General features: G+C 39.2%; 13 protein-coding genes across 26 annotated transcripts in view; 3 read left to right on the forward strand and 10 right to left on the reverse strand.

Annotated features, from left to right (window-relative positions):
* LOC113662799 (C-type lectin domain family 6 member A-like) overlaps positions 1–134 on the reverse strand; it is a 3,758-nt gene extending 3,624 nt beyond the window's left edge. For both annotated transcript variants that reach the window (XM_047816610.1, XM_027177927.2), the window contains exon 1: positions 1–134. This exon is cut by the window's left edge and continues 9 nt beyond it. In XM_047816610.1, coding sequence (XP_047672566.1) covers positions 1–67 — 67 coding nt within the window. In that variant the 5' untranslated portion in view covers positions 68–134.
* A 2,064-nt stretch (positions 135–2,198) lies between these two features.
* On the reverse strand, positions 2,199–12,191 carry LOC113662797 (C-type lectin domain family 6 member A-like). 6 transcript variants are annotated; one of them, XM_047816604.1, is made up of 10 exons: positions 12,050–12,154; positions 6,187–6,246; positions 5,215–5,331; positions 4,925–5,014; positions 4,678–4,749; positions 4,468–4,539; positions 4,261–4,332; positions 2,804–2,958; positions 2,569–2,681; positions 2,199–2,418 (listed from the first exon to the last, which is right to left on the reverse strand). In XM_047816604.1, exons 1-10 carry the CDS (start codon positions 12,123–12,125, stop codon positions 2,256–2,258), a joined length of 990 nt encoding a protein of 329 aa, XP_047672560.1. In that variant the 5' UTR covers positions 12,126–12,154; the 3' UTR covers positions 2,199–2,255. The 6 variants fall into 6 exon arrangements, with proteins under 6 accessions (XP_047672560.1, XP_027033719.2, XP_047672562.1 ...); XM_027177918.2 differs by lacking the exon at positions 12,050–12,154 and adding an exon at positions 6,622–6,783; XM_047816605.1 differs by lacking the exons at positions 2,199–2,418; positions 2,569–2,681; positions 2,804–2,958; ... (4 more) ...; positions 5,215–5,331; positions 6,187–6,246 and adding exons at positions 7,756–8,011; positions 8,181–8,293; positions 8,366–8,520; ... (4 more) ...; positions 10,161–10,229; positions 11,885–11,944 and having other exon boundaries at positions 12,050–12,191.
* Positions 12,192–25,305: 13,114 nt separating this feature from the next.
* LOC113662802 (C-type lectin domain family 4 member F-like) lies at positions 25,306–28,757 on the reverse strand. Its single transcript, XM_047816099.1, has 5 exons — positions 28,733–28,757; positions 28,447–28,539; positions 27,777–27,854; positions 25,615–25,769; positions 25,306–25,542 (listed from the first exon to the last, which is right to left on the reverse strand). Exons 1-5 carry the CDS (start codon positions 28,755–28,757, stop codon positions 25,426–25,428), a joined length of 468 nt encoding a protein of 155 aa, XP_047672055.1. The 3' UTR covers positions 25,306–25,425.
* A 2,491-nt stretch (positions 28,758–31,248) lies between these two features.
* Positions 31,249–46,392, reverse strand: LOC113662800 (CD209 antigen-like protein E). Of its 2 annotated transcripts, none has more exons than XM_047816613.1 (9): positions 46,194–46,392; positions 46,026–46,079; positions 39,191–39,307; positions 34,712–34,801; positions 34,443–34,514; positions 32,562–32,633; positions 31,872–32,029; positions 31,687–31,799; positions 31,249–31,517 (listed from the first exon to the last, which is right to left on the reverse strand). In XM_047816613.1, the coding sequence occupies exons 1-9, from the start codon at positions 46,225–46,227 to the stop codon at positions 31,361–31,363; spliced, it is 867 nt and encodes a 288-aa protein (XP_047672569.1). In that variant the 5' UTR covers positions 46,228–46,392; the 3' UTR covers positions 31,249–31,360. The 2 variants fall into 2 exon arrangements, with proteins under 2 accessions (XP_047672569.1, XP_027033730.2); XM_027177929.2 differs by lacking the exons at positions 39,191–39,307; positions 46,026–46,079; positions 46,194–46,392 and adding exons at positions 34,995–35,111; positions 35,314–35,367; positions 35,482–35,703.
* Positions 38,137–77,861, reverse strand: LOC113662804 (C-type lectin domain family 6 member A-like). The gene is made up of 8 exons (XM_047816614.1): positions 77,615–77,861; positions 77,438–77,497; positions 76,960–77,076; positions 76,678–76,767; positions 76,399–76,470; positions 76,030–76,184; positions 75,795–75,910; positions 38,137–38,342 (listed from the first exon to the last, which is right to left on the reverse strand). Exons 1-8 carry the CDS (start codon positions 77,688–77,690, stop codon positions 38,180–38,182), a joined length of 849 nt encoding a protein of 282 aa, XP_047672570.1. The 5' UTR covers positions 77,691–77,861; the 3' UTR covers positions 38,137–38,179.
* LOC113659018 (CD209 antigen-like protein E) lies at positions 41,199–87,423 on the reverse strand. The gene is made up of 9 exons (XM_047816611.1): positions 87,274–87,423; positions 87,099–87,158; positions 61,727–61,795; positions 61,561–61,647; positions 61,250–61,339; positions 56,212–56,283; positions 42,054–42,208; positions 41,869–41,981; positions 41,199–41,701 (listed from the first exon to the last, which is right to left on the reverse strand). Exons 1-9 carry the CDS (start codon positions 87,347–87,349, stop codon positions 41,548–41,550), a joined length of 876 nt encoding a protein of 291 aa, XP_047672567.1. The 5' UTR covers positions 87,350–87,423; the 3' UTR covers positions 41,199–41,547.
* Positions 87,424–90,075: 2,652 nt separating this feature from the next.
* Positions 90,076–113,467, reverse strand: ptp4a3a (protein tyrosine phosphatase 4A3a). 4 transcript variants are annotated; one of them, XM_027171548.2, is made up of 6 exons: positions 113,308–113,465; positions 99,832–100,293; positions 96,757–96,849; positions 94,758–94,888; positions 92,209–92,283; positions 90,076–91,095 (listed from the first exon to the last, which is right to left on the reverse strand). In XM_027171548.2, exons 2-6 carry the CDS (start codon positions 99,934–99,936, stop codon positions 90,978–90,980), a joined length of 522 nt encoding a protein of 173 aa, XP_027027349.2. In that variant the 5' UTR covers positions 99,937–100,293; positions 113,308–113,465; the 3' UTR covers positions 90,076–90,977. The 4 variants fall into 4 exon arrangements, with proteins under 4 accessions (XP_027027349.2, XP_027027350.2, XP_047671957.1 ...); XM_027171549.2 differs by lacking the exon at positions 113,308–113,465 and adding an exon at positions 107,296–107,405; XM_047816001.1 differs by lacking the exon at positions 113,308–113,465 and adding an exon at positions 107,305–107,329.
* Positions 113,468–120,561: 7,094 nt separating this feature from the next.
* rims3 (regulating synaptic membrane exocytosis 3) lies at positions 120,562–173,927 on the reverse strand. Its single transcript, XM_027171530.2, has 7 exons — positions 173,708–173,927; positions 162,563–162,838; positions 126,335–126,476; positions 126,122–126,234; positions 124,809–124,910; positions 124,478–124,617; positions 120,562–123,519 (listed from the first exon to the last, which is right to left on the reverse strand). Exons 2-7 carry the CDS (start codon positions 162,801–162,803, stop codon positions 123,307–123,309), a joined length of 951 nt encoding a protein of 316 aa, XP_027027331.1. The 5' UTR covers positions 162,804–162,838; positions 173,708–173,927; the 3' UTR covers positions 120,562–123,306.
* A 7,198-nt stretch (positions 173,928–181,125) lies between these two features.
* glcci1a (glucocorticoid induced 1a) lies at positions 181,126–218,706 on the reverse strand. 2 transcript variants are annotated; one of them, XM_027171517.2, is made up of 8 exons: positions 217,763–218,704; positions 203,502–203,641; positions 194,874–194,969; positions 188,300–188,443; positions 187,959–188,108; positions 186,709–186,904; positions 186,502–186,622; positions 181,126–186,270 (listed from the first exon to the last, which is right to left on the reverse strand). In XM_027171517.2, exons 1-8 carry the CDS (start codon positions 218,208–218,210, stop codon positions 185,961–185,963), a joined length of 1,605 nt encoding a protein of 534 aa, XP_027027318.2. In that variant the 5' UTR covers positions 218,211–218,704; the 3' UTR covers positions 181,126–185,960. The 2 variants fall into 2 exon arrangements, with proteins under 2 accessions (XP_027027318.2, XP_047672820.1); XM_047816864.1 differs by lacking the exon at positions 194,874–194,969 and having other exon boundaries at positions 217,763–218,706.
* An 843-nt stretch (positions 218,707–219,549) lies between these two features.
* Positions 219,550–242,897, reverse strand: umad1 (UBAP1-MVB12-associated (UMA) domain containing 1). 3 transcript variants are annotated; one of them, XM_027171519.2, is made up of 4 exons: positions 242,801–242,897; positions 234,340–234,425; positions 228,856–228,941; positions 219,550–221,680 (listed from the first exon to the last, which is right to left on the reverse strand). In XM_027171519.2, the coding sequence occupies exons 1-4, from the start codon at positions 242,818–242,820 to the stop codon at positions 221,345–221,347; spliced, it is 528 nt and encodes a 175-aa protein (XP_027027320.1). In that variant the 5' UTR covers positions 242,821–242,897; the 3' UTR covers positions 219,550–221,344. The 3 variants fall into 3 exon arrangements, with proteins under 3 accessions (XP_027027320.1, XP_027027321.1, XP_027027323.2); XM_027171520.2 differs by lacking the exon at positions 242,801–242,897 and adding an exon at positions 234,569–234,782; XM_027171522.2 differs by lacking the exons at positions 234,340–234,425; positions 242,801–242,897 and adding an exon at positions 231,819–232,021.
* On the forward strand, positions 237,324–240,018 carry rpa3 (replication protein A3). Its single transcript, XM_027171523.2, has 4 exons — positions 237,324–237,543; positions 239,263–239,337; positions 239,468–239,579; positions 239,771–240,018. Exons 1-4 carry the CDS (start codon positions 237,445–237,447, stop codon positions 239,851–239,853), a joined length of 369 nt encoding a protein of 122 aa, XP_027027324.1. The 5' UTR covers positions 237,324–237,444; the 3' UTR covers positions 239,854–240,018.
* Positions 242,898–249,835: 6,938 nt separating the features above from the next.
* col28a1a (collagen, type XXVIII, alpha 1a) lies at positions 249,836–265,350 on the forward strand. The gene is made up of 33 exons (XM_047816100.1): positions 249,836–249,950; positions 250,585–250,641; positions 251,167–251,723; positions 252,849–252,869; positions 252,959–253,018; positions 253,841–253,894; positions 253,991–254,035; positions 254,119–254,145; positions 255,277–255,321; positions 255,401–255,445; positions 256,236–256,289; positions 256,374–256,442; positions 256,541–256,609; positions 256,837–256,905; positions 257,176–257,244; positions 257,450–257,518; positions 257,592–257,660; positions 258,720–258,788; positions 258,986–259,057; positions 259,829–259,897; positions 260,062–260,133; positions 260,537–260,605; positions 260,836–260,904; positions 261,019–261,087; positions 261,250–261,318; positions 261,401–261,469; positions 261,561–261,698; positions 261,926–262,006; positions 262,586–262,621; positions 262,744–262,780; positions 262,860–262,915; positions 263,034–263,250; positions 264,128–265,350. Exons 1-33 carry the CDS (start codon positions 249,836–249,838, stop codon positions 264,298–264,300), a joined length of 2,859 nt encoding a protein of 952 aa, XP_047672056.1. The 3' UTR covers positions 264,301–265,350.
* Positions 265,351–267,040: 1,690 nt separating this feature from the next.
* Positions 267,041–273,244, forward strand: sdhaf3 (succinate dehydrogenase complex assembly factor 3). The gene is made up of 2 exons (XM_027171515.2): positions 267,041–267,406; positions 272,966–273,244. Exons 1-2 carry the CDS (start codon positions 267,230–267,232, stop codon positions 273,158–273,160), a joined length of 372 nt encoding a protein of 123 aa, XP_027027316.1. The 5' UTR covers positions 267,041–267,229; the 3' UTR covers positions 273,161–273,244.
* The last annotated feature ends 12,170 nt before the right edge of the window (positions 273,245–285,414 follow it).

Raw genomic sequence — 285,414 nt, forward strand, 5'->3', positions numbered from 1 at the left:
AGTGATAGTTTTCAATACTGTCCATTTTGCAGATATTTAAACTCATATCTTCATAGACAGCTTGCATTTTTGAACCTTGTTATTTCTTCACAACACATGAAATGAGTGACTTCTGCTTGCTAGTGTGAACTCAGGTTAAGCATCTCGGGCTCTTCTTTTTTTCTTCTTCTTGAATCTGCTGATGCTTCACCTTCAGTTCTTCATACATTTTTTCTATCTCCATGGCAAATACGAATAATGTCTGATACAAAATGGTTAATAGATTTTGATGATAATAAACCAGAAAATATAAGAGGAATATTAAAAAATAAGAAACACAAAACTCAACAACTGAGTTTTTTTTCTCACATATACAGTAACTGCTAACTAATAAAGTAAACAGGAAGCTCTTCAAACCACACATAACCCTTGGCTTTGTGTTCTGGGGTCATCAACATTGCAGTAACATTAGCATACTGCTCACCTAGAACACCGTATTGTATTTTTCTGACATTACAATAGAAAAATACATCAACAAGGGAATAATTAAAATTTTTGTTGTAGAAATACTTTGTAGAAGTTAAAATAAATAAACACTGCTTTACAGACCATGTACATTTTAGTCAACATATACTTTCTGTGAAAATATGAAAATGTGAAATATGAAAATGTGAAAATATTAAATATGAATATGTGTACAGACGTTACTGTGCATTTGTTGTACTTTTTTCACTGCAATGACTTTTCAACAGCTTTAACTAAATGACCAAGAACGGGGAAAAGAAAGAAATATTTATATGTAGACTAAAAGGCATCCATCCACTCTCCTTCTCTCTCTCTCTCTCTCTCTCTCTCTCTCTCTCTCTCTCTCTCTCTCTCTCTGACTCACACACACACACACACACACACACACACACACACACACACACACACACACACACACACACACACACACACACACACACACACACACACACACGTACCTCAGGCTTGTTTAGCTGAACTTGGTGATGAGAGTGGTTGTGTTAACCTTTGCTTTTACTTTTTTAGCCCTGCATGTATCAATGGCTTTTGCAAGCATCAACTCAATTATATTATACTAACATTTATCTCCTGGTGTTTATCGACAATTAAAAGAAACCAACTGAACGTGGAATAAGTTTTTAAAGTTTGTAGACATTAAAATAAAGAGACTACTTTACAGACCCTGTAATTTGTACATAAATTTAAGAAGTAAATTTAAAAATTTATGAATAAAATATAATTGAATAAGTGACATGTATGTTGATTGTGAATAAAAGTCCAGAGAAATGTGGTCAGAACATGTGCAGCTCTGAGAGGAATTTTACTGCAACAGCAGAGTGACTGATCTCCAGGTAATACCTGCATTAATACCTACAGTAACACCTGTACATGTTAGAAAACAAATTTATCACTATATCACATTAATTAATGTATGTCATAAGATTCAAAAGGTATAGAAATTCGACAAAATAATATTTAATGTTTTGTAGATTTGACAAAATCGATCATTACTGCCATCTAGTGGCCAATAGATGAACAGAAATTGAACAGCTGAAGTGAATTTCAGGTTAAAGAGTCATGTCTTAGTGCTGTTTTAACCTGACCAACATGTTATTGCCTTATTGAAGCTCAATCAAACCCAATAAGTTTATGGCTGTTCTTATGAATGTATGAATAAAACCATATGTTTTGTTATCCATCCTTTGTTACCCTCCTAAACACCATATGACTAACCTGGAACTGGAATGCTGACATAGTGCAAGTCATCATCTTTTAAAACAAAAACGAAACCATACAACATATTTTTAAGATCTACATTTTTATTCATTCTTACTGCTTTCTAAATGTTATTCAAAGCAACTTAACATTACAAAGTACATAGTAAATGTTCATAGATATGAAAATGTATACATTGTTATATTATGTTGAGATGCTAGTAAAGGAGTGAACTGTTTATCTAGACAGCAATAACACCTTAATTAGTAAACTGGAATTCATTACGTCTCACTAGCCTGAGTTGGAATTTTTTTTTCAACATGAAATATGAAGACATACAGTAGGTGTAAAGTTTGCTATACAATATCTATGACAACTATTAGGTCAAATAAACCTTTGATACAAACTGTAGGTAAACTTAATGTTAGCTGTTTTACAATATCAAATATTTATATTCAACAACCAAGAATTGTTCTCTGTTGAAAAAAAAACAACGAGTATTTGCAGGCATAAATGTAAGTAAAAAGAAAAGTCTTTTACTTTTCACAGATGCACTTTTTGATTGCACCACAGTGAGCATCAAACCATTTATCTGTGTCACCATTAACATGACCCAGAGCAGCACAGTTCTCTCCAGAAGGGTCCTCCTCTTTCCAGTTATCAGGCTCATCAGGTCTCCCGGGAGCGCTATACCAGAATCTTTATAGAATAAAATCAGTTTAATGTAATTAGTTTCTTTAACAATTATTTCATTTCATGTAAAAAAAAGAAAGTAGATGTATTACTGGAGCACAGTAAACAGAACAGTAAAATGAGTTTATAGACTGTGTGAGTGAACACTGTCCTTACGTTACACCGGTCTCCTTTAAAGGCTTGTTGTTCACCCACATCCACTGTCCTTCAGTCTCCAAGTCATGTAAACCAATCCAGTGTGTTTCTCCAATTTGTGAAACCACAAAATTCTAATATAGAAAATAACATCACATAAAGCTTATAACTACAGTATAATAAGTTCAATGAAATAGATATGAAAAATTTTATTTTACATTTTATCTGAAATACTGGAAAGAAAAAAAGCTCAAACCTGTTCAGTTTGGCTGGTTATAATAACCAGGTGACCTCCTTTCTCCACACAGTAATCTCTACTCTGTTCCCAGTTCAGTTTAAAACTGGAGAAGTAATAACACTTTAAACCAAGAGACTTCCATCCTTCCTCACATTGTCCAATGTTTTTATTTGCTGTTTGTCAAAACAAGATGAAAATCAGACTGGATAATATATTTGTGTACTCTATATTGCATGACTTTGCTTGTTTGTATAAACATATAACATTATCATGAGTAATATACAGTATTATTACTAATAACGATGCATTTATATGATGTATTGCTATAATAAAATACTGATGCCACAAATTAATATGCTACAAATAATTGAAATGTGCCATTTAAGACGAAAGTAAAGACCAATTAAAAAAATGTGTCCCAAAATATGAAACATGCTTTCTCAATTTACCATGAAAATACAGTATAGTCAAATATCTATCTATCTATCTATCTATCTATCTATCTATCTATCTATCTATCTATCTATCTATCTATCTATCTATCTATCTATCTATCTATCTATCTATCTATCTATCTAACTTCTGCCTTAACACGCACATGAACTTTAATGACATCCCCTTAATCTGGTGTGATTAATTTAGAGCTATCCCACCCTTTGAAGCTCTAGCAGCATCAACTCTTATTGGAAGGCTATCCACAAGAGTTTTGACCATTCCTCTAGACGTGTATTTGTGAGGTCAGACACTGATGTTGGACGAGAAATCCTGGCTCGCAGTCTCCACACTAATTCATCTTAAAGGTGTTCTGTTGGGTTGAGACCTGGACTCTGTTCAGGCCAGTCAAGTTCCTCTACACCAAACTCACTCATCCATGTCATGTTGGAACAGAAAGGGGCCATCCCCAAACTCTTCCCACAAAGTTGGAAACAGGAAATTATCCAGAATGTCTTGGTATGTTGAAGCATTAATAGTTCCTTTCACTGGAACTAAGGGAACAAGCACAACCCCTATAAAACAACCCCACACCATAATCCTCTCTACCAAACTTTACACTTGGCACAATGCAGTCAGTTAAGTACGATTCTCCTGGCAATAGTTAAGCCAAGACTCATCCATTGGATTTCCAGGCAGAGAAGTGTGATTTGTCACTCCAGAGAACATGTCTCCACTGCATCCTATGCTTTGCATTGCACTTGGTGATGTAAAGCATGGTTGCAGCTGCTAAGACATGAAAACCCATTCCATGAAGCACTCTACGCACTGTTGTTGAGCTAATCTGAAGGCCACACAAAGACTGGGGGTCCATAGCTATGGACTCTGCAAAAAGTTGGTGAGTTCTGCATACAGTACTGTGCACCTCGGCATGTGCTGAACCTGACCTGTGTTTTACACGGTCTACCACTTTGTGGCTTAGTAGCTGTTATTCCCAGCTATCTACAGTACAGTATCTACCCACAGTGATGAGAGAATCTTACCACTGCATGCAGCGAGATCTTCCTGAACTTGCAGATGCTTCACCTTCAGTGCTTCATACAGTTTTTCTATCTCTAATGAGAATAAACCAGAAAAGATAAATAAATACTAATAACAAAAGGGGCAATTACTAGAATTACCATTAGAAGGCAAGAAGCACAAAACTGTTGGGTCCCATCTATCTACCCATTGTGAGGAGAGAATCTTACCACTGCATGCAGTGAGATTTTCCTGAACTTCCAGATGCTTCACCTTCAGTGCTTCATACAGTTTTTCTGTCTCTAATGAGAATAAACAAAATAAATAAAAAAAATAAATATTAATAACAAAGGGGCAATTACTAGAATTACCATTAGAAGGCAAGAAGCACAAAACTGTTGGGTCCCATCTATCTACCCATTGTGATGGGACAATCTTACCACTGCATGCAGTGAGATTTTCCTGAACTTCCAGATGCTTCACCTTCAGTGCTTCATACAGTTTTTCTGTCTCTAATTAGAATAAACAAAATAAATAAATAAATAAATATTAATAACAAAGGGGCAATTACTAGAATTACTATTAGAAGGCAAGAAGCACAAAACTGTTCTTTTTAATACACATACTGTATTCACTGCAGCTACAGCAAACTATTAAAGGAAACAGGAAGCTTTTATAAACACTTACCCTTGGCTTCATGTTCCTGCGTCATCAATGTTTCAGTAACATTAGAATACTGCTCACTTAATATCTCATATGAAACCACTTTATTGTGATCTGTTGAAGAAAAATACTCAGGGTTAAATTAATTCACAGAGCAATAAAAACTAAATGTATAATTAATTAATTAAGCAAAGAAATGTAAGTTTTTCATGCTAGGATGAATTCATATCACTTGATGGATCGAAGGAGACACTTTATTATGATTTGTTGATTGAGAACAAAGATAAAGTTGATAAGCACAACTTAACACTTACAAAGGATCCCTACAACACAGAGTGTTAATAAAACACCAAGTATTAGGAGACCAAAAGCAGATCTGAAGATCTTTCCTGGTTTCTTCTTGTCTTTCAGCTCAGTGCGGTCAGAGATATCTGAGAGAAAAGGGTTAGTTATTTCATACATCTTTGCATTATAGATAAAGTCATTTCCAGACCTAATGCCATGCACAGTTACAGTTAGCTGATATTTCAAACTAATTTGTGGTGTAATAGTTACTACAGTTAAACTGTTCAGGACAGGAATGTGCACTCGTAGGTTCTCATGACAAGCTGCACAGTTGTCGTATTTACTTCATAATACAGGAAAAAGAGACTATTTATTGCTAGTATAATATAAATAATAGGATTTTTTTCTGGTTTTGACTTGTTTTTCCATGAACTGAAAGGTGTTTGTGTAAAATATTTTCTGTATATATGAATCACTGAGCATAGTTTATCATTCAGTGACCCAGCAGTGTAACTGTTCATCTGCATGAATTCATCGTGGGCCAAACCTACAATAAAACATTTTAAAAAGTTCTACTATTTTTGGAACTTGTTCCCTAAAAAGAAAAATAGCAACACAAATAGTTTTACTTCTCTAACTCCATAACACAGGAAAACAGAGAAAAGGAACCTGCCCCCAAAAGTGAAGTCAAGTTTACATATACAGTACATTTTCCTGTTTTACAATATACCAATAGTTTTTTCTGTCCTTTTGTGTGTGTCACTCCTTGTTCCTTTATAAAAAAAAAGAAACCTAACCCTAGGCTCCTAACCCTAAATAGCTCTGGTTACAGGAGAACTGAATACTGTCCTTCTGGCAGGATCTCTTACATTTACACAGGACATGTGGAGATAATCAGTATAATGATTTTATGTTATGAGGTGTAAATGTATTTTTTTGTTGTCATTTCATAACCTCATTAGTTCTCAGTATCAGTATTTAATCATCAAACAAACACATACCTGAGTTTTTCAGCTCTGAGCGACAGTCTTCTGTATTCACATAAATATCATCCTCTGTGTCTGATAATGAACAGTGAAAAGCTTTAAAGCATTTGTTCAGGTAAATGAACAATGCACTTTTTATCCAAATCACTTTTACTCCTGTTTTATTCTTTTTAACATATTTTAAACTGTTTCTATTAAAATTACATTTATTTTCTTTAATTTTTATTTGTTTTTGTTATGATTTTATCGAGTTTCTTATTTTTCATATATATTTCTTTTTCTCTTTTATAAACTGTTTTCTAATTTCTATGTAAAGCACTTTGAATGACCTCTGTGTATGAAATGTGCTATACAAATAAACTTGCCTTGCCTTGCCTTGCCTAAATGATATCAAGCATAATCATCAAAAATGTATTTAATTATTCATGTATAAACATTTCAGATATCTACCTTTTGGAGAATGATAGTTTTCACTATCGTCCATTTTGTAGAATTCAAAACTCATATCTTCATAGACAGATGGCACTTCTGAATCTCACTATTGTTTCACTACAAATGAAACGAGTGACTTCTGCTTTCTAGAGTAATTTCAGGGGAACCCGATAGATTTCACCCTCACACTAGACAGCAATAGGCATGTGATATAATGTGATGTTCTTCTCCCTGAACTTGCTGACACTTCACCTTCACTTCTTCATACAGGTTTTATATCTCTGTGTGTAGTAAATGTGTGTGTGTGTGTGTGTGTGTGTGTGTGTGTGTGTGTGTGTGTGTGTGTGTGTGTGTGTGTGTGTGTGTGTGTGTGTGTGATATGGAAATAAAGCTATATTTTTGCTGCTTTTCTTTAAAAGATGGAAGCTCCTAAAATATAGTTTTATTTCCCAAACTCCCTGAAATCATTCCTTAATCCAGGAGTTGATTACTCTGTGTGGCCGAAACCTAGACTGGGTTGTAACTCTGAACATTCTGAGGTGCAGCTTCAGATCATCCTCAAATCGACTCTAGGTGACTACCCCCCAGAGTACACACACACACACACACACACACACACACACACACACACACACACACACACACACACACACACACACACACACCTCCGTTCTTTTAATTTAGTTACCACCTTTTTTTCACCCTTTTCACTTTTTTGGAGAAGATGAACAGATGGAAATTTTGAAAGTAAAATGAAATAAAAATAAAGATATAACAAACCTGTTTTTTTCCCAGCCATGAACACTTTTATTAATTCATAAATTTCTTTATTCAAAGCAACTTTACATTACATCTAGTTTCAGCAAACATAATCTGGACACACTTCATTCACAAAATAGACACATGTTCATCCTTACAGTACAATAATTTAGAAGATTTCACACACATGATCGTCTGATGTTCTAGTGGTTAAGGGTTAAGACAAGCTAAAAAATACAACATTTTACAATGTGGCAGAAAAGTGAAACTTTATGTAGTCTGAAAAAGATTTTTTATATAAATTGTGAGATATATATATATATATATATATATATATATATATATATATATATATATATATATATATATATATATATATATATATATGCAGTAAGTAGGTAAACTTCATGTTAGCTGTTTTTCAATATCAAATATTTATATAGTCAACAACCAAGAATTTTTCTCCATTCATAAATACAAATATTTGCAGACTCAAATGTAAGAGAAATGTATTTTACTTTTCACAGATGTACTTTTTGATTGTACTACAAGAATCATCAAACCTACATTCCCCAGAGCAGCACAATTCTCTCCCGAAGGGTCCTCCACTTTCCAGTTATCAGGCTGTTTTGGAGCACTATACCAAAACCTACATACATAAGACATAAAACTGTTTAAAGTTTCTTAAATTTTGAATTTACTTTTTGCATAAATGAATATATACATTGCTGGAGCTTTGTAATAGTAAAATAATTTTAGTGTTTAAGACAAGAAAAGCTTAATGTGAAATAGTGTGTGTGAGTGAACACTGTCCTTACGTTACACCCGTCTCCTTTAAGGGCTGGTTGTTCACCCACATCCACTGACCCTCAGTCTCCAAGTCATTCAAGCCAATCCAGTGTGTTACTCCAATTTGTGAGAATAAAAAGTCCTAATGTAGAAAACACTTATATTAAATAAATAAATGATTAGATTAAATTATAAAGAGAAGCTCTACACTCACCTGTTCAGTTTGGCTGGTTATAATCACCAGATGGCCTCCTTTCTCCACACAGTAATCTCGACTCTGTGTCCAGTTCAGTTTATGATTGGAGAAGTAGTAACACTTTAAACCAAGAGACTTCCATCCTTCCTCACAAACTGTACAGTTTTGTTTTGCTTTGTCGAACAGTTTAAAAAAAATCAGTTATGAAATAAGATTATATAATAACTACATAACAAATTTTACAGTTATGTGAAGCATCTGGTTTCGATTTAAAATATACTATCAGGAGCTACTGGGACACTTCCCTGACAGACCACCAGAGGGGGTGCTGGTGGCTGTTTAACCATAGGTGTTCCCCAGGTGTGTTGTACTGCTGTGTCACTTCTTCTCCATTTACCCTGATGTTTTATACAACATACAGTACACACTACACAATTTGATACGTGATTTATATAATAATAATAATAATAATAATAATAATAATAATAATAATAATAATAATAATAATAATAATAATAATAATAATAATAATGTGTTCCATTAACAAATAATCTTCCTAACATTCAGGATCACATGCATTAAAGGCTTTAAATAACTGCCCCTTGCAGTAGGTACCACCAGGATAAAGCCTTACCGTTGCATGCAGAGAGACGTTCATGAGATTGCTGGTATTTTGCCTTCAGCATCCCAATCAGTTTCTCTGTCTCTATTAAAAAAAAAATGGATTTAAAGGTTTTTTGATGATGGGAATAAACAGAAGGGGAAAACAGACTGAACTTACCACTGCATGCAGAGACAAACTCATGATGCTTTGCCTTCAGTTCTTTATACAATCTTTCTGTGTCTAAAAAAAAGAGAAGTGCTTCTGATGAAGAATTACTTTTTGAAGGATTTGAGTAAACCAGAGGAAAGGACTTGTTTTATCATTGCAGGCAGAAATGCCCTCCTGATTCATCACACTTTCGTATTCAATATCATTTAATAAATCATATGTGATGTGTTTGATCTTAAAGCAGCTGATGAGCATGAGTAAATCATACATGAAACACAATATAACCATTAGGTGGCGCATGTATTTATTTATATATATATTTATGGTTTGTATATTGCTTAGTTTGTATACAGATGATTCTATTTCTATTTGTAACTATTTTTATTATATATATTTTATATTAGACAGTTAAAAAAAATTTCACTACACTTTGTACTGTGTTTGTTTGTATATGTGACAAATGAAATGTGACATAGCTAAAAAGTGTTTGTATGGAGACTTTTAGGACATGAGGAAGACCAACAGCTGGCTGCTGAAGCAAACAGGAAAACCTCAGAAACCTCTTACCAGTGGCTTTGTGTTTTAGCACCATCAGTTCGGCTGTAGTGTTCTCGTGTCCTTCACTTAATATCTCAGTAGAAACAACTTTATTGTGATCTGTTGAACAAGAACATCAGGGCTAAACTCAGACATACAGGTAGATGAATGAAAACTTTTCATGCACCAAAGGTACATAAATATTGTATTGTAATGTGTTGTATGTTTCTAGTATAAATAGCCTGTAAAAGGAATCCTTCTAACTTAACCATCAAACTATTTTATTTATTGTAATTTGTTGAATGAGAACAACAGATTAAAGTGCTATTTAATACTCACACAAGATCCCTACAGCACAGAGTGATGATAAAGCTCCAAGCAGCAGAAGACCAAGAGCAGATATGATGATGTTGTATCTAGATGAAGCTAAATATTAAACATGTTTTAGTTAATAAATTATACAAGTAGAAGTGAGATAATAGTATAATGAGTACAAACACATACCTGTGCGTTGTTTAGTCTTCGGATGCTGCTGCTGTGTGTTCACATTGTCATCATCCACTGCTTGTGATCCTAACAATTTAAAACTCTTTGTAATTTGTGATGTCTGATCACATATATTTACAACATCTAAAATATTAATAGCAGTTTCAGATGTTTACCTGTTGGATAATTAACTTTTCCTCCCGTTTCCCAACCCGTGTGTCACATTACAGTCTTAAACTGAACTTCATTTTTCCAGGAACTGTTGTAGGTGAATTTTTTAAAAAATGTGCTATTTCAGCCTTGGACCATCCTGAAGTCACACCTTTGTACAGTTGTGTGAACAAATTTTTTGCCGTTCATCTAGAGGAGAACTTCACCTGGTCACTCAACACCAGCTCCATCACCAAGAAAGCCCAGCAACATCTCTACTTCTTACGAAGACTGAGAAATGCACATCTCCCTAACCCCATCCTGACTACAGTACTTTTTACAGAGGGACCATTGAGAGCATTCTGAGCAGCTGCATCACTGTCTGGTTTGGGAACTGCATCATCTCGGATCACAAGACCCTGCAGCGGATAGTGAGGACAGCTGAGAAGATCATTGGAGTCTCTCTTCCCTCTATCATGGACACTTACACCACATGCTGCATCCGCAAAGCCAACAGCATTGTGGATGACCTCATACACCCCTCACACACACACTCTTCACCCCACACACCCCTCACACACACTCTTCACCCTACTGCCATCTGGAAAAACGTACCGAAGCATTCAGGCCCTCACGACCAGACTGTGTAACAATCCACAAGCCATCAGACTCCTTAATAACTGAACTGTACTGAGCACAACACTCACTTGCACATTAACTTTATGGACTGCACAGACATACATTAAACACACACTTCCAATATACAGTACATCCATCGATTCTGTTTATATGCTGTTCTTGCACACTTTGTTTGCTATTTGCACATTCTGTCTGACATTTCAGTTGATTGATTGCTGTTTTGCAAAATACTTTACAATATCTCAGGTAACTGCTGCTATAACACTGTGTTCATTCCAGTATTTCTGCACACGCAATATTGTTGAACATACAGTATTTACACTGGTGCCGTTTCTGTCTATTGTCTCTTGTGTATTGTCTTTTTTGTATTGTCTTGCAATTTTTTGATTGCACTGTCTTTTGTCCTGCACTGTCCTGTCTCTCTTGTTTGTCTTGTCTTGCACTGTTTCAACAGATGCACATTGTGTGGCTAGGACTACTAAGTCCTTAGCTCTGTCTTTTTTTGTATATGTGGCACCATGGTCCTGGAGAAACATTGTCTCATTTCACTGTGTACTGCAACAGCTATATATGGTTGAAATGACAATAAAAGCTTCTTGAATTGACTTCCATGATCCCATTATGAAGATATCATAAGGAAGAAAGGAAATTAAAAAGCTCTTGTTGGAGAACTGATGACTGTCCTTCTGGCAGGTTCTCCCACATTAACACAAGACATCCGGAGATAATTAGAATATTGATAAAAGAAAGAAGTAGTTGTGCGTTTTCTGTCCTGTGTATTTACATAAACATCGTCCTCTCTGTGTGTGATTATGAGCATTTAAATGGTGCTCATCATTTACAGCACTTGTTCAGATTTCTGCCTCTTAGACTGTCTATTTTGCCATCTTTTTTAGATTCAATTTAATTTTTTTGTTTTTTTTATTTAATCATCAAACAAACACATACAGTACCTGAATTTTTCAGCTCTGCGTGACAGTCTTCTGTATTCACATAAACATCATCCTCTGTGTCTGATAATGAGAAGTGAAAATCAACATTCATGTAAACGATATCAAACATAACCATCAAACATGTATTTAAATATTTTTACATGTATAAACATTTCAGATGTCTACCTGTTGGAGAGTTATAGTTTTCACTATTGTCCATTTTGCAGAGATCAAAACTTATATCTTCATAGACAGCTTGCATTTCTGAACCTTGCTATTGCTTCACAACACATGGAATGAGTGACTTAAGCATCTTGGTCTCACTCTCAGTTCACACTAGCAAGCAGTCGTCATTATTGTGGTTTTCTTCTTCCTGAAATTGTGATGCTGATGCTTCAGTCAGTTCTTCACACATTTTTCTTTCTCAATGGAAAAAGAGAATAATTTGGTTTGTAGATAATGATGAGAACAAACCAGAAAATAAAGAAGGGTATTTTATAAAATATAAGAAGCACAAAACTCAACAACTGAGTTTTTAACCCACATGTAAAGTACAATACAGTACAGTACAGTACAATGCTAACTATTAAAGGAAACAGAAAGCAATTGAAACCACTTAGTATAATATTTTTACTCTAATTATTCTTTTATTCTTTTTACTATCGAAGGGATCAAATGATACAGATATTTCACAAAAAAATATTCAATATCTATTGCAGGATGGCCAAAATTAGAAGCCGGCATCATTACTGCCATCTAACTCTAAATCTGATCTCTAACTGTAGGATAATTACCATTTTCGTCCCATTGTTTAACCAGTGCTTCACTTTAGAATCTTAAATTGAACTGTGAAATTGAAAAATTGGTAGTAACTCTATAAAATTATTTAGAATCAGAAAGGAAGTGAGATACAGATAGTATCTCAAGTGCAATAGCAGTGGGAGAGATGTACCTTCCGGAGTGGATGGTGGAAAGTAACACCTCCCCCTCCCAAGAGGCCCCTACTTAAATAAACAGAACTAACTATAACAACCCTCCAGTACTTATATTATTGTTACAACCTGTGATATTGTTTGTGTTCTACTATGTGTGTTTTTGTGCTATGTCTTCTTTGCAAGTCAGGCTCCCAGAGTTTCTGGCCTGCCCTTACTTGTCTTGATAAAAATGTGTCTTCTGTTTCATTACTCCGGTGTCCGAACTTTCTGAGGTGAAGTTTCAGATCATTCTCAAATCGACTATAGGTGACTACTCCCCAGAGTACACACACACACACACACACACACACACACACACACACACACACACACACACACACACACACACACTTCCGTACTTTTTATTTAGTTTAGAGAAGATGAACAGATGGAAATTTTAAGTAATCCACACACATAATCTACTGATGTTCTAGTGGTGAAGACAAGCTAAAAAATACAACTTTTTACAATGTGGCAGAAAAGTGAAACTTTATGGTGTCTGAAAAAGATTTTTTATATAAATTGTGTACATGGTTGTTTACATGTTAAAAATAAACAAATTATATATAAATTATCTCCTCCTTGAACTGCCACCTTATTGTGGTGGAGGGGTTTGCGTGCCTGAATGACCCTAGGAGCTATGTTGTCTGGGGCTTTCTGCCCTTGGTAGGGTCTCCCAAGGCAAACAGGTCCTAGGTGACAGGCCAGACAAAGAGCGGTTCAAAAACCTCTTATGAAGAAAATTAAAGCAAGGTCCGTGACGTCGTCGGTATGGCGTAACCGGGGCCCCACCCTGGAGCCAGGCCTGGGGTTGGGGCTCTCATGCGAGCGCCTGGTGGCCGGGTCTTACCCCACGGGGCCTGGCCGGGCTCAGCCCGAAGGAGTGACGTGGGGCCAATCTCCTGTGGGCCCACCACCTGGAGGAGAAACTGTAAGGGGCTGGTGCAATGTGGATTGGGTGGCAGTAGAAGGCGGGAGCCTCGGCGACCCAATCTCCGGACACGGAATCTGACTCTAGGGACATGAAATGTCACCTCTCTGGGGGGGAAGGAGCCTGAGCTGGTGCGGGAGGTTGAGAGATACCGACTACAGATAGTTGGGCTCACCTCCACGCACGGATTGGGCTCTGGAACCCAACTCCTCGAGAGAGGCTGGACTCTCTACTACTCTTGAGTTGCCCGTGGTGAGAGGCGGCGGGCTGGTGTGGGCTTGCTCATAGCCCCCCAGCTCAGCAGCCATGTGTTGGAGTTTACCCCGGTGAACGAGAGGGTTGTTTCCCTGCGCCTTCGGGTCGGGGAGAGGTCTCTCACTGTTATTTGCGCTTATGGGCCAAATGGCAGTGTAGAGTACCCGACCTTCTTGGCATATCTGGGAGGAGTGCTAGAAAGTGCTATGACCGGGGACTCTGTTGTTCTACTGGGGGACTTCAACGCTCATGTGGGCAGCGACAGTGACACCTGGAGGGGCGTGATTGGAGGAACGGCCCCCCCGACCTGAACCCGAGTGGTGTTCTGTTATTGGACTTCTGTGCTAGTCACAGTTTGTCCATAACGAACACCATGTTCAAGCATAAGGTTGTCAATCAGTACCAGGACACCCTAGGTCGGAAGTCAATGATCGAATTTGTGTTTGTTTCATCTGAATTCCGGCCGTATGTCTTGGACACTCGGGTAAAGAGAGGGGTGGAGCTGTCAACTGATCACCACCTGGTGGTGAGTTGGTTCCGATGGCAGGGGAGGAAGTTGGACAGACTTGGCAGAAGACCCAAACATACTGTGAGGGTCCGCTGGGAACATTTGGCAGAGTTTCCTGTCAGAGAGCTCTTCAACTCTCACCTCCGGCAGAGCTTCAACCAAATCCCGAGGGAGGTCTGAGACATTGAGTCCAAGTGGACCATGTTCTCCACCTCCATTGACGCAGCCGCACGGAGCTGTGGCTGTAAGGTCTCCGGTGCCTGTCGTGGCAGCAATCCCCGAACCTGGTGGTGGACCCCGGAAGTAAGGGATGCCGTCAAGCTTAAGAAGGAGTCCTATCGAGCCTGGTTGGCTCGGGGGACTCCGGAAGGCAGCTGATAGGTACCGGAGGGCCAAGCGAGCTTCAGCCTGGGTGGTTGCAGAGGCAAAAACTCTGGTCTGGGAGGAGTTCGGTGAGGCCATGGAGAAGGACTATCGGTTGGCCTCGAAGAAATTCTGACAAACCGTCCGGCGCCTCACGAGGGGGAAGCAGTGCCCTGCGCACACTGTTTACAGTGGGAGTGGGAATCTGCTGACTTCGACTGGTAACATCCTTGAACGGTGGAAGGAATACTTTGAGGATCTCTTCAACCCCACCAACATGTCTTCCACTGAGGAAGCAGAGGCAGAGGGCTCGGTTGTGGACTCGTCGAACTCCCAAGCTGAGGTCACTGAGGTAGTTGAGAAGCCCCTCGGTGGCAAGCCAACAGGGGTGGATGAGATCCGCCCTAAGCACCTTAAGTCTCTGGATGTTGTGGGGCTGTCTTGGTTGACACGCCTCTGCAACATCGCATGGCGGTTGGGGACAGTGCCTCTGGACTGGCAAACTGGGGTGGTGGTCCCTCTGTTTAAGAAGGGGGACCGGAGGGTGTGTACCAACTACAGGGGATCACAGTCCTCAGCCTCCCTGGAAAAGTCTATGCCAGGATACTGGAGAGGAGAATTCGGCAGATAGTCGAACCTTGGATTCAGGAGGAACAATGCGGGTTTCGTCCTAGTCGTGGAACACTGGACCATCTCTATACCCTCATCAGGTTGCTGGAGGGTTCATGGGAGTTTGCCCAACCAGTCCACATGTGTTTTGTGGATCCGGAGAAGGCATTCGTCTGTGTCTCTTGTGGTGACCTGTGGGGGGTGCTCTGGGAGTATGGGGTCCGGGGCCCTCTGCTAAGTGCTGTCCGGTCCCTATATGACCAGAGCAGGAGTTTGGTTCGCATTGCCGGCAGTAAGTCAGACTTGTTCCCGGTGCATGTTGGACTCTGGCAGGGCTGCCCTTTGTCACCGGTCCTGTTCATTATTTATATGGACAGGATTTCTAGGCACAGTCGAGGGCCAGAGGGAGTCCGGTTTGGGGACCTCAGGATTTCGTCTCTGCTTTTTGCAGATGATGTTGTCCTGTTGGCTTCTTCAAATCAGGACCTTCAGTGTGCACTAGGACGGTTTGCAGCCGAGTGTGAAGTGGCGAGGATGAGAATCAGCACCTCCAAGTCCGAGGCCATGGTTCTCAGCCAGAAAAGGGTGGCTTTCCCCCTTCAGGTTGGTGGAGAGCTCCTGCTTCAAGTGGAGGAGTTTAAGTATCTTGGGGTCCTGTTCACGAGTGAGGGAAGGATGGAGTGGGAGATCGACAGGCGGATCAGTGTATCTTCTGCAGTGATGCGGTTGATATACCGATCTGTTGTGGTGAAGAAAGAGCTGAGCCGTAAGGCGAAGCTCTCTATTTACCAGTCGATTTACGTTCCTACCCTCACCTATGGTCATGAGCTTTGGGTCATGACTGAAAGGACAAGGTCCTGGATACAGGTGGCCGAAATGAGTTTCCTCTGCAGGGTGGCTGGGCGCTCCCTTAGAGATAGGGTGAGGAGCTCAGTCACTTCGGAGGAGCTCAGAGTAGAGCCGCTGCTCCTCCACATCGAGAGTAGTCAGCTGAGGTGGCTCGCGCATCTGTTTAAGGGGCATGTCCAACTGGGAGGAGGCCCCGGGGAAGACCTAGGACATGCTGGAGGGACTATGTTTCTCGACTGGCCTGGGAACGCCTCGGTATTCCCCCGGAAGAGCTGGAGGAAGAGTCTGGGGAGAGGGAAGTCTGGGTGTCCCTGCTTAGACTGCTGCCCCTACGACCCGGCCCCGAATAAGCGGTAGAAAATGGATGGATGGATATATATATATATATATAAATATATATATATATATATATATATATATATATATATATATATATATATATGTTTCAAGATGGCGCCCGGTGAGGTCGTGGTTTTGTAAGCTGAGGAAGAAATGGGTATTTCTCATAAATGAAGGTATAATATTTATATAGTTGCTAACTAACATATCTAAGATAGTTACTGGTTGTCGAAATTATAAACAATTGGACAGTTTTTGGACAGTGCAAACGTTTTCTACAAAGTTTTCCAATGTGGTGTTGTGCACGTTTAAAAATTGCGGAGGATGCTCATGTTGGTGCAGAGATGGAAGTTGAGGCTGTAAATGAAAAAAGAAACTTTAACGAAATTCACTGGTATGCCTGTAATGTGAAAACAGGAGGAGATTGTGATTCCTGTCCGAACACACCAAGCAAAAATCAGGCCCCTAAACGGCAAAAAAATGTCACCTCGGCTAAAGAAAAGGAACTTTCTTTGAGCGACGTGCAAGAAAACATCATCCGAATTCTTTCTGAAAAGATTAACGAGAGATCCGATCAGATTGAAAAAATGGTAAAAGCAGAATTCATCCAACATAGAAGAGTTAGGCAAATCTCTTACTTCAGTGCACAATGATGTAATGGGACTGCAGAGGGAAAATGAGAACTTCACGTCTGGAGAAAAGGGTCAGTGAAATGAACGCAAGAATTCAGGACCAGGAACGCTACAGCCACAGATGGTGCCTTCGTTTATACGGGCTGTCCGAACAACCTACTGAGAATGTGAAAATGAGAGTCATGGAGATATGCAAGGCGCTGGTTTCAGGTACAGACAAACATGTGATAACGGACTCTCTGGATGTGGCACATCGTCTTGGTAGTTTAAAAACTTTGGATAAAGGTAGAACAGCTAATCCAAGACCGGTTATTATGGGATTCATATCTCGTACCGCCAGAGATTTAATCTGGAAGAATTCCAAAAACAATGAGTACCTAACTACTAAAGGTCTACGCGTTAAAGAGCACTTGACTGCATCGGACAGAGAAACACGGAATCGTCTTTGGCCAGCTGTTGAGAAAGCAAGGAAGGAGGGCAAGAATGCATACTTCAGCAGAGCACGGGCGTTTGTGGATGGGAAAGAGATTTGTTTTGAAGAAGAAAACAGATAAACTAGCAATGATGTAACTAATGTATGAGGTGGACAGTAAAGGCTTAACTTTACTGTTCGGAGGTTAGTGTTGTTATTGATATGTTGGTTATAATAATATGAAACATGTTATGTTCTATTAAGATGTTTGTAACTATTATAGTTTATTAATATAGAATATTTGTGGGAATAGTGTGGGAAAGTTTAAAGTCTAAGTTCTTTATTTACTCTTGTGGTTGATCTTAGTAATTATTTGTTCTTTCTATGTCACTTTCTGTTTTTTCTATCAATGCCAGAGGTATTCATGATCAGTTAAAAAGAAAAGCTTTGTTTTTATATTGCAAAGGAAAAAAATGTAGATTTTTGTTTTATCCAGGAGACACATGCATGTTCTTCAGATGCCGAATTTTGGAAAAGTCAATGGGGAAAAGAAATTTGGTTATCATTCGGTAATAATCGGCAGCGGTCGCTATTTTACAAGATAGATTTACCGGGCAGATATTGGAGTTTGAAAAGGATGATTGTGGAAACTACTAGTTATAGTAAAGGACAATGAGTTTTTTATTTTGGTTAACTGTTATGCCACCAACAACAAAGCCCACAATAATATACTTTTTTCACATATTGAGTCTAGAATTCAGTATTTTATTGTCATATATCCTTTTTCCAAAATTGTATGGGGAGGGGATTTTAATACCATGTTAGATGAAACACTTGATAGATGGCCTCGTAAAAGATATCCTGTCCCTGGTAGTGAACTGGTCAATGTGTGTTCTAGATTGGGTATTATAGATGTATGGCGATATAAAAATCCAAACAGGGAGGAGTATACATGGAGTAATAAGGATGCCTCACTGTGCTCACGTATTGATTATTGGTTAGTGACTAACAATATAATTAATAATGTGACCTCAGACCTGATTGAACCATGTATAATGACAGATCATAAAGGAATATTTATTGAAATGGATTTGGTGCAGGGTAAATCAGGTAAAAGAAATGGTAATTTTTGGAAATTAAATAGAAAATTGCTAGAAAATGAAGGCTTCAAGATTCAAATTAAACAAATTATTGAGAAATATTGGGCAGGTGCATGTACAGAAAACCTGTATGGAAAATACTGGGAACTAATGAAGTTTGACATTAGAACAGCAGCTATTAACCAGGGTAAACTTGTAGCAAAATGTAAAAGAGTGAAAGAGAAATCCGTTATTGAGGAAATTTTGAAGTTGAGTAAAACAAAAAAGGGAACCAAAAGGGAAGAGATTGAGAAATTAAATGTATTACAAACTGAATTAGATAACATGTATGAGGAAAAAGCAAGAGGAGCATTTGTGCAATCTAGACTTAAATGGTTAGAAAAAGGGGAGAAAAATACTAAATATTTTTTTGGCCTTGAAAAGAGAAACATTGAATTTGCCTTAGTCTTAAAATTAATGATCAACAACGTAATTGTAGATAATCATTTAGATATTTCAAAGTATGTAGCCCATTTTATAGTAATTTGTATTCCTGCACCTTGACCACTTCCAGTATTGATAGTTTTTTAATAAAATTTATGAGTGACATCAAAAAAATAGATCAGGATTTTCTGTACTTGTGTGATGAATAAATTAATATTGAGGAGTTAAGAGAGTGTATTAACCTGCTAAAAAGCAATACATCACCAGGCAACGACAGGCTAACAGGGGAGTTCTACAGGAGTTCTAAGGAACTTTCACCATTTTTACTATCAGTTTTTGTAGAAGCAATAAATAAAGGTGAATTGCCAGCTTCATTAAAACAAGGCATCATAACATTGATTCCCAAACCCAACAAAGATAAGTTACTTATCGATAATTGGAGACCAATTAGTTTGCTCAATAATGACAGTAAATTGTTTGCGATGATTTTTGCAAGAAGATTGAAACAAGGTTTAAACAAATTCATATATGAAGAACAGTCTGGTTTTATGCAAGGCCATCATATTATGAATATTATTAGGCTGGTCTTGGATATGATTGATTATAATCACCTTGACAGACTAAATGATGACAGTTTTATTTTTTATTTATTGACTTCTATAAAGCTTTTGATACTGTAAATCATGATTTTATTTTCAAAGTTATTAAGTTGTTGGGTTTTGGTGATTTGTTTTTAAAAGCAGTTAAAACATTATATAACGGATGTAATTGCTCGGTTAAACTTGCTGGTGGAACTTCACAAAGGTTTGATATCAATTGTGGAATTAGAAAAGGATGCCCTCTTTCTCCCTTTTTATTTTTGTTAGTCACTCAAATTTTGGCAGTGCATATTAAGAAAAGTCAGTGCTTTAGGTACAGAATTTAAACTTAGTCAGTTTGCTGATGATACGGCTATTTTTTAAAAAAACGAAATTGAGGTTCCAGTTATGATTAGAGTTCCCTTTCGGAACTCGAGCTGCGTCAAAACGCTATGGGAACGCCCTCTGCGTGACCGCGCTCTGAACCACGTGTTTAATCTGACCAATAGGCGTTGGGACGTGACGTCATTGGCGGGTGACGTCACGTAAACAGGAAGCTACAAATGGCTGTGAGATGGACAAGACTCTAGCTTCTGCTCGTTCAGGTAAGTGCTGTTTTCTGATACTGTTTTTCTGATCGAGTGATGTATAGCAGACAGATATTCCGAAAGTGTGTTTTTCCGTGTCCCCGTTTTATTCCTGGGAAGGATTTGCACAATCGATGCGTTGGATGCACAATCGGCTCTCGAGGGAGTCGATTGCTCGCATTGCAGCCGCATGGCTATGCGCACGCTTCGCTCCCGGAGAGCGCTCTTCGAGAAGAGCGCTCTCCCTCGCGGCTCCGGTCCTGCTCTTGCCGAGGCAAAGCAGCGCCGACGCTCGTGGGGCTCGCAGGTCGATTTAGCAGCGGGATTGGAGGCGGATGAGTCCTCTTCAGCCTCGTCTGCTGAATCGAGCTCCGGCTCTCGCGGAGAAGCAGGTCTGATGGCTGCTTCTTCTCCCGGTGCGAGCATTACATGTCTCTCCCTGCAAGGAAGGAGAGCTGATGGATGCTAGCGAGCCCGTGGGCTCCTCACAGCCTGTGCTGTATGAGGAGCTCCTCGAGGTCGTGACACGAGCCATAGCCAAACTGGATTTAGATTGGCCGGTGGAGCAGCAGAAGCAGCGCACACCCAGTAAGCTGGATGAGCGTTTCCTGCGCCCTGTGTCACTTTCTCGGCGCCAGAGCCTGCCATTTTTTCCCGATCTGCACGCCGAGGTGTCCAGATCCTGGAAAACCCCGTACTCTACGCGCACTTCTGCTAGTCACTCCTCGTTTTATGCGAATGTGGTTGGGGCTAAGGCGTGCGGCTACGGGGCAATGCCACGTGTGGAAGAGACGCTGGCTAGCTATCTCTCCCCTAACGTAGCATCATCGCTAAAGGCTCCGGTTTTCCCCACTAAGCCGCTACGTGTTACGTCAGCCTTAGTAAGGAAGGTCAGGCCGTGGGCTGCCTCCACACCATGGGTGTGTTGCAGGCATACCAGGCTGACCTGCTACGTGATTTGGATGAGGGACTTAGCTCCGGGACGGCTGATATTGAGGAGTTGCGTCGCACTGCCGACTTGGCTCTTCAGGCGCCGAAGCACACGGTGCGGGCCGTTGGGCGGTCCATGGCGGCCCAGTGGCCACAGAAAGGCATCTGTGGCTCACCTTGTCCGACCTCCCGGACAAGGATCGATCTGTGCTACTGGACGCACCGATGGCTCCTCCTGGACTGTTTGGCGACGCTGTAACGGCGGTCGTACACAAGTTCCAAGCAGTCGGCTGCGTTTCAGCAGTACCTCCCTCGGCGATCTCGTGGGGCTGTTCGGCGGAAGCCCCAGCCTGTCCTTCTGGCCACCGCGAAGCCCAGAGACAGAGCGTGGGCTCAAGGTGACGCTCTAGGCTCAGGAGGGAGCAGGGTGACCTGAGGGCTGGATGGGGGAGGCCCGCCGCCTCTCAGGAGGTCTCAATGGCCGCAGTACGTGGCTCTGGCCGTTCGGGTCATGGAGGCCGGTCTGTCTGCCGTGCCACAAGATGTGCTTCAGGGCACGGCTTCCCTCCAGCGGTTCACTCCCCACCTTTCCACCCGAGGGTTCGTTTTGGAGGGGGAGGGTCCGCCGCCTCTCGCGCGGCGCCATCAGCTGCAGGCCCACGTCTCTCGTGGCACATAAATTGCCTGGAGATGATGGCGGTGTTTTTGGGGTTAAAACACTTCCTCCCGGACCTGAGAGATCGCCATGTATTGGACCGCATGGCGTCTCCACCCCGAGGTGGTGGAGTTTATATGGCGGAGGTTCTACAGAGCCCAGGTGGATCTGTTTGCGACCCGGGAAACCTCGCACTGTCCCCTCTGGTTCTTTCTCTCTCACCCAGCCCCGTTAGGTCTGGATGCCATGGTACAGTCGTGGCCGAGGCTACGCCTGTACACCTTTCTTCCGATTGCACTGCTCCCTGGAGTTCTGGAGAGAGTTCGCTGGGATGGAGTCCGTCTCCTCCTGGTAGCACCTCGATGGCCGGGCAAGCCATGGTGTGCGGATCTGGTGTCCCGACTCGAGGGCCCTCCGTGGGAAATTCCTCCCAGGAGGAATCTCCTCTCACAGGCGGGCAGAACCCTGGTGCACCCCCGCCCAGAGCTGTGGAGGCTGTGGCTGTGGCCCCTGAGGGGGCACAGTTCATAGCGGCTGGTCTCTCTACCGAGGTAGGAGAGACCCTTCTCCGCTCCAGAGCTTCCTCCATTTACAGCCCCCGAACAGAAGCGACAGAACCGACTGTGTCCAGTGCAAGCACTGGTCACTTACCTCCGCAGGACGAGTCCGTGGAGAGAATCGGTGCAGCTGCTCGTCTGCTTTGGGCCCTAACAGGAAGGGTTTCCTGGCCGCCACGCAGACGTTGAGCAGATGGGTAGTGGATGCGATTGTCGGCTCACAAGCCCTCTGGCTTCCCCGCACCATTCGGGGTCTGAGCTCACTCCACCCGGAGTGTGGCGGCCTCTACGGCCTGGTCCGCTGGAGTGGCACTCCAAGACATCTGTGACGCTGCGGGTTGGTCCACCCCGCTGACCTTTTGTCAGGTTCTATGACCTTGACCGCAGAGCCACCCCGGGCTCCTCTGTCCTACGTGCAGGTGCCGAGGCCCTCACTCTCTAAGCAGGGTCTGGTCAGTATGGCGTGATTGGACACTTGTTCCCATAGCGTTTCGACGCAGCTCGAGTTCCGAAAGGGAACATCTCTAGGTTACGACCGTAACCCTATTTCCCTGAGGAACGAGATGCTGCGTCTCCATGCCACACTCCCTGCATCCCTGCGGCGCTTACCTTCTCTCACAGGAGCTAGCGTCTTGTCCATCTCGCAGCCATTTGTAGCTTCCTGTTTACGCGACGTCACCCGCCGATGACGTCACGTCCCAACGCCTATTGGTCAGATTACACACGTGGTTCAGAGCGCGATCACGCAGAGGGCGTTCCCATAGCGTTTCGACGCAACGTCTCGTTCCTCAGGGAACTAGGGTAACGGTCATAACCTAAATACGTTATTGAGTAATTCTCTGATGCGTCGGGTCTTAAAATGAATCTAGATAAATCTGCATTGTTTCCCCTAAAAGCTTGCTCACTTACACAAATAGAAGGTATTCCAGTTAAACAACAGCTAACTTATCTGGGTATAGTCATTTGCAAAAATGATAAACAAAGAAGCCAGTTAAATTTTGAACCAATTATTGAAAAAACGAAAAAGAAATTTAACTTGTGGTTAATGAGAGATTTATCCATTTTTGGGAGGGTGTTATTGTCCAAGGCAGAAGGTATTTCCAGATCTGTATATACTTCTTTATCATTAGAGGTGCCCTCCACTGTAATGAAAGTTTTGGATAAGATATTGTATGACTTTATCTGGAGGAAAAAAAAACATTATTTAAGAGAAAGAGGTCATATGCAATACTAAAGAACAAGGGGGGCTAGAGGTTCTGGATTATAGTACACTCAATAATACTTTCAAGATTAGATGGTTAATAGAATTTATGAAAAATAAAGATAGTTTGTGGAATGTATTTCCTAATTATATATTTAACTCTATTGTTGGAATAACATTTTTGTTGAAATGCAATTTTTCTGTTGATAAAATTCCGGTTAAACTGGCGGGCTTCCATAGGCAGGCCCTGTTAGCATGGAATTTGATCTATAAACACAATTTTTCACCACACAGTTATTGCATTTGGAATAATAAAGACATCTTATTTTAAAACAAATCACTTTTTTTAATCAAAATTGGATTAATGAAGGGATTATTTTGGTAAGGCAGCTGTTGAATTCTGATGGGTATTTGTTGTCTTACACAGAGTTTCTTGAAAAATTCCAACTACCGGTTAAACCAAGAGATTTTGCTATTGTTTTTGATGCAATTCCAAAGAGTGTTGTATTTCTTTTAAAGAATTCGAGTTCTTTGCAAATTAATATAGATGACTTCTGTGGTAGTTTATACATCGGCAATGTTAATATCTTGAAACAAAAGTGTAGCAATTATATTATAAGAAATGCCCTCTGTTGTGTTTCTTTCCCTGCAGCAAGTTTTTTTTGGTCTTCCTTATTTGGTCATATATACTGGGACAAAGCATGGAAAATACTGAACAGGTTTTGTGTCAACAATAAAAGTAAGGAGGTGTCTTACAAAATTCTACATAGGATTTATCCTGTTAAACATGTTTTGGAAAGATTTAAGCTTAATATCTCTTATGCTTGCATTTTTTTGGTGTCCACTTTTGCCATTTTAAATTATACCTTAACTTTTTTGATTACTATGTAGTCATATAATATATAATATAAAACTCTTCTTGTTTTATATTCTCACTGAGGGCTAAACCCACCTAAAGATGAAATCCTTGAATCGCCCCTGCCACTAACTGTTAAAAGTACTGTTTTCTACTGCATTAGAACTTTTATTAAGGTTTCTTGTGTTTTCATTTTTCATCAAGTAAAGGGCATTTTTGTATTGCTTTGCCAGACACAAATATATCTTAATAACTAAACGAGTTGTATACATTCGGTATCGGTCGGCCGATATACTGGCAAACTCTGGTATCAGAATCGGATCGGAAGAGAAAAAGTGGTATCCCTAATACTGTATGCAGTAAACTTCATGTTATCTGTTTTTTTTACTATCAAATAGTTATAGTCAACAACCAAGAACTGTCCTCAATTCATAAAAACAAATATTTTCAGACTCAAATGTAAGTGAAAAGTCTTCTACTTTTCACAGATGTACTTTTTGATTGTACTACAAGAATCATCAAACCAGTTATGTGTGTTAACATTTGCATTCCCCAGAGTAGCACAATTCTCTCCCGAAGGGTCCTTCTCTTTCCAGTTATCAGGCTCATTTGGTCCCTTTGGAGCACTAAACCAGAACCTACATACATAAGACATAAAAACTGTAATAAGTTTCCTAAATATTGAATTTATTTTCTGCATAAATGAGTATATATATTATTGGAGCTTTGTAATAGTAAAATGAGTTTAGTGTGAAGAAAAGAAGAGGTTAATGAGAAATAGAGTGTGTGAGTGAACACTGTCCTTACGTTACACCCGTCTCATTTAAGGGCTTGTTGTTCACCCACATCCACTGACCCTCAGTCTCCAAGTCATTCAATCCAATCCAGTGTGTTTCTCCAATTTGTGAAATTAAAAAGCCCTAATGTAGAAAACAATTATATTAAATAAGTAAATGATTAGATTAAATTATAAAGAGAAGCTCTACACTCACCTGTTCAGTTTGGCTGGTTATAATCACCAGGTGACCTCCTTTCTCCACACAGTAATCTCGACTCTGTGTCCAGTTCAGTTTATCAGTGGAGAAGTAATAACACTTTAAACCAAGAGACTTCCATCCTTCCTCACAAAGTGTGCAGGTTTGTTTTGCTTTTTTGAACAGTTAAAAAAAACATTTATGAAATTAGATTATATAATAACTACATAACAAATTTTACAGTTATGTGAAACATTTTATTTCTATTTAAAACATACTATCAGGAGCTACTGGGACACTTCCCTGACAGACCACCAGAGGGGGTGCTGGTGGCTGTTTAACCATAGGTGTTCCCCAGGTGTGTTGTACTGCTGTGTCACTTCTTCTCCATTTAGCCTGATGTTTTGTCATATATATTTGACTGCATTGTGATCTCAGGTATCCATGTGTATCCATTCATTTGTTCTGGATCATGGTCAAGTCGTGATGTGCTAGTTTTATTTTAAATTAATAAATCTGTGTCAGGGATTTACACTAGATTTACTGACTTTTTTATTTTCTGGTGCGGGTCCCAAGGTGTGATTCCCCTCTGTTGAGATTTTCACAGTTCTTCAGCCCTGCTTTTGTTTTGCAAACACCCCCATCACCTGTGAGGCCTGGCTCATTTGCATTTGTTTACTCAGAGTAGCTCAGATCCAAGGCAGGCCAAACCTCTGTGTGACATGGAATCCTTCACGGCCTATCTATACAAAGTAGTCTGTTTTATTTATAAAAAATTGTGTGCTAAGGTTTGTCATTGGCATAGTACATATCATATTTATATAACCCTTGTGCAGACCTGGGGTCTATTTGACTCATCTGGAAAGTTTAATGTGTCATAACTTGGGTTTCCTTCCACATATTTCCCTGAAATTTACCAGGATTGTTCCAAATTATGAACTTTGCAAGTAAAATTAATTTAGTCTATTTTCGTTGAAATATGTGTTCGTAAAATAAATACATTCCTCCTCAAGTCCTCCCGAGTCAATTTGACCCGGCCACATTTAGTGGGGCAATAGGTCACACTTTTGCCCTTTTCAGCGCAATGAACATACATACAGACACAAAAATGCACACATAAAATGTCCACTAACACACACACACACACACGCATGCACACACATGCACACACATGCACACACACGAATTGGGCATTGCATTTCATTAGGCCTCCAGAAAAAAAAGAAGTGTGTATGAGACATGAGGAGTGTGTATGAGATATGAGGAGTGCGTATGAGACATGAGGAGTGCGTATGGAACAGTAAGAGTGTGTATGAGACATGAGGAGTGTGCATGGAATAGTAAGAGTGTGTATGAGACATGAGGAGTGTGTATGAGACATGAGGAGTGTGTATGAGACATGAAGAGGAGTGTGTATGAGATATCCCTTACTTGGGAAAGAATGAAAAGTTGCTAATACATGAATAAAATGAAAACTTGCAAACACTTCAGTCTCCAATGTATGTTTGTAGACAAATGTCATAAGCTGAGTGAAGTTATGGTCTATGGCTTTTGACATGTTCGTACACATACAGAATAAAATGATGTCATTTCATTTTCATTGGCCATCAATGAATTATAACACCAAAAGTGAATTTTGAGACAGAACAAGAACCCAACATGCCTCCACAGAAGATGCACAGTGGTACTGGGAAGCCCTGCCTGAGCCAGACGGCACTGTGTGGGTAGAGGAGGACATTGGAATGCCCGGTGCAGTAGCAAATCGCTCGTGCTTCACTGCGCAAGCTGGACCCTGGGCGACTGGGGCACTTTCCCAAGTAAGGAGATGCATTGCAGACATATTTGGTCTCCAAATCCATGGCCATCCAGAACTATGGAGCTGTAGGGGTGCTAGTAGGTGTGAGGTCGAAAGATTTAAGCAAATTTGCGCAGATTTATTCAAGTCTAGTGTTTATCCTGTGTGTGGGTTTGATTTTCTGAAAATTCAGCTTATAACCTGGAGATCCGTGTTTGATCCCTGCTTCAGGTGGCATCTTCCCTTCTGCTGCACATATACTACACTCTACACAATTTGGTACATGATTTATTATATAAGAAAAATAAAAATAATGCAAGATCACATGCATTAAGGCTTAAAATAACTGCCCCTTGGAGTAAGTACTGCCAGGATAAAGCCTTACCATTGCATACAGAGAGACGTTCATGAGCTTGCTGGTATTTTGCCTTCAGCATCCCAATCAGTTTCTCTGTCTCTAAAACTAAACAAAAAATATTTTGATGCAAATGTTTTTTGATGATGGGAGTAAACAGACGGAGAAAACAGACTAAACTTCCCACTGCATGCAGAAACAAACTTATGATGCTTTTGTATTAATTTCTTAATTTCTATACAATCTTTATGTCTCTAAAACAAAAGAGAAGTGCTTCTGATGAAGGATTCGAGTAAACCAGAGGAAAGGACAAGTCTTATCATTGCAGGCAAGGATGCGCTCCTGATGTTTCACACATTTGTATTCATTATCATTTAATAAATTATAAAGTTGAACATAATTAAATCACACATGAACCACAATATAACCACTAGTTGGCATATATATATATATATATATATATATATATATATATATATATATATATATATATATATATATATATATATAATTATTATATAGAGTTATTATTATTCCCTTAATAATAAAAACTGCATGTTGTGTTTATTTGTGTTATCTTTGACTAATATTTAAATTTGTTTGATGATCTGAAACATTAAAGTGTAAAAAGATCAGGAAGGGGCCAACACTTTTTCACACCACTGTATTTATCTACCTATAATGATGGTGCAAATCTTACCACTGCGTGCTGCGAGATCCTCCTGAACTTGCTGATGCTCCACCTTCAGTGCTTCATACAGTTTTTCTATCTCTAAGGCAAAGATAATAATTTCTGATGCAAAAGGGTTTTTAGATAATGAGAATAAACCAGAGAGAAAAATTATAAGAGGGGCAATTACTAGAATTACTATTACAAAATAAGAAGCACAAAACTGTTGAGTTTTTAATCCACATATACACTGCAGCTGCTGCAAACTTCTAAAGGAGGTCATTTTTAGGGTTCTAAAGCTCTAATAACCACTTACCCTTGGCTTCATGTTCCTGTGTCATCAATGTTTCAGTTACATTAGAATATTGCTCACTTAATATCTCATATGAAACAGTTTTTCATGCTAGGATAAATTCATCTCACTTGATGGATCAAAGGAGACACTTTATTATGATTTGATGATTGAGAAAAAAGATAAAGTTAATAAGATAAAGATAAAGATAAATAGACAAAGTCATTTCCAGACCTAATGCCATGCACAGTTACAGTTAGCTGATTTCAAACTAATTTGTGGTGTAATAGTTACTACAGTTAAACTGTTCAGGTTCTCATGACAAGCTGCACAGTTGTCCTTATTTACTTCATAATAGAAGTAAAAAAAAAGAGACTATTTATTGCTAGTATAATATAAAAAAGAGACTATTTATTGCTAGTATAATATAAATAATAGGATTTTTTTTTCTGGATTTGACTTGTTTTTCCATGAACTGAAAGGTGTTTGTGTAAAATATTTTCTGTATATATGAATCACTGAGCATAGTTTATCATTCAGTGACCCAGCAGTGTAACTGTTCATCTGCATGAATTCATCGTGGGCCAAAGCTACAATAAAACATTTTAAAAAGTTCTAATATTTTTGGAACTTGTTCCCTAAAAAGAAAAATAGCAACACAAATAATTTTACTTCTCTAACTCCATAACACAGGAAAACAGAGAAAAGGAACCTGCCCCCAAAAGTGAAGTCAAGTTTACATACAGTACATTTACCTGTTTTACAATATACCAATAGTTTTTTCTATCCTTTTGTGTGTGTGTCACTCCCTGTTCCTTTATATATATAAAAAAAAGAAACCTAACCCTAGGCTCCTAACCCTAAATAGCTCTGGTTACAGGAGAACTGAATACTGTCCTTCTGGCAGGATCTCTTACATTTACACAGGACATGTGGAGATAATCAGTATAATGATTTTATGTTATGAGGTGTAAATGTATTTTTTTGTTGTCATTTCATAACCTCATTAGTTCTTCTCAGTATCAGTATTTAATCATCAAACAAACACATACCTGAGTTTTTCAGCTCTGAGCGAAAAAAAAAAGTCTTCTGTATTCACATTAATATCATCCTCTGTGTCTGATAATGAACAGTGAAAAGCTTTAAAGCATTTGTTCAGGTAAATGATATCAAGCATAATCATCAAAAATGTATTTAATTAATTTAACATGTATAAACATTTCAGATATCTACCTTTTGGAGAATGATAGTTTTCACTATCGTCCATTTTGTAGAATTCAAAACTCATACCTTCATAGACAGATGGCACTTCTGAACCTCACTATTGTTTCACTACAAATGAAAGGGGTGGCTTCTGCTTTCTAGAGTAATTTCAGGGGAACCCGATAGATTTCACCCTCACACTAGAAAGCATAAGGCATGTGATATAATGTGATGTTCTTCTTCCTGAACTTGCTGACACTTCACCTTCACTTCTTCACACAGTTTTTATATCTCTGTGTGTAGTAAATGTGTGTGTGTGTGTGTGTGTGTGTGTGTGAGCGTGTGTGTGTGTGGGGGAGTGCGTGTGTGTGCGTGTGTGTGTGTGTGTGTGTGTGTGTGTGTGTGTGTGTGTGTGTGTGTGTGTGTGTGTGTGTGAGCAAGTGTGTGTGAGCGTGTGTGTGAGCGTGTGTGTGTGTGTGTGTGTGTGTGTGTGTGTGTGTGTGTGTGTGTGTGAGAGAGAGAGATATGGAAATAAAGCTATATTTTTGCTGCATTTCTTTAAAAGATGGAAGCTCCTAAAATATAGTTTTATTTCCCAAACTCCCTGAAATCATTCCTTAATCCAGGAGTTGATTACTCTGTGTGGCCGAAACCTAGACTGGGTTATAACTCAGAACATTCTGAGGTGCAGCTTCAGATCATCCTCAGATTGACTCTAGGTGACTACCCCCCAGAGCATACACACACACACACACACGCACACACACACACACACACACACACACACACACACACACACACACACACACACACACACACACACACACACACACACACACACACACACACACACACACACACACACTTCCGTTCTTTTAATTTAGTTACCACCTTTTTTTCAACCTTTTAAATTTTTTGGAGAAGATGAACAGATGGAAATTTTGAAGGTAAAATGAAATAAAAATAAAGATATAACAAACCTGTTTTTTTCAAAGCCATGGACACTTTTATTAATTCATAAATTTCTTTATTCAAAGCATTACATTACATCTAGCTTCAGCAAACATAATCTGGACACACTTCATTCATAAAATAGACACATGTTCATCCTTACAGTACAATAATTTAAAAGATTTCACACACATGATCGTCTGATGTTCTAGTGGTTAAGACAAGCTAAAAAATACATTTTACAATGTGGCAGAAAAGTGAAACTTTATGGAGTTTGAAAAAGATTTTTTTATATAAATTGTGTTTTATATATATATATATATATATATATATATATATATATATATATATATATATATATATATATATATATATATATATGCAGTAAACTTAATGTTAGCTGTTTTTCAATATCAAATATTTATAGTCAACAACCATGAATTGTTCTCCATTCATAAAAACAAATATTTGCAGACTCAAATGTAAGTGAAATGTATTTTACTTTTCACAGATGTACTTTTTGAATTTACTACACGAATCATCAAACCATTTATGTGTGTTACCACCTACATTCCCCAGAGCAGCACAATTCTCTCCAGAAGGGTCCTCCACTTTCCAGTTATCAGGCTGTTTTATTGGAGCACTATACCAAAACCTACATACATAAGACATAAAACTGTTTAAAGTTTCTTAAATATTGAATTTATTTTATGAATAAATGAATATATATATTGCTAGAGCTTTGTAATAGTAAAATAATGTTAGTGTTTAAGACAAGAAGAAGTTAATGAGAAATAGTGTGTGTGAGTGAACACTGTCCTTACGTTACACCAGTCTCCTTTAAGGGCTTGTTGTTCACCCACATCCACTGACCCTCAGTCTCCAAGTCATTCAAGCCAATCCAGTGTGTTTCTCCAATTTGTGAGACTAAAAAGCCCTAATGTAGAAAACAGTTATATTAAATAAATAAATTATTAGATTAAATTATAAAGAGAAGCTCTACACTCACCTGTTCAGTTTGGCTGGTTATAATCACCAGGTGACCTCCTTTCTCCACACAGTAATCTCGACTCTGTGTCCAGTTCAGTTTATGATTGGAGAAGTAGTAACACTTTAAACCAAGAGACTTCCATCCTTCCTCACAAAGTGTGCAGGGTTGTTTTCCTTCTTTGAACAGTTTAAAAAAATCAGTTATGAAATAAGATTAAATAATAACTACATAACAAATTTTACAGTTATGTGGAACATCTTGATTCTATTTAAAACATAATATCAGGAGCTACTGGGACACAGGAGCTCCTGGGACACTTCCCTGACAGACCACCAGAGGGGGTGCTGGTGGCTGTTTAACCATAGGTGTTCCCCGGGTATGATGTACTGCTGTGTTACCTCTTCTCCATTTAGCCTGATGTTTTATACAACATACACTACACACTACACAATTTGATACGTGATTTAAATAATAATAATAATAATAATAATAATAATAATAATAATAATAATAATAATAATAATAATAATGCAGGACTCATGCTCATGAATAATAAAAACTGCATGTTGTGTTTATTTGTGTTATCTTTGACTAATATTTAAATTTGTTTGATGATCTGAAACATTAAAGTGTAAAAAAATCAGGAAGGGGCCAACACTTTTTCACACCACTGTATTTATCTACCTATAATGATGGTGAGAATCTTACCACTGCGTGCTGCGAGATCCTCCTGAACTTGCTGATGCTCCACCTTCAGTGCTTCATACAGTTTTTCTGTCTCTAAAACAAAAGAGAAGTGCTTCTGATGAAGGATTTGAGTAAACCAGAGGAAAGGACAAGTCTTAACATTGCAGGCTGGGATGCGCTCCTGATGTTTCACGCATTTGTGTTCAATATCATTTAATAAATTATAAAGTTGACATAATTAAATCACACATGAACCACAATATAACCACTAGTTGGCATATATATATATATATATATATATATATATATATATATATATATATATATATATATAGTTGTTATTATTATTCCCTTAATAATAAAAACTGCATGTTGTGTTTATTTGTGTTATCTTTGACTAATATTTAAAATTTGTTTGATTATCTGAAACATTAAAGCGTAAAAAAATCAGGACGGGGCCAACACTTTTTCACACCACTGTATCTATCTACCTATAATTCTTCTTCTTTCGGCTTTTCCCTTCAGGGGTCGCCACAGCGACAGTCTCTTCAGTCCTGTCCATATCCCACTTCTTCTTGGCTAATCTCTTCCTCTGGATACTATCCTGAACTTCCTCATTCCACCACGAAGTCTCCTTATCTCCTTTCCTCCTTCCAGATGACACACCCAGCACCTTTCTCCTTGTCTCCCTGATCACTTCTGCTGTAGTTTCCCAGACATCTGGCTGCACTACCTGACCACCCAGAGCCTGCCTCAACTTCTGTCTAAATTCCTCATAACATTCCTCCTTTTTCAGCTTCCACCACTTAGTTTTCTTCTCTATCTTTGCCCTCTTCCTCTTACAGACCATCAGAGTCATCCTACACACCACCATCCTATGCTGTCTGGCTACACTCTCTCCCAATACCACTTTACCGTCACTAATCTATTTCAGATTGCCTCTTCTACATAGGATATAGTCTACCTGTGTTCTCCTTCCTCCCCTCTTGTAAGTGACTCTATGTTCCTCCCTCTTCTGAAAATAAGTGTTAACCACAGCCATGTCCATCCTCTTAGCAAAGTCCACTACCATCTGTCCTTTTAGGTTTCTTTCCTTAACTCCAAACTTGCCCATCACCTCCTCATCACCTGTGTTCCCCTCACCAACATGTCCATTAAAATCCGCTCCTATCACCACTCTCTTACCCGTGGGAATACTCTCCATCACCTCATCTAATTCACACCAGAATCTCTCTTTCTCCTCTAACTCCCAGTCTACCTGCGGTGCATAACCACTAACAACATTCAACATCACCCCTTCAATCTTTAACTTCAGACTCATCACCCTGTCTGACGCTCTCTTCACCTCCAGAACATTCCTCACAAACTCCTCCTTCAGGACCACACCTACCCCATTTCTCTTACTATCCATATCATAATAAAACAGCTTGAATCCTACTCCTATTCTACGAGCCTTGTTACCCTTCCACTTGGTCTCCTGTACACACAGTATATCCACCTTCCTTCTCTCCATCATATCAGCCAGCTCTCTACCTTTCCCTGTCATAGTACCAAGATTCAGAGTTCCTATTCTCAGTCCTACACTCTTACCTTTCATCTTCTCTCTCTGTCTGTGCACTCTCCTCCCTCCTCTACTTCTTTGACCAACAGTAGCCCAATTTCCACCGGCGCCCTGTAGGTCAACGGCGCTGATGGCGGTCGTTGTTAACCCAGGCCTCGACCAATCTGGTATGAAATTCGTACTGACGATTTGCATGGTTAGATTTGGCAATGTTTTACACCGGATGCCCTTCCTGACGCAACCCTCTTTATTTATCCGGGCTTGGGACCGGCACAGAAGTCACTGGACTGTGACCGCCATGGCTAGATTCTATCTACCTATAATGATGGTGAGAATCTTACCACTGCATGCTGTGAGATTCTCCTGAAATTGCTGATGCTCCACCTTCAGTGCTTCATACAGCTTTTCTATGTCTAAGGCAAAGATAATAATTTCTGTTGCAAATAAGATTTTAGATAATGTGAATAAACCAGAAAAAAAATTATAAGAGGGGCAATTACTAGAATTACTATTACAAAATAAGAAGCACAAAACTGTTGGGTTTTTAATCATATACACTGCAGCCACGGCAAACTATTAAAGAAAACAGGAAGGTCTTATAACCACTTACCTTTGACTTTATGTTCCTGTGTCATCAACGTTTCAGTAACATTAGAATACTGCTCACTTAATATCTCATATGAAACCACTTTATTGTGATCTGTTGAAGAAAAATACTCAGGGTTAAATTAATTCACAGAGCAATGAAAACTAAATGTATAATTAATTAAGTAAAGAAATGTAAGTTTTTCATGCTAGGATGAATTCATCTCAGTTGATGGATCAAAGGAGACAATTTATGATTTGATGATTGAGAACAAAGATAAAGTTGATAAGCACAACTTAACACTTACAACGTATCCCTACAACACAGAGTGTTAATAAAACACCAAGTATTAGGAGACCAAAAGCATATCTGAAGATCTTTCCTGGTTTCTTCTTGTCTTTCAGCTCAGTGCGGTCAGAGATATCTGAGAGAAAAGTGTTAGTTATTTCATACATCTTTGTACTGTAGATAAAGTCATTTCCAGACCTAATGCCATGCACAGTTACCATAAACTAATTTGTGGTGTAATAGTTACTACAATTAAACATTAATGTAAAATTAATGGACATAAATCAGAAGGTTTTCAGTTTTGGGCATCTTTTAATAATCATCAAACAAACACATACCTGAGTTTTTCAGCTCTGGGTCGTCCTCATTCACATAAACATTATCCTCTGTGTCTGATAATGAAGAGTGAAAAGCTTTAAAGCATTTGTTCAGGTAAACGATATCAAACATAACCATCAAACATGTATTTAAATATTTTAACATGTATAAACATTTCAGTTATCTACCTTTTGGAGAATGATAGTTTTCACTACCGTCCATTTTGCAGAATTCAAAACTTATATCTTCATAGACAGATGGCACTTCTGAACCTCACTATTGCTTCACTACAAATGAAATAAGTGACTTCTGCGTTCTAGTGAAAAACTCAGGATAGCCTGATAGATTTCACCCTCACACTAGAAAGCATAAGGCATTTATGTGATTTTCTTCTGCCTGAATTTGCTGACGCTCCACCTTCACTTCTTCATACAGTTTTTATGTGGAGGTTTTTTTCTGTGGAAAAAGGGAATAATTTCTGATACAAACATAGATGCACTTACAGAAAATAAGAAGCACAAAACTCAAAACTTGTGTCCCTGGTGTTACTGTACAACAGAAAGACATCAAGTGAACAGGGTTTTCAGGATTTTATTTTCATTCTGCACCTTTTTTATATGTACAGACAAAACTGAGTTCATGTAAAAAGGTTATACAGTATTAAGCTTTAAAAAATGTATTAACTCATTGACCACAATGGAAAAAAAAATTCACACATTTACAAAATAAGGAAATAAGCAAACACAATATTATATTAAATCAATAGTTAAATACATTGTATATATTGTAGATGTGTGTGACATTAAAGTTGACTTGAATTTAGATTTTTAACCTATATAAACACTAGGTGACAAGAGACACTCGGTAAAGTTCACATGGGATCAGAGACTGGCGTTTATTCAATTCACTTAGAAAAGCCCTGCTTAGAAAGACTCCCAGTGAGCTGCCTGTCTCTCAAGTGAGCGAAGAAAAAACAGTGATTCAGTGTTTCCCCCCCTTTTAGTCAGGTATTGTTGCTATAGTAGTTAGGGGTGTGTAGGTGTGTAGTTTTCTCCACCTGTGATGCGTCGTTGTACACAGAGAAGGCCCATCCTTACCCTCCATAATAGGTGTAGGTGAGTTCCAGAGCCCGCTGTCGTGGTGGAGGATCTGCTTGTGGTTGTAGGAGAGGACGTGGGGTTTGAGAATGTACTGTCCACCTTACGAATGAACAAAGACATATTGAGAGTGTGTGTGTGAGTAAGTGTGTGTGTGTGTGTGTGTGTGTGTGTGTGTGTGTGTGTGTGTGTGTGTGTGTGTGTGTGTGTGTGTGTGTGTGTGTGTGTGTGTGTGTGTGTGTGAGATGAGTTTATGTGTACGATGAGTGAGTGTGTGTATGCATACAGTATGATAAGTGAGTGAGTGTGTGTTTGTGTGTGTGTGTGTGTGTGTGTGTGTGTGTGTGTGTGTGTGTGTGTGTGTGTGTGTGTGTGTGTGTTGTAAATGTGAGTTTGTGTATAGTGTGAGTGTTTGTGTTTGTGTGTGGGCTCTTGGTTTTATATTACAGAACTACTTATAACTTTTCTTGAACTGTTGTTTTTTATTTAAACTATTTTTTAACCAGTAAAAAAATGCTGCATTCTGAACTCTGACTGTTAGGTTCTGTAACAACAGCTGAGAGTTGTGCTGAATGTGAATCAGATATTTATATTAATGTGAGTTTTAATCATTCTAATAGCATGATTAATGTTTCTACAGCAAGTCATACACAAATATTAGTATGGAGATCACTATACATAATCTGAAGCTAATATTAAATGTGATTATAAAGTGTTGTAACGCTTCGACACAGATAATTCGCTATTCCCAGGAAATGAAAGAGCTCGAAGGTGAAGAGTCTGCAATCCACACGTTTAATGGCAGGTGTACAGGGAGTTTACTCTGTGTGGCCGAACCCTAGACTGGGTTGTAACTCCATGATCACTTGAAACACATGTAGAAGTAATTTATTTTATAACATCTATTACTATTGCCTTGAAACACAGTGATTAATTACTGCTGTTTGTCTGGGAGAGAATGGCTTAATGATGAAGAGAAATTCTACACAACAGACTGCTTTGCATCGCTGGTCAGGAACGACAGAAACAATAAAAAACATGTATACAGAAGGAAGTGGGATAATATGATTTAATCTAGCCAGATAATTATTTGTGACATAGCCATAAACGTTACAGTAGTTACCTAAAGTCAGCCTTTGTTGTGTTACCTCAGTTTTATTTTAATGTCTCCTTTTACTATTAACATCAAGGTTGTTCACACAGTGTGTCTTCTATTTTATTACTCTGGTGTCCGAACATTCTGAGGTGAAGCTCTCTGTGAATACCACCAGCATACACACACACACACACACACACACACACACACACACACACACACACACACACACACACACACACACACACACACACACACACACACACACACACACACACACACACACACCTATTCCTTTTATTTTGTTTCCACATATGAACAGATGGAAATTTAAATTAATGAAATTAACAATATAACAAATCATTTTTTCCCCCCAGACTTGTTCAATTTTATTAAATTTCTTTATTCAAAGCAACTTAAGGTTACATCTAGCTTCAGCTAACATAATCTGGACACACTTCATTCATAAAATAGACACATGTTCATCCCTATAGTACAATTTAAAAGATTCCACAAGCAGAAGGAGAAAATCCACACACATGATCCAAGTATGAAAAATGAAAAAATAAACTATAGATAAACTTAACGTTAGCTGTTTTACAATATCAAATATTTATAGTCAACAACCAAGAATAAATATCCCCCATTAATAAAAACAAGTATTTACAGACTCAAATGTAAGTGAAAAGTCTTTTACTTTTCACAGATGCACTTTTTGATTGTACTACAAGAAGAATCAAACCATGTATGTATGTTACCATTTGCATCCCCCAGAGCAGCACAATTCTCTCCAGAAGGATCCTCCCCTTTCCAGTTATCAGGCTCATTTGGTCCCTCTGGAGCACTAAACCAGAACCTACATAGAATTAAATCTGTAACTATTTTCTTAAACAATTATTTCATTTCATGCAAAAGATATATATTGTATATGTAATACTGGAGCTTTGTAGATCTATAAACAGAACAGTAAAATGAGTTTATAGACTATGTGAGTGAACACTGTCCTTACGTTACACCTGTCTCCTTTAATGGCTTGTTGTTCACCCACATCCACTGTCCTTCAGTCTCCAAGTCATGTAAACCAATCCAGTGTGTTTCTCCAATTTGTGAAACAACAAAATCTATAAATAATGATGATGAGAATCTTACCACTAAAGCAAAAGAGAATATTTTGCAAAGAGGTTTTTAGATAATGTGAATAAACCAGAAAAAAAATAATAGAACAAAAGTTGCAATTACTATAATTACAAAATAAGAAGTGGACAGATGTGACAAATGTCATGCTTCCCCCTTTCATTTAAGTCATATGTTTTTTCTCTGCCCAAAATTACATGCATTCTGGACAGGTTTTTTCAGCATTATGACTGTATGCATAACCGTTCTTCCGTTTCTTCAGTTGTTTTAACAGGGGGATGTGGGGTGTTTGTGCGTGTGCGTGTGTGTGTGTGTGTCTTTGTCTGGGGGTTTGTTTTTGTTTTGGGTGGCGGGGTGGGGGTGCTTGCTCTTTGTTGTTTGAAAAAGGAAAATGGAGAATTTCTGTATACATAATTCACAGAACAATAAAAACTAAATGTATAATTAATTAAGTAAAGAAATGTAAGTTTTTCATGCTAGGATGAATTCATCTCACTTGATGGATCAAAGGAGACACTGTATTATGATTGAGAACAAAGATAAAGAAGATAAGCACAACTTAACACTTACAAAGGATCCCTACAACACAGAGTGTTAATAAAACACCAAGTATTAGGAGACCAAAAGCAGATCTGAAGATCTTTCCTGGTTTCTTCTTGTCTTTCAGCTCAGTGCGGTCAGAGATATCTGAGAGAAAAGCATTAGTTATTTCATACATCTTTGCAGTATAGATAAAGTCATTTCTAGACCTAATGCCATGCACAGTTACAGTTAGCTGATATTTCAAACTAATTTGTGGTGTAATAGTTTCTACAGTTAAACATTAATGTAAAATTAATGGACATAAATCAGAAGGTTTTTAGTTTTGGGAAACTGTTCAGGACAGGAATGTGCACGCGTAGGTTCTCATGACAAGCTGCACAGTTGTCTTATTTATTTAATACAGAAAAAAGAGACTATTTACTGCTAGTATAATATAAATAATAGGATTTTTTTTTCTGGTTTTGACTTGTTTTTCCATGAACTGAAAGGTTTGTGTAAAATATTTTCTGTATATATGAACACATTAATTTTTTGTTGTTATTTCATAACCTCATTAGTTCTTCTCAGTAGCAGTATCTAATCATCGAACAAACACATACCTGAGTTTTCACTATCGTCCATTTTGCAGAATTCAAAACTCATATCTTCATAGACAGATGCACTTCTGAACCTCACTATTGCTTCACTACAAATAAAAATAAGTGACTTCTGCTTTCTAGTGAAAACTCAGGATAGCCCGATAGATTTCATAAGAAAAAAGCATGAGGCATTTATTTGATTTTTTTCTTCCTGAACTTGCTGACACACCACCTTCACTTCTTCAAACAGTTTTTATGTGGAAGTTTTTTCTCTGTGGAAAAAGGGAATAATTTCTGATACAAACTTAGATGCACTCACAGAAAATAAGAAGCACAAAACTCAAAACTTGTGTCCCTGGTGTTACTGTACAACAGAAAGACATCAAGTGAACAGGGTTTTCAGGATTTTATTTTCATTCTGCACCTTTTTAATATGTAAATACATTGTATATGATGTGTGTGACATTGAAGAAGTTGACTTGAATTTAGATTTTTAACCTATATAAACACTAGGTTACAAGAGACACTCAGTAAAATTCACATGGGATCAGAGACTGGCGTTTATTCAATTCACTTAGAAAAGCCCTGCTTAGAAAGCCTCCCAGTGAGATGCCTGTCTCTCGAGTGAGCGGAGAAAATACAGTGATTCAGTGTTTTTCCCTCCCTTTCAGCCAGGTATTGTTGCTATAGTAGTTAAGGGTGTGTAGGTGTGTAGTTTTCTCCACCTGTGATGCGGTGTTGTACACAGAGAAGGCCCATCCTTACCCTCCGTAATAGGTGCAGGTGTACGATGAGTGAGTGTGTGTATGCATATGATGAGTGAGTGAGTGTGTGTGTGTGTGTGTGTGTGTGTGTGTGTGTGTGTGTGTGTGTGTGATGAGTGTGTGTAGTAAATGTGTGTGTGTGTGTGTGTGTGTGTGTGTGTGTGTGTGTGTGTGTGTGTGTGTGTGTGTGTGTGTGTGTGTGTGTGTGTGTGTGATATGGAAATAAAGCTATATTTTTGCTGCTTTTCTTTAAAAGATGGAAGCTCCTAAAATATAGTTTTATTTCCCAAACTTCCTGAAATCATTCCTTAATCCAGGAGTTGATTACTCTGTGTGGCCGAAACCTAGACTGGGTTATAACTCAGAACATTCTGAGGTGCAGCTTCAGATCATCCTCAAATCGACTCTAAGTGACTACCCCCCAGAGTACATACACACACACACACACACACACACACACACACACACACACACACACACACACACACACACACACACACACACACACACACTTCCTTTCTTTTAATTTAGTTACCACCTTTTTTCACCCTTTTCACTTTTTTGGAGAAGATGAACAGATGGAAATTTTGAAAGTAAAATGAAATAAAAAATAAAGATATAACAAACCTGTTTTTTTTTCAAAGCCATGGACACTTTTATTAATTCATAAATTTCTTTATTCAAAGCATTACATTACATCTAGTTTCAGCAAACATAATCTGGACACACTTCATTCATAAAATAGACACATGTTCATCCTTACAGTACAATAATTTAAAAGATTTCACACATATGATCGTCTGATGTTCTAGTGGTTAAGACAAGCTAAAAAATACAACATTTTACAATGTGGCAGAAAAGTGAAACTTTATGGAGTCTGAAAAATATTTTTTATATAAATTGTGAGATATGTATATGCAGTAAGTAGGTAAACTTCATGTTAGCTGTTTTTCAATATCAAATATTTATAGTCAACAACCAAGAATTGTTCTCCATTCATAAAAACAAATATTTGCAGACTCAAATTTAAGAGAAATGTATTTTACTTTTCACAGATGTACTTTTTGATTGTACTACAAGAAGCATCAAACCATTTATGTATGTTACCATATTCATCCCCTAGAGCAGCACAATTCTCTCCAGAAGGGTCCTTGGCTTTCCAGTTATCAGGCTGTTTTGGAGCACTTAACCAGAACCTACATACATAAGACATCAAAACTGTTTAAAGTTTCTTAAATATTGAATTTATTTTATACATAAATGAGTATATACATTGCTGGAGCTTTGTAATAGTAAAATGAGTTTAGTGTGAAGACAAGAAGAGGTTAATGAGAAATAGTGTGTGAGTGAACACTGTCCTTACGTTACACCAGTCTCCTTTAAGGGCTGGTTGTTCACCCACATCCACTGACCCTCAGTCTCCAAGTCATTCAAGCCAATCCAGTGTGTTTCTCCAATTTTTGAGAATAAAAAGTCCTAATGTAGAAAACAATGATATTAAATAAATAAATTATTAGATTAAATTATAAAGAGAAGCTCTACACTCACCTGTTCAGTTTGGCTGGTTATAATCACCAGGTGACCTCCTTTCTCCACACAGTAATCTCGACTCTGTGTCCAGTTCAGTTTATGAGTGGAGAAGTAGTAACACTTTAAACCAAGAGACTTCCATCCTTCCTCACAAAGTGTACAGGTTTGTTTTGCTTTTTTGAACAGTTTAAAAAATCAGTTATGAAATAAGATTATATAATAACTACATAACAAATTTTACAGTTATGTGAAACATCTTGATTCTATTTAAAACATAATATCAGGAGCTACTGGGACACTTCCCTGACAGACCACAAGAGGGGGTGCTGGTGGCTGTTTAACCATAGGTGTTCCCCAGGTGTGTTGTACTGCTGTGTTACCTCTTCTCCATTTAGCCTGATGTTTTGTCATATATATTTGACTGCATTGTGATCTCAGGTATCCATGTAGTAGTCATGTAATTGTTAACTTATGTTTCCTTTTTTTTTAATCATGGTCAAGTCGTGATGTTGTGCTAGTTTTATTTTAAATGAATAAAGCTGTGTCAGCGTTTTGTCCTGTGTGTGGGTTTGATTTTCTTAAAATGCAGCCTATAATCTGGAGATCCGGATTCGATCCCTGCTTCAGGTGGCATCTTCCCTTCTGCTGCACATGTACTACACTCTACACAATTTGGTACATGATTAATAATAATAATAATAATAATAATAATAATAATAATAATAATAATAATAATAATAATAATAATAATAATAATAATAATGCAGGAATCATGATGCTTTGTATTCATTTCTTCATTTCTATACAATCTTTCTGTCTCTAAAACAAAGGAGAAGTGCTTCTGATGAAGGATTTAAGTAAACCAGAGGAAAGGACTAGTCTTATCATTGCAGGCAAGGATGCGGCTCTGATGTTTCACGCATTTGTATTCAATATCATTTAATAAATTCTAAAGTTGAGCATAATTAAATCACACATGAACCACAATATAAACACTAGTTGGCATATATATATATATATATATATATATATATATACATATATATATATATATATATATATATATATATATATATTACTATTATTATTATTATTATTATTATTATTAATATTATTATATAGTTATTATTATTCCCTTAATAATAAAAACTGCATGTTGTGTTTATTTGTGTTATCTTTGACTAATATTTAAATTTGTTTGATTATCTGAAATACTAAAGTGTAAAAAAATCAGGAAGGGGCCAACACTTTTTCACACCACTGTATTTATCTACCTATAATGATGGTGAGAATCTTACCACTGCGTGCTGCGAGATCCTCCTGAACTTGCTGATGCTCCACCTTCAGTGCTTCAAACTGTTTTTCTGTCTCTAAAACAAAAGAGAAGTGCTTCTGATGAAGGATTTGAGTAAACCAGAGGAAAGGACTAGTCTTATCATTGCAGGCAGGGATGCACTCCTGATGTTTCACGCATTTGTATTCAATATCATTTAATAAATTATAAATCACACATGAACCACAATATATTATTAAAGATTATTCTTAAAGATCGGCACTAACACACTCCCTCCCTATTCCTCAGGCATCTTCTCACTCTCTAAAACCCTGTTGAACAAAATAGCTAAAAATTCCACTGCTGCTTCTCCTTGACACTTCCAGACCTCTACCTGGATGTCGTCAGGACCAACTGCCTTTCCACTTTTCATCCTCTTCAAAGCCTTTCTGACTTCATCCTTTCTAATCTTATCTACTTCCTGTTCCACAGAATTCATCCCTTCTACTCTTTTTTCCCTCTCATTTTCCTCATTCTTCAGCTCCTCAAAGTATTCCTTCCATCTCCTCTGTATACTCTCCTCACTTGTGAGCACCCTTCCATCTCTATCCTTAATAATTCTAACTTGCTGCACATCCTTCCCATCTCGATCCCTCTGCCTAGCTAACCTGTACAAGTCCTTCTCTCCTTCTCTAGTGTCTAACCTAGTGTACAACTCGTCATATGCTTTCTGAAAGCAAAGCAAAGTCCACTACCATCTGTCCTTCAAGGTTTCTTTCCTTAACTCCAAACTTGCCCATCACCTCCTCATCACCTGTGTTCCCCTCACCAGCATGTCCATTAAAATCCGCTCCTATCACCACTCTCTTACCCGTGGGAATACTCTCCATCACCTCATCTAATTCACACCAGAATCTCTCTTTCTCCTCTAACTCCCAGTCTACCTGCGGTGCATAACCACTAACAACATTCAACATCACCCCTTCAATCTTTAACTTCAGACTCATCACCCTGTCTGACGCTCTCTTCACCTCCAGAACATTCCTCACAAACTCCTCCTTCAGGACCACACCTACCCCATTTCTCTTACTATCCATATCATAATAAAACAGCTTGAATCCTGCTCCTATTCTACGAGCCTTGTTACCCTTCCACTTGGTCTCCTGTACACACAGTATATCCACCTTCCTTCTCTCCATCATATCAGCCAGCTCTCTACCTTTCCCTGTCATAGTACCAACATTCAGAGTTCCTATTCTCAGTCCTACACTCTTACCTTTCCTCTTCTCTCTCTGTCTGTGCACTCTCCTCCCTCCTCTACTTCTTTGACCAACAGTAGCCCAATTTCCACCGGCGCCCTGTAGGTCAATGGCGCTGATGGCGGTCGTTGTTAACCCAGGCCTCGACCGATCTGGTATGAAATTCATACTGACGATTTGCATGGTTAGATTTGGCAATGTTTTACACCGGATGCCCTTCCTGACGCAACCCTCTTTATTTATCCGGGCTTGGGACCGGCACAGAAGTCACTGGACTGTGACCCCCATGGCTAGATTCTATCTACCTATAATGATGGTGAGAATCTTACCACTGCATGCTGTGAGATTCTCCTGAACTTGCTGATGCTCCACCTTCAGTGCTTCATACAGTTTTTCTATGTCTAAGGCAAAGATAATAATTTCTGTTGCAAATAAGATTTTAGATAATGTGAATAAACCAGAAAAAAAATTATAGAATTACTATTACAAAATAAGAAGCACAAAACTGTTGGGTTTTTAATCATATACACTGCAGCCACTGCAAACTATTAAAGAAAACAGGAAGGTCTTATAAACACTTACCCTTGGCTTCATGTTCCTGCGTCATCAATGTTTCAGTAACATTAGAATACTGCTCACTTAATATCTCATATGAAACCACTTTATTGTAATCTGTTGAAGAAAAATACTCTGGGTTAAATTAATTCACAGAGCAATGAAAACTAAATGTATAATGAATTATTTAATTAATTAATTAATTAATTAATTAATTAATTAAAGAAATGTAAGTTTTTCATGCTAGGATGAATTCATCTCACTTGATGGATCAAAGGAGACAATTTATTACGATTTAATGATTGAGAACAAAGATAAAGATGATAAGCACAACTTAACACTTACAAAGGATCCCTACAACACAGAGTGTTAATAAAAGTATTAGGAGACCAAAAGCATATCTGAAGATCTTTCCTGCTTTCTTCTTGTCTTTCAGCTCAGTGCGGTCAGAGATATCTGAGAGAAAAGCGTTAGTTATTTCATACATCTTTGTACTGTAGATAAAGTCATTTCCAGACCTAATGCCATGCACAGTTACCATAAACTAATTTGTGGTGTAATAGTTACTACAATTAAACATTAATGTAAATTTAATGGACATAAATCAGAAGGTTTTCAGTTTTGGGCATCTGTTCAGGACAGGAATGTGCACTCGTAGGTTCTCATGACCAGCTGCACAGTTGTCGTATTTACTTCATACTACAGAATAAAGAGACTATTTATTGCTAGTATAATATAAATAATAGGATTTTTTTCCCGGTTTTGACTTGTTTTTCCATGAACTGAAAGGTGTTTGTGTAAAATAATTTCTGTATATATGAACACATGAAATTTTTTGTTGTTATTTCATAACCTCATTAGTTCTTCTCAGTAGCAGCATTTAATCATCGAACAAACACATACCTGAGTTTTTCAGCTCTGGGTCATCCTCATTCACATAAACATTATCCTCTGTGTCTGATAATGAAGAGTGAAAAGCTTTAAAGCACTTGTTCAGGTAAACGATATCAAACATAACCATCAAACATGTATTTAAATATTTTAACATGTATAAACATTTCAGTTATCTACCTTTTGGAGAATGATAGTTTTCACTACCGTCCATTTTGCAGAATTCAAAACTTATATCTTCATAGACAGATGGCACTTCTGAACCTCACTATTGCTTCACTACAAATGAAATAAGTGACTTCTGCGTTCTAGTGAAAAACTCAGGATAGCCTGATAGATTTCACCCTCACACTAGAAAGCATAAGGCATTTATGTGATTTTCTTCTGCCTGAACTTGCTGACGCTCCACCTTCACTTCTTCAAACAGTTTTTATGTGGAAGTTTTTTTTCTGTGGAAAAAGGGAATAATTTCTGATACAAACTTAGATGCACTTACAGAAAATAAGAAGCACAAAACTCAAAACTTGTGTCCCTGGTGTTACTGTACAACAGAAAGACATCAAGTGAACAGGGTTTTCAGGATTTTATTTTCATTCTGCACCTTTTTTATATGTAAATACATTGTATATGATGTGTGTGACATTAAAGAAGTTGACTTGAATTTAGATTTTTAACCTATATAAACACTAGGTTACAAGAGACACTCAGTAAAATTCACATGGGATCAGAGACTGGCGTTTATTCAATTCACTTAGAAAAGCCCTGCTTAGAAAGACTCCCAGTGAGCTGCCTGTCTCTCAAGTGAGCGGAGAAAATACAGAGTTTCAGTGTCTGAGGATCTGCTTGTGGTTGTAGGAGAGGACGTGGGGTTTGAGAATGTACTGTCCACATTACGAATGAACAAAGACATATTAAGAGTACTGTATGTGTGTGTGAGTGTGTGTGTGTGTGTGTGTGTGTGTGTGTGTGTGTGTGTGTGTGTGTGTGTGTGTGTGTGTGTGTGATGAGCTTGTGTACGATGAGTGAGTCTGTGTATGCATATGATAAGTGAGTGAGTGAGTGTGTGTGTGTGTGTGTGTGTGTGTGTGTGTGTGTGTGTGTGTGTAGGCTCTTGATCTTATATTACATGACTACTTATAACTTTTCTTGAACTGTTGTTTTTTTATAACTATTTTTTAACCAGTAATAAAATGTTGGTCAGAAAAATGTTCTGTAACAACAGCTGAGAGTTGTGCTGAGTGTGAATCAGATATTTATATTAATGTGAGTTTTAATCATTTTAATAGCATGATTAATGTTTCTACAGCAAGTCATACACAAATATTAGTATGGAGATCACTATACATAATCTGAAGCTAATATTAAATGTGATTATAAAGTGTTGTAACGCTTCGACACAGATAATTCGCTATTCCCAGGAAATGAAAGAGCTCGAAGGTGAAGAGTCTGCAATCCACACGTTTAATGGCAGTGTACAGGCATCAAGCTTCTCTCATATAGGAGTGTTTTAGCTCTTAATAACCATCACAAATATAGAAATAAATAACAAAACTATAACAAGAAGGCAGATCAAACATATCATCTACGCTCTCGTTACACCACCGATAAGTTTTACTTCCCAAACTCCCGGACATCATTCCTTAATCCGGGAGTTGATTACTCTTTGTGGCCGAAACCTAGACTGGGTTGTAAGTCCATGATCACTTGAAACACATGTAGAAGTAATTTATTTTGTAACATCTATTACTATTGCCTCAAAACACAGTGATTAATTACTGCTGTTGGTCTGGGAGAGAATGGAGAGCCTTAGTTATGAAGAGAAGTTCTACACAACAGACTGCTTTGCATCGCTGGTCAGGAACGACAGAAACAATAAAAAACATGTATACAGAAGGAATTGGGATAATATGATTTGATCTAGCTAGCTAATTATTTGTGACATACAGTAGCCATAAATGTTAGTTACCTAAAGCCAGCATTTGTTGTGTTACCTCAGTTTTATTTTAATGTCTCCTGTTACTATTAACATCAAGGTTGTTCACAGTGTGTCTTCTGTTTTATTACTCTGGTGTCCGAACATTCTGAGGTGAAGCTTGAGATACTCAAATTGACTCTCGGTGAATTTCCCTAGAATATACACATACATACACACACACACACACACACACACCTATTTGTTTTATTTTGTTTCCACCCTTTTCACTTTTTTAGAGAAGATGAACAGATGGAAATTTAAATTAATGAAATGAACAATATAACAAATCAGTTTTTTCCCAGACTTGTACAATTTTATTAAATTTCTTTATTCAAAGCAACTTAAGGTTACATCTAGCTTCGGTTAAAATAATCTGGATATTCATAAAATAGACACATGTTCATCCCTACAGTACAATTTAAAAGATTTCCACAGGCGGAAGGAGAAAATCAACACACATTATCCAAGTATGAAAAATGAAAAAAGAAACTATAGATAAACTTAATGTTAGCTGTTTACAATATCAAATATTTATAGTCAACAACCAAGAATCATCCTCCATTGATAAAAACAAGTGTTTGCAGACTCAAATGTAAGTGAAAAGTCTTTTACTTTTCACAGACGCACTTTTTGATTGTACTACAAGAAGCATCAAACCATGTATGTATGTATGTATGTAACCATTTGCATCCCCCAGAGCAGCACAATTCTCTCCAGAAGGATCCTCCCCTTTCCAGTTATCAGGCTCATTTGGTCCCAATGAAGCACTAAACCAGAATCTACATAGAATTAAATCCAACTATTTTCTTAAACAATTATTTCATTTCATGCAAATGTTACGTCCTGCGCGTAGCTCGTGTGTCTAGGGGTTTTGGGACCTAACATGTAAGAGAGAAGAGCATAACCCGGACCCTGCCACAGCACCACATCAACACGTTCTGAATTCGAAAGTTTTATTTAAACATCTGTAGATAACAGGAAGAAAACAAGAACTAATCAGTTCAACTTCAACGGAGGAAGGGAACAAAATCTCAGAAGGGGGCAACGCCAAAATAACAAACAAAAGTTCACTGTCTGGGGAGTTGAAATCTTGATAATCTAGAACACAAAAGTAAAATAAATAACAGATACCTGAACTCACTCCCTAACTAACACAAAACAGGAGAAAACAAGGATTCACAAAATAAAGTGGCACCCACCTTCCTACCGTTCCCAAAATTACACACAATAACAAAAGAACCATCAGAACCAAAGTCACTGATCACAATATCACTGGATAATAAGCACAACATAGAATTCAATACGCCGGGCTGGACAGAACACGCTCGGACAGATCATGCTCTTGGAGAAAAGGAACGGGGTCTCCAATTGAGCCTTCTGCTCTGCTTTTAAACTCCTTCCCTTCCGGTTGGTAAACAGGTGCAGCTGGGAGGAAGCAATTAGGTGACCTGAGAGAAGACAGTAGGAGGAGCCACAGGAGAGCAGGAGACAACACAACAGCAACCACAAGACAAGACAAAATACACGTCTTTGGACGTAACACAAAATATATATATATTGTATATGTATTACTGGAGCTTTGTAGATCTATAAGCAGAACAGTAAAATGAGTTTATAGACTATGTACCAGACACTGTACCAGCTCCCAACGTCCTCTGTGGGACGAAGCCTTTGGACGTCCACTGAGCCGAGGCCGACTCTAAGAATCCTGAGACATCTCCAGTTAGACTCTGTGGTACTCAGGATCAGAAGAGATCAGAAGTCCTTGAACCTCACACCAATACAACATTTAACTGACTGTATATTACAATCACACCCCCAGTGTCACCCATATGAGGATGGGTTCCCCCTTGAGTCCGGTTCCTCTCAAGGTTTCTTCCTTTACCAATTCAAGGGACTTTTTCCTTGCCACTGCTGCCTGAGTCACCTCAGACTTGCTCATAGGGGAATAAATACATACACACTGTGAACTATATACATCTAATAATAATCTAGAATTTTTATTCTGTTAATTCTTATTTCTTTTATTATTCGTTAATTCCTTTTATCATTAATTATGTTTACCTTCTGCTCTGTGTTTATGTTCTGTAAAGCTGCTTTGAGACAATGTCTATTGTAAAAAGCGCTATACAAATAAACTTGAATTGAATTGAATTGAAAATTGAACTATGTGGGTGAACACTGTCCTTACGTTACACTGGTCTCCTTTAATGGCTTGTTGTTCACCCACATGCACTGTCCTTCAGTCTCCAAGTCATGTAAACCAATCCAGTGTGTTTCTCCAATTTGTGAAACAACAAAATCCTATTTTATAAAATAACATCACATAAAGCTGTAATCAATTCAAGTGAAATAGAGACCAAAAAATTACATTTTATCTGAAAAACTGGAAAGAAAAGAAGCTCTACACTTCAAACCTGTTCAGTTTGGCTGGTTATAATCACCAGGTGGCCTCCTTTCTCCACACAGTAATCTCTACTCTGTTCCCAGTTCAGTTTAAAACTGGAGAAGTAATAACTCTTTAAACCAAGAGACTTCCATCCTTCCTCACATTGTCCATTGTTTGTATTTGCTGTTTTTCAAGACGAGATAAAAAAAATAATCAGTTATGAAATCTATCTATCTATCTATCTATCTATCTATCTATCTATCTATCTATCTATCTATCTATCTATCTATCTATCTATCTATCTATCTATCTATCTATCTATCTATCTATCTATCTATCTATCTATCTATCTATCTATCTATCTATCTATCTATCTATAATGATGGTGAGAATCTTACCACTAAAGCAAAAGAGAATATTTTCTGATGTAAAGAAGCTTTTAGATAATGTGAATAAACCAGAAAAAAAATAATAGAACAAAAGTTGCAATTACTATAATTACTATTACAAAATAAGAAGTGGACAGATGTGACAGATGTCATGCTTCCCCCTTTCATTTAAGTCATATGTTTTTTCTCTGCCCAAAATTACATGCATTCTGGACAGGTTTTTTCAGCATTATGTCCTCCATATTTGAAGTGCAATTGACGCCATGTATACTTCTACACTGGAATGCAATAAGAAGTCCCTCCATCTCTCAGTGGTTTAAGGATTTGATGTTTTTTCTTAAGTTAGAGAAAATAAAATGTACACTGAGGGGTTCTACTGACACCTTTTTTTGCAAGTGGCAACCTGTTATTTCTTATTTTAGGAGACTACGGGTGTTACCTGATTAAAGTTCTAATTCGGTCAAAAATTGGACTGTATGCATAACCTTTCTTCCATTTCTTCAGTTGTTTTAACAGGGGGATGTGGGGTGTTTGTGTGTGTGTGTGTGTGTGTGTGTGTGTGTGTGTGTGTGTGTGTGTGTGTGTGTGTGTGTGTCTTTGTCTAGGGGTTTGTTTTTGTTTTGGGTGGGGGTGCTTGCTCTTTGTTGTTTGAAAAAGGAAAATGGAGAATTTCTGTATACATAATTCACACAACAATAAAAACTAAATGTATAATAAATCCTGATGGTGAACACCCAAAATTGTATACAAAACAAAAAGTGATACATCTCCCACATACTTTGAAACACCTGATCTCATTGGAAAGAAGAGATTCTCTAGTTTCACAAACTAGTTTCAGGTTGATACTGGCACAAAGTTACAGAGGCTAGAATGGAATGTTTTGATTTTCGCCTGAGATTTTTAATTAATCTTATTTCTCTGGAACATGATAGGTAACATTTAACAACTGAGGGTCATAGCCACATGTCTTGGCTTTCACCAAAAAAAATCAAATCAAAAGACCCAAAAATGGCTTCAATAAAACTATTTTTCTACGGACATGTCCATCCGGTCATGTGTTTCTTGTTTACTGTATAACTTTGAATTAAAAGACTGCATGCTCAGTTTAAATGGCCTAAAACCAGCACAGCCTCTCTCTCTCTACTATTCTGTTGTGTAAAGAGGCCTGTAACCTGACACCCTGAGCTGTGAGTGTGAAAAGGTCGAGGATTGCGCAATAAACCCATCGCGCACGATTTCCGCGCAGAAGCAAGCAGCAGAGAGGGGGGTCGTGGCATACCGTTGGAATCGTATCCTTATTGGCTAAAGAGCCGTATAGGTCCCGGCCAATTTCATTGCTATTGGAAGGAGTAATTGTCAGTCAAGGGAGGGTTCCCAAAAAATGACGTCTGACCTCATTGGCTTCTCAGCCGTCTATCTCTGCAATACAAGCACCGATTGGCTCAAGCGAGGGCTTGTTTGATTCGTTGCGCCCTGGGCTATAAATATGACAAATTTAGAATTTTTGAAACCCCCAATGAGAAGTTAGAGCCGAAACAAAGATGGTGGCGCACCACTGTTTCCAATTTTTCGGAATATTTGCGGCGCGACCAAAGCGTTTTGGATTAAAAGGCGTACAGATACCAGTTTCTTGGACCTGTGTGGATTTTTGTGGAATATTTGTTTTGGAATATATTACCCCAGTGAAGAAAGGGATGCGTCTAAAGGTAAGGGGAAACTGGTCTAGCGCCACCTAGGTCAGTTTTCTCCAAAAAAATTTTCTAATAGTATGACGGCTATGAATCATATTATGCTTTGTGCGTGGGCTTAAAAAAATATTGAGAGTATAAACTTTACTAGAAACATAAGTTTTTTCGTGTTTTTAGAGGATTTAATGCTTAAAAGTTACAATGAAATTATGCAGCTTCAGCCCCTAGCGGTACTGTTCCACATGTGGAACGGTGTTCACCATCAAAGAAATGTAAGTTTTTCATGCTAGGATGAATTCATCTCACTTGATGGATCAAAGGAGACACTTTATTATGATTTGTTGATTGAGAACAAAGATAAAGTTGATAAGCACAACTTAACACTTACAAAGGATCCCTACAACACAGAGTGTTAATAAAACACCAAGTATTAGGAGGAGACCAAAAGCAGATCTGAATATCTTTCCTGGTTTCTTCTTGTCTTTCAGCTCAGTGCGGTCAGAGATATCTGAGAGAAAAGCTTTAGTTATTTCATACATCTTTGCAGTATAGATAAAATCATTTCCAGACCTAATGCCATGCACAGTTACAGTTAGCTGATATTTCAAACTAATTTGTGGTGTAATAGTTACTACAGTTAAACATTAATGTAAAATTAATGGACATAAATCAGAAGGTTTTTAGTTTTGGGAAACTGTTCAGGACAGGACTATTTATTGCTAGTATAATATAAATAATAGGATTTTTTTCCGGTTTTGACTTGTTTTTTTTCCATGAACTGAAGGGTGTTTGTGTAAAATATTTTCTGTATATATGAACACATTAATTTTTTGTTGTTATTTCATAACCTCATTAGTTCTTCTCAGTAGCAGTATTTAATCATCAAACAAACACATACCTGAGTTTTCACTATCGTCCATTTTGCAGAATTCAAAACTTATATCTTCATAGACAGATGGCACTTCTGAACCTCACTATTGCTTCACTACAAATAAAAATAAGTGACTTCTGCTTTCTAGTGAAAAACTCAGGATAGCCCGATAGATTTCACCCTCACACTAGAAAGCATAAGGCATTTATTTGATTTTCTTCTTCCTGAACTTGCTGACGCTCCACCTTCACTTCTTCATACAGTTTTTATGTGGAAGTTTTTTTCTGTGGAAAAAGGGAATAATTTCTGATACAAACTTAGATGCACTCACAGAAAATAAGAAGCACAAAACTCAAAACTTGTGTCCCTGGTGTTACTGTACAACAGAAAGACATCAAGTGAACAGGGTTTTCAGGATTTTATTTTCATTCTGCACCTTTTTAATATGTAAATACATTGTATATGATGTGTGTGACATTGAAGAAGTTGACTTGAATTTAGATTTTTAACCTATATAAACACTAAGTTACAAGAGACACTCAGTAAAATTCACATGGGATCAGAGACTGGCGTTTATTCAATTCACTTAGAAAAGCCCTGCTTAGAAAGCCTCCCAGTGAGCTGCCTGTCTCTCAAGTGAGTGGAGAAAATAGTTTCAGTGTTTTTCCCTCCCTTTTAGTCAGGTATTGTTGCTAAAGTAGTTAGGGGTGTGTAGGTGTGTAGTTTTCTCCACGGATGATGTGGTGTTGTACACAGAGAAGGCCCATCCTTACCCTCCGTAATAGGTGCAGGTGTACGATGAGTGAGTGTGTATATGCATAATGCATATGATGAGTGTGTGTGTGGTATGTGTGTAGTAAATGTGTGTGTGTAGTAAATGTGTGTGTGTAGTAAATGTGTGTGTGTGTGTGTGTGTGTGTTGGCTCTTGGTTTTTTTATTACATAACTACTTATAACTTTTCTTGAACTGTTGTTTTTTTAAAACTATTTTTTAACCAGTAAAAAAATGCTTCATTCTGAATTCTCGTTGTTATACAGCCTTGTCTTGTGTTACTTCGGTTTTATTGTAATGTCTCCTATTACTATTATCATCAAGGTTGTTCACACAGTGTGTCTTCTGTTTTATTACTCTGGTGTCCGAACATTCTTAGGTGATGCTTCAGATCATCCTCAAATCGACTCTAGGTGACTACCCCAGAGTCCTTTTTATAGAGAAGATGAACAGATGGAAATTTAAAGTAATGAAATTAACAATGTATCAAATCAGTTTTTCCCCAGACTTGTACACTTTTATTACAGTAAATGTCTTTATTCAAAGCAACTTAAGGTTACATCTAGCGTCAGCTAACATAATCAGGACACACTTCATTCATAAAATAGATACATGTTCATCCCTACAGTACAATTTAAAAGATTCCACAAGCAGAAGGAGAAAATCCACACACATGATCCAAGTATGAAAAATGAAAAAAGAAACTATAGATAAACTTAATGTTAGCTGTTTTACAATATCAAATAGTTATAGTCAACAACCAAGAACTGTCCTCCATTAATAAAAACAAGTATTTGCAGACTCAAACGTAAGAGAAAATCCTTTTACTTTTCACAGATGTACTTTTTGATTGTACTACAAGAAGCATCAAACCAGTTATGTGTGTTAACATTTGCATTCCCCAGAGTAGCACAGTTCTCTCCAGAAGGGTCCTCCCCTTTCCAGTTATCAGGCTCAATTGGTCCCTCTGGAGCACTAAACCAGAACCTACATACATAAGACATAACAACTGTAAAAAGTTTCTTAAATATTGAATTTATTTTATGCATAAATGAGTATATACATTGCTGGAGCTTTGTAATAGTAAAATGAGTTTAGTGTGAAGACAAGAGGTTAATGAGAAATAGTGTGTGAGTGAACACTGTCCTTACGTTACACCAGTCTCCTTTAAGGGCTGGTTGTTCACCCACATCCACTGACCCTCAGTCTCCAAGTCATTCAAGCCAATCCAGTGTGTTTCTCCAATTTGTGGGAATAAAAAGCCCTAATGTAGAAAACAGTTATATTAAATAAATAAATTATTAGATTAAATTATAAAGAGAAGCTCTACACTCACCTGTTCAGTTTGGCTGGTTATAATCACCAGGTGACCTCCTTTCTCCACACAGTAATCTCGACTCTGTGTCCAGTTCAGTTTATGAGTGGAGAAGTAATAACACTTTAAACCAAGAGACTTCCATCCTTCCTCACAAAATGTGCAGGGTTTTTGCTTTTTTGAACAGTTTTAAAAAAGAGCAGTTATAAAATAAAATTATATAATAACTACATAACAAATTTTACAGTTATGTGAAACATCTTGATTCTATTTAAAACATACTACCAGGAGCTACTGGGACACTTCCCTGACAGACCACCAGAGAGGGGGCTGGTGGTTGTTTAACCATAGGTGTTCCCCAGGTGTGATGTACTGCTGTGTCACTTCTCCATTTACCCTGATGTTTTGTCATATATATTTGACTGCATTGTGATCTCAGGTATCCATGTAGTAGTCATGTAATTGTTAACTTATGTTTCATTTGTTTTGAATCATGGTCAAGTCGTGATGTGCTAGTTTTATTTTAAATGTATAAAGCTGTGTCAGGGTTTTATCCTGTGTGGGTCTGATTTTTTGAAAATTCATCCTATGACCTAGAGATCCAGGTTCGATCCCTGCTTCAGGTGGCATCTTCCCTTCTGCAGCACATACACTACACTATAATAATAATAATAATAATAATAATAATAATAATAATAATAATAATAATAATAATAAATAAATAATAATGCCGGATCACATGCATTAAGGCTTAAAATAACTGCCCCTTGGAGTAGGTACCACCAGGATAAAGCCTTACCATTGCATGCAGACAGACGTTCATGAGCTTGCTGGTATTTTGCCTTCAGCATCCCAATCAGTTTCTCTGTCTCTAAAACAAACAAAAAAAATTGATTTAAAGGTTTTTTGATAATGGGGGTAAACAGAGGGGGAAAATAGACTGAACTTCCCACTGCATGCAGAGACAAACCCATGATGCCTTGCCTTCAGATCTTTATACAATCTTTGTCTCTAAAACACAAGAGAAGTGATTTTGATGCAAAATGACTTTTTAGGATTTGAGTAAACCAGAGCACTAGTCTTATCATTGCAGGGATGCGCTCCTGATGCTTCACACACGTATTCAATATCACTTAATAAATCATATGTGATGTATTTGATCTTAAAGAAGTTGAGCATAATTAAATCACACTTGAACCACAATATAACCACTCGTTTACTATTACTACTTTATCAAAGCATTATTCAGTCAATTTTACTGTATTGTTCAACTTGTTTTTTCGGCATGCTTTCTGTTAAAAATATGGTCAAACTCACAAAGGTGTCCAATATTGCTGCAAATGTTATAGGTCTTCCTACACCTAACCTTATACAACTCAATAACATTTACATTTACAGCATTTGGCAGATGCCCTTATCCAGAGCGACGTACATAAGTGCTTAAATCTCTAACATTGAATACATTAATGCTGGTTCACTAGGTTACATACTTAAGATACCATGAGTTTAAAACATTTGTTCAAAGTTACAATGAAAAAGTGTCAGTTTTTTTTTTTTTCTTTTTTTTTTTCTTTCCCAAAGATAAGGAAAGAAGTGCTAGTTGAAGTGTTTCCTGAATAAGTAGGTCTTCAACCGCCGCTTGAAAATAGCCAGTGACTCAGCTGTCCGGACCTCTAGGGGAAGTTCATTCCACCACCTTGGTGCCAGAACAGAGAAGAGTCTTGTAGTATACTTGCCTCTTACCCTGAGAGATGGTGGAACCAGTCGAGCAGTGCTGGTAGATCGGAGGTTGTGGGGTGCAGTGTGAGGAATGGTGAGGGCTTTGAGGTAAGAGGGAGTTGGTCCATTTTTGGCTTTGTAGGCCAGCATCAGTGTTTTGAATCAGATGCGTGCAGCTACCGGAAGCCAGTGGAGGGATCGCAGCAGCAGGGTGGTATGCGAGAACTTTGGCAGGTTGAAAACAAGCCGGGCAGCTGCATTTTGGATCATTAGCAGAGGACGGATTGTGTTCATAGGTATACCTGCCAGCAGTGCATTGCAGTAATCCAGTCTAGAAATGACAAGAGACTGAACAAGTACCTGAGCAGTCTGTGTGGACAAAAATGGCCGAATCCTTCAAATGTTGTAGAGAAGAAACCGACATGAGCGAGTCAGATTAGCAACATGAGAGGAAAAGGACAGTTGATTGTCCATGGTTACCCCAAGGTTGCGAGCTGTGGCTGAAGGGGAGATCAGATCGTTGTGCAAGGATATAGCAAGATCATGACCTGGGGATGAATCACCTGGGATGAACAGCAGTTCAGTTTTGCTAGGATTGAGCTTTAACTGATGAGCAGTCATCCATGATGAAATTTCTGCCAGACATGCTGAGATCCGGTCAGAAGCTGTGGCATCTGAGGGTGGGAAAAAGAAGATAAGTTGTGTATCATCAGCATAGCAGTGGTAAGAGAACCCATGTGATGAAATAACTTCCCCAAGAGAGTGGGTATACAGGGAGAAAAAAAGAGGACCAAGTACTGAGCCCTGTGGGACGCCAGTGGAGAGTCTGCGTGGAGCAGATGTCACTCCCCTCCTTGTTACCTGATATGAGCGTCCTTCCAGGTAGGAGGCAAACCATTCCCAAGCTGATCCACAAATCCCAAGACTCCTGAGGGTGGATAAGAGAGTCTTGTGGTTGACCATATCAAACGCTGCTGAAAGGTCAAGGAGGATAAGGACGGATGACAGTTTGGCTGATCTAGCAGTATGTAGGTTCTCAGAGACATCCAAAAGGGCTGTCTCTGTAGAATGAGCTGCTTTAAAGCCAGACTGGTTGGGATCTTGGAGGTTGTTCTGTGAGAGATAGACAGACAGTTGATTTATAGACAATGCATTCAAGAATTTTTGAAAGAAATGAGAGAAGTGATACCGGTCTGTAGTTACTGATCTTACTGATGTCACATCTGAGGAGAACTTGACAAGAAGTGTTCTGTAAAAATCAAGATCTGCATCAAGTTGTGATTTCTTCCACTTTCTCTCTGATGATCTTAGCTCTCTTCGATTGTCGCGCAGCACATCTGAAAGCCAAGGAGCAGAACAAGAAGTTTTCTTGGGTTTAGTGAACGTAGGGCAGAGGAAGTCCATAGTTGAGGAAAGAGATGAGAGGAAAGTATCTGTGGCTGAGTACAAGGGTAGTGAGGAAAAAAACTCAGTATCAGGAAGGGAAGAAAGAGTGCCAGAAGCTACAGATGAAGGGGAGACAGAGTGAAGGTTGCGGTGAGTAAGAGCAAGGGGGTGAGAGGTAGTTTTAGGTAGGACAGGTAGAGTGATGGTGAAGGATACCAGGTGATGATCAGAGACGTGTAGTGGGGTAGCAGTCACGTCTGCAGCTGGAGAAGGACGGGTGAAAACCAGCTCCAGGACATTGCCTCCTTTGTGTGTGGGGATGTAGCTGTTGAGTGTGAGGAAGAAAGAGTCGAGAAGAGACAGGAGAGAAGAAGAATGTAGCTTGTCAGAGGGGAGGTTGAAGTCACCAAGCACTGTCAGGGGGGAGCTATCGGAAGGGAAAGCACTAAGCAGTGAGTCCATTTCTTCCAAGAAGTCTCCTAGGGGACCAGGAGGGCGGTAGACAACAATGATAACAAGGTTGATAGGAGGGGTAACTGAAATGGCATGGAATTCAAAAGAAGAGATGGTTAAATGAGAGAAGAGTAGAGGTGTAAAGCACCATTTCTTTGACAACAATAAACCTGTACCACCAACCCTGCCTGTTTCTCGTGGTGAGTGAGAGAAAGAATAGGCAGAGGATAAAGCAGCTGGTGTAGCAGTGTTCTGTGGGGATATCCAGGTCTCTGTTAGAGCAAGAAAATCAAAGGAGTAATGGGAAGTTAAAGCAAAGATAAAATCTTTCTTTACAGCAGACTGACAATTCCAGAGCCCACCTACCACCACTGTTTGAGACTTACACAACAGAGGAGGGTAGGTGAGGTTACTGGGATTGTGACCTCTGCTCTGTGGATGAGAGCGTCTGCGAGAGTAGGCCTTGAGTACAGAGATGGGTTTGATGCACATATTTGTAGTCAAACAAGGGTGAGAATTAAGGTATGGTAGAATATATCAAACAGTACTAGACATTAATGTTAGAGAGAGATTCTGACAAACCGCTACAGAAGCAATTGAACCCTCAATTTAAATAGGTAAGCCCTGCCCCCAATTCACAGCTTAAGGGAGACTGAAACTACTCCTGATTAATCAGCTGAGAGAACAACAAAGACCAATACTATAAAAATCAATAATGGTATAGAATATAACATAATTCAAATCACACTACTCTAGAACAAAGTGAGTTAAGCAGATAGTATACAAAAGACAGGAACCTACTTTACCAGAAGACAATATAATCAAATGTAGAGAGTTAAAGCACACTGAAGAGTAGGCTGGTTCACTTTCAATTTAAATAGGTAAGCCCTGCCCCCAATTCACACCTTAAGGGAGACTGAAACTACTCCTGTTAATCAGTTTACCAGAAGACAATGTAATCAAATGTAGAGTGTTAAAGCACACTTTTTGTTAGAGTTAATAAAACAGCTATCGGACGCTTTGCCATTTCAGTAGAACGGGATTCCACACATCCACTAAATGAGTATCTAGCCCCACTGCCCTCAGGGCACAGGTACAGGGCTCTGAGGTGCAGAAGGGTCCGCTTTGGAAGAAGCCTGATCCCTCAGTCATTAAGTATCTTAACAATAGACATCACTGAGTGTTATTCTGAATGTTTTTGACATGTGTGTATTATGACTGTTTATGTTTATGTTGTGTGTGTTGAACAAGTGCAAAAGAATTTCCCCTTTGGGGACAATAAAGAAAGTAAGTATATATTATTATGTATGGCATGCCGTTTAGGAAATTATTCAGGAGAGAATTGAATAAAAAGTCTGAATATATTGAATGGATTTTGAATATATTGAATGAAAAGTCTGAATATATTGAATGGATTCTGACGTCATCGAGACGCACCCGATATCACTTACAGTAAGTAAAGTTGGCCGCATATTCACAGATTCGAGTTTCCCGAGTCAATAACTCCCGAGCAAAACGCTCTTATTACACAAATAACACCTTTTTTTTTATCATAGTAATGTAGAGAGCCAGCTGGAATCAATCTCTTATGTGTTATTTTGTCCAACGCGGATGAAAGCTGATTTTGAGGAAAATTGAATTGTCTTTCTACATTATTACAATAAAAAAGAGGTGTTATTTGTGAACACCCTTTAGTTCAGGATTTATTGACTCATGAATATGCGGCCAGCTTTTCTTAAATCCCGATATCTTGTACTTTAGGCAGAATGACTGAGTCAGCGATAAACTTATTTGCTATAATTTTAAGAAGTGAAGAGATGGTTAACACGTTTAACAGTGCGTGTACGGAAATGTATTCGGTATTTTACAGAGGAAGGTATAGGAAGGTTTCCCCTATTTACATATCTAACAGGCACAGATCAAGATCACTAATTTGGATCTCTTTTTTCTTTTTGGATCTCTCCACTTCACTATTGTCTGCCTATTATCTGATGCTAGGTAGCTGGGTGCCATATTATTTATATATATATATATATATATATATATATAAAATATGTATATTCAGATGATTATATTTCTATTTTTAACTATTCTTATTATATATATTTTATATTAGCCAGTTAAAAAACATTTCACTACACATTGTACTGTGTTTGTTTCTGTATGTGACAAATGAAATGTGAATTAGCTAAAAAGTGTTTGTATGGAGACTTTTGGGACATGATGAAGACAAACAGCTGGCTGCTGAAGCAAACAGAAAAACCTCGGAAATCTCTTACCAGTAGCTTTGTATTGTAGCACCATCAGTTTCGCTGTAGTGTTCTCGTGTCTTTCACTTAACATCTCAGTGGAAACAACTTTATTGTGATCTGTTGAACAAGAACATCAGGGCTAAACTCAGACATAGATGAATGAAAATGTTTCTAGGGGCCAAGCACCAAAGGTACATAAATATTCTATTGTAATGTGATGTATGTTTCTAGTATAAATGGCACTGTAAAAAGAATCGTTCTAACTTAACCATCAATTATTTTATTTATTGTCATTTGTTGAATGAGAACAACAGATTAAAGTGCTATTTAATACTCACACAAGATCCCTACAGCACAGAGTGATGCTAAAGCTCCAAGCAGCAGAAGACCAAGAGCAGATATGATGATGTTGTAACTAGATGAAGCTAAATATTAAACATCTTTTAGTTAATAAATTATACAAGTAAAAGTGAGATAATCAGTATAATGAGTACAAAGACATACCTGTGCTTTGTTTAGTCTTCGGATGCAGCTGCTGTGTGTTCACATAGTCATCATCCACTGCTTGTGATCCTAACAATTAAAAACTCCTTGTAATTTATGATGTCTGATCACATATATTTACAACATCTAAAATATTAATAGCAGTTTCAGATGTTTACCTGTTGGATAATTAACTTTTCCTCCCGTTTCATAACCCATGTGTCACATTACAGTCTTATCCTGAACTTCATGGTTCCAGGAAATGTTGTAGGTGAAACATTTACCTGTTTTACAATATAACAAGAATTTTTTGTGTGGAAACCTTTTGTGTGTCTGTCCAGTTGCCACCCTTACTGGACTCCCTACAGTTCGCTCATCGTCCCAACCGCTCGACGAACGATGCCATTGCCACGGCCCTTCATTTAGCCCTCACCCACCGGGACAATAAAGACACGTACGTACGAAGGTGTACGCCAAGATGGCGGCGCGGCAGTAGCACGCAGCGGCCTCTCCGGATTCAATACGGTGCTAATTACGTTTTTAAGTTTTTATTTACGGTTTTGAGCCCGACCATTGCTTCTACATGGATGCCAGAGACAGCGGTGTTCATGTATACAAACATGTATACAAACACCAGGACCTAATAAAGTACAGAAATCGTGTAACAACCAACCTGCACGATGATGTACTGGTTAGGCTTCGTGACCTCGGCTTGCTGCGGAGACCAGGCCTCCAGTCCCCGGTGTCGCCTGATACCAGAGACCAGGGGAGGGGACGCCGAAAGCGGTTCGCGAGGAAGCGGAAGCGCGGTAAGCGAGCGGGCGTCCGTGCTAGGCTAAAAACAAACCCTAGCCGGCCGGCTCTCCCGTCCATTCTACTATCCAACGTTTGCTCCCTGGACAATAAACTGGACTACATCCGACTCAAACGCTCTACACGGAGAGAGGTTAGAAACTGCTGTGTGTTTGTTTTCACGGAGACGTGGCTCAGCGACAGAGTTCCGGACGCCGCCATTCAGCTGGACGGGCTAACTTCATTTAGAGCTGACAAAAATGCAGCTCTTTGCGGTAAGACTCGCGGTGGTGGTGTGTGTGTTTATATCAACACGGAATGGTGCAAGAACTCTGTGCTTGTTTCTACTTACTGCTCATCGTCAGTAGAGTTTGTGACTGTTAGATGCAGACCATTTTATTTACCACGGGAATTTACTACTGTTTACATTGTCGGAGTTTACATTCCTCCTAGCGCTAATGTTAAAGGGGCGCTAAGTGAGCTATACAGAGCTATTAGCGACCTACAGAATGTTCACCCCGACGGACTTTTTATCATCGCCGGAGATTTCAACCATGCAAATCTTAAGTCAGTGCTCCCTAAATCCCATCAGCATGTGGACTTTGCTACGAGAGGTGAAAACACGCTGGATCTTGTTTACACAAACATTCCCGGCGCGTACCGTGCGGAGCCCCGCCCCCACCTCGGCTACTCAGACCACATCACTGTTATGCTAATTCCTGCATACAGACCACTCGTCAGACGCTCAAAACCGGTTCTGAAGCAGGTGAAAACCTGGCCAGCAGGAGCCACTTCTGCTCTTCAGGACTGCTTTGAGTGCACTGACTGGAATATCTTCAGGGAGGCTGCAACCAACGGCGATTCCGTCAACTTGGAGGAGTACACGTCAGCAGTGACCAGTTACATCGGCAAGTGCATTGATGACGTGACCGTCTCCAAGACCATCACTACACGCCCCAACCAGAAGCCGTGGATGACTGCTAATGTGCGTGCTCTGCTGAGGTCTAGGGACCTAGCCTTCAGAACAGGGGACAGGGTGGCCCTAAGAACAGCAAGGGCCAAACTGTCCCGAGCCATCAGAGAAGCAAAGCGTGCACATGCCCAGACAATCCACAGCCACTTCCAGATCAGCGGAGACACCCGGCGCATGTGGCAGGGCATACAGGCGATCACAAACTACAAGACAGCTTCACCTGCTTGTGATAGCGACGCCTCCCTCCCAGACGCGTTGAACGAGTTCTACGCTCGGTTCGAGGTACAGGACATCGTTACGCCAAGGAAGACCATCCCTCGTCCCGACGACCAGGTACTCTGTCTATCCACGGCCGACGTGAGGAGATCTCTATGCAGAGTTAACCCACGGAAGGCTGCTGGACCAGACAACATTCCTGGCAGGGTGCTCAGAGAATGTGCGGAACAGCTAGCGGATGTCTTTACGGACATCTTCAACATTTCCCTGAGAAGCGCCGTTGTTCCTACGTGCCTCAAAACTACCACCATCGTTCCTGTCCCAAAGAAGTCTACAGTGTCTTGCCTCAATGACTATCGTCCCGTTGCACTCACACCCATAGTTATGAAGTGCTTCGAGAAGCTCGTCATGAGGCACATCAAGACCCAGCTACCACCCTCACTTGACCCCCTACAGTTTGCGTATCGTCCAAACCGCTCCACAGACAATGCCATTACCACAGCCCTCCACTTAGCCCTCACCCATCTGGACAATAAGGACACTTATGTACGAATGCTGTTCATAGACTTTAGTTCAGCATTCAATACAATCATCCCTCAGCACCTGATTGGTAAGCTGAGCCTGCTGGGACTAAACACCTCCCTCTGCAACTGGATCCTGGACTTCCTGACTGGGAGACCTCCGTCAGTCCGGATCGGGAACAGCATCTCCAGCACCACCACACTGAACACTGGAGCTCCTCAAGGCTGCGTTCTCAGTCCACTGCTGTTCACTCTGCTGACTCACGACTGTGCAGCAATGCACAGATCGAATCATATTATTAAGTTCGCCGATGACACGACCGTGGTGGGTCTCATCAACAAGAACGACGAGTCAGCATACAGGGAGGAGGTGCAACAACTAACTGCCTGGTGTAGAGCCAACAACCTTTCTCTAAATGTGGACAAAACTAAAGAGATGGTTGTGGACTTCAGGAGAGCACAGAGTGACCACTCTCCGCTGAACATCGACGGATCATCTGTAGAGATCGTCAAGAGCACCAAATTTCTGGGTGTTCATCTAGCGGAGAACCTCACCTGGTCACTCAATACCAGCGCCATCACCAAGAAAGCCCAGCAGCGTCTCTACTTCCTCCGAAGGCTGAGAAAGGCACATCTCCCTCCCCCAACCCTGACCATGTTCTACAGAGGGACCATTGAGAGCATCCTGAGCAGCTGCATCACTGTCTGGTTTGGGAACTGTACGATCTCGGATCGCAAAACCCTGCAGCGGATAGTGAGGACAGCGGAGAAGATCATTGGGGGTCTCTCTTCCCTCTATCATGGACACTTACACCACACGCTGCGTCCGCAAAGGCAACAGCATTGTCGATGACCCCACACACACTCTTCATCCTCCTGCCGTCTGGAAAAAGGTACCGAAGCATTCGGGCCCTCACGACCAGACTGCGTAACAGTTTCTTCCCACAAGCCATCAGACTTCTCAATAACTGAACTGTACTATACTGAGCACAACATACACACACATCATCTGTATGGACTGCATAGACCCTCACAAAACACACACACTGTTTTGCACACTTTTCTGCTGTTTTTGCACATATTGGACAATATCTCGGTCATCTGCTGTTTTTTTGCACAACTCTATATATAATCCAAAGGACCTGCTGCTAAGAACCTACTGCTGTTCATTCTTTTACTGCACAAAATATTGTTTGAACATTCAGTATTTACACTGGTCGGTCGGCGCTGTTTCTGTTACTGTTTATTGTCTTTTGTGTATTGCATTTTTTGTACTTTTTGTATTGTCTTGTAACTTAATGTCTGCACTGTTTTTTGTCCTGCACTGTCTTTTGTCCTGCACTGTCTTGCTTGTCTTGTCCTGCACTGTTTGCACCAGATTGCACAGTTGCACTTTATGTGGCTAAGACTACTTACATGTCCTTAGCCCTGTCTTTGTTTTATGTAGCACCTTGATCCTGGAGAAACGTTGTCTCATTTCACTGTGTACTGCAACAGCTATGTATGGCTGAAATGACAATAAAAAGCTTCTTGACTTCTTGACTTGAATGCTGTTCATAGACTTTAGTTCAGCATTCAAAACAATCATCCCTCAGCACCTGATTGAGAAGCTGAACCTGCTGGGACTGAACACCTCCCTCTTCAACTGGATCCTGGAACTCCTGACTTGGAGACCTCAGTCAGTCCGGATCAGGAACAGCATCTCCAGCACCACCACACTGATCACTGGAGCCCCACAGGGCTGCCTGCTCAGTCCACTGCTGTTCTATCTGCTGACTCACGACGGTGCAGCAATGCACAAATTGAACCATATTATCAAGTTCGCTGATGACACAACCGGGGTGGGTCTCATCAGCAAGAACGATGAGTCAGCATAAAGGGAGGAGGTGCAACAGCTAACTGCCTGGTGTAGAGCCAACAACCTGTCTCTCAATGTTGATGAAACCAAAGAGTCTGTTGTTGACTTCTGGAGAGCACAGAGTGACCACTCTCCGCTGAACATCGACGGATCTTCTGTAGAGATCGTCAGGAGCACCAAATTTCTTGGTGTTCATCTAGAGTAGAACTTCACCTGGTCACTCAACACCAGCTCCATCACCAAGAAATAATAATAATAATAATAATACATTTTATTTAAAGGCGCCTTTCTAACACTCAAGGTCACCGTACAAAAGAAGAAGAAAAACAACAAAAAATATAGTTATACAATACTTACATAGAAAAAAAAAATTGGACCAACATTACAAATCATGATGTAGAATAAGCTAAACTAAACAGATGAGTTTTAAGCTGAGATTTAAATGATGAAAGAGAATCAATATTACGGAGCTCAGATGGAAGTGAGTTCCAGAGCTGAGGTGCAGAGTAACTGAAAGCTCTGTTCCCCATCGTTACAAGACGGACAGAGGGAACAATGAAATGAGTGGACTAAGAAGACCTAAGAGTGCGAGTTGGTTTTTGGAGTATGAAGATGATCAAGAAGATATGAAAGTGCAAGATTGTGGATAGCTTTAAATGTTAGAAGAATTTTATACTTGATACGAAAATGAATGGGAAGCCAGTGTAGCTGTTCCAGAACAGGTGTAATATGATGGATAGAGGGAGTACGAGTGATAATACGGGCAGAAGAGTTTTGAACGAGTTGCAGCTTATGAAGGGTTTTGTGAGGAAGCCCAATAAGAAGAGAATTACAGTAGTCAAGCCGGGAGGTTACTAGACTGTGAATAAGAGTGGTGGTAGATTGAGTGGTGAGAAAGGAACGAAGCCTATTGATATTTCGAAGGTGAAAGTATGCAGCCCGAGTATCATTATTTACATGTGAGGTAAAAGAAAGGGTACTATCAAAGATGACACCAAAACTCTTAACCTGAGATGAGGGAGCTATGAGAGATTCATTAATGGAAATAAGAAAATTCGAAAATTTGTTAAGCACAGTTTTTGTGCCTATAAGGAGAAATTCTGTTTTATTGCTATTTAGTTTAAGAAAATTTGCTGAAAACCATGATTTTATGTCAATGAGACAATCAGAAAGAGCAGATGGAGGGAGTTTGGAATGTGGTTTTGTGGAAAGGTAGAGCTGGTTGTCATCCGCATAGCAATGAAACTTAACCTGATGTTTATGAAAAATATGACCAAGGGGTAAAAGGTAAGTAATAAATAACAAAGGGCCAAGAACAGAGCCCTGGGGAACACCAGAGGTAACGGAAACTACAGAAGAGGTGAATGATTTTAGTTGAACAAACTGTGTGCGATCAGAGAGATATGAATGAAACCATTTCAGAGGCGTGTTGGTGATGCCAATAGTGGAAAGCCTGTCTAAAAGAATATCGTGGGAAATTGTATCAAAAGCTGCACTCAGATCAAGTAGAAGGAGGATGGATAGTAAACCAGAATCAGCTGCTATAAGCAAATCGTTTGTGACTTTTAATAGAGCTGTTTCAGTGCTATGAAATGGGCGAAAACCAGATTGGAATTGTTCATATAGATTATTGCCAGACAAGTGGATATGAAGTTGAGCAGCAACAACTTTTTCCAAAATTTTAGAAATGAAAGGAAGATTAGAAATAGGACGAAAATGATTAAGGTTGTTGGTGTCCAAACCTGGTTTCTTTAGAATTGGAGTTACAGCAGCTGTTTTGAAAAGAGAAGGAACAATCCCAGTGGTAAGGGAAGAATAAATAATATCCATAATAAAATGGGACAGAGAGGAAGCAGTAGCCTTAACAAGGACAGTTGGTAAAGGATCAAGAACACAGGTTGAAGATTTAGATTGATGAATAAGTTTTAAGATATCATCAATTGTGGGCAGAATAAACTCAGAGAACAGTTGTGTAGGAACAGGTAGAACTGAGACACATGGAGTAGAAACAGGAGGGGCCATAAGTTGACGATGAATGCCTTCAATTTTTGAGGTAAATAATGATGCTAAAGTATTGCAGAAATCAGATGAGTACAAATGAGAGGGAAGTGAGTCGGTGGGTGTTGTAAAATTTTTCAATAAGGAAAAAAGAAGCTTTGAATTCCCTTCATTAGAACCGATTAAGCCAGAATAGTATGTAGATTTAGCTTTAGCAATAGTGTCTTTATAGTGAGACATATGTTCTGAGTACATTTCCTTGTGGACAGTAAGGCCAGTTCTTCTGAAAAGTCTCTCAAGCTGTCGTCCTTTTGCTTTTAATTGCCTGAGAAAAGGAGTGAACCAGGGTGCAGTAACAGTAAATGAAACAGTCCTAGTCTTAACTGGAGCAAAAGTATTCAACAAATTATGGAGACTATTATTGTACTGAGAGACCAAATTATCTGGAGTGGAACAGCTGTCAGCCCTAGGAAGACTTGCAATGCTTAAAGACAAGTTGTCCAAATTAATGTCCTTGATTTTCCGGAATGATATAATACGTGAAGATTTTGATTTGAAGAGAGGAAGATCAACATTAAAGGACAGTAACAGATGATCAGTACATGGAAAAAAGTCTGCATTGAGTTTGCCTGGAGAGACACCTGAACAACAGATTAAATCCAAAGTATGTCCTTTAATATGCGTGGGAAAATTCACATGTTGCTGCAGTCCGAAGCTATCCAGACAAGATGTAAATTCTTTAGCAATGTTGTTGTGAACATCATCCATGTGAATATTGAAATCCCCCACAAGAATTATATTTGGTGAAAGAGTAGTTATTTCATTCAAAAAAGCAGCAAAGTCAGGGATAAAATCCTTGTTAAATTTTGGTGGTCGATATACAGTGCTGATAATAGTTGGAGTAGATCCAGAGAGCCGACAAACTGCAGCCTCAAATGAGTGGGAGACAGAAACATTCACTGACCTCAGTCTCCACTTCTCACGGTAGATTATCGCCAGACCTCCTCCTCGACCAGAATCACGTGGTTAAGAGATGTAAACAAACCCTGGCGGAATGGCGTCGTTGAGTGCAATAAAGTCATTTTGTTGCTGCCATGTTTCGGTCAAACAGAGAAAATCAATCTTGCGATTTGCAAGAAGATCCTGCACAAGATGCCCTTTACTCGTAAGAGAGCGGATGTTAAGAAGACCGAAACTGACAGTGCTGTTGTTGCTTGGTCTGGTAGCCGAGTTAGCCAGGTTCGCCAGCACACGCTGACCGGCGCGGCGACTGGCGTTCCTTGGTGGGCGTCGAACAGCTGACCATAATGACTTTATATCACTTGATTTATTAAACCAGAAGTTCCGCCGAGAGCCACAATGAATATATTTCCGCCTAGGCAGATATAAGATGTCCGGATGAGCAAGCAGTACAGGAGGTATTGAGTCATATAAACACGGACGGAAACTCAAAAGTTCAGCAGCAGAGTATTGAAACAGTACTGCGGACTGTACAAGATGCAGTACAGTCCAGGCAAGTACAAGCCATAAGCAATAGATCCTCATTGTAGTCTATGCAGTGTATATGATGTTAATTATTGTTATCGGGGAGAGCAGCGGCAGCCAAGACGCGCCAGCGTTCACTCAGACCCGTGACCAGTCAAAAACCCGAAAGGTTGGCCCTCACGACCAGACTGTGTAACAGTTTCTTTCCACAAGCCATCAGACTCCTTAATAACTGAACTGTACTGAGCACAACACACACATGCACACATTAACTCTATGGACTGCACAGACATACATTAAATACACACTTCCAATATATATCCATCAATTCTGTTTACAGCTGTTTTTACACACTTTGTTTGCTATTTGCACATTGTCTGACATTTCAGTTGATTGAATGCTGTTTTGCAAAATACGTTACAATATCTCAGGTAACTGCTGCTATAACAATGTGTTCATTCCAGTATTTCTGCACACGCAATATTGTTGAACATACAGTATTTACACTGGTCAGTGCTGTTTCTGTTTATTGTCTTTTTTGTATTGTCTTGTAATTTTTTGCTAGCACTCTCTTTTGTCCTGCACTGTCCTGTCCGTCTTGTTTGTCTTGTCTTGCACTGTTTGCACAGATGCACTTTGTGTGGCTAGGACTACTTTTTAGGACTACCCTGGTCCCGGAGAAATGTCTCATTTTACTGTGTACTGTAACAGCTATATATGGTTGAAATGACAGTACTTTTCTTGACTTGACTTCCATGGTCCCATTATGAAGATATCATAAGGAAGGAAGGAAATTAAAAAGCTCTTGTTGTTGGAGAACTGATGACTGTCCTTCTGGCAGGTTCTCCCACATTAACACAAGACATCTGGAGATAATTAGTATAATGATAAAAGAAAGAAGTAGTTGTGCGTTTCCTGTCCTGTGTGTTTACATAAACATCTTCTGTGTATGATTATGAGCATTTATATGGCGCTCATCATTTACAGCACTTGTTCATATTTCTGCCTGTTTGAGACAGCAGAGACACTCGGAGCCTGTGGCAGGGGATACAAACCATTACAGACTACAAGCCTCCACCACGGACCTGTGATAGTAACATCTCTCTGCTGAACGAGCTGAACACCTTCTTTGCTCGCTTTGAGAAGCAAAACAGCACCACTGCACAGAAAACTCCACCTCCTCAGGTAATGATGCTGACCCCGGATAGCGTGAGGAGATCCTTCAGCAGGATCAATGTACGCAAAGCTCCGGGTCCTGACAACATCCCTGGACGTGTACTGAGAGACTGTGCAGTGGAACTCACTGATGTCTTCACAGACATTTTTAACATCTCACTCAGTCAAGCTGTTGTCCCCACATGCTTCAAAGCTGCCACCATCATTCCAGTCCTGAAAAAGCCGTCTCCATCATGCTTCAATGATTACCGTCCTGTTGCACTTACTTCTATCATCATGAAGTGCTTCGAACGGCTAGTCATGCACCATATCAAGTCTGCCCTACCCCCCTCTCTGGACCCCTTCCAGTTTGCATATCGGCCAAACCGCTCGACTGATGATGCCATCTCAACTGCCGTGCATTCAGCACTCACTCATGTGGACAAAAAGGACTCATACGTTAGAATGCTGTTCATAGACTTTAGTTCAGTATTCAACACTATCATCCCCCAACAGCTCAGTAATAAACTGCTTCAGCTTGGGCTCAGCACTTCACTGTGCAACTGGCTATTGGACTTTCTGACTGGAAGACCTCAGGCAGTACGGGTCGGCAGCAACACATCCAGCACCATCACACTGAACACTGGGGCCCCCCAAGGATGTGTGCTGAGCCCCCTTCTCTTCACCCTGCTGACCCATGACTGCACACCATCACACAACTCCAACCTCTTTATCAAGTTTGCGGATGACACAACTGTAGTGGGTCTCATTAGCAACAAAGATGAGACAAACTACAGGAACGAGGTGAGACGCCTGGCTGGGTGGTGTACTGACAACAATCTCTCTCTGAACGTGGAGAAGATGAAGGAGATTGTTGTTGACTTCAGGAGAACGCACACTCAGCATGCTCCTCTGTCCATCATAGGTGCCACTGTGGAGAGAGTGAATAGCACCAAGTTCTTGGGTGTGGTCATCACAGAGGACCTCTCCTGGACTGGAAACGCAGCAGCACTGGCCAAGAAATCACAGCTGCGTCTCTACTTCCTCCGCAAACTGAGAAGAGCCAGCGCCACGCCACCCATCATGCACACCTTCTACAGAGGCACCATTGAGAGCATACTATCGAGCTGCATCACTGTGCGGTACGGTGCCTGCAACGCATCCTGCCGGAAGACACTACAGCGCATAGTGAGAGCAGCTGAGAGGATTATTGGTGTCTCTCTCCCCTCCCTCCAGGACATTTACGCGACCCGTCTCACCCGAAAAGCCCTCTGCATTGCAGGTGATCCCACCCACCCATTACACAGCTTCTTCAGTCTGCTGCCATCAGGGAGGAGACTGCGGAGTCTCCGGGCCAGGACCAACAGATTGAAGGACAGCTTCATTCATCAGGCTATCAGGAACCTGAACTCACTCTCAAACTTGCCTCCACTTCTCTTTTCTGCCACAGGCTCCACAGATCTATGAAGCCAACACTCCCCTTCAGATCCCACATCCCCAAGGACCTTCCACTCCCCCTCCCACTAACATAAGGAAACATGCACCAGTCACTTTGTGCAGCATTGGTCTGCCTATTCTCCACTGCATCTACATATGCTTTGCACTTTATTTAAATCTCATTGCTAATATTTTGCACCTTGGGACTGAGAGAAATACATTTTCGATTCTTTTTTGTGTATATACTGTGCATGTGAAAGAGTTGACAATAAAGAAAACTTGAACTTGAGAAAGACATTTTTAACTACTATCTATTTTGCCATCTTTGTAGATTAAATATATTTTTTTGTTGTCATTCACTAACCTCACTAATTCTTAATCCCCAAACGAAGACCTGAATTTTTCAGATCTGCGCGACAGTCTTCTGTATTCACATAAATATCATCCTCTGTGTCTGATAATGAGCAGTGGAAAATCTTGTCATTTACAACACTTCATGTAAACGATATCAAACATAACCATCAAACATATATTTAAATATTTTTACATGTATAAACATTTCAGATATCTACCTGTTGGAGAGTGATAGTTTTCACTATTGTCCATTTTGCAGAGATCAAATCTTCTATCTTCATAGACAGCTTGCATTTCTGAACCTTGCTATTGCTTCACAACACAAGAAATGAGTGACTTCTGCTTGATAGTGTGATCTCAGGTAAAGCCTCTTGGACACTTCAGTTCAGAATAGAAGCAGTCGTCATTAATGTGGTTTTCTTCTTCCTGAACTTGCTGATGATCCACCTTCTGTTATTCATACAGTTTTTCATTCTCTATGGCAAAAGATAATCATTTCTGATAAAAAGGTTAATATGACAATAAACCAGAAAAAAATTGAGGCACACAAACCTCAAATTTAGTTTTCCTGGTGGTACTCCTCAACAGAAAAACACCAAGTGAACAGGAAAAGACCACTTTACAGACCCTGTCATTTTATTCCATCCTGTAAGTTTTATTTTTCATTCTGCACCTTTTTTATATGTACAAAAAAACTGCATGAAAAGGTTATATTAAGCTTATTAATAATCTTTAAAAAATCTAATGCATTTACAAAAAAGGAAATAAGCAAACACAGTATTATAGTGAATCAATAGTAAACTTAAATATATCATACATGATGTGTGCGATACTAAAGAAGTTGATAAGCTTAATACGATTGCACTCGATGTAGAGCAACATTTATATCTCTGTATATTTTGGATACAGTAAATGGCTCGCACATCCTGTTTGACTATATAAGGTCTGACCTCAGTGTTTTTCTGTACATATCTTTAGCCATGTGTTATACCGCATACATTACATCATGCCATCTGGTACTTTTCTTTTAATACATCACGCTGCAGGTAAACAAAGCTTCCGAAAAGCTTTGTTTTGGGACAGAGAACTTTTCAGGCTGGAGAGTACTCTAGTTTCACTACTGCCCATTTTGCAGAGATTAAAACTTATATATTCAAAGACAGCTTGCGTTCTGAACCTCACTATTGCTTCACAACACATGAATTGAGTGACTTAAGCATCTCGGTCTCACTCTCAGTTCACACTAGCAAGTAGTCGTCATTATTGTGGTTTTCTTCTTCCTGAAATTGTGATGCTGATGCTTCAGTCAGTTCTTCACACATTTTTTTTTCTCTATGGAAAAAGAGAATAATTTGGTTTGTAGATCATGATGAGAACAAACCAGAAAATAAAGAAGGGTATTTTATAAAATATCAAAAGGACAGAACTCAACAACTGAGTTTTTAACCCACATGTACAGTACAATACAATACAGTACAGTACAATGCTAACTATTAAAGGAAACAAAGCTTTTGAAACCACTCTTTTTACTATCAAAGGGATCAAATGCTACAGATATTTCACAATTCAATATCTATTGTAGGATGGCCAAAATTAGAAGCAGGCATCATTACTGCCATCTAATGGTTAGAGAGTCTGACTCGTAACCCTAAAGTTGTGGGTTCGAGTCTTGGGCCGGCCACGACTGAGGTGCCCTTGAACAAGGCACCGAACACCCCCAACTGCTCCCTGGGCGCCGCAGCATAAATGGCTGCCCACTGCTCCGGGTGTGTGTTCACGGTGTGTGTGTTCACTGCTGTGTGTGTGCACTTTGGATGGGTTAAATGCAGAGAAAGAATTCTGAGTATGGGTCAGCATACTTAGTCATATGTCACGTCATGTCACTTCACTTCACTAACTGTAGGATAATGAACATTTTCGTCCCATTCTTTAACCAGTGCTTCACTTTAGAGTCTTAAATTGAACTGTGAAATTGAAAAATTGGTAGTGCCTCTATAAAATTAATTATAATCAGAAAGGAAGTGAGACACAGATAGTATCTCAAGTGCAATAGCAGTGGGAGAGATGTACCTTCCGGAGTGGATGGTGGAAAGTAACACCTCCCCCAAGAAACCCCTATTTAAATAGACAGAACTAACTATAACAACCCTCCAGCACTTATATTATTGTTATAACTTGTGTTGTATATTGTTTGTGTTCTACTATGTGTGTTTTTGTGCTATGTATTCTGTGCAGGTCAGGCTCCCAGAGTTTCCGGCCTGCCCTTGATTGTCTTGATAAAAGTGTGTCTTCTGTTTCATTACTCCGGTGTCCGAATATTCTGAGGTGAAGCTTCAGGTCATCCTCAAATCTACTCCCCAGAGTACACACACTCTCTCTCTCTCTCTCTCTCTCTCTCTCTCTCTCTCTCTCTCTCTCTCTCTCTCACACACACACACACACACACACACACACACAAACACAGACACTTCCGTTCTTTTTTTAGTTTCCACCTTTTTTCCACCCTTTTCACTAGTTTAGAGAAGATGAACAGATGGAAATTTTAAGTAATGAAATTAAAGATATAACAAATCTGTTTTTTCCCAGCCATGTACAATTTTATTAATTCTTAAATTTCTTTATTCAAAGCAACTTAAGCTTACATCTAGCTTCAGCAAACATAGTCTGGACACACTTCATTCATAAAGACACATGTTCATTCCTACACTACAATTTAAAAGATCTCCACAAGCAGAAGGAGAAAATCAACACACATGATCCAAGTATGAAAAATGAAAAATCAACTATAGATAAACTTAATGTTAGCTGTTTTACAATATCAAATATTTATAGTCAACAAGCAAGAACTGTCCTGCGTTCATAAAAATAAATATTTGCAGACTCAAATGTAAGTGAAAAGTCTTTTACTTTTCACAGATGCACTTTTTGATTGTACTACAAGAAGCATCAAACCATTTATGTATGTTACCAACTGCATCCCCCAGAGAAGCACAATTCTCCCCAGAAGGGTCCTCTGCTTTCCAGTTATCAGGCTCATTTGAACTGTGAGAACTATACCAGAACCTACATACAGTAGAATTAAATCTGTAATTATTTTCTTAAACAATTATTTCATTTCATGCAAAATATATATATATATATATATATATATATATATATATATATATATATATATATATATATATATATATATATATATATATATTAGTGTGGGAGTGTGTGTATTACTGGAGCTTTGTAGATCTAAAAACAGAACAGTAAAATGAGTTTATAGACTGTGTGAGTGAACACTGTACTTACGTTACACCTGTCTCCATTAAGGTCTGGTTGTTCACCCACATCCACTGTCCTTCAGTCTCCAAGTCATGTAAACCAATCCAGTGTGTTTCTCTTCCAATTTGTGAAACTACAAAATTCTAATTTAGAAAATAACATCACATAAAGCTTACACCTGTAATCAATTCAAATGAAATAGAGACCAAAAATTACATTTTATCTGAAAAACTGATAAGAAAAGAAGCTCTACACTTCAAACCTGTTCAGTTTGGCTGGTTATAATCACCATGTGGCCTCCTTTCTCCACACAGTAATCTTGACTCTGTTTCCAGTTCAGTTTAAAACTGGAGAAGTAGTAACACTTTAAACCAAGAGACTTCCATCCTTCCTCACATTGTCCAATGTTTTTATTTGCTGTTTGTCAAGATGAGATAAAAATAATCAGTTATAAACTCAGATAATATATTTGCATACTCTATATAACATGGCTTTGCTTTGTTTTTGTCTGTCTGCCTGTCTGTCTGTCTGTCTATGTATCTATCTAGCTATCTAGTTAGTTATTTATTGACTGACTGATTGATTGATTGATTGATTGATTGATTGATTGATTGAAATTCGAGAATCTTACCACTGCATGCAGCGAGATCTTCCTGAACTTGCTGATGCTTCACCTTCAGTGCTTCATACAGTTTTTCTATCTCTAATGCAAAAAAAATAATTTGTGATGCAAAAGGGTTTTTAGATAATAATGAGAATAAACCAGAAAAAAAAATTATAACAAAAGGGGCAATTACTAGAATTATAATTAAAACGCAAGAAGCACAAAACTGTTCGGTTTTTATCCCAAATATACACTGCAGCTGCTGCAAACTATTAAAGGAAACAGGAAGCTCTTATAAACACTTACCCTTGGCTTCATGTTCCTGCGTCATCAATGTTTCAGTAACATTAGAATACTGGTCACTTAATATCTCATATGAAACCACTTTGTAGTGATCTGTTGAAGAAAAATACTCAGGGTTAAATTAATTCCCAGAGAAATAAAAACTAAATTTATAATTAAGTAAAGAAATGTAAGTTTTTCATGCTAGGATGAATTCATCTCATTTGATGGATAAAAGGAGACACTTTATTATGATTTGATGATTGAGAACAAAAATAAAGATGATAAGCACAACTTAACACTTACAAAGGATCCCTACAACACAGAGTGTTAATAAAACACCAAGTATTAGGAGATCAAAAGCAGATCTGAAGATCTTTCCTGGTTTCTTCTTGTCTTTCAGCTCATTGTGGTCAGAGATATCTGAGAGAAAAGCCTTCGTTATTTCATACATCTTTGTACTAGAGTCAGATCGAGACCCACTGTGTTATGGAGTTAGGGAAAAAAAACTATTTCTGTTGCTTTTTCACATATATTTTTTAAATATTACATTGATGAAATGTAGATAAATATTAGATTAGATATTTTTAATAGGTTACATTAGATTTGTCCCATTATAAAAAAATATTTTGTAATATTTATATAAAAACTTTGAATCCCGAGCTGGTTACTCTGTGTGACATAACACTAGGCTGAATTGAATCTTTTTTTTGTTGTTGTTGTCGTCATTCACTAACCTCAATAGTTCTCAGTATCAGTATTTAATCACCAAACAAACACATACCTGAATTTTTCAGCTCTGAGCGACAGTCTTCTATAGTGACATAAATATCATTCACTGTGTCTGATAATGAGAAGTGAAAATCTCGTCATTTACAACACTTCATGTAAACGATATCAAACATAACCATCAAACATATATTTAAATATTTTTACATGTATAAACATTTCAGATATCTACCTGTTGGAGAGTGATAGTTATCACTACTGTCCATTTTGCAGTGATCAAATCTTCTATCTTCATAGACAGCTTGCATTTCTGAACCTCGCTATTGCTTCACAACACAAGTAATGACTTCTGCTTGCAAGTGTGATCTCAGGTAAAGCCTCTTGGACACAGCTTCAGTTCAGAATAGAAGCAGTCGTCATTAATGTGGTTTTCTTGCTGATGATCCACATTCTGTTACTCATAGTTTTTCATTCTCTATGGCAAAAGATAATCATTTCTGATAAAAGGGTTAATATGACAATAAACCAGAAAAAAATTGAGGCACACAAACCTCAAATTTAGTTTTCCTGGTGGTACTCCTCAACAGAAAGACACCAAGTGAACAGGAAAAGACCACTTTACAGACCCTGTCATTTTATTTCATCCTGTAAGCTTTATTTTTCATTCTGCACCTTTTTTATATGTACAAACAAAACTTCATGAAAAGGTTATATTAATCTTTAAAAAATCAAATGCATTTACAAAAAAAGGAAATAAGCAAACACAGTATTATACTGAATCAATAGTAATCTTAAATATATCATACATGATGTATGTGATATTAAAGAAGTTGATAAGCTTAATACGATTGCACTCGATGTAGAGCAACATGTTATGTTTGACTTTATAATGTCTGACCTCAGTGTACATTTCTGTACATATCTTTAGCCATGTGTTATACCACATTCATGACATCATGCCATCTGGTAATTTTCTTTTAATACATCATGCTGCAGGTAAACGAAGCTTCCGACAAGCTTTGTTTTGGGACAGAGAACTTTCCAGGCTTCTTACAGTAGTTTTCATGGCTGATGTAGCTGTCCTTTGCCTTGATTAATGATCTATGTATGTAATGTACCGCTGCCTTCATACCGTCATTACCCTTCATGTTTAGTATCCAAATGACCACAAAATTATCGGTTACTCATTTTTCAAGCACTGGTGTATTTTATTTGAGCACGAAAGGCGCCATACCATCTTAATACACCCTGGATCAAACTTTAAAGTCATCTAAAAGTTTGATAGCTAAACCACGCCCACAGACACCTGAAACAAAGGGAGTTTTTCCCTTCAAAATCCTGACCGAAGTATTGGTCATCTTCCCAAAGATGGGTGGAGTTCGTGACCTTTAAATTGTCACAAACACCACTAATCCGTGGTCAGACTTTCGGAACAGCTTCAAGACGACTCCATCTTCCTTCAACGAAGTTCCAGCAAGCTTCACTTCCAAGAACGACAACTGCTCTGATCTTCAGGAAAACTTGGAAGAACGTCTGACCCTACCCTAACTGACCTTTCAGAGATTTCTCTGTTGCATCCGGACTCTTGTACAGTAAGCCAATGCAAGTAACCGTTTCCTTTACCAACCAATTTAGATGCGTAATTTTAAGTAGGAATCTTTCATTGAATCTTAAGGTGAATTTAAGTTTCTGTGACGATTTCCCAGTTAGGGTGTGATTTAATTTTGAAGTCTAAGCTTGCCATTTCCTTTCCTTCCTTTCTCTAGTTTCTTCTTCCCAGTCTCTTCCTCCCTTTCCCCAATTTTAATTTCTTTTATTTTATTTTCATTTCCGTTTTCCCTATTTCTTTGTTTGTTTGTGTAGTTAGTTTTATGTTGTGTTTGTCTCGTTCATTAAATGTCATAATTTTGAGCCACAGGTGATTTGTCTCTGAGTGTCGCTCACAAATTAAGGTACCTGCAACATCGGGTCTGAACTACATGCTCTATTAATTTAATTTAATTTAAATTACGGTATACAGTAAAAGGAAAGCGAATCTTTCTTGGCCGGAAAGATACCGCCTTCATAGAATTAATAAAGGTACGCGGCCTGTTCAGCGGACGAACAGACCAAATAAGCGTAACGTTAATTCCAGTACCGTTAATTTCAACTTAGGTTAAAATATTTAGAAGTCACTATAACACGTTTTAGTTGCTTATAAATATTTACCTTGCTTCGCGAGCCAAAATCGCTACACTATAAATGGATAAAATTGTAAGTATTTAAATTTTATTATGAAAACAAGACTTACCTGAGCATGCTTTGTGCCTTGGTTGCCAGTTCTGTGCATTCACATAATCATCGTCAGTTCTCCGTCCAAACTATTTAAAACATCATCATTTAAATTGCTTGCTCACACGTCATATTTACACCATAACTAAATTCAAAAGTATAAAAGTATCAGAGCTCTAACTGTAGGATAATTACCTTTTTTCCACCCATTCTTTAACCCGTGCTTCACTTTATAATCTTAAATTGAACCCTGTGATACCTGAAAATTGGTAGTAACTATAAAATTAGTTATAATCAGAAGGGAAGCGAGATACAGATCTACTGTGCAATAGCAGTGGGAGTGATGTAGCTTCCGTAGTAGATGGTTGAAAGTAACCACCCCAAGAACCCACTACAAAAAAAAAAAAAGAACTAACTATAACAACCCTCCAGCACCCTGTTACAACTTGTGATATTTTTTCTGTTCCACTATGTGTGTTTTTGTGCTACGTCTTGTGTGCAGGTCAGGCTCCCAGAGTTTCCGGCCTGCCCTTGCTTTTACAAGTGTATGATACAAGTGTGTCTTCTGTTTCATTTCTCTGGTGTCCGAACATTCTGAGGTGAAGCTTCAGATCATCCTCAAATCAACTCTAGTTGACTACCCCCCAGAGTGTATACACACACACACACACACACACGTTCTTTTTATTTAGTTTCCACCTTTTTTCCACCCTTTTCTCTTGTTTAGAGAAGATTAACAGGTGGAAATTTTAAGTAATGAAATTAAAGACACCACCACCCCAGCCATGTCCACTTTTATTAATTCTTAAGTTTCTTTAATCAAAGCAACATTACATTACATCTAGCTTCAGCTAACATAATCTGAACACACATCATTAATAAAATAGACACATGTTTATCCCTCCAGTACAATTTAAAAGATTTCCACAAACACAAAATCCACACACATGATCTTCTGATGTTCTAGTGGTGAAGACAAGCTAAAAAATACAACATTTTACAATGTGGCAGAAAAGTGAAACTTCATGGAGTCTGATGTTAAAAATAAATAAATAAATAAATAAATATTAGTAACAAACTCTCAATATAGATGTATTGGATTCGAGCTGTATCGTTCTGTACTGTTAAATAAACTTCACAAAACAAATGATCATTTTATCTTATTTTATTTATCCCACATATGCTCCCAAACATATTCAAAGAAAACAACAAATACATAGAAATCACCTCATGAGTCTTCATATCAATTAAGTACAAAACATTGTTTTATGGTGAGTTTAGATGATAATGTTTACAGTTTAAAGTCCAGACCAATACTCGAGTCCAATGCAATTATTAAATCCCCAATTCCACATTGCAAAGACATGACAAAGCAAACTGGAATGCTGTCTATAGGCCTGCTGTCCTCAATGCCTCCACGAGGCCATAGCAATAGCAGTAACCTTATCAACACTCAGATCCAATGTCAAAAGAAAATAGAATTAATCCACAGGTGAAGACCACAAATGAAGACACAATGATTCCTCCAGCAGATATTTGCCACTAACATGCTTCACTCAATACAGTGAGGTTTTTGGTTCTTGCCATTTCCAACAAAAAAATCCTTTAGTAGAGCAAAAACTCAGAATTCTTCACAAAAAGTTTAGATGCCATATATGAGAAAGAAGACAAACACATGGTTCTCCTCTCCCAAACAAATCTGCCTTACTCTATGCTAACAGCATATATGCTCCATTTTTTTACTATCAAATATTTATAGTCAACAACCAAGAACTTTCCTGCATTCATAAATACAAATATTTGCAGACTCAAATGTACTTTTTGATTGTACTACAAGAAGCATCAAACCATTTATGTATGTTAACATTTGCGTTCCCCAGAGCAGCACAATTCTCTCCAGAAGGGTCCTTCTTTGTCCAGTTATCAGGCTCATTTGGTCCCTCTGGAGAACTAAACCAGAACCTACATACATAAGACATAAAAACTGTAATAAGTTTCTTAAATATTGAATTTATTTTATTCATAAGTGAATACATTACTGGAGCTTTGTAATAGTAAAATGAGTTTAGTGTGAAGACAAGAAGAGGTTAATGAGAAATAGTGTGTGTGAGTGAACACTGTCCTTACGTTACACCCGTCTCCTTTAAGGGCTGGTTGTTCACCCACATCCACTGACCCTCAGTCTCCAAGTCATTCAAGCCAATCCAATGTGTTTCTCCATGATTAATGATAATGAAAAATGATTCAATTATTAGATTAAATTATAAAGAGAAGCTCTACACTCACCTGTTCAGTTTGGCTGGTTATAATCACCAGGTGACCTCCTTTCTCCACACAGTAATCTCGTCTCTGTGTCCATTTCAGTTTATCAGTGGAGAAGTAGTAACACTTTAAACCAAGAGACTTCCATCCTTCCTCACAAAGTGTGCAGGTTTGTTTTGCTTTTTTGAAAAGTTAAAAAAAGATCAGTTATAAAATTAGATTATATAATAACTACATAACAAATTTTACAGTTATGTGAAACATCTTGTTTCTATTTAAAATATACTATCAGGAGCTACTGGGACACTTCCCTGACAGACCACCAGAGGGGGTGCTGGTGGCTGTTTAACCATAGGTGACATGTGTGATCTGAGTTTGTTGACAGTACAGTGTATTACAGTAAAGTTATTGCTTTTTTTATATTATGAAAAATCATAAAAATTAAACAAAAAGACTTTTCCACAAAATAAGTGTTTTAGTATATGTATTAGGACATCAGTGATGTGTGATCTGAGTTTGGTGACAGTACAGTGTATTACAGTAAAGTTATTGAATATAATTTCCATAATAGTCAATTTATTGATTTTTTTTATATTATGAAAAATCATAATTCAACAAAAAGACATTTCCAAAAAAATAAGTGTTTTAGTACATGTATTAGGACATCAGTGATGTGTGATCTGAGTTTTATGACAGTACAGTGTACAACAGTAAAGTTATTGACTGTTTTTATAGTATTCGCTTTTCGGGTTTTGCACTTTGCAGACGGTCCCTTGGAATCTGTTTCTCAGTTGTCTGCACATAGAGTCTTGTGTATTTTGTCCACCGCGGAGGAAAGCCGATTTTGAGAACAATTTGGTTTTAGCTGCCTCTCTACATTACTAAGGTAAAAAAGAGGTGTTATTTGTGTAGTTACACACTTTAGTTCAGGAGCTATTGACTCGGGAAACTAGAATCTGTGAATATGAGGCCAACTTTATTTAAGTATAGGTTTTTAAAGTTTGTAGACATTTAAATAAAGAAAGACTACTTTACAGACCCTGTAATTTGTACATAAATGAAAGAAGATGAATAAGATATAATTGAATAAGTGACATGTATGTTGATTGTGAATAAAAGTCCAGAGAAATGTGGTCAGAACATGTGCAGCTCTGAGAGGAATTTTACTGCAACAGCAGCGTGACTGATCTCCAGGTAATACCTGCATTAATACCTGCATTAATACCTGCAGTAACACCTGTACATGTTAGTCTAGCCGGTCTCATGCTGACCGCTGCTACTCTTATCTGCATTGTGTTCAAAGAAGGCTCAGGACGCTTTCACTCAGTTCACCAGAGAGGGTTTATTAACAGTCTTGCCCACCAATCAACACTCCTGTGGATTAATGTCAATAAAGAAAATAAATCACTCGTGGGCACCTCGTGACAAAGCATTCCTCTCTCCAGAATATGCAATGCAGACTGAAGAGGTGCGCATGCTCAATGGAAAATGCCGTCCGCGTAAACCCAAGAGTCTCAAAATAAAAGTCTCTTAACAGCAAACACTAAAATGAATACTTAATACCCAAAGAAAGAAAATAGTAATAATAAAACAGTAAAAATAATACAGTAATATAATAAGGGTTTTTGTGAAAAAGAAAATAATGTATTGCATTTATAACTCATTACATTAGGAATCAAATTCTATACTATATCACATTAATTAATGTATGCCATAAGATTCAAAATGTATAGAAATTCGACAAAAAATAATATTAAATGTTTTGTAGATTTGACAAAATCGATCATTACTGCCATCTAGTGGCCAATCGATGAACAGAAAATGAACAGCTGAAGTGAATTTCAGGTTAAAGAGTCATGTCTTAGTGCTGTTTTAACCTGACCAACATGTTATTGCATTAAATACTGCAGTTTATGGCTGTTCTTATGAATGTATGAATGAAACCATATGTTTTATTATCCATCCTTTGTTACCCTCCTAAACACCATATGACTAACCTGGAACTGGAATGCTGACATAGTGCAAGTCATCATCTTTTAAAACAAAAACAAAACCATACATCATATTTTTAAGATCTATATTTTTATTCATTCTTATTGCTTTCTAAATGTTATTCAAAGCAACTTAACATTACAAAGTACATAGTAAATGTTCATAGATATGGAAAACTATACATTGTTATATTATGTTGAGATGCTAGTAAAGGAGCGAACTGTTTATCTAGACAGCAATAACACCTTAATTAGTAAACTGGAATTCATTACGTCTCACTAGCCTGAGTTGGAATTTTTTTTTCAACATGAAATATGAAGACATACAGTAGGTGTAAAGTTTGCTATACAATATCTATGACAACTATAAGGTAAAATAAACCTATTGTAAGTTGTGTACACGTTAAAAACAAACTATAGGTAAACTTAACTTAGCTGTTTTACAATATCAAATATTCAGATTCAACAACCAAGAATTGTCCTCTGTTGATAAAATTATTTGCAGGCATAAATGTAAGTAAAAAGAAAAGTCTTTTACTTTTCACAGATGAACTTTTTGATTCTACTACAAGAAACATCAAACCATTTATCTGTTTCACCATAATTATGACCCAGAGTAGCACAGTTCTCTCCAGAAGGGTCCTCCTCTTTCCAGTTATCAGGCTCACCAGGTGTCCCGGGAGCGCTATACCAGAATCTTTATAGAATAAAATCAGTTTAATATAATGTTTCTTTAACAATTCTTTTATTTCATGTAAAAACGTATATGTATTACTGGAGCTTTGTAAAATGAGTTTATAGTTTATGTGACTGAACACTGTCCTTACGTTACACCTGTCTCCTTTAAGGTCTGGTTGTTCACCCACATCCACTGTCCTTCAGTCTCCAAGTCATGTAAACCAATCCAGTGTATTTCTTCAATTTGTGAAACTACAAAATTCTAATTTAGAAAATAACATCACATAAAGCTTATAACTATAATAAGTTCAAGTGAAATAGATACCAAAAATTAAATTTTATCTGAAAAACTGGAAATAAAAGAAGCTCTACACTTCAAACCTGTTCAGTTTGGCTGGTTATAATCACCAGATGGCCTCCTTTCTCCACACAGTAATCTCGACTCTGTGTCCAGTTCAGTTTATTAGTGGAGAAGAAGTAACACTTTAAACAAATAGACATCCAACAATCCACACATTATCCATTGTTTATATTTGATATATTCCAACACGAGATGAAAACAATAAGTTATGAATTCAGACTTTGGATTATTTATTTGGATACTGTATAATACATGGCTTCGCTTTGGTTTTTTTTGTTCATATGTCTATATCATTTTCATGAGTTATATGTTTCATATATTCTTGATGCATTTTTTTTCTTTATTTATTTGAAAGGGACAATGCACATCAATCAACATTTTTTTGCTTACACTCAAAATATAAATGTCCCAGAATTAGCTGAAGAGCTATTTTTCATATGCAGTCCCATCTACATTGATATGATGTATTTCTATAACAAAATACTGATGCCACAAATTAATATGCTACAAATAATTTAATTTTTTTCTGATTGGCTGATAAGTGTCAGGCTTGACTAAGAACTGAGACGCGTTTGATTCCTGCCCGGTTCCATAGAGAGTCCGGTTCACAGCGGTGCGGACTGATACATTTTGGGCGCTGCGGCTTATTAAATATATGATAAATAGTCAAAAAGTTTTTCTGCATGAGAAATACAATGTGTGGTGGGAGAGTGTGACAAAAGACCAAAATAAGTGACTGTCACTCTCAATGCGTGACACTTCAGAGCCCTGAGTCAGGCAAGTACCATTCTCCTATCAACCGCTAAACCCAGAGAAGTGTTATTTATCACTTGAGAGAACTTGTCTTTACTGCACTAGAGTCCAGTTGTGACATGCTATACACAACTGCATCCATCGCTTTGCATTGCTCTTGGTGATGTAAGGCTTGGTTGCAGCAGTTTATACATTAAAACACTGTCTACGCACTGTTGTTGAGCGGATCTGAAGGCCACACGAAGATTGGAGGTCTGTGGCTATTGACTCTGCAGAAAGCTGGCGAGTTCTGTGCATTCTTTCACAAATGTTTGCATGCCTAGGTGCTTAAATTTATGTACATACAGTGACCATGGAAGTGATTGGAATACCTGATTTCAGTGATTTGGAAGGGTGTACCAAAACCTTTGGCAACATAGTTTATCTATCTATCTATTGTGATGGGAGAATCTTACCACTGCATGCAGCGAGATCTTCCTGAACTTGCTGATGCTTCACCTTCAGTTCTTCATACAGTTTTTCTATCTCTAATGAGAATAAACAAAGAATAAATAAATAATTATTAATAACAAAATGGGCAATTACTAGAATTACTATTAGAAAATAAGAAGCACTGTAATAAAAACTGTTGGGTTTTTAATCCACATATACACTGCAGCTACAGCAAACTATTAAAGGAAAGAGGAAGCTCTTATAAACACTTACCCTTGACTTCATGTTCCTGCGTCATCAATGTTTCAGTAACATTAGAATACTGCTCACTTAATATCTCATATGAAACCACTTTATTGTGATCTGTTGAAGAAAAATACTCAGGGTTAAATTAATTCACAGAGCAATAAAAACTAAATGTATAATTAATTAAGTAAAGAAATGTAAGTTTTTCATGCTAGGATGAATTCATCTCACTTGATGGATCGAAGGAGACACTTTATTATGATTTGATGATTGAGAACAAAGATAAAGATGATAAGCACAACTTAACACTTACAAAGGATCCCTACAACACAGAGTGTTAAAACACCAAGTATTAGGAGGAGACCAAAAGCAGATCTGAAGATCTTTCCTGGTTTCTTCTTGTCTTTCAGCTCAGTGCGGTCAGAGATATCTGAGAGAAAAGCATTAGTTATTTCATACATCTTTGTACTGGAGTCAGATCGAGACCCACTGTGTAATGGATTTAGGGAAAAAAAACGATTTCTGTTGCTTTTTCACATATATTTTTTCAATATTACATTGATAAAATTAGATTAGCTATTTTTAATAAGTTACAATAGATTTGTTACTCTGTGCGACATCATACTAGTCTGAATTGAATTTTATTGTTGTTGTTGTTGTTCTTCATTCACTAACCTCACTAGTTCTCAGTATCAGTATTTAATCATCAAACAAACACATACCTGAATTTTTCAGCTCTGCGCGACAGTCTTCTGTATTCACATAAATATCATCCTCTGTGTCTGATAATCAGCAGTAAAAATCTTGTCATTTACAACAATTCATGTAAACGATACCAAACATAACCATCAAACGTATTTAAATATTTTTACATGTATAAACATTTCGGATATCTACCTGTTGGAGAGTGATAGTTTTCAATACTGTCAATTTTGCAGATATTTAAACTCATATCTTCATAGACGTCTTGCATTTCTGAACCTCGCTATTACTTCACAACACATGAAATGAGTGACTTCTGCTTGCAAGTGTGATCTCAGGTTAAGCCTCTCAGTCTCACACTCAGTTCACACTAGCAAGCAGAATTCATTTGTGTTATTTTTTTTCTTCCTGAACTTGCTGATGATCCACCTTCTGTTACTCATACAGTTTTTCATTCTCTATGGCAAAAGATAATCATTTCTGATAAAAGGGTTAATATGACAATAAACCAGGAAAAAATTGAGGCACACAAACCTCAAATCTAGTTTTCCTGGTGTTACTCCTCAACAGAAAGACACCAAGTGAACAGGAAAAGACCACTTTACAGACCCTGTCATTTTATTTCATCCTGTAAGTTTTATTTTTCATTCTGCTCCTTTTTTATATGTACAAACAAAACTGCATGAAAAGGTTATTATTAAGTTTATTATTAATCTTTAAAAAAATCGAATGCATTTACAAAAAAGGAAATAAGCAAACACAGTATTATACTGAATCAATAGTAAACTTAAATATATCATACATGATGTGTGTGATATTAAAGAAGTTGATGAGCTTAATACGATTGCCCTCGATGTAGAGCAACATATTATGTTTGACTTTATAAGGTCTGACCTCAGTGTACATTTCTGTACATATCTTTAGCCATGTGTTATACCACATTCATGACATCATGCCATCTGGTACTTTTCTTTTAATACATCATGCTGCAGGTAAACGAAGCTTCTGACGAGCTTTGTTTTGGGACAGAAAACTTTTCAGGCTTCTTAGTTTTCATGGCTGATGTAGCAGACAAAGCTCAAAGTTGTAAACACTCATCAAACTGCACATTATGGTGATTTTTTAAGTGGTGGAAGAGATTTAATGTGCTTCCATTTTTATAGACTGAATCGCTTTATGACTTTCTTTACTATATTTTACCTAAATATACTCAGTGCTATATTTATATACATTGTTTTAAGCATAAATCTATTGGGATGACTATTTATAACTGTATAGTCATGGAGAATAATGGTGTGGGCTTAAAGGTAGGGTCTCCGATTTTTTGAGAAATGCTTCAGAAAACTGAGTCGGGCCGAAAAATAAACAAAAAAACAAAACAAACGTGTAGCCAATGAGCAGAAAGGGGCGTGTCTTGTCAAGATGGGCGGAGAGAGTGTTCAGTGCGCATGTGTGACATTAGCAGAAAGCGGTTTTAACATTGACATGGAGGAAAAGAACAAAGAAAGAAAGAGAAGAAAGACTTACGATAAGGCAAGAAGTAGGACGTGTTAATATAGGATCAGCTTTCCAGCGCTGGAGAGAACTGAAGGAGCAGGAAGTTGGCCACATATTCACAGGTTGGAGTTTCCCGAGTCAATAACTCCTGAGCTAAACGCTGTTACTACACAAATAACACCTCTTTTCTATCGTAGTAATGTAGAGAGGCAGCTACAACCGCGTTTTGTGTAGTAACAGCGTTTAGCTCAGGAGTTATCGACTCGGGAAACTCCGACCTGTGAATATGTGGCCGACTTTACTTAAGACGCCGAGGCGCTTTTTTCCTTCTCGATAGGTGAGTAACGTTGGTTTTGCTTTGTTACACAGAACTAATATATGCCTTTGTCCTTTACATGATTATGCTTGTGTGGCATTTTTGCTTGTTTGTTTATCTGCAATCGTATCGTTCTTCCCTTCAGCTATGATAAAGACACATTTCTTTCCGTTAGTTGCCTGGGTTACGTATGTATGTGTGGGCGGAGCTATCAATACAGGGGTGGGACCCGTTTAGCTTAGAGGCGTGTTTGTTTTGGTGATTTTATGTCAACATTGGCTTTCAAAAATCGGAGACCTTGCCTTTCAAAATTTTTGCTGTGTGTGTGTGTATGTGTGTGAGAGAGAGTTTTGTCAGGCAGATGGCAGCACTTTCACACACTTGATCCTCTGAGTGTTTAGTGATTGTTGAAGTGATGAGCTGGCAAATCCAGAGTGTGCATGAGTCACGTCTTTACTCACACACGGTGCGGTGATAAACTCATCTCATATTACACCAAGTACGACCGAATGATTTATAATCAGCCTTTATTATTACCATAAAAATCTCTGTACAGCAGGATATGTGTTCAAAAGTAGAGAGTGAGTTTACAGAGCGGGTTCAAAAGTGCTTGTTTAGGCCCAGTGTGGACCTGAGGTCTGGAAAAATAAAAGACATTTCAGTTGTCTACAAAACACATTTAGGGGACATCTGGAGTGAGTAATCTGTGCACTTAAAGGAGAATTATACATCATATGAGAAGGTGATGATGCAGAGTAGAAGGTGTGTATCGCTGGAGGAACTTTTGGTCAGATAAGAAACTTCAACAAAGACACACCATGGGTTTTTCCCAATAGGTTTTTTCTGTGTCCATGGCTGAGGTCATCTTTTAACAGCCAAATATCATTCCACTAATCAAGAACACAAGTACCAAGAGCAGTAAAAAAAAAACAAAAAAAAAACTGTGTTGTTGATCCACAGCAAAACCTAAGGGTACATTGATTGGTGACCTGCCAACAAAAATCCCATGATTCATTGCGGCATCATCATCGTGGTGAAGCACTCAGCTCAGGCCTATAAGTGCTCTAATCTGATTGGACAGTTTTTGCTTTGTTTACACAAACACACAGCACTCTTGCATATGTCAGATTTATATGTGAATGAAAAATATTGTAAATTTCATTTGTTATTAATAATCCAGTGCATGAATTTTATAAACATTTTATTTTTTTCCGTATTTGTTATTTAAATGTCACATAAGTGTCAGATTCAAAGTGAACTTACAGTTTCAGCTATGTCTTGGAATATTATATTTATACAAAAGTGTTTCAAAACAAAAAGCATTTCAACAATACAGATGATAAAACAGAAGACTTCCCAAGGACACGAGTCTTCCTCATCTTCGTTACCGCAGGAGCACACGGGAAGTGGTGAGGCGCTACATGCTTTCTACATACATTTGGTTTATTTATTTTTTGGAGGAAAACGGATCCAACAATTTCATTTAAAAACGTGATGGATGTGTAGAAATCAATGATAAGAATTATATTAATAATGGCAGAAGTGGAAGAAAACAGACCTATAATGCAGAGTTCACAAAAACTTTTATTTAATCCTCCTATCAGTCTCGTAGAAGCTGCAAAGATTTAGGCCAAAGAAGTTTGAGGACGAGCCCTAATATAAATCTCATCAGCCCGTTTCGACTCTGAGCTTACTCACGATATGCCTCAGAATCACAGGGAAAGTAGAGAGTAAGCGGCACGATCTGAGGCGACGGAGCAGATATGGCTGTGTAATGAAATGACCTGAGACTTCACAGATAAACAAAGTGAGCAGGATAAAAAGTTTCCCCATCATTCCCCTTGGCTCCGTATTAGCTGGTCGATCGGTCAAAGGTCACTATCTTTGGTGCTCCTTACAAACCCTGTGGTGACCTTCGACCTCTCGGAGAGGCGTGGCAGTATTCACTCCTCATTGAGAGCGATGAGGTTTAAGCACCGCAAGGATGCAATCAGACCAAATGGGGTTCTGCTTAAGCAGCAGTTCAGCGATGAGCACCCTGGTCTGATGAGTTCGGTTCTGGCTCGATTCGGTTACAGAGTTCAGGTTACATGATGCAGCACTTGCTCTTAAAGATGTGCGGGTGTTTGTAGCGCAGTCTCTGTTTGGGCCTGTACTTCTCCAGATAGGTCAGCTGTTTGCTGTTTATCGCGCCACGCCTCTTCCTGTCCAAACGTGATTAAAACAAACATTTTAGACAACAGAATCATGTTTACTGAGCAAAAAGTGTTCGTGTTATCAACAAGGTCGTGTCTAATTATTTATATACAGTACGATGGTTTAATATTCAGCTACAGTGGAATCTGTCCATTTGATGTCTTAAACCAAAATAAAGCTCGAATACTGCGTTACTTTCCCCACATACTTTGTTTTCTGGACAGGTTTCAGCATCAAGTACACAAGATAAGCAAAGATAAATCCTTAAGTATGAACAAACAACACTCTTCCTGCCTCTTTGTTAGTGTCTGGACAGAATTGGCTTTCGGACAGAACGTGAAATATATCAGGAATAAAACAGATCAGGAGTCTGGTGGAAAATAATACCTGATGGGGTTGAGTAGAATACCAAGTGTTTTATTGCTCTTATACCACACCAATAAAAAACAAAAAAACTTTTGTTTATTTATTAATCTTAGAATGTTAGACTTTACTGTAATCAGTGATGTGGTAGCCTAGTGGTTAAGGTGTTGGGCTACCAATTGGAAGGTTGTGAGTTCGATTCCTACGTCCACCAAGCTGCCACTTCTGGGCCCCTGAGCAAGGCCCTCAACCCCCAATTGCTCAGTTATATAAAAATGAGATAAAGTGCAAGTCACTCTGGAAAAGGGCGTCTGCTAAATGATGTAAATGTAATCATTTGTTATAGCAGCTTTAAGCTTCCCCTCATCAGCTATTTGTATTTTTTAGCTTTTCTTTTTTTAGCCAAAAATGCAGTTTGTCATGTTACAGAGAGACTGCAAACTCTTTAACTAATAGTATCCAAGTTCTCTTAGTTAGACACGTCTCTTTAGACAAAACTTTACAGTATCAACCATTAAACATGTTTTCTATTAGTTTATATAAAGCAAATATCATGTGCGCTGGTACTGTAGAAAGAACCCGTTTTACTACAAGCACAGCATGAATATAATCCTGTTGGACAAATCTAAATCAACATGCCCTGGCCAATCAGACTTAAGAATTCAATAGTGCTGTGGAATAAATAAATGAAGGGGAATTCAGAGAATGTGTATCAATAAACAGTACTGGAACACACTCTGACACTAAGCTGCACGTACTGTCTGATGAACTGGATCGCGTCTTCATACTTCATCCCACACTCAATGAGAGCCAAAGCCACCAGCACCGGAGCCCTGCAGAAGGAAAGAAAAAACACACACTCATAAAAGATGGGGGGGACACACAGCCCTCGCACAAACAGATGGCTCCGTTTGAGTGAGTGTGTGAGTGGGAGGTTCTTTCTCACTTATTCCTCACACACACACACACACACACACACACACACACACACTCGTATACACTTTATTTACAACAAAAGGAATCATGGTCCCGATGCTTGTGAGCAGTGCAAACAGCACTGATGCACTTAACTAAATGTATTCCTTGAAAAAGCCTCGACACGTTCCCTCTTAAACACTCATGTACTAGTTTTCTAGGAACTACTTCACTTCTTTCTAAGAAATAAACAGTTTCTGGGAAAATTGGCTAAAAGTAATGTCCCCCTATTAGTCAAACATCAGTGTGTAAAGTATACATTTTTTTATACACATGTGGTCTGATTGTTTGTTTTTTTGTTTGTTTCAGAGAAAAATGCACGAGTGCTGTTCAGATCGGTTGGCATCGGAATTAGTCGGAAAAAAAAAGAAAAGAAAGAAAAAAAAGTCAGGCCAAGAAAACACTGGCTCTCTTTCAAAAAACGAGGCCAATTCCCAGTGGAGAAGGAAGACGTGCGTCATAGACGGGGGTTTTACCGCTTCCGAGACGTGAAACAGCAACGAGAGGCCTCTGCCTCCTCACGTCACTACAGATTTTTTTTTTTTTTTTTTTGGAAGTCATTGTTTTGGACGTTTTCTTGTAAAGCATAAATTTGTCTCGTCTGCCAAGAATCTGTGTGAACATTCCAATTTCCAAAGAACACTGAATTTTTTTTTTACTCTGATTGGTCTGAATTTTCTATAATGGCAGCTCTAGTGCAGCAGCACGTCACAAGTTCATATTAATATGCTCCTTATAAGAAGTTATGGCTTCCATAGTTTCCATAATATAATACTTTAGACACCGTGTTGCTAGCAGTGGGCCCTTGAGCAAGGCCCTTAACCAATTATTGATGTAAACGAGATAAACGTACTCGGGACAAAGGCGTCTGTATTCGTAATGATGTGATACATGATCACAAGGACGGTTTTTTTATCTATATGTGAAATCCTTCTGCATTTACTGCACCCTTGTGCAACACATATAACACCTGATTTGCTTTCATGATGCTTTTATCTGTATCATTTTTTGCAGCCCACAATTCTGAATAAATATATTGGTGAGAAATCAGCCTTAGGAAAAACACACATGGACATTTGTGTGTGTGTGTGTGTGTGTGTGTGTGTGTGTGTGTGTGTGTGTGTGCATGCATGCAGCGTGTGAGTCAGATCCAATACAATCCTCCTAGACCCCTGCTGTGGACCTTAACCTCACCCTGAAGGCCATATGAAAGTGGACACTGCAGATAGACAGTAAACACTATTACAAATATATGGTTTAAAAGCTCTTCACAAGAAAAAAAACAAAGGTTTTCCTGTTCCGTCTTCATCTCTAATAATACTGCAGCAGCCTCACAACTGACCAAACGTGCAACAAGTCGTGTTGACTTTGGCCGGGCTCTCTGTCCAGACTTATGGCTTGAAATGGGCATCGCACCGCCTATACAGACGAAATTGGACGAGGCCAGAGAGGCTCGTCAACCCTGGCTGCGGTCACAGGAGAAAATCAGGCTCATGGGAGAAAAGTGGTTTATGTCCCGGAGTGCACGGAGTTCACATTCTTTTCCAGATTGAGAGTCGAGGCAGAGAAAAATGGAGGTTGGTGATTAGGGGGCCACCAGACAATGCGTGTATAAACTAAAGCAAATTTCTTTCACCATTTAACTCGCCTACAGAACACTGTGCAACTGGATCTTAAATAAACGTCCTTTAAATTATAGGGTTGTTTTTTTTTTTTGTATAGCCATGTTTTTGTTTTTCTGGCATGTGTGTAGGAGGTTAATAATCCAGTAAAGTCCTGACGACTTTCTGTGGACTGGACACTGGAGTTTTATATGGATGCTTAAGAGATGGCACGTTCGCCTAGTGCGCATGAAGTTTGCTGGGGTTTCCTCTGGTTATTCTAGTTTTCTCCCCCAGTCCCAAGACAAACGTTGTTGGTTAAATTGTTATCAGTGTGTGACTGGGTGTACGAGTCTTTGGGCTGGCACCCTGTCCCATGTTCTTCATGGTTTACTGGAAAGACCAACGAACTTAACATAAAGTTCTGGTCTGTTTGACTCAATTGTATGTTGCTAAGACACAAGTAAGGTATAAGACACTCGGCCTTATGTTGATAAAGGAAAATGACCAACATGAAGCATAGATGCTCTTAAATCACCCTGAAGTGAATTATTTTTCTACAAGAACAAAATAACCCTGTGCTTTCCCTTGCAGCTGCAACTGCTGTCAGAACTATAGTTATAAAAAAAAAAAAAAAGAACACCTCCTGACCAATTAGAAGAAAGAATGATGTTTTCAGGTAGCCTTCGATGCCAAGTTTGGACCCGACTCTACGCCGGATGCTGACTGACCTGCCGAGGCCTGCGACGCAGTGCACAGCCACGCAGCAGCCCGGTTCCTCCATGAAACGTCTCCTGAGGAGGCTCAGCCAGTCCTCCACCACCTTGGAGGGGGGAGGAGCTCCGTCATCAAACGGCCAATCCTGCAGCAGAAATACAGCACAACATGGTCAACACTCTACATTTCACATTTATTTAAACTTTCAGTTCATTTGGTTCAAAAACATTTGGATGGAACATTCTGATGACGCATGTATGTGTGGTTATCAGATAAGGGCTATGAAAACCGTACCCCTAACTTCACTGTAGCCTACTAAAACACACACACACGTCTGGCTGCCATTGGCAACAAACACACATCCACATATTTACACACTAGCAATGTTTAACAATAACACACACACACACACACACACACACACACACACAACACCCTAGGGAAATGACACTTAGCAACAGCAGAAGTGAGTTTGTGGCACCTCCTTTAAATGAAGAAAGTGAAAGAGAGTGAAACAGACTTTTTGGTACTTTGTGTGTGTGTCAGAGAGAGAGCAGATGAAGGTGCACAGGGTAAACAGTCATGTTGTACTTGGTGTATAATTACTGTAGGTAGCAGATTATTTGTCACACACACTCTAGGCCACGTACACATGAGCACATAGTGAGGGATTCAAGAGCTCCCAAGAATGAATAGTGTGATCAAGCTCATTAAAATCAAGCAGGTATTCAGCTTCAAAGAACCGACACACTCCTCTCAGGATTTACACACACAATGCACGTGTGCAGAACACTGCTGATTGTCCTCATGAGGGTCTTTGCTCATCAGCACTCAGTGTGCCATTTGGTCTCTTGAGCGTTAGCTCACCGTGGTGCTGAGAACAACAGGAATAAACACACACTGCAGGTGAAACAACAGTGTAAACATCCTCTCAGGCTGATAGAGACAGGCCATACCTCCTTCGCTACCACTGACAGGAACAGAGGTCACACCTTCACTAAAACTGAAAGGAACAGAGGCCACACCTCCTTCACTAAAACTGACCAGAACAGAGGCCACACCTCCTTCACTAAAACTGACCAGAACAGAGGCCACACCTCCTTCTCTAACACAGACCAGAACAGAGGCCACACCTCCTTTAGTAACACTGGCCGGATCAGAGGCCACACCTCCTTCACTAAAACTGACCGGAAAAAAGGCCACACCTCCTTTAGTAACACTGGCCGGATCAGAGGCCACACCTTCACTAACACTGACAGGAACAGAGGCCACACCTCCTTAATTGGGATTGATAGACACAGTCACATCACATGCTAATTTGGCAGATGCACTTATCTAGAGAGACTTTTATTTATCTTATTTATACAAATGAGTAGTTGAGACTTCAGGGCTTCACTCAACAGCCCAGCAGTGGCAGCTTGTGGTCCTGAACACCATCAGAGCCTTTCCATCAGTAGTCCAACACCTTCACCACTGAACCGACCCTTCCCCTGTTTAAATCTCTACAACTATTAAGACTGTGTCTACAACTATTGACTGTGTTTTAAGCACGATTCATATTCACACACACACACACACACACACACACACACACACACACACACACACACACACACACACACACACACTTTCATCACCACAGTGATTTTTAACTAAGTCAGGAACAAGCAGCTCTTGTTACGCAACAGCTCTCTTTCACACACGCCTTTCTCCTCACAGAAAGTCAGAGAAAAGGTCTAAATAGAACAAGGGAAAAAAGGCAGGGAGCTCTGAAGTGGAGGCCATTTCCATGGCAACAGGATAACCATTGACGTCGGTAATCAGAAACACGTGTATAAGCTGTGAGGCGAACGGCTTGGTGCTGCACAGACGGCGTGCGTGTGTGCACGTTACACAGTGTGGGAGAACTCATCATGTACAACAGTGTCACATCTACATGAAGGAAGGCTGAGTGAAAGACAATTAGCACAGAATATCAGACTACAGGACAGTTTAAAAGTGAAACACACTCACCACAACGGTGATGCCGTCCTTCTCCAGGGGCGTTTTGTCGTAGGTGACCTCACACACACGCACCACTGTTGTTGCACCATACTTCTTTAGGTCCTGGGGGAGCAGGAGCAAAAAAAAAGTAGTTTTAAGTTTAAACACTGACATATACTATACACTATACACACTATATACACACTACACACTACATTCTGTACAGCATACACACACTGTACATTATACACACTACACAGTGTAGGGGCAGAGAGAAAGATCATATGAAATTGCACTCAGTTTTCAGAGAAAGTCTTACATAGTGTACAGTGTATAGTGTGCATAGTGTACAATGTACATAGTGTGTAAACTGTATAGTGTATAGCGGGTAGTGTACAGTGTGTAGAGTGTAGTGTATAGTGTGTATTGTGTATAGTATAGTATAGTGTGTACAGTGTCATGTATAGTGTGTACAGTGTATAGTGCATAGTGTGTAAAGTGTAGTGTATAGTGTGTACAGTGTATAGTATACAGTGTATAGTATACAGTGTGTAATGTATAGAGTGTACAGTAAACCGTGTGTAATGTATAGTGTGTATACTGTGTACGTGTAGAGTATATAGTGTGTACAGTGTATAGTATACAGTGTAGTGTACAGTGTGTAGTGTGTACAGTGTATATAATAGTGTGTAGTAAACAGTGTGTACAGTTTATGTAATAGTGTGTAGTACAGTGTGTAGTGTGTATATAATAGTGTGTAGTGTGTACACAGTGTGTAGTGTATAGTATACAGTGTGTAGTGTGTATACAATAGTGTGTAGTGTATAGTATACAGTGTGTATACAATAGTGTGTAGTGTATAGTATACAGTGTGTAGTGTGTATATAAAAGTGTGTAGTGTATAGTATACAGTGTGTAGTGTGTATATAATAGTGTGTAGTGTATAGTATACAGTGTGTAGTGTGTATATAATAGTGTGTAGTGTGTATACAATAGTGTGTAGTGTGTATATAATAGTGTAGTGTATAGTATACAGTGTGTAGTGTGTATATAAAAGTGTGTAGTGTATAGTATACAGTGTGTAGTGTGTATATAATAGTGTGTATACAATAGTGTGTAGTGTATAGTATACAGTGTGTAGTGTGTATATAAAAGTGTGTAGTGTATAGTATACAGTGTGTAGTGTGTATATAATAGTGTGTAGTGTGTACACAGTGTGTAGTGTGTATATAATAGTGTGTAGTGTATAGTATACAGTGTGTAGTGTGTATATAAAAGTGTGTAGTGTATAGTATACAGTGTGTAGTGTGTATATAATAGTGTGTAGTGTGTACACAGTGTGTAGTGTATATAATAGTGTGTAGTGTATAGTATACAGTGTGTAGTGTGTATATAAAAGTGTGTAGTGTATAGTATACAGTGTGTAGTGTGTATATAAAAGTGTGTAGTGTATAGTATACAGTGTGTAGTGTGTATATAATAGTGTGTAGTGTGTACACAGTGTGTAGTGTATATAATAGTGTGTAGTGTATAGTATACAGTGTGTAGTGTGTATATAAAAGTGTGTAGTGTATAGTATACAGTGTGTAGTGTGTATATAAAAGTGTGTAGTGCATAGTATACAGTGTGTAGTGTGTATATAAAAGTGTGTAGTGTATAGTATACAGTGTGTAGTGTGTATATAATAGTGTGTAGTGTGTATATAATAGTGTGTAGTGTGTATACAAGTGTGTAGTGTGTATACAAGTGTGTAGTGTGTACACAAGTGTGTAGTGTGTACACAAGTGTGTAGTGTGTATATAATAGTGTGTAGTGTGTATACAAGTGTGTAGTGTATAGTATACAGTGTGTAGTGTGTATATAAAAGTGTGTAGTGTATAGTATACAGTGTGTAGTGTGTATATAATAGTGTGTAGTGTGTACACAGTGTGTAGTATACAGTGTGGATACCTGAACACTATTATAAAACACAGAAGCAACAGCAGTGTCAGAATAGAGAACAAATAAACCTGACATTTCAGACAAAACACTTTCTGCAAGCAATCAAGAAATCTGTTCAAAAAGTGAGACTTCGAGTCCAGCTTCACTAACAAAACTGTTTCTCTGAAAACTGAGTGTAATTTCATGTGATCTCGCCCTCCCTCTCTCGCCTTCCCTGGGTGTATGTGCAAATCTATTTTTTATTAAAAGTACACATCCACACTTATATGCAGCTATGAATGTATACAAGTGTAGAAAGAAATAAACCGACGGAAGACAAAAAGAACAAAAAAAAAAAAAAAAACAGAAGCTAACAAAGATGGACTGAAAAAGAGAAATGCAGAAAGGCTGAAAGATAGATAGGCACAGAACAGAGACACACACCCCATACCCCCACCCGCCCACATGCACACACACACACACACACTACACTATCTGATCACAGTCAAGGGCCACATCTCCGTAGCAACAGCGGCTTGCTTCCTGGTCTTCTTCTAAGGTCTTCTTCTGTGTGTGTGTGTGTGTGTGTGTGTGTGTGTGTGTGCAGTATGTAGTAAGCACCAATGTCAGCAGTGTGAATATTTTCCTGGACACACACACACACTATACAGACCCGAACTACCAGCGTCACATTTTCAAACACGTTCCAGGAGCCGTGATTAGCGTACCGTTTCCTACGTGCATTGTCTCTTCATTTTCAGTCGGAAAACTGCGCTGAAGGTCACACATACCAAACGTGATTATTATTATGATGACCAAACATGATTCTTACCCACAATGCCGTTTGGCGACCTCTATATTCATCTAAATTCCTCCGATAGAAGTGCTGAGGAATTTAGCACTCACTTCATCAGAGCAGTGCAGCAGTGCTTTATTGATTTTGTGACTGTGACTGTAATCTGCCATTAAAACTTGGTCTGATGGGTCATGTGACTAACAGACTGGTCATGTGACTCTGTAGCGCCACTGCTGGATGTAATGTGAAGTGAACACAGGTGTATATAGTGTATAACTTTGACAAAAAAAAGAAAAGGAGCCTGTGATGACGTAAAGAGGAAATAAAAAAATACCTCAAATATTTTGACAGAAAGAAGACAAGAGCAAAGCAGCGGAGTAAAATGTTACCTCTTTAAAGCTGTTAAGGGTGGAGTTGGTGGGATTGTGTGTGATGAGAAACCTCATGTTCTTGTAGCACACCTCCACCGGAGCCGGTCTGTTCATCCGAGCCATGCTGCTTTGCCTTCAGGACCAACTTTCTACGACAGCCGAAGGGGAGTTTTGACTGTCCAGCTTCCGTCTGTGTCTGGATACGGTTTAGAAAAGTTTTCACTTCTAGTAAAACACGACTCGTTCGATCCGCCTGGGATCCAGATCTTTCCTATAACGGAACCGGCTTTCTTTTGCCAGGAGGGAAAAACAAAATCACCCCATCAGCTAGTAGGTGTGTATAGAGTCGTGGTTAAGGATCAGTGAAGGTGACGGGGTTCAGAACTGAACATCACTCAACACAACAAACGTGATGATGCTGAGTGCAGCAGTGAGACACAGGAAGCGCGTCAAAGCAAGGCACCATGGGAACTCCAGTTTCTGTAGAGAGAGAGAGAGAGAGAGAGAGAGAGAGATGAAGAGACAATGATAAATAGATATATAGATAGACAGACAGACCGAGTCGATTTGCGAAAAATCAACAACAAGACATTTACTTATCGTATTTTCATTTGAGTTGCATTTCATAACAAAAATGATCCAAAACGGAATTGTAAACGAACCAAAGACACAATCGCTTCAGTTCAGATTGTCTGGAGCTGCCTTATCTAAATGCAGAGTCCAGGATGGGTTTTACTGCTTCAAGAGCTCAGTAAGATACAGATCTCTGAGAACACAGATATGAGGAATTACTGACCCTACACAGAGTAGCGCATAGATCATGAACAAACCGTTATATTTCTTCGTTATTACTCAAGAAAAATATCCACCATCGTCATCCTCAACTATCGAGAAGATCTGCGCAGTAACTTTATACTTCATCAAACATGAACATTCTTTTACAAATATCATTTCTTCTTTATTTTCTTTATCTACCACCAAATATTCATCCATTAGTACAGTGTACTAGTGTGCAGTCACCATGCGGTCATAAAAGGAGAGGAATACAGATATCTATTGGTACGCTAACGTTCCTCGCTGCAACCAAGACACAAAGCTTTAGTCGCAAATCAGTGCAACTCTGGGGACATAAAACAGAGACGTACCATGAGACAGAAGGCGAAACTCTTAATGAGGTCCTTTGAGGATATTTTAAAAGGAAGCTTTGAGTCTTAAAAGGCTCCGAGTCACAGAGTTAACCTTAAATATTAAATCCTTAAAAGTCTTTTTTTTAGTAACTATAGTATACATTTGTATAATATATAATATATTTCCCAAAATAATTTCTACTCTACATAATCATTTGATGTAATATATTTACACATACAGTCTGGATCCTTCTTATTTCTAAGGAATCTTGAGGATTATTAATATTACTCGACTAAGCGAGGAGTGTCCATGGGTGCCATTATTTCTTTGTGCCGCTGTTGCTTGGAAAACCGTAAACAATCAACAGCATCTGCGGCACCCTGAGGTATCAGGATGAGGATAATTGGGTGTATCTTGAGATATAATTTTTTTTACTTCTCCATCGCACGTTTTTTTTTTTTAAGAACGTTTTGTGCTGTTCAGAACATGTCATCTTCTACAGAACAATTACCCAACCTTTTCCCCCAGGAGTGAAACAAAGAAGTAAATATTTGCACTGATGATTTTTTAGAGCCGCCGCGGGCCTCCGAGAGCCTCCGAGGCTGCTGCTTAAAAATAAACCAACCACGAGAGATTGAGAGCTGTTTAAATAACAGCAAAGAAAAAAAAAAAACCTTCTCTAGGAATCGTAGAAATACGAGACTCCTCAAACTACCAGCTCTCACGTAGCAGCCGTTTCACAACAACAAAAACGAATCACAGAGCTGTCTGTTTGCTCGCTGATTCCTGGCCTCCTTATAGGTCGAGCTGCTATTTTCGCTCCCAGAGTCTCTAAACAGTGCCAAAAAGACACCCTGTTCTGCATGTCACACTTTTAGATTGAGACTTCACCCTGAAATACACCAGCAGCAGACACTGTACCAGGTACTCATTTATCTTCTCGGAGTCTACACAAACAGATATCTGTAAAAAACACACCTTCTTGTGCAAAACAATCCCACCAGCTCATCCTCCGCTTATAAAGCAGATCCTGTGTGGATGTTTTTAGATTCAGGGGCAGTATGAAATAGTATAAAAGTGTAAGAATATTAAACAAAACCAAATGAAGTTTAGAAAAAAAATTAAAATAAAATCACACAGCAGAAAGGAGTCATCCGGCCAAGCAGCCGAGACAGACACGATCCCGTCATGTGCTGAACAACAGCTGGATACAGACGCTCAAAAATAAATATCCATATACTGTACATGAGGACCAGACCTTTGCGACGTAAAACAGTGACGACACTACTGCATTATCTTTTTCCCCCTATTTATAATACATGTGTTCAATGTGTTGTTCTTCCTTTTCAATATCTGTGTTTTTCATCTTTTTTTCCATATTATTAATTCATTTGTTTGTTTGTTTTTATTATTTGAAATATTATTTAGATTTTTTTGTTTAAATGATTTGATATTATTATTATTATTATTATCATTATTATCATTATTAATAATGATGATAATGATAATTATTATTATCATTATCATCATTATTAGGATACTTTGTATTATTTACTTTAATAGTATTTTTCGTATTGTGAACTTGCACATTTATTTATTATTTTTTGATCATTTTTATTTTCTGCAGCAGTGTTTAGCCCTAGACAAAATACCATAATACAATTAGCCAAAGTCACATGGACAAAAAAAATGATAATATGAAATTTATAATTGTATATTATAACGCTATACTTAGTAATGACCACAGCGGTAGCCGTCAATAAGCCCAGTGAGCACAGGGTGATTACAGGGATCCTTCCTGTAATGAGTTTTGCGGACTCAACGCTCTGTCAGGGTCACCTGGGTGTTAAATATAGGTCCAGCAGCTGCCTTTCAGACACACAGACTTGCTTTTCATACCTGTCATATGGACTTTAATGCAATGGAAATCCATCATTAAATCTGAATCGTCTAAGCAGCTGCTTTGGCCAAATGCACGCAGGTATTAAAAGTCACCTCAATGCTGTGTATGTTACGCCACAGCTCTGTGCTAAATATATGTCATGAAATTCAGCTTTGGCAGAAGCTCCAGGTAAAAGACAACCACAGGAAAAGGTTTTAACACAAGACTGTTTCTATAGTAACGGATTCGATGGGGACTAGGATTTAAAGGTAGACGCTGAAAAGTGATTTGAGACAAATGTGGGAATTTGTTGTGATGTTTTCCATAAAGAGACTTTTATTCGTTTGCTTGTTTGTTTGTTGGAAGGAGTCCCCACTGTCAGAGCTTTAGTAAATGTCTGAGATAAACCTGAAAAACCTGAGAAAGTATTCAGAACTTCTGACTAGGCTTATCTGAGAGAAAGTGAGAGAGCGAGAGCGAGAGAGAGAGAGAAGACAGAGAAAACAAAGAAAAGAGAGGAAGATGAGCAATATGAGAGGGAGAGGAAACAAACGAGAGAAAAGAGGAGAGCGAGAGAGAAGACAAAAGAAGGGAGAGAAAGGGAGAAGAAAGGAAAAGAAAAGAGAGATGAGAGAGGTTGAGTTAATGTTTATATCTATAATTGTTACATTATGGTGCTATAATCAGAGTCAATCCATCACGTGCTGTTACAGGTAAATGAATGAACCTCTGAGCACTTTGTCAGATTGTGGATCTGATGCAGCTCCTAAAATCCCTCCTGCACTCACACGTACTCGACGCCTCACAGGAATTTCAAAGGCATGAAATTACAAACGACATGCATGTGATGTCGGCGTACGTGTGACTTTTCACATCAGTAGCGGAATTAAAACCGAACGAGAAAACCCCTGTGGTGTCCCTGTGCACATGAGACAGGCTTATGCAACTGGGTCCAAATGTTTGTATACTGTACCTCTAAGCTAAAATGGACAAGACAAAGATAACCAGCTGATGAAAAGAACACAGAGTGCTTGGACGTGAAAATGATCGTCCGTTGGCACAAGGATGGAAAATGACTGACAAATTTTTAGAACAACTTTTCCCTTGCTCTAGAGTAAAGGAGAGACATTTTTCGTTCCTTGTTTAAACACAACTTTAAGCTTGATCTCGCTTTTCGAATCTTCTCGTACAACACAGACGTTTCATCAGAAGAACAACAACTCAAAACATTCTCAGAAGAAACACTGTCTGCTTTGAACAGCAAGAAAACAACAAGACGAACTAAGAAAAAAAAAGTGTAATTTGTGTTTAAATTCAACAACGTGTCAATGTGATGAAGTTTAACTCACTGACCGAAGCAGAAAAATTATAGGAAATAAAACCTTCACTTGAAAAACCATCTTAAAATTGTCTTTAAAAAGGTTACGCTTTTTGTTTTTTCAAACAAATATTCTGCCTAGATGATTACGATGTTAGGACGAATATAAACGAATCCTGTGGGACGTCCATAACAATTAATCCATTAACAATTGCATAAAAATTAAAAATCCAGTGAAAAATCATTAGGATACAAGCTAGCCGGTTAAACATGTTCGTACATCAGTAAAAAAAAATTGCAGTTATATAGATGACGAAAACTTCTGCTTCGTTATCGATAAAAAAGGGATTTCCAAGCGAGAAAGAAATTCAAGCCAAGCTGTTTAAGGATGAGACAGTAACGAGAGCCGTACGGGCGAGTTTCCAGCAGCTAAACAGAAACATGTGTAGCACAGTGAAGTAGGAAAACGCAACACAGCTTCGTGTTATTTTGTACTTTTTATATAAAATAAAAAAGAAAAAAAAAAGCATGCGATATGCCAAACAGATATGACATAACTATACTGTTGGATGTATTGTGATTGTTGTGGCTAAAATGCGCAATTTTGCTACCGCTTATTTTTAAAAAATGCTTGTTATTTTTGATATTTTTCCTCGAATTGGAGAAATCACAAACACACAATCCCCTCCCATTGAAGACAAATAAGTAACAAGTTTCTACTAGAGCCGTGCTCAATAGTCCCACACAGAGAACCGAATGCGTGTCGTGATAAAGAGTCAGCTTCGAAACTTCACTGAATATATTGAATAGTTTCAAGTATCAACGTTTCTACAATACGGGATCAAAATACTGTATATAAACCCCTGAATAAGACATCACTCTACAGACATCAGATTTCTACGTAGTTGAGAAATACTATAACCAAGACAAGGTTTAAATCTACATGGTTTCAGAATTGGAAAGTTTTTTTAGCCATTTAATACCAAAAAAACAAAGCGTTCCACTGAAAACTAGCATCTTTCTGTTGAGCAAATTAGCTAATTAACTAATGACATCAGTAAACTTGGCTTGATAAGTAAGGATTTATCAGGTTTAGCTTGCTACTTCACCAACTAGCTAGCTAGCTAACACTTGAGAGCTAGCTCACGTTGTTACCGATGAGCTGCACACAATGGACATGTTTAACTCACTGACAAATGTGTTGATGGCATTTGTTAGAGTAGAAACTTATCATTCAGTGTGCTGTGTGTTAAACTTGCTCTCAATCAACAAATATATCAATTAGCCATCACTTAGCATCAAATATCCACTAACATGTTGCCAAGTCACTCATATATACTAAACACAACATGTTAGCTAATGTTTAGCACATCATATACTGTGGTAAACTGTTCAAAAAGTAAAAAGGATGAATACAAATATTCACAAAAATAAATTACACAAAAAATCTTTGCAAACTCATTTTAAATATCAAATCTGAGTCCAGACAGATATTTAAGCCTTTGTAACCCAAATGATTAAAAAAATAAATAAATAAATAACCAGAATGAGAAATCAACTCATTTATTACAAGGCTGAAGTGTTGGTGTAATACACAGGTGTGTGAAATGCAATGGCGGGAGCCTGCAGCTGAAGGAAAAGACCAGATGAAGTGTGAGAGGATCCCTGACATGGGCCGTGGTTCACATTCCTCAGTGATCACTCGCTGTTAGTTACACAGAGGCACAGCTGAGGAGAAACGCCATCGGCATAACAGGAAGAGCTCAGACTCACGCGCACACACGCACTCGTGCTCTCAGTTTAATCAGGACACAAATACTTCACTACTTTAAATAGTCATTCATCTGTAACACGATCACATCCATACAAGTAAGGAATGAAATGCTTTAGGGTGTCCTGTCTTAGGAAAATTGTGTGGGACAGAAATTTACACAAAGACAAGAAAATCAAGCACAAGGTTTTTTAAAATTAGCACAGATATTTTGCAGATGTGACTCGAGACATGTCGCGTGATGTCATCACAACACACCTTGAGGAGAAGCCCTCTTGTGCTTGTGTGTGTGGAACAAACATCGTTACAGAAGTATTGAAGAATCTTGTACTTTCACCAATTAGAGTTAAAAAAAAAAAAAAAAGACAGAGGCTCACGAATTCAATCATGGAATCAGATTTCATGCAGACAAAGCTGCCACAATTTAAAATTAACCACTATAAGATACAAATGAGTGGAGACACGGTGGCTTAGTGGTTAGCACGTTCGCCTCACACCTCCAGGGTTGGGGGTTCGATTCCCGCCTCCGCCTTGTGTGTGTGGAGTTTGCATGTTCTCCCCGTGCCTCGGGGGTTTCCTCCGGGTACTCCGGTTTCCTCCCCGTCCAAAGACATGCATGGTAGGTTGATTGGCATCTCTGGAAAATTGTCCAGAGTGTGTGAGTGAATGTGTGTGTGTGTGCGCCCTGTGATGGGTTGGCACTCCGTCCGGGGTGTATCCTGCCTCGATGCCTGTTTTTTACGTCCCGCGTCCTTTCCCCTTCTGTGAATATTCTTGTTACAATTCTATGTTCTTTTATCCTGTTCTCCAGTTATTTCACTACATTTGCAAATCTCACAGCTTCTAGCTCACAGAAATACCAATATAGCGTAGGCGTAATTGTCGGAGATACGCAGAAGACACGGTGTCGTCTCACCGTAAAGACAAGCGTAAACCAAAAGCCACACTGTTTCAACATGGAAATGCGTCAGTGCACTGACCGGAGCGAGACCTTGGCCTTTTCCATCGTGCAAATTTTATTTGCATTTAGACTCTAGCTGAAAAACTAAATATACGTAATATCCCTTCACAGTACGGACTCAACAGCAACACCACACATTTCAGCTAAAGTTGAATAAAAACTGCATCCACAGTTCTAATCACTACACTAATAAAATGAAACTGAATTGAATAAGGACTACATACGTACGTCTCGGTAACTCTGCATACGACAAAACGTCTAAACACACGGTGGCTCAGAGACTAAAAAAAACAACATTCAGGCAGAATTCAGTCTCCTCAGAAACCACAAATTTCCAAGTAAAAATGATCCCGAACCTCAAACAAGTCATCATGAGCTTTACGAACAATTTAGAAGCTGTCATTAAGGAACCAGACGCCTACCTTTCCTACCGTGAGTGACGCCTTTGGACACGCTGAAGCACCGAGACTGAGAGCAGCTGAGACTGATTAGATGTTTTGACTTGTTTTGTTTTTTGCTGTTGCTGTTTTTTTTCACTGCAAGATCGCTCATGTGTAAAGTGCAACCCATGATGTCAGAGGAACAGGTGCCTTTCGCTGACAATCGCTTACAGATGAGCACAACGTCCACAACTTATTATTATTATACTTCGGTGGAGAGAATGAAGGGAAAAACAAAAACACAACCGTGAATGATTTGTCCTTTGTGTGAATCCGACTGAGAGCAACAACTCTTGCAGATTTCAGAAAGTTCAGGAATGTCCAAATTAGGAAGAGCAATGATGAGGAACACAACACAGGAAATCCTTTATCCTGTCTCGCAAGCATTTACTCACACACACTTACACACTAATCTTTTACCAAACACCCAAAAATGCTATCAATAATGTAGACCAAAGGATTAAAGCTATCCATATATGAATAAAGGCTTATAGAGATGAATTATGCCACTACGCTTCATCACACTTTTACCCACAGTATGTAACCTACAGTACATAAAACATAAAGAGTCCATGTTCTTGCCCCTGAGGTGATTATTTCCCAATAAAAGCGTCTCCAGGGTATTTTACTACTCTGTTAAAAAACACCTCTTTTTTTTTTACAGTTACATTTAACATTCTGGTTCTCATCAACACTGATGAATCTTTCAATTATGTGATACAGAGAACATCACTGAATCGCAAATGGTACGTTTTTCTTGGCTAAATAACCATTCCTTTATTCTATTAAATGTTCTAATTACGTGACTCGGGGCAAATGGCTACAATAGATACTATACCGTGTTATAGCCAGTGCATTGATATTAACAAAAAGTGGTTAGAATAAAAGTCAGTTCTACCGTATATATCTATATCTCATATATATCTATTTTTTTTTTTGGTCTGCAGCTGGAAGTTCTCAAAAGAAAAGCTGATGTTATTCCGATGTCAGAGGGTTTCCTGTCTGAGACTCACAGCTGGACCGTTGAGCTTGTGGGAAAAAAAAACAAAAAACAAAAAAAAAACAAAGGGGGAAGACAACAGTCTTGTGTATGTGCACACACTCTTTTACAGCCCTTACTAAAGCAAGGTCTCACCTGAAACTTCCCGTCTCACAATTTAGTCAGTTTTCTTTATTGACTCGTGTCTGTATTCAATTAGCAAACTCCAACGTGGAGGAAACGTTCCCTTTTTTCCCCTCCTCAGGCCCTCGGCTGGAGGTCAGGCGGAGCCCTTTTTAATTGACCGGAGCAGCACGAATCTCAAAACTCTCACTGCAGTGAAATGCTTGCAAGCACCATGCAAAAATCCCCCAGTGATTCAGGATTTCCCTTTTAAACCTCCCACAGTGTGGAACTGCAGACTCCGCTCAGCCAACCACCCCCCCTCCCCCCTCCATACACCTCATTCCTTCTCTAAGGAAACAGGCAGAAAGGTCTCATCTCAAAAGAGCCTGAAAAGGTCAGACAGCTCGGTGTATGAGCCTCGAATAAATCCTCTTTTCCTTCATGAGATGTCTCAAACACTGTTCCCTCTGCTTTCAAATTCAACTCGGACTCCTAACCATAACTACTGGGTCAGTAAGAAAGGAATAAAACACAAGCTGTGTGCTTAAGGACATGTTGTTAGGAGAAAACTACAGCACCCTGTCATTTGTGATACAGTTACCGCTACCACCCTGAAGTGGATTATTTTCCTTAAAAAACACCCTGAAGATTTATTCCTCTTATAAAACTGCAAACTGTCTGTCAACAATTACAATATAAATGTATTTAAAGAACACAAAATACATTTATATTCATAGCTATACATATTTAATGCTGGGCACGGTGGCTTAGTGGTTAGCACATTCGCCTCACACCTCCAGGGTTGGGGGTTCGATTCCCGTCTCCGCCTTGTGTGTGTGGAGTTTGCATGTTCTCCCCGTGCCTCGGGGGTTTCCTCCGGGTACTCCGGTTTCCCCCCCCCGGGTCCAAAGACATGCATGGTAGGTTGATTGGCATCTCTGGAAAATTGTCCGTAGTGTGTGAGTGTGTGAGTGAATGAGAGTGTGTGTGCCCTGTGATGGGTTGGCACTCCGTCCAGGGTGTATCCTGCCTTGATGCCCGATGACGCCTGAGATAGGCACAGGCTCCCTAAAGTTCTGAAGTTCAGATAATCGGTAGAAAATGAATGAATGAATGAATGAATATTTAATGCTGTGAAACATCCACAAAACAAGCTAGCTACAGTCTTTTCTTTATAAGCCATCTCTCTAGTGAAGTTACAATGACTACAAAAGTAAAAACTTTCTCAAAGCTCAATTAGCATAACAAACAACAATAAAACAATTATCATTAACTGTAAAAACCTATGTTCAATGCTTTTTCATTCCTTTTTTATTCGAGTCTATGCAGTTAGCACAGCCATCATTAGCTCAAGCTACTTAGCTAAATAAACAGTGCTTGCTCTGCTAGCTCAGACAAAGTCCACAACCTCAGTGTTCCCACAGATCTTCATATTCATAGCTAAATGCGTAGATTCGTGGATCAGTGCTCTTAGATTCATTACCTCAGCTTGCTCATTTAGCACTACAGAAGTGTTTCGCAGTCATATTTTGTTAGCTAAAGTCATACAGCTAATGAAACTTCTGTAGATCGTCTTAATCTCTAAGCACTATAAATGTCATCGCTGCTGTTGTCAAATAATTGTTTTATGAATTAGATAAATCTTAAAAAAAAAAGAAAAGACAGATTCTATTAAACCAAACATCACATTTTTTTAAACCTTAAGCTACTGTTGCTGACCAAATTACAATCTAAATATCCGTGTTTAAATGAACCTTTTACTTTATGCGCAGTTCAGGAAACTAAAGCACACTTTTCTGTCTTCAAGTCCTGAGCTTCTGAAAGAGTTTCTTGGTGCTTTTTTGGCATCAAAGGTTTGGGTCTTTCGTTAGAGCCATGAGGATTAAACTTATCGGTGATGTGACGTAACCGGCTTCACAATTTTCCCCCAAACCAATTCACATAATAACAGAACTTGTTCTGGATGAAGCTGATGGAACGTATCCTTAAATAAACGTTTTTCTTGCCTGTTAAAGCCACATTTAAAAACGTAAATGTTATGGTTGAAGCTTTAAGTGCTGATTGAATCTTTAAAGGCTACGTGTCAACCAAGAGACTCAGAGAGACTTCAAAGGAATTAGTAATTGATTTGGTTGCAGATTTATGAAATATTGCTTGTATTGTATGTTATTATGTCCTAGAGCAAAGAGTTATGGAGTGATATCTGAATAAATGTGACTGATCGAAAAATCCGGTTGCAGAGAGGTTTCCCCTAAGAGTGAATCATGTTTTACAGTAAAACCCCACAGCCTTCCACAAAGTGTGTGGCTAATGGCTGTTTATCTGCGGCTGATTACGTGACTGCTCAGGGTCAGGCGCTATTTGATGGCCATCGATCTTGGCCCCAGCTTCAAAGCTGCCAACGGCTCGCTGTTTATTTACACTCATTTCGCAAAGGACGATAAGAATCACACACGAGAGAAGAGGACGGAAAGCCCAGATCCTTTCTTCAGGGTAGAGCAGCTTTGAAATTATTGGAACCTGCTGACAACTGAAGACGAAACTTTTTCAAAGGCAAGTGGGTAAAAAAAAAAAACTATTTAATTCTAAAAGCGAGCAGAAAATGCTGGATTTTATATAAATGAGTTTATATGACAAAATTAAAAAATAAAATAAATTTGCTGAGCTACATAAAACACATCGTCCTAAAGACTTTCCTTGTGATCAAACTTGTAAATGAAGGGTTTTAACTCAGAACTGGGGAGTACGAATTTAACTCAGAACTGGGGAGTACGAACCAGGATTTATGGCATTTCTGACCCCCAGGTCTTTAAACTACAAAGCTTTCTTGTTAAATATATTCAGATATTCAGTTCCGAGTCACACTGTTGTTTTTATTGTGTTTTGGGAGTCATATTTGAACCATTTCTCTGATTGTGTTCTCCTGTCTATTGTTTTCCCTTTGAGTAGCTCGTGTACGTAACCTTGTCATTATATTTTCTTGGGTACAGTTTTCTAGTTCCCCGCTATGCAGTTCATATTTCTCCTTCTTTTAAACGCTTCTGTTTTTGATTGCCATTACCGTAGAACCATTTCTCTAACTTCTGTTACTAGTTCTCTGTGATTTCCGGCATGTGCGTCAGACCTGCTATAATCTGTGGGCTTTAAGTTTGTTAAAGCTGTAGTCCTTGCCTTGTTCTACATTTCGAAGCCTGAAGCTGCAGAGATTGTATGATTACAAAATGGATCACAGGAATCAATTTTATTTTTTTAAACTGAAGGGAGCTCCATGGCCATTCGCTGACCACAATCGGAACCGTCGATTGACAGTGTAACTTGCTGGACGTCACTGGAAGAGCACAAATGGCTCCTTGTGGCATGGGGACACAGGGTCATGTGCAAGTATTTATTTGAGGGAGCCTCTTGGGGACATTTCAGCCGAATTCTCATCCCTGAGAAACCGCTGTACTTTTTTCTCACCACACATGGGATCGGAGACCCTTAAAGAGACCATGTCGGCGAGCCATGAGCTCTTTACTGAGAGCAAATCCATTGCTAAACCGAACAAACCGCTCACATGATCGCTGTCCTAAAGCATTTGGATTCTAAGTATGTCATGATCCAAACCCTTAGTCTCCATTTACCGCTTTAGCGTTTAGTGCTCAACATACACTCCTACCTGCATAACTGCATCTGAATTTAGGAAAACGATTACAGTTAACAAACTTCAGAATATGGCTTATAATCCAAGTTTTGCAATTTCTTCCATGTTCTGTAACAGCTCGAGTACCAGAACCTCACAACGTACATTTCAATGTACAACTGTTCCTGATATTCGGTGCACATGATAAACAATCTTGAAGCATTAGCCGTAAACAGCAAGGTAGCTCTTGTTCAGTCCATAACAGCTCCGTAATGACTATGTGTACACTGAGTATAATCGGGTACGAAATGGCTTTAATTACTGTAAATGCAGCCTTTATATAGAAAGCGAAGCCTACATCACAAACATAAAATCACATCTGAAACACTCCATGTAATTATAATCAACCTATATAAGTGCACACACTATATTATAATGACACATGGATAAATATATCTATCTATAAATGCTACACTACATAGGGTGACTAAGTAGTACTCAGCAGATGACTCAACACCAGAGGATTAAAGGCAGCCCCTAGACAATTAGAATGGACAGATGTGGCTCATTTTTGATGTGTTGAGCAGCCACATCTGGCAAAATCCCAGATATTGACTCACATCCCATGCAAGTGCACTAGATTTGTATCACTAGAATGATATCAGCAACATAAAAATGAGCTTTAGAAAAGTTCTCAGCTTCATGCCGTCGGTCGAGATCTCACAAAAGGTCCAGGCCAAAGATCATTGAAGCTTTGTAGAATGTTTGTAGAACACCAATGAGTTCAGTGAGTGGACATGCTGAGATTCAGCTGAGATCACTTGTATAAGAACACGCACTCATACACACCTAGGGGCAATTTAATGTAACTAATACACCTACTTTAGAACCCATAGGAAACCTGTGCAGACACACAGGGAACATCTAAAACAGACCTGAGCTCAGGCTCGAACCTGCGACCCCAGAGCTTTTATTATATATTCATAATAAATGTTATTATGGCAGAGTCAGTGTGTAATGCACATTTACATTGTGTAAGAAGAGAAGAGAAATACTATTACTAATAAAGTGATGTTGTTAGATCTTCCTCCAGATCAGGTGTGAAGGCTGTTATTCCACATGGCGGGTTCAGTCTTTGTGAGTGATGATGTATGTGATGATGGAGAGTAAAAGCCGGTATCAACACACACTAACCACAAAACACCATAAAAGCCCCCAGCGCGTGCACACACCGGGTTATTACAGGGAATAAATGAACGCCACTTACCTGGAGGTGTTCTCCGACACACGTTATTCCGTCGTTTTGTGCAGATCGCAAGCAGAAACCTCTCTGCGTCCATGAGACACGATTCACACGTTCATTTTACTCACGACCTTTCTGGTTGTCGCGTGACGTCAGAGCGAGCGCGTCACCGGCGCCGCCTTTGCACGTGGATTGGTGCAAGTTAAACTTCGTCACAAAAAAAACGTGTGTGTGTGTGTGTGTGTGTGTGTGTGTGTGTGTGTGTGTGTGTGTGTGTGTGTGTGTGTGTGTGTGTGTGTGTGTGTGCATATATATAATATATATGTTTGTGAGTGTATCCCTCAGTACAGACAGCCATCTAGTGGTCTACTACCGCCATAACCATACAATACCATAATATACCATATTATACCATAATATACTATACTGTATTCTATATTATACTATACAAACCTAAACTAAACTAAACCAAACTATACTATTATGTACTATACTATAATATACTATACTATAATATACAAAACCTAAACTACACTACACTATACTATAATATACTGTACTATACTCTTATATAGTATACTATACAAACCAAAACTAAGCTAAACTAAACTACACTGTACTACTATAAATAATACTATATATACTATACTGTACTATAATGTACTATACTATACTCTTATATACTATACTATACAAACCTAAACTAAACTAAACTACACTATACTACTATAAATAATACTATATATACTATACTATACTATACTATACTATACTATACTGTACTATACTATACTATATAAACCAAAATTAAACTATACTATACTAAACTACACTACATTATACTACACTATAATATACTATTATGTACTATACTATACCATACCATACTGTACTCTACTGTACCATACTATACTATACTATACTATACTATACTATACTATACTATTATGTACTATACTATACCATACTATACTATACTATACTATACCATACTATACCATACTATACTATACTATACCATACTATACTATACTATACTATACTATACTATACTATACTATACTATACTATACAAAACTAAACTAAACTACACTATACTAAGCTGTGCTCTGATACGCTATGCTTGATTTTGATTACAACTTTTTCAAGATTTGCAATGCTTGAGTTGGAAAAATTGCAAGCACAAGATTCCATTACTGTCTTATGAGTGAAGGCACGTGTAGTTACTTTAGATCGACGCAAGTGAATGGAAAAGCGCTTTGGCTGAATGTGCGCTGTGATGACGTCACACGGCACATCCTGGCCCCAATCTGCGGAAAATTGGTGTTTGCTTGTGTTTTTTTTGCATGGAGAGACTGACAATACTATAGTATGGATTAGTATAGTACACTATAGTATTTACTGTACTTTTTTATATACGTCACAGTTCTACACTATTTTATTATGTCACAGTACCACTGAAATCTGATTGGTCAGATTTATTTTCTATAACGGAAGTAATTCCAGCTACAAGATCAATTAACTCCAACACTAACTTAATTTGGAGGAAAAAAAAAAAATAAAAAAAAATAATAATAATAATAATAATAATAATAATAATACAAGACAAAACAATGATTCCAATAAAAGTTTATTGAATTCCATCCTCCAGCACTCAATGGGCATGCAGATACAGGCTTCAGATTTGAAACTTTTTTTTATCCTTTCTAGTTTTTTTAAAAAACTACGTGCACCTTAAATCATCGTTTCCTCAGCGTACAAACCACAAAAATACCAGTTTTACATTATCAAATACTGCACATAGAAAACGTTTACAAAGCACAAGTAGAAAATTACAGCTTCCGTTTCCTACAGCATTTCCATTTCTGTTGTGAGCTTTTTTCAGTAGTCCACTTTGTTACCCCTTTACAATGCACAAAGACAGATTAGTGGCGAGTGTGTGCACCTTAATCACAATTTCCACACACCTGAGCTCCTCTCTAGCTCCAGTTAACGACTGATCACTTTTAACTTCCTTCAGCATATCAGTGAAAGCTTTAATACAGAACGTGACCGGGTGTTGTGTTTAAGGGAAGCTACATTTCTGTTGATGCTCTGTCTCAGTATTTGTACTTTTAAAATCCTTCCACATGCACATGGGGGAAAAAAAACACCTTTATTTTTTGTGCTCTTTTTAACAACACTTAAAAAAAAAGACTCGCAATGACTGAATGATTAAGACTAGACACGAGCAGACAAACTCCATGTTGTTGCTTTTTGCTTTTGCTACTGTAAAAAATAACTTTGCTGTTAATAACCTCAACCAACAGTCGATTGAAATAATATGTTATATAATGTAATAACACTACATTGCACTGCAGACATTTTGAGCTAAAAACCAAGTGGACTTATTGATACGAAAATCAGTAACAAGAATACCTAAACAAAAATAAATAAATAAATAAATAAATAAATCTCTGAATGTGTGAACATAGCTTTAGTCATGATTCATGTTCATTAGTGCACTATTTAAACTATAACTATGACCAAAAACAGGTGGCTGATAAACACATGACTTCTTACTAAACATATACTGTAGCGCACTGCATTGGGTGTAGAAGCCATTATTTTTTATCCTAAATAGGTTGCCTATATAGGGAGTAAGAAGTTAGTGCACTACATAGAGTGCAGAAGCCTTATTTTGTGTCCCTATTTAGGCTGCCTAGAAAGGAAAGTTAACATTAGAGCATATGAGTGCATTGTAATGTTTCCTGTCACTTAAAGTGATTTTGTAAAATCCTAGATATAGTGCAAATGAAATGAATACAAAAGGATTATTGTGAGTTGGGTTTATACACAAAACTGAACCGAATTAGCCTAAACCCCGACCTTTTCTTCGGACCGTCTTTAAGAGGTTATTGCAAACTGAACGGAAGGCAAATTCATGCTACAAAAGAGTCAAATTTATATTATGTTGTTGTTGACGCATATGACATGTTATAATCCCTATAGACCCTCGGTTAGAGATTACAAACAGAAAAAGATCTGAGATTAAAAAGGGCTTTTAAAAACACACACCAAAATGAAATAAAAATCCCTTCGCAGTCTTTAAGAGGTGGAAATTGGTTGTTTTCGAACAATTACATTTCATTTTAGTACTAATCAAATGAATACATTCATCAATCTTTGTTAGCAAACAGATACACCACAGGAAAATACTCAATCGATCAAACAGGATTCCAGCACAGCAATAACACACCTCAGAAATAAAGTTAAATAAATGACTTCACAAAGCCCTCGTAAAAACATACAGAATAAGAAAATCTTCCATCCTCTACTGACACACTCTTCCTCTCTACAAATCTCCCTGTTCCGGTTTTGTTTAAATAAAATAAAACGACATCTCACGATAGCTCAACGCATGTTAAAGTGACAAACAATTGAAAAGGTCTGACATTTGGTGTAAAACTCCAAACTGATCGAAATTTTGAGCATTTTAAGCCGCATATAAATCATCAGGATCTAGCAATCAGGAAAGTCAAACAAATATAAAACATGCTAGCAAGGTAAACCTCACAAAAAGACAAAGGGTTTCATCACTAACAATCCCAATAGCTTTCTAACACCAAGTCTCTGAAGCTCATGAGCCAAGAACTTACTAGAACATTGTGTATTTTATAAACGGTACCAAATACTAGAACTTCAAACCTTTTTTTTTTTTTTTTTTTTTTTTTACAAATTTTGGTGGTCAAAATACTGTGAACATCCCATAGTGCATCGCAAGCAACGGGTGATTGTAATGAAATACATTATAAACGTATCTGTATCGTATACCAAACGGCATATGTTATGGTTTGTCAGGTTTTAACCTGTTGAACGGGTGTATGTAGTACACAATGATATCCATGCTAATTAAATAATTAGCTACTAAATATTTTATGATACATCAATGTCATGCCATTTCCAGTCAGTGAAAACACATTTTCCAGACAAACATTTCTTGCTACAGTTAATTCTAGTAAGAAATCTTCTGTAAAACACTAGAGCTTGGAAAGCTTCTGCAAATTGGCGTTTAAATTTCTCACACTGAATTCACAGGAACAGTGAATTTGTTGGATTGTAACAAATACAGTTATATATAATGCCACAAGCAATAACCTGAACTCTCAAAGTATTAACAGGGCAGAAACCTGATGACTAAATCCGGACAACATCACATCTGGCCAGAAGTCCAACAACAATTCAATATTATCAGTCAGTCAGAGCAAAACTAGCCCATCGTGGGTATCTGTGAGCTCAGGTATGCGTAAGAGGGCAGACAGCGGTTTTCTCTGAGGTTTTTTTGGCTCAGGTGTAGTTGGCTGGCTTCAGCTACATGTCTCAGTGGAAGCAAGTGTTAGTCTTTATCCTCTCTGCTTGGTTGATATGTGTTGTGTGATATGAAAGTGCTAGATAAAGGGTTGGAAATGGTGAAAGACCAAATTTGAAGAAAACGCAAAATCATGTTACAACCTTGATCTCCTTTAAAAATCTGGAACAATCTAACATCGAGTCTAATTTCATTTCGATTAAGTCATAAGAAAAAACAGGAACCATAACACTGTCAGTCACACTATTGTAACTTTAGTGAGATCAGTAACTTTAGTTCTCCATAGTTCCGCATTTTACTACAAAGCTCATCCTCTTTATATGGGCAGCCATATAAAACCGGTGTCACCTCAGCACTGTAAGCCTCACACTGGTAAACAATTTGTGATACAACATTCAGTCTGTAGTAGATCGCCTTAAAGTTTAAAGTGTTGTCTTTGTTTACTTTTTTTCTGGTTGAAGCATTAAGAACACACTGAGCCACAGGTGAACTACACAAAACTCTAGCTTTACAAACAGCTTTCTTAAAATCAGCTTGCAAAATCATGCAGCTTTCACTTCCCTGTTAGTGTGGACTTGAATACAGAATGTACACTATGTACAGTGTATACATCATTACCTAAAGCATCCAGCAGGATTTACGGACATTATAGACATAAATAACGATTGGGGTCTTGGTGGATCTGTAGCCTGGAACCCAGGAACACTGGGTGTGAGATGAGAATACACCCTGGATGGGCTGCCAAGCCTCATTCACATCTCAAGCCAATTTAATTTATATAATCCACCTTCCTGCATGTTTTAAAGAGAAGAGAGGAACTCAGGGCAACTTTCAGGCAGTTACCCAACCTAAGGAAGAAGCCATGGGCCTGTGATGCATCAATGGTGCCCACTGCATCCCAGTGCAACACATTGAAACTACGGAAATAACCAAGACAGGAAGAGAAAGCTCAGAGGTTCCAGCTCACTGTTGCCCTTAATCAAACTGATTCCAACACAACAAAACCAATTACTAGACCTGAAGGGAAATAAAAATTACTAGGATACAAGCATTCAAGCATTCAGCATTTGTTATCTGCTCTTATAATTCTGTAAACCTGCAAGGCCAATAAAAGTGTGTGATTACTCCATTTACAGGTAAAGGACATGTACAATCTCAAGTGCACAGTATACATAAAAATCACATGGAAAAATAGTAATATCTAATAATAGAGTTTTCAGACTTTCAGACAAAACATTCAGCTGTGAGAAAGTACAGTCAGATAGGAACCATTAAAAAAAAAGATGTTTCTTCTCAGTTAGTAATAAAATTAAACCTTAAATACACACACACATCTAATTGAAGCGATGTAAGTAAATTTATACTCTAGATCTTAATTTCGGTTCTGTGAGTATTAGCAACGTGAATGTCAAAGGGGAGAGGATGGTGATACTTTAAAAAATAGGCTTTAAACCCTGAAATCTTTTTTTTGGATTGTATATAAGCTTGTTTGTCCAGCGGAGCACGTTTCTTATGAAATGTAATGACGCCTTAAAAACCTTAAAGACATTAAAAAACATTGGAACGTGGCATACAGTAAGAGCTTTTTCGCATGGGCTCATTTTGGGGCGGAGCTTAAAATTAGAGGTTTGTGTTCACATAGAAGAATTCCTTCAGAACCGCTGATGATAAAGTGAACCACAGACCAGTTTTCAAGAGGAGTTCAGATCGGTTCTTGCGAATGCTCCTGTCTATCGGAATAACATCATGTGTCATGGGCATACATTGTGAATGCATAAATCTCTTATTTAGAAACGTTTTCATAAATGTAGTGATGTCAGAGTAGATTAACTTACTTCCTGTTCAATCAAAACATAGCACACTTATTATGATTCTGATTAATATTATTACGTCGATGCAGGAAACAAATTTTAAATGTCTTAATCAAGTATGTGGGGTTTTTTCCCACTGTAAACACCAAGCTTAATTTTCAGTAGTGTCTTTGACCATGAAGGAAAATGGTCAAAAAAAAAATTAAAATGGTTCCTTAATTGTGACTTTTATCCTTGAACACATGGGAGAACATTCATGAGGAGAATGATATGTGGGATGATACAAGAGATGTGAAAAAACTCAACACATGTAATCCTGTGTCCAGATCTAAGACATATAAGAAGGACCACATTTAAAAAAACAAACAAACAAGAAACATCTTGAGAAGTCTCCATTGTGCCTAAGGCCGATCGGAGAAGACAATTTGAACCGTTTAGCTACAATCCCAGCATTTAAAGAACTCACTGAGAAAATCCATCACTCTTGGGCTTTGATTAACAGGCTCTTGATATTCATTTCCACTCATTACCTCCAGGATAAGGCCTTTAGTCGTTTAGATCTAGATGCTGGTCGAAAGAAAATGCTCCATCGTCCCAAAACCCGCCCCAGGAGGTCCACCGTGTTTGTTAATAAGACTTCATGTTCATGACACTTTTTGCTCTTCTGTATTACAAATCGAGCTGCTGGTTTAGTTGTTCGGTTGAACGTCGGTTCACTTTACAGCCGGAGAAACTGAACAGAGCCTTGTCATGAAGCTACCCTTCAGTGCAGATCCGACATTCATCAAAAAAAAAAAAAAAGAAAGAAAGAAAAAGAAAAGAAAAGAAAAAAGTAAAAAGAGAAAGAAAACGACAGCATCTGCAAAATAATTGCAGTCTATATAGTCTATATGCGTTTAAAGGCAAGCTTAAAACAACACTTTATATTGTTTTTTGTGAGTAAACATGCAGATAATAAATACATTAACACAAATATCTTATATTTATATATTATCTATATTTTATATTTATATATAATGTCCTCTGTTTGAATTCATACATTTATGCTACCATATGTAACAGATATTATGTGCATTTAAATAACCTGACTGGTGAAGTTGAGCCCTGCCCTTTAGAAGAGTGTGTGTGTGTGTGCGTTTGTGTGTGTACTGTATGTGTGTGTGTGTGTGTGTGTGTGTGTGTGTTTGTGGGGGTGTGCGTCTTGACAGTCACCCCTCGAATCCTGAATCTGAAACACCCTTGATAAACATAAAGGATAGATACATACAGCATATATAATGACCTATGTCAAAAATTTAAGATTAAATGATGCAGTGAAATAAAAATGGAAGATAACTAAATGTCTGTTGGTATTTCATGACGTTTATGAAAATGTGTAAGATGTGGTCTCTTTTTGCCATCAGGACAAAGTGCTACCAGGAAAATAAAAAAGCCCTTATTGTCGACAATCTATAAACGTCAATTCCTAAATGGCACTGGGACTTGGAGAAAGTGCTACGGTGTTCTGATGCTAAATATAAACTCCCTGTTACATCCGAGGCACATTGTGGCATCAGAAACGGGATGAGGGAGAAAAAAAAGAAAAGAACTAGTCTGTGTGAAGTAAAAATGGTGTAATTGTTGAGGGGAAATTGTTTCATACACCTGACTCAAACTCTATCATCAGGACTAATGGTAAATCTGAACCTTGGTGTATATTTGAGTTTCGATTATTCTGCAGATTTGAACTAAAGCTGAACTAAAATGTGTTTGAATACAGAATCAAATCATCATTTTACAATGAGTAGAACTGATCTGTGGCGCTGGAATATGCTTCATCGTACACAGAAATGGACAAATCATAAAACTTATTCCGGTTTAACGTGCTGCTCGGTGCCATGGTTTGGTCGAACAGAAACATTACGAATGAACCCCAAACTTATCTAATTAACTGTATTAAATAATCAAATCATTTAATAGGATTTAAGATTCATATCCATAATTACGCTGTATTTCAGAGGTGTTGGAGAGTTTTGCACTGTTTTCATAAATAAATCATCTGTATAAGGAAATTTATTGCATCTATTTATCCATCCATACATTTACTTTAGCACTTATCATACATAGTCTCAGGGAATCTGCAACATCCGATCCATCAAAGCCTACAATCACACACTCATGCATACACTGTGGACAATTTAGTAATGCCAATCTGCCTACAAGGCTTGTCTTAGGACTGAGGAAGGAAACCAGAGTACCTGGTGGAAACCTGGGAGGAGACAGGAATCGATCCTCCAACCCTGGAGCTTCCAGGAAATTATTATTTAACTAACGAATGTAGTGTGTGCCTGTAGTATTTGACTTCACGATAGACCATATAGAAACATGTCATTGGTAAATATATAGTAAGTAAAAAGTACTTGTTGAAAGTTCATAGTGCTTCTTTTTTTCCTCTGATCATTTTTTTTTAATTATCCAGCTATTCATTACACCCACTATAAGAAGAAAAAAAGAAGCTTGTGATTTGTCCACCACTGATATGATTAATCACTATATACAGCACATCCTGTATATAACTCGTGTATCGTGGATACTTGATGATCTAAATAACAGTTCCATTTAAGATAGAAGTTACTTCTAGAGGAGAATCTTTTGGGCAGTGTTTGTGCTTCTGAGATGAACATCCGACCCAGTCTGAGCCTAGAGGCAGCACAAAGACATTGTCTTCTAAGGGATGAAATTTTTGACTGTTTTGAGTGCAGCTCAAATAGGCTCAGGGAAGGTAATCTCATCATGTAAACCGTGCTAAAGGCAATTATAGTGATGTAAGAAATTAAAATCGGGACAACTTGTTAATCCGTTGAAGAAATGCGAATAAATCCTTGTGGAAAATTCTGGGTAATTAAAGGGAAAGGCTCAGTGCTGGTGTGCTTGTTGATGGAGGTCGCATCCATGTATAAAGAAAAGTGTCTGTTTGACTGTTGTGTTTCTGTGACATGAAGATAATATGTCTTTGAGTTGATTTTTAAAATGTCATATGTTCTGTTTATTTCCCACAGCTTTATCTTTATCAAGGGCGAAGCCATTCTGGATCTGACTGTGAAAACGTTAGACTCTACACTCTAAAGATCTTTTTTTTTCTTTTTGTTTTTGCATCTCACCGAAAGTCATTGACTCTGCTACATATCCATACTCTACAAACACTACATATAAGAAGAATTGCTTTGGTTTTAAAAACAAACTTTTGAGCAGGTTTGGCATAGAGAGTTTTAGGAAAACAGAAGAAGTGAAACTCTTTTTTTTACTTTGTGAGGTGGGGTTGATACAGTATCATAAGCGTGATGATCATAAGCCTGCTGCTCTTTAAGATGTGCGCATGTATAAATGCTACATAATCTTTAAAACTTCTGAAATGTGTGTGTGTGTGTGTGTGTGTGTGTGTGTGTGAGAGAGAGAGAGAGAGAGAGAGAGAGAGAGAGAGAGAGAGAGAGAGAGAGAAATCTGAAAAGCCAAATCTTACTGTCAACAATTCAATTCTCTATTTTTTTGTTACACGTTCGACTGTCTGTGTGTGCACATGCTTCTGGATTAGCAACCTTCCAGCTTGTGGGAGAAATGGTGTGTGTGATTTAACTCTCGTCTCCTGCTGTATTATCATGAAACAATAAGAACTGACGGAATGAAGTGTGTGTGTGTGTGTGTGTGTGTGTGTGTGTGTGTGTGTGTGTGTGTGTGTGTGTGTGTGTGTGTGTGTTTGTGTATGTACGTATGTGTTGGACAATATAGCAACCAATGCTTTTCCATTCAATGTGTTGCATTTAAGACTGAATCGCACAAAAAAGAGAATGGGACCCTAAAGACACAGAGAGAAGGTAAAGGGTTTTTTTAGGTGCATGAGGGACTGGTGGCACTCTCGAGTGAGGACTGGGAGAGGCGTCGGGTCAGCTGACCGATGCTGGGCTCGGCCAGAGAGGAAGTGGGAAACAGCTTATACCAGCCGCCAATCATGGAGGACAAATCCAGCTCGTCCAGGAGGATCTGGGCCATTCCCATGAAGCACTTGGTGTCCATTCGGCCATAATCACCCCATACAATCACCTAGAGGACAGTCAAGCAAATGATTAGTGCAACAACAACCACAGAGACACTACGATTTTGTTCTGAAAGTGAAGTCTCTTGAAGACTCTTCTTCATATACAGTGCAATATATATAACTGTAATGTCGCAGTGCTTAGCCAGATAGCTACTCTGAGCTGTTTCTGTGAAAATTTAAGCCTTACTGCTAATAAAAACTAGCTAGATAACATGAGCTAACCTGACCTCAGAAAGAATTGAAGTCATATTTATACCCGCAAAATAAAATCGTACTGCTAATACAAACTAGCTAACTAGCATGAGCTAACCTGACAGGATTTCAGAGTGTATTTTGGCATACTTATACATGCAAACAATTTTACTTCTAATTAAAAACTATCCAACTAACATGAGCTAACCTGACAGGATTTCTGAGAGGAATTGAGTCATAATCTTACATGCAAACAATTCTTACTGCTAATACAAACTAGCTAACTAGCATGAGCTAACCTGACATGATTTCTGAGAGGAACTGAGCTATAATCTTACATGCAAACAATTCTTACTGCTAATATAATCTAGCTAGATATCATGAGCTAACCTGACAGAATTTCCATGAGGAATATACACTTACATGCAAACAATTCTTACAGCAAATACAAACTAGCAAAATAACATGAGCAAACCTGACATGCTTTCTGAGAGGAATTAAGCTATACTCTTACATGCAAACAATATTCTTACTGCTAATTAAAAACGAGCTAACTAACAAGCTAACCTGACTGGATTCTAGGATTTCTGAAAAGAGTTAAGTAATGTATAAGATGTAAAGAATCTTCACTGTTAACTCAAGTAAAAACAACAACAACAACAACAACAAAAATCAGATTAGCTTAAAAGTAAAGAAGTAAAAAATAAACACTGAGACAAATGGATAAAAGCCTTGTTATGCAGGGAACAGAACAGAGGCTCATTTTCCCACCTGTAATACTTTCCCCTGAGGGCTTTCATCAAACAGCAGTGTTTGCTGGTAGGTCGGGTCCAGCGTTTTTTTCACCACTTTAGTTTTCTTCTTGGAGAGACATGCTCCATTCTCCAGGACATAAACCTTCGCATACGTTGCTGCAGACACAAGGATAAAATCTATTTCTATTCAAGGAAAACAAACTGAGTAATATGTTTCTACACTTCGTCCTTTCTGTACAATTTTACATTTTTTGGAGCATTTTACATTGCATTGAATAATAAAAAAATGATTGCTTAATGAATTAAAGCGAATGTCATACAGTATATATATATATATTTTTTTTTACCTGGAATGTTCTTTGAGCCTGGTTTAGGCGTTAAACCCCTGGCTTGGGTGATCTCCACTTCGATTTGCCCACCTCGATCCATCACTCCAATATGGACGTCACCTACACAAGTGGACGATAATGATGCAGTAGTACAAATACAGATTATTCATTCATTCATTCATTTTCTACCGCTTATCCGAACTTCTCGGGTCAAGGGAAGAACAGTACCCGTGTATGCTGTTACTATAGAAACATATCAGATAAGAATGAGTGACCCCCTGTGATTTACCTTGTAGCTGGAAATACTGAACAACCTTCTTTGTTGTTCTAGAAACTTTTGACCTGTAAGAATCGTACATTCAACATATCTCATTTCTGCGCCATGTCGGAGATGCTGTCTCTAATACTATCTCTGATAAAGAAACTCTTAAAAGTCCTTCTCACTACTTCTAACACTATTTGACCTTAAGAGCCCTTTTAAGTGTTAAGATACTTTATGAATAGCTTTTATCTTTACTAAGGTTTCCTCTTTCATTTCAAGGGGAGACGCCCACATTTATTCGAATTTTCTTAGACTTTTGTCACTATGAGAAACACTTTACACTAAGAATTTTCATGAATATGAGCCCTAGCCTTGATCAAATCATTCATATATTCATTCTCTTACGCTTTATCCAAACTTCTCGGGTCACGGGGAGCCGGTGTCTAGCTCAGGCGTCATTGGGCATCAAGGCAGGATACACCCCGGACGGAGTGCCAACCCATCACAGGGCACACACACACTCATTCACTCACACACTACGGGCAATTTTTCCAGAGATGCCAATCCATGCATGTCTTTGGACCGTGGGAGGAAACCAGAGTACCCAGAGGAAACCCCCGAGGCACGGGTACAAATACAGATTAGTTTAAATAAAATATAGATAAATTAGAATATCAATGTATGCTTTTAATGGACCACTTACTTTTAGTGCTAATCTTTAGGCTTTATTATTATTATTATTATTATTATTAGTAGTAGTAGTAGTAGTAGTAGTAGTAGTAGTAGTAGAAGTAGTAATACATATATAATAAGGATTTCTTGAGGATTAAATATAAAAATAATATAATAAGACATTTTTGGATGTACTGTATGGTTGTGTTAAATTTTTTTTGTCTCCGATTTACTTTACTGAACAGCAGGTGGAGACAAAAGACAGTGTAGTCTATATCAAATGATCAGCCAAGTATTCCTGATTCATTCCTTTCAGCCTCTAAATTTAAACCCTTGACCAATTAAAAACATTTTATTAATTTCCATAACATAAGGAAAAACTGTGCATGAGACTCACCCATTGGGGGTGTGGCTAATGTCTGACGCCCAACGATCTGGGCGGGGCCTAGGCCATCCAGAAAGTCGCTGAACTGGCTCTCAGGACCCAGTCGGGTGGTAGGGAAGATAAAACTATTGAACAGAGATGAAACAGAGCAAAATACACAAATATGGCACATAGGGCATCAGCAACATAATGCAGACTTTAAAAACTTTATGCCTCTCCACTCACGTTCCCTCTGAGCTGTTACTGTTAGTGCTTCCATCTGTTGACTCCTTGCTGCCCTGCCGTGTCACACGGTTCCTCATCTCCACGGCGATTCCTGTCTCCGTGCTTCTCCTGATGGTGCTGCGTAGTTTCTTGTTCGCTCCGTCTGCAGAAATACAAAAATATAGGTGTCAAAAAATAATTCAACAAGCATCACAGATCACACATAATCCACGTTAAATCCGAGCTGTATTCGTTCAGTTGATCTTGAGTGAGCCTAAGACTACAGAATTGTGTCTTTAGTTACTACAGACTAAGTAGAAGTAGAAGTTTAACCCAAACAGAGAAATGTTCCAGATATGCACTTTGAACTTTGACCTCACTCAAAAAAATGCTATTCGTTTCTTCAGTCCATATTTTCTATCCCTGATTTTTTTTCGTGGTTAAAATGGATGTGTGCTTAACCCAACACTAAATACATGTAACTCTCCCCACATAAATACTGACAAAACCTTTAAACTTAAGTCATGAACTCACTCATGAATACTGCCCTCGTGGTCCAGTAAAGAAGCCTGTCTGGGTTCTACTACTGGACAAGATTTAACATCAGAACTGGGAGGGGTGTTAATTATTCAGCGGACACATTCACCTTGGCTTGTCCATTTTCTCTCTGAGTCTTCAGTATATACAGAACTGAGCAGCATAATAAAAAGTCACATACTGCTGCAGACATCCAGAACCAAAAATGGAAAAGTAAATGGCCTCAAAACCCATGACAAAGGACTTAAGTGTTCTTATTGGAAAATAGATATGAAAATATGAACAAACATACGTAATAGCTGAGTGAGTCATATTTGTTTTAGCAGGCATGCCGACACTGAGAGTGAACTGCACTTTCCATTAGAATAGCTCCTGGCGCAATTAGATGTTCATCTGTGTTGTTAGAGCTGGGCATAAGGCCTGCATTCCTAACTGACAACAGCACTGAGGGACTAATGGCGTTTAGCTGATCTGTTTTGGGTGGCCAGTGAACAGACAGTGCCATGCCAGAAGAAGTAAAGTAAGAAGTAAAGTAAGAAGTAAAGGCATGGACTAATTTATGTATGGTGTAAATATGACAAGTGAAGGTATGGAGTGAAGGTATGATATAAATAAATAGCCAACATGATGGGCTTTAAGAGACTGTATAATGGGAATCAACAGTCAAACTCTTGGGGCTTACACTTGCATATAGATGAAAAAAAAACTTCCCTGAAAAAAGACTACAAATGAAAATCTGCATTTTTCAGTATAATCCTGGAGCAATTAGATGATACATGATCATAAACAACATCAGCAGTAAGAGACCGATGGCATTTAGCTAATTTCTTGGGAAACAGATCCAGGACCGCCAACAAAGCCTCTGATAATAAAACAACAATAAAATGCTACTCGTTCTGTTCCAATGCTTTACTCAGAAAGTCGGACAGTTAATGCACCGTGGCAAATATAGTGGTGTACTGAGAATAGCATTTCAGAGAAATTCTTAAATACAAAACAGTGAGAAATGCTGATGGGAAATAAATAAATAATAAAAATAAATGTCAGAGAAATAAGCATGTCGTGTGTGTTTTCAGATGACAGCAGAGAGCTTCAGCTGTGCAGGGAGGTGTGGACGAAAACAATGCAGGGTACTGATTCACATGAAGCCATATCTATTCCAAGAAAAGATATGAATCATAAATTTGACACAATTTAAAATTGTATTTCATCACAGTGGAAGAACAGCATTTGAGATGATCTAGGCCATAATTATGGTAGAAATGAAGTGATTAGTGAAGAAATGATTAATGTAGATGCTGTGCAGCAGGGACTGGGGTTAGAGAAACCACTCAGCACTTTCTAACCACTCAGAATTAAGCGCTTGACAGCACTGAGATATATTATTAAATAAATGAAACCATTACTGCTGAATCCATGTTGTATGTCATTCCTTATTTTTCATTTTAAACATATTTGAAATCTGATAAACATACATGACTATATTCTAAAAATCTCATTCAAAAATCTCAGTGTTCATACAGAAATGTTTCACACAGATTAAAGTGGTACAGTATGACGGCGACTGAGAGAGATTACTGAAACACACCCAGTGTTATAGAGCTGTGAGTCACAAGAGGCACTCTGTTTTTATATAATAGCTTCAGATGTGTATGATGCTAAAAATACACAGAGAGAAATCAGAATGATTCACAAAGGTGCTAAATCTGTCTCGTATTACCAGATATGTGTGTGTCACTGTTAGTGAAGGGTGTGTGGCCTGTATTAATGCCAGTGTTAGTGAAGGAGGTGTGGCCTGTATTACTGTAAGTGTTAGTGAAGGAGGTGTGGCCTGTATTAATGTCAGCGTTAGCGAAGGAGGTGTGGCCTGTATTAATGTCAGCGTTAGCGAAGGAGGTGTGGCCTGTATTAATGTCAGTGTTAGTGAAGGAGGTATGGCCTGTATCAATGTCATTTTTAGTGAAGGAGGTGTGGCCTGTATTAACGTCAGTGTTAGTGAAGAAGGTGTGGTCTGTATTAACGTCAGTTTTAGTGAAGGAGGTGTGGCCTGTATTAACGTCAGTGTTAGTGAAGGAGGTGTGGCCTGTATTAATGTCAGTGTTAGTGAAGGAGGTGTGGCCTGTATTAATGCAGTGTGTGTGTGTGTGTGTGTGTGTGTGTGTGTGTGTGTGTGTGTGTGTGTGTGTGTGTGTGTGTGTGTGTGTGTGTGTGTGTGTGTGTGTGTGATAGAAAGAGAGAGAGAGAGAGAGAGAGAGAGAGAGAGAGTGTGTATGTGTGTGTGTGTGTGTGTGTGTGTGTGTGTGTGTGTGTGTGTGTGTGTGTGTGTGTGTGTGTGTGTGTGCAGATCACAAAGACAAGGAGCTTATAGTGGTATAAACACAAGGTAACTGCTGTACACAAGAGTGTTTAGAGAGACTGAATGGAAGTGTGTACTAATACAGCATAGTGACTTCCAGATATCAAGTCAGTGTGTGTTTGTGGGAGTGAAGATGCTAGACGTTACTATTTCTAGTTTTGACGAAGTCTTGCCTTCAGTTCCAAGCTGTGGACTTCCTGTCTCCCAGTTTTAATTAAGATATATTTTCATTTCAACTTTGTGTAAGACACCAAGTACTGGCCATGCAGTGGATCAACCAGTGTCTATTCAAAGGTTTATTGAAAATTTTCTGACCTTAAAATGAGCTGCTCTGACAAGTTACTTGGATTTTTTTTTCTTTAAAAGACAAATCAAATGACACGTTTTTTTTATCAGAGGCTTTGGGATTAGTTAGGAAGAAAAAAAACGTGTTTGAAAACAATGCAATTTAAATTTCACCTCATGCTCAGCAGAGGGCGCTAAAAAAAATCCAAACAGCTCCTTTAGTGATGCCTTTCTGCAAAAATGCTGTGTAAAGATTCCTTTTTCCTTTTTCTTCTCCTGGAATAGATACTTAACCTGCACCTATGTCTCTTTTTGCTTGTCCTATTTTGCCTTAAATGCAACTGTGTTTATTTTTATCTTCAGTCCATTTCTCCTGGATAAATCCTGTAAGACGTTTAAATGAAATATTAACGGATGCAGGTAAGTTAGTAAGAGAAATGGACAGAGGTAGATGTGGGAATGGAGAGATAAATGTAGAGCTGTAGAGGGATGGGAAGAGGAAGCAGATGGGGGAGAGAAAATGTGAGAAGAAAAAAAATGGAGGGAATAATATTGGGTGTTAATATGGCTTTTGCTACATCTGACCTCTCTTGTAATCTAACACAAGCATTCAGTAAAATGAGTTGCATAAAAAGTGCAAGCGAATTTAACTGTTTATTAAGTCTGGGATTAATTCTAAGAGTCTTGAAATGAAAATGAAAACCTAAATATATTATGTTTTAGCATTTTATCTACAATCCCAGTGATACCAGTGTTTTATCAACCAGATTTGATGCTTTATTTTCCAATTCAAGGATATTCATTTGGTGATAAATTTGCCAAAAGCCCAATTTTAGTAGAGCAATTTTTGTCACATCCTTCACTAAGGCTGACAAACCAAAACTAACAAATACAGAGACCACACCTTTACTATAATTATCAGATAAGCAAACCACACTACCTTCATTAAGATGATGTGGTAACTCAGAGGTTAAGGTGAAAAGCAAACTGACACTACTAAGTGTCGGGTTAAACAAACTGACACTGCTGGGCCCCTGTGCAAGGCCCTCAACCTTAAACTGCACAGTTGTATACAATGCACGCTGCTCTGGATTAGGGCATCTTCCAAAATGTCGCAAATGTACTGCAAAATACAGAAGCGACACCTCCTTCACTCTGACAAACAGGCCACGCCTCCTTCATTAGGACTAACAAATACAAAGGCCACACCTACTCCACTATGATAATCAAACAGACCACGGCTCCTTCATTACGACTAACAAATACAGTGGTCACACCTACTCCACTATGATAATCAAACAGGCCACACTTCCTTTGTTATAACTAACAAATACAGTGGCCACACCTACTCCATTATGATAATCAAACAGGCCACGCCTCCTTCATTGACACTAAGAGACAAACAGATCGCGTCTCTTTATAATAATTGTATAATAACTAGCCATTAACATTTTTTTCACTTCATGAACATGTTTTCCTAGCGCATATTAATGATAAACTTATCTTCACCCTCCAATAAAATCACTGGTGGCTGTGTTATACTAAACCTGTGTTTGTGTGTGTGTGTGTGTGTGTGTGTGTGTGTGTGTGTGTGTGTGTGTGTGTGTGTGTGTGTGTGTGTGTGTGTGTGTGTGTGTGTGTGTGTGTGTGTGTGTGTGTGTGATGTGTGTGTGTGTGTGTGTGTGAGTGAGCGAACAAAGTCATGGCCATCTCCCTGTCTGGTATCTGTGGCAACAGCCTCATCCCCGAGACAGATAGCACAGGGAACAGATTATCCAAAGCTAAAAATACAACAGTAGCCCCAACAAAACCGAGTCAACGTTAGATATTCCGAATAGATTTGCTCCTGGGTGATCTGTGCACAGTTTCTGACTTTAAAACTACTTTGGCAAGTTAAAAAATCAGGCATTAATATACAGTAACACCCTCTCGTGGCAAAGTGGCGTGCATCAGCAACAGAAGTCTGACAGATAAATATAACGACTCCTTATAGAAATCAAGTCGCACAGTGTTGTGCTAGTCAGAAAAGATAAGATTTGTAAGTAAGGTTGCTGGATGCTGTTTATAATAATTAGGTCTCATTTGCACAGGATAATCTTTTTATAAATAACTGGGATGGGAAAAAAGCAAGAAATATAAAACATATTCTATGAGTAGTACATTTATACGTCATGCTCTATCATCTACATCTTTACTGCTAGCTCAATTATTTAAATGTTACTACATACGCATACAACAGTGCTTAAACTTTTGCTATGATAACCTATGCGACTGCTCCACTCCTTCTCTAAGACAAACAAACAGAGGCCACACCATCTTCTCTAAGACTAACAAAGTGCCTCCTTCATTACTACACTAAGAAGCCATACCTCTTTACATAACAGGCAGATGCCACACCTCCTGTACTAACACGAATAAAGAGGCCACACCTCCTTTACTAATACTAATAGAGGCCACACCCACTTAATTACAATAAACAAAGAGGCCACACCTCCTTTACTAATACTAATAAAGAGGCCACATTCACTTTATTACAATAAACAAAGAGGCCATGCCCACTATATTGAGAATAATTAACAGGACACACTCCCTTAATTATGATTAACACAGAGACCACACCTACTACATTTAGACTAATAAAGAGGCCACACCCATTTAATTATGATTTAAAAGAGGCCACACCCACTATATTGCAAACAGTTAATAGGTCCACACCCCTAAATTGAGATGAACAATGAGGCCACACCTACTTTATTAAGACTAATATATAGAAGTTTATACTGTATGTAGAAATGGAAAGTAGTCGTTTCTGAAATGTCTCAGGAAACGTTTCATTACTTCCTAATGCTATCAAGCACGTAAGATGTTTATACAGAACGTTAACGTTAACATACTGCTGCATTACACAAACATCAGAACGGTTCACTCCTGAACACATCCTCTTATGCTCTTCTTTATCTGTACTGAACAAACATGAAAGAGCATAACTGATGTGTGTGTGTGTGTGTGTGTGTGTGTGTGTGTGTGTGTGTGTGTGTGTGTGTGTGTGTGTGTGTGTAGGACTCATTTCGACAGAAAAAGGACTGAACACACATCACCCAGCCCAACACATTAGATGCGCTGAGAGAAAGGCAGTGAGGGAGGGAGAGAAGAAAGAAAGAGAAGAAGAGGAGGAGGAGAGGAACACAGAGACCCCGAAACGAACAGAGAAGTGCGCAGTGTCTATTTATAAACCTGTAGTCAGGAATATCTTCACTGTGGGGGAGCAAGAGAAAAACAACATACACACACTGCAGCCATGGACTCATTCATCCATCCATTTATCCATCCGTCTGTCTGTCTGTTTGTCTGCCCGTTCACCTGTCTGTCTGACTATCTGTCTATCTGACCCTATTAGTCTATCTCAATAATTTGTTTCTCTCTCTCTCTGTTTGTCTCTATCCATCTGTTTTTGTCAGTCTGTCTGTCTTTTTTACACTTTGTCTGTCTGTCTGCCTTCTCTTCCTGTCTATCTGTTTGTGTCTCTGCCTGTCCCTGTCTGCCTGCCCATCTGTCTGTCTGTCTCCCATAGTCTGTCTGTCTTTCTGTCTGCCTGTCTCTGTTAATCTGTCTGCCTGTCTCTGTTAGTCTGTATGTCTGCCTGTCTCTGTTAGTCTGTATGTCTGCCTGTCTGTCTTTCTGTCTGCCTGTCTCTGTTAGTCTGTCTGTCTGTCTTTCTGTCTTTCTGTCTGCTTGTTTCTGTTAGTGTGTCTGTCTGTCTGTCTTTCTGTCTGCCTGTCTCTGTTAGTCTGTCTGTCTGTCTGTCTGTCTTTCTGTCTGCCTGTCTCTGTTAGTCTGTCTGTCTTTCTGTCTGCCTGTCTCTGTAAGTCTGTCTGTCTGTCTTTCTGTCTGCCTGTCTCTGTTAGTCTGTCTGTCTGTCTTTCTGTCTGCTTGTCTCTGTTAGTCTGTATGTCTGCCTGTCTGCCTGTCTGCCTGTCTGTTTGTCTGTCTGTCTGTCTGTCTCTGTTAGTCTGTCTGTCTGTCTTTCTGTCTGCTTGTCTCTGTTAGTCTGTATGTCTGCCTGTCTGTCTGTCTTTCTGTCTGCCTGTCTCTGTTAGTCTGTCTGTCTGCCTGTCTGTCTGTCTTTCTTTCTTTCTTTCTTTCTTTCTTTCTTTCTTTCTTTCTTTCTTCCTTTATTTGTGTATCCTCTGTGTGTCACCACGACAGCACAGAGACTAGAGAACACAGAGCAAAGAATCTGAGCTACGTCTCAGCACAGATCTGCCCCAGATTCAGCTCTCAGCAAAGGTTCCCAGCAGGGTTTAGACCAACAGCCTAGATTTAGATTTATAACAACATTTTCAACCACATAAAAAAACAGTGTAATGGTAACAGGGGTCTTTTATTTCATATGCGCACTCAATTAATTAAAGAAAATTGACTCTCAGAGTTAAATTTAATCAACACAAGAAGCCTCGCTCACTTACCGAGCGCACTTCAGAAGCTCCACAGCGGATCGAGGTGGCTGTTTAACATCACAGACACACGGATTAATGTGTAACGAAGTTCTGCTTTAGCTTGTATCTAATGGATCGTTACATGTGGATTATCAGTCAAAATATCTCAGCGAAATCAGATTCTAAATGCTAAAAATGCTGCTTGAGTTATAAACAGATAATAAACGTGAATACTGAATACGGTAGTTCTTATAAGTGTGTGTCAACAATGGAGTTGATCTAGTTCTGCTTTAGAACGATAACTGTCATCTAACATAATTAATGATATGATTATATGGAGAAAAAATATTATGTTTGAGATAATATCCGTTGTTAAAAGTGCTATACAAATAAAATTGAATTGAATGGAATTTTTTGGGGTTGATTTTCACTCCATTTTCTCCCTCGTTTTTTTTTTTTTCAGTTACAAATCAGGGCTTGTGAGGGCTGAAACACTCTTCCTTAGTGGAATAACACACCTAGAGGAAAGCGCTTACTGCATTCTTCCACATACGTAAGCTGACAGATGCTAACAATCGGCAAGTATGACGCTTTCTTGTACTTCTGGTCACATGACTGCGGCATTCTACAGTAGCTGATGATTGGGAAAACACAATACGATCCTGGAATGTGCAAGAGGCAGTGTACAAAAAACCTCACAAAGATAAATAAAACCCTCAGTGAGTGGACAAGGGACTGAGGAACTCTGGGTAATTTGCTTGGGTGAAGGAAATAGAACTGCATTATAACAATACATCATAACACACTGTGAAATAAAGTGTCATATTAATCACAGCGCTTTGATATAAACAAATCTGATTGGTTAGAATATGCCAATGAATTTTCTATATCAGCAGCTCTGTCAAAACTAAATTAGCAAATTGGTGTAATATAAGAGGAATAAAACATCAGACGTGCTGCTAATGTTAAACAATCTACTTCATTAGGAACAGTAACTTGCACCAGGGCTGTGTTTATTCCCGCCGTCCACAATCGAGACCTCCAGCTTCTGCCTACCCACACTGATTCTCTCTTTCACCCTGTAATCCCCTTCTCTCTCTATCGCTCTCTCTCTTTCCCCACACCCGTTTCCATGACAATGCTCTCTGCATTGCACCACAATTCCCAATGGGCTGGCTTTTCCTCCAACTCTCCTTCCTCATCCTCACCATCCGCATCATCATCATCATCATCATCATCATCATCATCATCATCATCCACCATCTCTCCCTACTTGCTCTCTTTCTTTCACTCTTCCTCCATTTCTTTTTCATTTTAAATCATCTGCATATGTTTTCCTTTCAGATTGTTTGCTCTTGTGTGTGTGTTTGTGTGTGTTTATTAGAAAGAGTGAGATTCTCTATGTAATCTGTAATTCTTCTGGACAAAGCTGAAGATAGTGTACACATTTAATTCTACTTGACTGCTCATTAAAAATGTTCACCAATACATTTCATTTAAAGCTCAACTCTGAGTGCATTTTCTCATTGGACTGCCAATATAAAATATTCTCCAGTGTTGGCATTAAGTGGCATTAAAGTATTTAGTATGAAGATTCCCAAACACTGTTCCAGCATGACAAAGCCTGCACTGGAGTGTCCTGCACTGAGCTCTGCCTCTGACTCAACCCCACTGAACACCTTTGGGATGAACTGGAACTTGAGTCTCATCAATATCCTGAGCATCAGAGTCTGATCTCACTAATATTCTTGTGTATGAATAAATGAACACAAATCCACACAGCTATGCTCTAGTAGAAAGCTTCAGAGAAGAGAAGAGAAGAGAAAAGAAGAGAAGAGAAGAGAAGAAAAGAAGAGAAAAGAAGAGAAGAGAAGAGAAGAAGAGAAGGATAGACAAGAAGAGAAGAGAAAAGAAAAGAAGAGCAGAGAAGAGAAGAGAAGAAGATAGATGAACAGAGAGATAGATAAGAGAATGCAGAGAGAGAAGATACTCCTATCCTCTAACTAACGCATAGCCTCTCCTCTCTCCTCCTCGCCTACCCCGGCCTCCTCTCCCCTCCCTCCCTCTCCCCTCCCCTCCCTCCCTCTCTCTCTCTTCCCCTCGCTCTCTCTCCTCGCCTCTCTCTCCCTCTCCTCTCCTCTCCTCCTCCTCTCCCATCCTCTCCCCTGCCCTCCTCTCCTCTCCCGCTCTCCTCTCCCGTCTCTCCCCCTCCTCTCCTCTCCCGCCCTCCCTCCTCTCCTCTCCTCTTCTCTCTCCCTCTCCGCTCCCCTCCCCGCCTCTCCTTTCCTCTACCTCGCCTCCCTCTCCTCTCCCTCCTCCCCTCGCCTTTCTCCTCTCCCCTCCTCTCCTCTCCTCTCCTCTCATCTCCCTCCTCTCCTCCCCCCTCTCCCCTCCTCTCCCCTCCTCTCGCTCCTCGCCTCCCTCTTCTCTTCCCTCTCCTCTCCGTTCCTCTCTCCTCTCCTCCTCTCTCCTCTCCTCTCCTCTCCTCTCCCCTCCTCTCCTCCCTCCTCTCCGCTCCTCTCCTCCCTCCTCTCCTCTCCACTCCTCACCCTCTCCTTTCCTCCTCTCCCCTCCGCTCCCTGCTTCTCTCCCCTCTCCTCTCCTCTCCCCTCCTCTCCTCTCCCCTACTCCCCTCTCCTTTCCTCCTCTGCCCCTCCCTACTCCTCTCTCTCCTCTCCCCCTACTCCTCTCCTCTCCCTCTCCCCTCCTCTCCCTCCTCTCCCCTCCCCTCCTCCCCCCTCTCTCTATCCTCTACTCCCACCCTATCCCCTCTCTCCCCTCCCCTCCTCTCCTCTCCTCTATCTCCTCTCCTGCTTCTCTCCTTTCCTCTCTCCCCTCCTCTCATCCTTCCCCTCCTCTCCTCTCCTCTCCTCGCCTCTCCTCCCCTATCCTCTCCATCCTCTCCACTCCTCTAATAGATTACGAAGAGAAAATACTAGAGCTAACTAACGATCAGAAAAAGATACTCCTCTTTTTATCACTCACCTCACCTGATATTTTTCTGTAAACTAGAGATTTTTCTGAATTCTGACTGATCACATATTTGTTCCAGTGTTAATTACTGTTACAGAACTGCTAAAGCTTTTTGCTCTAATATATAACACAATATATCACAATTTTTTAGCGTGTTTTTTTCTTTTTAATCCAGCCTCCGGTGCTGAAACCCGTTTAGCCTCATAGCATCTAAAATAAACAATAAACAACAAATGAATGGTTACAGTATATATACTAAAACATTCGAGTTCAGAGGAAGTTGTGATAGTTTATAATAAAATAGTAACAGCAGACAGCAGAGATGGAGCACAGCTCACTGACATTTACTGTGAGTAATAATTATACTCTGAGCGTGTGATGTGTAATGTCATCGCTGGGGGAGAAGGGGGTGTGTGTGTGTGTGTGTGTGTGTGTGTGTGTGTGTGTGTGTGTGTGCAGGTCTGTCCATTACTGCGAAAAACCTGCACAAACCTTGTTGTGTGTGTTGTGTTGATCAGACCACACTTCATAAAGTTATGTTATAGGTAAATAATCAACAATAGATTGATAACTCTAAATCTGCTCCATAACAGCAAATCCTACAGTGCTTTATTCCTCTTATTCCACAGCAATTTGCTATTACAGTTTCATTCTTCATTCTTTCCAGCACAGGCTGATGATTTGTCCAGTTAATTGATCTTTATCCAGTCAACCTGCTAAGAGAGAAACTGGATAAAAAACTACAATATAAAAAATGACCAAAACTGATATTTTATAAAACCATAATTTTCTGGTCCACATTTTAAATGTGATCAAATGTCCTCTATACTATAGATGGAAAATGTATGCATGTGCAATGTTTGCCTGTGTGTGTGTGTGTGTGTGTGTGTGTGTGTGTGTGTGTGTGTGTGTGTGTGTGTGTGTGTGTGTGTGTGTGTGTGTGTGTGTGTGTGTGTGTGTGTGTGTGTATGCCAAGAATTAATGCAAAGATCACGGTGTGTTAGAGGCATTTCTGTATGCCTGGTTATATAAGGCTCCAAGAAATTTGTACTGTTCTGCTCAAAATAAAGCTTTAGATAGAGGTGAGTAAGAGAGAGAGAGAGAGAGAGAGAGAGAGAGAGAGAGAGAGAGAGAGAGAGAGAGAGAGAGAGAGAGAGAGATAGGCAAAAGACGAGACCTACCGATGAGAAAATAGAGCTCAGGAGAGAGAAAAGTCCGAAAAAAGAATAAATGATCTGAGGGAGTCATAAAAATACCAAACTCACTATTCGCATGAGACATTTTCTTTTGATTTGAATGATCTACAATATTTGGACCTACAGACTATACATTTTGTGCACAAGATGATATGCAAGTGAATCAGAAACCAAATATTCGTTATGATTATTGTGTTTTTATGTGATGACAAAATGACTCAGGATTGCTAAGTCAACAAAACACAGACTGGGAAAGTGTGTGTGTGTGTGTGTGTGTGTGTGTGTGTGTGTGTGTGTGTGTGTGTGTGTGTGTGTGTGTGTGTGTGTGTGTGTGTGTGAGAGAGAGAGAGAGAGAGAGAGAGAGAGAGAGAGAGAGAGAGAGAGAGAGAGAGAGAGAGAGAGAATGAAAACTATTGTTATTATTATGATTATCACAGCCGGACTCTAATGTAATGTAATATTTATGCATGATATAGTAGGTTATAAATCTTCAATAGAACTGACACGCACAGAAAAGACACCTTCTTCAAATCTTTATGCTACTGTGAGGAAACACTGACACCTCCTTCACTATAACTGACAGACACAGAAGTCACACCTCCTTTACTTGAACTGACAGAACAGAGGCCACGCCTCCTTCACTATAACTGACAGACACAGAGGCCACGCCTCCTTCACTATAACTGACAGACACAGAGGCCACGCCTCCTTCATTGTGACTGAGACACAGAAGCCACGCTGAGTGTTCTCAGCTCCTCTCCGCTCTGTGCCTTATTGGGTGTAATATAGATTAGCACATCGCTGCTGACTTTCTCTTGGCTCTGCTTATTGGCTCAAGGCACAGCAGCCACATTGCTCCCTGCATAGCAACAGCGCCCATGCAATGTCTTATAGAAACCATAGAACAATATTTCAGCCAACAAACACACTTGTGTTGGATTTCATTTGCAGAATGGCTCCTAAATGGTCCTGTAACATCTAGTCTTCCAGTAGAAGGGCTTCACTTTCACTCAGGGATGGTCACAAGAGTGCGTGTTTGTGTGTGTGTGTGTGTGTGTGTGTGTGTGTACATTTTAGCAGTGCTCTGATTTATACTGTCAAACCTTTCATCTTCAAAGATAACAAACCAGAGGTGGCATGACATTAAAGCTGAGCTCTTACAGCCATATAGAGAGCTCACGCTGAGCCGGAGCTCTTTCATGTGCACATTTTCAACTTGTTCACCAAAGCCGGCGTAATATAGATGTGAAACTGCTCACAAGCCAGATAACTCGGTTAGGAACCCAATATGCAGTATTTACAGCATTTTAGTAAATTATCTTATAGTATTTAAATGTAGTAAACATTTTATTACATGCTATTTAAATTCCTTAGTTCTAAAAGGACACTTGAATTATTTTTCTTCTGAGGTTCAACATTTTAGGTAAAAATTTGGGAATAGGGAATATGGAGATTACAACTGGGGATTGTTCTGGAATTATGATCATATTAATCAGACAGAATCTCTCAGAGATGTGACCTAACGCATATTCAGTAGTTTTACCTCATGTTTGAATGACTGCATTATAAAGATCCTTTATATTTGGACACAATGTGAGAGGATTTTATGTTTGAGAGAGTTCTTAAAACTTATCTTTTTTTAGTGATTCACCCTGTTTGCTTCATCCTCTTACTGCTCTGTACTAATTACAAAAGTAAAACAAACAAAAAAAAAACAGACAAACTGTAACGAGCTGTTTGTGCTGGACTGAAACACTTCACACTCACCTCTGATAAACTTTTAATTTCTCAGAAAAGTTTAGTCAAGTGCAAGCATAATGTGCCAAGTACAGAATAAAGGACCTGGGGTGCTGGTGTGCTGTTATAGAAAAACAATCAATAACAGGGTGCTGTTTTTAATAGTAACCAGAGGTGGGTAGAGTAGCCAAAAATTGTACTCAAGTAAAAGTACTGTTACTTCAGAATAATATGACTCAAGTAAAAGGAAAAAGTAGACATCCAAATAATTACTTGAATAAGAGTAAAAAAGACAAAAATACAAAATAATCTTTAGGCAAATTATGGCTTATCCAATCAATAAAATAAATTAAAATTAATTCATTACAAAATAGCTTAAATTAAAATAATTCAGGTAAATTCAAGTACTTAATAAATAAAATAAATAAAATAATAATAAATAAAAGAAATATATACGCACAAGTAACACAAATTTCCAAACTTTTATACTTTTTTACCAGGCAGAACTAGAACGAGGCAGCCCATAAATTCTCATAAACTGTGTGTGTGTGTGTGTGTGTGTGTGTGTGTGTGTGTGTGTGTGTGTGTGTGTGTGTGTGTGTGTGTGTGTGTGTGTCTGTCTGTCTCCAGTTACAGAACAACAGAAGGAAACACACACACATTTCATACCAGGCATGCTTAACAGAAAACTGCACACCGGTCACCGTAAAACGTGTGTGTGCGTGTGTGAGAACATGCAGAAACAAACTATTTCACCAAAAAATCACTCAGTGCCGTCACTATAAACTTCACCGTCTGCATTGCCGATGGTTTGTGTTGCGTCCCGCCGCTGAGATGGAGTATGGTAACGTGACGAGACTGCACAACTACGTTTGATTGGTGAAACACAGTCACGTGGTAGAGCCTTAGCGGAAGTTTCTCTCTCTTTCAAACTAAAACATTAAAATTGATGCATAGAATACCAAAGAGGTAAAAAGAAAAGTAACGAGCTCATTGTAGCCTAACGTAGCGGAGTAAGAGTACCGTTTCTTCTTCACAAATCTACTCAAGTAAAAGTAAAAAGTATAGTGATTTAAAACTACTCCTAGAAGTATAATTTTTTCAAAAACTTACTCAATTAAATGTAACGGAGTAAATGTTACTACCCGCCTCTGATAGTAACTTCATTATTTTCCCCTCAAAGTACATCCTGGAATGATTTGTTTCTCTTATGCAACAATTTACCAATGCTTTAGAAAAAAAAAAATCACATTTTTTATCTATTTAAAGTTACACTAGTGTTAATTAGTGGAAATGTCCCATGAAACATGATCATTCTAATTATTGCTGATGTTACTGCAGCTTTAAAACATTTTTTTTTCATCTCTCTCTTTTTAAGTGTAATAGAACAAAAATATCCCCAAAATGTTGTGTTAATTATAATTATATAATGAAACCATCACGAAGTCTTTCCCATGTCTGAGAATTTACTGACTGACTGTTACAAAGCACTGACACGACAGAATCTGCTAAACATCTGCTTACAAAATACGTCATCATCGCAGTTATATGTGTGTTTTTTGCAGATGACCGTATCAGGGCCTTTTTCAAATGGGTCTTCATCAGGAGTCCAACATCTTACCCGCCAAGTTACTACTGCCTCGTGCTAGTCGTATGCATCTGTGGGCTTGTGTGTGCATGACTGCGTAGCCTATTATGCTATGCCTTGTCATTGTCATTACATAAAAATATTACAATAAATACACCTTTGTTCATTTCTAGAACATTAAATTTAATCCAGAAATAATCTTTTTTCTTTCATACAGCAGTTTTTGTTTTGAAATTACCATGGAAGTGAATCCATGGTGAAATTTAGCTTTATAACAACATGCTAGCTTGATGGATTTGGCTAATTATATTACTTAGTACACTTATGCACTGCTCCAATAACTAACTATCCCGGACTCCTGCGAGTAAACACGTGTGGGGCTTTTGTTTGTTTTAAAAACAGCATTATAATCATAAATCAGAATGAAATAATAGGCTTCTTTTGTGATGTAACAACATGTCAAATAATAGAAAAAAAATAACCTATAAAGCATTTTGGTGCACAGTGATGTTTGTCTCAAGAGAAAGCCTTTAATGCCACTTTGACCTTTTGGCCTGAGGACAATTGCTTCTGAAGGATGTTGGGACATTGCAGGTTAGCATTTAGACTGTTGTTTTGGAAAGTCTTTAAAGCAGAGCGCTGGCTGGTGGATAGCTGTTTGTTGTGAGGTTGAGACTAAATGTCAGCTGGCATTAGAGAAGCCTTCAGGGCAGCAGCGATGGAGTAATGGCTGATAGGCTGCGAGAAGAGGACAGTCATGCCGCTAGTTTCGTTAAATAAAAGTGCAATCGCTTGTCTGAATCGATCCTCTGATAGGAGTTAAAATATAGCTTGAAAACTTTTACATTAACTTAAAATATTACATAAAAGCTACAATAATAAAAAAACACAACTGAATGAAAACAAAAAACATTTTAGTTCTGCCGCTTTCACCAACGAACTGTGTTAGCTAGGGTTAACTACAAAAATCTTTTTGGCTAATGTTAGCTAGAACGATAATAGTCTGACAGCTGAAGGTCTGGACTCCATATCAGCTCTTTATAGAATAGAATAAAATAGATTAGAATAATAATCAGACAGACAGTGGGAAATTAATTATTGGCAAAGGACCACCAAAGAAGATGTCTGACTGACATGTCAAGCAACCAATCACAGATAAGTTTTGTTCTACATCATGTTTAGGGTCTACAAAAATAGACCAGCATGTAAAGTAAATGAATGAGCCTATACTCTGAACATCACATCATTTGGAAAAGTCAGCATTTAACTGATCCTAATAACTAATCCTTCTTCAATGAGGGAAGTAGAGCGTCACGGCGGCTTTGGTTTCAGATGGACGGTTAAAAAAGTGACATGCGTCTTCCAGAATGTCAGGATCCAGCCCGGACTTTGGCCATGTGTATTTGTTTATGTTCTGTGTTCAGGTGTCTGCCCCGCCCTTGTCTCTTCCTCCCGCCTCTGCACACCTGTTCCTCATGCGTTAATTGTCATGTGTATTTAGCCGTGCCGCGTTGCCTATGGCGGTGCGGAATCCTTGTAGTTGTATATGTCGTCTTTGTCATGTCTTTGGTCATGTCTTTGTTCCTGTTTTGTGTTTTTTCAGTTAATAAATCAGTTTATTTTAGCTATCCTGCGTTTGGGTCTGTTTTTATCCCCGTATCACTGACACAGAAATCCTGTAGACTCCAACTGATCAGATAACGACTTTAAAGCTACAGAAGTATTTTCAATTTTGTGTGTTTACCTTTGTGACTTTCAGACAAAAGTTTGCAAGCGTGGCATCCGAGAATGAGATAATAACTCATACTATAGGAACTAACTGAACTGAAGAGTAGAACCGGCTGTGATTAATGATAAAGCAGCAGATAGATTACAATCTTGAGTATTAAATCTCAGCTTCATTCTCAAGGTCACATCTGTTCAATTGCCTTAAATCGCTGTACAGGGGTCATGTTACATATGCAGTGGATAGAAATAAGCAATTAAAATTTTATTTGAAGAGCATTTTGTGCATTAAGTCGATTTTCATAACACTGAAAACAATGAAAAGATTTTGCTTTAAACTCCACACTAAAACTTTATTGTGCTAGTTGGATATCACCTCGCTAATTAGCATGCTACACAGTTAGGAAACCATCCATTTAGCAGAAACAAGTGTAATATAATTGTACAAAGAGCACAGTAACGCTCGAGTAAACAGAACAACGTCTAGCAGCACTACATTCACACTTCCACAGCATTAGCGTAAATCTAAGCAATGCGCTTAAAAGACTAGCCTCGCTATGCGCATGAAACTCTGTATACACTGTGAATCATCACATTTGATTGACTTATGAGTGTATGAATGAGTGCATGGTGGAAATAATGAGGAGAAAGCAAAGGGTGGATGAAAGGAGACAGATTTGTTGGTGAAACGATATGTAGCCTTGTTTTGGTTTCTGTGTGTCTCAGCACCTCTCACATATGGCACCCTGTGGGAGCTTTAGTGCAGCTTGTGTTGGAGCGAAATTGAGTTTGTGTGTGTGTGTGTGTGTGTGTGTGTGTGTGTGTGTGTGTGTGTGTGTGTGTGTGTGTGTGTGTGTGTGTGTGTGTGTGTGTGTGAGTGTTTCAGATTACATCGTAATTCTGTGTACTTATTTGTGCCAACACCGCCTTGATATATACAGCATATATCAGGTAAAGGCTTGTATTTGTGTCTTTGAGTGTGTTTATAAGCTCTTTCTTTGCCATGTTTCATTCCACATCATTACTGATATCACATTTAACGACTTCCCATCGTTTATTACATGTGACCTCAGGTACGCTACGTTAGGAATGGAACGAGCCAACGGCTATGAATAAATAAAATACGCGATGAAAAGCAGCATCTTTAATTAGAACACAACTGCAATCAGTAAAGTGCTGTAGTATCCGGCATCACGCCACCCAATCTTTGATTATCTTCAGCATGAAGAACAGTACCCGTGTATGCTGTTACTATAGAAACATATCAGATAAGAATGAGTGACCCCCTGTGATTTACCTTGTAGCTGGAAATACTGAACAACCTTCTTTGTTGTTCTAGAAACTTTTGACCTGTAAGAATCGTACATTCAACATATCTCATTTCTGCGCCGTGTCGGAGATGCTGTCTCTAATACTATCTCTGATAAAGAAACTCTTAAAAGTCCTTCTCACTACTTCTAACACTATTTGACCTTAAGAGCCCTTTTAAGTGTTAAGATACTTTATGAATAGCTTTTATCTTTACTAAGGTTTCCTCTTTCATTTCAAGGGGAGACGCCCACATTTATTCGAATTTTCTTAGACTTTTGTCACTATGAGAAACACTTTACACTAAGAATTTTCATGAATATGAGCCCTAGCCTTGATCAAATCATTCATATATTCATTCTCTTACGCTTTATCCAAACTTCTCGGGTCACGGGGAGCCGGTGTCTAGCTCAGGCGTCATCGGGCATCAAGGCAGGATACACCCTGGACGGAGTGCCAACCCATCACAGGGCACACACACACTCTCTCATTCACACACACACACACACACACTACGGACAATTTTCCAGAGATACCAATCGACCTACCATGCATGTCTTTGGACTGAGGGAGGAAACCGGAGTACCCCGAGGAAACCCCCGAGGCACGGGGAGAACATGCAAACTCCACACACAAGGTGGAGGCGGGAATCAAACCCCCAACCCTGGAGGTGTGAGGCGAACGTGCTAATCACTAAGCCACCGTGCCTCCAGATCAAATAAAAATAAAAAAATAAACAAAAACAACTCACTCTTCTATAAGAGCCTCTAAAAAGTAAATCTGAGCTCGACTAATGCCCAAACCCAGCAGAAGGACAAGCACATCACGTGTACTCAGTACTGTTTAAACACACAAACTCTGTTGTGAGACACAAGCATTAGACACTACTTTCTCTTTGGGCCAAAAATAACCCACTTTCAAGGAATAGGCTGGCATTTTTCATCCTAATCACCATGTGATGGCGTAGTTATCATGCACAATAATATTTATAAACCCCTTTTGAACTTTTCTTGAGAAAAAGGAAAAAGTGTGTTTACTCTGAGCTCGCTCACTCTTTATTCGAGTCTAAGGCCAGTCGCTGAATTATTTTAAATCTATATAAATCACAGGAAGTTTATAATAAAAATCGCAAAAACATTGTCCCTACAATAAGGTAGCCTTGTCTTTAAAGAGTGGGATTGAATCATATCTAAAGATTAAAGTACAAATACAGGAAGAAATACAAGATTACAGCAAAACAGAATTCAGCAAAAGCCCTCAGATTTCCTTTATAATCCTTTATAACATAAAACAGTTAAACGATTTTATTATCAGTTCTTTAATCTTCAGAATTAATCCTAAAGTTGGTCCCTACTGTATTATTTTTAAGTCGTAAAGATGTTCAGTTTGCTCTGAGAATAAAAAACTCTAACTCGGTGTCTGTGTTCGTCTGGAGATTCTGGGAAGTCTTTCTTTAAAACATTTAAAGACGTCATCGAAACGAAGGCGAGGAGAGATTTTATTTACGCCATCAGGTTATAAGCGTCTTGAGAAAAGTGGCTGATCTAAAACAAACAGTCTGACTCTAATCAGCAGACAACGGAGGAGGAGCGATCGTCTCCCACAACAACAGAGGCAACTGAGGAGGTGGAAGCACAAGATAAACTACTGCAAGAGATGGAGGAAAAACACATCAATTCTGTTTGGTCTGCTTTTTTTAGTCATATTTTTTGTGCCTGATGGTGACTGAAGTGCTGTGGTCAGCATTTGCGCTCGAGAATGAAGTAAAACAACTGTTTGTTGTTCTGCCCTCGATTTACGGTTCCACAAATTGTCAGGGTTTGGTTGGTTTTTAACAATAAAAGAAAACGATTTTAAAAGTTTAAGTGTGTAAAGAAATACCGTGTCTGTATACACAAACCAGTGTGTGTGTGTGTGTGTGTGTGTGTGCACAGAGTGTGCCATTATTTAAAGAATACCGACAGCATCTGCATATAAGCCTTGATTTGATCCCAAGGCTCAGCAATGAATCACAATGAGATAAATCAGAGCAGATATCGAGACTCTGTCATAACTTACTCATCGCTCTTCCTCTCCCAGAAGCCGATACCACGATTCTCTCAAGTGATGGATCAGCTACTGTAACACTTCATCCTACATCCTATTCGCCCGAACAAACCTTTCAGCGCTCAGATCGCCGAGGGACCAGCGAGCCGTATGTTCTGTATACAAGCTGTAGAAGCGCAAAGCTCCGTCTTTCTATCGGTAAACAAACAAAAAGTTTCTTTTTTCACCATTAAATAAATGTAATAAAGTGCTAGCAAGCTTTCAGCTAAGACACAACAAAAGTCACATGAGTCATGTGTCCTAACACGACCATGGTTACAGTTTTTTTTTTGTTTTTTGTTTTTTAAACCTTTACAGTTTTCAGTAGCTGTTTGCGGAATCTTGCATAGTCGCATCCCAGTTAGCCATGAATGTACTCATTGTTCGTTTGACTCCTCCTTTGGATCATTCTTTAGTTTCTTGGACATTTTCTCATGCTGTCTTACTCCACCGTTCCTGCATATGGATCCTAAACCATCTCCTTACACTAATGCATGTTTATTTACACGTATTTAATCAGGTTTATTATCCAGTGGCTTTATTACAGAACGCTGTATCATGATAACGTTATAAGTATGAACTATTTCGAAGGGCTACAGCTGATCACAATGGAGAAGGTCAAAACATTATAATGTGTTATTTGTACATGCAAAAGAACTCAAAGTGGCTCAAGTATTTTTTAAATCCAATGACAATGCTGCTATTTGGTGGTGTACAGGTTCTTAAACCAGCCTGAATCTCTTCACTGGTATTACACTACTGAATCATTTAGCACCATCAAATGTCATGTACATACACATGCTGGTGCAATGCTGTGTTAAACACACACAAACACACACACACACACACACACACACACACACACACTCTCAGGAGGACAGCAGATATCTACTGAATCAGTCAGCAGAAGAAAAACACGGCTCCACGCCGATGATAAACCACATGTTAAGAATCATAGCCTTGTGTTGTTGCTTCGTGTTTGTTTATTTCTGTTTCCGAGATCATAAGTTAAGATGCATAAAATATGTTTCACCAAAACGGCACAACGGATATCTTCATGTTGTGTAAGGAGCCGGTTTAGTGAACGAGGTAGCAGTCCGTTTGCTTTAAACACTGCTATGTGTGATGAGGCAAAAACAGTTCTCATCCAGACATAACTCAAGTACTTAATCTGAATAAAATCTTTAAAGCACCGATGATGTGGCTTTTTGGCTGTGATTTGATTCCATAAACTGGACTGTAATGTAATTCCTCCTAATAATGATATCATGCTTGAGTGACTTACAGAACATCCAATAGCATTCAAGATCTACAGACATACTGAATTAATCTGAAACTTTCATGGCGTGAAGATATTACACTTAGCTACAGTAGCAAGGCAACAAAGAAGAAAAGAAAAAAGAAAAAATGTAAGAAAAGAAAAACGAACAGGAGCTTGGAAAAGTATATTGGGCAAAATCAAATGTTTGAGGGGGAAAAAAACAGTCAGAATTAGCAACAGTTAACATGGTATATGATTTGGGATGTTAGATATGTAAAAAAAATTATGAGTCCATCCATCATGTTCTGTAGCACGTATCCTACTGTACACAAGGTTACATTGCGCCTTGAGTATATACCAGGGGACTTGGGGCACAAGGTATCAATCCATTTCAGGACACAACCACACAATTATTCACACATTATGGACATTTTAGATACCAATCGGCCTATAATGCAGGTTTTTGGATTGGAGGAGGAAACTGGAGAACCTGGAGGAACAGGCATGGAGACAGGTCTCGAACCCCAAACCTGGAGGTGAAAAGCAAATGTAATGTTATTTTCCTTGTTGGAGGATCTGACCACGGTTGTGTGTGTTTGTGTTTGTGTATTTCCAATAATAGCTTTTTAGGTAATAAAATAAAATGTAATTTCGTTGTACCTCTAGTATCAATCTGCTGCTTTAAAAGCTCTGTGTACTGTGTTTGTTTTCTGTGAATGAAAACATCCACTAAGTGAATAAACATAACGGTAAACTAGTAAACAACTCGGCAATTTTCCTGCCTAATGTGTTGTGCCCGCACTAACATGATCCTGCGCTCACTGGCTGATCTCAGCACCGCTGGTTTGTGGTGATTCATTCCCTTTGGCCCTTTTTTAATGCATGCGTCTTTCACTCCTTGTCACTTACCCGGTTAAATTTAGCGCTCGATGGCTCTGGCGTGAGTTGCTGTACCAGCGTTCCTAAGTGAATTAACAGATTTGTTCAGTAGCATGTCAGAGCTTAAAGATTACTCCAAAGCTATATGCTAGCATAGAAGATTGGAGTGTGTGTGTGTGTGTGTGTGTGTGTGTGTGTGTGTGTGTGTGTGTGTGTGTGTGTGTGTGTGTGTGTGTATGTGTGTGTGTATGTGTGTGTGTGTGATTACAAATATTGCAGCAGATAATGGTAGAAAACCTCTAACAGAAATGCAACACGTTAATTATAAGCTAATCATCTGCACTCATGGCTTTGTTTCAGTGCCTCACCAGGCACTAGGCAGATTTCAAACTTTCAGATCAACAGCTTTGGAAGTTATTTCAAGAAATGTTTAATTACCTTTATTTTTCCAGGAAGTCTCATTGAGATTAAAATCTCTTTTACAAGAGAGATCTGGCCAAGGTAGCAGCCATAAAGTTTGACAACATATTAAAATACAAGTACAAAAATAAAAAGAAATATTAAAACATAGGATCCTCTCAACAAAAACAATCACATGCATTCATTACCACTTTCTTTATGATGCCTTTAAATATACCAATAGACACCAATTTCTCTAGTTTTAAATCTTTGCCAAATGCCAAAGGTCCAAAATAGGAAAATGCAGTTTTCCCCAGTTCAGTAAAAACTGTACTGTAGGTACATTTAAAAGCAAACACTATTATTTAGTGTGTGTATATATATATATATATACAAATTCCTGTGCTATGTGTTTGTATGCAGTGGGTTTATGTTTTATATTGTACTTTTCTTCACCTCGTTATTTTTCTGTTTAGATATCGTCTAGTGAAGGCTCGATCGACAGACACTTCCTCAAGGCCCGGATACAACAGCAGCAACTAGCGTATGCTAACTATGGCTCATACCTACCCAAGAATAAACCGACGAGAAAATGAGACGGTGTGAGTGAGAAAAGCTGGAGGGAAGGATTACTAATAATTACATGAACTATTCCTTTCTGCGCTGATCAAATGTGAAACGGTTTTCACTACAAAGCTACAAAAAAAAACTAGTGTTTCTAAAAGTTTCTAAGCAGGAAAAATTTATTTGGAATACAGTTAAATAGCTAGCCTTAATGCTAACTAGCAAAATTATCAAACTAGCTAAGATAGGTTCAGACAGTGTTCTATAAATTACTTGTGTATTTGTAATTTGTTAATGATTTTAAATAAATAAGATACAGCTAAACAAAGTTTTTGATAAATTAGCTATCAAAAGTACCAGATGCTTAGAAATGGCAGCAAACTACAGTGAATTCTGTTGCTGTCGTCCTGTCTTGAGTCTATGTCTATGTTTCGTGTTTTTTTAGTTAATAAATCCAGTTTATTTTAGCCGTCCTGCATTTGGGTCTTTTATCCCGTGCCTACTGACAGAAAAATAATAATGACAAAATAATAACTCCTACATAAGACAAATTAAATAAATGCAAAATTATAATTGTAAGTTTAATATCGCAATAAAAATCTTAAATAATTAATTAGAAGAATTTGAAATTATTAAGTGAATCATAGTGAGCTTCATATAGTAGCAGCACCTGAGGAGTCATTTTAAGTGGAAATAGAGCTCCAAACACAGAGTTTGAACCCATTATTGGTGTCAGTCATCGTAATCTGAAGCTAATGTTCAGTGTACTGAAGAAAGCCATTTATAACAATATGATTATGGCTATAATTAAAATAAAAAAAATGATGTTTTCTGTTCTTGTTCAATCATATGTGCATATAATTATAATACACGTTAGTAATTACTAGACAAACAATCTTTATTTTGATAACATAATACTGCATGGTACCAGTTAAATAAAATGCTTGAGCATTACTGTAGATTCATGCTAGTTCTAATGCTAGTCTGTACTGGACTGCTAAAAATCACAATATAGATGAAAGTCAGAAGAAGTGAGAAGAAATAAGGAAAGAAGCAAAACTAAACATCTAAGAAATCATGATCACAATCACTACTACCAAAGAAGGGAGAAAGGAGGATGATGAGATGAGTTAAATATCCCAAAGTCTTAGAGATTAGAAATGGTTTGAATTTGGAGAGCATCATCTGAGCTGAAGTGAGCTGTAGTGAAAAGCATAATGGCCTGGATTGTGTTGCTTTGGAGGAAAAACCATGTGTGTGTGTGTGTGTGTGTGTGTGTGTGTGTGTGTGTGTGTGTGTGTGTGTGTGTGTGTGTGTGTGTGTGTGTGTGTCAGTGTCTTAACTCTTCAGGGTGTTAACATTCTTCAAGGCCCTGTGGGAGTGGCCATGTGAGTTGTTTTTAGGAGCTAAGAGCTCATTAGGAGATCAGGAATGGAAAAGTGGGTGGATGAGTCACTGCTTTGCTGCTTTATTCTGTAAAAACATTTTTATCCTTGTGCTCAGAATAAACCCGAACCAAAAAAATATATAAAAAATCACGCTCCACTGTAACTCCATATCTGTTACTCAACCACATAAAGTGAGAAACGATCTTACTCTTGACGTATACAGACGAGCTCAGCAGTTATTTAGGGTAGAGATCTGGACTAAACTCGCTCCCATACAGAGCAACTAGAGGTGAAAAGTTGGGGATTTATACAGACAGATTCTTCAGCACAGCCCATTATACGCATGATGTATCATATTTCTATTCTCACCTTTATACAAAACTCAACACGTGACAAGTAAAATTATAATTTATTTTTTTATTCATTTGTTCACTTTTTCACTTATTTTACAAATATACAGATATTTTATCTGTCTATCTGTCTGTCTGTCTGTCTGTCTGTTTGTATGTCTGTCTGTCATCCATTCATTCACTGATGAATCTTCATTTCTCCATTTTTATATATATATATATATATCAACTTCTCCGCTTCTACATCCATCTATTGCAAATGGCCGACACAGTGAACACCAGATGTTAGGTTGCTGCATCTGTCACTTCATGTGTTTTCTCTGATCCGATAGCTATCTGATTTGTTAAAACTGTTCCATTTACTTTAGGCCTCATAAACGCGTCTTGACGAATCGGATATCGATCCGATCTTTCTACTCCCGCCCAAAATGCAAATATATTTGACCTCATATCCGGGGTAATTGAAATGGAACACGCTTTGGTGTATGCGGTTGCTACAAAAAACAGCATTTACTGTGTGCTGCAATTTCGCTGGCGGCAGCAGTGCATTTTAAGACCAAACAAGACACCTGGGTGAAAGATCGGAGCCAGCACTGGTGGGAAAACATGTTTGTTTCTGGCACGATGCACGACTCGTGAGTCACCTGCGAGTGACGTACTTCCGTTTGGGAGGAGTATAGCGCTGACGTATGTGGCTTGAACAACCACATGCATTTACTCCTGTCCAGTTTCATCTGAAATGCATCCCAGACCACCTCCTGAAGGGGTTTAAGCGATCGGATTTATATCCGTCTCGAAAACGTTTCAGAGGGCATTTACACCTGGTCTTTTTACGGATAGCTATCGGATCACAGAAAATGCATAAAGTGACCAGGTGTAAAAACCCCCTAAGATATGTTCTTGGTAAGAAAAAGTCTCACCTCTCCTTGGGCTGGTAAATGGATCTTTTAAAAGGAACCTTTTCTGAAAGGTTGTACGTTTCTGCTTCTAACCTTTAAAGGATCCCTCAAGGGGCAAATGATAGCATAATTTAGACTGCTAGATGAAACTTTTTTTTTCACTCAAGAGCATTGATGTCCTTTTGTTATGAGGATACTTTTTGACTGTTTGCGTTTGTGTAAAGTATAATTTTGCATTAGTTTTAGCATGAATTGGCAGCGGACAGAAACGTTTGGACTCTGCTGAAACCTTACGGCTGCCTGCAGCGTGATGTGGAATGCTGTTGACATTTGCTTTGACCTCTGGATCAATATATCGATCGTTATGTTGTCTGCCTGTTTAATTTTACACCTTGACTGCCACAAGTGAATCAAGGCAAGAGGCTGAGGTTAAAAAAGGGGAACAAAGGGACTTTTTGATTTAAGTGTAGTTGTAGTCGTATATAATTAACCAATAAGATGCTGCCGCAGCAAAATTAACGACATGGTGAGAAGTTTAGAATACGGTTTCCGCTATGAAGATGAGTATCTTCCAATAACATCAAGTGTTTACTACTGTATACTATACTATAGTATACTATACTAATAAGAATAAGAGCTACTGTTACAGGACATCAATCAACACCTCCCGACCAATCAGATTTGAGAATTTAAATCACCATGGTGATATATACAGTAAATTACTATGTAATCCTGCTTTTCATTTTATGAATGACATCAAAACCTTTAAAGTCATGGTACAGACAGAGAGAATTACGTTTATTTTATCACTTCTCCTTAGGACACTGTATTTACACTAGATAGAAAAAAAACTGATTCAAGGGTTATGTTTTTTTTGGACTATTTACACTTGGTGTAAATCATCTGAAGGTGAAGTCGAGAGAACACTATAAAAACAGATAGACCATGAAATTACAGTGCAAATATTCTACTTAAAATAAACCTACTGAAGTATCATTTACAGTAAAGCCATATAAAAACACTCACACAGCAGATTTCAGAGAACATTTTAAGGTTGGATTTATGATCAACTCAATGATCTTATCAAGTCTTATAAATCTGACATGATTTATAAGACGATTGTTTTTAAATAACATTCATAACTATTAATAATCTCAGTGCTGATGCTAATGGGTGCTAACATTAAAGGATTTCTGAGAGGATTTTCAGATTATATTCATACAGTAAACAATCAATCAAAGCTAATATTAGTGAGGTATGCAGATAAAGGGGAACACTCACAATGCTAACATTAGGATGTGCTAACCTGACAGATTGCTGAGAAGATTTTTAGGTCATTTAACAATCTCAAGGATTATACTACTCAGTTAGCTAAAATACGCTAAGCTGACAGGATTTCTGTGAGGTATGTTCACTCAAATTCATAAAAGTCAACAATCTTAGAGCTAATGCTAACGTGCTAATCTGACAAGATTTCTAAGAGGAGTTTATGCTATATTCATAACAGCTAACAATCTCAATGCTAACAGGACAGGATTTTCTGAGTGGATTTTCAGGTTATATTATGGTTTATGTACATAAAGGTTAACACTCACAATTCTAACTTTAACATGCACTAATCTGACAAGATTTCTAAGAGGAGTTTACATCAGCTGACATAATTTCTGACAGAAGTTCACAATGCTGACTGCTATCTAGCTCTAGAACCTGCCACATAAATAGAAAATAATTATTATTTTTTTTTTGGATTCAGAATTTTTTGAAGAACAAGAAGCAGTCCTGTGTCAAATGAGACTTAAAGTAGTACAGCATAAACACTATATTAGCCCTCTTAGTTAGTCAGCTTGCTCTTTAGTACTCTTTTTTAAAGGCTTTCTTAAAGTGTAATCTAAGAAGTTATCATGAACTAAATCTGAACGTAGTGTAAAATCAGCCAAGATTATTATGATAACATCAGGAATTGTGAAAAAAATCTTGTGGAATATGTACGTGTGTGTGTGTGTGTGTGTGTGTGTGTGTGTGTGTGTGTGTGTGTGTGTGTGTGTGTGTGTGTGTGTGCTTGTGTGACATTTTAGAGCAGCATGGTCTCATCTTTGTCACCATTTTCACAGAGCTTCTAAATTTAGCAGGCACCCTTCGTTAGCAGGATGAGAATATTGACAGATCTTTTTGACAGGCGCGTTCGTTGGGACCAATCTTGCCGTCGCCATGGAGACAGAGGCGGGTGGCATGCAGATGTAGCTCCCTTATATACCACTAAACATTATAGTCTACTCGTCTCTTAAGGCACTCACCACAGAAGACTGGCTTTAAAAACACGTGCTACATTGTGTTCGTTAATGTGTACACACAATCCAACTCATTCCTGATTCATTCCTTATATAATGCACATTTTAAAGTTATACATTTTCCAACCTAATCTCCTCTCTCTGCTGTACAGTATCTGTTGTGTGTGTGCGATTCCCACAAACAGTAATGTGTCTGTAGTGAGAAAAAAGATGCACTGCAAAACCCTCACGAATGTGAGCAGATGTACAGTATTTACTTATTTTATTTATTTTACTGTACTGCTCCAAAGTTGGAGAGTAAACATTCTAAGAACAGCTTTTTTGTTAAGATTCAGGCTCAAGTATCCTTCTCTACAGAAAAATGTTGAGGGGAACGGAGTCATACCAGATCCAGGTCTCCTAGCTGTGTGGACTCTAACCAAACATCCAGGGGAAGGGAGTCAGATTCGATCCAGGTCTCCTACCTGTGTGGACTCTAACCAAATGTCCAGGGAAGGAGTCAGACTTGATCCAGATCTCCTACCTGTGTAAAGTCTATCCAAAAGTTCAGGGGGTGAAGTCAGACTGGACCCAGCACCTGTATCTTAAGAGGAATCTATCCAACAGTCCAAGAGAGGGAGTCAGACTTGAACCAGCACCTCCTACTTGTGTGGAGTCTAACCAAAAGTCCAGGGGAAGGACTCAGACCTGATCGAGTAACTCCTACCTGTGTGGATTCTAACTAAACCTCCAGGGGAAGTAGTCAGACCTGATCCAACACCTCGTACCAGGGTGGAGCCTAACCAAATGTCCAGGGGTTAGAGAGACATATATGTGCTTCAGGCTGGATATGTGTGTTTAATGTACTGTATGGGTGCATGCTGTACGGCATCGTGTGGGTTATGTTTCTGGCCACAGGTGAGATGGATCAGGTTCAGAACCATCCTCTGGACTTAATATCTCAATGTTAGAATATCTCAAGTTCCTCATATTGGCTTACTTATAAGCATTATCTTCCCTACTGATTCGTTGTCCTCCTTCAATCTGATTGTTTAGTAGACAAAAAGCACCAGTCACTCTGTACTTTTATGAAAAGTCTTATTATTTTTATACACAGACTAATACGGAAAATGGTGCAGGTTCACTAATCCCAGTTTTACACAAAGCCCGAATGGATATGTGACAAAGTGAAATGTAGAGCAGTGTAAGAGCAGACAGAAATCAGGCCAAGGCTCCAATGGCCCAGACAGGTTAATCACAGATAGGCCAGATATCCCTTGGGCTTCTGTAACCTTTGGGCAGCACTTGAGAGACTGTGGAAAGGTCAACCAGCCTCGAGCAGACACAGAGTAAAAACCCAGGTCACTGAGACAAACCAATTTAAACTGCAGGAAGAGTGATAGCAAAAGAGAGAGAAAGGAAGAGTCCAGACAAGCAAAGCAGCTGCATTTTTCTAATATTTATGTGGTTTTAAAAAAGTGTCAGACAGAAATGACTTCAATCATTAAATTATATTATAAACTAAAGTATTCCACTAGCTCACTAACAAACTGCAGGAAGTCACGGACGTAGGTTTATTAAGTCCTAACTCATGGTTAAGTTATGAGTTCAAAGCACAGGACTGCTAGAAAATCACTGTTGAACTGTTGAGCAAGATTGTGTCTTAATTATAAATAAACAAAAATAAACAAACAAATTAATTAATAAATCTAGAACTGTCAAGGCAGAGCTTTAAAAGTATTACTCCATACCTAAATAAGCAAGCATAATAGAACAAAACAAACAAACAAACAAACAAACAAATAAACACATATCAAGGCAAAGCTTTAAACAAATGAGCACGGACATAAACAAACAACAAACAAAAAATAAATAAATAAGTAGATGTCCATGCGAAGCTGTAAAAATTTTACTCCATTACTCCATAAATAAGTGAGCAGACATAATAAATGAATAAACAAACAAACAAACAAATGCAAACAAACATAAAAAGGTAAAACTATAAACAAATGACCACAGACACAAATAAATAAATAAATATAAAGTAAACAAACAAACAAACAAACAAACAAATAAATAAATAAATAAATAAATGTCAAGGCAATGCTCTAAAAATATTTACAAATTTCATACAAAAACAGAAATTTACAACAGCAAACAAATAAAAAAATAAAAAAACAAACAAGCAAGCAAATAAATGCCAAGACAAAGCTTTAAACAAATTTTCATAAACTTAAACAAACATACAAACAAACAAATAAATGAATATGTAGATTTCAATGCAAAGCTGTAAAGATTTTACTTTATAACTAAATAATCAAGCAGACATAATAAATTAATCAACAAACAAACAAATGTCAAGGTAAAGTTTTAAACAAATGCCCACAGACAGACAGACATAAACAAACAAACAAACAAACAAACAAACAATAAATAAAAATGTAGATGTCGAAGCAAATCTCTGAAATATTACTCCATACCTAAACAAGAAAGCAAACAAATAAAAAGATAAACAAATAAGCAAGCAAACAAATAAATGCCAAGGCAAAGGTTTAAACAAAATTGCCATAGACATAAACAAACTTACAAATAAATGAATATGAAGATGTTAAGGCAAACTATCAAACAATAGATAAACAAACAAACAAAAAAACAAATAAAACTGTGTCAAGGTAAAAGCTCTAACTATATATATATATATATATATATATATATATATATATATATATATATATATATATATATATATATATATATATATAAAAGGTAAACAAACAAGTAAAAAGTAAAACAAATTCCCTATTCTTAAACAAACAAACAAACACAGAGATGTCAAGGCTCTAAACGATTCCTCCGAACTCAATTTAGGGTTCGATATGATTCCTTTTCTTCATCTATTCAATAAAAAATATTTAATATCTTATTTTCTGTATTAGATGAAGCAGAAGAGCAGAACATTAGTGCATGTGTTAATGTAATTACAATTATAGAACTGTTAGAAATATTTCCTATTTTTAGTAATATATATTATTATAATATATTAGTCTGCAGTAGAGCTCTACATGTGTCAGTATCCCACTGGTAGCCAGAACAGAAGGAATACTCAAGTTATTATTTAGTTCTGATTATCCTGAATGATGCTACACCAGGTGCAGGAACACGCTACACTTTCTTACAGAGACGGACTGATTACTATTCACTACACAAAAACATCTCAGTGTTCATTCCCCGCTCTCCCACGAGGCCGTGCCCCACCGCGCGCTGCCGAGTCACATATTTACTGTTTCACATTTGCTCCTTTGAGGAATGTGAGAATCTAATCAAAGCACAGAGGGTTAAGAGCTTTACACATGAGCTCAGTGTAAAAACAAGGCCCATTACCTCACTTTCAGCTTGTTTAATGGTTTGAACTCACAGCCTTCCACTTACTGCCTGCGTCACTATTGCTATAGAACATACTGCACGGTGACCTTTACTGCATATAGTAACACGACGTTGAGTTTTAAACGAGGGAGAAAACAAGGATTTGGTTCCACTGCAAGTTTAAAATGGTGGATGTTTAGATACAATATAATGTTTGCACTAATGCTAGAAATAAACTATTTGTTTGTTTGTACTGCTTGAACCGCCATCTTATTGTGGTGGAGGGGTTTGCATGCCTGAATGATCCTAGGAGCTATGTTGTCTGGGGCTTTCTGCCCCTGGTAGGGTCTCCCAAGGCAAACAGGTCCTAGGTGACAGGCCAGACAAAGAGCGGTTCAAAAACCTCTTATGAAGAAAATTAAAGCAAGGTCCATGACGTCACCCGATATGGCACAACCGGGGCCCCACCCTGGAGCCAGGCCCAATGGCAGTGGCAGTATGGGCCAAATGGCAGTGTAGAGTACCCGACCTTCTTGGCGTCTCTGGGAGGGGTGCTAGAAAGTGCCTCGACCGGGGACTCCGTCGTTCTACTGGGGGAATTCAACGCTCACGTGGGCAGCGACAGTGACACCTGGAGGGGCGTGATTGGGAGGAACACCCCCCCGACCTGAACCCGAGTGGTGTTCTGTTATTAGACTTCTGTGCTAGTCACAGTTTGTCCATAACGAACACCATGTTCAAGCATAAGGGTGTCCATCAGTACACATGGCACCAGGACACCCTAGGTCGGAAGTCAATGATCGACTTTGTGGTTGTTTCATCTGACCTCTGGCTGTATGTCTTGGACACTTGGGTAAAGAGAGGGGCGGATCTGTCAACTGATCACCACCTGGTGGTGAGTTGGGTCCGATGGCAGGGGAGGAAGTTGGACAGACTTGGCAGACCCAAACGTACTGTGAGGGTCCGCTGGGAACATTTGGCAGAGTCTCCTGTCAGAGAGATCTTCAACTCTCACCTCCGGCAGAGCTTCAACCAGATCCCGAGGGAGGTTGAAGACATTGAGTCTGAGTGGACCATGTTCTCCACTTCCATTGTCCGGTGCCTGTCGTGGCGGCAATCCCCAAACCTGGTGGTGGACCCCGGTAGTAAGGGATTCCGTCAAGCTGAAGAAGGAGTCCAATCGAGCCTGGTTGGCTCGGGGGACTCCGGAGGCAGCTGATAGGTAACGGAGGGCCAAGCGAGCTTCAGCCTGGGTGGTTGCAGAGGCAAAAACTCTGGTCTGGGAGGAGTTCGGTGAGGCCATGGAGAAGGACTATCGGTTGGCCTCGAAGAAATTCTGGCAAACCGTCCGGGGCCTCAGGAGGGGGAAGCAGTGCCCTGCACACACTGTTTACAGTGGGAGTGGGAATCTGCAGACTTCGACTGGTGACATGCTCAGACGGTGGAAGGAGTACTTCGACGATCTCCTCAACCCCACCAACATGTCTTCCACTGAGGAACCAGAAACAGAGGGCTCGGTTGTGGACTTGTCAATCCCCCAAGCTGAGGTCACTGAGGTAGTTGAGAAGCTCCTTGGTGGCAAGGCACCGGGGGTGGATGAGATCCGCCCTGGTTACCTTAAGTCTCTGGATGTTGTGGGGCTGTTTTGGTTGACACGCCTCTGCAACATCGCGTGACGGTTGGGGACAGTGCCTCTGGACTGGCAGACTGGGGTGGTGGTCCCTCTGTTTAAGAAGGGGGACCGGAGGGTGTGTTCCAACTATAGGGGGATCACACTCCTCAGCCTCCCCGGAAAAGGCTATGCCAGGGTACTGGAGAGGAGAATTCGGCCAATAGTTGAACCTCGGATTCAGGAGGAACAATGCGGGTTTCATCCTTGTCATGGAACACTGGACCATCTCTATACCCTCACCAGGTTGCTGGAGGGTTCATGGGAGTTTGCCCAACCAGTCCACATGTGCTTTGTGGATCTGGAGAAGGCATTCGACTGTGTCCCTCGTGGTGACCTGTGGGGGCTGCTCTGGGAGTATGGGGTCCGGGGCCCTCTGCTAAGGGCTGTCCGGTCCCTATATGACTGGAGCAGAAGTTTGGTTCGCATTGCCGGCAGTAAGTCAGACTTGTTCCCAGTGCATGTTGGACTCCGGCAGGGCTGCCCTTTGTCACCGGTCCTGTTCATTATTTATATGGACAGGATTTTAAGGCGCAGTCAGGGGCCGGAGGGAGTCTGGTTTGGGGACCACAGGATTTCGTCTCTGCTTTTTGCAAATGATGTTGTCCTGTTGGCTTCTTCAAATCAGGACCTTCAGCGTGCACTGGGTGTCCCTGCTTAGACTGCTGCCCCCCCAACCCGGCCCCGGATAAGCGGTAGAAATTGTATGGATGGATAAAATGTAATTTGATTTCATTTGAATTATTATATTTCATTTGAATTTTATTTCACCTCCCAGTCAAAACAAAAGTCAAAGGTTTATAGTTTATAAGTATTATTGTTTTTTACGTTGGCTTTCACACAAGAAAAACTCATTTATACACATTTACTGAAATGTCTTTTTAAAATTTTCAAGTTCTATATTTTTCTGCCTATTATGTCCGAGTTATATTTATTTATTTTTAGCATTTTAGCTTCATGAAATAATTAAAGGTTGTTTTTTTTATGATAATGAACTACTATCTTTAACTATAAGTGTGTAATTCAAACAGATACAGAACTTATCCAAGCCAAAAAGCTAAAATTAGCAGGATGAGAATATTGACAGATCTTTTTGACTGGCGCATTCGTTGGGACCAGTCTTGCTGTCGCCATGGAGACAGAGGCGGGTGGCATGCAGATGTAGCTCCCTTATATACCACTAAACATTATAGTCTACTCGTCTCTTAAGGCACTCACCGCAAAAGACTGGCTTTAAAAACACGTGCTACATTGTGTTCGTTTGTGTGTACACCCAATCCAACTCATTCCTGATTCATTCCTTATATAATGCACATTTTAAAGTTATACATTTTCCAACCTAATCTCCTCTCTCTGCTGTATCTGCTGTGTGTGTGCGATTCCCACAAACAGTAATGTGTCTGTAGTGATGTTTGCACTAATGCTAGAAATAAACTATTTGTTTGATTGTTTGTGTGTATTGATTAAGTGATTTTTTTCTTTAAAATCTAAATTTATTTCATTTGAATTATTATATTTCAAAACAAAAGTCAAAGGTTCATAAAATAATTAAATGGTTTTTTTTGTGATAATGAACTACTATCTTTAACTATAAGTGTGTAATTCAAACAGATACAGAACTTATCCAAGCCAAAAAGCTAAAGTACTACGGTAATACAAACATAAATGACTCATATGATGGAAGTCAAAATCATGACTAAATGTTTATCAGGAGGTAATTAATCAAAGTCTGCATGTTTTATTGTATTGTAGTTTGGTAAATACTGATCAGTCTCTCTCTCTCTCTCTCTCTCTCTCTCTCTCTCTCTCTCTCTCTCTCTCTCTCTCTCTCTCTCTCTCTCTCTCTCATCCCCTGGTGGGTCACGGATGACACTGCTGGCTTGAAGTGTGTCATGTTTGGCCCTGTGACAGTTTCACCATGTGTATGTGCTTTACCCACTCTGTATAATTATTTCACACATAACTAAAATTTCCATCACCATCACGCAGCATAAATCTAAAAAGCACAAGGATCAGAACAACAACTTCCTCCAGACAAGATGTTCACCACACAGGTTCCTCTGTGTAAGATTAAACCAAGGAGAAGTCAAGGTTAGCACTGATTCACTGCCAAGCTTGACAACACACACACTCAGCGTGACTCACTCTGGTAGAGCAGAAGGTTGGCCAGTACCAGAACCTGACTCACGAGCTGTTCATGTTATATTACACTCGAGACCACAAAATTAACGATCAATAAATTAATTCAAATATGTGTTTAAAAGCTAAAGAATTAAAATACATGAATTGCAAGAAGCTGAGATTACATGAGACTCTCAAAAGAAGTCCTGTGCTCTCTCGTGTGGGATTACGGACGAAGAAGATCAATGATATACGATGACGAGACACCAGAAGTGCCTTGTAAACATAAAGCAAACATTATGCAGCAACATTACACCAATTATAACACGCTTTTCCACTGTCTATGGAAATAAGCTCGTCTGAGAGCGACTGCTGAAAAGAGATACAGGAGGATAGAATGAAGGAGAGGAACTAGAAGGTGTTTAATGAGAGGTAGAAGAGGATGTGGTGAGAAGACTAAGAAGATGAAAGGAGAGGATAATGAGACAGAGGAAGATAAAGAGCGTGTTGTCACACTAATCTGTAAATCCGTAAGAGGACAGGTGCGGACGAGGACAAAGCAAGGACATGACAAAAGGAAGATGAAGATGATGATGATGGATAACAGAGTGAGAAATCTACACACAAACCCAGATGTGAGCTCTAATAATTCACAATAATTGGCTAATCATAATTGTATATTTTACATGATCATAAAATGACATTAAACATATAAATAAACTACAATTTTAAACACAGTTTATTTAAAAATAAACACAGCTACTCGCGAATGCTAGTTATGCTAGCTGAAAAATCTGAGTATAAAACTGCCTATAAAACTCAACGACTCAAACGGCCAGATGAGATGAAGAGTGCAGTCTTACCTTGTTGGTTGAGTTGCTGTGTGCTCTTGCTCCACTGTGAAAGCCCCACGATGGCCACCATCTTAGCCCCAAGGCTGGAGCGGCGTTTTTTAGTCCCTCCAGTGTCAGGCACGGTGCTGCACGGGCTCTTCTCAAGGCTGTACATGGTGCCACTGATGCTTGAGCTGCGTATCACATTGCGGCCCGATGCCACACTAATGCCCCCTGGGCTGGGTACGTCCACTGAACCGCTGAGCATCATGAGCCTGTATGTGGCCTGTAGGCAGGGAACTTGTTCTGCCGAGAGAGAAGAGAAGAGGATATGAATAAAACTGACAAGTTCAATGAATTAAGTAATTCCACTTTAAAAAAGACAAAGCGACTGTGCAATCTTTGGAACGAGCTTTTCTCGACTCTACAATAAATCGCTGTGACGCAGTAAAGCAACAAATCCAAACAAATGACTAAAATAATTCCTCCGAGCAATTAGTTCCCATTTCCTGTTTAACGCTGGTTTTAAACGTGGTTTCATCTTATCCACTTATTCAATCTGCATCTTGGAAGGAAGTTTCGAACATCATACGAGATTCTTCTCATAGGAATATTGGAAGAAAATTACTCGTGGAAAAAATGATTTAGTTAATAATTGGCAAATAAATGGGGGCTTCATGATTCATATCACAAGGCTAAAGAAATTACAAACAGCTCCTTTAACCTGTCACAGGAAACTAAAAGTTTGTAAGGATGTAAGATGCTCTGTCGACTGTCGAGTGTTACATTCAGTACCGATGCTCAGATTTATGCTTTATTTGTTCAGACTCTCTCTCTGTCTGTCTGTCTCTCTGTCTCTCTCTCTCTCTCTGTGTCCATCTCTCTCTGTGTCTCTCTCTCTCTCTCTCTCTCTCTCTCTCTCTCTCTGTGTCCCTCTCTCTCTGTCTCTCTCTCTCTCTCTCTCTCTCTCTCTCTCTCTCTCTCCTGTCCCTCTCTCCCTCTCTCTCTCTCTCTCTCTCTCTCTCCTCTCTCTCTCCTGTCCCTCTCTCCCTCTCTCTCTCTCTCTCTCTCTCTCTCTCTCTCTCCTCTCTCTCCTCTCTCTCTCTCACTCTCTCTCTCTCTCTCACTCTCTGTGTGTGTGTGTGTGTGTGTGTGTCGCTCTCTCTCTCTCTCTGTCTCTGTCTCTCTCTCTCTCTCTCTCTCTCTCTCTCTCTCTCTCTCTCTCTCTCTCTCTCTCTCTCTCTCCAGACACAGCCAGAGACACTGCTTGCTGTTTTAGCACTTTCCTAATTTCCTAAGAAAATTGCCTAAACAGTTACACACACAGCATAATTTACACAAAATGATGCATATTCCACAGAAACAGTAACGACACCTCAGCACAGTACCGGTGTCCTCAAGAACAACTAGTTTTGCTGCTTCATCTTCAACTGCACCATGTTGTAATTGGTTTACCTTCATTTCCAGCAGGCCTGTGAGAACCTGACTGGTTCTCTAACCTGGATCCTGTACCTGTTGTGGTCTTATGAACGCACAAATACTCAAAACTCTACACTCTCTACATCAGGTTACATTTTTCTGTCATTTTCATTTCACCTTCTTTTATTGTTACATCTTCGTGTGACGGTACCTCGTTACGATACACGCCATACTGTATGTCTCCTGAAGCCAACTCTGGTGAGTCACATTGTGAACAGAGTGTCTAGTGAGCAAAGTACAGTAATGTAGATATTTTATTTAAAAACACAGAAAGCCTCTGGAAGCCTCTGCAGCCTCAAGAATTTACCACCTAATGACTTCCTGTGTTTTGAATATACCAGCGTTACAATAATGAGCCAATCCCTATCCTCAGACCTGTGTCCCTTATTGTGTTTACAGAAAAACTCTTTAAAAATTCATCTAATGAGCTTGTGAAGTCTAACCAGGTCTTTGTATCTCTTTATCTGTTTCGTTTTTCTATTTGTTACCTTAAACATTATGCCTCGAGTAATTTTCCTCCACATCTCTCACATGCTTGATCTATCCATCTCTCTCTCTCTCTCTCTCTCTCTCTCTCTCTCTCTCTCTCTCTCTCTCTCTCTTTCTCACTCTCTAAACTGTGCTTGTGTGTGTGTGTGTGTGTGTGTGTGTGTGTGTGTGTGTGTGTGTGTGTGTGTGTGTGTGTGTGTGTGTGTGTGTGTGTGTGTGTGTGTGTTCAGCATGCTGCCAGCTCACTCAAGCTCTTCACTGTCATGCCACTATTAACACACAGGAATGCTCCACTGTCAACACTCATACAGGCTTATTGCACAGAGACACCTCCAACACAATAGGGTGTGTGTCTGTTTGTGTGCGTGTGTGTGTGATAAACCGAGGTTGCACCAGAACTCTATAGGCATCCAGGGTGCAATTCATCATACCAATTACAGCTGTAAACACACAGGCAGAACATGCTGCAACTAAATTACATTCTCCAGCAACAACTATACAAAAACTGCTAATATGCTGAACGTTTGTGTTTGCGTGTGTGTGTGTGTGTGTGTGTGTGTGTGTGTGTGTGTGTGTGTGTGTGTGTGCGTGTGTGCGTGTGTGTGTGTGCGTGCAGTGTGTGTGTGTGCAGTGTTGTATAAAGTACTAGAAAGCAATACTTGAGTAAAAGTACAAGTATCATACTAGAAAAAGACTTTGGTAGAAGTGAAAGTCACCTTTTAGAATATTACTCAAGTAAAAGTCTTAAAGTATCTGATATTTACTGTACTTAAGTATCAAAAGTAATTTTCTGATATTTAATGTACTTAAGTATTTGAAGTAAAAGTAAAAAGTAAAATTTCAGTGATTTTCGGTAGGCATAAGATCAGGGGCGGTTCCAGGGTTTCATCTTTAGGGGTTTTAGCCCTCAGTGAGAATTTAAAACAAGAAAAGTTTTATATTATATATTATATGACTACATAGTAAGCCAAAAGTTATGGTGTTATTAAATGGCAAAAATGGACAACAAAATTTTATGCATGATGTAATGATGCCAGTCTTGAATCAGATCAGTTCATGTATGTGTGCATTCTCTACAAACAGTGTGTCCAATGAATGCAGTCATTAATAAACTAATATTCACAAGACAAAGACCAAATCAATAAATGTTATTTTTATTTAGTATTGATATTGCATTAATATTTTGTTTGTGCCACAACTCTGGTAATAAGAATAGTGACATTTCCCTGCTTTTGGTTGCCGTCTTTGCGGCTTTCCGCCGATTAACGTTATAGATAAACGCCTCCAGCTCTGACTGCGCGTGCACGCTGCGTGTACCTGTGCTTCTCCGTAGAGCGTGCAGAGCTGCGTAATGTAATCTAGGAGCAGTGATGCACCAAACCTCCCTTATTGCAGTCGCATACATTTCTTATGGTTTTATTTTGTAGTAACGAGTAACGAAGATGCTTATTGGAAATATAACGGAGTAAAAGTATACATTTTATCTCGGAAATGTAGTGGAGTAAAAGTGAAAGTTGACATAAATTTAAATAGCGAAGTAAAGTACAGATACGTGAAATTTCTACTTAAGTACGGTAATGAATTTTATTTTATTTTTTTATTTTTTTATTTTATTTTATTTGAATTTTATTTTTACTTCGTTACATTACAACACTGTGTGTGTGTGTGTGTGTGTGTGTGTGTGTGTGTGTGTGTGTGTGTGTGTGTGTGTGTGTGTGTGTGTGTGTGTGTGTGTTACTGCATTATTCTCGCCATTTGCCATGACTCAGCTGAGAGACGACTGAAAAACACCTGCTGAGTGATCATGCCTGGTGTTCTCCATCACCCAGCTCTCATTCTCACTTTGTGTGTGTGTGTGTGTGTGTGTGTGTGTGTGTGTGTGTGTGTGTGTGTGTGTGTGTGTGTGTGTGAAGCAGAACTCACACTCTGACAGGCACAGGCACACACAACCGAAACCCAGTTTGCTTGACTCAGCTAGCCGAGCCTCATTAGCTAGGACTCCATCCTTCCCCTCCAGCAAAAGAAAGATAGCAAACTGAAGTAATCTGTTTGAACAGGCAGCTGTCCTCACTTCCGAAATACACACACACACACACACACACACACACACACACACACACACACACACACACACACACACACACACGGCTAGGCCACACCTCCTCCATTATGATTGATGGGCACAGAGGCCACATCTCTGTTATGCTAATGAGCACACAGGCCACACCTCCTTCATTATGACTGATGGGCAGACATGCCACACCCCCTTCAGACTGATGAGTACAAATTCTACAAATATTTTTAGGTAAATAATACAAATCATCATAAATAAATAACTTCTTTTTGCTACAGTTATATAATTTCACAATGAAGCTTTATCCCACAGTCTAAGGTGTGATGATTGTTTACACCAAGGAGGCATGAGAAATATTACGTCTCAGACTGTCGAGTCATTCAGTTCAGGTTTTTACACTCTTATCTTATCTCAGGCCAGAATCAGGAGCCTCGGTGGTGAGCAGAGATCCACATTAAGATGTGTGTGTGTGTGTGTGTGTGTGTGTGTGTGTGTGTGTGTGTGTGTGTGTGTGTGTGTGTGTGTGTGTGTGTGTGTGTGTGTGTGTGTGTGTGTGAGGGGAACTGGGATAACAGGACAGTGATGAATGGCCTGGGTCATTCTGTCCTGTGAATAATGATGACCTCTTCACCTCCCCTGGATTTAGGCTCCTCCACTTGGGAACATGAAGCATTTCACATCATAGAGCAGATTTTTCCTTTTCATCTGTTCAATTTGCAGTTAATAAAAGTGGAACAGAAGCCAAACTTAAACAGATGCAAAATGAATTAAAAATTTGTCTGAGGTGTAAGAACTGAAATGAGTGGAAATTAATTAATGAATGAAAAATATCAAAAGTAATTGAAATTAAATTTTAAAAAAAGTTTGGTATTTTTGTTGTATTAGTTTTTTAAACTGCTAGAGAGCAAAACTTATTGGTTATTTTCAGTGATTATTTTAGAGTTGTTAATAAAAAATTAAAGTTGGGGTCTCCGTTGTTTGAAAGCCAATGTTGACATTTGAAATCACCAAAACAAACACGTTTTTACACGTCAAACGTGTTTTTATCCTCCATGTCAATGTTAAAACCGCTTTCTGCTAATGTCACACATGCGCACTGAACACTCTCTCTGCCCATATTGACAAGACACGCCCTTTCTGCTCATTGGCTACACGTTAGTTTTGTTTTTGTTTTGTTTGGCGGCCCAAGTAAGTTTTCTGAAGCATTTCTCAAACAACGGAGACCCCACCTTTAATATTCAGTCATTTGAATTGTCTCATGGTCTGTATTTGTAAAAAGTGCACAGGAGACATCCTATCTCTCAGTGTTCGTCAGTAGGGATGTTATAACAGCTATATAACAGAGTTATAACGGCGTGTATGGCCTTGCCCTGGTCCTTTGATCATCTTCTCAAGTTCTCTCTCTCCTTCACTTACAGCTATTAGGACCACACACGTGGACGCGGCCTGAACTCATTGCTATGATAAAATGTGCTATTTTACATTAGATTTTCATTTCAAAGGCAAGTAAGCGAGGCGCCGACTCGTGCTTATGATTATTATCAGTCAGCAAGGCAGAGTGATTTATTTCCAACCTGGAGGTCTATGGCGCCAAAGCCTAAAAGCACTTCAGCTCAGAATTCAGATCAAAGATGCGTGCACACACACACACACACACACACACACACACACACACACACACACACACACACACACACACACACACACACACACTTTCTTCATAAATCTATCCGCACTCATCTACTCGCCTTTTTATCACTCTTACTGTCCTTTCGCACGTTTGATAAGCGACACTATAAAAATTGTGAGAGAACATTAAAAGAGGAAGCTACAGAAATAAGACTGATTTCACTTACACAATAAAAGTTCAGACCTAGTTTAAACTTATAGGCAATGCCGGTGGCAATAAAATAAACACACACACATTTTTTTTTATTGTGTGTTCTGCAAAGGAGTGGAGTGTTAAAGTGCTCGTAAGGGGTTTATTCACCTTTACTATAAACACAGCACAAGACAATTTAGTTCCAACGATTCGACTTAGTGGATTGAACCGCTAATAAAATCAACATCCTGGGTTAAATTTATTGTCTCTTTCAGCTAGCTTGTCATTATTGTAAATGATATTTAAAGCTTTGAAGATTAAATGATTTTCTTTTTTAAATCTGTTTGGTCCGGAGGAATCCGATCTCCACGCTTGTTCCAATCTTCAATGTTATCGCCAAAAAAAAAAAAAAAAAAGGAAAACATTAGAAGGTAAAGCGTTCTGTAATGACTTTTATGGAAGGAGTCTCCAGTGTCAGTTTAAGCGTCAGTAAGTTTTCCGCCATTGCTAATTAAGTTCTGGGGAATTAAATTTTTTCTTGGCTTGCAAAGTAACATGAACTGTGTTTTCTTTTCTCATGAACTCTTATAGAGAGTAAAAACAGAAACTGCCGAAGGAACGACTGCTCCATGTTCTGTAGAAGTTAATCAAGTACAACGTTAAATTAAGGATGACTTAACCCATGGTGCAAGGACGAGTTTTTGTTCCGTACATCTGCAGAGAAGAAGAATAAATGTATGTGCATTAGGGCTTTCCCTGAGCTGCTAACAGTCCTCCAATCAGAGTAAAGCTTTCCAATGAGCTGTGTGATAAAAACAATACAGTGGATGGGATGAAGTTTGGTCTCTCTCTGGCATCTGCTTTCTCTCCAGGTTTCTTCCTAATGGAGTTTTTAGAGTTTTTCTTCAACAAATCCCAAAAGTTTGGCTTCTACATTCACATTTCTGTAAAGCTGCGTTGTGACCGTAGGTGCGTCCCAAATCGCATACTTTTTATTACAAATATTGAGAGTATGGTGTTTACTTTGTAAATTCTGAAAAAAAATGAAGAAGAAGAAGAAGAAGTGCACTTTAAGCACCGGATGATGCACTTATTTATCAGAAAAAAAACAAGTCTGGAATGTTGGACACTTCATGCACTCAACAGTGGAAGATTTGCTTAGACAGAGGAAGAGAGGTGCTGGGTATGTAAACATTTTAAAGATGGCCGATGACATCTCACAGAAGTCTTTAAATTTAGCTCAGGCTCATTTTGTGTTTTATTTTTCAACATTTCATAAATTCTGTATATTCTGCTAAAGCTAGCGACCTCTTGTAACATGCGCTGGTCATCTACCGTCAACTGGGAAACTTCTACTTCTATTTACTAAAAATTCATATCCTAGACGTGTCATTTGGGACACAGCTCATGTCTATTGTTAAAAAGGCAATGCGAATAGAATTGAGTTGAATCACATCAACATTTAACGATACACCAACAAATCCCAAACTGGCGAGAATCTCAGGATCAGATGCCTCGCCCACTTCCTCAACAATCTTGAAAACCGCAATGAACTAACAGTCCATCAAATAATATATTTTGAAACATATTTACATAAAAAGGACTTCTGCATCAGAACATGGTTGTCATCAGTGTTGTAATGTAACGGAGTACAAATACTTCGTTACTGTACTTAAGTAGAAGTTTCACGTATCTGTACTTTACTTTCGCTATTAAAATTTGTCAAATTTCACTTTTACTCCACTACATTTACTAGATAAAATGTATACTTTTACTCCGTTATATTTCCACTAAGCATCTTTGTTACTCGTTACTACAAAATAAAATCGGAAGAATAGTGTGCGACTGTAATAAGGGAGGTTTGGTGAATCACTGCTCCTAGATTGCATTACGCAAGTACGCACGTTCTATTTCAGCGTAATGTTGCCAAAAGGAGACGGAAGCACAACTGAAACCGCCATCGAAGCACCTACTGGAGGACCTCCCATTATCGTAGACGGCCACCTCGACGATATTGGTGAACAAGGTGAAGAAGATAACGTTATACACCCGTGGCCGTATTTGCAAGAAATGTTTCTGTACATTGGAATGAAAGATTCTTCCTACCGGATGAAGCGCCTCTTATACCTACCGAAAATCACTGAAATTTTACTTCAAATACTTAAGTACATTAAATATCAGAAAATTACTTTTGATACTTAAGTACAGTAAATATCAGATACTTTAAGACTTTTACCTGACTAATATTCTACCAAAGTCTTTTTCCAGTACGATACTTGTACTTTTACTCAAGTATTGCTTTCTTTTACTTTATACAACACTGGTTGTCATTGTATTGGGAAACCTTCACATCGTCATGTCTGAAAGATTTTGCTTGCTTTTGTTTTGTAGTGGCTGTTTGAATATCAGTAAAATGGCCCCTTATGAATGTAGGCACGTCTTGTGAACACATACAACAAAATACAACAAAATTTTAGCCTTTGCTTGAATTCTAAAAGTCCAGCAGTGGAAGGATAGTGGCCATAAGATTCAAACTAACAACCTTCTGATAAGCCAAACTTGTTCTCCAGGATTATGCATCAGCTGTCTGAAGTGTGTTACCTTTTAATAAGGTATAAAGTTAAAAGCGTTTAGCTTAAATCATCAGATTACCAAACCAAGACAAAAACGCAAGTACGGACGTTAATGAAAATTACCATGAAGAAAGGCGTAATTACTGTAATTAGTTTGTCTATTAATATTAAAGGCAGCCAATAGGCAAGTCATGTTCGTACTAAAACGATGGAAGACAATTTAGCGCTTAGCACTTCATAAAGTCATTTACTTCTACAAAAAAGCCGTAATAAAGAATCTCAGGACCTCAGATCCTGAATACAAATGCTGCAACGAACGCACAAATATAGCACCAACTGCATCAGTGACCTGACCAACCAGCAATAAGGACCATGCTTCAGATCCTCACACACTGTTAGTAGCGTAAAGATAGGCACGAGTACATATAACATGAGCCGTGTGTTAATTAGTGCTCGGTGGATGACAGCTAATCAGGGACTGTTAACATCAAGAAGTTAATATAATTCCATAGAAATTCTTTTGCATTTATATGATTTTAACAAATATGGAATATTTGGTATTTTTATAGAGCCATGCACAACTGTGCCAGGAAGAACAGCATACACATGATTGTGTATAAGTGAAGCTGATTGTTTTTAAACCAGATTATAGATTCCCGCCTCTAATTAAGCCTGTAATTAACACCTCGCTTCTGTAATATTTTCTATGTACGTTCTGTACGTTATCCTGTTTTCCAGCATAAAGGTATTTCAGGTATTTGAAAGCCGCTTAGTTTCCTGTACAAGTGAATGACATGACATATATTCGTGACCAAAATTCTAATTATACATAATCTAATTTATGAAATGCACAACATATTGTACATTAATCTAAATATCCCTCTTATATAAATGAATGTTATTTTCACTGCACCATTTTTGCATCCTGTAGTCAAAACCGTGTAATTATTAACATATCAAAAAGGCAATTTTGTCAAATACAATTTTAATTTCATTTGCTTTGCATGATTTTATGTTTGAAAGCTTGGAAGCTTTAAAATAATTCGACTGAAAATTGAAAACAAAACTAAAAGAAATTTCTAGAAAACTTGCTCATGAGTGGCCTTAATAACACAATGACACATCCAGTAGCTAATTTAAAGTAATTTTTACAAATATTGAATAAATTGTGATGGCAATGGGAACGGTTTATCTGGTTGAATTTTCCATGTCATGTGCTACCACCACCAAGACAACCAATAGAACGGGTTATTGTCTTAATAGTGTTTTCTTTGTTTGTTTTCATTTAGGTATAAGTGTTATTTCAATGCAAAGGTTTATATGGATGTCAAGGTGTATGATTGTTTAATCAGAATTAAAACCTGAAAAGTCAGGTTTCACAACCACTCAGTCAAATAGTGCAACCAGAGCAAACATGTATTTAAACGTTTAATTCAATGAAACAACGTGAACCCACTGCAAACGCAATAAAAACCCTTCATTTATAGATATTCTTTATAGTAAATAACCTATTTAAAACATAATACTTCTCATCGATGTGCGGTTGCACCACTTGACATTTTCTGGGTTGTGATGTGATTTTTTTCTCCCCACATTATAAATGAATTTTCACACTTGGTTAAATTTGAGTCATTTACTGTGAAGTCAATTTTTCATATGTTTTACACATGCGTGATGTCACATGGAGGTCAGTTCTACTGCATAACATGATGAAATGCACTTTCATGTGAGCGCGAATTATTTGCTTATTCGGCTGTTAAAAAAAAAACTGCACATTTGAAATGCAAGTGATTTATTCAACGGCATTAGTTCCACCCTCTGTAGTGGTCATTATTAAAATTCAGTGTTCATTTTGAAGCTTTTAGGAAACAGATGGTGACACAAACAGGAGAGGGCTTGAAAGGACATGGTGAGCAAATCAAGCAGCATTTATACACCATCCCTTCATCACCCGCTGACCATCACACTACGCCGTCTAATCTAAAGCTTAAAAAAAACGTGTGTGTCTTAATATAAAGAAACAAAAAACTTCTTAAATTAAAACCTAAAATGTTAAAACAATGCTTGCAGTCTTAAAGTATTATTCTGGTGCGTTTAAACACACAATTGAGAATTGAAGGATTTTGCAGTGTTTATCTTGTGCAAATGCATCTTATGCACGTGCATGTGATATGCACATCCTAGGTGTGTGTGTGTGTGTGTGTGTGTGTGTGTGTGTGTGTGTGTGTGTGTGTGTGTGTGTGTGTGTGTGTGTGTGTGAATTCAATTCAGCCCAGGATGCAAATGAACGCGCAGGAGAACAGAAGGAAATGAAATCACATGCGAAGAGGATCTGTGGAAAAACACAACAGTGCCAAGTGTAGCCTTACAAACCGTCACCAGAAATAGACAAACTATTGCGCATTGCATATTGTGCATCACTGATAAGTATTAACCCACCGGAATGCAGCAAGATGTTTGTTTGTTTCATATGGTTTTATATATATATATATAATTTAGTAGATATATATTTTGTTTATAAATGCTGCAGAGTGCATTGCATATGTATACCCATCATAACATGCACAGCCACGCCTGAGCCACGAGAAGTAACACATGGACAAAAATGAACATTCAGCATAACTATTTGTTTAATAACGCTCAATCATAAGGATACAAAGAAATAAATAATGAACAAACAAAAAAAAACAGCAATCTCATCTAATTTGTGCATGTGAAGCTGAGGAGCGCGCGCTCACCGGTGAAAAGCAGGCTGCAGCGGATCGTCAGAGGAAGCTGTGAGTCCGCCCCGTGGTTATCAGGTCATTATGTAGAGTTTGTCCTCACTGTGCGCTCCGGGTTAGATGCTGCCGTGTGGCTGAGACGCGCAGAGTTACAGCCGCAAAATCAGACAGGGGGGGAGACAGGGGAGGGAGACAGGGAGAGGAGGGAGAGAAAAGGAGAGGGAGGGGTGGGGGAGAGAGAGAGAGAGAGAGAGAGAGAGAGAGAGAGAGAGAGAGAGAGAGAGCAAAAGATAGGAGAGGGGGGGAGAGAGAAGGATAGGGGAGAGAGAGAGAGAGAGAGAGAGAGAAGAGCGAGATATAGAGATACGAAGGATAGGGTAGTTGTGATGGGATAATTGGGTTATTTTATTTTTGTGCTTAAGAGTTATATGCTTCCTTATCTCGACAGCTCTATGATCTCTACTCTCTTCTCTCAACTTCTCTTGATCCTCACCCTCACTCTTATCTCCTCTCTAACTTCTCTTCTCTCTCTACTTGCGCTCTCTCTCTCCTTCTACCTTGCTCTCCCAAATTCTCAATTATTCTTTATACTACTTACTTTTCTCTTCTCTGTCCTTTTCTTTCTCTCTCTCTACTTTCCTCTCGACTCTACTCCTGGTCTCTCTCCCTTCTCTCCTCTTCCTCTCTACTTCCCTTCCTCACTTCTTTCTCTACTCTTTCTCTCTCTTTTTTCTTGTCTCATCGCCACTCGGCTCATCTCGCTCTCTCTCTTCTTCTAGGGAGGAGCGCGCTAAGATATGCAGGGTGAAAAGGAACAAAATTTTGCCTACGTCTTCCTTCTGTCCGCATCGTCAGCCTCTAAAAACTCCGTCCAAAGTTTTGGATTAAAAAGACATTTTATGTTTCATTCACCATTTCACCCTCCCTATCACCATTTCACCCTCCCTATCACCATTTCACCCTCCCTATCACCATTTCACCCTCCCTATCACCCTTTCACCCTTCCTACAATAAAAGTTTGTGTGCAATGAGTAAACAACAAAACATTGCTATTTATTTAGAATGAGAAATATCGGAACACAGCATGTATTACAATACGCATGGTCATGCGAGTGCTCTGTGGTCAAAAAAATCAACCACACAGTGCTCTTCAGGGTACACTTACAGTGGAATAAAGTGTGATGAAGTGCTCTGTTGATGCAGATACATGCAATGAAACACAATTCATGACCTATATATAGGCTTCCTATGTCTCATGTCATATATGTTCCTCTATAAAACATTATTCATGCCCTATAAGATTATTACATGTAAGAAAAAACATGCTGCAAGCCTTATATCAGTCCTCTACTTGTTCCCAAACAAGTTCCCCTGTTGGTTTGCTCTAGGGGAGAGCAAACATAATACAGTGCCCTATAGGTAACTTGATGCAGTGCCTAATAGGGTTCCTCCTTATCAGAGAAAACACTATAAGAGTTCCCTTTAGGGTTCCTGTAGGGGAGAGCAAACGTAATACAGTGCCCTATAGGATTCTCCTAGATATAAGGAAATGTGAAACATGCCCTATAAGGTTCTTGTGTGTCAGAAGAAACAGAATGTAATGTCCTGTGAGTACTGTATATACGATGCGGTGCCTTATAGGATCTCATGTGTGGAAACATGATACAGTGCCCTGTAGGGTTCCTCCATATGATGCAGTGCCATATTCTCCGCGTTCAGGGAGGAATGTGATGCCCCATAAGACTAGGAGTTATTGCCCTGGATGCTGTTTCCTGTTGTTCTTCTTACAGCATCCTGACTGAAAATCTTTTTGCATTTGTTTTTACAGTTATTAACCATATCCATGCATGAATTTGTGTACATGATCGGTCTTAAAGATGTCGATTTTGTACCGTTCAGCTCTGCATACGGATCAACACGCCTTCTCGCGACTCCTTCGGCTCCATGGTTACAAGCCCTGACCCACTTCCTTTCCTGGCGCGAGCGGCTGTTCAAATGAATCATAAAAAGCAGGGATTAGGATGCTTAACTAAGTTAATTCCCATCAATGCACTGATCCATATTCCACACCAACCCTGTCACCAGTGTTATTTCGACAGAAAACCAGCATCCAGCTTTTAAAAGAACATTTAAATCCGCAATCTGAGACATTTCCATTAATTTTATTCTAAACTATAAAGCGGAAGTCCACAGTATCAACAATCAATAAAGCTGTCACTATGTGTGTGTGTGTGTGTGTGTGTGTGTGTGTGTGTGTGTGTGTGTGTGTGTGTGTGTGTGTGTGTGTGTGTGTGTGCTTGAGTTGGTAAGAGTGAGTAAGTGTCTGTGTGAGTGTGTGTGAGTGTGTGTGTGTGTGTGTGTGTGTGTGTGTGTGTGTGTGTGTGTGTGTGTGTGTGTGTGTGTGTGTGTGTGTGTGTGTGTGTGTGTGAAGGTGTACAGTATGTATGTGTGTGTGCTTGAGTGAGTAAGAGTGAGTAAGTGTCTGTGTGAGTGTATATCCTGACACGAATGGTGTAACTCACATGTGGATGAATGTACTGTAGATTAAACCTAGATCTACATTCTAAAATAAAAAAAAGAGCTCAGTCTAGATTTAGTGTGTTCTCACAGTCATATTGACAACAGACGGATATTAACTCATAATCCATCAGCACCGACAGTTCAATCACACGTGACCTTTGCATAGCCCTATAAAGAAAGAAAATGACAAGCAATCCTCACATGGGAAAAAGGCACGTTTAGACAGGACATAGGCCGAGCATACAACAGGCTCTCTGTGATATCTGAATACCATGTAAAATGTAAGAGATACAGTATATCCAGAATATGATTCATTTGATATCACTGCATGAGGGGCATTGATCTGCTGGCTGATCCTGTTTTTCAGGATCCTGAGACAGAGGTAATTATATTAGCCAGGAAACAGCGATCATTTCCCTCCGCTACACACTAGCCATAATCGAGTCATCTTCTTGCTCCATGCATGTTTATGATGTGTGTGTAGTTTTTTGTACTTGCCTTCATGATTATAGTGATATTTTGTATTCAGGAAATGGTCCACTGTATCTGCTCGGTCAGATAGACATGTGTTTTAATTATTATATTTGCTTTATCAAAGCTTTTATAAAAAACTGAGGTCTTAAAGTGAGGTCCTGTGACATTTCCTCAGCTATGGTCTACCACAGAGTCCAGCTATTAGATGTTTTTGTGTAATATAATGTATTTAAGTCAAATATTTCGAATATTAACAGATTCGAAAATTATGCCTCCAGGAACTACTCAAATGGAGGCGTGGTCACTGTGAGTTCTAGTAAAGTAGGTGTGGTCTGTGTGTGAGTTCTAGTAAAGGAGGCGTGTTCTCTGTCAGTTCTAGTAAAGGAGGCGTCATCTCTGTGTGAGTTCTAGTAAAGTAGGTGTTGTCTCTGTCAGTTCTAGTAAAGGAGGCGTGGTCTCTGTGTAAGTTCTAGTGAAGTGGGCGTTGTCTCCGTGTGAGTTCTAGTAAAGGAGGCATGGTTTCTGTCAGTTCTAGTAAAGGAGGCGTGGTCTCTGTGTAAGTTCTAGTGAAGTGGGTGTGGTCTGTGTGTGAGTTCTAGTAAAGCAGTCGTGTCCTCTGTCAGTTCTAGTAAAGGAGGAGTCATCTCTGTGTGAGTTTTAGTAAAGTAGGTGTGGTCTGTGTGTGAGTTCTAGTAAAGGAGGCGTCATCTCTGTGTTAGTTCTGGTAAAGTAGGTGTTGTCTCTGTCAGTTCTAGTAAAGGAGGAGTCATCTCTGTGTGAGTTCTAATAAAGTAAGTGTGGTCTGTGTGTGAGTTCTAGTAATGGAGGTGAGGTCTGTGTGTGAGTTCTAGTAAAGGAGGCGTGGTCTCTGTCAGTTCTAGTAAAGGAGGAGTCATCTCTGTGTGAGTTCTAATAAAGTAAGTGTGGTCTGTGTGTGAGTTCTAGTAAAGGAGGTGTTGTCTCTGTGTGAGTTCTAATAAAGGAGGCGTGGTCTGTCAGTTCTAGTAAAGGAGGCGTCATCTCTGTGTTAGTTCTGGTAAAGTAGGTGTTGTCTCTGTCAGTTCTAGTAAAGGAGGCGTGGTCTCTGTGTAAGTTCTAGTGAAGTGGGCGTGGTCTCCGTGTGAGTTCTAGAAAAGGAGGCGTGGTTTCTGTGTTAATTCTAGAAAAGTAGCTTGGTCTGTGTAAGTTTTAATAAAGGAGGTGTTGTCTGTCAATTCTAGTAAAGGAGACGTGGTCTGTGTGTGAGTTCTTGTAAAGGAGGCATGGTCTGTGTGTGATGTTCCCAGAAGTAAAACTGTGCAGTATAGATGCTCATGGCGTCCTTCTTTTAGCCCAATGGCTGGACTTCCTTCTGCTACTTTGTCAGAGGTACACCAATGTTTATTTTCATACTAAACATGACCTGAAGCCCAATGCTCATATGTAGCCACCATAAACAAGTCTAAATCGATTGCTCTCAGGTTGTATTTTATACTTTAATCTAACCATGAAGCCACCCTTTAAATGCATATAACATTTTTCTGGTGAGGTAAAAAATCCAGTCCGTCTTGATCCAGTCTGTCCGGTGTTTAGGTACAGACTGAAAATTGCCCCTAATTATACACTATTGTGTTAATTTTTGCACTTATTTTTTTTAAGTATGCATAATTAATTTTTGAGTATGCATATTATGCATTCTTTGAGTCAAAAAGAAGCTTTTATTGTCATTTCAACCATATAGGAGGCGTGGTCTGTGTGTGAGTTCTAGAAAAAGGAGGCGTGGCATTTCAAATAACTTAAGAGTGGTCTGTTCTAGTAAAGAGGGTGTGGTCTCTCTGTCTGTTCTAGTAAAGAGGGTGTGGTCTCTGTTTGATCTAGTAAAGAAAACCTCTTCATACCATGGTGCATTAAAGGAGCTTTTAATTACATATTAAATGTAAATTCTATATTCCCAGAAGAGGAAATGCACATCTCCAGTAAATGAAACCGCATGCACCCAGATCAAATCCTGATTTAGCTCATTGTTTCATAATAGACCCACATGCAAATGAGCTATTAATGCTCACTGACGACCCCCATGTTTCCTCCAGGCACAGAACGCTGATTAGCTGAGGCTCATACCGAAGTTCTTTGACACATCAGATTCTTTCCTCAGTGTTTATCCGATACTTTTGGCAACAGTCAGGCAGAATTGAGCATGGTTCATCTTTGCGGAGGCAGTCGTCTCCCAAAATAACTGCTTCTGCTATTGTTTCTATTCTGCTTGCTGGATGAAAACATTCTGCATCCAAGATACGACATGATCTTGCTAAGCTCAGCCTTTGCATCATTTGTCAGACAGCAGATGAAGTCTGTTGGCTAAAATTAGAGCTAAAATATCGCCACTGTAGTCACAGTATTTGCAGTGCCAGATCATCTCATTGTAGCATTATTTGCTGATGTTACACACTAGGTTTTTTCCCCCAAGGCTATTACCTGTTATTTTCCTTGCTTTGCTAACTGAAAGCATTTTGCATTGAATGAAAATTGCACTGTTATGTAGAAACCAGAGCTTAGTTAGACTTTAGATATATTTCTTACTACTTTCTATGTGCTAGTAACTTCATTCATCCAGCGGCCATCTGTAATTTTATCAGCAACAAACATTTCATCCCATTAAACAGCCAAACTCCAGCCAAACAACTGCTTTGTAAACAATTCTGTAAACACTATTTAGTCACAGCAGTACGAGATAAACACTTTTTAAATAAGCATCTCTGAGTAACAGAGCTTCATCCAGAGCTTCATCTGAAATCTCTTGCTTCAGTGTAGAGCCCTCTGCTGCATGTAGCAGGATAATACATTAACATTAGGAACACTACAGTGGCAGATAGATCAGAGCACAGACAGATTAGAATACAGGGCATCTGATCTCACCCTGCAGCACATGATCCAATGCATGAAGCCAGGAGTAATCCATAAAAAGCCCACACGTAACTACAGTACATTTAGCATGAGGATATGAGTAGCCTTGTTACCAGGCAGAAGGCAATTTCCCAAAGAAGACTGTTTGCTCTCTTGCTTGATAAGGGATTCTACTTTCATTCATTCATTCATTCATTCTTTCATTCGTCCCTTTCTTCATTCTTTCAATCCTTCTTTCAATCCTTCTTTCATTCCTTCATACCTTTCTTCATTTTTTCAATCATTATTTCAATCCTCCTTTCAATCCTTCTTTCCATCCTTCCTTCCTCCCCCCTCCTTCCTTCCTTCCTTCCTTCCTCCCCCCCTTCCTTCCTTCCTTCCTTCCTTCCTTCCTCCCCCCCTTCCTTCCTTCCTACCTTCCTTCCTTCCTACCTTCCGTCGGAAATTTTTGGAGAGCCACCCTCCAAGTGGACATATGCCGGGGTGCATTACAGCCAAATTAATAGTCCGTAATAGATAATAGTCAATAATAGTCTTTCACACTTAATACTAAAATAATTATACTTAACACTTAATTAATTTATTAATACTTAATACTAATTAATTAATCACACTTTAAACTTTATACTTAATACTATTTGAATTTGAATAATAAGAAAACCTTCCAGACCTGGATGAGAATTAGCAAAACTCTTTATTGGTGCTGATCAGCCACTGCTTGCTTGCTTCCTTTTTAAGCTATCTAGCAGCAAGTTAAAACAATTAGGCTCTCACTGCTTGATTAAAAATTGAATCCTAGACACTATTGATTGAATAAATTCACAATTGTTAGCAGTGTATCATTTCAATCAGTTAAGAAGAGAAAACACTTGAGGATGTACAGGGACAGGAGAATGGGAAGGAGAATTATATTATACAGGGGCATACAGTAAGAGCAATTTTGTTTTTTGTCTCCTCACTTGTTGTTCATTATTTGCCTATAAAAATAAGACCCTAAGTGATTTATACTTTAAAGCTCCTGATTGCACACTTGCACTTATTATATAGTATACAATTATAATATTATAATTATAAATACAATTATAATTATAATAATTTGTAATCACACTCTCTGCTGTAACCCAGATGTGGATGAGGTTCATTCATTCATTCTGAGTCTGGTTCCTCTCAAGGTCTCTTCCTCATATCGTCTCAGGGAGTTTTTCCTTTACCATCATCACCTCGAGCTTGCTTATTAGGAATGCATTTCTATGTAAATATAATCGAATTAAAATGAATAATAAAATAAAATGTCATAATTATGTCAAGATAATTCAGACTCATGGACTTATGGATAATTCTGATGGATAATTCAGACTCAGACTCAAGCCAGACCGTCTAATTTATGAGTGAATAATAATAATAATGATAATAATAATAATAATAATAATAATAATAATAATAATAATAATAATAATAATAATAATAATAATAATAATAACAGTCCATTATAAGGATTACAGATTTATTGTAGAACAAAAATATTGATTGTAGAATACTCACAGAAGGACAATATATCATTTCTTATATCATAACTTTATTTAAATAAGACACAAGATCTCTATTTTACAGGAAAACAAAAGAAATGAAAACTCATGTTTTTTTCTGTTTCGCCAAATGGGACAACAGAGCAAATGCGAAACTCAGATATGTGCAGAAACATTACGCAACAAGCTCAGCAGCTGGCGCTATATGATACTGCATGGCTACGACAAAGACTTGAACCATATCGACACTGATTTGTTTGGAGGCTTCAACAAAGGATTGGACCGTGTTCAGAGTTTTCAAATGCAGATATTTTTCTTCTTGCAATTGCGCTTCAATTTCCATTTGGAAGTTGCTTCCTTCATTACATCTTTAATGTTCAAACCAGAACTATAAATGTATATGAACAGATGAGCTGAGATATCAAAGATGCAGACACACCCACAGTAACTGAGCCAAAGCACTGCAAGCTCCTAGTGCTAAAGTTATGGGAAACATCAGAGATGAGATAATAGGGTGGTATAAAGCAATGTGTATCTCATGTTCACGTACAGCAGGAGCGCTCAAACCAGGTTCTGTTGATCTAAACTCTGGAGTGTTCAGTTCCTCTTGAGGAATGATCCGAATGTTAGAGCCAGGTGTGTTGGAAGTAGCTGATCTCTTGAACTAGACTTGAGCACCTCTGACGTACAAAGACCGTGAAGTGTGGTTCCTTCAATAGAACATGTTCATGACATGTTTATGTTTAATGTCAGTTAGGTAAACATGTCAAATCTCTGAACTCCATACAGAAACGATGCCACGAATGTTCTCTGTTTCGAGCGATCACAAAATACTGCAGATAAGAGCGGAAATATTCCTACTCATAAAATGTGAGGCTTTAAAGCAATTCCTTTTCCTAGCAAACAGCAAAAGATAACATTTTATGATTATTATTATATTATTGTTATTATTGCACAGATTTTAGACACTGAAATAGCAGTTCCATTCCTTCAGCAACCTACTGATGTGTGATAATGAGGAGCAGGATAAAGGAAATAAAGTATATAATGTTCAGCTAAAAAAATTCACTAAGCCGGTCACAGCACATGTGTATGGAATGATGATGGTGTCAGTGGGATCTATATTTGCATATTGTATATATAATATAATATACTATAATATACTATAATATAATATAATATAAGTCTTTTGAATTTGTGTTAAATCGCATTGAATATCCTTGAAGACAAATTCGTAATCTGGAGATGTTCATAATCTTAGTAAATAGTTAAAAATAGCAAATTTATTTCTTAATAAATTGTTGTGATGATATCATTTTAAACATGGTAAATATCTACGTATTACATTTCCAGGGTTGCTGGAAAAAGTGTCAGCCATACACACTTGCATTATAAATATTAAGAGCTACAGAGTGGAAGATGAAGGTGAAAGTGACTGGACCCATGCATCGCTCACAGCATTGTGTTAGCAATCATATGGTTGTGAGTTCAAACACCAACGCCATGTAAGATCTCACGAAGATCTCTTCTTTAACTGCTGAGCTCTGTCTCGATTCAGATAAACACTGATCGACGTGCCTTGTTATTAAGGACAGGGGTTTTTTTGGGTTTTTTTTGCAAATAGATATTTCCTGGACAAAGTGACTAAATTCTCTCTACAGTTTTTACATCATTGCATGGTTTGTTTTATCCATGAGAGATGGATTAAAAAAAATGCTTGATTATTGTGAGAAAAATTTTGTACTCTCTAATTTGCAGACCATCTCCTGCTCGGTCATTAAAATCTCTGGAAAAACTTGGTTCTCTTGGATCTCCCAGAAAAAATACAGTACCCCAATCAGAATAAGCAGGTATCTCGGGTCTGTCAAAAAATATCTTAATTATAGTCTCATCTCATAATTATGATATGAAACTATAACCATTGCCACAACTGCAAGTAGGAAACTAGTATCCTATGAGTCGTAGCTTTACAAGTCCTGGTTGCATCAGTGAATTGTGGCAGCTGATATAGATAATGCAATTATTTCAAATAAATAAATAAGAGTATGCAGTAACTTTGTAGGTTGTCTATATAGTTGTCTTTGATAATTTGTTTAGAATTAATGTGATGCCAATCAAATGTAATTATTCAAACATATGACTTGTATCAGACATGACAGATTTCTAAAGTAGGAATAACCAAGCAAGCTAACGTTTGTGCTTTTAACTCATACGTAACTCATAAAACAACATCTGTCTGACGGAGATCACACAACCATGGTGCACTCACAACCTTCTAAATCAATGCACGCACGTTGCTTATAAATCACACTGTCACTCAACACGAATGATTCGTCTTCAGTGGATCGACAGCTTTTAACATACACTCAAAAGAGCCATGGGTAACATTTATCAACACAAAAGCTGATTTACGTTGAACTGTGTCTGTGTGGGTGGGTGTGTTCATGTGTGTATTAATGTGTGTATGTGTGTTTGTTGCTGAAGAAGGTGGTAGGAGTTCGACTTGTGAATGGACACACATTAGAGTGCAAATTACCTGAGTTTAAACTCACACCTGAAGCTGGGCTATAAACAGATACTGTGCAATACTATAGCGTTTTTTTTTTCTTCTTCTTTTAAACGCATTTGATTTGATTTTTTTTTTTTACCTTTTTTATAACTATTTCTGTACTTAACGCCTTAAAAGTAACAAAACCCAGACAGACAGTAAACATAATCCCAAAGCGTAGACCAGACTTTTTTTTTATCTATATCATACATAAATCAATAAACAATTCTCAACTCAATTAAGCTTTTATCTTTTTTTATATAGATAACCATATATCTATATAGATATAGATTTATATAGATATAGATAGAGAGAGAGCTTATTCATACTGTGGATGATAAAAAAATAAAGAAAACAGACATGACACTGTAATCGTCAACATATACGGTCAATTTCAGATACATGCATCTGTGACCCTATTAAATCCTCCTTGAAGCCTTTTTAATGTAACCTTTTCTCTCCTCTAAATGCAATCATTACTGTGCTGGAGCTGAAAAAGGGGTATTCTCGCTTAAATTATTTTAATTAGTTATTTGCTTGAATTTCACTCACCCGACAGAAAGCGAAGCTGTGCAATCGTTCAGATCCACATCAGTGAGAAAATGAATAACACCAAATAAAAAGAGAATCCAAAAAAGTCTGACCAGAACCCAACGCCAAACTGTGTAAATAAGACGAGAATAGAGGAGGAAAAAAAAACAGAAGTCCCAAGAGGCCATGGATTACTAGCTATCTTTTGATATAAGATGAGCTAGTTAACTAGCTAGCATGATCTAATCTGACAGGATTTTTATATCAAGATTTAGAAATGTTTATCATTTTCATTGCTACTTCCAACCACCTTGCTAATATGTGCTAATCAGACATCTATTCGTGATTTCTGACAGGATTTTTAAATCAAATTCATAATATGTATAAAATGTAATGCTAAAGTGTAAATGTAGTCATTTAGCAAGCATGACCTAATCTGACAGGATTTTTAATTTTTTTTTAAATATTAACTGCTACATCTAGCCCGCTAGCTAGCATGAGCTAATCTGACAGGACTTTTTAAATAGTATTTATAAATATTATCTGCTAAATCTAGCCCGATATCTAGCATGGGCTAATCTGACAGGATTTCTGGCAGGATGTTCAAATCAGATTTAAAAATGTTTATCATCTTCAATGCTATTTCCAAACAACTAACCTATAGTTCATAAACATTAACACAATTTATATTGCTAACGCCAACTAGCTACATAGCTAACATGGGCTATTTGTGTGTTCATAAGCTTCATGACTAACTCTAACCAAATTTAGAGCAGAGATTCAGATCATCTTTTTTTTTTTTTTTTTAACTGAGTTAACTGACAGGAAATCTGAAAGGATTTTTAGGTCATAGCCATTATTGTTGATAATTTCCACTGCTAACATTAACCAGCTTGCAAAAAAACAAAAAAAACAAATATAAATAGGATTTCTGACAGGATTTTTGGTATTGTCTGTAACTTAATAATTAGCTATTCTGAGCTAACCTGACAGGATTTCTGAGATTATAAAAGTTACTACTCTCCACTGCTTATGTCAATGGTGAGCTAGCCTGCAAGGTTCTAGGAAAAAATATTGAACAGGTTTATGGAACAAGAGAAATTATTACTTATTCGCTGGGAATTGCTTTGAAATCCACAGGTTTTGAGATACTGACTTACATTTTCATATGAATATGGTGTCATTAACACGATAAACTGAATGTTTAGACTTATAGAATAAATGTGATAAAAACAATAAACTTAATGGGAGAAAATAGATGGTGATCTTAAGATAATCAGTCAAACAAAACAAACTATAGCCACTTGGGACTTCTGCAAAACATAATGGCCGCTCTCTCTTTTCTTTTTTTCTTTCGTTTAAGGTTAACATTGAACCTACATTTGCATATATTGTGGTCAATAAACCCCTCACACTCTTTATTTTAACATTATTCAATTATATATATATATATATATATATATATATATATATATATATATATATATATATATATATATATATATATATATATTACCAGCTTCTGTGGTGCTATTCCAAAAACAGCCAGCATACTTGTACACTAAAGCCTTGTAGCTTTTTCCTCTCCCTGTCAATAAAAGTGCGTAAGAGAATGGGGCAGATGTGACGACAGATCGAAGTGGAGTGGGGCATTATTCTTGTGTTCGGACCCTTGTGTATCACTATGACATGCAGACAGTGGAGTTTTGTCCAGAAAGAGTGGGTGCATCTAGTCAACCTATGAAGGGCACAAAGTGCCACAGAGACCAGCTCTGGGCAAATCGAGCTAACTGCACAGCTCTGAGTTTGTGTGTGGTGCCTCTTGTTGGGATGGAGTTGTGGCGTCTGATTCTGGAGGATCGTCTGTGCTGGTGCTGATGGAGACCTGAGTGGGGTGGAGCTGGGCGTACATGGCCGAAGAGGTCACAGCACTGGGCTGTCCTCCTTCCTCCTGCTCTTCGTCAGCTTGGGACGCCGAGTGCTGAAGCAGAGCACCAGGTATTCTGACGGGGCAGAAAGCCGAGCCAGTGGGGTTGAAGTTCACCTTGTTTTTGTCGGGGCAGGAGAAGAGAGGGGTGGTAGAGGATTGTCTCGACCTGCAAGAGAGAAAAAACAGATTTACATGATTCACAATTTTACCTTTATGTGATTCCTGTCATTCACATTCTCTCGAGCCACACCCCCTGGTTATTAGAAATCTGGGCTGTCAGTCTCCTAATGCATAGTTTAGTGTGCATGTTTTTTTTTCCCAGAATGTAAACTCCACTACTGACTACTGGATTTAACTATCCTCTGCTATGGTTCTGGAGTTTCAGTACCAAACTCACGTCATTTCTTCGAACACTTTGATCTTCTCGCAGCCTTCAGGAGGCTCGCGCTTGAACATGTAGCTGTTGTTGGGTTTAGGTGAAGAGGCAAACTTGGGTAGAGGAGAGCTGCTGCCACTGTCTGCAAACAGAACAATAAAAAAAACTAAATAAAATTTCCACACAGAATCAAGACAATTCATTGTAAGTCTTATTTGTGACCCTGACCTTTGTCTCTGTCATCGAGGAGCTCGTCGGTGGAGTACGGGCTGCCATCATGTGATCCTGCTGGACACGGTGATGCGCTAGAGCAGCTGCTGGAGCGCCCAAGTACTGCCGGGGTCTGAGAGTCCAAACCACACGTACTGCTGCTCCGCTGTTGAGGAGGAAAGGGGGCACGGCGTCCATCAGGCACCTCCAATGCCTCCCGAAGCAGAGAGAAGGAAGGAGAAAAGAGAAAAAGAGAAATAGAAGGAAAGAAGGTGAGACTGGGTGATAGAAAGATGTGGCTCTTTGGCAGTCAGGATCTAATAAGAAGGTGTGGCCTCTGTGCTGGTCAGTAACAGTAAAAGAGGTCTGGCCTCTGTACTAGTCAGTCCCATTAAAAGAAACATGGCTTCTGTACCAGTCAGGCCTAGTAAAGGAAGCATGTCTTCTTTACCAGTCAGGCCCAGTAAAGAAGGCATGGCCTCTGTACCAGTCAGGCCCAGTAAAGAAGGCATGGCCTCTGTACCAGTCAGGCCCAGTAAAGAAGGCATGGCCTCTGTACCAGTCAGGCCCAGTAAAGAAGGCATGGCCTCTGTACCAGTCAGACCCAGTAAAGAAGGCATGGCCTCTGTACCAGTCAGGCCCAGTAAAGAAGGCATGGCCTCTGTACCAGTCAGGCCCAGTAAAGAAGGCATGGCCTCTGTACCAGTCAGGCCCAGTAAAGAAGGCATGGCCTCTGTACCAGTCAGGCCCAGTAAAGAAGGCATGGCCTCTGTACCAGTCAGGCCCAGTAAAGAAGGCATGGCCTCTGTACCAGTCAGGCCCAGTAAAGAAGGCATGGCCTCTGTACCAGTCAGGCCCAGTAAAGAAGGCATGGCCTCTGTACCAGTCAGGCCCAGTAAAGAAGGCATGGCCTCTGTACCAGTCAGGCCCAGTAAAGAAGGCATGGCCTCTGTACCAGTCAGGCCCAGTAAAGAAGGCATGGCCTCTGTACCAGTCAGGCCCAGTAAAGGAGGTGTGGCCTTAGTTCCAGTCAGGCCCAGTAAAGGAGGTGTGGCCTCTGTTCCAGTCAGACACAGTAAAGGAAGGGTGGCCATCCACTCATCAAAGCCAACACTTGTAAAATAAATACTGGACTGTCTGGATAATACTCCATTACTTCATACCAGATCATGTTGCACCATATTATATTGTGAATCACATCAAATTGAATTATTGCCTGCTCTAAATGTATCTTTTATGTATCTGTAGATCATGTATCATGTATCTACCTTCAGCTCTTCCTTTTCTCCATTATCTTTAATGAACACTTTCTCCAGCTCGTGGTTGATGCCCTCCATGCTGCTGGGCACTCGTGAGATAGACGGTTTCGGTACTGTGATGTTAGGCAGGGTTATCTGTGCCGGCTTCGACATGGGGGACTGTGGGCAATTAACACAACATAATGCTATATCATGCATCATAGACCCATAATTAAACAGCACAAGATAGATTTCTAATGAACTGAAGTGTTATAGCCACAGGAACCTCAGCATGGGTTAGGGTTAGAGGGAGGGACAGATAGATGTTTTTGGTAGTGAAGAGTTGTGTGTCTGTCTGTGTGTGTGCTCACCGTGGCTTGGCTGGACATGCTGCTGGTAGTGTATGTGTTGGTGAAGATGCAGCAATGGAGGGGAGACAGAAGCTCCCTGCAGTCCTTAATATGACGACTTCCTCCCTGCTTAGTGCGTTGGAGCTGCAGGCGGAGCTTAGCGATCTGGCACACACACACACACACGCACACGCAAACACACACACACACACACACACACACACACACACACACACACACACACACACACACACACACACACACACACACACACACACACATACACACACAAAGAGAAAAAAACAATAAGACTCAAGACTTATTCAGACTAACTGCTGAGTCTCAGAACTGACACTAGGGGTCAGAACAGAGAACTGTGAAAAAGTGAACACAGCCTCCTTGAGCGAGGTAAACACGGGACAAAGAGCTTTAACAAGCCCCATAGTAATAAGACTTTATATCAAAACCATATGAAGGTTTCTGTGCTTTTTTGTTCACATTTAGCTTTGATAAGAATTCCTGAATAACAGTTACAACTGACCTTAAGCATGTACGTCACAATCTGCAAATCAAGACTACATAAAAGTCTAAAAAGAGTTTTTATATCTAAAAATATAAAAGCATATACTTTATTGACGTGTGTTTTGTATGAAAGGAAAAGCCAAGCCTATTAGATATTTATGTAAATGTATTAGTTGTGCATCACTCCTTCTCTTAGGCATAAATTATTTATTGGGGAAACTGTTGTTTAGGTTTTAGTCATTAAGTATAAACATAAGAGTTTGAATACGCAGTTGCATAAAACAACATAAGTGGAAGTTTTTGTTAAGATTCATCCTAAAGATATTTAACGGCTTTTAGGTAATTACTGTACATAAGGAGCTGCAGGTGTGTAAGATGTTTGCACAAGTGTGGAAAAGGTTTATTATAGAAAATACAAAGTCCTTTAGTAAACCTCAGGTCTTCAGCCTGTTTGTTGTGCTTTTACTCATTTTAAGGATGAACTATTAAATTGTATTCTATTAAAAAACAATTCTGCTTGTTTCTAGAAATAAATGTGTTAAAGGAGAAAGATATTCTGTCACTAGGTTTAATAAACAGTCATATTGTAAGTGGAACATAGTTTGACAGATTCTGATAGTTAGCATGAAGGTATTTGAATACAAGGAATGTCAGTAACTGTAAAAAAGATGTAGAACTGTAATGTAGAACTGTAAAAAAAAAAGAAAGAAAGAAAGAAATGTAAGAAATCCCTCAATGTTTTTTTTTAAGACTAGTTTAAAATGCTCATTGGTCTGGTTTCATCAACAACCTGCCAAGGCCAGACACATCTTTGTATAAGCTGCAGAATTCTGGAAATGCCCTCTGTGAAGACACAAGAACTTTTGCCTTCGACATTAAGCAAATTAAGCAACCGTAGAAAAAATATTGCCTCACTTGGTAGTATCTTATTAAATGTAACACAAAAGGAAACGAGAATGTCAAAATATATATATATATATATATATATATATATATATATATATATATATATATATATATATATAAAGAGAGAGAGAGAGAAATTATAATAATTTCTATAATAATTATAATAATTATAATATATAATATATAAAATATATAAAAATATATAAAATATAATAATTTCTATAATAATTATAATATATATATATATATATATATATATATATATATATATATATATATATATATATATATATATATATATAAAGAGAGAGAGAGAGAGAGAAATTGTTCTCTAGTATATATAATTATGGGCACATTTTAAAGAATATATCTGTTTATTTATTGCTCCTAAACCACAGACCATTTGCTTAACAAATTTTTAGAGAAGCATCTGTGCTACACACAAACTGCCAGCCACATGACTATACACAGTGACTGATTACATTCATCAACAGACATCTGTAATGTACTGTACGTCGCCTACTGTACGCTATTATTTTGTCGCTTACGCTAAACCGGAATTAATCCAGACTCTTTTCTGTAACGTTCACTAGAATTCACTAAAAATATTAAGAACCTTCAGCAGTTCTAGAAGTCTGAGCTACGCTTTTTGATCTTGATCTCTGTGCTCTCATCACACTTCACATCTCACATAATGAGTCTGATCTGTGACTTCCCGTTTAGCAGCAACATATATACAATAAGTGATAAGAATAAAGCTATCTCTATGTCCGAAGTATATAAATGATGCTGGTCTGGTAAACGTTAACATGTTACTACTGTATGATGTACCTCATGGCAACAACTAAACTTCTCACCAATCAGGATTGAGAATTCAAAGATTTTCATGCAACAACTGCAATCATCCGTATAATAGAATACAGTATACAGTTTATACCAAACCCCATTGGTGAATCCTTAAAGGTTAACTTTAAAAATTTGGCTCATTGGGTCTGAGACTGATGGAGAAATGATTTGACATGCGCTTCCAATCAAAGGTTTCTGAACACCATCCATTAACATTTTAAAAAACTTGAAGTTGCTCCATGAGCCATTCAGGCACAACCAGGACAACACAGAGCTTGGATTTTTCCAAATCATCTATGAAGTACATTAGTGACTCAAGTGGTTAAGGCTCTGGGTTGTTGATGGAAGATCTGGGTTCAAGCCCCAACACTGCCTAGCTGTGACTGTTGGGCCCTTGAGCAAAGCCAGTCTCTGCCCTCTCTGGTTCAAGAGGTTCAATACTTCTATCCAGTTCATGCAGATCGAATAGAATTATGTCTAATTCATTTTCATTTCAATCAACACTGACTTATAGTTAAATGCCCCTTAAGTGTACTCTCGCCCCCACTTTGTCACCCCATGTTTAAACTCTTATTCGTCGATTCTGTGAATATTTAAATATAAATATAAACACCACCAGGACCAGTAATGTCAAGCAAACATACTGTATCATGCAGACACACCAGGGCAACTCAGGGCAGGTTTTAGTAGTATGTTAATATTAGCAGTAGCAACGTGTTGTTATAACACTTAGTCGCTTCTCTATAGCAACACAACAACACGCAATACTAACAGGATATCTGTTTTTATTTGGACGCAAAAGCCGAAGCAAAGTCAACAATAGTACTCTGTGTGCTGAAATCATTCAAGCTTTTGTGCAACACTTTCCCACAGGAGGCTTTGTGTTCAAGTCTGTTCTGTGCTGCCGAGGGAAAATCAGGCATATTTTTTAACGTTCAAGTGCCGGGGCTCTGCGATAAACCACACGGTAATTGAAAACACACAATGTGGGCAGAGTTGTAGCAAAGAAATTCAGTGCACTTGCATGAACTAATCAGAAAAATCAGCACTTATGTGGGCGGAAGCACCTTTTTGATAAGACAGGTCGTGCTGAGAAAGTCCAGCTAGAGGGAAAGTCACCTAGTATATTTCCAATCTTTACCCATCTGATTTTGTGAGACTGCCCGCACTTGCTCTTCATCTCTTGTTGATCATCGGCCTCGAGGTTCAACATGCTGTAGATTCTGAGATGCTTTTCTGCTCAACACGTTTGCACGACTGTGTGATTATCTGACTTTTTCTAGCCTTCCTGTTAGCTTCTAGCTGTCTCAACATTTGTTAACTTTTTTTTTTTTTTTTACATCAAGCTGCTTTGTAGTCCACTGATGGTCCAGCAGCAGGATGCCGGGGTTTGATTCCCAGCCAGGGAACTAACCCAGCAACTGAGGGATTAAATCTTAGTGCCAGTCCCAAGCCCCGATAAAATTGGAAGGTTACGTCAGAAAGGGCATCGGTCATAAAACCTGTGCCAAATCAAATATACGTATGAAACAGATGATCTGCTGTGGCGACCCCGAACAGAGAGCAGCTGAAAGAACAACAACAACAACAACAACAACAACAACATAAAGCTGCTTTGTGACAGCTATAGTATATCCAATACAAATACGTTCAATAGAACTAAGTACTAAGCCGTACCTTTTTTATTGTTATTTTTTTTCACTAGCCAGCTAAAAAAGATGTCATGGATATAACGTGCAAGTAGCATAAACTGCTTCATATCCACATCAGCAAAAAATGCAACTCCACAGCAGTTTTTCGATAGAAAAAAAAAAAGGCAAGTGTGAAGACAGCCTTAGAAGTGCACATCTTAGCGACTTAGCATAAGAAAAATAGTTGTCATGTAAAGTGTGTTTTTTTTTTTTTTTTTTTTTACAGAAAAACACTTAGTTGAAGGTAAACTAATCTTTTCTGACTGTCCATTCGTTATACCTGGGTTATACCAAAGTGATGGAGATGATAGTGAACAGAGTGAGGTGGTGATGAGTGTGCATGAGAAAGTGTTTGAAATTGCTGCTGCGTTCGCAGGTCAAAACTCAGGGCCATTGTGAAATATCTGCATGTGTTGTGTTTCAAAAGCATGCAGGACACATCACATTTAGCACTTTTACATTACATCTAGCAACCTTACCATCTGTTAAATGTCATTATTGTTACTGCGTTTATTCATTTAACTCGATTTTATTTGTATAGCCATTTCAACAATTCTCACAAAGCAGCTTAACAGAAATATATAAATCCAGGACAGAAATCGGACACTTTTTTTTACGTCACAATCGTATCATACTGTAGACATATGTTATCATTGTCACAGCAGCTGTCTGTTCAATCAGTTTCCTTTAAATTGAAGCATCCATGACAGAAATATCATGATATATAATAAAACAAATCATCACCTCATACCAAGAACTGAAGAAACATCGAACAGCTTACTGTAGCTCAAGCCACTTCAAAAGCCTTGAGATGAATTACAAGATATCTCAAAAACAGTGAGACTAAGTGAGAAACAAAGCATGCAGAAAGTGCAGCATGCTCAGGTGAACACACACACATGCACACACACACACACACACACACACACACACACACACACACACACACACACACACACTCTTTTCCGACATAGTATATGCATAGTCAAATGGATCAGATGCAGGCCTGCTTGCACACACACACACACACACACACACACACACACACACACACACACACACACGCGCACACACACGCGCACACACACGCGCGCACACACACACACACACACATGCAAACGAGTTCATGCACACATGCATGTGCAAACAGACAGACACACACACAATTTGCATGTCTTTTACGAACATAGTATATGTATACATATACACACACACACATAGACACAGACACACACACACACACACACATCACACACACACACACTTACTTTACCGACATAGTATATGCATAGTCAAATGGACCAGATGCAGGCGTGCTTGCACAGACACACACACACATACACACACACACACACACACCCACCGCAAATGAGTTCATGCACACATGCATGTGCAAACAGACAGGCACACACACACAATTTGCATGTATTTTACGAACACAGTATATGTATAGTCGTACACACACACACACACACACACACACACACACACACACACACACACACACACACACACACACACACTCTTTGCATATATTTTACCAACATAGAATACGCATAGTCAAATTGATCAGATGCAGTCGTACATGTATACACACTCACTCATACACTCACTCACACACAAACACAAAATGAGTCTCACATATATATGCACACAAAACCATGTACACATGAACATGTTACTGCATGCAACATATAAACACACACAAAACCACAGACACGTGTGGATATTCACATTAATACAGATACATATACAATGTACACACATTCACACATTCACACACCCACACACGCATGTACACTCACATGTGCACACATTTTGTATATATTATTGGTCACACACATACATGCACACAGAACTATGTACACACAAAGAAGTCATTACACAAAACATATCACACATGTATAAAACACATGATCTCTCAGAAACACAGACACACAGTTGCATTTTATACAGATATTAATACACGAACACACACATACTCATACACACACTCACATATTCACATACACTCACACATACACTCACACTCTCACACTCATACACACACACATCACTGCTGCAGCTCTTCAGCACATACAGGTTTTATATATTCGGGGGTTTTCGACATGGACAAAGCTCAAGCAGGATATGGCTTGGTACATGAGCAAACTGGCTTATCTATCTACACACAGGCGAGGGTGTAGAACCCAGATGAAGCTGCCACTGATGTGGTGAATGCTGCTGCGAACACAGCGCTAGCGGAGCAGGAAGTGTGAAAGCCACAGAGGAAGCTATACACAGCAGAGTCATAGGCCTTTGTGGAGTAGAGTAAAGGGTTTTTACATCTGACCTCTTCTCCCTCTCTCCCTCTCTCTCTCTCTCTCTCTCTCACACACACATAGCTGTTGTATTCATCTTATTATTACGAGATGATAAAGTGCCAACTCAGCACTTTTGTGACCGCGATAGCACCCCGAGTAGAAGAAGGGAAAATGATACAAAGACCACAGAGTTGCTGTGTAAACAATCTGAAAGGCACATGGAGATGCCTGTTTGTGTGTGTGTGTGTGTGTGTGTGTGTGTGTGTGTGTGTGTGTGTGTGTGTGTGTGTGTGTGTGTGTGTGTGTGTGTGTGTGTGAACCTGTTACCTCTTTAAGCTGATCGGCGCAGCCCCAGGACGCCGAGCGCTGGTGTGTGTTCCTCAGCTCTCCCTCTGATGAGTCTTCACTCCAGCATCCAGGAGTCTGACAAGTGACACAAAACTCCTTTCATTAAAATAGTTTGCCTTATTTTATTCATGACACTTATAGTTAAGACCATAATCATTACAAAAACTCGCACAAAGGCACAGAGAAATCTCTGCTTTACTCATCACAGAGAGAACACTAATCCCACAGTGAAGCGTGAAGCATGGTGATGGGAGCATCATGTAGGGAGTCTCTCAGTTGCCCCTGGTTGACAGATTCCTCCTTTAACAGGTCACTAACATTAGTGAACAGCTTCCTCTAGGCTGAATACCAAATGTATTATACAGTAAAAGCTAAAGTTTATTATTATATTTTTTATCTGTAGAACCAAAAACTGAAGCTTTTCCACTCTCACTTTGAACTGTTTCTAAAGCCTTCATAGAGCAGATGTGTTAATATTAAGCTCATGTGATATTTCAAATCTGAACAGGAACAGCTTCAATTTTGTGACTTGTGATCACAGCTAAGGTGGCGGGGGGGGGGGGGGGGGTCAAGGTGGCTTAGTGGTTAGCATGTTTGCCTCACACCTCCAGGGGTGGGGGTTCGATTCCCATCTCTGCCTTGTATGTGTGGAGTTTGCATGTTCTCCCCGTGCCTCGGGGGTTTCCTCCCCCGGTCCAAAGACATGCATGGTAGGTTGATTGGCATCTCTGGAAAATTGTACGTAGTGCGTGAGTGAATGAGAGTGTGTGTGTGCCCTGCGATGGGTTGTCACTCTGTCCAGGGTGTATCCTGCCTTGATGACCGATGACGCCTGAGATAGGCACAGGCTCCCCGTGACCCGAGAAGTCCGGATAAAGCGGTAGAAAATGAATGAATAAATGAATGATCACAGCTAATTTATGGGAAGAAGAAGAATCTGGTCCAGAAGTAAGTAATTATTGTAGATGTAACAAAACTTTAGTGAAGAAGGCAACATTTCTAGAGTAACAGGATGTTCCGGACAGAATTCCCGCCAAGTCCCAAATCTATTGGGCAATCTCTATTATTTTATCCAACTAGCATCAGCTAGCATCAGCTCTGTGAATCAGCATTGTGCAAAAAACCTACATTCAAAACTAAACTGGAATAGGCTCTTTGGCCCGGAGTGATGAACAAGCTATTACGACAAAGCAGACGGCTATAAAAAGAAGCCGGTGTCTCTCACGGTGACATGTACGCTGCCCTCCGCAGGAAGGAGCAGGAACGAAGGAAAAGCATTTTTCTTCCCAGATGCTTCTGAATCGCAGGCGACTGTCGTATCACAAGAGTTTTAACAGCTATATATATATAAAACTATATATATAAAACTATATAAATATATATATATATATATATATATATATATATATATATATATATAGTAGAGGATAAAATATAACCGTATTTGGCGCGCCAACACCTGTAGCAGGTCTCGAGGAAGACTCCATTCATCAAGAAGATTAAAGTCGCATTTCAAACACAAGCCTTTTATAGATAGATCAGCTTCAGGGCCGAAGAAACTCGGAGCGGCTTCGAAGGCAATCTCGCCGGCTTCCTATTAAAAACAAGCCAAGAGAGCTCGGACGCTGCCAAGTCTTTTCACCACCTGCCTGTGTGTGTTTTCTAGCACAGTAAAGCCACACCACAGCTCTCACAGCTCTGCGATTAAAAAAAGACCCAGAAAAGTCTCGAGCCAAGAAGAGCTAGTGCACAAGTACCAACGTTTACTGCTAAAAATGACTCGCTTTAGGTTCCTCACATAAGGACCGTATCGATGTATTTCCACCTGCATTCCTACTTGCACTTTTATCATCTATTTCAAATCACTTTATCAAATGAATTCATCGATTTTCATTTATGTTTTATGATTATGATTTGTCTTAGTGTACTTTCATTTTTGTAAATGTTTTTATTTTAATTTGAATAGTTTTTATTAAATAAAATAGTTTTGTGAATAAAAACTATTTAAAATCTTTTTTTAGTTCTAAAAAGCATATTCAGAAACATGGAAAGTGGATGAATGAAATTATTTGTCTTCTTCTTTCTATTCTTTCTCCCTCTCTAGTAGTAATTGTATAATAATTATAATAATAATAATAATAATAATTATAATAATAATAATAATAGCAGCAGCAATAACATTTGTAGTCGTAGTATTAAAATGCATTTATTATATATAAATTTATTAACCTAGTTTTTTTTAATGTAACCGTTATTTCACTGTTTATGTCCATGGTAATCATTTCCAACCTGTTAACGTGGCATACTTTTTGCAACAACAAAAAAAGACTTTCTTATCTTTTATTATTTATTATGACATCCAGCACACAGCCGCTCATTGCACCAATCTGTTCTACATTAACTAAAAGTCTGCTGAATTCTGGATTCTGATTGGTCAAAAGCTGCTGATTCATTTCCTAGCTTGTTTCATGGAGCTTCCATAACATTAAAAATACTTGCGGTAAATACTCGAGTCTTCGTAAGATGTGTCTTAAAGAAAAAAAAAAGTAAATAGTTTACAATTTGCAGTACAAGATGTATAAATCAATTTGGGATGTGCTGTTCTAGGAAAACAATAAATTTTAGCACACTGTCATGTTTTATTATTTACTTAATACACGGTGCCTTGTAAAACAATTCACATTAGCAATTTATGCTAAGTCTCTATCAGCGGGATATGCTCGTACCCAGCTAACATATTCGTACAACTTCCTGGTTCCTTCCAGTAACTACTATTTTAAAACTGAAACTCACATATGTAATGAGTTGTCATATACAGTGCCGAGTACAGAAGCTAGTTAAATACAGAGTACAGAAGATAGTTAAATATTTCTATACGGTTTTAAATCGAATGCATGGCGCCTGAGAACTAATGGAAAATATTCGCATCACAGCGACGGGTTTGATACGTATCTGAATGATGTGTAACTTATTTCCATGCATTTACTTTACATCTATACCTCAGCAGAGATGTGAGTTACTCATTACTCATAAGCACTGACGCTTCTGCTAAGAGAAGCTTTTAGAACAGAACAGAATAGAATGGGGGGGGGGGCATAGAAGCCTTTATTATCGCCACATATACATTACAGCACAGTGGAATGCTTGTCTTTACATACCCCAACTGAGGAGGTTGGGGTCAGAGTGCAGGGGCAGCTATGATACAGCGCCCCTGGAGCAGGGAGGGTTGAGGGCCTTTCCCAAGGACCCAGCAGTGTCAGCTTGGCTGTGCTGGGAATTGAACCCCGATCAACAACCCGGAGCCTTAATCAGTTGAGCCACCACTGGCCCCCCTAAGCCACCACCGCCCCACTGCCACTGAGCTGTGGCTTTAGTCTCGTCTTCACTGTGGACTTGCCCTGAGTCTGGACCTCTTGTAAGGGGCATTTAGATTTCACCAACGGTACAAACACATTTTATTTAAAAAGCTGGTGGGTTGATATATAACATGATGGTCTGGGACTCAGACTGACTGATAGACCACAGATTAACGCAAGTCTAATATTAGACTTCTCTGGATAGTCAGTGTGTACGATCGGCTTCAGGAGATCGTTCCATGGTACCGAAATAATTACAGATTAAAAAACACTTGGGGGAATCTTTTTGTTTTGTTTTACTTTGCGTGATTGACATGAATATGTTACAGATGTTACAAACAAATAAAACCTCAGGTTTTTTTCCCCCAGTAAGATTCGGTTCTGTATTTCATTCTGAATGCATTTTTTTTTTTTTTTAAATGCCAACCGATCACATCAACAGCAATGAAAAAATTGGGAAGATGATGCACCGAGACAAGCATTTATTTATTGCATTAACAAGTATGTAAAAAAAAAAAAAACATCTCCATGATGGTAGGAGGACTGATTGAATGCACGGAGGATATCAGCTGATCTTTTCAGAAGGAGAAACACGTGAGTACTGTACATGGAAATGGTGACTAACCCGTCATATAACTGCTGCTGAAAAGAAAATAAACACCAGACCCGAATCGTGATTTTTCATGTGATGCAAAAACCAAACACCACCTTCGAGCCTAAAGCTTAGTCAGTTCAATCTTCATGTGATCTGGTGAGCTAGCTAATGAAATGAATTAGTCCACCCCTGACCATGCTAACATTTCTGTCAGGCTTCATGTGTGACGTCTTTAAAGCGTACGAGTCTGTTCGAGGGACATTCTTAAATATTCATAATGAAAAAGCAGCAAAAGAGAGTCGATTTGCATGCTGGGTAGATTTGCAGCTTTGTAGGAGTGTGTGATGTGAACTGAGCAGAGATCCTGTGTGGCTTTGGTTTGTGTGCTGCAGTAAAAACAGGATGCATGTGAGAAGAAGCGAGAGTTCAGAGAGTGGAACCGGTGTCTTAAAACATCACTGTACTGTAAATAACAGAAAGAATGGCTGCTTTTAATACAAAGGGCCTGAAGAAAGACTAGACTGGAATACAGGATGGTTTTTTGATTAAATGTTAATTACGTCTTTGCTAAATAAAAAAAACGATCACAGAAATTTACAAGAGCTTTGTTTTTTTTTCTTTAAGAAGCGAGTTCCATAAAAAGTTGCATGCAAAACGTCAGACAAGATGAGACCTGTGCAGATCGGACGAGGAGAGCTGAGCGCTCTTTAATCGCGTTCAGAAGAAATCCAGGGTTTATTTTTTTCCCACAGATGTAAGTCAAGCTTGTTGCTTTCGTTGGCTTTAAAACAATGTTGTCTTTTCTGTACAAGTTCAAATTCAAATCAGATTCAAATTTGTCTCACACACACACACACACACACACACACACACACACACACACACACACACACACACACACACACACACACACACACAGCAATAACACACATACTGTACATACATACATACACACACACATACACATACATACATACACACACACACACACACACACAAAGACATACGCACAGACACACAAACATACATAGATACATACACACATACACAAACACACGCAGAGTCATACACACACACATACATACATACAGACACACACACAGACACACACAAACCCAGAGTCATACGCACGCACATACATACACACATGCAGACATATGCACACACTCACATGTGCAGACATACGCACACACAGACACACAGACATACATACATACATAAACACACAGACATACTGTACATACACACACATACATACACACTCATACACACACATACATACACACATATACATACACATTCATACACACATATACACTGTACATACACACATATACATACACATTCATACACACATATACACTGTACATACACACATATACATACACATTCATACACACATATACACTGTACATACACACACATACATACACACTCACACACACATACATACACACTCATACACACACATACATACACACTCATACACACACATACATACACACTCATACACACATATACACTGTACATACAGTGTGTATGTATATGTGTGTATGTATGTGTGTATGAGTGTGTATGTATGTGTGTGTATGAGTGTGTATGTATGTGTGTGTGAGTGTGTGTATGTATGTGTGTGTATGTACAGTGTATATGTGTGTATGAATGTGTATGTATATGTGTGTATGTACAGTGTATATGTGTGTATGAATGTGTATGTATATGTGTGTATGTATGTGTGTGTATGAGTGTGTATGTATGTGTGTGTATGTACAGTATGTCTGTGTGTTTATGTATGTATGTATGTCTGTGTGTCTGTGTGTGCGTATGTCTGCACATGTGAGTGTGTGCATATGTCTGCATGTGTGTATGTATGTGCGTGCGTATGACTCTGGGTTTGTGTGTGTCTGTGTGTGTGTCTGTATGTATGTATGTGTGTGTGTATGACTCTGCGTGTGTTTGTGTATGTGTGTATGTATCTATGTATGTTTGTGTGTCTGTGCGTATGTCTTTGTGTGTGTGTGTGTGTGTATGTATGTATGTGTATGTGTGTGTGTGTATGTATATATATATATATATATATATATACATACACACACATACATACACACATACACACATATACACTGTACATACACACATATACATACACACTCATACACACATACACTGTACATACACACACATACATACGCACTCATACACACACATACATACACACATATACATACACACATATACATACACACACACATATACATACACACACATACACTGTACATACACACATACATACACACATATACATACACACTCATACACACATACACTGTACATACACACACATACATACGAACTCATACACACATACATACACACATATACATACACACAGACATACGCACACACACACAGAGACATACGCACGCACACACACAGACATACACACAGACATATGCACAGAGACACACACACACACACACACACACACACACACACACACACACACACACACACACACACACATACTTAATACTAAATGAATACAGGTACAATACAATATATTCATAATAAATATTTAGAAATATGGGATAATGCGGGTAAATGAACAAGATTATGTGGGGAGTAGATGTTGTGTAAACGAAACTTCTTACAGCTTGTTTTGTCAATATTTAATATCATCACCACCACAAGTCTGGAGGATAAGAACTCACTTCAACTCACGGCGTTGGGCTTCTGATTGGAAGGTTGTGAGTTCGAATCTCAAGACCACCAGCCCGGACCCTTGAGCGAGGCCTTTAACCCTCCACTGCTCAGTTGTATAAGTGGGATAACTAAATGTAAGTCGTCTGAATATGATTTTAGTCGTGACTTTTGCATTTGAAAGGTATATTATGAAATAACAAAAAAGTTCAGGAGCAGGATCAGGAGACACGAGTATGTGAGCACCTCTAAATGCAGCTCGAGCAATCACTTACCTCTGAATTAATGGTGAATTTTTTTTATTTGATCCCGTATGTTACCAGAATTGAAGTCACATATCAGTTGATACGCCTAATTCTGTTCCTAATTTTGCCCACGATATAAACAAGCACAGAGGACTAAACGACTAAACCGGCTCCAACAGAGCAGCTGTTAAACGATGGGTGATACGAGGCAGATAACGTGCGACAGAACAAGAACACACACACACACACACACACACACACACACACACACACACACACACACACACACACACACACACACACACACAAAACGAATCCCATAATCAGAGCTTTGTGTGTTAGATCCAGGAGCCAGCCAGGGCATCACAAGGTCAATGCCTGCAGGATCAGCGCAGCTCCAGCAGGTGCTAAATCTCACCCTAAAGCAGAGGCGTCAGGTGGCAGGTGGGGGTGTGAGATTTCGTTGATCTGTATCTCAGGGACACACCTGGCGGCAGGTGATCTTGAAGCAAGTTCTTTTGGGAAAGAACTGATCAGATTCCTTATATCTGTGTTGGGCATTTTTAGTAGGAAAAAAATCCTCTTTATTTATCCCCTTTTGTCCGGGCTTAAGCTCTGAAACCTTAAACATCATTTGTGACATCACGGGAGTCAATTTGACTATTTAAATCCGAAGCTGGCCGTCCACTAATGAACTACAGTATTTAAATGCTATCGATGAAGCTTTTTCCTGAGTGTTATGTTTGCACAAAAACGCCCAGATCATGTGAGCCTTTGTTTGACATTACACCATGTGGGACGTCTGGACTGCCTTCACACCTTCGCATCTACGTTACGCTGTCTAACATGCGTGTTCCAATAGATACACTCCCACGGTTTAGCTAAGTCAAATCTGTCAGTCAGATACTCTTACTGTGATCAGATAATCTGTGGTTAAATCTAAAGCCACTGGTCTGAAATCAGATCTAATCATGGTCCTTATTTAAGGTAATACAAATAAACTTTACACACGTTCTCGTGTCTAAAGCCGGGTCCACACTAACGCAGGCAATGTACAAAGTTTCCCATTCACGAAGATGGCACAGAAGACCTATCTTTCCTTAAATCTTTCCTTTTGATGACATAAAACAGCAAACTCTCTGAGAAAATGTCATTGACAAATTGCTTATTTAGACAGATATCTATTTTTAATAAACAAGCCTGTATTATCATGTTTCCATTACAGCTATTCAAAAAAATCTTCATCTTTCATTTACAAAAAAGCAAATTAAACTGTTTTTTTTTTTTTTTTTTAATTCTTCCCTGTCAGGAATCGTTACTATTGCTTAATAATTGTCAATTGCGAAAGCATTTACAATAATCTACATCTGTTTTCTGTTGCTGAAAATCTTTATTTTGACTGGAATAAAAACAAGCTGCATTGAAATACCCCTCAACAACCTACTCTTGTGGTACTCTAGTACTCTAGTACCACAAGGCGCTAGTAAAATCGTTTATTTTAGCTATTAGCTAGCGTATTCTCGTCTTCTCATGACTATAACCACTTTACTGCCAGCTACTGTATATTGTGTTTGCTTTGCACGAGTCCGTTTACCTACATAACATCCTCAGATTGAGAACATTAGCAAAGGCACACTTCTAGTGAAGCCACAAAAAGACTAAGACCCACAAACAGCCTGAGTGATTAAAGCAGGTTGGGCAGTGATCCTACCTGTGTGGATTTGTCTTTTGTGCGTGATGGATAGAGCAGGTAGGCGTCACGGGGCCACTGGCCGGTCAGGTACGGTACTGTGATGGCACCTTGAGAGGAAGTGCGCCTGATCCACACCTGCTGGGCTTTTGACCTTTCAACTGTTAGAGAAAAGAAAAGAGAAATCAGTCAGAGGACAGGTGGGAGGTGGGAGGACTTGAAAGAACTGAAAGGTGTTCGTCACGCACAATTTCAACATTTTATGGACCGGATTGTATTTAAGTTTACAACAGCACTGTTAATCGTTAATCCGACAGGTGTGACTGATACGACCGAATCACAAACGCCAGCTGATCGCACCTGTGCTAATATTTAGCATAGATATTAACCAAATCTAGAAACAGAAAGCAATTTGTCTCTATTATGCTGTGCAGTTTTTCCATTGTACGGTACAGACATTCCTTGCCGTCTTAATACAATCTGAAGAGACTGGATGGTATAAATGAGCTACTGAGACGTTTACTGTACTATTATTACTAGTATATTATCCGGTAATGCTAATATTAATGAGGATCTTTTGGTTATTGCATTAAGTTCAGTTGATACAACTGATATATTGGAACTGCACAGGGAATATAGAAGATGTTAAAACATGGTTTATTGTTAGGAAGCAAACTGACGTTGGTACAATGTCCATTTTGGGTGTCGACGTTGGCCCTCAGAACACATCGCGACATCAACAATCTGCGAAGGAACACTTTTAACAAAATCCCTTTAAAAGGCTTAATACTAGCAAGGTGGTTTTAAAGTGTTTTGGTAGCCTCAGGTAAATGGTACCCTTTTAAATAACTGTCATCGTCACCGATCCTACATCATATTCACTAGGAGGCTGCATAATAAGGGACAAGATCTGGAAAGAAATTGACTACACAGAAAACTACACATGAGGAGACAATACACCCAGGATTGGACACCACATGAATTCATTCACACCTAATATGTCGTTTTTAAAGAAGGGAGGAAACCTGGTGATGGAAACCTTGGTGACATGGGTTAGATAGAAATGTATTATTATTATTATCAGGATTAACCTGGAGATCCTGGGGCTACGAGGTTCCTCCTTTACATGCAACACCACATTTAAATAGAATATCCCATCAACAGTGTCATGAAAGATATATGACATATATAGCACACAGAGATCTCAACTTTTTTTCTGTTTAATTCCATATAATTAAACTAAAATCTAATAACATGATATATTTAAAAAAAAATGCAGTTCCATGATAATATTGTAATGAACTATAAAAGGTTAGGCAATTAATCATTAATGTATATCATTAAACCACTAATACCTGTTATTAATATTTAATACCTCGGTCCTGTCTCAGTCGTTACTCTACACACAGAGGCAGCACGGCCACTCAGACTCCATGAGTTTTGGCTTATCCTTAAACTTCAAGACCAGAAGGACATCTCCTCCTGAGGCGACTCAACATCGGATAAAAATACCTTGCTTTAAATCCAGAGGCACAAGGTGGGAAAGTGGGTCAAGGCCGAGCAAGTTTCACAAAAACAGCAAACCAAATGTACAACCTTTCCACGTCTGAAATTATTTACAACCCACACAAACACACACACTCAGCCGCAATGCTACACGTTTAACTGGAACACTGAATGGCTCTCTGCAGTCCGCTTCAAACATCTGTGTTTTATTAATAGTTTACTGCCTGTCAGTCCCAGTGACAACATGTGGCCTATGTTTCTGTCAGTCACTGAAGGAGTTGTGGCTTCTGTGCCTCTCGGGGGCATTAAAGGAGCTGTAGCTTCTGTGCCTCTCAGGGGCATCAAAGAAGGTGTAGCCTCTGTGCCTGTCAGGGGCATTAAAGAAGGTGTAGCCTCTGTGCCTGTCAGGGGCATTAAAGAAGGTGTAGCCTCTATGCCTGTCAGAGGCATTTAAGGAGCTGTAGCCTCTGTGCCTGTCAATGGCATTAAAGGAGGTGCAGCCTCTGTGCCTGTCAGGGGCATTAAAGGAGGTGCAGCCTCTGTGCCTGTCAGGGGCATTAAAGGAGGTGTAGCCTCTGTGCCTGTCAGGGGCATTTAAGGAGCTGTAGCCTCTGTGCCTGTCAGGGGCATTAAAGGAGGTGTAGACTCTATGCCTGTCAGGAGCATTAAAGAAGGTGTAGCCTCTATGCCTGTCAGGGGCATTAAAGGAGCTGTAGCCTCTGTGCCTGTCAGTGGCATTAAAGGAGGTGTAGACTCTATGCCTGTCAGGGGCATTTAAGGAGCTGTAGCCTCTGTGCCTGTCAGTGGCATTAAAGGAGGTGTAGCCTCTGTGCCTCTCAGGGGCATTAAAGGAGGTGTAGCCTCTGTGCCTCTCAGGGGCATTAAAAGTGGTTCAGAAGCATTAAGAGGTGGTGTGGCATCTGTACTAGTCAGTAACGTTAAAGATGTAACCTCTGTGCCTGTCAGGAGTGTACAAAAGTGGGTGTGTCCTCTACGCCTGTCAGGTCATTAAAAGGGAGTGTGGCCTCGATGCCTTAATCAGATTAAAGAATGTCTGACCTGTGCTTTAATCCCAGAAACGGCCTACTGAAGCGTGAGACTAAATAAAGCCTTTATTTTGACCCTTTTCAAGTCCCCATGTTGACTCGGGGTGGTTTGACAGAGAAAGCTGTTTTAAGCTCAATGCCCTTCTGTCTTCCCAGAATCGCACGCCCACCGCAATTATCCCATTGTTGCTACATTTTTGGCGTGTGAACTCTCTCGCATCTCTGGGTGCTCGTTATACATAATCACAGTGCAGCTGGATTTAAAGGGGACAGTTTTAAGGTCATCTTCTCTCTTTATTTAGAGGTGCACACAATATTAGAGAGCAAGAGGAGAAGCAATGGCAGCTTTACGTACTGCGCTCTTGTCGACTGTGAACCCTTGAAGGCATTCCAACAAGGTTTCCACCCAGTTGGACCTTAACGTGGGATGTGGTAGCGCAGTGGTTAAGGTATTGGGCTACAGATCGGAAGGTCATGGGTTCGAACCCCAGGTCCACCAAGCTGCCACTGCTGGGCCCCTGAGCAAGGCCCTTAATGCTCAGTTGTAAGTCACTCTGGATAAGGGTGTCTGCTAGATGCCGTAAATGTAAATGTAATGAATAGTAAGTGCTCTCTGTCCGGTAAGAACGTCCAAAATGTAGTAAAAATCCAATCAATCTGTCCATCATGTAGCCATAATTAATAATCTTTATTCGTTTCATCATTTTAGCAAGCTGGTGCTCTTCAGCGTTGGTTTTAATCGCCGGTCATTTTAAAAGTAAAAAGCACAACAAAAACCGAAAGACGTTTACAGTCCGAAAGGTCGTCATGCGAGCATGGAAATTAAAGTGTTGCCATGACAACCTTGAGCTACTTTTGTGGTTTGCTGTGTTATTTTTGGAGACGTTTTTCATCGCAGGTATTGTGATAAATCGATTCTTTGTCTGAAACACTACTTCAGCTAGCGACTGAATAATATATTAATAATGCTATTTTGTTACATGTTTTCCACAACATTAAACTATCGTTTCATTCAGACATTTCAGTAGAGCTTGAGAGAGCCTTAAATACCACTTTCTAAACACATTATTGTGAGTATTTGTTGCCCGTCTTCTTCAGTGTCAACTTTTTATGTCAAGTGTGTGGGGCTTATCTAGGTCACGGCTTTCATCACTTTCACTCTGACCAATAACCAATAACCCTCAAGTCAAGGCTTGATGTTACTTGAAAGGGGTCAGAAGAGAAAGGCCAGATTGAATTGAGCTGACAGGAAGTCTACGGTATATCAGAACGCACAATGCATCAAGCACTGGGGCAGATGTGCAGAAGACCTTAGACCTCAGAAGAGATTAATCTGAATTCCACTGGTGTTTTAGTGTGTATAAAGATCACAGTAGATAGCATACATTTTGCCTGACGACCATCTCATCGCTACGTCAAGAGAGAAACTTGCAAGAGACCCGCGTGCCTACAGAGGGTTAAATATCATCTCGTTCTGGATCACACTACACACACTGGCTCATTCCAGACATACTGTGATAAACACTGCCTGAAGGAGCAGTGCTGAAATAATTGCACCTGTCATGACACGCATTAAAACTGTGGGTTCCGTAGAATTCTACACACCACCCACACACCTCCAGCCAAGTTTGTGTTTGACACTCATGTAATTTGGGATTTCTAGTAAGTAGAAATAAAAGCAGTTGTAAGTTAAGCCCCGACCGTTTGAACCAAACGTGAACAATGTGCTACCGTGTGGCTTTGTGGAACTTTTATTAACACTGAAATGATTAGGATGAATCTGGTTTTAGGGGAAAACTGTAAGTGTGAGTCAAACCGGTTATGAGCATAATGGCATTTGGTACCTAAGCTTTGGTTCTGGCTCTAATTCGTCTCACAAATTTCACCTTTTCTTTTTTTTTTCCTGGTTTACTGAGAGCAGATGGAGACACACGTCCCTGCCAAGAGCCTTCAGTGGAAAGTGCACTGTCTCACATTTCTGTTGTAAGTAGGCTTGCACACACTGTACTAGGGTTATAATGTGAGGCGGGTGACATTTAAGTAGATCCGTGCCCAGGCAAACAGAAAGAGAGAGCGTGGGTGAGCAGAGTTCTAGATGGCCTTTGGCATTTGATCGCGTGGTTGTTCACACCTCGAACAAAAACAACATGGCTTTTTAACTGTTAAAAGGTAAAAAACTCCATTGTGCTTGTTTATAGATGATAAAAACAATTACTCGATGTTGAACGGATGAAAAAGTACATCGTGCGCCTTAAAACTGGATCCTAGGACCAATCTTTGATGTACAGTTCAGCCAACATGTCTATTATCATTTACTGTAACCATTACATTTTCTCAACAATATCAAAACGATTTTAAGTAGTAGAACTTTTGTCCGTTTTGTTTTGAGTAGGATTAATAATAAATAAATAAATAAATAGATAGATAGATAGATAGATAGATAGATAGATAGATAGATAGATAGATAGATAGATAGATAGATAGATAGATAGATAAATAAATAAATAAATCAAATCTACAACTAGCTGCTACTCTGTGAAAGTTGCATGATAAGTCATTTTTAAATGCTGTGTTTGAATTACAGCAAAACCTGGGAACGTGGCTGTCGCTCAGGATAGACGTTAAACTCTGTACAACGTTTAGCAGCTCAGTCGATGTTACTTGTTGTGTTGTGTGTTATGTGTCGAAGCGTTTCTCACACCAAAACGAAAATCAAGCTGACATGCAAATGTGAACTACTGCCCTCAATAACACTGCATAGTCTTCACAATAGTCCAACCAGCTCAGCCGGTTTAGGACAGTTCGACAAACACACAAACACACACACACACACACACACACACACACACACACACACACACACACACACACACACACACACACACACACACACACACACACACCAGCCTACTACTGCAAAATTGAAAAAAAAGCTGATACGATTTTAAACTTGATGTGACATAAAGCAAGTCCCGAACTTATACATTCTTAAATAACAGCTAAACGCACCAATCTGACTGCAAATGAATTAGACAGGTGCCCAAATTAAATGTTTGGAACTCAATAAATGCATAAACTCTTTTTTTTATTGCTATACAACAGGACTGTTAAATTCTACAATTGGTCCGAAGGTGTTGATTAATTGCTGCTACGAGTTTTATACTAATGTGTTTGCTATCGTTTCCATAGTAACACCTTACACGAGGACGTACGGTTAACGTTCAAACGAGTGTGTTCGGAAAGATGAGTTAATGCTTTGCAGATTCTCTGGAAAAACTTCTCTGAAAAAATTGTTTCACAAATGTCTGTTAGCTGTAACTATGACTGATAAAGAGTGATGTGGTTTGATGAAGGTGTAATATAATGGCTGTATGTTATTCAGGAAGATCAGTATTAAAACATTATACAACAGAATTCATGCTTTTTGGTTTATAATCTACACAACACTGCACTGTCTTTCCTTTAGCAACAATCACCACTCACCCCAACAGTAGCTAGTTGTAATAACAAGCTAACTAGCTAGAGACCTAACATTTGCCTATCCATCATAGTTGTATATAATTAAACACAGTGGATAGTGTTTCTAACAAGTTAGCTAATTATAACAAAGGATTAGCTAGATTTGGCTGGCTACATAGTTTTAGTATGAAAGTAATACCAGTAGCCAGCTTCTCTCATGCTAGCTAAAATGCAATCTTTACATAAAGCTAGTAGCTATCAATTTTGCTAACTGGTTTGTAGTTAACAATATATATAAGATAATAAACCATCATCTAAGATTGTATTTGCTAGTGAGTTTTAAACATAGAAAGAGAGAGAGAGAGAGAGAGAGAGAGAGAGAGAGAGAGAGAGAGAGAGAGAGAGAGACAGAGAGAGAGAGAGACAGAGAGAGAGTGACAAACAGAGAGAGACAGAGAGAGAGTGACAAACAGAGAGAGACAGAGAGAGAGTGTCAAACAGAGAAAGAGAGAGATGAGAGAGACAGAGAGAGAGAGAGAGACAGAGAGAGAGAGACAGAGAGAGACAGAGAGAGAGTGACAAACAGAGAGAGACAGAGAGAGAGTGACAAACAGAGAGAGACAGAGAGAGAGTGACAAACAGAGAGAGACAGAGAGAGACAGAGAGAGAGTGACAAACAGAGAGAGACAGAGAGAGAGTGACAAACAGAGAGAGAGAGAGACAGAGAGAGAGAGACAGAGAGAGAGACAGAGAGAAAGTGAGAAACAGAGAGAAAGAGAGAGAGAGACAGAGAGAGAGTGAGAAACACAGAGAGAGAGAGAGAGAGAGAGAGAGAGAGAGACAGAGAGACAGAGAGAGAGAGAGAGAGAGAGAGAAAGTGAGAAACAGAGAGAAAGAGAGAGAGAGAGAGAGAGAGAGAGAGAGCACAAGAAAGAGAAAGAGAGAGCACAAGAGAGAAAAAGAGAGAAAAAAAAATGAAGTTTACTGTTAAAACCTTTTGAAAGGAGTCTCCAGTGTCTGAACTATCAGAAATACCAAAAAGTGCTGATAGCAAGAAGAATATCTATATTAGATATATATATATCTATAGAGAGAGAGAGAGAGAGAGAGAGAGAGAGAGAGAGAGAGAGAGAGAGAGAGAGAGAGAGAGATGAAAATACTGGAAATGACTCATTTGAGTGCAAATAGTACGCCTTCATATTTTTACCCTGATAAAAACATCCTCTGGCTAAAAGCAAATAGAATAGCTCATCAGCATATCTAACAGATTCAGTTTGCTACATGAAATGAATCAGAGAATATAAATGACTGCATCTAAAGGAGCTCTGCAGCTATATTCGGAACTGAAGAGCGCAAGAGTGAACAGTGATATTACATGCTAAGTAGAACTGTCACACAGAGATACTCAAAACCTAAAAGTGGAAGCTGACAAGAAAAATAAAATAAAGCTGCCAAATTCACAAGCCGTGTAAAATGAATTGATGTCAGCATTCAGCATCATGCAAACACAAACAAACTTGTTATGGCGGTCAGCTCAGTGTTCGTGAGGGCCTGAGTGCTCACCGCGCCGTGGTAATTAGGCCACGCAGCAAACAACAGTCATGGCAACAAACAGCAAGCTCACGGGCTTCGCTGTAAAGCCGTGTCAACACTTCTGATAAACTCTACACAACGCAGCTAATCTCAGCATGCCGCCTGATGCGGGTCAGCACAGGTCCAACTCTGACACATTTACCAGCTTTAGGTTACTTAGACAGATCAATGTGTCACTTTGCACATGTGTGTCTCTGCTGTGGGTTCATTCAAGGAGAATCTGTGTCACAGAAACAAGTGCTGTGCAGTCTGGGATCATGTCAATGTAGTGCTTCTGCTTGTATTGTACACACACACACACACACACACACACACACACACACACACACACACACACACACACACACACACACACACACACACACACACACACACACTACCATTATTTTCTATAACAGAAGCTCTGGCAGTTATTATTAAGTTTTATATGTTTATGTATCTGTTTCTATAGTAACAGCTAATTCTATAGTAACAGCTAGCATGGCATTGTTTCTATAGTAACTGCTAATTATATAGTAACAGCATATATTATGGATCGTTTCAATATTATCGTTTGCAAATTGGTGCGAGTCAAATGAAACGAGGGAGCGGGCCTCGAGTGTGACGTCAGAGGATTAAAAACTTGTGCAATTGTTAAATGGTAAAAATTTGTGGAAGGACATGTTGCAATAACTAGTAGGTTTCTCGTTGCGGGAATGTAAGTTTAAACTAGTTACTAGTTAAATGAATGTATAAACGGATAAATAATAATAACAACAACAACAACAACAACAACAACAACAATAATAATAATAATAATAATAATTAGAATTTCTTATTTGGAAAGCTTCTTTGGCAGAAGTAGAATAAAACACAATTTGTGACATTCTGTTCTAGGAAAATAATTATCTTCAGGGTGATAACTAACTCCGCCTCGATTCGGCCCTCCTTACATCACCCTGCCTGAGATTATCTTCCTCTTACAGGACATTCATTACTCATCATAGACAAATTTGAAGGACCGCTGCTTATATTTCTTTTCAAATCGCCAGTCCAACATTTCATTCACTAGCAATATCTTCAGCTGAACTTCTGTCAATCTATAAGAATAACATTGTAGTGATGTACATACAGAAAACACTGTGTTTCTGTTAGAGAGCGTGAGAGATTCTGATGATCTTTGAAATGAATAATGATTAGTTATCCCTTGAATAAATGATTAGTATTACTTAAATTGATAATTCATACTAGACTCTGGACACTTTTTTAAACCCTTGTTATACCTTTTAGCATATATACTGACAAGGAAGCTAAATAAACCCCAATATGAGAGTGTTAGAGAGTTCTTCATACAGTTTGTGTACTCATACTCACTCAGTTTCATCATCTGAAAAGATATCTATTATACGTCTCTAACGAGATTTTGATTTGTATTAACTTTTTCATGTTAAATCGTGTTTTCTTGAATAATAAGTAGCGCCTTGTTAAAACGTTGGTTTCATTTCAGTCAGTCAGAGTTCCCACTGCTTGGGAAGAAAGAAAAGAAAGACAAGTTTAACGAATAACTGATGGGAAGTGAGCTGCCAGATTTAAGTGAAAAAATTGCTCATGAATCATCCAGGTAAAATTTTACAATAAAAGAAGCCAGAATAAAAAAAAAAAATTAAAAAACACATTGCAAAGTTAGAATGTTAACATCACGATTTATACGTTTTCCCATTAGGACACAAGCTAATAATAAAAGCCAATAAAAACATGGCAGCAGTGATCTTCAGGCAGTGCAGGGATCTAAAGTCATAATCTCCAGAGTATTAGCTCACAATGTTCGATTCAATTCAATTCAATTTTATTTGTATGGCGCTTTTATCATTGGACATTGTCTCAAAGCAACTTTACAGAACATAATACAAAAGAAAACATTATAAAAAGATTAATGTAATACAAAAATAATCTGAATTAATATTTGACTTGTGACTGTAGTTATCCCCAATGAGCAAGCCTGAGGTAACTGTAACTGAGGCGACTGTTAATGTTAAGCGTAACCTCAGCCTGGAGTGTGTGTGATAACAGTTCAGTACAGCGTCACGCTGCTGTCTCCTCGTTCACGCTCACGGTCTTGCAACGGCGTTAACACGCAGATAAAGAGAGTTATCGCCAGACTCGTGCTCCACCAGTGAATCAGCACGTACCTAAATCCATTACTACAATAAGAAATGTGCAGACCTCGAAACAAGCAGCCTGCTACATGACCGCTCGTTAATTGCGCTGGTCTCTGTATTTAATCACACACTGATTCCTACATTATAAACAAATAAATAAATGATAAACTTACATTATCTTTATATTATGATAACCTTATTATTATATAGTTAGCGATAACGTTAAAAACCAAATTTTTATATTCCTGCGTCGAACTCTACAAATGAAATTGAATTGAATCGAATAATAGAATATTAATATTATACACTCTAAATGATGTAGTGAGCATAGATGCCTGTATGACGATATATTAAGATCGATATCATGATAAATTGTGTCACGTTACACTGTCCTACTGTTCAGATGTTCGGGATATCATGATATTTACTTTCTTTTCATAATTACACACCACCTGGAATCTGCTGATTTCAAGTTAAAATTTTGTACTTATAATCTTTAAAATTGTTAAAAAAATAAATAGAAAATACACACGACATAAATATCATGTCACAATGTACGAAGCTATTTCTGCACAATATACTAAATATCACTTTGATGTTATTATAGAGTTTGAGTTTTTGAATGAACTAGTTCTTATTTAATACATATCTGAAAGATGTATTTCAGATAGGATTTGACAGCACCACCACTGTGCACTGTGGTGTAATTTTACACACTGTGAATATGACATCATCATGTAAGCCAACTGACAGATCCCTGATATGTAGGAGTAATATCACTTTTTACACTTTCGTTATGAATGTGCAATAAGCTTCTTCTGCTCATCATTTCCTGTAGAGTTTCATGCATCCAGTCGCATTATGACATGACAGTTTTCCAATTTGTCACATATTATGTATATTTCTGTACTAATATATATCTTTATGTTGATGTGAAACCCTGAGAAGACTTTTTAAGTATAAACACCTTTTATTGGTCTTGGTGCCAATGGGATTTAAACCTCACTTCATGTATCCATTTAAGGTGATGCAGCGGTGCTTTATTCTTTCAGTTTGGCTCTCATCTGTACACTCTGCTCAAACGTTAGAACGTTTTTATACATTTATGGCTGTTCTTTTCTAATTTGTGTTTAAGCCTTCAATCTTTTTCTGCCCCAAAGTATCATGAATCCATTTCGGAAAAAACCGACGCAAAGCTGAGCATGATAATGCTTCAGGCCTAATCAATTACACCCTATTAGCTTCACCGTGGTTGTGGTGTTTATTGATTCGGCCCTTATTATCCGGCAGGCCTGCGCATGTGAAAACGATATTACGAGTGCGTGCAGCTCGATCGGTTAGTTTAGCCGAAGGGATCAGCAAAGCAGAGAAGCTGCAGGATTTATAGTTTAATGACCTCACGCATGAGTGCAAGCTCTTTGAAAATCACTGTACAAGTACAGAGTAACATTAGCAACCCGAGTTAAGAGAAGGTGTGAATTTCAGCCCTACACGGAAGAGTAGAAAAATTTACTGTGTACTGTTTAATGGTTAGAGTTGACATTATACTCTTTTCTGTTTACTGATGTTCGACATCTTTTTCTTGCCCCCAACCCCAGTGTTAAGTATTTACTCAAGTGTTTATTGTTTACTTTTATTGTTTAGAGCTTACTGTTTAGTGTTTCTCTTAAGTGTTTACTCTTCAGTGTTTAGTGTTTACTCTTCAGTGTTTAGTGTTTACTCTTCAGTGTTTGGTGTTTACTCTTCAGTGTTTAGTGTTTACTCTTCAGTGTTTGGTGTTTACTCTTCAGTGTTTGGTGTTTACTCTTCAGTGTTTGGTGTTTACTCTTCAGTGTTTAGTGTTTACTCTTCAGTGTTTAGTGTTTACTCTTCAGTGTTTAGTGTTTACTCTTCAGTGTTTGGTGTTTACTCTTCAGTGTTTGGTGTTTACTCTTCAGTGTTTGGTGTTTACTCGTCAGTGTTTGGTGTTTACTCTTCAGTGTTTGGTGTTTACTCTTCAGTGTTTGGTGTTTGCTCGTCAGTGTTTGATGTTTACTCGTCAGTGTTTGATATTTACTCTTCAGTGTTTAGTGTTTACTCTTCAGTGTTTAGTGTTTACTCTTCAGTGTTCTAGATTTAGGATGTTTGCTTAGTTCAGATTAAGCAGAGTAAAGTGTATAATGGAACCAATTCAAACAAATACTAACTCATGATGAGAAACTAATACGCTCAGAGCAAATCCAGACTAATCTGTTTTCCGCTGAAATGCGGCCGGGTGCCCACGGGAGCTCAGAGTGAAAGGTATCGACTGTGTGAAAGGGCAATCTGATGCAGTGTGTGTCTGCCGTTTCAGATGAGGTCACCGCGCTAAGCCACGTGATGGAACATAACCCGGGTCCTTTACCGGGACGACTGCAACGCCACGTGGGAGCGTCTCAGAGTCGGCCGACCCTGACTGACAGCACACACTCTGACATGTTGACACGTCTCTCGCATAGAAAACAATCAACACACAGTGAAGCCCTGAAGCTCGACACACCTCGCCTCACCTCCGTATCCCAGCTGACATGCGCCAACACTACTGCCTTCAACAACAATAAGTAGTTAAAGTTTAATTGTGGTTTAAGGAATCATCTAAGTTTTGTATTTTTCTAAAGAAAGGATGAAAATGATTTTAAAGGGGAGATTACATTTGTAAATGTTTTCACTGCTAAAGCACTTGGTCTTTAGAGTGCATTCTCGATCAGACAGAATAGCTAGGCAGTCTAATCCCTTAAACTCATTGAAACACGGCTATAAATGTAAAAATTCTGTAGTAACTATTTTTTAATATTGTTAAAAATGATATGAATCCATTTGCTGTATATGTTTAATCTAATGAGAAAGTTTTAAATAAAATATTTACAGCATGTACAAATACTTGACGATGTGATACAGCCTGACCAATCTGACGGCACGTCACGATTCTTTCACTGCATTTTACAAAGGCTTACAGTTGGTTTATATATTAAAAGACAACCTGTTGGAATTTTTTCAACCTGTTGGAAAGTCTTTCCTCAGTAGCCACTACGTGACTTAGAAAAATGCTGCTTGTTACATCATCACAAAAAAAATTGTTTCCCTTATATAAAAAAAAAACTAACACTGGAGACTCCTTCCTTAAATGTTAAATAAACATCTTGTCAAAGAAAACTTAACCATATCAGAAATTACATACATTTTCCCACATCCTTATACCCATCTACTATACAAGTCCCTGCGTAAGTCTTAGTCGTATATTAGTACATATAGCGTATTAATAAATCCTTTCAACTTTACAGCCTGAAAATCATTCACCTTCTGACCAACCTGATTATCCTCGTTTCTGAACTTGAGGGTAACAGACAGGATAAATCTAAGCCTCATTATAGCCATAAAATATACAATACTCCAACACGCAGGAAGTGATAGTAAAGAAATGCAGAAACAAAATGAATTCCTGGCATTATAACATAACACGCGCTCTTGCACACGGTCTTTATAATGTCAGCCAACACATTAACGCTTAGAAAGGAGACCAGCAAGGCCAGGCATGTGGAAATCCTTCAAAAAAAAAAACCCAAAAACCTCTATTAGTACATAAACACGCATGCAGCTTATCTAGTGGGTTATTTTAGGGCTTTATGAACGATGACGTCACACACTTTCAGTTCACCTTTCACAGGAGCTGCATCATTGGGCAGCTTGTAAAGAGACCAGGTTTCAAATGAAATTTGTGCATGTCAGTGTATTATATATATTATATATCTTCAGCACAACACTATAATGATTATGATGATGATGATGATGATGATGATGATGAACACTAATCCTGCTGTGGACAACAACACACACACCGATAAGGCCATGATGATTTTTCATAGGTTGCATGAAATGCAATATTCAGCACAGGCCCTGTTTTTTTTGTTTTTTTTTTTTCATTCCTGGCACGAGCAGCTGGATCGCTCTTAAGATGAAACCTAATTTACCGTGCAAATGCTCGGTGAAATGCAGAAGCACGATTCGGTGCATTTCTTTGCAATAATTACTCAGCAGTCAGCAGACCTGCTAATGTTTACATGGCTAACGCTAAGCTAGCCTTAGCAAGAGAGCTCTGAGTTTTAGAGAGCCTTACGGTACTGTATATTCGCGTCTGGAGGATAATGGTGATGCGCGAGCGTTCGGTTCATGGCTGCGTTTGGGACACGGAAATGCGCGAGTGGAAAAAAAAAACAAACCCAAACCAAACAAACACCGAATGGAAAATCCTCCTAAATACGGGTGTGCTTTTCCTAACCATACGCTTCCATTGACATCCTGATGAGTGCAAAGATGACGGATAACACGCATTAAACGCTAATAATAATAATAATAATAATAATAATAATAATAATAATAATAATAATAATAATAAGTGAACACTGGAAAGACAGCGCGCGTAAAGCGTTCGTGACGGACATTATATAAAAATATATAAATTTGTATATATAAATAAATAAAAAGGCAGATGCAGAATCATAAAGAGGTTATGAGACGTTGTTACCTCGGTAAGCAGGTGAATCGGGGCACCGCTCCGGTGATCCCTTGCGGTCAGGCGGCGGGGAGCGCGCGTTCAGCCCGGCGGCGCAGTCCACGGTACCGTGGCCGCTTCCGTTTCCAGGCGCGCGCGCGAGCGGCGTCACTACTCGCGTCGGGCTCGCGGCGGCGGCACCGGGAGCTCTCGGTGCTGCGACGTCGCCCCCGGCTGACGCACAAGAGGAAGAGGAGGAAGAGGATGAGGGAGAGGAGCGGCGGCTCCCGCGCAGCAGCTGGTATGGCACTGTGGCACGGACTGGCTGCAGCAACCGGCTCGCACAGTTAACGACTAATGATGATGATGATGAAGATGAAGATGACGATGATGATGATGAGATGGTGGGGGATCCCGTGCTGCCTTTAGCCCGTTGCTGATGAGTCGAGTTGCACGATGATGATGATGATGATGATGACATGATGTGATCCCGCAGTTTCCTCGTTCGTCTTGAATAAATACAGACTAAAAAACTTTTAAAAAACCCTGACCTTATTATTATTATTATTATTATTATTATTATTATTATTATTATTATTATTATTATTATTATTATATTTTTAATGCATTACAATTGTATCTAGACTGAAGACTAAATAACCAGAGAAAAGCTTTAAAAAATATATAAAACGTCCAAAAATAAAATAATTTTCTTTGTTACAATTAAGTTAAGACTATTTTCCGGTTTATCTGCATTTTCTAATAAAACAAGTCCATTTCCTCTTTCTTCACTGGCAGCTATAAGAAAGAAAAACACATGATAAGAAGTGATGTGAGTGATCCTTAAGTTCTTAGTTCGAGTTAGATAAGAAAAAAGAAAATAAAGTTATATTATATATAATAAAGTAATATAATATATATATATAAATGTCCCAGGGTCGACTTGCTTCCAGCATTTAAGTTGCTGCAAGTGACAGAAACTACAAGCGGCAAGCTACAAAGAGTGCAGAAAGCCGGTGGGCGGGGCTTTACCATATAAGAAGAGAGTGGGCGTGGTATGTAATCAGCGAAGGAAGGTCACAGCTACACATCATTTCCTTAACTTTATTTCAGCAACCGGGGATTTCCTTTATTTACTTATTTATTTATTTATTTATCTATCTATTTATTTATTAAGTTAGTATTTTTGCAGTAGAGTTACAGCTAGCAATGAGAATTCTGGCTCTTTCCAGCGATTCAGATCATTTGAATCTAATAAGAATCGACTCTTTGGCCTCTTAAATGTCTCACTGCCATTAATAAGTGAGTCAGTGAATGAAAAAGTAAGCTTCTAAGTAATAACCTAACACATTACATCATATAAAATCTATTCATGCATTAACGTTATTCAATAAATTCATGCATTAACGTTTCTAGAAAAGTCGTTTCTATTTATTCCTGATAACTGATCACCTCTCTTACCAAAGCGTTTTGATGCAAGTGTAAAAGTGCAAAAGTAATGTTGTTACTCACTTCTAAAGCTGTAGCTTTTTTTTACAGCATTATAATTGACACCATTTTCTATAGCCACCTTTAACTTTACTGCACTGTGCTATAAACAGTGCAATATTATTATCGGTTTTATCAGTTCGCCACAGGGAAAATTTGGCCTTGTGCGAACATCTTTATCAGCATCCGTGACAAATGAAGGGTGGAAACACACACACACACACACACACACACACACACACACACACACACACACACACACACACACACATATACACTGTGTTAAGAGAAAGTCACAGTTAGAAACATCAGTAAGACAAGTCCACAATATGCCAAATATCAAAAGATGTTTAATCAAATGATGCTCATTTTCAACACAAAATTATTGGCACCCTCTGATTATCTCTAAATACATAAGCTTAAATGACAGAAAATTGTGCATGTGACACATTTCAACATTTAACCACAGTTTCTTTCGTTACAAAGTTTTCAAGTTTAATCTTTTTGTATGGAATTAAAGTCCCATCAAAATTCTAACAATTTTTCCTCTCAGCCTAAATGCAAAAGACGAGTGAAGACGCGTCTGGTCTTCGCTCCAGTTTAGCCGAAGCTAATAGCGATAACAAGAGAATGAAGCCTAGCTACCAATGTAGCATTGTACAAGTAAACAAGAGGTAAACACTTGGAAGTTGCTCCTATGATTTCATAATTTTTATAAATAAAACTTTATAACGTCTTTGTAACTGAGCCAAATGGTAGTTTAAGGCTATGATGATTTAGCGTGTTTAGCTACATAATCTTCAGACCATTAGCATCAATTGCTTCGGTTTTGTGCTACTACTTTAGCCAAAATCCATGAAGTTAAAACTTTTGCTTCTACCAGCTTGTTCTTTATGCAACATCATCAGCAAAGAGCAAATGTTTTGGAAGATGAACCTGATAAATGTCTAGGATTTCGAGTCAAGTTTCTTTTAACCCTGCAAAGCAAAAAGGCACAAACAGAACAAGAAATGAGAAATAAACACCACAAACCAAACCCAGTAGCAGCTGATGTTTCAGTAAAGTTCTGTTGTTAAATGTATAAATACATAAGCTACAGAACTGAAAAGAGCTCAACAAAAAATAAATAAATAAATGTCATGAAAACTGCAGCGTGTCCCAAATGTCTAAGGAGACATAAACAAAACATCCTGTATCTGACTGGCACTTTTTCATAAACATTGTGTCTGGTGTGTGAGATGTGCGTTGTATGCAGTGTGTGAGGTGTGTGTCGTGTGTGTTTATGAGGTGTGTGTGATCTGTGTTTTGTGTATGAGGTTTGTGTGTGTGTGTGTGCATGTTGTGTGTGTATGTTGTCTGTATGTGAGGTGTGTGTGTTGTTTGTGAACGTGTGTATATGTGTGTGTTACAGTAGGTGTGTGTTTGTGGTCTGTGTGAGGTGTGTGTGTATATGTTGTGTGTGTGAGGTGTATGTTTTGTGTGTGTGTGTGTATGTGTGCATGTTAGGTGTGTGTGTATGTTGTCTGTGTGAGGTTTGTGTGCCGTTTGTGTATGTGTGTGAGGTGTGTGTCATGTGTATGTGTGTGATGTGTGTGAGGTGTGTGTCATGTGTATGTGTGCGATGTGTGTGATGGCCATGTTTCCTGTTGATGTCCATCTTGACCTTTCATAAGCTTGGAAGACATTTTGCCCCACCAAAAAAAAAAAAAAGAAGTTCCTCCTCTGGATTGTGTGGAAACTTCTGGGAGACTTTTGGGACAATCAGCTGGGACAGAATCTGCTCAGTGAGTCAGAACATTTCAAAGCTAACAATGAAATGAACAGTGAACCAATGAAATGAACCAAAAATCATATATAATGAAAAGAAATAGGATATTTTCAATCAAAACTTTTTAAAGAGATTAAATGTCTTGTTCTGATCATATATGGCTTCTCTAGACATCTTCAAGAGATCAGGTGAAGATGTGAACTGATCAAAAACAAACAAAAAAAAGCAAAGCGAAACCAGAGAACGAGACGTGTTACAGCATGATGTGTGGTAAAAAATACACTACAGTGTTGCTTCAAACACATTTTATTTCCTTCTAAAAAGATACTCTGCATCGTTAGACGTCACTTGGTGATCTGCTATTCCTGCCGTGTAAACTCTGAAGTTTGAGGGGCTGACCGGGGGTCAGGGGTCGGAGGCGACAGCGCGGACTGCACCGATTTCTCCAGCGTGAAGTCGTAGCTGAAGTTGGCCAGATGCTCGCTGATGTCTCGGGGAAGGTTGAAGTCAGGAACCTGAGACAGCTGAGACAGGCTGGACTGCACGGTGAGGATGTGAGGAGCTAGGGTGAAGGGGATGTCTCTGAAAGGATCAACGTGACCGGGGTCGCCCTCCGTCTTCTCCGCTTCTGAGGTAGTAAGTGCCGGAGAGGGCTGGAAGGCTTCCGGGGTTTTGTTCACCGCTGAACTGGACGGCTGAAAACGGGAATGGGAATGTTGTTGTGACTAAACTTATTTAAGTTGTATTTATTTATTTACTTTATTAAAACTGACTGTTTCCCCATAAAGGCTCAAACTTCTAAACAAGAGCGATTCTTCTTTTTCAGTCTTTAATCAAAGGAATTGCCATAGTTTCGTTCGCCCTTAAACTACGGAAATTCCTTTGATTAAAGACTGACATGTCGTTACTTTACCCTAAAAATATTAACATTTAACTCACAAACAAAAAAAACAAAAAACAACAACAACAACAAAAAACCATTTGGTTCGTTTTTATAATATTTAAAAAAAAACAAAAAAACTGTTTTACTAAAAATATTTGCCAACATGTTTGTTTACTACGTACTAGTTTGGTCAACAAAAGAAAAAAAAAAAAGCAATTTAATTTTTTTTTCAAATTAAACGTTACAAGGAAACTTTTATATTTTACGAATAGTTTTTAATAATTCAAGTAAAATAAATCTTAAATATCAGTGATTTTCTTCGCAGAGACAGAAGCAGACGTGCACCTATAATTTGATTCATTATTTTTCTCAGTATTGTACTAAAACCTATCGATATACAGTAAGCATGTGTACGATGTTGCTTTAAATATGCCTGAGATTTCTGCCTCCAAAAATTGCACTTATCCGTTAAATCTGTTCATTTTGTGTTGCAGAGACGTTAAATCTTCCAGGGCATCCGGCCAGTTCTTGGCTCTGTTCCAATACTTTATTAAACATTCCCTCGTCCCCTTCCCTTCGCCTTTCCAATGTTTTATTAACTTAAGTGGAATTAGATGAGTTCTTGGAGGCTCGAGAGATCGAGTCGACATGGCCGTAAGACGTAAAGGAAGGAACCGTGTGTGATCTCGGTAAAAAAACGACGATGAAGAATAAAATGGTTGATGTTACTCAAATAAAAGAAAGGTGACTGGATGTCTGTTCCTATCTTGCTGTTTTGATCTGTTTTTTAATAAGCGATTAAGCATCTAAATTCTTTACATGTGATAGTAACATGGCGATCATTTTACAGACCCTCCCAGATGCCCCTTTACACCGCCCACATCCCAGCCTGAAACCGGTAAACCTTTAGTGCAGCAAGACCACTCGCAATTTATATATTTATATATATACTTCTTCACCAGGAGTCTCGTAGTAGCGAGTCCACACTATGGACAATTTTCCAGAGATTCCAATCAACCTACCATGCATGTCTTTGGACCGGGGGAGGAAACCAAAGTACCTGGAGGAAACCCCCGAGGCACGGGGAGAACATGCAAACTCCACACACACCTTGGAGGCGGGAATCGAACCCCCAACCCTGGAGGTGTGAGGCAAATGTGCTAACCACTAAGCCACCGTGCCCCCTATATACAGTATATACATATAAATAAATAGATTAATAAAATAACAATCACCCTTTACTTTGGAAAAACATGACATGGAGAAAGGCAGTAAAACCAGAATAAAGAGTCGGAAAGCTACTTCAAGACTCCTGGTGAAGGGGAAAGCGCCAAACCTCATTACAAACAACAGGACGGCGAAGGAACTCTGGAAGATTCTCATATAAATCGGGATCAGAGTCACATTTTGCATGCGTTATTTCCTGACTTTCATGACAGTCTGTGCTAACTCTTTGCTATTTAGCATGCTAACTCTAGTGAAACTGGATGATTCAGATTCTTGTGGCTGAGTTTTGTGTTAACGAGCTGAAATGAGAACGGGATGGGCCGATGAATATTAAAATCCTCTGCTTTCTTCCTGATCCTCACTTGTTCGAACAAGATCACTTGCTAGGGATCGTCCTGTCGCTCTGCCTGTCGTCCTGTCGTAGCATGTATGAGTGTTGGAGGATGTCTTACTAACTACAGTGCCGGATACACGGCACTGTGTCGTGCAGTCTTATAACACACATATAACTGGTTCTATGATGTATTTTGACGTCTAAGCGTGTTAAAGGACGCGGTGAGCTTTGACTTTAACATCCCTTATTCTGCATGTACTGTAATTAAGGTCTAAACGGAGACACGATGTTACAGGAAATGTTCACAGTGCACATAAGCAGCGATAATTCTTGTTCCTATGTCCTACATCATCATACAACAGTGTGTGTGGGTGTGTGTATGTCGCTCTCTCAGCTCGATGCAGGTGGTTTTCACACGTTTGCACATGTTTGCTGTGGTCTGAATCTGATTGTGATTATCCCCCCGCATCAGTGGTCTGGTTTCCGTCACAATCGACTTTATCGAACCTCAGTGCATCTGTCCTTATCTTACATCAAGCAGCATATGATCGTATTGACTCACCATATTTATGTTTTCTATTATTTTGGTGTTATAACATGCAGTATGGTGCGTCACGTCATCTCTTCTGTGTCCCCTCTAGTCTCAGATTCGTTCCCACGCTGTGCTTCATGCTCTATGTGACAGCTTTGGCATTACTGAGCATTTTTGGCATTTTTGGTTCATTTATCATGTGAACTGTGATCTGTTTTAGACTAAACTACTGGTATAAAGACTAGGGTTGAAAAAGTCTGGGAATTTTCAAGGCTGGAAACAGGAATATATGGGAATAAACTGGGAATTTAAAAAAAAAATGCAGAATTGTTTCTAACAAGGAACTTAAATGTAGTTAAAAAAAAATCTTGCAGCATAATTTTGTTTGTACCCTGCGTTCCTCGGTCACTTGCACACAGCACACTGCTTACTGGAAGGCCATTGAGGCCAAACCCCCTGCAGGTACTTGTGTTGAATATTAATCGAATATTGGTTATTTATTAGTACTTATAAGGCACATATTAATGCTTTATTCTGCATTACCTTATTCTACATTCTTAATAGTACCCAATACCTAAACTTAATAACTACCTTACTAACTCTTAATAAGCAGTAAATTAGAAATTTTACCACATACACAGATAATTTGATGACACCCCCCCCCCCACCACATACACAGATAATTTGATGACACCCCCCCCCCCCCCGCCCCACACACACACACACACACACACTCACTCCCTCCTGAAATAAAAAAAAGGCCTTGGCTACCACAGAAGCAGAGACCTAATAATCTTGAAAAAAAAGCTTCATTTTACATTTCGATTGGGACTTTTTTAGAATATCAAGGGTGGGGGATGCTTTCATTTTACAGCAATCATAGGGAAATATGTTGATTACAATTATTAAGTTTATGATGTTTATTACGCTTTTGCGTTACTCAATGAAAGAATAAATTAAAGTTCTTCTTACAATTAAATCAGTCAAGGCGTCATTTTTAAAATGTGTATCACCTTGTATGCGTGTCTGCTTATGACCAAACTAAATGTTTATTTATGTTTGTATATGGTATAGTTTATATACATTTCCCTATATTTCCAAATAATTCCCATAAATTCCTGTAAATTTCCATAAATTCCTGTTCCAATTTTGAATATTTCCAGAATTCCCCAGATTAAGTTCCCGTGAAAATTTACCGGAAACTTTCCGCCCCTTTGCAACCCTAATAAAGACTAATAACACGGACCGGATTCTCACTAGGAGTTTTCTGTGAGATGTTTATTGACATTTTTTTAAGAAGTCCTCAGTGTCAGAGCTCCGTGACGGCCATCACGTTTTCTATGCTCAGTAACATGACGAGCTTTTTAATTTAAAGACAGAGGAAAGAGGGTTCGGCGAGGGAACGACTGTTTATAGCTACTATCGTGTAATTAATCTGCAAATTGAGAAACATCCTGCTGTTTTATCTGTTAATATAAATATGTAAAATATCCTTTGATGTTTATATATTAATATTAGATTATTGTGATGTTATTACAAGTTTATATGTCTAAAACAGACATTATAGTGACAGACAAACGAAAGGAGACATAATTAGTGAATAATAATGTAAAGTGTATAATGTTAGAGAACAAAAATTATTATTATTAATAATAATAACAATAAAAGTAAGTGATTTGATGTTTGAGATAAAAGATGTATCTGCTATAAGAATAAGGAGGTGAGCTGGGAAACTTACACGGGTTTTAAAAAAATGCCTTTGATTATTTTTCCTCTTCCTCATCTTTCAGTGACAAATATGATCTGTTCTGTTAGTGCCATGCTGCCAAGCAAGCACACACACATGAGCCTCAGCCTGCCTCACACTCACACATACACACACACACACGTGTACACGCACACACACGCATGCAGGCACACACGCATGCAGGCACACACGCATGCATGCACACACACGCACACACACACACACACACACACACACACACACACACACACACACGCACATACACGCATGGACACACACGTGCACACACGCGCGCACACACACACACACACACGTGCACACACATGCACATACACGTGCACACACATACACACATGCACACACACACAAGCGGAAGCACACACACACACACACACATGCACACACACACATACACACACGGGCACACACACACACACACGTGCACACGCACGCACATACACGTGCACACACATACACACACGCACACAAGCGGACGCACACACAAGCGGACGCACACACGCACATGCACACACACACATGCACACACGCGCACGCACACACACACGCGCACACACAAACACTCACGCGCACACAAACACACATACGCACACACACTCTCACACACACACGCACACACACACACTTTATAGTTTTCACACTTCAGACAAAACCTCCTGCAGTATAAAGGCACAGAACGTGTGACTGGATCTTTTACATCAGCCATATGGCCTTTGACAGGGCACGTTGAAAACGGTGCCATGTGACTCCCACTGATTTCAGGTCTGTAACTGGGCACCTGCTGCCTACGCAGCAGAACAAACACGGTCTTATCTCACTCTCATTTTCCTCCTGAGTGTGTGTGTGTGTGTGTGTGTGTGTGTGTGTGTGTGTGTGTGTGTGTGTGTGTGTGTGAACCTGAGCTGGGAGACGTTACACCAGTTCCTGAAACTGATCTTGTTTCTTTATTTAAATAATCTGATCAGATGAAATTACTTCTTTAGCCATTTAAAAAAATAAGTTATGTAGGACAAAATCAGACAATAATCAGGTATGTAACTCCCTCGGGGATGAGTTAAAAAAAAGCTTTGATGAGTGGAGTAGTGTCACTCTGTCATTACACTCCTAACATTTTGAAGGGAAACCTTTTCGTTTATGAAATTGGATCATTTCATATCAGCTCAGTTGTAATGCCATAAAATAAATTTAACAGCTACCCGACACCATAACTCCAGTCCAATCCAGTGAGGAACTTCAGTCAACTGCGGTAATAAGTCGAGAGGCAATAACAATTTGCAGAGGAGTACACAAAGTTTCTAGAAACACATTTCAGATAAAAGTCCTTCATTTGCTATGTAGGCGAAGTGCTTCTGAGGCTGTAGGAGGTGAAACCAGTGGATTTAAATAGCAGTTAGAAAAATGTACAACCTCTATAATTTTCACTAGCTCTATGTTACTGGACTTTTCACTGTGGTTGGATGTAGAGAGGGTATATACAGAGTAATCTGGGAGAATTACATTATATTTGTTCTGTGTTCATGTACGTGTATGTACACAAAACGGCTGAGAAAAAAATTGCACCTTCACATGATACAATACCAATGTAAATAATTAGGACTGTATAACACCAAGAGACACCAAGTGTGTGTGTGTGCGTGTGTGTGTCTGAAATCACTTACAGTGTCAGTACTTACTGCATTTATTTCAGCTCCTATACATTCGATTCAGCCCCACTGTGTTTGATTCGGCCCCTACCACATTCGATTCAGCCCCACTGTGTTCGATTTGGCCCCTACCACATTCGATTCAGCTCCACTGTATTCGATTCAGCTCCTATCACATTCGATTCAGCCCCACTGTATTCGATTCGGCCCCTACCACATTCGATTCAGCTCCACTGTAGTCGATTCAGCTCCACTGTATTCGATTCAGCTCCACTGTATTCGATTCAGCTCCACTATGTTCGATTCAGCTCCACTGTGTTCGATTCGGCCCCTACCATATTCGATTCAGCTCCACTGTATTCGATTCAGCTCCTATCACATTCGATTCAGCCCCACTGTATTCGATTCGGCCCCTACCACATTCGATTCAGCTCCACTGTAGTCGATTCAGCTCCACTGTATTCGATTCAGCTCCACTGTATTCGATTCAGCTCCACTGTGTTCAATTCGGCCCCTACCACATTCAATTCAGCTCCACTGTATTCGATTCAGCCCCACTGTATTCGATTCAGCTCCACTGTGTTCGATTCAGCTCCACTGTGTTCGATTCAGCTCCACTGTGTTCGATTCAGCTCCACTGTGTTTGATTCAGCTCCACTGTGTTCGATTCAGCTCCACTGTGTTCGATTCAGCTCCACTGTGTTCGATTTGGCCCCTACCACATTCGATTCAGCTCCACTGTATTCGATTCGGCTCCTACCACAATCGATTCAGCCACTGTATTCGATTAAGCTCCACTGTGTTCGATTCGACCCCTAACACATTCTCTCTGGCTCTTACCGAATTTGACTCAGTTCCAATGTGTTCGATTCAGCCCCTGACACATTTGATTCAGTTGCACTGCTTTCGAATTTGGCTCCTAACGCATTCGATTCAGGTTCCTTCTGCATTCGATTGTGCTCCACTGCTTCTGATTGCGGTCTACATTTAATTCGGTTTCTACTGCATTCGTCTGAGCACCTACCGCATTCGACTCGACTCTTACCGCATTCAGGTCAGGTCCACTGCATTCTATTTGGCTCCCACCACGTTAGATTCGGTTGCCACCACAATCAATTCGGTTCCTACTGCACTTGATTCAGGACTGAATTCAATTCAGTGTGAAAGTCTACATGTCACCAACTACAAAATGTTAAATAAATAAAAAACAAATCTGAAACGTTAATGTTTTTGGCCATCCTTGTGTGCTTTGCAATAGAAACCGCAAAAATCTTTGCCTTCTATGTTATAAACTAGGAGCAAAACGTATAGCTAATGTTTACGCTGTGGAGTATTTATTAACCCACTGGGTTAATAAATAATTTTTTACAATTGTTTTTATGTTTCATATTTTTTTTTATTATTTCACCAATTCGTGGCTTTTGAACTAAACCACACACACACACACACTCACACACACACTCACACACACGTATACACGACTCACCTTTGAAGGCTGTACAATGACACTGGTGGTGAATTGTGGTGTGGATCTTGATTGCTGTTTCGCTCTCTGCTCGTCAGCCGTCTCTCCTGAAGAACAAAAGCAAATTCATCCAAACCCAGAAGTTCTCCTGTAGGTCGGCACAAACTACATGTTTTTTAAATGCGGTGCATGTTTTTCCTCACTGCACACTAGGACAAAGTTGCAAGCCTGATTAGCTCACGGCACCGTTCGGTACGCTCTTTTTTTAATGTTGTCGTCCTCTCGCTGTGTTGCAGCGTGTGGCTAGAAGGACTGATTGTTTGTCCTGGTTACACCGTACAAATCTAGACAAACACTCACGAGCATCGCAGTGAGGGATCGCTAACCGGACAGCGTCGCTTTGACACAGAAAGGAGATATTTTGCGGGTTTTACGCAAGTTAAAGAGTTTGAATTATACTGAACACTAACGGAAATGTTAAGGTCATGTGACCTACAGATGCACAAACTTGTACTGTATGATGACGAACCTCAAAGTGCGACAGCTTTCCCATGAGAGAAAGTTTACGGCGTTACGAACGACTTTACACCGCAGACATACACACAAGCTCCTCTAACCTCTTCCATACATGTTACTGTGGAAGACGACACTCAGTAAATCATCCCTTATGAATGGTTATGAACAGACAGGATGCTTATTGTCGATCGGTTCGGCTTTACCAGGACAGGCTCCGTCCTCTAGGGGCGTCTCTCGCACCGACTCACAAAGCCACCTCAGTTTGCTCTCAGCACAAGAACTTCACAGTGACAGTCTCACAAGACTCTAGTGTCCATGGCTACAGAAATGGACAGAAAGCTCAGCGGAGGAAACCAGCAAACACGTGTCTCCCATGAGTGCGGGACGACCGCTTAACGATGCTCGAGTCTTTGATGTTCTGCCAAAAGATTTTGTATTTAAACATTTATACAACAATAGTTCACGTGTATATGGAGTAATGCTGTATGATAGATCATATCGCAACCGCCATGTCAGCTTGTGCGATTATCTGACAGCCAAATGTTGCGATTTTATTAAATAAATAAGCGCACGCATGGACTAAACAACGTTTGTAGATTTTCTGCGCTGCTCACATTTACAGCATTTAGCAGACTCTCTTTTCCAGAGTGACTTACATTTTTTATTTCAGTTTATACACCTGAGCAATTGAGGGTTAAAGGCCTTGCTCAGGGGCCCTGCAGTGGACCTGGGATTCGAACCAATGACCTTCTGATCAGTAGTCGATCACCTTAACCATTGAGCTACCACATCCCACTAGAACACTAGACTAGCACTAAACTAGAACAACCGGTAGCCAAAAAAACCTCTACCTCCGTTATACAGTAGGACGATATTTTGGCTTTAAGATGAACCGACACACGAGTTTAAAAGGAAATGGCTACGGTAACATTCTTTTAACCGCTATGGACATGTGGTCAAGCAGGACAAGTGAACCATATATTAGCTTGACCGTGCACTTTGTCAATGAGAAGTTTTCCCCCAACAACCACACTGGAGAGAAAATAGCCTTGGGCTTGACAGAAGCACTGGATGCTTGGGACCTCTTTAAGGAGCGTCAAGTCGCTACCACGACAGACAACGACAGCAAGATTGTCAAAGCGATGGAGCTTTAATCAGTGGGCTAGAATCTAGTGTTTTGGGCATAGACCTCATAAACCTCAAAGAGTTTATACAGAGTAAATATTACATCCTGCATTAATGTCCCTGTTAGTTTGGACAAAATGTTTGAAATATCTTATTTTTGTGACTAGCTTTTTTATTTATTGTTTGAATTATTTAGCTACACTTTTGAGAAAATAAGTTTACATGCAAACGTTATTTCATTTAGTAAATAATAAAAAAAAAAAAATCATCTGTAAAACCATTTTCTAGTTTTACAAATACACATTTTACCAATATCACTAATCTGTGTGTGTGTATTTTCCTTGATAACCGATCAAGGTGACTCATGGTACCATTTATTATTATATAGCAATCGCATATCGCAATTTTGACCTCGATAATCGCAATATGAAATTTTTCCTAAATCGTTCGGCCCTAATATGAAGTGAATTATTATTTGTGATCTACATTTTGTGGGAGTTTTTCATTCTACTTTGTAATTATTATAATGCCCATGAGAGTCAGATATTTTGTAAAATGAACAACTTTTATCTAGTCCCTCCAGAATTTTGCAAAAACACTTGATTTTCAGTGCTTTTTTTGCTGAAAACTACATGAATCGGTGAAAACATATAACTCTATACAACAGCTGTACTCATGAACGTGTGCTGTGATGACGTCTCGACCCAAATCTGCAGAAAATCTGTGTTTGTTTTTAAAAAAAATGACGAATGACGAGCTCCTGTGAATAGCGTAAGAGTTGTGTTGATTTCTGTGTGACTGCTGGAGGGACTGGTTTATATTCAGTGCTCTGAGGTCGTTCAGTAAGACTGAGATCAAATCAGATCGAAAACAGCTGCTTGTGACTTCTGATGCACGGTGCGGTCAGGAGAGCATCTGCTCTTGAACGTGTCATGAACACACACCTCTCTGAATGTTATACACATCAGGTCAGTGTGAGAGACACAGGAACCAGGAGCATATGATACATCCAACATCCTGCGTATGATAAATAAGACTCTGTTAAAGCTTCGGTTTTGGTTCTGAACAGAAATAAAAGCGCAACTGAGTCCTGGAGAGACCCCCTCCACCCACCCTCCAGCCCCTCCCAGCTCAGATGTCTCACAACATCGTGCCTGAATATATGCTACACCCACAGACACACCCACAGACACGCCCACAGACACACCCGCAGACACGCCCACAAACACACCCACAGACAAAGCCCACAGACACACCCGCAGACACGCCCACAGACACACCCGTAGACATGCCCACAGACACACCCACAGACACGCCCGTAGACACGACCACAGATTACTTGCCTCTTGCTGCCTTCACCATGATCAGCAGAGCAGTGAACGATGCAGCAGAACCCATGTCACAATGTTCTTCTGGAAAGAGCTCCAAGTAGTACGGAGAGAAAGAAACTCTAAAATCTCACAAGAATACATATAGACTAGAGTAATACACGCTGTGTCACGCAAAGCTGGATTCTATACTGACTGTTTAAACTCTATTCTCTACTGTGGTGTTCTAATCTACTCTATTACAGCTCTATTACAGCTCTATTACAGCTCTATTACAGCTCTGTTCTGTTCTAATCTGACATTTTATTCCGATTAAACTCTTCGATTGTTCTATTCAATACCATTCTGGGGGGAAACTGTATTCTATTCTATTTCGAGAAAACCATATCATTCACTTCTATTCTTTACCCCTGGATTGTATTCTGATGTAACACTCTTCTAGCCAAATCAACCACATGTGGCAAAACTCTATTCTATACTAAATTCTATTCCTTTTCACTAAAGCTCTTCTATCATTTGACTTTTGACAGCTTTATTCTATTTTGATAAAATGCTTACATCTAAAAACTATATTGTAGTCATACATACAGAACAGAGCGCTATCTTTTCAGCCTGTTCCACCACACATCTGAAACACGACACTGACGTGCGGCGGAAAAACATTAGACCCTGGAGTACGGAGTCGTCTGCAGAGACACGGATGGAAGTGTTTTTGCACACAGTCGGTCACGTCACCTTCAGGACGGTGGAACCGTCGACTGTGAATCCACGCCATCACCATGACTACGATTTATTCCAGGTCTGAGTCATGCACGGAAGTTCAGACCGAAGCTGAGGGATTAGCAACAGAGTGAACAACATAACGTGAAATCTGAGCGTTACTCTGAAGAGATGATTCAGAGCTTCGGCTTTCAGAGAAACTGCCATCTTCACTTTCATTTCAACAGGCAAGGCATGGAAAAGTGCAGTTACAATATTTCATAAGATCAGATTTCAGAAGCCCGGGGAAAGGAAGGAAATTTGGGCTAGTCACATATTGCGTGAAAACAGGCTCTTCAAGTGGAAGTGCAGAAAGTTAAGAAATGCAACACATTGTATTTCACATCCAAGTTTATACAGCAAATGTAAGTAAGCACTGATCAGCCTTCGAATGCTAAGTCACTGGCTTACCGAACATGGCCCTTAACAAAATAGCAGATTTGTTGACTTACAGCTTTGACTAGCAAAACTTTTCTCCTCTGACCTTTTTACTTACTCAGCAAACTTCCATCACAGTAAAATCACACCAGTGCCTATTGTAACGCTGATCCACCTTCTCTGCAACACCGCTGCCAAAATGTTTCAAAACCTTTCAAAAAGGAATGAAGCAACATTTCTAGCAACGCTTTGAGAATGAGTAAGTAACTGACCGGCTCTCGATATGGATCTCCGGCTCACGTGTTAGCTGCTGGTTATACAACACAGTGCATGATTCACCTGACTCACCACCAGTGTGTAAAGCCACTGACCAATCTGTAATCTCCTTTGTTGTGACTAAACCCTGATCACATTTGTCCCAAATGACTAAACCCTGATCACACACTTGTCCCAAACCCTGATCACACTTGTCCCAAATGACTAAATCCTGATTACACACTTGTCCCAAACCCTGATCACATTTGTCCCAAATGACTAAACCCTGATCACACTTGTCCCAAATGACTAAATCCTGATTACACACTTGTCCCAAACCCTGATCACATTTGTCCCAAATGACTAAACCCTGATCACACTTGTCCCAAATGACTAAACCCTGATCACATTTGTCCCAAATGACTAAACTCTGATCACACTTGTCCCAAATGTCTAAACCCTGATCACACTTGTCCCAAATGACTAAACCCTGATCACATTTGTCCCAAATGACCAAACCCTGATCACATTTGTCCCAAATGACCAAACCCTGATCACACTTGTCCCAAATGACTAAACCCTGATCACACACTTGTCCCAAACCCTGATCACATTTGTCCCAAATGACCAAACCCTGATCACACACTTGTCCCAAACCCTGATCACATTTGTCCCAAATGACTAAACCCTGATCACACTTGTCCCAAATGACTAAACCCTGATCACACACTTGTCCCAAACCCTGATCACATTTGTCCCAAATGACCAAACCCTGATCACACTTGTCCCAAATGACTAAACCCTGATCACACACTTGTCCCAAACCCTGATCACATTTGTCCCAAATGACTAAACCCTGATCACACACTTGTCCCAAACCCTGATCACATTTGTCCCAAATGACAAAACCCTGATCACATTTGATGACTAATTTATGTTCACACTTATTTTTCCATAATTTTACACTCCCTTGTTGGTGATTATTATTATTGTTTTTTTTTAATAACTAAAGTGAATAATGTGATAATAGTAACAATATAATAAAATCATTTCATAACACAAAAAAATTATTCATTAACTTCGCAATAAACGCAAATTAACTCATTATTAAATCCATTTTTATTAAAAGTGCCTTTTCACTCACCCACGATAACAAACCCGTCAGTCTCTCTCTCGGGTGTTGTGCCCTTTTTGGAGTCCTTCCGAAGTCCAAAGAAATTGAACATCTTGCTGTATAAGAATAATAATAATAATAATAAAAAGAGTCAAACTAAAATCTTTACTAAAATATTTTCTTGATGATTAACTCAGTAAAGAGACCCTGGCGGGATGACGTCATCCGCTAACTGTTAGCCTTGTTAGCTTCAACTTACCGTGACTTTTTGGTTGTTGCTGTGTTTTTAACAAATAAAATAAAAAATCAGCAGCGGAAACAACACGTGCTGTAATTTAATTAAATCATGTTTCCTCATGTTTTGTCGATATAAACGGCGCGTGAGAGAAGTTGTCACTTTGACAGCTCAAGTTTTTGTTTACAAATGTCACGTTGAATGACACTGCGCATGCGCTTGGCTTTTTTTTTTCTTGCCTTTTTTTTACAGTCCGATCGGAAACTAAAGAGTTGCAAAGATGGTTCCGATCCAGAAAGTAAATGTACACATATAAACTTTGAATCAGAAGAATCAGAATCAGAATCAGGTTTATTGCCAGGCATGTTTTCACATGCGAGGAATTTGTTTTAGTGACATAATCTCCACAGTGTAACAGAATGACATGTAGTATAGATGAAATTGTATGTACACATTTACAGGTGTGAAATGTGCAGTTTAAATAAGCATATGAAATATACGTATGCAAATAAGTATACAATATATACAGGTTGTATGTACACGTGCAGTTGAAGTAAACATAAACATTCAGACAATATGTATGCATGTATGTACAGAGTGCAAGTATGAAATGTGCAATTGAGGTATACATAGTGCAAATATTAGGTGTTGTGTGTTCCATGGTGTTAATTGTTCATCAGGTGGATTGCTTGAGGGAAGAAACTGTTCCTATGTCTGGTCGTTCTGGATCTCAGGGCTCTGTAGCGCCGACCAGATGGCAACAGTTCAAAGAGGGAGTGTGCTGGATGTGAGGGGTCCAGAGTGATTTTCTTTGCTCTTTTGCTCACTCTGGAGGAGTACAGGTCTTGGAGAGTGGGGAGAGTTGTGCCAATGATTCGCTCAGCAGTCCGGACTACACTCTGTAGTCTTCTGAGGTCGAATTTGGTGGCTGAGCCGAACCAAACCGTTACCGAGGTGCAGAGGATGGATTCGATGATGGCAGTGCAAAACTGTTTCAGAAAATCCTGTGGCAGGTTGAACTTCTTCAGCTGATGAAGGAAGTGCAACCTCTGCTGGGCCTTTTTCACAATGGAGTCAATGTGAATGTCCCACTTCAGGTCCTGGGAGATTGTGGTTCCCAGGAATCTGAATGACTCCACTGCTGTGACAATGCTGTTCATGATGGTTTGTGGGGGAAGAGCAGGAGGGTTTCTCCTGAAGTACACTATCAACTCCACTGTCTTGAGCGTGTTCAGCTCCAGGTTGTTAAGGCTGCACCAGACAGCCAGCCGCTCAACCTCCAGTCTGAAAGCAGACTCGTCACCGTCCCGGATGAGGCCGATCAGTGTGGTGTCGTCTGCAAACTTCAGGAACTTGACAGAGGGGTCATTAGAGGTTCAGTCATTCGTGTACAGGGAGAAGAGCAGTGGGGAGAGAACACAGCCATGGGGGGCGCCAGTGCTGACGGTGCGGGTGCTTGATTTGAGTTTTCCCAGTCGCACTAGCTGCTGCCTGTCTGTCAGAAAGCTGGTGATCCACTGGCAGACAGAGGAGGGTACGGAGAGCTGGGTTAATTTGGGCTGTAGGTGTGATGGGATAATGGTGTTGAATATCCGCATGAAGATGAGGGCCAGCAGATCAGTACAGGCTTTCAGCTGGTTAAATGCTGTCTCTGATCTCCTTTTCCAGTGTGTATTTGGCCTGTTTGTACAAGACTCTATCCCCAGTTCTGTGAGCATCCACTTTGGCCTGGCGGAGCTGGCTGAGTTTCACAGTGAACCATGGCTTGTTATTGTTGTAGGTTAAGTGAGTACACAAATCACGAGTACACAAATTAAGTGAATACACAAATCCTCACAAAAACTGATGTATGATGTTACAGTCTCTGAAAGCTCGTCCTCTGCTTCCTTAGTCCATCTTCTTACAGTCCTTTGCAGATACTTTCCAAGTCTATACTTTAATATTTGGTATGATCATACACTTTGTATAATTATATACTTTATTGTTGTGATATTCAGTCTATTCAGTTAGATTTACATACTTTATGGACACACAGTAGGTAAAATGCACCTTTTAAACCGATAATAAACATATTTAATGAGATATTAAATAAATATGTTTGTTTGTTTGTTTGTTTTGAAGCTGTATCACAATCGATAATCAATAATTAAAATAAACGAAGAAGAAGAAGAATGTAAACAGGAAGAATTGAGCATTATCGATGAACTGATACTGATTCATTGAAAGAAAAAATGAATTCACATCACTTTTTATATTCAAGGAACTTAAACAGACCCTGGCACTTGTTTAGAGTATTAGTATCTAGTTTATAACGTATAAAAAAAAAATATAATAATAGCTTACTTTTATTGATAAGTCAAAACCTACCAGAGATATATGTTCATACAGATTGTTTTTATTTTTACAGACAGATCTATGCAACTCTATGTATGTATTAATGAGTTTAATTATTAACTTTAATTAATCGAAGCCGAATTAAAAACAAATAATTCAAGCTTTCTGCAATAATAATTATAATAAAAATAACAACAACAACAACAACAACAACAACAATAATAATAATAATATACACTAATTACAAACAGAATCTAACTGCTTTGCTAGGGATTTTCAGTTGTGTTAAATATCTGATAGTATTTATTTATTTATTTATTTATTTATTTATTCATTTGTTGTTTTTCTTTCTTTGTTATTTTGTATTATGTTGCAATAGTTTATCTAAAAAATATCCAGCTCCGGAACGTAAAACGCGGTTTATAGTTTATTAGGGAAGTTAAAGGTTGAAGAACAACGCGGAAGTAGACGCTGCAGTCGAAAGGGAAATACGTCAACTTGAATTTTCGCGCGGTTCTTTTTCGCTCCTGCGTTTTCTGCAAGTATATACGTTTAAACCGTGTAAAATGACGGGTGTGTTCGAGTCTCCAAAAACACGAATAAACGTGTCGATGCTCCCTCAGCACGTGAGCAGGCCGGTGAGTTTCGTAGGACGCGTAGAAAAGGTAAACAAACACAACAGCAGCGCGCGCACACAGCAGCACGCGCACACACAGTGACTGTGTCACATACAGCAAACGGGTCGAATTTAAAATCATCATCTATCACTGAGAGCCAAAGTGTGGACTTAACGATATTATAAACATTTTCTTCCTTTGTAGTTTTTATCAATTTTTGTTACCTTAAAAAAAAAATCTTTCATAGTCAGGTCAAGTAGCTTTTATTGTCATTTCAACCATATATAGCTGACGCAGTAGACAGTGAAATGAGACGTTTCTCCAGGATTAAGGTGCTACATAAAACAAAGACAGAGCTGAAGACAGTAATTTAGTCCTAGATACATAAAGTGCAACCTGGTGGAAACAATGCAGGACAAGACAGTGCGGGACAAAAAGACAGACAAGACAGTGCGGGACAAAAAGACAGACAGACAGTGCGGGGCAGACAAGACAATGTGGGACAAAAAGACAGACAATACGGTGCGGGACAAAAAGACAGACAATACGGTGCGGGACAAAAAGACAGACAAGACAGTGCGGGACAAAAAGACAGACAGACAGTGCGGACAAAAAGACAGACAGACAGTGCGGGACAAAAAGACAGACAAGACAGTGCGGGACAAAAAGACAGACAGACAGTGCGGGACAAAAAGACAGACAGACAGTGCGGACAAAAAGACAGACAGACAGTGCGGGACAAAAAGACAGACAAGACAGTGGGACAAAAAGCGGGACAAAAAGACAGACAGACAGTGCGGGACAAAAAGACAGACAGACAGTGCGGGACAAAAAGACAGACAGACAGTGCGGGACAAAAAGACAGACAAGACAGTGCGGGACAAAAAGACAGACAAGACAGTGCGGGACAAAAAGACAGACAAGACAGTGCGGGACAAAAAGACAGACAGACAGTGCGGGACAAAAAGACAGACAGACAGTGCGGGACAAGACAGTGCAGACAAAAAGATTTACGAAAAAGACGATACACAAAAGACAAACAGAAACAGAGACAGTGTAAATACAAAATTGCGTGTGCAGAAATACTGGAATGAACACAGTGTTATAGCAGCAGTTACCTGAGATATTGTAAAGTATTTTGCAAAACAGCAACCAATCAACTGAAATGTCAGACAGAATGTGCAAATAGCAAGCAAAGTGTGTAAAAACAGCATGTAAACTGAATCGATGGATATATATATATATATATATTGGAAGTGTGTGTATTTGGTGTAGGTCTGTGCAGTCCATACAGTTTGTGTGTGTGTGTGTGTGTGTGTGTGTGTGTGTGTGTGTGTGTGTGTGTTGTGCTCAGTTCATAGTTATACTTCGATCTACTAAATAATAATAAGGAATAAATAATTTTTTTAGTTGACGATTTTTTAAGACTTTAATCCTCAGAATAATCGTTTATAGCACTTAAAAACATACACTGAATTAATTATTTAAATGTTTTTATTTTATTTCAAATATCCAGACAAGCAGGAAAATAGCATTTGACAAAGATTTAAATATATAAAAGCAGCTTCTCTGCGATATTGTGACCTTTCCAGTGTAAATTTTTCCTCATTACTATAAAAAAAAGTCCATATTTTGGTTCCAATGAGAGAACATCAACACGTAATACGTTAAAAAACGCATCTTATCGAATTCTACTCGGTTCTACTAAATGACTATAAAGTTTAAAATAAACAGTTTACTCTACAAACTCATCTTTTGCTTTCACAGGTCCATCAGAGTGGGAAATCGTTCACGCTGATGGACGGAGAGGGAAAGATTGCATCCGTGGAGCTGAGTAATCCGGTACGTGCTCTTCACTCTATACACACACACACGTGTAATCTACATGACCTGACGTACGTACGTGTGTGTTAACAGGAAAATAAAATCAGTAAGGTGTCGTGATTAAATATCCCTTTTCCTTCTCTCACAGCTAGAAGAAGAGTTGAGTGGAATAGTGGAAGTTGTCGGCATGGTGTCGAATAAAGGAACCATCATGGCTGCGGCGTACAACATGTTCAGGGACGAAAAAGGAATTTCATTCGGTGAGCGCATCGTATAACCGACTATGACAGATCTCAGCAACAACCAGACACCTGCACATGAATTCAGTTATCTGTTATTTATATTTTACATTATTCAAGTTGTTCTGGAAAGCATGTGTTTGATTAAATATTTGTAAGATTTAGGAATGTAATAAGAGTGTAATAATGTAAGAATGTAATAATCTCTGCAGATTTGGAGCTGTATAACGAGGCCCTGAAAGTCATTCACGATTTTCCTCAGTATTACCCGTTCGAGGTGTCATCCAGTGGATAAACAGCACACTTTGCTTTTTTTTTTTTCTTTTCCCCTTCTTGTCTCTACATTTTTTTCCCCTCTTTAAATGTGTATGTGATATTTCCTTTGTAAATAATATAAAACTCTTGAGTTGAAATCTGTTCTTTGGTTAAGTTCAGAAATAAAGAAAAAATTCTTAGTGAGGACAGTTTTTGGTTTTGATTTTGTAAATGTTGTAAATCTCCACTGGATTGAATTAATAAAATTCCACTTAGTGGTTAACACGTTTGCCTCACACCTCCAGGGTCGGGGGTTTGACTTCCGCCTCCGCATTGTGTGTGTGGAGTTTGCATGTTCTCCCCGTGCCTCGGGGGTTTCCTCCGTGTACTGCGGTTTCCTCCTCCGGTCCAAAGAGATGCATGGTAGGTTGATTGGCATCTCTGGATAATTGTCTGTAGTGTGTGAGTGAATGAGAGTGTGGGGGGAGTGTGAGATGGGTTGGCACTCCGTCCAGTGTGTATCCTGCCTTGATGCCCGATGACGCCTGAGATAGGCACAGGCTCCCCGTGACCCGAGGTAGTTCGGATAAGCGGTAGAAAATGAATGAATGAGTCGAATCAAGGTACCACTGAGTCAAACTAAAGATTCACCTTGTTGAATTTACATCACTGAATCGAATTGAAGATTCACTGAATCAAACTGAAGCTTCACTGAGTCAAATGCAAATATTCTGTTAAACAAACTGAAAATTTCTGAATCACTAACAAACTATCAAACTAAAGCTTCACAGAGGTGAATTAAAGATTCACCGAATCAAACACCTAAGCAGTTAAATTGATGTGCATCATCACTATCTTGCTCGTTCTCTTATTACTAATTCACTCTTATGCCAGTTGATTGTGTATCCTTAGACCTTACTGACTAGTGTCATAAAATAAGGAACAGATAACAACAGGGTCAGAAATATTTGGCAGTATGTCATTAACATGATGTCATTTCTTGGTTATTGTGGATGAATGTATAACTTTTTGTTTCCATTGACTCCAGACGGATGACAATGAAAATTATTAGGGAGATCACTTTGACTCAACCTGCTTCTACTTGATATTCCCATAACCTTTAACATGAAATGTATTATAATCAAGAATGATGACACTAACGCAATACCGCCTGTAGATGGCGCCATTTAACCAAAAGCCACCTTTTTATCACACAGACCAAACAATTCTTTCATACAGATTCATAATTATACTAAATAAAGTCTCTCTAATAAATAAACAGGAAGTTTCACCCCATCCATGAGTTCACATCCCTGTAGCACTGACTCGTAGTGTCGGATCTAGGATTTTTTTAAAGGCAGGGGCCACAATTTACAGCAAATATAATGCGCAATTCATTTTTTCATTAGAAATAATGATTTCATTTAACTGCACGTATAAACATCTGCGAAAACGATCCTTTTGTAAAGAGTCTGATAAGAAAAGGTAATGAGGTGTGGATTATTTACAACAATGTGGTGCGCAAACGATCTTTGTCCGAAAGAAGACATTCATCAGAGGAAGGTTATGCTCTCAGTGTGGTGCGATTTTAAAGGTGACGTGTTTTTCGACCTTTTTCTACCAAGGAACCAAACAATCGATTTGAATGTGTACTGTCAATTGGACAGCTTAAACGAATCCATCATCCAGAAATGCCCAAAGCTCGGTAATCGTAAAGGAGCTGTGTTCCATCGCGACAAAGCGAGACCACACACGAGTTTGATCACCCATCAAAAATGACTGGAGCTTGGATGGGATGTGTTGCCAAACCCACCATACAGTACATGCCTGACCTTCCACCATCAGACTTCCACTTGTTTCGCTCTTAACGTTCAGATGAAGCTGTCAATCGGACAGTTTTTCACCGATAAAGACGTGACATTCCTATGCACGATGAAATTACGCACAGCTCAACAAAAGATGGCAAAAGGTTATCGAACAAAACGGGCAATACATCATTGATTAGTTGGCAATCATTGATTGGCTAGTGGCCAAATGTGTGTAGATGACAAAAAGGGTGATGCCTGCATTTTCTTCAGAGTGCTGCTGCATAAAGTTTCATTCACATGAATGGGCCTTCCGAGGTCTGTTAAATCTATATCATTAGGCTATATAATAACCGCAATGGCAACGGATTTTGTGCTTTTAATTCACGTCTTTCATATCTTTCTGCGAGAGATCCGTTCAATTACTCTACTCTCTCACTCATTTTTCTACCGCTTAACTACCTCGGGTCACGGGGAGATTGTGCCTATCTCAGGCGTCATTGGGCATCAAGGCAGGATACACCCTGGATACAGGCTATGATGCCAACCCATCGCAGGGCGCGCGCGCGCACACACACACACACACACACACACACACACACACACACACACACACACACACACACACACACACACACACACACACACAACTCTCTCATTCACTCACGCAATCACATACTACGGATAATTTTTCCATTGAAGGTTAAAGACGTTGCCTCGCAAATACCCTCGGACAATACCCCTATTATTACCAATTTACAATTGTCCCTTACATAAGCAGCCGAATTTATACCAATATATTAGCCTAATAAGTTTAAAAAACCTTGTTGTATAGGAAACTCACTGAGCTACACGAATTATGTGGGCGTGGTCTCAAGTGGGAGAGCTCATGAATAGTAATGAGCTCGATCATTTCTACGTCACACTGAGCAGCTTTTCTAACTGACCTGATTTCTCAGCTTATTTCTTTTCAGTAACTAGAGCTGACAGGGAGATAGCAGCTCATTTTCACATTACCGACACAACACAAACACATATGGACCTAACACATAAAGAATACAAGTAAAAACGGTTTTGTGTGGAAGGGCACCTTTAAAAGCGCTATAGAAATAAATTTGTATTTTTATTTGAATAGGAATTTGAATATGTTTTTTTACTTTATAGTTTTGAATAGGTACTTACCGTAAAGGGGACGAAGACATTGGTAAAAATATATGTCAGATAAATGTAGACAGAGACTGTTATGCAGGTTGATGCTCAGACGACTAACCGACGCAACCAATAGAGTTCTTTTATTTTTTCTTCAGGAGCCAATCAGATTTCAGCTATTAAGCAGCTGAAAACAGGTTGATTTTTAAACGACCAACCGACACAGCCAATAGAGTTGATGTAAATCAGTGACGACTGATAAGACAGATTCACAGATCCCTACATACACCAGTGCTGACTCTGCACTTTTCTCTTTCTACATAATCGTGATAAATATAAGTAAATATTTCTACATAATTGTGTAACTTTGAGCATTTCGTTTGTCCAGCTCATTGTTGTGAAAATTGATACCTGAGATCTCCTTACTAAACATTTCAGCATATGAACGTCTGTATATTATTCTTTTTTTTTTCATTTCTTTATTATTATTAAATAAATAAACACAGGAGGGAACGGTGGCTTAGTGGTTAGCACGTTCGCCTCACACCGCCAGGGTTGGGGGTTCGATTCCCGCCTCCACCTTGTGTGAGTGGAGTTTGCATGTTCTCCCTGTGCCTTGGTGGTTTCCTCCGGGTACTCCGGTTTCCTCCCCCGGTCCAAAGACATGCATGGTAGGTTGATTGGCATCTCTGGAAAATTGTCCGTAGTGTGTGAGTGTGTGATTGAATGAGAGTGTGTGTGTGCCCTGTGATGGGTTGGTGACGCCTGAGATAGGCACAGGCTCCCCGTGACCCGAGGTAGTTCGGATAAGCGGTAGAAAATGACTGAATGAATTACTACTGAAAAATTAACATATTAGAATTATTCCATTCATACTGTATAAACCTGAGACTTGCCTTGGAGTGAGAATTATCTTCAGAGCTGCTGTGATAGAAAATAAATCAACACCTTCTGACCAATCAGAACTGAGAATATAACAGTAAAAGAAAACATGTTGAATGTTAAACAACCAAGATGACATCACTGTGTGACTGAGTGATGTTTTTATAACCAACATCACACTTTGGTGTAATATATCATACTTATGAACACTAAAACGTCAACTCGTTAAAATGTCAGTTTAGGAACTAAACTTGTCAACCTTTTCTTCGCTAGAAGGCAACTGATCCAGACTTTACGAGCTCCACTGATACGAGCAACACTTCAGCCATATTTACGTTGTGATCCTGAGCTATACACTTGTTCATATGTCTATTTGTTCAGGGTTCTTTAATCATTTGATCTACAACCAGCGATACAGGCTATGATGCTCCCACCACCATGCTTCACTGTCATTGATTTCATTTTAGATTAGTCTATTATATATATATCTTTCCCTGAAATCTGGCTCTTTCCTTTAGCATTTTTTTGTTTTTCATATATCTGGCCTCTTATAAGCAGAGTTGTGATTCCATTTAAATATTATAAATCATTTATTTTAATAATTAAGCATTTATTTTAGGACCTTTACCCTGTGTACATAATTCGGGCACCCATTAGAGAAACACTACCAGATTCCGAGGACCAACACAAGAGGAGTTTAAACACGACTGTTACTGAACACGGACACGAGAGTGTCTCTCTCTATTCCCACCTCACACATGGACACCACACACACATACACAGCACTACAGGAACATGTTTGCTTTGCACTCTGTATTGTTCTGTATATTTAACTTCATTATATTTTCTATAGACTTCTATATTTGGTTATAAGTTTATTACATTTAATTACATCATATTTTCTATATAATATAATCTATAATATATATATATATATATATATATATATATATATATATATATATATATATATATGTGTATATGTGTGTGTGTGTGTGTGTTGTGTGTGTGTGTGTGTGTGTGTGTGTGTGTGTGTGTGTGTGTGACAAATAAAGAATCTTCATCTGAATCCCTGAGCCATAAATTATTCTGTTAAACAGTACGTAGTAATAAAATGTATATTTTTTAATTTTAAATCATTTTTAAAATATCATGGTTAACATTCAACAATAAATGCATAATTCGGATTATATGTCAGGATATATGTCTGAGAAACAACCAAAATAAAAAGGGTAACTCTGAAGAAGAGAGACACGATTTAGATAGGGGAAAAAATAAACTTTCACATGATCACAACCGGGGGCACGGTGGCTTAGTGATTAGCATGTTCGCCTCACACCTCCAGGGTTGGGGGTTCGATTCCCGCCTCCGCCTTGTGTGTGTGGAGTTTGCATGTTCTCCCCGTGCCTCGGGGGTTTCCTCAGGGTACTCTGGTTTCCTCCCCCGGTCCAAAGACATGCATGGTAGGTTGATTGGCATCTCTGGAAAATTGTCTGTGAGTGTGTGTGTGTGTGTGTGTGTGTGTGTGTGTGTGTGTGTGTGTGTGTGTGTGTGTGTGTGTGTGTGTGTGTGTGTGTGAATGAGAGTGTGTGTGTGCCCTGCGATGAGTTGGCACTCCATCCAGGGTGTATCCTGCTTTGATGCCCGATGACGCCTGAGAAGTTCAGATAAACGGTAGAAAATGAATGAATGAATGAATGAATGAATGAATGATCACAACCACAGAATGGACTCTTCATGGTGCTGGGCTTTGTGTGAAGATTAGAAAAAGAAATAAAGAATGAGTTAACAAACATGTAAAAAAGATTCTCTCTGTCAAACACTGCGGATGAAATCAACCCACAGGGAAGCATGCTGGTGGTTGCATCATGATGTGAAGATGTATTTAAATATCAAGGACTGGGAAGGTGGTCAGGGTTGGGGACAAGAAGCATGTAGGAAAATACAGAGCGATACCAACATAACAGAAAATCTATTGGAGTGGTTCAAGTGGCTCCAGCAGGTACAGGGGGTAAATACTTACGCTAAAAAGACCTGCCTGATTTTTTAATCATGGTAAACATTTTGGGTCTGTTGCTGTTTGGGTCTTTTCTCACATTTATTCCATTCACAGAATTAGTTTACGATATAAAATTGTATCTAACAGGCCTGACAGAAGAACGACAGAGAGTCGACTCTCGGTATTAAAGCTGAAAGCTCATTCCACCACAGATGGGGTCAGAACCCAAACACAGCGGTATTTTGCTCCACCTGTCATCTTTTCCCTCTTTATCATATCTTCCAGCTAAAAATGTTTTTGGAAAATTGACACAGTAAAGATTCAGATTCTCCATAAATTCCACAGAAACACAGCCCGTGGCACGTTCTCCTCCGGCAAACTGCAGCTCTGAATCTCTGGAAGTTCAGCAGTTCATCGCAGTGAAGGTGAGAAAACACATGAAAAGCGGCTTCGACTTTTCTCCCCTCCCTCTTACACCGACGACCAGAAGAGCTCGGAGGTTTGTTTAACTCGGAAACCTCATAAATCTGCCCGTTTGTTAAACGTGCCAGAGAGGAGATCTCACACGGCACAACACATCACTGGAACGACTGAGAGATGTAAATGTACACATGCATTTGCAAATTTTGTACAGAAAACCTTTCAGAATCATTGGAACACTTCCTAAAAATGAGGAACATCGATTGTATTAAATAACCGTACTATCTTCCTGTGCTTGTGTTGCTGTATGGATGGATGTCAGCATATTGTGGGATAATTTCTCCAAAGAAGGCAAACGTCTGTGTGGTCCTGAGATCAGAATTCTCACTGGCTAATAATACAGGTCTATGGGATCTACCCGTCTGTGGCAATATAAACTTATTGACTTGTAATATTTGTTTGTTTGTAATCGAATAGGATATTTTTTAGCTGATTAACATTTGACCACAACATACATACATTTCTAATAATTTTATTAAAGAATCCTAACCCAAGTTCTGTGTTTTTATTTGGATCATTTATGAATCAACCGTTTTCTCTTTTTTACTCAGATTCTATAAACTATGTTTCTTTACTCTGTCACGAATTTCCTTCAGTAAAAGGAACGTGAAATATTTTGGTGAAATATACATTCATACATTTTCTACCGCTTATCCAAACTACTCGGGTCACGGGGAGCAGGCATCTCAGGCGTCATCGGGCATCGAGGCAGGATACACCCTGGACGGAGTGCCAACTCATCACAGGGCACACACACACTCTCATTCACTCACACACACTCACACACTACGGACAATTTTCCAGAGATGCCAATCAACCTACCATGCATGTCTTTGGACTGGGGGAGGAAACCGGAGTACCCGGAGGAAACCCCCGAGGCACGGGGAGAACATGCAAACTCCACACACACAAGGTGGAGGCGGGAATCGAACCCCCAACCCTGAAGTTGTGAGGCGAACGTACTAACCACTAAGCCACCGTGCCCTCCTGCTTAACTTCATATTATTAATAAATTAATTAGTTCACAGGATCACACCGAGCTTCAGGAACTCTATTCCACAGTCCTCATGGATGTCAGTAAAACAGAAACATTAAAACATTATTATATTTATTAACATTATTATATTAAAACATATTATATTTCACTAGCAATCATGTGCTTTAAACATTGCCCCACTTTAGTCTTAAGACTGGAGACTAAACCCTTCATGGGATTGACACCTTGTCACAGACTGTAAAGTAAAAAAGAGTGATTTCAGGGTGCATGTCGTCAACTACCTTCCTACCTCCAAACACAACATATTCCCACTGCTACACTACACCTACCTGCCCTGCCATGCCTACCGCACCCAATCACCCCACCCTCCCATTCCCATCGTGACCGCCCTGCCCAGCCTACAGCGACCAACCTGCCCCATCTGGCCTACCCTGCCCACCCATCCCTCACTACCTGCACCTCGCCTGCCCTCCACCCGCCCCAGACCGTCACTAACAGGCACATAACTTTCATAACTTTTTTTTTTAGGTCAAAATAATGAATGCAGTATAGCATTATAACACATTATATAAGTATTTGTAATCCTATAAACACACATAAAAGTCATCCTACATAGACACCTGTATAATGACCTACTGTATGGACACATTCACAGCTGTTTCTATTCACCTTCATTATGTAGAATAAAAAAAGATTTCAGCATAGAAAAGATTATTTTATGTTTTTCTTTTACAGAATTATTTACCATCTTTCACTCTCATGAATTAGTATTAAACTCACCTTAAATGGCATAATATTTATTTTCATTTAATTACTTGGTTTTTCCCCCCCGAAGTGCTGTAAATAAGACGTGAAATGTTCTGCAGTATATAATAATGAATAATAAAGATATTATAAAGCGTGTGTAATTAAATTGTAATTTATGAGACAAATGTGATAAAAGCCCGTGAGTGTTGGTACCTCCACCATGTCTGGACCTGTAACATGGCAGCTGTCTGGCTTCAGGCCACTTCTTATCTCTCCTGTCAGAAACACACTGCTGTCCATCACCAGGAGAAGGGCAGGAACCCGACTCGTACCGTGCTGGTCCAACACACAATGACTTATTTACGTTACGATACAGACGAAAGGTTAATCAGATATTCATGATGCTGTTGTTAGATCAAGAGAAAAAGACAAATAACACTCATCTTATTAACACCTTGTATTACAAATCTTCACCAGGTGATTTATATCATACAGCTTGATGGATTTCGTTTTTTTTTTCATCTAAGATGTTCTTCATGAGAATCAGAAGAGCGTCACACACCAGGCAGACATCCGCCGTATAAAAAAGGCATAATAATAAGATAAATAAAAAGAAGATTAGAGCATTAATGATGTTTTTTTTTATATGAAATTAATTCCATATTCCAACTTTGAATCATTTTCGCATCATCTTTTATTTCAGCTTGAACAACGACACATTTGTTCTGTTTGGTCTGTAAGATTTAGTGATGATTATTGGTGATTTGTCACAGGCTTAAAATTAAAAATTGAAAGGTTATTATCAGGACTCAACATAATCTTAAGCTAATAACAAACAAATCAACATGCGCACCGGGTTTTATTCCTTTTTCCTGCGTGCTTATATAAATCCACAGTACTTAACACTGTGTAACCCAAATAGATTATTAATAAAATCCCTTTAATTATTATCAGAGAGTTTCTTAGCTCGGCTTTTTGCTGTGTCTTCGTCAATGTGATGAATTAAGTATTCGATTCGATTCGATTTTATCTGTATAGCGTTATTAACAATGGACATGAACTCAAAGCAGCTTTACAGAACATAAGAAACTTTAATATTATACAAAAGTTCAAGATTAATATTAGACTTCTATTTTAATGTGTTTGTATTTATCCCTAATGAACAAACCTAAGGTGACTGTGGTGAGGAAAAACTCACTTAGATGGAAGAAGAAGAAACTTTGAGAGGAACCAGACTCAAAAGTGAACCTCATCCTCATTTGGGTGACACTGGAGAGTGTGGTTATAAACTGTTATAAACACCAGAGAGTGTTTTTATGAATAATGTCCTTTCTACAGTCAGATACAGTCTGATAATTGTGTATTGATGAAGAGATTGTTGTCCTCAGACAACATGGAATTGGTACATCAGTACATCATTACACCAGTACACCAGTAGAGGACAGTAAAAACGGTACAGTATATTGACAGAGAAGTGAAGACGATACACAGTGTTAGGAGTACTCCGTCTCTCTCTCTACACACACACACACACACACACACACACACACACACACACACACACACACACACACACACACACACACACACACACACTAAACTGGATCTTTACATTACAAAACAAACTTAATAATAATACTGGACATTTAAGGTAAGTGTTTTATACTGTAAATCCTGTAATAGCAAAAGCTTTGTGTGTGTGTGTGTGTGTGTGTGTGTGTGTGTGTGTGTGTGTGTGTGTGTGTGTGTGTACTCCTTTACACTCTGTTTTATTAACTCTTTACACTTACATCTTTACTGGAACTCTTTTATCTGTTTAAATGATTATAGAAAGGAAAGATGAATGAGTTGAGGGAATATGGCTTGGTCTGTAGGTTGCATATGTGTGTGTGTGTGTGTGTGTGTGTGTGTGTGTGTGTGTGTGTGTGTGTGTGTGTGTGTGTGTGTGTGTGTGTGTGTCAGGATGCAGCATGGTGTGGTGCTGTGTGTCCTGCTGATGATCTTCTCTGGGAGAGGTCTGAGTGGACAGAGGAGCAGACAGAAAATAAACAAGCTGGTGGTCCGAAATGAAGCGAAAGGTAAAAAATAAAGATATTATAAATATTACATACAGTACATTCCATCAGATTTACAGTGTTTATCATTTATTATTTATTATATTATTCTTAACTCTTATAGTGTTGATTCATGTGTCCAAAAGTTTGTGCACCCCTGACCATCATACTCATGATCTGGATGAAGATCTCACTCCAGATTTATTTCTCTTCTCTCTTATAAGAAGAGAAGAAGAGAGAGAGAGAGGAAGCAGGAGAGGAGAGGGGAGCAGAGAGAGGAGAGGAGAGGGGAGAGAGGGAAGAGGGAGAGGAGAGGAGAGAGAGGAGAGGAGAGGAGAGGAGAGGAGAGGAGAGGAGAGGAGAGGAGAGGAGAGGGGGAGGAGAGGAGAGGGGGAGGAGAGGAGAGAGATGTGAGGAGAGGAGAGGAGAAGGAGAGAGGAGAGGCGAGGAAAGTAGAGGAGAGGGAGAGGAGGGAAGAGGAGAGAGGGAGAGGGAGGAGAGAGGAGTGGTAGTCTCGTAGGAATTGATTCTCTTTCTCGTCTCTTCTCTTCTCTTCACTTCTCTTCTCTTCACTTCTCTTCACTTCTTTTCTCTTCTCTTCTCTTCTCTTCTCTTCTCTTTTCTTCTCTTCTCTTCTCTTCTCTTCTCTTCTTCAAAGTCTTCCCACTAGACGCCAGAGCACTCAGTGAGTCAGGGGTCTGTACAGGACACTCCAGTGAGTCAGGGCTCTGTACAGGACACTCCAGTGAGTCAGGGCTCTGTACAGGACACTCCAGTGAGTCAGGGGTCTGTACAGGACACTCCAGTGAGTCAGGGCTCTGTACAGGGCACTCCAGTGAGTCAGGGCTCTGTACAGGACACTCCAGTGAGTCAGGGCTCTGTACAGGACACTCCAGTGAGTCAGGGCTCTGTACAGGACACTCCAGTGAGTCAGGGCTCTGTACAGGACACTCCAGTGAGTCAGGGCTCTGTACAGGACACACTCAGTGAGTCAGGGCTCTGTACAGGACACTCCAGTGAGTCAGGGCTCTGTACAGGACACTCCAGTGAGTCAGGGCTCTGTACAGGACACTCCAGTGAGTCAGGGCTCTGTACAGGACACTCCAGTGAGTCAGGGCTCTGTACAGGACACTCCAGTGAAGAGAATTTGTAGCTATAACAAACAGATTTTTGTGTTTGTTTTTTAATACGAATGCTCAATCCTCTTTCTTCGAGTGCACCAATTCTGTTTCCTCTGAAGCACTGATTTGTCCAGTGGAGGTGGCGTTCCTGATGGACAGCTCTGAGAATGACAAGGTTCTTGTGTTTGAGAAGCAGCGCAGCTTCGTTCAGCGCTTCAGCACCAGGTTGTCTCTGATGCACGTTCCCAGCTGGAGTGTACGTGTGCGTTTGGCCGTGTTGCAGTACAGCAGCACCGTCTCACTGGAGCACAACTTCCATGACTGGCAGGATGTAGATGTCTTCCAAAGACGTGTATTGTCCATGACCCACCTTGGTCATGGCACATATTTGGCCTACGCCATCTCGAACGCCACGCATCTCTTTACTCGGGAGACGGCCGAAAGCAGTGTGCGTATCGCCCTGCTCATGACGGATGGAGTGGATCACCCACGCAGCCCCAGCGCCATTGCTGCTGCCACAGATGCCAAAAACAACAACATACGAGTGTTCGTCATCGGTCTGACAGGAGACAGGCAGAGCGATACCAGGCTGAGGTCCATCGCCAGTCCTCCAGCACAGCAGCACGTTTTCAGCCTTGAGGATCCTCGGCTGGACGAGAGACTTTTCAGAGAGTTGGTTAGTGAACAAGTGAATCTGAAGCTGTCAAAACACTGACATCTTATTATACCTTTATGATCATAATGTCGACTGACATATTTTAATCAAGCAGATGCCACACTGTTCCACACTGTTATTTTATTTTATTCAATTAGAATTTTTCCTTTTGTGGTTTAATTCTTTTTCCAAGAGTCCAAATAATGGAATTTCCTCCTGTTTCGTAATGTCCCACTCCGCAGTGGCGTTAATATGAAGCTCGTATGAAAGTAGACACTCAGGAATTTGTAGTGTTTCGGTATTAAGTATTTCTGTTCAAGGTAAAAACACACGTCTCACACTTAAAGCTCAGCGACTCATATTAGATCGGACTCACGGCCAGAAAATATATATTATCTCTCCTAAATATAAATTTATCTGAAAATTAACTGGCACAATGAAACACCAGTGTACTGGTAAAAAGTGCTGGTTTTTTATTTGTAAATATTAACAGATAAATTACCAAGTGTACTTGATAACAATGGGGGGGCACGGTGGCTTAGTGGTTAGCATGTTAGCCTCACACCTCCAGGGTCAGGGTTTGATTCCCGCCTCCACCTTGTGTGTGTGGAGTTTGCATGTTCTCCCCGTGCCTCGGGGGTTTCCTCCGGGTACTCCGGTTTCCTCCCCCGGTCCAAAGACATGCATGGTAGGGTTTCCATCTCTGGAAAATTGTCCGTAGTGTGTGATTGCATGATTGCGTGAGTGAATGAGTGTGTGTGGGTGCCTTGCGATCTGTTGGCACTCCAGGGTGTATCCTGTCTTGATGCTCGATGACGCCTGAGATAGGCACAGGCTCCCCGTGACGCGAGAAGTTTGGATAAGCGGTAGAAAATGAGTGAGAGACTTGCTAACAATATTGCAATCTCACGTATAATTAAAATATCTGTTTCATGTCGTATTATTAAAAGTTTTGTTATGTGACACACAGATGTTTATTATCAAGTTCTAATATTTGGGCTTCTTTAAGTAGAGTTACAGGATTTTACAGGTATCGTGATGTTAATATACTATGTTCACTGTATAGATATATTATGTATATTATGTATTATGTTCAGCGTTTTTATTCAGACATAATAGTATTTTTTCTCCCCCTTTTTTATATAGAGCACGGTTGTTAACACAGAGGTAAGTCCAAACTTTTAGGGAATGATGGCTGTACGTGATCATGTATTATTTTAGTCATTAGTACTGATTATGGTTTATGTCTGTTGTAGTGTCCTCAGCTCAAGTCCTGTCTGTGTGATAAAGGAGAGGAAGGTCCTGCAGGAAACCCGGTGAGAAAACACACCACTCATCATCATCATCATCATCATCATCATCATCATCTCAAAGCAGCCTCACCCTGAATCTTATCTATTTACTCAAATTGAATTCACTCTTGGGGAGCACAGTGGCTTAGTGGTTAGCACGTTCGCCTCACACCTCCAGGGTTGGGGGTTCAATTCCCGTCTCCGACCTTGTGTGTGTGGAGTTTGCATGTTCTCCCCGTGCCTCGGGGGTTTCCTCCGGGTACTCTGGTTTCCTGCCTCGGTCCAAAGACATGCATGGTAGGTTGATTGGCATCTCTGGAAAATTGTCCGTAGTGTGTGAGTGTGTGAGTGAGTGAGAGTGTGTGTGTGTGTGCCCTGCGATGGGTTGGCACTCCGAACAGGGTGTATCCTGCCTCGATGCCCGATGACGCCTGAGATAGGCACAGGCTCCCCGTGACCCGAGGTAGTTCGGATAAGCGGTAGAAAATGAATGAATGAATTCACTCTTTGTGAAACCCAGCTATGTACTTTAGCTCTAGCGAATTCTCAAGCAGCTCTAACAGTAGGTCAATGTGCTCACAGTGATAACAGGAACTCGTTTGCATCACGATGTTCCACAATGTTAAACGTTACCCTAAAAGGATAAAGTATAGCGTATAAAGTTGTTCTTCCATAAATAAAAAACTCATATTGCTGTAGTCTAAGAGAAACTGACATGGCTATTGGAGAATAATCTACATCAAGGTGTGAACATTAACAATGTTGAACTTCAAAATCCTAAAAATGACTGCGAGTGTTTTACTCCTTAATTATCTGCTGAAGTTTACCAACATTTGTTTTTTTAAGGGGAAACCAGGACTTCCTGGCCTTCCTGGCCTTCCTGGTCTCAAAGGAACCAGAGTAAGTTCCCATTTTAGGTTCTGTTATATTTATTTATTTATTTGAGTTTACAGAGTGTATGCTGATACACTTCTTTCATATCTGTTGTTATTACAGGGGGAACATGGCTCGAACGGACGACCAGGAGTGGAAGGCCGCGAGGTGCCACGTTGGGATACTCAGGATTATTTAAGTATTTTAGAGTTTTCCTGGACTCATGATGCTGTTTGTTGCTCTTGTTACAGGGACGACCAGGAGCGAGAGGAGAAAAGGTTCATCTCTTTTATCACCTTGTCATTATGTAGCTTTGATTGTTTTGTTGTTTTAAAGGAGCAGCTACATGTGGAACTGTATGCTGTGTGAAAAAGAGAGAAAGAATGTACAACACGAGCACCATGAACATGATGTTTGGTGAGAAAAGGAGTGCGTACAAGAAAAAACCTCCAAACGTCTGCCACGAGGTTACGCTTTGGCCTTAGATTGGTGTATTAACAGGATAATGAGCCTAGTCCGACATCCCAATAAATTGCAGCACAGGAATTAGTGTCAATGTGTTGAAATAATCTGTTCGGTTTCTGGATTTGAACCCTACTGAGATCCTGGAGCAGTGGACCAAGATCCAACCTTATTGGATTGAGTCGCTACACTACAGAAGAATTCAGCATCTATCTAAACATACACAAGCACCGACAACACAACAACGTCGACCATTGACTTTCTGAGTCAGGTTTTGGATTTAAAAGTGAAGAAACTTTCACATGTGCAAACTCAATAATGCGGAAAAGACTTTCTCAGGACACTTCAATCAAATATATGACCAATAACAATATTCGGAATTATATGCAATTACTAGAATATACCCATCTGTATCCATCCATCTTCTGTAGCACTTATCCTCCTCAGGGTCACAATGAACCTTGAGTGTATACCGATATCTTCACCTACGGACACTTTAGAGATGCCAGTCAGTCTACAATGCATGTATTTGGACTGAGGGAGGATACTGGAGTTCCATGAGGAAACCCCTCAGGGAGAACATGCAAACACACACCTCCAGCACCAGAATGAGCTATTGACCCAAGGCAGGTTTGGTCCGGGGTTCTATGCTGTCGATGCCAAAAGCTACAAAAAAAAAAAAATTTGAGAATTATCATACCATCTGATGTTTTGTCTCATCTTTATGTGTCCAGTTTGTTGTCCGCTACTATTGTAGCCCACCTACGTACCTCAAAGTCCAACATATTGTTGACTAACTCCTAACTAGATAGAGTCTTGAGAGATGCTTCAACACCTCTGATTCTCTCTCTCTCTCTCTCTCTCTCTCTCTCTCTCTCTCTCTCTCTCTCTCTCTCTCTCTCTCTCTCTCTCTCTCTCTCTCTCTCTCTCTCTCTCTCGTTCTGTAGGGTGAGAGAGGAGAGTGTGGAACAGCAGGGTTTAAAGGAGATCAGGTATGTTTTGTGGATAATTCTCTGTATCATTTTTTTAGAGCCCATGCTGTAAGTTTCTGTCATTTGCTCCATTCCACAGGGTGCAGATGGACCACCAGGACCTCGTGGACCTCCCGGAGAACAGGTGATCATCACCCTTTTAGATCAAAATGAGCTGTAACAGAAGACCAGTATTTTCTAACTACTGTCTTATTTATAATTGTTCTGTTATGTAAGGAATTAAACACTAGCAGGTGAGCGGTTATTGGCAGACGATCAGTGATGGTGTTACTTAAGTATTGAAATGTTAGCTTACTGAGCATTTGGAGATCAAAAGCCTCAGAGCTTCAGAGCTTCATCGTGACTATTGAAGAAGTCAATTTCCGGGTGTTGTCTTTTCTCAGGGAATAATTAAATCACACACACACACACACACACACACACACACACACACACACACACACACACACACACACACACACACACACACACACACACAGAGAGAGTAATAGCCATCATTTCCAACATTCTTCATTAAGATTATTGCAAATATTTTCATTACCTTTTTTAATAAACTTGTGTATAGTTTTGATTCTATTTTTAATTATATTTATTTATATTATAAAATATGTGAATGATGAGTTCCTTCATGGCTTGAGTGTAGAAGGCAGACAGACAGACAGACAGACAGACAGACAGACAGACAGACAGACAGACAGATAGATAGATAGATAGATAGATAGATAGATAGATAGATAGATAGATAGATAGATAGATAGATAGATAGATAGATAGATAGATAGACTGAGGAATATATTTTATTACATTTTAAATGTCTTGTGTCTTGACTTTCTCTGGTGTGTGTGTGTGTGTGTGTGTGTGTGTGTGTGTGTGTGTGTGTGTGTGTGTGTGTGTGTGTGTGTGTGTGTGTTCAGGGTCCTATTGGTGGTTCTGGAGATCATGGACCAGTTGGTCCTGCTGGTCCTAAAGTCAGTGTCTATACCTCCAATCTGAGGCTGTTATTATATTCAGTGTAAATCATGATTGTTAAAGAGATGTTTTTGGGTCGCCAGGGTGAGCGAGGACCTACTGGAGCTTCTGGTTCTCCTGGAGACCAGGGAATTGGATTTCCTGGTCTGAAGGTTAGCACACAATTCAACTCACACTTTAATGTTGTGTAGAGTCTCAGCATGATTAGGATACCAGATACCAGTGCCGCTATTCCACATAATGTTGTTAGGGAGACAGAGGGAACCAGGGCAGTCCGGGTTCTACCGGACCTACTGGGATCGGAGAGCCAGGACCACCAGTAAGTTACACAATCTTTCATTTCTTAAATAAAGTTTTTATACAACAGATATAACAACTAAGAAGGACAGACTGTAACATTCTATAAATAAAGTCCCAGGATCTGCTCTAATAAACATTCACTCAACGTTTCATCTAACGTTCAAAGGGGCTCAAAGGAACAAAATGCAGTTCAATCACTTCATAACTTCCTGTTATAAACACTAACGGCTTCTTTGTATCGGAAAGGGATCACCAGGACCATTGGGACCGCCAGGATCACAAGGTTTTCCAGGCGAGGGTTTACCAGGACCCAAAGTAAGAAAACTTTCACACCAAAATCTGTCAGCTTTTTAACCTTTATATTCTGTTTCAGCGCAAGTTATCTTACTTTTTCTCACTTTCTCACTACGGTCTATTATTTACTCTTTAGAGTAAAGTGTTGACAGGAAAACACATTTTGTTTTTTTATATCCATAAAAACATTAAGAAAGTATATAAATATTATCAGTTTTAGAGAATTTTAAACTATCGCTAGTCACTGAACTCTACAGGAGAATAAACACATCCATCTGACTGTGGTTTCAGGGGGAAAGAGGCTTTGTGGGACCAAAAGGTATCACCGGTCCTCCAGGGTTCGACATTAAAGGTGAAAAGGTGAGAACCTTATTAATTTAACAAGATTTCTACTCTATTTTAAGACATTTGTTTTCGTCATGTAGTTTGTATGTGCTTGTGTTTGTACATCAATTGCATGGAAATTTCTTTTCTTTTAGTTATTATTAAAAATTTGATATTTACCAAAAAATACAAATATCACATTAAGATCACGTTATTTAATATAATGCTTGTTCTGCTATAGGGCAATGCTGGAGCTCCGGGACCACCAGGACCGATTGGACTTCCTGGACTTGGGATTCAGGGAGAAAAGGCAATCTATTTTCTCTTGAATGTCATTTCAGCTCATGAACAACAATAGTGATCATGTATTTCTATAAATTCAGGGTGAACATGGACTGACCGGGTCACCGGGTCCTAGAGGAGTTCCTGGTGTGGGCATTTTAGGAACAAAGGTGAGTGCTGCAGACATATAAAAAGACATAACATATGGCTGTTATTTTTTATTTTCTTTTTTAATTTTTATTTTTTTTTAGGAAGAAGAAGATAAGGATGTGTATCACAAAAAGTTATTATTATTATTATTATTATTATTATTATTATTATTATTATTATTATTATTATTATTTTAATATTATATATTAAATATATATTATATATTAATATATTAATATTATTATATATTTTAAGCAGCAGTAGTAATAATAGTAGTATTTATTTATCTGTCTGTTTGTTTATTTATTGTGTTTTGTTTCATTAATTTATTTATGGCAGAATGATCAATGTTATCCAAAAGCAGAGCTCAACACACCAGCTTTTATAAATATATATACACAGACACACACACACACACACACACACACACACACACACACACACACACACACACACACACACACACACACACATTTGATGAGATTGGGAAAGGTAATAGCTTATACAGAAAAGCATAAGTAGACGGTGCAAACGATGAGCAAATACAAATACTACACTGCTGGTATTGTGTAGTACTGTATGTTCATTGTATACATACTTCTTATTTTACTCTTTAATTCCATTTTTAACTTCTTAAAAATGTGATTCCATTTAAGAACACAACACAGACAGTAATTTAAAAAAAAATTCAAGGCGTTTTGTTCCGTGTAAAAAGGAATACATTTGAATTTGAAATAATGTAGAGCATATAATGATCGAAGAATGTGGAAAGCCAAAATGGACAAAAGTATGTGTGCAGTGGTAAGATGATAGATAGATAGATAGATAGATAGATAGATAGATAGATAGATAGATAGATAGATAGATAGATAGATAGATAGATAGATAGATAGATAGATAGATAGATAGAACCACCTGAAAATTAACTAGCTATTTCTTTGATTTCTTACATTACTGTAGAATTTTCATGTCTTCTATAAAAGGGTTTATGGAAGTCTTCTTCACATTGTACACTAAATCGTCCTGTTTGAGTGATCCGTGGATCTTAGAATTTAAATATCAATTACATTACTGCACAGGGTGATCAAGGCTTTCCTGGTGAACATGGACATCCTGGAGAAAGAGGCATCGGAGAACCTGGACCAAAAGTAACGTGACTTAATTCAAATACGTACCTAAATAAGAATAGACAAGAAATTGATTATTGCTAACAATGCATTACATGAGAAGAATAATATTGTTTAGTTTCTGGTATAAATTTAGTCACTTACAGTATAATTTACACCTTGGTTTAGACATGTGACAGCTTCAAAGTAGATACCTGTAAATATTCTGTATGTTCCAGGGGGAGCCAGGATCAGATGGTGCTCCGGGAATTCCTGGCATCCCAGGAGAAGATGGAGTTGTTGGACCCAAGGTCGGATTAGGGCTAATTTTTTGGGACAGGTTTAACCTTACAGTCGGAAACAAACAACGATGTGGGAGTAAATGAACAGATGGGATTTTGTTTTACAAGAGGTCAAACTCTAAATTGACCTCATCAGTATAAAATGTTCAAAAGTAAAATGTATAAAAGTATAATGTTACTCAAATGGGGGCACGGTGGCTTAGTGATTAGCACGTTCGCCTCACACCTCCAGGGTTGGGGGTTCGATTCCCGCCTCCGCCTTGTGTGTGTGGAGTTTGGATGTTCTCCCCGTGCCTCGGGGGTTTCCTCCGGGTACTCCGGTTTCCTCCCCCGGTCCGAAGACACGCATGGTAGGTTGATTGGCATCTCTGGAAAATTGTCCGTAGTGTGTGATTGCGTGAGTGAATGAGAGTGTGTGTGTGCCCTGTGATGGGTTGGCACTCCGTCCAGGGTGTATCCTGTCTCGATGCCCGATGACGCCTGAGATAGGCACAGGCTCCCCGTGACCCGAGTAGTTCGGATAAGCGGTAGAGAATGAATGAATGTTACTCACATGACCTGTGTGCATGTGAAACACGTTTACTTTAGAAAAGAGTGAGGGATAAAAAATATGGACTTAAAAAGCAGGACATTTTTTATTTCTGAAAATAAAAGCTAGAGATGATTTTTTGGCTAAAAGTGTTTTCAAACTAAATGTAAACAAACATTATAATCTGTTTGGTACACTAATCTTTGTATCGTATATATTGCTTGTACCTCTTGGTCAATATGGTACATTAGGGTGAGATGGGTTTACCTGGTCTGCAAGGTCCTGATGGTGCACCAGGAAAAGGAAGTCCAGGCGAAAAGGTATGAGGTTATTTGATATGTAGAGTGAAAATGTTGGTAAAGGAAAAGATTACATAAAAATATGTATTTAAAAGATGAAAAATAAATAAGGAGAATTACAGGGACAGAATCAGTACATGACTGATTTGGAAGTCTGTATGTCTGTGTGTGTGATGTCACTGTAGGGCGATCAAGGTGACCGAGGTGTTCGTGGACTTTCAGGATCTCCGGGACCCGCAGGACCCCCTGGGGCAAAGGTACATCATTGTTTAATAAATAATAAATTGTAATACTTGTCAAATCTGTAACATGCTCTAACACTTCAGGATGTGCAGTTATTGGAAAATACACCTGTATTATGGTAACTCTGCTTTATAATGGGTTTCACACACAGCACTGCATCACTGATTATTCTCCTATAACATCATGTAACTGAGGGTGTTATTCCTCACTTGAAAAACAAGCTGAATACATCACAAATCTGGAGGAATATGTACTAAACGAGTAAACGAATCTTCTGACCAATCAGAATTGAGCTCTGTGGTATTAACAGGTTTACTGCACATGTGAGATTAGCATGATAAGCAGCAGGATGTATACAGATAGGGATGCTGATGTGATAATAGATGCTTGTGGATGAATTTTTGTTTATTATTTTAGGGAGAACCTGGTAATCCAGGGATGTTGGGGATGCCAGGGCTCCCAGGGTTTGGATCTCCTGGACCAAAGGTATATAAATATTAAGGATTATATCAAGCACCTTGTTATGATGCTCACATATTTTGTTGTGTTTTTGTTTTCTGTTTGTTTTTGTGAGTAACGAATGAGGAAAATAATATCAATAATGATGTTGTAATACCTCACTGAGCATGGATATGAACTTTACAGCAGTACTGTGGAAAACTGTATATAATGTTATATTTACAGTTGGATTTCTGTGGGGGTTTTTCTCTCTTCAGGGTGAGCCTGGGCCTGTGGGTCCTCAAGGTGTGGCTGGAGAGCCCGGAGTCGGTCTCCCAGGGCCAAAGGTAATAAATCGTTGGACACAAACCATGATGAAAAAATTTGGAAAAATTTTAGATTCAATTTCTACTGCATACTGTACATCGATGACTTTTTGGATATTCCTGCGTTGTTGTCAGGGTAACAAAGGACCATCTGGACCAGTGGGACCACAAGGGTTAGTGGGAGAAGGTCAGCCTGGGCCTCAGGTTGGTGTATATGTGTACATATACATTAAATAAACATTTAAATAAAAATAAACAGATGCAGTGTTCAGTGCTCTGGGTTCTACTCTACTGTTAGCTCAAGGGTTTATTTTAAAAAGCAGTACACAAGAAAATTCCTCATTAGGGTTTATGCCCTTAATTTAGGGACTTCCTGGATTGTCTGGAGTACCAGGAGAAATGGGATTAGAAGGTATCGGACTCCCGGGAATTAAGGTAATGATTGTGTTATGTTGAATAAAAAAATTTGTTCATGTCTTTTGATTAGGTTAAAATGACAGAAGCTGTGTATTGATAGGGGGACAGAGGTTCACCAGGGGTTCCTGGGCATCCTGGAACACCCGGAATTAGACATTTAGGACCGAAGGTAAGATTTTTTTTTATCCATTTAATATTTTAGACTAATATCAGAACAAAAAGATTTGTTGATTCATGCCTTATCTTGGGTTTACTTCTAGGGTGCGACGGGTCAGCGAGGTTCTCCTGGACCTCCAGGTCCACTAGGTGAGGGCGTTCAGGGTCCAAAAGGACAGCCAGGCTTCCAGGGACCACCAGGCCCCAGAGGTCCCACAGGACACGGCCTTGAAGGAGAGAAGGTTCTGGAAACCCAGGATTTATTGTATATTAGATACAATACAAGTACATAACAATACAAGTTGCTGTTGCAGTGCTGGATAATAACTGGAACACTGCAGGAAAATGTTAAAAGTCCAAGTGATGTTTTTAGTCTCAGTGTTTATTTTTATGTGGAAAACAAACAAACGAAAATCAAGCTGTATAGAGACGGTTCTGGTTATATTTACTGAATGTGCTCTGGGTTCAGGGAGACAAGGGTCTGTCTGGTGAACGAGGAAGAAGAGGAGACAGTGGAGATTACGGAGCACCAGGGCAAACAGGAGCAGCGGTATTCTTACTGTATATTTTAATAAAGTAAATCATTCATTGTAAATAATTACCTAAAAAAACATAAAAGCGGGGGCAGGGTGGCTTAGTGGTTAGCATGTTTGCCTCACACCTCCAGGGTTGGGGGTTCGATTCCCACCTCTGCCTTGTGTGTGTGGAGTTTGCATGTTCTCCCCGTGCCTCGGGGGTTTCTACCAGGTACTCCGGTTTCCTCCCCTGGTCCAAAGACACTCATGGTAGATTGATTGGCATCTCTGGAAAATTGTCTGTAGTGTGTGTGTGTGTGAGTGAATGAGAGTGTGTGTGTGCCCTGCGATGGGTTGGCACTCCGTCCATTGTGTATCCTGCCTCGATGCCCGATGACGCCTGAGATAGACACAGGCTCCCCGTGACCCGAGAAGTTCGGATAAGCGGTAGAAAATGAACGAATGAATGAACATATAAAAGCTATTATGGAGATAATAATTTAAGAGTTTTCACTCAAAACATTTTCTACATAAAACATTTGATACATATAAAAATAATAATGATATGAAATATTAATATCATTAATAATAAATATAAAATACTTTTATTTTAGGGCAAACCTGGTGGGAAGGGAGAACCTGGCCTGTCAGTACGTGCAATTTAAACTTGTGATTAATTACATTACAGTAATTCCACACATTTATTATATTCATTACACAGACACACGATGTCATGTGTTTCAGCCTCTGATGCCTTTTATTTCTTCAACAGAGAGAAGAAGTGATCAAAATAATCAAGGAACTCTGTGGTAATACAAACGCAACATGTCCACTAATAAAAACATTCATATATTATAAGAGTATCTAATGTTTAATAACTCTTCATAGGCAGTCGGATCTGTGAGCCAGATGATGGTTTGCTGTTTAGCACAAACGGTAAACAGGTGAGAGGCGTGATCGAGTAGAGCATGTTAGATATCCACAGGAACGATTCTATGGATTCTATTTCTAAATTTCAGTCTTGTTAACGATTTCCTGGATATATTCCCTCTTCCTGTCCAGCCCGAAGCTCCAGGGGATTTTAAACCCTCCTTTGGAGACACGTATGAAATCGATGACAGGACGATGTCAGAGCATGAGGAGGATGTGAGTGGTTTCACAGCACAGAACATAGACAGTCTCCGGCCTCCGGACGCAACCGTGACGAGACCTCGGGTTCCCGCCAGCGTCCTGCCCGACCCGGAAACCGTCTCTACTTCATCACTCCTATCTGGAGCAGGTACACACACACACACACACACACACACACACACACACACACACACACACACACACACACACAAACATAATAGAATTAAGAATAAATCAAGATTAGCGTACATTAAGAACAACAATTTGAGAATGTCTGGCTTTGAAGGTGTTAATTAATCTTTGTGACATTTATTCGTTACAGTCTTCTGACAAACTGACATAAACTTTTATTGACTTTCTTTCAACACATTTCCTCCCACAGTTTATTGTTTATGGTTTTTTCCTCACATTTTATGGAGGATTAGTGGTTAAGTTTTAGCACCCTCACTACTCCAGCCTGGGTTCGATTCCCGGTCAGTGTGAACCAGCCTCAGATTTAAAGGTTGCACAAATGAAACCTTCGGACCAATCAGAATCAAGAATCCAACCCTCTTGTAGAACATAGCGGTGTTCTGTAGCCTTACATCTGAACAGACTAAGATCCTAAAGCTTGCTTATACGCATGTGCGGGTTGGTGCTACGGTGTAAAAAAGTTTGTATATTGTATGTTCAACTTTTGCATGTCTCTTAGTAAAGATATTGTTGTTTACAAGGATCTTTGCCTTGCCACTCGTCATTCAACACCTCTGTGTTAATGCGTGTTAATTCATTCGGTGTCACGTTTTAAAGCATGACGTACACAGGTAATTCTAATAAATCTTCACACAGATAGAATAGTAACAGTAACGGTTTGAGGACGAGGAAGATAAGTTCCTATGGCGGGAAAAAACATCTAAAGAGAGAGATAAGTGATTATCAGTTCCATCATCTATACCGAGAAACATTTTTACATCACATGACTCATCATTTGCTCCTAAATGGGATGAAATACATCTCTCTAATTCTACACACGTGTTTGTTTTCAGCTGTTGGCTGTACCGAGCGTCTCGACCGTGGGCCGTGCAGGGCCTACGAGGTGAAGTGGTACTACGATCCTTTAGCAAACGCATGCGCACAGTTCTGGTACGGAGGTTGCCAAGGCAACAGCAACCGCTTCGAGTCACATGAGAACTGCATGGATGCTTGTGTGAGAAAGTGATGTGGCTCAGAATCGATTTTAATTCAGTAAGCAGGAAAATGATTCAAAGATTCATCTGGTTCAAATGTAAAGCAGTGTGTAAATACGAACCAACACATTGTTACGACTTGTTATTAGGGAATGTGTAGAGTACTCTCGCTGTGTGTGTGTGTGTGTGTGTGTGTGTGTGTGTGTGTGTGTGTGTGTGTGTGTGTGTGTGTGTGTGTGTGTGTACTGATTAATGTATTAATGTTTTGATTTGTGATTATTTTTGGTTTTAAAAGCTATAGACTTTATTCTGGACGTGATTTGTGGTTTAAGTATAAAAAATAAAAGACGTGGGGTCCTAGAGAAATAATGAACATGTTTGCTAGTCTTATGTGGATCGATGCAAAATTAATAAGTCCAATTTTACCAAACTAACATTTTTATTTATTAATGAGCAACACTACATAGCGACTAAACCCTTCATGCGATTGACACCTTGTCACAGACTGTAAAGTAAAAAAGAGCTGCAAGTGGCTAAAATTTTCCACATATTAAAAAAAGATAAAAAAATATTTTAATTAAATATATTATGTGTACTGTTGTCACATGAGAACTCACAGTATGATCAGCCCCTGTTAGGTAAATAAACTTTGGTTTCAGGGTGCATTTCATCTAACTACTTACAAACACAATATACCCTCACCTGCCCTTTCACGCCTACCGCAGCCAATCGCCCCACCCTCGCAATCCCGTCGTGACTGCCTTGCCCAGCCTACAGCGACCAACCTGCCCCACCTGGCCTACCCTGCCCACCCGTCCCTCACTACCTGCACCTCGCCCGCCCCTATAACATGTTTATATAAGTATTTGTTAATCCTATAAATACATATTCAAAAGTCATCATACATAGACCCCTGTATAATGACCTACTGTATGGACACATTCATAGCTGTTTCTATTCACCCTCATTATGTAGAATAAAAAACAACATACATATTTTCAGCATAGAAAAGTTTATTTTATGTTTTTCTTTTACAGAATTATTTACCGTGTTTCATTGACACAAATTAGTATTAAACTCACCTTGGCATAATATTTACTTTCATTTAATTACTTGTTTTCCGAAGTGCTGTACATGTGAAATGTTCTGCAGTATATAATAATGAATAATAAAGATATTATAAAGCGTATGTAATTAAATTGTAATTTATGAGACAAATGTGATAAAAGCCCGTGAGTGTTGGTACCTCCACCATGTCTGGACCTGTAACATGGCAGCTGTCTGGCTTCAGGCCACTTCTTATCTCTCCTGTCAGAAACACACTGCTGTCCATCACCAGGAGAAGGGCAGGAACCCGACCCGTACCGTGCTGGTCCAACACACAATGACTTATTTACGTTACGCTACAGACGATACGTTAATCAGATAATTATGATGCTGTTGTTAGATCAAGAGAGAGACAAATAACAGATTAACATCTTGTATCACAAATCTGCACCAGGTGATTTATATCTTACAGCGTGATGGATTTAGTTTTTTTTCCCCTATAAGATGTTCTCTTCATGAGAATTAGAAGAGAGTCACACACCAGGCAGACATCTGTTGTATAAAAAAGTATTAATGTTGTTAAATACAGATAAATACAGTACAGACCAAAAGTTTGGACACACCTTCTCATTTAAAGAGTTTTCTTTATTTACATGACTACGAAAATTGTAGATTCGCACCGAAGGCATCAAAACTATGAATTAACACATGTGGAATTATATCCGTACATAACAAAAAAGTGTGAAACAACTGAAAATATGTCATATTCTAGGTTCTTCAAAGTAGCCACCTTTTGCTTTGATTACTGCTTTGCACACTCTTGGCATTCTCTTGATGAGCTTCAAGAGGTCGTCACCTGAAATGGTCTTCCAACAGTCTTGAAGGAGTTCCCAGAGATGCTTAGCACTTGTTGGCCCTTTTGCCTTCACTCTGCGGTCCAGCTCACCCCAAACCATCTCGATCGGGTTCAGGTCCGGTGACTGTGGAGGCCAGGTCATCTGGCGCAGCACCCCATCACTCTCCTTCATGGTCAAATAGCCCTTACACAGCCTGGAGGTGTGTTTGGGGTCATTGTCCTGTTGAAAAGGTGGTGTGTCCAAACTTTTGGAAGGTGTGTCCAAACTTTTGGTCTGTACCGGGGGCACGGTGGATTAGTGGTTAGCACGTTCGCCTCACACCTCCAAGGTTGGGGGTTCGATTCCCGGCTCTGCCTTGTCTGTGTGGAGTTTGCATGTTCTCCCCGTGCCTCGGGGTTTCCGCCGGGTACTCCGGTTTCCTCCCCCGGTCCAAAGACATGCATGGTAGGTTGATTGGTATTTCTGCAAAATTGTCCGCAATGTGTGTGAGTGAATGAGAGTGTGTGTGTGCCCTGCGATGGGTTGGCACTCCGTCCAGGGTGTATCCTGCCTTGATGTCCGTGACCCGAGAAGTTCTGATAAACAGTAGAAGATGAATGAATTAAATTATTTCCATACTCCAACTTTGATTAATTTTTGTATCATATTTGATTTCAGCTTATTTTAATATTAAAGGCTTGGCCCTTAAAGGTCCTTAAAACCCATCAAAATATAGTGACATTTATAATATTATATAAAAGTTAGGAGCAATGATGTATTCATTTGCAATCACGAACATCCACCATTTTCGTCCACACATGTTTTGGACAGCAGGGGGCAGTAAACAACCTGAAACTGTGCTGTTTTGAAACACCAACGTAGAACCGAGAGCTGCTTCCTGGTTTCCAGTCACGTTGGGCTGCACTACAAATATCACCCTACTTTCTCCATAGGTGTACTTTATAGGGTCATTAATACAGCACACCGAGTGCACTATATATCATGAACTGAGCTTTTTTTTTGTCATTTGAGACACACACACACACAAGGAGAGAAGACGTTCGTTTGTCCCTTTAACATGTCCAGTCCAGCCCACGTGTCCAGGGTCCGAGCCTTGTATAAGAGGATCCTCATGCTGCACAGATTCATGCCCATTGATCTCAGGGTTCTCGGTGATCAGTACGTCAAGGATGAATTCAGAAGACACAAATCTGCAGCTCCAGAACAAGTCCAGTGCTTCATGAAGGAATGGGAGGTAAAGAGGACACATGGACATCAGTCAGCCACATGGTGGCGCCATGCACCAAATAACACCACCTGCTAAACTGTTTTATTCATTTCTGATCATTCATTGATCTTTAGGTAAGAGCTTTATATCCTGATGGATATGAGGGACCAATATGTCCATCCAGATTGTAACCTGTAACTATTTATGATCAGTTTGATAATTTGTCTGCTCTCTCTCTCTCTCTCTCTCTCTCTCTCTCTCTCTCTCTCTCTCTCTCTCTCTCTCTCACACACACACACACACACAGTGTTGTACAGGTGTGTGTATACAGGTGAATGAACAGGTGTAGGTGTGTGTGTGTATGAACAGGTGTGTGAACAGGTGCATGAACAGGTGTAGGTGTGTGTGTGTAGAGGTGTGTGTGTGTAGAGGTGTGTGTGTGTAGAGGTGTGTGTGTAGAGGTGTGTGTGTGTATGAACAGGTGTGTGTGTGTGTATGAACAGGTGTGTGTGTAGAGGTGTGTGTGTAGAGGTAGGTGTGTGTGTAGAGGTGTGTGTGTAGAGGTGTGTGTGTGTATGAACAGGTGTGTGTGTAGAGGTGTGTGTGTGTATGAACAGGTGTGTGAACATGTGCATGAACAGGTGTAGATGTGTGTGTGTGTGTGTGTGTGTGTACAGGTGTGTATGAACAGGTGTGTATGAACAGGTGTGTGAACAGGTGCATGAACAGGTGTGTGTGTACCGGTGTGTGTACCGGTGTGTGTACTGGTGTGTTATTAACATAGAAAACCCCTAGGAGACCTGGTTATTATTATGGGCTGTTTAAGAGGAGATACTAATGAGGCTTGTTCAGATATATAGATAATATAAACATGCATCAATATATTGCATGAATAGTAATTTTACCATGAAGATGTGTTTAAGTGTCTTAGTCCGACATGGTTACTAGTTAATCATTTTAGATTTGTTTACACATGCTGTTATGAACAATGTTTTAGCTCATTTTTATAAGGACCAAAATAAAATCTGACAAATCTGAAATCAGCTCCAGTAGAAATTAAATAGAGAAAATCTTTTAGAAACACAAGGTGGTTTAATAAGTGAAGCCTTCCCTCTGGTTTTAGTTGGGTTTATTAGGGTTTATAGAGCCAATCGAAGTGTAAGTCATAATGACAGAACAGGGAAGAAGCTTTTCAGAGATATTTATCATGAGGTGATAGAAGTGGGTGGTTTAAGCTTTAAGCCTTTTTTCATTACTACATTAGTCATGAGATCGAGTCATGTCGTTGAAATTTACGGACTAATACGTCTTGTATCCGATTTCCTGAATTGTTGGAGACGTAACTCACTCACCTGCTCTTAGTAACTCTGAAGGCGTTCGCTTGCTGTCCATCTCTGCAGCAAGAAGAAGCTCTGTCGAGTTTTTTGCTCTGTAACATCTGTTAGTTTCATTGATAGGAGCATAAATAGCTTTCTGTTTCAGTCTACGCGAGAGTCATTATTCACTAGCACAGATAATACCTTCTCATTATCCTCCTCTTTTCCACGGCGTGCACCGTAACACCCTCCAGAGATATTTAATCAAACGACGCTTCGTCTTAACTCTTAATCTTTGGATCATGTTAGAATTTAAATATTTATTTACTGTGAGAACACATTCACAGTCAAGAGAAAGACAGAAAAAGGTTTATTGGTTACAGGTATAAAAATCAGCGTAAATCCCACAATGATCACATTTTAATTAAGGATAAAAAGTTTTTATTGAACACTTTTTTTTATAAAGTTTATTCAGGAAAGTGTCAAATTGTACAGATTGTCATCATGGTTGTTTATCAGGAAAAAAAAGATTTTTAAGTATACATGTCATGATGTATGTAGAGTGGGCGGAGCTTAAAGAAAATAATATATATTTAAAAATATATCATCTTTAGCTGCTGGGATTGTTTTTCCAGCCATGAATGTCAGTCTATGTTGAACATATTTTTTTAAATCTATACAAACTATATACAGTTTAAATTCTAAACTGTAGCACTGAAGCTAGAGATATTAATTGTACAGATTAAAAATGAGCGTAGTTCCACGTATAATTGTAGTAAGAGCTTTGCTGGAGTGGCCGCTCTTCTCGGTTCATGAAGAAGTTGGCGATTGGCCACTCCAGCTCGTCTTCCAAAGCACTTCACGAGAGGGAGAAAGGGGTCCGGAAGGGCGGCGGTGGAGCCGGGAACAGACGCCGAGCGAGTCTCCAAATGCGATTAGGAGCACTGAGTGTTCGCTCTAATTCAATTACTGCAGAAGGCTCAGGAGAGTTCTCCACGCCTAATAAATCGGCCACATTGCACCAGACAAGCTTTCCCTCGAGAGGAAAAAAGAGAAAGGGAAAAAGAGAGAGAGAGAGCTGTAGTGAGGGAGAGCAGTAAGGAAAATGAAGACGTGAAAGAAATCGACGTCTCGCTCACTAACGCTGAAGATAACGTGGAAAATGAAACCGCGTGATGTTCCTGCTTCACATCACCGAAACAAACATTAGCTGATTGGTTGCTATAAAAGGCTCCAAGTGACTCTAAGGTCTGGAGCTTCGAATGTCTGCAAATTCATGACCACCCGTGAAGATTTGTTTAATAGCCTGTATAGCTGTACTTCTCTATGCATGTAATGTAATAACAAACAGCAGCATTCATTTAAAATACACTTTAGCTGATTGTTTGCTCTAAATCATCGTATGCGCCAGACCCGGGTCATGAAAAGCACCGAACACCAAACGGTGATTTGTGTCTTCATTTGTGGACAAAACCAAAATTCAGCCCATTTAGATTTTGTTAATTAGCTGCTGAGGTCAATCAAGTATGTTAAATGAGGCAAGAAGACAAAGCTTCTTTACTTTAAATGAACTCGCAGCAACTGGGTGGAGATGATGATCATGATTTACGTCACGTGTCAGTTTTAAAAAGTGATGGACGCCAAACGCTGTTCAGCAAAATCTGGAAGAAAATAATCAGGGTTGTGGGATGAAGCCTGAGGTGTTTTGTTCCTTTTACGCCACAGTAATTAGAAAAGTCGAACGTTTTTATTTATTACAGAACGACCCTACGGAATTTCGTTAAATCCGTTAAAATATACAGCAATGAAAATTTAATGTGAACTTGCTCATGACGGAAAATTGCCGCCGATGCTGGAGACTCCTTCCGTGATTGTTACGTATAGCCGAGAACTGGGAATTGTGAGTTTGGATGGTAAATATACCAAACCTTTGAGCATTTGTAATGGCAGTTCTCTGGAACCTACTCCAAAATTCATCAAGCTTAATGCTTATAATAATTAAAACCTAGGATTGGTCAGTTGTACAGAAACACTTCCAAAGTAACGAATGCTCTCTGGAAGCCCCGCCCCCTTTCCTCCATCTCACACTGGTCATATTTGCACCTGAATAAATATCAGTGAAGTTTTTATAGTAAGACTTCCTGTTATTCAAGATATATAGAGTCCATGCGAATTAGCTGTTACTATAGAAACGTATATATCCTACACTCAACGAGCACTTTATTAGGAACACCTACACGTTCATGCAATTATCTAATCAGCCAATCGTGTGGCAGCAGCACAATGTATACAGTCAGGTAGATACGGATTAAGAGCTTCGGTTACGTCGAGGTGATTGACAGCTCTGTGAGTGGAAACCGAAGCGATCAGAGGAAAAGTGCCCGATTGGTTCAAGCCTACTGGAAGCACAGAGAGCACAGGAGCCAAAATAGACAGATTGGAAAAAGATCAAGCGAATCTAATCTAAACTCTTACGTTAGTGAGTTTGTCCCTAACAGCCTCCGATTTCGGTGTTGTAGCTTTACCCGGCGTCCGGTTTAACGTGTCGTGTTTTCCGAAACGCTTTTCTACTCAACACGTTTGTAAAGAGAGATTATTTGAGTTACTTGATTCTTCCTGTTTGAAAAAATCTGGTCTTTTTTCCCTCAGATTTTGTGCAAATCTCATGAGATGAACAGTTTGTGAAATCCTCAAACCAGCCCGTCTGGCACCAGCCAGCACGCCACGTGACGTGCTTGTTGATTCTGTCTGCATGATTAAATGCGTTGAAATGCTGCCAGACGACTGGCTGATAACTTAAAAAAAAAAAAAACCCGGTTGCACAAATGATCAGGGTTTCCTAATAAACTGTCAGAACTACTCCGAGCTGCCGTTTTTCATCAGCACCTTCTGACCAACCAGAATCACCCTCGCCGTGATGGTTAGCGCTTATCGTCATACGGCAGCGCTAGGATTAGTACTCGCAGTTCATTCACCACTCAGCTCAATGTCTCACAAACTCAAAAGGCAGAATATCATGGTTGTAATACTGAACAGTAGATCTGAGTAGCGGCGGAGGAAAATATACGCACAGACAGACTGCGAATCGATAATAATTATGCAGGGTGGTACCACAAATCACTTCAGTAGACGCTACTTTTTTTTTACAGATCTGTTTAAGTGCTTTGCCCTTGGGAAAGCCAGTTTACTCCAGACTGATGACATCACTACCAGCGCTAGACCTTTGATATGCAGCGCGTGAACGCCGCCAAAAGCACGACGTCGAACAATCCTAGCGATTCTTAAAATATAGCTGCTTGGCAAACGTTCAGTGTAATTACATTATATAGGGAAGGAAGTCTCTCAGACAAATAGCTCCTTGCTCTTGAAATTGAATTGCGTCCAGATCTCCACGACATTTCATGAATGAGTGGATGGATGACTCCAAGCTTTACCTTTTATGAATGAGCTCATCGTACGCACAATTATACGCTCGTCGTAGAATCCAAAATTATGTTTTTCAAACGTCGTCACGTTTGCAATTCTTGCCGTAAGACACAACACAATATCTGCGACTTTACCGAAAGGACGGTGCGTTCGGACGCGTTTTTATTATTTATTTCTTTTTGTGCCTGGTCAGTATCAGGTGCCTGCTGAGACAGAAGAACCTAATGCTGTGTTAAAAGCAGTCTGTGCTCGTATGAGTCAGTAATTGCTGCACTGAGAGAGAAATTTCGGGTCACGCTACCAAGCAGACGGGTCACATTTGCGCTCTGACCTCCATTAGAACTTTGACTCCACAACCTTACACACTTTCTAGATCCCCGTCTTCCAGCTCCCAGATTCTGTGGCAGGGTCGAGATGGAAACTTTTTTACCATTAAATGGAACGCATAAATAAATAAATATAGGGACGCTAGAGTCTTTAAATGAAATCGATCCCACTCTGTCTTCGTGTCTGTCTGTCTGAACACGGTTAGCAAGCATCACAATTATTCTACACATAATACAGAGAGACGGAGAGCGAGAAGCTAACCGAGGCGAAAGAATAATTGGAGAACACGCATTCTTTTTGGTTGAGTGCAAGAAAGTCAGTCATGTGTCTATTTAAAGCTTGGAGTCCTACAGAGACAGAAATGTGTTTGCACTGACAGGGAACAGGATTAGTTACGATCCTCTAACCGCGTCCTAAATGACATACTACACACTACACACACTACACACTAACTCTGCAGTATGAAGGACGTGTATTTTGTGTTCCTCTGATCTATGTGTCTTATTTGGGGCCGCAGGACTACAAAGACACGCTACAGACGCAGGTGCTCGAGGCTGCAGGAAGCAAAAAGATGGAGTTCGGGGCCGAACTGTCCGAGCGTCATCTCAGAGACTTTCAGGAAGAACAGATCGGGCAGCTTTACGAGCTGATGCTGGAATCCACCAAACCCACACGGCAGTTCGACATCCAGGAGGACGGGCCACCGAAATGATCAGACGTCCTACTATGATTTACCTACTGTCTGTACATTAAGAATTGTAATAATATAATTATACATTACCTTGATTGCACTGAACTATTTGTGCTTTTTGACCCGGCTTGTTTTTCTCCCCCACGTCTAAGAACGCGACGGTTCCTTCACGAGCACGGTTATCTTTCAGAAAAAATTCACAGACAGGATCCAAGTTAAACGTCTTCTCAGGAGGCACTCACCCTTCTCCAAGCATGCAAATCTAAATCACAAATCAATAAAGCCTCCTTTCTTTAAATTCGATTAGAGACTTCCAGAAGGAGAAAACCTCGTTATCCAGCAAGTGATTTTGTTGATATATCTGACAGACCCTCGGTGTTCTGTGCGCCTTAGATGAACTCGTCTAACATCACCCACGGAAATCAGAGTCCGGTGATAACAAGCTTGCCTTAGGTTCAGTGTCTGCATGTAATGTAATGTAACCTAATGTATAAGAGAGCTACTTGACACACTAATTATCATTCGTACCAACCTTACATCACATGGATTTTACTGACAGCAGAGCAACCTGATGTGATCTTCTGCTTTCGGAGATCACCTCATGTTTTGACGTGGTTTGATGTTCTGAGATGCTTTTCCGCTCACCACGGTTGTAAAAACTGATTATTCCAGATACTCTAACCTTCCTGTCATCTAGATCCAGTCTGGTGCTCACATCTCTGTCATGAACAATGCATTTCACAGCAAGTCAACACAAGTAGGTTTCTCCAGGAACACGGTGCATCACAGAAGAGTACATTTACCACACACAGGGCAAATACACAGGGCAAATTCACAGGGCAATAAACACACAGGACAATATAAACAGCACAATAAACACACAGCACAATATACACACAGCACAGTAAACACACAGCACAATATACACACAGCACAATAAACACACAGCACAATAAACACACAGGACAACCAAAACACAGGGCAAACACACAGCACAATAAACACACAGGACAACCAAAACACAGGGCAAACACACAGCACAATAAACACACAGGACAACCAAAACACAGGGCAAACACACAGCACAATAAACACACAGGACAACCAAAACACAGGGCAAACACACAGCACAATAAACACACAGGACAACCAAAACACAGGGCAAACACACAGCACAATAAACACACAGCACAATATACACACAGGGCAAACACACAGCACAATATACACACAGGGCAAACACACAGCACAATATACACACAGGGCAAACACACAGCACAATAAACACACAGCACAATAAACACAGTACAATAAACACACAGCACAATATATGCAGCAAAATAAACACAAAGGACAATAAACACACAGGAAAATAAACACAGGACAATAAAGACAGAGCACAATAAACACATAGGACAATAAACACAGGAAAATGTAATACACGAGACAATAAACACACAAGACACTTGATACACAGGACAATGAACACAGGACAATTAAAACAAGACAATATACAAGTACACAAGACATACACACAGGACAATAAACACACAGGACAATTAATACATGGGACAATATACACAAGACAATCAACACAATGTACAATAAACACAGGGCAATAAACACAGTACAATAAACACACAGGGCAATAAACACAGTACAATAAACACAGTAAAATAAACACACACAGGGCAATAAACATACAGGACAATTAATAAACCACAGAATAAATAAATGGGACAACAAACACAATAAAAATACACAAGGCAGTTAATACCCAGGGCAGTACACACAAAATAATACACAGACAGACAATAAACACACAAGACAAACGCACCATGAGCATGTTACTGTTTTACTTTGTTTAAGCCTGATATTAGAAACGAAGGACATGGATCACGACTCTAAAGGTTAGTCCAATATCCGAAAAGTAAGAAACTATCAGCAGGAGAAGAAACAAGAAAAAGAAAAACCAACATCTTGGGTCCACAACTGACAAATCAATTCCCCACATTGTCACAGTCCATTAGAAAGCAGCGCCTCGTCTTATTGAAGAAAACCAGGCTTGATTCACACACCTGGGCACAACAGACAACCATCTGACTAATTTACAGTGACATCGAAATGATTACAGGTAAAACAAATCCTTTGAATACAAGCTTCAGGCACACAGACTGTCCCTGGGATTGCAGTGTACTCAACAAATATTAGAATCATCATTTTGTTTTGTCCTCGATAAAAGGGAACAAATGGAGCTCAGGGAGAGTTTAAAACGATCCCAAATATTAGCCAAATATTAGCAAAACATTTATATCACGCAGGATTTTGTGCAGCGGCGTAAACTCACAGAACTAAAGTTGACACAAGTTCGAGCAAGACATTTCACCATTATGTGCCCTCTTGTCTCTTTTTTTAATCATTATGGTGTTTTTTTTCTTTCTTTTAAAACTCTTATCACGACTGCCTTGTTTGTATTTTCCGAGTACTTGACTTCTATTCAAGTGTCAAAATCAGAGACCCGAATCACGGTAGCATTCGACTCAGAGAGATGACTCATTCTCTATTGTTCCCAGAGCACGAATCGTATTTTTGTGTCATTCTGTAAAGCAAAGTGGTTTGAGGGCCATCAAACGTGTGAATCATATACTCCAACTCTTATTCAGCTAGTCTAAAGGATGACACTCATCGTTTCTGCTCGTCTCTGGTTGCTCCTCTGTTTTCCACTGAATTCACAGCTTCAGCTGACATACCGCACTCCTTTCTAAGGACGTTAATAAGGTGCGTAGCTCGGAGGGGACCGTAAGTGCCAAGCCTTCTAATGCCCCGAGATGGGTACGGTATGAATAGCTGGTGGAACGCCCATGTGTTTAAAGATTAAAATGAATTATTTAAGTGAATCTCAGTGGAGCTGCTGCTTTAATGTGGTTTCTTCTGATCATTCCGCACCATTTGAAGTCCATTCGGATGATTATGGGCCGGAAGAAGCTATAGGAAATTAACATAATTAAAAATTACAGTCCACTATTTCTCTTCCTCAGAGCAGAGAATGTATAAACATTTTTATTATTATATATAAATGTTATTATGGGGGCACAGAGGCTTAGTGGTTAGCACGTTTTGCCTCACACCTCCAGGATTGGGGGTTCGATTCCTGGCTCAGCCTTGTGTGTGTGTGGAGTTTGCATGTTCTCCCCGTGCCTCGGGGGTTTCCTCCGGGTACTCCGGTTTCCTCCCCCGGCCCAAAGACATGCATGGTAGGTTGATTGGTATCTCTGGAAAATTGTCCGTAGTGTGTGTGTGTGTGAGTGAATGAGAGAGTGTGTGTGTGCCCTGTGATGGGTTGGCACTCCGTCCAGGGTGTATCCTGCCTCGATGCCCGATGACGCCTGAGATAGGCACAGGCTCCCCGTGACCCGAGAAGTTCGGATAAGCGGTAGAAAATGAATGAATGAATATTATTATTTACAAAATAAATGATGAGAATGAGAGGAATGGAGGACAAAAAAACCTTTATATTGAATGTTTGGATGTAAAGTTTCATTTGAAATGATGCCCTTTAATCTGTAGTTCGTTACATGCTTTTTGTCATCCAGTGTCCATGGTGACATCAATCTCCTTGGAAATTTGGTCTCCTCATCTCGCGGGCACCGGTGGCCCTGGAGATCATGGAGCTTCACCCCTATGGAGAAGAGCTGTGAATCGATCAGGCCTCGTCTCATCTGGAGTCTAATGTGCGGAGGCAGCATAAAGAATGAAGTTGCTCCTTTGACTGACGTGCTAATAAGTAGCCTTGACATCCCAGTCTCATTTCCCAGCATCCACGCGCTCGACAGAGAGCTGTTGACCCCAGCAGGATGTAGATGCACTGACAAAGCCAAATCCACAGAGGGACAAATTTAGATATGAACGCTCGAGCGTGATGCAGAGACATCAGAGCAGGAAAACAAGTACACGAAGGGCTCAGCGTCATCGCACACAGACGAGAGGAAGACCACGTTTCGTCGAAAAACACAAGAAGCGTCCCGTGCATATAAGTATTGGCGCCCTTCAAGAAAAACCTAATAACAGGAGAAGATATTTTGTTTTACTGAAACACCGTAGTTGATGTTTCACAGAAAAGCATGAGATGTGTACAATAATTTAGCCCGAAAGGCAATTATCCTGAGCAAATTCTGTTTGCTCGATAATTATTGGCACCCTTCACTCAATCGTAGATAATGTCAGTTTTATTTAGACTCATAATAATAAAAACATGAGAAGGGAACAAAAATCAAATCAAATAATTCAGACTAAACAGGAATGATCCTGAACAACTGCACCGAGACATTCTGTACGTTCTGTGATGATGATTGGCACCCTTCATGAAGATTAATAATAATAATAATAATAATAATAATAATAATAATAATAATAATAGATGTTATACTGACTATATATAGGATATAGACGCTTCATAGAAAAGCAATGTGAAATAATTTAGTCTGAATAGAAATTGTCCTAAAACAAGTGCACCCTCACATGCTGTTCAAATCCATAATTATCGGCACCCTTCATGAACACTCAATAATAAGTGGTCATTATGTTTTACTAATTTATTTTCAGTGAAGCTTCTCTCAGTGACCATCACAGCACTGAACCTCCTCCTGTGATGTTTAACAAGGTTTGAGACACACACACGCACTCGGTATATCCTAAAGGTTCAGATGGTTCAATACAAAACATTGATTTTTGTGTCTCACAATCATTCTCTGTGTTGAATTGGAAGTATCACCGGGATCCTTATCTTGTCGAGACGAATGCATGACCAAGCTGTAGTCTACTGACAGAATCAGGTGAAATTTAGCATGAAATTCCAGGATTTAACAGATTTCATGATGTTATTAATCTTGTTCCTGATGCACCAGCCACAAATCTGCATTAGTATTCGTTGTGTTTAGGAAAATCCTGTCCTGACCTCTGGAATGTCTCACCAAAGCCTCAGAGATTGTTATTTTGTTCTCCTGGACACTTATATGGCTAGAAAAAAATAACAAAAACTTTCTCTTAACTCAAACTCTTTGCATTAGGATTTTTTTATTGGCATAGAAGTGAGTCGAAAATAATTTCCAATTCTTGCAATTCTCATTTTCCCCTCGGCGTTCATTCGCTCTCTCGTGTGTCTGAATTCTTAGGGACTTTTGTGGGCGTCGCTAACTGCAAATAAGCTGTGACTGGAATTGTGACGTATGAACTTATGCACGTAACCTGCTTCAACATATGCATGCGTGTATAAAGAAAAATCAATGTGTGTTTGTGATGGTGTGTGCGCGTGTGTGTATTCAACAGTCTAATAGTGAGACACACACGCGCACGCGCACACACACACGTGTTGATGCATGCGTGTATGAAGAAAAATCAATGTGTGTTTGTGATTATGTGCGTGTGTGTGTGCGTGCATGCGTGTGTTCAACAGTCGAATAGTAAAGTGAGACACACACACGTGTTGATGCATGCGTGTATAAAGAAAAATCAATGTGTGTGTGTGTGTGTGTGTGTGTGTGTGTGTGTGTGTGTGTGTGTGTGTGTGTGTGCGTGCGTGCATGCATGTGTTCAACAGTCTAATAGTAAAGCGAGACACACAAACACGTGTTGATGCATGAAGAATAATCATTGTGTGTGTGTGTGTGTGTGTGTGTGTGTGTGTGTGTGTGTGTGTGTGTGTGTGTGTGTGTGTGTGTGCGTGCATGCGTGTGTGTGTTCAACAGTCTTATAGTAAAGCGAGACACACACACACGTGTTGATGCATGAAGAAAAATCAATGTGTGTGTGTGTGTGTGTGTGTGTGTGTGTGTGTGTGTGTGTGTGTGTGTGTGTGTGTGTGTGTGCGTGCATGCGTGTGTGTGTTCAACAGTCTTATAGTAAAGCGAGACACACAGTAGCTTGTCTGGTTTTGTTGCCAGTCCCGAGTCTGTGCGCAAAGTTTTCATTAAACACTTCTCCGTCATGGTTACTCCCCCAGGGCTGTGACAATCTGCACAAATCATCATTTTTCATTTCTAGCGGAAGCTCTAATAAGCTTGTAATGAAAGTTTCATGACGGCTTGCCTTGGAAAGTATAGAGGTGAATATGAATATTCATGCTGATTGAATATTGATGCTCTGAAATTGACCTTTTTTTTATTCACACCATTTACATGGATGTTGGTTGGAAATAAAAAAAATGTACTAATTAGGAGTGCGACTAGTAAATCATATTTATCATTTATTATTTATTAAATTTCATCAGATTTTTAAGCATTATCAGGATGCTATATCGAAAAGTCTCAGTATATTACCTTCAGGGTTACAGTTCTTCCGTTCTTCTTGTCCTTTAAACTTTTAGCAAGCTCTTCATCAGTGAACTGAGCTGCTGTATGGAATTGACAGAAAATGTCTTTAAATGTCTCTAGTAATGGAAGATGGATTAAAAAATCATTCTTTTTTGCAAATATTAAGAACAGCAGATATGTTAATCCCTCTTCACTGCTTCTCTCTTTCTACCCATCCCGAGGCATCCAGAAACTGTACCAGCTCCGATCGTCTTCCGTGCGATGAAGATTTCGGACCTCCACTGAGATGAGGCCGACTCGGAGAATCCTGAGGCAACTAGAGATCTATCAGCTCCAGTTGAACTCCATATGATCTTTTGCATCAATACAACATTTGTTTGACTGTATATTTATAATCACACCCTCCAGTGTCACCCATATGAGGATGAGGTTCCCCTTTGAGTCTGGTTCCTCTCAAGGTTTCTTTTTTACCGTCTAAGGGGATAAATACACATTGTGAACTACTCTCTCACTCACTCACTCACTCACTCACTCACTCACTCACTCACTCACTCACTCACTCACTCACTCACTCACTCATTTTCTACCGCTTATCCGAACTACCTCGAGTCACAGGGAGCCAGTGCCTATCTCAGGTGTCATCGGGCATCGAGGCAGGATACACACTGGACGGAGTGCCAACCCATCACAGGGCACACACACTCTCATTCACTCACACACTCACACACTACGGACAATTTTCCAGAGATGCCAATCAACCTACCATGCATGTCTTTGGACCGGAGGTGTAAACCGGAGTACCCGGAGGAAACCCCTGAGGCACGTGGAGAACATGCAAACTCCACACACACCCCTGAGGCACGGGGAGAACATGCAAACTCCACACACACAAGGAGGCGGGAATCGAACCCCCAACCCTGGAGGTGTGAAGCAAACGTGCTAACCACTAAGCCACCGTGCCCCTCAGGGCACATATCCAAAAAAAAATTCACCTGAGATTTTATACAGTGTAAAAAGTAATGAGATCACACACCGTACAGTATATCTGGCTTTAATGAGACAGTTGTCCTTCTGACCTCCAGACTTTATCTCCATGATGAACTGTATGTATATGAAGCCTGTACCTTCAGTGCTGATAATATTGCACATGCTCCATATTGCGGCGTACGACTGCATTGTCGCCGCATATAGACTAGTGTCAATATTTGTGCTCCATAAAAAGACTTTTGGGTAAAAATGAATCAAGTCTCTGAACACTGTGACTGCTTCCTTTGAGATGAACAGTGTGTAGTGAGTTTTCATTAAGTGCTCCTCTATCAGCATTCCACTTGGGCGCTGAGGTAATCTGTACAAAACGTCTTTCTTCATCCTTTAATGGTGCAGTGATGGTGTTTATGGTGCGAATGTGACATCCCTGAGAGCAAAAATGCAGATCAGAATGAGAAATGTGCTTCTTAAAAAGCACAAGGTCGCTCTTGAGAAATTACAAACTGCTGAAAGGCTGCAGCTCACACACACACACACACACACACACACACACACACACACACACACACACACACACACACACACACACACACAATATAGAAACACGGAACAGTTCTGAAGGTCTAGTTTTGAGCATTCAAATGAATATTTATTTGCGTGGTTGGTTTTTAATCAGTGAGCTACAGGTTTTGCTCAGTATTATATCATTGTGTCAGCTGCTTTTGGAGATGCTTCCAGAGGGAGATATTTCTACAGCCAGAAATGCCTTGTTGATGAGAAAGATCAGAGTTAAACAGACAAACTGTCTTGAGCTGACAGGAAGCCTGCTGTTTACAAACTTTGTCTGCAGAAAAGCATCTCAAAGCGCAGAACACATCAAACCTCCAGGTGAAACAGCAGAAAACCACAGTGCGATCTATAAAAATCCCATTTTTCCCATTCAGAAGTCTGATGTGAGCATGAACTGAAGTCGTATCTACATGTACATTCTCGTTTCGTAAGACACTCCTTTATCCAGAATGACGAACAAAAGTGTTCTGAAGAGTCTATCGATGAATACATCAACACCGGTTCGTAGGTCGCAGACTCAGGATACCCTTAATTTAAAACCTGATTGGAAATAAATCTAGCACACATATTTTTATTTTTCAATTAACATAGAATAAAGTGCTAGTACGTTTGCCACACACCTCCAGGGTCGGGGTTCGATTCCCATTCCGCCTTGTGTGTGTGGAGTTTGCATGTTCTCCCCGTGCCTCGGGGGTTTCCTCCGGGTACTCCGGTTTCCTCCCCCGGTCCAAAGACATGCATGGTAGGTTTGTGTTTGTGTGAGTGTGTGTGTGAATGAGAGTGTGTGTGTGCCCTGTGATGGGTTGGCACTTCGTCCAGGGTGTATCCTGCCTCGATGCAAGATGACGCCTGAGATAGGCACAGGCTCCCCGTGACCCGAGGTAGTTCGGATAAGTGGTAGAAAACGAACGAATGAATGAATGAATAAAGTGCTAGTTTAAATATTTCCGTAAGAGCTAGGTCTTCATCCGTCAGTGACTCGGCTGTTCGGACATCTAGGACAAGTTTGTTCCACCATTTCAGTGGTGGCTCTGTGGGATCAGTCAAGCAGTGCTGGAATATCTGAGAGATCGAGGTGGAGTGTGAGGAGTGAAAAGAGCTTTGTAGGAAAGCATCAGAGTTTTAAATCTGGGCAGCTAACCTGGGCTCTAAATAATACAAAACAACAAATGAACTGTACCACCAACAAACCATCCAACCAATCAGGTGCAGGATGGCGGATCAGTATCTGTATATGTGTTTTTGGGGGGTGTGGCTTTAACAGGAAGAATTGAATTGGACCAAAATGAATGGGTCCCGATTCGTTTACTTATTCAACGAACCAAATGTGCGTACTTTATTTGTAAAGGAAAAGCAAACCCTTTTGAACAGATGAGAACGCTGTTGCCTAGTTACCCACATCGTCACCTTTAACCCTACCATGGTGTTCAAGTCAAACTGACATGAATTATATTTTGACTCAAAGTGATTTGCATTTGTTGTACATCAGAGACTTTTGCAGACACATATTTGAGAGCTGTGCAGCCAGAGACTGGAATAATCTTTTGTTTCTCGTGCTTCTATTGTTGTTCATCACCTGTATTTGATAAATCAGTTTAAATTAAGAAACACTAATTGATCCATTTAAGATCCATTGTTCTATTTACATTTTTTCATTGTTCTTTTTACAATTTGTTTTATTACAGTGTATATATATATATATTACACAAATTATAAATTTATCACCAAAACAAATGATGCTTTCATTGTTAATTGGATGGGATTGAGATTAAGACCATATCTGTAAAGGATTTATCTATTATTATATTTTATTTCATTTCTGCAGTGTTTTTAAATCCCCAATAATGTCCCGGGTCAATTTTAGCTGAACAATACCAAACAGTCCAAAGAGTGAAAATAACGCAATTGTTAAACAAACTCTTCATTCATTATTCTTTAATTCATTTATATTGTCATATCATTTACTATTTCCTTGATTTATTTGTCTACATTTCATTTACATCTCTCACAAAACTCCCTCTCTGGCATGCAAGGAAATATTTGCTGAAAAGTTGTCCACGCTCTGAAACAATATCAGAAATAGTAGAATATCCTGGAACCATTGGGATGCTCATTACAACATAGTCCAATTTGATACACAATGATTTTAATCTCAGATAATATTTAATAGGAATCGGGGTGCAGCTCCATAGCTTTTCCCATGTTACTGTATATAATCAAACCTGTTTATTGGTTTATTTCCAGCTCTGGTACTTGATAGTAACTTGTACATAAATACATAGTTAAAGCTACTACTTTTATTATGGATCATCAATAATGATTAAAAAAAAAAAGTAAAAAAAAAAAAAAACATTGTTGAATTGTTGAATATTGTTGAAAATAAAAACATTTATTCAAGTTGTTTGAACAAGCAGCAGCATGTGGCCCTGTGTTTCGGTGTGTTATTACCCCGCTTGACAACGAGAGAGATTAATTACCTCTGCGGTCATCTGAGAATGTTTAGCAAGACGACTTTAATTGCATTGAGAATTTTACAATCAGCTTTTGTCAGTTTTTTTTTATTGATTTTCTGACAGAAGTACACAGCAGGGAAATATTATTCAGCACGAGCCAAGCTCTCAAAGTCTCATGAAAACAGATCCTGAGTGCTATTAGTGCTGCTGTTGTGAGTAAACTCAACGTTTTTGCATCCACTTGGAATATTAAGTGTTAAGATTTCATGTGTGATGGATTCAGGGATGAGGCTTGAGATTTTCATGGTCCAGAACAACAACAACTCCAACACCAAGATATTAACCAAGCTTTTCCTACGATCCCAGCATCACACTGGTGAATTATGATTGACCGAATAACTGAAAAGGATCTAGTTAATCGTTTAGGTTTATGGCTCATCGCTGTTCATATGGGTCATTTCCTGTGTGACAACAGAACCGTTTTGTTGTAAAGACATTAACAAAAGATTTAAATTATTTAATTATTTATTTGAGAGCCTCACTTGACTTTCGTTTTATTCATAACTGAAAGTCATATGAAGTAAAGACACTGATTTAAAGCCACATGTCCATGGGGTCTTGCTGGTAAGGTCACAACTTAGTAACTATAATATGAAGCCATGACTTATTAATGCACTGGAGCAAGATCATAACACACACATGTGAATTAGTAGGATGCGGGAATGAGATCGTTGAGCTTCAAAAAAGGCTCGATCGTCATGTTGTTTCCTCAAACCAACAGGCACCCGGGCAAGATACCCTTCATCAGCTGTGGTAAAAGGTCTGCTATGGTGTAAAATGAACTCGTACTGAACTTTTGGTGAAACGTTTAAAAAAAACTTTGAAAAGCAGCCTTAAAACCTTTAAAATATTATTTTGCATATTATAGTGTATGTATAGTAAAGAATATGGTGCTATATATTAATGCTCTTGTGTATGAATGAACGAGCACAAATCCACACAGTCACGCTCCAACATCTACAGTAGTGGAAAACCTCCAGAAGAAAAAAGTGGAAGTTAAAAACAACAGCAAAGGTGCATTAAACCGATGCTAATGCACATGGTTATAGAAAAGGATGTTTAGTAAATCAGGTGACCACTTCATACGTTTTGGTTAGTGTTTTTTTACTCATAATGAGATGATTATACAATTATTAAGTCTGTTTCTAGTAATATTTCCAAATTTCAAACAAAAAGTTCCAACTAATGAAATTTTGATGAATAATCTTATACCGTGTTTATTCAGACGTCTCATATTAAATTTATTTGTCTGGATATAAGAATCTAGTTAAGATCTAATTAGAAGATAAGAAGGGATTAACGTGGCACACTCCCAACTCTCACAGTAATATTTCCTAAAGCAACTGCAAATATTTCTTTGTATAATAATCAGCTCTGTCTTCCCTTCCTTCAAAAAAAAAAAAAAAAACCCCAAAAAACAAAACAGCAGCCTTATGAGACGAATAATAAAACACTGTTAACGGTTCCCTCATGACAAAGTTCACCACATATCGGTGCTAATTATACGTTTCAGGCTCTGGTGTGAGAAAGGAGCTCCATTTCTACCGAATCATTGTGAATGAACTCGTTGTTATTGCCGTGATCGGGATTCCCAGTCGTGACCTTCTGCTCAGGGAATTTTCCATCGTTTACCAATTAATGAGTGGATTTCTAAGCAGGTGGTCAGTATACTGTATGTATATGAGCGCTAAGGTGTGCTTTCACATAACATTTTATTCACAGAACATGATATTATCCTGTGACCATGACACCATTTTCATTTGCTACAGTAAAAGAGTATTTCCAATATTTATCACACTTTGTTTTTTAACCTAAACGTCATACTGATGAAATAGACATCTTTAATTCATGTAAAAGATAAACACTAGGGGGTGTGCTGTTTTAGAAAAATGACTCA

Source organism: Tachysurus fulvidraco, chromosome 7 (assembly GCF_022655615.1).
Source record: "Tachysurus fulvidraco isolate hzauxx_2018 chromosome 7, HZAU_PFXX_2.0, whole genome shotgun sequence".
In the NCBI taxonomy this organism is placed as follows: domain Eukaryota; kingdom Metazoa; phylum Chordata; class Actinopteri; order Siluriformes; family Bagridae; genus Tachysurus; species Tachysurus fulvidraco.

What these genes read in the sequence shown, in the direction of transcription:
- LOC113662797 (XM_047816604.1), bottom strand. Translation starts at nt 12,125, where the DNA reads ATGCAAGCTGTCTATGAAGATATAAGTTTTGATCTCTGCAAAATGGAC. An exon ending in AAACTATAACTCTCCAACAG is followed by an intron (nt 6,247 to 12,049) that starts GTAGACATCTGA and finishes GTTCATTATCAG; the next exon opens with ACACAGAGGATGATATTTAT. An exon ending in AAATCTCACTGCATGCAGTG is followed by an intron (nt 4,540 to 4,677) that starts GTAAGATTGTCC and finishes TATTCTCATTAG; the next exon opens with AGACAGAAAAACTGTATGAA.
- LOC113662802 (XM_047816099.1), bottom strand. Translation starts at nt 28,757, where the DNA reads ATGACACAGGAACATGAAGCCAAGG. An exon ending in ACAGGAACATGAAGCCAAGG is followed by an intron (nt 28,540 to 28,732) that starts GTAAGTGGTTAT and finishes CTTTTGCATCAG; the next exon opens with AAATTATTATCTTTGCCTTA. An exon ending in GGATCTCGCAGCACGCAGTG is followed by an intron (nt 27,855 to 28,446) that starts GTAAGATTTGCA and finishes TTTTTTGTTTAG; the next exon opens with TTTTAGAGACAGAGAAACTG.
- LOC113662800 (XM_047816613.1), bottom strand. Translation starts at nt 46,227, where the DNA reads ATGGACGGTAGTGAAAACTATCATTCTCCAAAAG. An exon ending in ACAGGAACATAAAGTCAAAG is followed by an intron (nt 34,515 to 34,711) that starts GTAAGTGGTTAT and finishes TCTTTGCCTTAG; the next exon opens with ACATAGAAAAGCTGTATGAA. An exon ending in TAACCAGCCAAACTGAACAG is followed by an intron (nt 31,800 to 31,871) that starts GTGAGTGTAGAG and finishes TTTCTACATTAG; the next exon opens with GGCTTTTTAGTCTCACAAAT.
- LOC113662804 (XM_047816614.1), bottom strand. Translation starts at nt 77,690, where the DNA reads ATGCAAGCTGTCTATGAAGATAGAAGATTTGATCACTGCAAAATGGAC. An exon ending in AGATCTCGCTGCATGCAGTG is followed by an intron (nt 76,185 to 76,398) that starts GTAAGATTCTCG and finishes CTTGACAAACAG; the next exon opens with CAAATAAAAACATTGGACAA. An exon ending in TTAATGGAGACAGGTGTAAC is followed by an intron (nt 38,343 to 75,794) that starts GTAAGTACAGTG and finishes AATTCTATGTAG; the next exon opens with GTTCTGGTTTAGTGCTCCAG.
- LOC113659018 (XM_047816611.1), bottom strand. Translation starts at nt 87,349, where the DNA reads ATGCAAGACGTCTATGAAGATATGAGTTTAAATATCTGCAAAATTGAC. An exon ending in ACGTCTGTCTGCATGCAATG is followed by an intron (nt 42,209 to 56,211) that starts GTAAGGCTTTAT and finishes TGTTCAAAAAAG; the next exon opens with CAAAACAAACCTGTACACTT. An exon ending in TAACCAGCCAAACTGAACAG is followed by an intron (nt 41,982 to 42,053) that starts GTGAGTGTAGAG and finishes TTTCTACATTAG; the next exon opens with GACTTTTTATTCTCAAAAAT.
- ptp4a3a (XM_027171548.2), bottom strand. Translation starts at nt 99,936, where the DNA reads ATGGCTCGGATGAACAGACCGGCTCCGGTGGAGGTGTGCTACAAGAAC. An exon ending in TGCGTCGCAGGCCTCGGCAG is followed by an intron (nt 92,284 to 94,757) that starts GTCAGTCAGCAT and finishes TTCCTTCTGCAG; the next exon opens with GGCTCCGGTGCTGGTGGCTT. An exon ending in GCGATCCAGTTCATCAGACA is followed by an intron (nt 91,096 to 92,208) that starts GTACGTGCAGCT and finishes ACGTTTGGACAG; the next exon opens with GAAGAGGCGTGGCGCGATAA.
- rims3 (XM_027171530.2), bottom strand. Translation starts at nt 162,803, where the DNA reads ATGATGCTCAGCGGTTCAGTGGACGTACCCAGCCCAGGGGGCATTAGT. An exon ending in ACAGCAACTCAACCAACAAG is followed by an intron (nt 126,477 to 162,562) that starts GTAAGACTGCAC and finishes GTATTTCTGCAG; the next exon opens with ACGGAGCGAACAAGAAACTA. An exon ending in AGGCTCAAAGAACATTCCAG is followed by an intron (nt 124,618 to 124,808) that starts GTAAAAAAAAAT and finishes TTGTGTCTGCAG; the next exon opens with CAACGTATGCGAAGGTTTAT.
- glcci1a (XM_027171517.2), bottom strand. Translation starts at nt 218,210, where the DNA reads ATGTCATCATCATCATCATCATCATCGTGCAACTCGACTCATCAGCAA. An exon ending in GCATGTCCAGCCAAGCCACG is followed by an intron (nt 188,109 to 188,299) that starts GTGAGCACACAC and finishes AATTGCCCACAG; the next exon opens with TCCCCCATGTCGAAGCCGGC. An exon ending in GAGAAAAGGAAGAGCTGAAG is followed by an intron (nt 186,905 to 187,958) that starts GTAGATACATGA and finishes CTGCTTCGGGAG; the next exon opens with GCATTGGAGGTGCCTGATGG.
- rpa3 (XM_027171523.2), top strand. Translation starts at nt 237,445, where the DNA reads ATGACGGGTGTGTTCGAGTCTCCAAAAACACGAATAAACGTGTCGATG. An exon ending in TCGTAGGACGCGTAGAAAAG is followed by an intron (nt 237,544 to 239,262) that starts GTAAACAAACAC and finishes TTGCTTTCACAG; the next exon opens with GTCCATCAGAGTGGGAAATC. An exon ending in CGAAAAAGGAATTTCATTCG is followed by an intron (nt 239,580 to 239,770) that starts GTGAGCGCATCG and finishes TAATCTCTGCAG; the next exon opens with ATTTGGAGCTGTATAACGAG.
- umad1 (XM_027171519.2), bottom strand. Translation starts at nt 242,820, where the DNA reads ATGTCTTCGTCCCCTTTACG. An exon ending in TGACGGGTTTGTTATCGTGG is followed by an intron (nt 228,942 to 234,339) that starts GTGAGTGAAAAG and finishes TTTGTTCTTCAG; the next exon opens with GAGAGACGGCTGACGAGCAG. An exon ending in TCATTGTACAGCCTTCAAAG is followed by an intron (nt 221,681 to 228,855) that starts GTGAGTCGTGTA and finishes TCCCGTTTTCAG; the next exon opens with CCGTCCAGTTCAGCGGTGAA.
- col28a1a (XM_047816100.1), top strand. Translation starts at nt 249,836, where the DNA reads ATGCAGCATGGTGTGGTGCTGTGTGTCCTGCTGATGATCTTCTCTGGG. An exon ending in CTGGTCTCAAAGGAACCAGA is followed by an intron (nt 253,895 to 253,990) that starts GTAAGTTCCCAT and finishes TTGTTATTACAG; the next exon opens with GGGGAACATGGCTCGAACGG. An exon ending in TTAGCACAAACGGTAAACAG is followed by an intron (nt 262,916 to 263,033) that starts GTGAGAGGCGTG and finishes CTTCCTGTCCAG; the next exon opens with CCCGAAGCTCCAGGGGATTT.
- sdhaf3 (XM_027171515.2), top strand. Translation starts at nt 267,230, where the DNA reads ATGTCCAGTCCAGCCCACGTGTCCAGGGTCCGAGCCTTGTATAAGAGG. An exon ending in GCTTCATGAAGGAATGGGAG is followed by an intron (nt 267,407 to 272,965) that starts GTAAAGAGGACA and finishes TTGGGGCCGCAG; the next exon opens with GACTACAAAGACACGCTACA.